At 36.8% G+C, this 260,131-nt stretch overlaps 3 protein-coding genes and 2 long non-coding RNA genes across 9 annotated transcripts; 4 read left to right on the top strand and 1 right to left on the bottom strand.

Moving 5' to 3' along the window:
* The first annotated feature begins 28,238 nt into the window (after nucleotides 1-28,238).
* LOC120541325 (CDC42 small effector protein 2-like) lies at nucleotides 28,239-49,884 on the top strand. Its single transcript, XM_039772836.1, has 4 exons — nucleotides 28,239-28,364; nucleotides 45,509-45,794; nucleotides 48,666-48,767; nucleotides 48,879-49,884. Exons 2-4 carry the CDS (start codon nucleotides 45,741-45,743, stop codon nucleotides 48,948-48,950), a joined length of 228 nt encoding a protein of 75 aa, XP_039628770.1. The 5' UTR covers nucleotides 28,239-28,364; nucleotides 45,509-45,740; the 3' UTR covers nucleotides 48,951-49,884.
* Nucleotides 49,885-51,619: 1,735 nt separating this feature from the next.
* On the bottom strand, nucleotides 51,620-64,954 carry LOC120540990. The gene is made up of 3 exons (XR_005635919.1): nucleotides 64,881-64,954; nucleotides 64,622-64,740; nucleotides 51,620-52,745 (listed from the first exon to the last, which is right to left on the bottom strand). It is a non-coding gene; the product is annotated as an uncharacterized LOC120540990 (long non-coding RNA).
* A 6,097-nt stretch (nucleotides 64,955-71,051) lies between these two features.
* On the top strand, nucleotides 71,052-109,738 carry zgc:123258 (uncharacterized protein LOC641502 homolog). Of its 3 annotated transcripts, XM_039772832.1 has the most exons (17): nucleotides 71,052-71,501; nucleotides 77,669-77,785; nucleotides 79,363-79,530; nucleotides 81,221-81,310; nucleotides 81,954-82,087; nucleotides 85,626-85,777; nucleotides 87,172-87,268; nucleotides 88,517-88,618; nucleotides 89,558-89,639; nucleotides 91,441-91,515; nucleotides 94,342-94,398; nucleotides 94,546-94,599; nucleotides 95,078-95,177; nucleotides 95,786-95,866; nucleotides 98,629-98,789; nucleotides 104,630-104,663; nucleotides 108,499-109,738. In XM_039772832.1, exons 1-17 carry the CDS (start codon nucleotides 71,448-71,450, stop codon nucleotides 108,513-108,515), a joined length of 1,575 nt encoding a protein of 524 aa, XP_039628766.1. In that variant the 5' UTR covers nucleotides 71,052-71,447; the 3' UTR covers nucleotides 108,516-109,738. The 3 variants fall into 3 exon arrangements, with proteins under 3 accessions (XP_039628766.1, XP_039628769.1, XP_039628768.1); XM_039772835.1 differs by lacking the exon at nucleotides 94,546-94,599; XM_039772834.1 differs by lacking the exon at nucleotides 104,630-104,663.
* Nucleotides 109,739-119,238: 9,500 nt separating this feature from the next.
* On the top strand, nucleotides 119,239-240,006 carry trpm7 (transient receptor potential cation channel, subfamily M, member 7). 3 transcript variants are annotated; one of them, XM_039772829.1, is made up of 40 exons: nucleotides 119,257-119,280; nucleotides 169,112-169,191; nucleotides 172,307-172,345; nucleotides 177,201-177,399; nucleotides 179,065-179,278; nucleotides 179,844-179,968; nucleotides 180,090-180,261; nucleotides 183,137-183,311; nucleotides 187,583-187,706; nucleotides 188,402-188,474; nucleotides 189,285-189,385; nucleotides 191,275-191,409; nucleotides 196,217-196,270; nucleotides 196,353-196,493; nucleotides 198,638-198,775; nucleotides 199,286-199,566; nucleotides 200,574-200,802; nucleotides 203,251-203,406; nucleotides 208,586-208,726; nucleotides 209,031-209,159; nucleotides 212,405-212,656; nucleotides 214,510-214,684; nucleotides 216,121-216,247; nucleotides 216,626-216,807; nucleotides 217,268-217,400; nucleotides 219,737-220,461; nucleotides 222,476-222,570; nucleotides 222,658-222,754; nucleotides 223,341-223,429; nucleotides 225,640-225,680; nucleotides 227,688-227,713; nucleotides 230,840-230,896; nucleotides 231,160-231,210; nucleotides 231,315-231,380; nucleotides 231,582-231,865; nucleotides 233,484-233,566; nucleotides 233,769-233,974; nucleotides 234,174-234,225; nucleotides 238,656-238,762; nucleotides 239,057-240,006. In XM_039772829.1, the coding sequence occupies exons 1-40, from the start codon at nucleotides 119,272-119,274 to the stop codon at nucleotides 239,179-239,181; spliced, it is 5,688 nt and encodes a 1,895-aa protein (XP_039628763.1). In that variant the 5' UTR covers nucleotides 119,257-119,271; the 3' UTR covers nucleotides 239,182-240,006. The 3 variants fall into 3 exon arrangements, with proteins under 3 accessions (XP_039628765.1, XP_039628763.1, XP_039628764.1); XM_039772830.1 differs by lacking the exon at nucleotides 119,257-119,280 and adding an exon at nucleotides 122,793-122,937; XM_039772831.1 differs by lacking the exons at nucleotides 223,341-223,429; nucleotides 225,640-225,680; nucleotides 227,688-227,713; ... (7 more) ...; nucleotides 238,656-238,762; nucleotides 239,057-240,006 and having other exon boundaries at nucleotides 119,239-119,280; nucleotides 219,737-219,896; nucleotides 222,658-222,753.
* Nucleotides 240,007-242,863: 2,857 nt separating this feature from the next.
* Nucleotides 242,864-251,429, top strand: LOC120541322. The gene is made up of 4 exons (XR_005635987.1): nucleotides 242,864-242,983; nucleotides 247,741-247,838; nucleotides 249,974-250,050; nucleotides 251,103-251,429. It is a non-coding gene; the product is annotated as an uncharacterized LOC120541322 (long non-coding RNA).
* The last annotated feature ends 8,702 nt before the right edge of the window (nucleotides 251,430-260,131 follow it).

The raw sequence follows: 260,131 nt of genomic DNA, 5'->3' as shown, positions 1-260,131 counted from the left end.
CAGCCAAATTACTGGCAGTGCTCTGTTTAGTCAATGTCTTGCTCCTCCTCGCCTTTTGTTATTACTTGTACATGACATATTAGTGCAGTTTTATTTGTGAGGTTGGAGCTTTATGTTCTGTTCTTGTTCATTTACGGAGCTGAACAAGCGTTTAAATTGACAAAGGCACACTGTCACTCCTGGCTTTTGTTGCACACAGGGCTTGAAACGGGCCAGTGCTCTGTACTGGCACCTTACTGTGTCCGTTTTATGAACCGGAGCGTAGCGGCACATAATGGTCTGACCTCCAAGGGGACACCCAAATCTTCTGCAATATTGCATGCACTTCAACTCCAAAGGCGCCCCTGTCACCCACCCTGTTCTTTGAAGTATAATTGCACTTGACAGTCCAAACAGGACAACCTCTCCCCACCATGTTACATTTGCATGTATACTGCATCACGATCAGTAAGAAAAGCTGACAGAATAAGGAGTACTGTGTGTGTCAAAGGATGCAACTTGCTAAGCACTGAGCTATGAACTTTGCAGGACTTTTGTCCTTTCCTTACACTGCTGGTACTGGCCTTCATTTGCGTACAGTGGCAGCCCATTTCTCTGCACAATTCCTTCCCTTCCTTCTCTACGTTCAGCAGAAAAAAAGGACACAGACCTTAAGAAAAGCCCACTCACTACAGCATTATTACCAACAAATATTGTCAAATATAAAAACACAGGTTGATTATTTTTTTTTTCTATAATGTCACTAAATTTCAATCAAATCAGTCAAAGTGTTTTTGGGATTTTGGGGATACTCGCTTTGTTCGTCAAAACCAGAAATGCTAACCCAAAAATCAGAGCCTAAGTTCCAAGCCAAAGTCATTTCTCAAAATAAAGCGCATAGTTCTCAAAGAATGAATCTATTCTCATATAAATGTAAGACTGCTTGACTCAATTTTTAAGCAGCCGCGCCGATTACTTAATAATTGAAATATTCCCATGACAACAGGTGCAAATGATCCATGTCTAACAAGTCAACTAGTTTTAAGAAGTAGTACAAAAGTTTATAGAACTTTATCAAGAGTTAAATACTTATTTACATTCATAAGTTCATAATATTAATTCACATCTGTAAATTAAAAGTGTTCATGATGTGTTTTACTACTACTTCAAAAATACTAAAGGAACAACACAGTACACTACTACAAATAATAGTGCCAAAGTGGTTCTTCAGAGCGATGCCATAGGGGAACTATTTCTGGTTCAGAAAAGATCCATCCACTTGAAGGTTTCAGAAAGACCTTTATTTATTAAGATCTGTAACGGTCTCCATAAATAGCCATGAACAGATGATACGCCAAGCTGATTCAAGTACACTTGACGTCCTAAGTGACCATTCACAGCATTTTGACACTGGGTATAGAGGTGGGAGTGTTGTGAGCCCTTTCAACATTTTGTCATTTAAATGTGTGGGGATTTATATTATCTTCATTCAGCTCCCCCCATATAACAGGTCATTTATTACTTCATGCTTTTCTGGTGTCAACATTTAATTTTCAAAATGAGCCTGGTTTTCTAGGTGGTCCATGCCATAAACTGGCATTCCACCTATGGGTGCATTTTAATCAACAGTACCAGGTAGTAGTGAAGGAGAGAACTAAAACAAAACTGAGTGCCATTATAAACAATGCTGCACTTCTTCTCTCTGACACACTAACACAGAGGAAATGTGTTAAGAAACACAACAAGGGTCCTTTATACCAACAGCAATACATCTGCAACGTGCCTCAAACTGTGACAGCCAATTCCAAACTTTTCTTTCTTTTGAATTTTTCTTGCTGTATAGTAACTCCAGTGTGTGTTCAGACCAAAGTGTGTGTGTATGTGTATATTATTCACTTATCTATTATTTATTTAAAGTGCTTCTATCTATCTATCATTATATAGTGCCTTTCACATCTATCTATCTATCATTATACAGTGCCTTTCACATCTATCTATCTATCTATCTATCTATCTATCTATCTATCTATCATTATATAGTGCCTTTCACATCTATCTATCTATCTATCTATCTATCATTATATAGTGCCTTTCACATCTATCTATCTATCATTATATAGTGCCTTTCACATCTATCTAGCTATCTATCTTTCTATCTATCTATCTATCTATCTATCTATTATATAGTGCCTTTCACATCTATCTATCTATCTATCTATCTATCTATCTATCTATCTATCTATCTATCTATCTATCTATCTATCTATCTATCTATCTACCTACCAGAGGACAGTTCTTCTTTCTTGTGTGCAATCTCTGTTTTAGGAAACACAGGCCACAAGATGGTGTCCCATTGATGGATCAACACTCTAGGTAGCTACAAAAGCTCCTAAACCAGTTCCACATTTAAGTGACTCTGCCCTAGGCACTGCCCATATTGCCTATGCAGTAGTTCCAGGTAATGACATTTTATTCCGGCTATTTCTTAAGGTGCCCATGTCACCGCAGTAATCATCCAAAGTGCACAAGACAGGCATGTCAAACCCATTAATATAGCATATGTTCATTTCATTTCTACAACCCCATCAAATCCATTCTTTTGTTTATACAATAAACCTTTAAGGCTTACCCTGCTACAAGTATTTCAGAAGGGACTCAAGTTAGGAAGGCACTCATCAGTTGATGTAAATCTCGCTGCTTCACCTAACTGACAAAATAGATGGGAATAGGGAGACCTCCAAAAGCAGACATTTTATCTTATAAACTGTTGTTCATCTTGACTGTCTCCTTTTTCTAATGCATCATTAAAAACTAATTTTCTTCTTATTTTGCAGTCTTTTTATTCACCCTGTCCAGAAGTGAGCTTCTGTCTTCAGGGCCGAATTAAGACGAAATTGGGCCTGATGCTGTCACGCAAAGAAGGTATTTTTTTTCTCTGCATTGGTGCTTTCGACACTCACCGTACATGCGCACTCAGACCGACCAAGGAGCCTTAATTGCTTGCGACGCAACCAGCCAGCCTTTATTGAACATGAATAATAATAACGACGTAGTATCGTAACAACTCGAGATTAACATCAAACTATGTAACATCAACATCCAATAGCAATTGTCTGAAAAGTGCACTTAATGCAGAAAACCTAACAATGAAATACACAAAATTTCACAATTCTCTTACGAAACAGAGTAAGAAAAAATTAATTTGCAGAGACATTGGGTCAAAGTGACTCAGTTCAGGCTCTTGATTGTAAAAATTTGTCCACGATTTAAATTTCATAATAGACCAGAATCCTGTCGAGGATTTTAAATATTCTAAACATCCATGCCTGGCCTGCAGGCCGGCTTTTAGCTTTACCTTTACAGATAACCATTGAAATAGCCATCGATTTTTACTGTACAACTAACTTTCAAGGTGAAAAATTTACTACGTGGCGCTTACCGAACAATAATAAAGTGGCAAAAATCCCCAAGATATTGCAAAAAACGCAGCTAAATAGATAGATAGATAGATACTTTATTAATCCCAAGGGGAAATTCACATCACTAAGTAAACTGTTTAACGTAAAATTGATAGCATTAAGTTGAAATCTTCAGTTAACAATAAACACAATGACGTTATAGTTATGTCACAGCGCAAAGAACAATAGTAACTGTATAATAAGTAACGCTATGTCTAGGTGTCCGAAAGTCAGACTCCAAATTTCAATTCTAAGAATTTTTTTGAGGTTAATATAGCAAAGGAAAACTGTTCAGCTTCCGGAAAATTCTTGTCTGTTTTCATCTGGGCCTATTTCAGGAATGGGCCTAATGCTGCAGCATCAATAGCACCCACCTTAATCCGGCCCTGTCTGTCTTGCACCTAGGCTCTGATTCCCATGACTCTGAATGATATTAAGCAGTTAGATGAATAGTTGGAATCTTCACATTATTACATGGTTCAGAACCCAAACCTCTTTCTTAAAAACACTTAAGTATACAGCACATGACAACAGAGAGAAGAAAAACTACTATAATGAGAAATGCAGACAATAACAATAACCTCACTGAACCAAGCGCAGCTTACATAAACATAATTTCCGGTAGATCTAAGCCAACTGGCTCCCCAAACATGACTGTCCAGGCAAGCGTCCAGTACTGCAGTAGCAACATCTTTTAAAGCTGAGCTTCAGTGCTAGGATCAGACTGTAAAGCCGATGCTTTTCCTATCAGCTGTCATATTCACCACCTAGAAAATGTCACTTGGCCAAAGGCTGAAGTGGCACCCAAAGTACAAATAAAGCCGCCAGATGTCATAAATGTAGCAATAATGATAAGACGTCCATCCACTCATTTTGCCAGCCCACTTAACCTAATATCCTGGTAGCACCAAACTCAAGGCAGGACGTGCTCATACACACACCCAGTATCCCTCATAACAGGCTATTGTCGCTAATTGTACAACACACAATTCTGTGGAATGTGGAAGAGAGAAAAAAAACGCTACGTTTAATTAAGGGGAAAAAAAGAAACAAAGCTTTACACAATCTAAAAGATTACAAATGGGACTTTGTATGTAAAATCTAAATTTTGCCTTATAACTGTGTAAGGGTTTTAATAAACACCAAACAGCAGACAAGTTAATTTGAGAAGCCACTCCCTAAATGCCTGTAAAGATAAACAGTTCTGAATAGAATATATAATTTTATTTTGTAGCACTGCACTCGCACTATAAAGAGTACAGAATAGGTCTTGGTGAGGTTTCCAGATCCTCACATACCATACACTGCGGTGTCCCTGTCACTATGCTAATTGGCTCATAGGCAAATACCAAGCGATTCTGCAGTGTGTTATTAGATGGGGTCATAGAATGATAGGTTAGGTGCAGGCTCTGCTAATGTGTGATGGAGGCAACCAAGTTCAGATGGTGCCAGACCAAAATATATAGTGATGATAATTCACCATTATTCATTCATTTTCCAAACCTGCTCATTCTGATAGATGATCTCAAAGATGGGTGGTGCAGACTATCCTAACACCATTGAGAGCAACACAGGAACCATTTCTGGAAAGGATGCAAGTCCAAAGTAAGGTACAAGCCCTTTCATTCATGTTGGCTCATTTTGAAGAATCCAGTCGAGCTAGCATGCTTGTCTTTAGGGAGTGGGAGGAAATGCACAAAGCTCAACGCTCCCCACACATTCTGAGACTGGACTCAAATTTGCATCCAACACTTTGGATCTATGAGACAGCAGCACAATCATTTGTTGTCCACACATATGCGGTCTTTGAAAACGTTCATCATGTATGCAGTAATAAAAATTAAAATACAGTGGTGGGTAAAAAGTAGGTTTACAGTTGTATTATTAACTATATTATTTATTTTCTTCTTCTTAAAGCTGTTGAGTTAATAAAGCTATTGTAATAATTATAAACCGCATGTGTTTATAATTACAACTGTAAACCTACTTTTGCCCACCCCTGTATACAGTATATATTGTGGAATGAGCCCCGGACACAGACAGGCGGACATCATTTTGTCACCCAACACACGTTTATTTACAATAAAGAGTGCACAACCCAGTGCCGCAGCACCAATCACCCCAAAGTCCAGGCCTCTTTCCTTAGTGCCTCTCTTTGCCACCTCCACTCCTCTGCTCCAAGACTCTTGTCCACTTCCACCCGACTCCAGCCTTGAATGAAGCGAGGCGGCCCCTTTTATAGTCACCCCGATGTGCTCCAGGTGCTTCCCGGCAATCTTCCACTGGCACTCCCCAGTGTGGTGGAAGTGCCGGCTGCGTACCCGAAAGCACTCCAGGTGCCCCCGATCCTCTTCCCCCCAGCACTTCTGGGTGTGGCAGAAGTGCTGAGGTCCAGGGCTCTGTAAGCATTGGGGTGTCCCCTGGTGGTGACCATGGGATCCTGCAGGGCTGAGCTTCAATGCTCTCTACCCGTGGTCCCCAAAGCAACCAGGGCGGTCGCCCCCTCATGGTTCAGTCCTCCTGGGCATCCCGGCTGGGTACCACCCCCAGCCGCGTGCCACAATATATATAGTTCTCTGTTAAGGCCTGTGGTGGGCCGGCGCCCTGCCCAGGGTTTGTTTCCTGCCTTGTGCCCTGTGTTGGCTGGGTTTGGCTCTAGCAGACCCCCATAACCCTGTAGTTAGGATATAGCGGGTTGGATAATGGATGGATGGATGTTAAGGCCATGTCACATTAGATAACTTTTCGAGCAATTTTCAGTCTTAGCAAGTCAGAAGCAGACAGAAGCATGAAGGGCAGTCACTTAGTCTGATATACCATCGACTCTCTCCAACTAGTCTGTGACTTGCCCCTAAAGAATTTGACTTTGCCTTTAGTCGTAGAGGAGGGCTCTGTGTGCATGAGAGTTGACAACCAGTGAATGCTGATCTGAAACTACAATGCATATAATGAAGCAAGGAGAAATAACAAACACTGGTGTTTTGGAACACTCACACAGAAGAGAGACTCATTTGTCTAATACAGGGGTGTCCAAACTATGACCTGCGGGCCAACTGCAGCCCGTGGTCCATTTATAATTGGCCCGGAGAAAATTCTAAAAAAATAATGAAATATGGCCCACACACGAAACTTGTTCTCAACTGTATTGTACTTCTTAGGTTTAACACAAGGTGGAGCTACTGTCTTGATCAAGGCAGCGTCTTCACAAATAAGCGCAACCAATGAACGATTTTGCTACGGGTGACCAAAAATGGCTGAACCAAAGAAACCCACAATAGCAAGTGAGCGCAGAAAATTTCAGACACGGTGGGAAAATTAATATTTCTTCCTAGAAGTGAAGGGCAAGTCGACACTACGAAACCAAACATCCGACCTACACGCCCTACACTGGTGCTGAGCGAGAACAGAAAGTTAAGCAAATGGCAGCTAGTCAGCCAGCTCAACAACAGTATTTTTTCTGTGCTATCAAAACACAAGAAAATGGCACATTACCAGTCAAGAGGTATCACAACTCACTGACGGTCACGGGAAACCTCTCTCAGATGGTGAGTTCATAAAACAGTGCCTCACTAAAGTCGCAGGAATTATGTGCCGGGAGGAAAGGCAGGAAGTCAACAACATTCGCTTGTCCAGAAACGCATTGAAGATTTGTCAGCTAAATTACAGCATCATTGACTGCCAATACCGATGCTCTGTGCAAGAGAGGACAGAACCCACTATACTTCCTTAGAAGGCTGGTGTCTTTCAACATCTGCAATAAGATGCTGCAGATGTTCTACCAGACAGTTGTGGCGAGCGCCCTCTTCTACGCGGTGGTGTGCTGGGGAGGCAGCATAAAGAAGAGGGACGCCTCACGCCTGGACAGACTGGTGAGGAAGACAGGCTCTATTGTAGGCACAGGGTTGGACAGTTTGACATCTGTGGCAGAGCGACGGGCGCTGAGCAGACTCCTTTCAATCATGGAGAATCCACTGCATCCACTGAACAGGATCATCTCCAGACAGAGGAGCAGCTTCAGAGACAGACTTTTGTCACCGTCCTGCTGCACTGACAGACTGAGGAGACCCCACACTATGCGACTCTTCAATACCACCCATGGGGGGTAAACGTTAACATGATACAAAGTTATTGTCTGTTATACCTGCATTGCTATCACTCTGTAATTTAATATTGTTCTTTATCAGTATGCTGCTGCTGGAGTATGTGAATTTCCCATTGGGATTAATAAAGTATCTATCTATCTATCAAGTGTCAGATAAAGCTTGTACTTTTGATTTTTACTTGATTGCATGTGATGAGAGCACTTTGTAATACAATAAATGAAAACCCAATAATGGCGAGCTGTGATGCTGTTTTTTCTTTAAGCATATTCAATTATGAAGCATAATTGACCTATATTTGATTGATTTTGCTAGCTTAATACATAGGAGGTGATGTAACATACCTCACCTCTAGTGGATGACCCAGCCGTTCGTATATTTCTCTGTATGTGGCCCCCAGTGAAAAACGTTTGGACACCCCTGGTCCAATAGCATGTGTTTTGTGTACCACAACAGAATGTAAAAAAACAAAAGGGCCAAGATTGTGGCTGAACTTAAAGTACCTGTTAACCCTTTGTACAGCACCAGCTCTGCCAGGCAGCACACTCACTGGCTGTCAGAAAAAGGGGCGAGTATGACTGCACTGGGAAGTCATCACACAGTTGCTAAATTTGACGTTTGGTATTCAGTTGTGTAAACTGACATGGTCAAGTGACAAAATCAGCAACAACAGTCACCAAGTTTGACATACCCCACAGCTAGAATCATGTAATGTGACATCAATACTATTCAACAATTTTATTATTTTAGAAAATGAAGAGAGTGATTGAACGAAGAAAGGATGGAATAACAGGCCAGGGAATACAATACAATTTATTTTTGTACAGTAGCCCAAAATTACACAATAAGCGCCGCAATGGGCTTTAACAGGCCCTGCCTCTTGACAGCCCCCCAGCCTTGACTCTCTAAGAAGACAAGAAAAACTCCCAAAAAAACCCTTGAAGGGGAAAAAAATGGAAGAAACCTTGGGAAAGGCAGTTCAAAAAGAGACCCCTTTCCAGATAGTATGGGTGTGCACAGGGTGTCAAAAAGAAAAAGGGAGTCAATACAATACAATAAATACAATACACAGAACAGAACAAATCGTCAATACAGTAAAAAATAAAAATTTTAGAAGTACGGAGTAGAATTTAACAGTAGATGATATCACATGATATGATTTGGATTTGTTTAGAGTCCTGGACACCTCGGCCATCAAGCTGCCTCCCCATTTTGGCCATTCCACAGCTGAAACAGCTCTAATCTGATGAAAAGACCCCTCTTTACCACGATTCCTGCAATCCTCCATCAGGGATGACTTTACCTTAGGCAGGCAAAACAACTTGGCAGGTGGGCCATGGCACCAAGTGCCACATTTAAGCACAGAGAAGAGAAACAGAATAGGTGAGGGTTAGTGACAAATTCTAACTATCATGTTACTTATGTTTTAGTGCTAATGACTAACAACAGAGATGCAGTCTGTACCGTTAATCAGCAGCTCTAGTCAGGGTGTGCTAAACTGAAGTAGTGAGTCTTCAGCCTGAGACCAAAGGGGCATCTCTTATAGTAATGAATAGGAATGAAAGTACTAAAGGAGTGTGCCCAATCATAATTATTAAATAGGAACAGACAACTGAATTACCAAAACCAGCCAAAAGTTCAAAGCAAAAGTTCTGAACAGTTTTGTTATTAAAGAAAAGAATGGGAAGTTTAGACAATGAGTAATCTGTGCCACTCTCTTTTAAAAGTGAAGCATGATAACTTGAATCACTTCGAGTTCCTCATTTTTGTGATTAGATTCTTTATATATATTTTTTTTGCGTGTTACTCTTCATTTTGCAGGTCTCTCATTTTTGTTTTAAATCCCTCATTCTGAAACTAATAGTAGCTTCTTGATTGGAACTTTACTTTAGGCTTTATTAATTTATTTCAGTCATTTTCGCTGCCATTTTGGTTATATTTATCCCAGGCCACATTTGTTTCCTACGTTATTCAGGGTGTGTCCTTAGAGGTCATGACTTTTGGTCAATGATGCGACAGATTTAAAGCTTAAAAACATTTTATGGATAACAAAACCCTGTTTGTTGATTGTTATTGTGCTTTTTAAAAAACATTTTTCTAAAGCTGGATTTCGACTTGTGCTTGATTTTTTCACCTTGATTTTTGATTCTCAGTTTGGCTCTGGTAACAATGCAGAGGACTTCCCAGTTTTCTCATTTTTTTCAGCTCAGTTAGCACTTGCTAGTTATTACTAACATAATGCTCACTACTGTATATGACCAGCAATTGGCATACCAGTGGCAAACAATATGACTGCAGCCATGAAATAATTGGGGAAAGGTCTATGTGTTGATCACTTGAGTACTGCAGTTCAGGAGCTCAGCAGAACAGCCAGTTGAATTGCATGTTTATGTCACTTGATTTACACAGTGGAAGCTCCGAGAAGGGTCTGCCTGCAGTTGGCAACACTACATGACACTCCTGCTACAAGACATGCCTGCTTGATAGTTGTCATTATCACTGACTCCCACAGCCCTAATATTAACTACTAGCCGACGCCTGCCGTAGCATACGGCGATGTAAGAATAGGAACGGAAAACAGTCAGAAAGGAATTCAGAAATCAAGAAGAAATACTTCTTGAAAGACATAGTTGTGAATATGTGTTTTGCTGGAGACGACAGATAATGAGTCGAAAGATCTAACTCTAGAAAAAACCACGTACAACTGCTCGTGGCTGAAGACTAGTTGTTGTAGATTAACATAAATCTTTGCAAACGTAATGCAAGGTGGGACGCTGGGGTTGTTTTTGAAGTAAATGACAATGATAGCATGGAGAATCTCGGAAAGAGCTTGAATTTAAGCTTCACCACCATAAACTGTAGATGTTGCCATGTATTGATAGTACTCGCGACTTGTTGTGATAACTCGACTTGTGTTGGAAAGAACCACAGGAAGAAGGTCTCCAAATCTACTGCCCTATGTCATAGTGAAGAGTGCATTGCCTTCGTCAACCGTTTGTGTCAAGAAATAACCCACTGATAGGAACAGGCAGTTGCCGGATCCCGGAATACAGATGACGTTGTACAAATATCCGTCGACAGTGAAGATACTGTCGTTCATTTTATAACAAAGGCTTAGGAAACAACCGTTGCAGTATAACGAAAGTAGCAAGGAGCGAAATAAATGGCAATGGTCGAGAGAGTACCTTCCTATAGCAGGCTACGGAAAAGACTCCCAGGCGTGCACATGGCCAAAGTGAAAGGCTAGATATCAGGTGGTGACGTGACACCAATGGGGTCATGAGAGAGGAGCGGGCAATGCAGTAGTCCAAAGGAGGAATAGGACTCAAAAAAAGTGATGTAGGGGTGTATGGGAGGCCGCAAGCAGCGTGGGGAAGGGTTTGGAAGAGGATGAATAGGAATCGAGAAATGCTGTGCGGACTGCGTGTGGAGCCGGTTTTGAAGAGGAAGCAGGATGAACCAATAGAAATCGAGAAATGCCGTGTAGGCTGTGTGTGTGGGGGGGCAGGTTTTGAAGAGGAAGCAGGATGAACCAATAGGAATCGAGAAATGCCGTGTAGGCTGTGTGTGGGGGGGGGACAGGTTTTGAAGAGAAAGCAGGATGAACCAATAGGAATCGAGAAATGCCGTGTAGGCTGTGTGTGTGTGGGGGGACCGGTTTTTGAAGAGGAAGCAGGACGAACCAATAGGAATCGAGAAATGCCATGTAGGCTGTGTGTGGGGGTGACCGGTTTTAAAGAGTGGCAGGACGAACCAGAAGAGAAATATATATAAGAGATGATATAAGGATGTTGTTACGAGAAAGAAGCAAGGAGTACACCTTGAAATGGGCATGCTGAGAAAGACGTTGACGACTGGGTGTATCAGATAACATCACTATTGTATAATGCAAAGGCTGGTAAATGTTATTGAATGTGTACAATTAGATATTTATTTGTTGTTTTAGGTTTGATATACTTTATTAATCCCTGAGGGAAAATTGTCTTTTTGCATGACCTTTGGGGGTCACAGCACAGGGTCAGCCCTTATATGGCACCCCGGAGCAATTTTCAGGTTAATGGCCTTGCTCAAGGGCCCAATGGAGTAGGATCCCTTCTAACAGTAACAGGATATAAATCAGTAACCTTCTAGATAGCAGCACAGATCCTTAGCCACAAAGCCATTGGCTCCTTAAAAGAGTGAAGCTCTGGCAGTCCGCAGCTAAACTTTATTAAAAGAATTAATACAAAATGACAATGTTGATATTGAAACAAGATAGCAAAGTGGCACTGTGATTTTTGTCACCACAATAACAATCTCATAGGAAACGAGGTTTGGGGCTGTGATTTGGGGCTTTCTGGTGCCGCCTTGTGGTTACAAGCCCAATTATAACCAAAAATCAAAGTCTCAGAAGCAAAATAAGAAAGTCAGAATGCTGAAGAATCTTTATTGAAAATGCATGTGAAAGGGTCTGTTTAGAAACCACTATCTTGGATGAGTACTAATGTGTGATGCTGGCCTAAATAGCATCATGTCGATGACATCACTTGTCACAACCTCCAGAAACGAGACCTTGACAACAAAGCACCTTACACAGCAGTGTATATACAGTATCAGTGAATCATTCATCTTTCTTCTCTTCTGCCCAGCTCCTCTTACTCTGTGTAAGTGTTGTCCTCTACCTCTCAACTCTGACTCCCCGAGGTAAGGCATTCCCTGTAAGTACTTCCAGTCTTTGAGCAAAGTCAGGAGGACATACTTCCAGGTCAGGTGGAGGTGTGATAAAGTAGGGATGGTCGATCCCTGCAGCAACCAAACTCCAAACCGGCAGCTTCCACAATGAATCCCGGCCTGCCCCATCATCTGGAAAATGGATGCTGCCCTCTAGTGTGTTGGGGAAGTATGTACCCTGAACAGACTAACTGCCCCAATCCTCCCATCATTCATGCAAGGGATTAATTCCCGACCATAGTATCACTGTCCTTCCATTCTGGCCTTCCCACCTGGCAAAAGGCCACCTGTCTTCCTGGACAGGATTCCAGATAATCTCATATGGCACTTACAGCTTTAAATTTCTTTGAAAGAACATCATTGGTGACCTTAAGTGGGCACAGCATATCTTGGCTATTGTCAAAAAGGCTCACCAACACCTTCACTTCCTTACATCTCGGAGGGAAGCCCAGATGTCTCTGTCTGAGCTGACCAACTAGAACAGGTGCACAAATGGGGGTCATCCTGACTCGCTGCATTTATTTCTGGTACTACACCTGCTCAGCCCAGAGCCATAAAGCACTAAGATGGGTGATGACGATGACAGCCCCATTTTATTTATGATGTTAAGGGCAAATTGTTCACAAACCTTCTCAAATTTTAGAATGTTTTCTTCACACAAAGAGTCACATACATATGGAACAAGTTACCAAGTACTCTGGTAGACAGTAGAACTGTAGGGACCTTCCAAACTCAGCTCAGTGTTATTTTGGAGAAATTAGGTGAATCGAACTGGCAAGCTTTGTTGGGCTGAATGACAAAATCATTCTAATATATACAGTATAAGACAAGCTACCTCAGAAAGACAAATGGCATTATTAAAGATCTTAACCATTCTGCACAGTGTCTATTCTTTCTCTTCTCCATTCTGACAGATGGTACAGTACCATTAACTTTGACACCATTAGATTTAGGGACACAGTTTATCCAAATGCCATAAGGTTACTTAACAGTTATTCATACATGATGCATGAGATGTGTTTCCTATACTTACCTTCTGATATTGCATCCAATGTATTGTTCTGAATTCATTTTTTGTTCTTTGTATTTTACTACTGTCACAGGACTGTGGTAGACATGCAAGCAAGAATCTCATTGTGCTCTTTACATAAACTTGGACTTTTGCACCAAAGTCCCTTTTAAAAGACAAGAGAATTAACTTGGTGACTACATAAATTAAGGAAGTGGGAAAATGAGCTGTAATAAACTCATTAGCAGCTGATTACAAAGATTATTACAAGTACTCAAAAGTAATACTGAATGAATAGCCTCACCAGCAGCTCCGACGTGATTATGCTCTGTTAACTTCATGTATTTGTAGCCTTTTTAAAATTATGATCAATGGCTCTTCTCTTATATTACCATATGTAATTGTTCAGTTTTAGGAAGCCTCTCAGTGTCACAAAATATTGTTTTCTCTATCAAATCAGAAAACTACTGTAAATGACTTTAGTATTCTTGTATTTCATATCAGATAATGTAGATTCAGATGGTTATTGAATGAAAGTCCAATTTAAAAAAGAAACTATACTGTATTGTATTTTACAATGCATAAAATATTAAGGGACAGTATGCTGGGGCAATTACTAGCAGGCTGCCTAACCGCTTCAGAGTCCATGGCCCCAATCTGCCCTGATATCTGTGTGGGTGGGGTTCATACATTCTGTCCATGTCTGTGTGAGATTTCTCCAGGCACGTCCATTTCCTCCCACATCCCAAAAGTCTGCAAGTTAGGTTAATTAGTGACTCTAAACTGGCAATATGTGAGTTAAGTATAGGTATACTTACGAATGTGCTTTGTGATGGACTGGTGCCCTGTCTGCAGTTGGTTCCTAACTTACTTCAGATGCTGCAGGGATAGACTCAAGAACCATTTATCACTAAACGGAAATAGGCAGGGTCACAAAATGAATTAATAAATGCATATTGCACAGTACGGGTGGCACGGTGGCGCAGTAGGTAGTGCTGCCGCCTTTACAGTTAGGACACCGGGGTTCACTTCCCTGCGTGGAGTTTGCATGTTTTCCCCATGTCTGCGTGGGTTTCCTCCCACAGTACAAAGAAATGCAGATTAGGTGCATTGGCGATCCTAAATTGTCCCTAGTGTGTGTGTGGGTGTGTTTCTGCACACCCTGTGGTGGGCTGGTGCCCTGCCCAGGGTTTGTTTCCTGCCTTGTGCCCTGTGTTGGCTGGGACTGGCACCAGCGGACCCCCGTGACCCTGTAGTTAGGATATAGCGGGTTCGATAATGGATGGATATTACACAGTACAGTGCAAACTTCATTTTTTAATGGAACCTTTTTAACATTTATTTTAGGGGACATGGAGCTCAGGAATAGCAACAGTGTTAATAAACATTGAATTACAGGGCAGTGTTCTGTATGTATGGAAACCCCTTTACCTCTATGTTGTTTTAATTGAGGGAACATTTGCCACCCTGCAGGCACCTTATTGCCTCTGTAATGATTTTCATCTTATGGCAGCCATACACCACTTGCTCAAACTCTTTGATTCCATAGCAGAGAAATATGGAGTGGGGCATTGAGTCTGTTGCTGCTGCTTTTCGTAACAGGTCTGCTATTAGAAAGAGAAAACAAAATTAATCATTTTCTCATAAGTCATTTACTACATCTTTTTAAAAAAATGCATGCTGGATATGCATGTGTATCCATGTGCTTATTTATGAGCTGTGAAGAAGAGTTGTGAATGCAAGTTTTATCTTTTTTCCACCCTTACTGTTCCTTGCTATTTTGCAACAGTAAGCTTGCAACACACCTACTTACTGTATCTTGTACTGAATAATTATGCACAGTACTTACATTGTTGTCCTGGTTATTAGTTGCACGCATTGTGATTGATAAGTCTTCAGGTATAATAATCTATTCAATAAATAAAAGTAAATTAAATATACTTACCTTCACCTGCAACGGGCTGAAACGGCACCTCCAGCTTTGAATTGTATGAACTAGTGCTGCCACCTATTGAAAGAATTACTGAATACATTTAACCAAAGGACTGCATGAGCTGGAAGGAAGTACAGTAAACTACATCTAACTGCGAGAAACAATTGTTTAGTAAACTACATCTAACAGCGATAAACAATTGTTTAGTAAACTACATCTAACTGTGAGAAACAATTGTTTAGTAAACTACATCTAACAGTGAGAAACAATTGTTTAGTAAACTACATCTAACTGTGACAAACAATTGTTTAGTAAACTACATCTAACAGTGAGAAACAATTGTTTAGTAAACTACATCTAACTGTGACAAACAATTGTTTAGTAAACTACATCTAACAGCGAGAAACAATTGTTTAGTAAACTACATCTAACAGCGAGAAACAATTGTTTAGTAAACTACATCTAACAGCGATAAACAATTGTTTAGTAAACTACATCTAACTGTGAGAAACAATTGTTTAGTAAACTACATCTAACAGCGAGAAACAATTGTTTAGTAAACTACATCTAACTGTGAGAAACAATTGTTTAGTAAACTACATCTAACTGTGAGAAACAATTGTTTAGTAAACTACATCTAACAGCGATAAACAATTGTTTAGTAAACTACATCTAACAGCGATAAACAATTGTTTAGTAAACTACATCTAACTGTGAGAAACAATTGTTTAGTAAACTACATCTAACAGCGATAAACAATTGTTTAGTAAACTACATCTAACAGTAAGAAACAATTGTTTAGTAAACTACATCTAACAGTGAGAAACAATTGTTTAGTAAACTACATCTAACAGTGAGAAACAATTGTTTAGTAAACTACATCTAACAGCGAGAAACAATTGTTTAGTAAACTACATCTAACAGTGAGAAACAATTGTTTAGTAAACTACATCTAACAGCGAGAAACAATTGTTTAGTAAACTACATCTAACAGCAATAAACAATTGTTTGACATTTTAGTAGAACTGAGCATAGTCTGATATTATCACTGTGGCCAGTGCCAAACAGCCATATTAAGTGTTAAGTGTTGTAGGTATACAACTAACTATAACTTAATATTCTCAAACCTGCTTAATCTAGCATACAAGAGTTTATGCCAGAAGTATCTGGTGCAATGCAGAAACCAGTCCCAGACTGGGTACCAGGCCATCGCAGGTCTCAATTATGCACACACCCATATCAGACCAGTTTAGAATTGTTAAAAATTGCTCTTCAGGGTATGAGAGGATTAAAAAAAAATGATCAGACACTGGAACAAACTCTACACAGGCAATGACAAGGTGCAATATTTGAACTTGGGGTGATGGCTTCATGAGGAGGTTCTTTCCACAGAATATTATCTGCATGTTAAAATCTTTAAAGTGGCAAATGAACAAAAATGTTTTTGCTCTTAAAACAGTTTTAAGATCTGTATTAAAAATGTCAGAATTTCAAAACAATATTTATTAGATTTGATTATTTTTGCTGAGCTGCATGGCGGTGTAGTAGATTGTGCTGCCGTGTGTTTAAATACCAGCCTGTACTGTGAAGTCCCTGTGGATTTTGCATGTTCACGCCATGTTTGAATACTCTGTAGACTTTAAATTTAACTCTGGTTATTTCAGTTCACAGAAGCTCTCAGACGACTCCTGTATTGTTGGTATCAACAAAACAGATGAGAACAAGTATAGAAAAGTTGTGAGGAATTCTTAGTCACATCGGACATGAAGAACCAGTCCAAATGAAACATTACCAAGACAAAGAAGTGTGTGCTGGGCTTCCGGTGAGCCAAGGAGCTCCTCAGATCAGTCATCATAAGGGAGGAGGAGGTGGTAGGATTGAAAACATATAAATACGTGGAGGTTTATCTGAATACTAGATTTGATTTGTTGATAACCATGGCAATGTGTACAAAAAGCAAATAAGGTGTCTGCATTTATTTAACAATTCACATTGGTCTGTTTACTGCTCTACATTGTGATCTTTTGAGGAAATAACATCAGATCCCTGAATAAAGTCATCACGATGGCCAGGTGTATCACAGGACGGACAATGGACTCACTCGTGGCATGAAGGAAAAAGAGGATGATGGCAAAATCAGAGACTGTCATGACTAATGCTGCCCATCCTCTCAATGGCACAATGTCCTGGTAAATGATTATTTAGTCGCTAACTCGTTCCACTACAAAGTGCAAAATGGGGGCCCCTGGAGCAGTTTTTTTGCCTGCAGCCATAAGACTATATACTCCCACCTTGCAACCTGCCCAGTTAATTTTTTTTTTAACATTTTATTTTTGAAAAACAGAAAAATTATATAGCATTCTATGAGTAAAAACAAATAATAGCATACAAGGGTAAAAAGGAATTTTTTTTGGAGAGATGATAAAATGATTAATAACATTAGAAAGTCAATCACAGGCTCAACATGCTTATTCTAAATTATTATTAATGAATTCTTGCCATGCTTTAAAAAATGTTTGCGCATATCCTCTAAGAAAGAATTAGATTTTTTCTAATTTGACATAACAGAGTATGTTGCTTATCCACTGAACTATAGAAGGTGAGTTGGGATTCTTCCAGTTAAGCAGGATAAGCATATCTCTCTATTAAAAAAAAAAAAAATCCTGGCGAGAAACAGTAGGTCGTCGAGACGTGATCTTCACGTTAAGATCACGGAAGACACTTAAAAGACCCGAGAGGAGAAAGAGAATGGCCACGGAGCGTCTCGCGGGGGGACCTTTAATTGGCCGTCTTCTGGGGACCTTAAACATGAGACTTTGTGCCAAGAGATTGACCCAAGACCGTCTTGCGATGACGTAGAACATGAGATTCTTGCAAGACATGCCCTACTTACAACCAATATCAAATAAGACAATGGGCAGCAAAGCATTCAATCGTGAAAAGGATTTGAGCACACACAGATCCAGCGTCTATATAAAGCGTATAAGGACAATACATTATAAATGAAACGTTGATGACTAAGACAAAGTAGAACTTAATAAAGACGTTCACAAACGTTGCCACTATACACATGCAGAGCAGGTTAGAGATTATGAAAGCAGTGGAATTCGAAAGGCTCAAAAAAAAAATGTTGGTGCGCTACACATGTGGAGAAAGTTAAAGAATATGAAAGTAGGAAAATTAGAAAGTATAAAAAAAAAAAGTAAAGATCACAGTAGCTCAAACAATCAGAAATTATTACTCGAAAAAGGGAAAAATATCACCATGTGCCAGGTGTCACTGAAATAAAAGCAGGACAAAGCGAGGTCAGAAATAAAAGACAAGAGTAGAAAACAAAGTCAAACGTCATAAAGAGGTTAAAAAACAAGGGGGCCAAACACATGCAGAGCAGGTTAGAGAAAATGAAAACTGGAATTCAAAAGACTCACACATGCAGAGCAAGACGCAGAATAAGCAGAAAAAAACGACAGGGTCAAAAAAAGAAAATAAACATCGCATTAACGCAAAGAAAGAGAAATTATTACTCGGAGAAATAATGAAAAGGCGAATAGAGATCGAATATATGGACACAGGTGATATGTCAGAAGTATGTACAGTCGTGTGAAAAACTATTTGCCCCCTTCCTGATTTCTTATTCTTTTGCATGTTTGTCGCAAAAAATGTTTCTGATCATCAAACACGTTTAACCATTAGTCAAATATAACACAAGTAAACACAAAATGCAGTTTTTAAATGATGGTTTTTATTATTTAGGGAGAAAAAAAAAATCCAAACCTACATGGCCCTGTGTGAAAAAGTAATTGCCCCCTGAACCTAATAACTGGTTGGGCCACCCTTAGCAGCAATAACTGCAATCAAGCATTTGCGATAACTTGCAATGAGTCTTTTACAGCGCTCTGGAGGAATTTTGGCCCACTCATCTTTGCAGAATTGTTGTAATTCAGCTTTATTTGAGGGTTTTCTAGCATGAACCGCCTTTTTAAGGTCATGCCATAGCATCTCAATTGGATTCAGGTCAGGACTTTGACTAGGCCACTCCAAAGTCTTCATTTTGTTTTTCTTCAGCCATTCAGAGGTGGATTTGCTGGTGTGTTTTGGGTCATTGTCCTGTTGCAGCACCCAAGATCGCTTCAGCTTGAGTTGACGAACAGATGGCCGGACATTCTCCTTCAGGATTTTTGGTAGACAGTAGAATTCATGGTTCCATCTATCACAGCAAGCCTTCCAGGTCCTGAAGCAGCAAAACAACCCCAGACCATCACACTACCACCACCATGTTTTACTGTTGGTATGATGTTCTTTTTCTGAAATGCTGTGTTCCTTTTACGCCAGATGTAACGGGACATTTGCCTTCCAAAAAGTTCAACTTTTGTCTCATCAGTCCACAAGATATTTTCCCAAAAGTCTTGGCAATCATTGATGTTTCTTAGCAAAATTGAGACAAGCCCTAATGTTCTTTTTGCTTAACAGTGGTTTGCATCTTGGAACTCTGCCATGCAGGCTGTTTTTGCCCAGTCTCTTTCTTATGGTGGAGTCATGAACACTGACCTTAATTGAGGCAAGTGAGGCCTGCAGTTCTTTAGACGTTGTCCTGGGGTGTCTTGTGACCTCTCGGATGAGTCGTCTCTGCGCTCTTGGGGTAATTTTGGTCAGCCGGCCACTCCTGGGAAGGTTCACCACTGTTCCATGTTTTTGCCATTTGTGGATAATGGCTCTCACTGTGGTTCGCTGGAGTCCCAAAGCTTTAGAAATGGCTTTATAACCTTTACCAGACTGATAGATCTCAATTACTTCTGTTCTCATTTGTTCCTGAATTTCTTTGGATCTTGACATGATGTCTAGCTTTTGAGGTGCTTTTGGTCTACTTCTCTGTGTCAGGCAGCTCCTATTTAAGTGATTTCTTGATTGAAACAGGCGTGGCAGTAATCAGGCCTGGGGGTGGCTACGGAAATTGAACTCAGGTTATTTTTTAACAAGGGGGCAATTACTTTTGCACACAGGGCCATGTAGGTTTGGATTTTTTTTTCTTCCTAAATAATAAAAACCATCATTTAAAAACTGCATTTTGTGTTTACTTGTGTTATATTTGACTAATGGTTAAATGTGTTTGATGATCAGAAACATTTTGTGTGACAAACATGCAAAAGAATAAGAAATCAGGAAGGGGGCAAATAGTTTTTCACACCACTGTAAATATTGTAAGGCTTTGAAGTTTAAGTCAAGAGAATTTCAAAAACGGGGTTTACCTCACATTTATTGGTTACTTTGCAAAAAAAATGAACAACTGCTGATGATGAAGATCGTTTTGTCTGTGCTGAAATTCCAAACAGAGAAACCTATCCTGAATTATGGTACAAAGTCATTAAACACGTCTCACTGACCTCATTTCAAAGATTCAGCATATTGGGACTCCAAAGATTCCAAATATTGTTTTTACAGAAGTTCTGAAATAAAAGTGAAAATAAAGAAATAGCAACAATTCAAAGAAAAAAAAAATCTTAAAAAAAGTGTGTATGTGGAAAACCAAACACGGAGGTTGGTGAGCGAAGCGAGCAGGGGGTGAAGCCCCCTAGTAACATATTAAAATTGATTTTTTCAAATGCACATTGATTCCATCCAGGATTACACCAAATACTGCTGTTAATGGATTAGACGTTATTATGATACCAAGGCTGTCTGAGAAGTACTGTATGACGTAGTGAAGCTGGAGCTTAGGTGTCAACACTTACAGGATGGATCTAGCCTGGGTACATTTTGTACAATATTAAATAAGATAAATGTGATCGATAAAAGACCTTAAGTTGAATTATGGAATGCTTGACACATGTATAATTAGAATATATGTATGGCTAAGTTCCACTCTTTTTCTAAAAAAAACAAAAAAAACATTGAAATGTTTCCCATTGTTGCTTAGGATCTCTGAAGGGTAGATTCTTTAAAATATTTTTACTGTATATATTATTGAAATTCCATCCAAGTCTTCATCGCGACCAAGCAGTATGGCCTCTGGGGTTGATGTAGATATACATTTTGGAAAGTTGGGTAGGTTTCTATTAACACAATTTGCATGTAGCTGCATTTACCCGAAATTACCAAAGTTCAGCAGCTCTAGTTTGGAAATGAGATTCAGCAAAAGCTTGACACATTGAAATGATTTGTTTTTAAAAGCTTTAGTAAAATTTCTAAGCAAAACAGTTCACACAAGAAAGAGAAAATTGATATAGTGAAAAAAGAAATGTTCTTGTTTAATTGAAGTTCTGTTTAATGCTTATAAATCTTGTTTCATGTCTTTAAGATTGCTTACAGTTGAACCATTCCTAAACTGTATGCCTACCCCATTTCCATGCTGTAATGGGTCTTTCAGTCCCTGTTAGTACTGGGACCTATTCTAAACAACATCCGACTCACTTTAAATGAACACACTATCTTATAACGTTTTTGCCATAACTATCTCATGTTAACCTACAAGGGGTAACTGGCTATACCATTTTCTATGATTATGAAAGAAAATTATATTCTATTCAAATTAAGCAAATACTAATATGAGTTTAGGGTGGCACGGTGGTGCAGTGGGTGGCGCTGCTGCCTCGCAGTAAGGAGACTTGGGTTTGCTTCCCGGGTCCTCCCTGCGTGGAGTTTACATGTTCTCCCCGTGTCTGCGTGGGTTTCCTCCGGGCGCTCCGGTTTCCTCCCACAGTCCAAAGACATGCAGGTTAGGTGAATTGGCGATTCTAAATTGTCCTTAGTGTGTGCGCCTTGCAGTGGGCTGGCGCCCTGCCCGGGATTTGTTTCCTGCCTTGCACCCTGTGTTGGCTGGGATTGACTCCAGCAGACCCCCGTGACCCTGTAGTAAGCATATAGCAGCTTGGATAATGGATGGATAATATGAGTTTAACTATGCTAGACGGTCCCCACACAATCAGTAAATGCAACATGGGCAGTGATTTCCAGTTGTGTAAACCAACATGGTGCAGCGATGAGGTCAGCAATTGCAGAATGACAGAAAGTTACATAAAATGACATTGGGTTTAACCCTCAGAGGCAAAACAAATGCAAGGAGTCTGTAATCCAAAAATCTTGACCCTAAAACAAGATAAAGTTCATAAATAAAAATCAATGCCAAAACACAGCTTTGTAGCAGCTGCACACTTATACAGGGCCTGAGAGTAGTACTCCAGCTGAAATGCCACAACAAATAAACTAAAGCATAATACAGAAATATTAAATAATCAATAAAATACACTACTGTACTCAGTAATTCATAATTAATAAAACAGAATAAAAGCATAAAATACAAAATTTAACTTAACAGAAGACAAAATGGACACATTAAAAGAAAAAACAAATAAGCCAAGGATGATACCCTGTGTTTGCATATTTCCTAACACAGCCCCTGTCTTTGAAAGATGGATTCCAGACGCTCCAAAACAGTACAAAAATTCCAAGAAAGGTAATTTTCCTTGTAGGAACAACAAAGTAAAAATACTGTTTTCCAGCTGGGAGGACTTGGCAAGTTGACCACTTCGTGGCTGGAAGGACAAGACATGGAGACCATTTCCTGAATAGATAGATAGATAGATAGATAGATAGATAGATAGATAGATAGATACTGTAGATAGATAGATAGATAGATAGATAGATAGATAGATAGATAGATAGATAGATAGATGGATACTTTATTAATCCCAAGGGGAAATTCACATACTCCAGCAGCAACATACTGATAAAAAAACAATATTAAATTAAAGAGTGATAACAATGCAGGTATAACAGACAATAACTTTGTATAATGTTAATGTTTACCCCCCCGTGGTGGAATTGAAGAGTCACATAGTGTGGGGTCTCCTCAGTCTGTCAGTGGAGCAGGACGGTGACAGCAGTCTGTCTCTGAAGCTGTTCCTCTGTCTGGAGATGATCCTGTTCAGCGGATGCAATGGATTCTCCATGAAGTAGATGTCATAAGGAAAGCATTTCCCATCAGGGATGACTGAGCTGCAACAAACAAGCTAAGAGAGGAGTGTCTTAGATAGTTATTCACCTTTTAACCATCCTGGTGAAGTGAGGACCTCTGTGAACTACTGTATGGAGGCGAGCTCCTGGCACTCTGGCATGGACAGCAGTGTGGCACTGCCTGGTATCATGGACAAAAGCACAATAATGGCTCCTGATGGCATCACAAGGCAAAGGCATTACAATTGTCCTTCGGGAATCACATAAATGGCTTATAAGCAGCCCCTGCAGAATTCCTATGTAACATCTGAAAAGAGACCTCTGCTTGTGCAGCAAAGGCAAATATTATTCACTCAGTCGACATAACAAAAGCAGAAATTGGTGGCAACAGTGCAAAAGAAGCAGCAATACAGGTGGGAGTGAGTGGCTCAATAGAAATAACAGGTCAAAATAGAGTGGGCAGCTTTGTCAGATTGGCCAGAGCAGGTACTGGTGATGGAAACTCAAAATTGGTAGCAACCCACATAGGAATTTTTGGCTCCTTAATTGTGACTGCATATATTGAAAAATGGGGGCTAAAGAACAAGTGTAGCATACCTTGGAGATTTTGGTTAAAAAGGGGCAGCAATAAAAACAGTATAAGGTTGCTCAATTGGTACAATCAATCAATCAATCAATCAACATTTATTTATATAGCACATATTCATACAAAAAAAATGTAGCTCAAAGTGCTTTACAAAATGAATAGAGTAATAGAAGACACAATAAAAGATAAACATAAGTCAACATTAATTAACATAGAATAAGAGTAAGGTCCGATGGCCAGGTACAGCAGCAGATGTTTCCACCAAGGCCTCAGCGGAGACAACAACAGACACTAGAGTAGGTGGCTTAACAAATAAAAAGTAGGTCATTGAGGCAAGACTGATGCAAAACCTGAAGACTTATATGCAGCGCCAGGAGACTTGGGTAAACAAACTTTACTTCTGGTGTATACTGGCTCAGAAGATGCACAATATTTACCTGATTCAAGTGTACAAGTTTATTGATGTCACAGAAATTATCCATCTCCTCTCGATCTACAATTATGGCCAATAAAGGGGATGCTGCTGAATGTTTTTCATTATTTGTTTAGTTGAATGTAAGTACTGCGGTGGGCTGGCGCCCTGCCCGGGGTTTGTTTCCTGCCTTGCGCCCTGTGTTGGCTGGGATTGGCCCCAGCAGACCCCCGTGACCCTGTAGTTAAGATATAGCGGGTTGGATAATGGATGGATGGATTGATGTAAGTAGAAACAATTTCTTCTGATGGTGTTAGACAATTAAGCTTTATATAAAAGTGACTGATTTTCTCATGTGCTTGCGATATTTCCAAAAAAAATGTAGCTCAGCCTGAACTGAACTACTCCTACATTTTTCCATTTTTCCTCTTCTTTTTTCATTGGCAAATTTTTTTTTTTTATTAATTTTGTTACAATCCATACAAAGCAATCAGATTTTTACAAAAAGAAGAATTGAGTTAAGAACAGATCGATCCCCACCCTTGAGAGAGAGAGCAAGCCAAACGGCGTGAAATTTAAAGCTTGTAAACATACCTAAATTAATAAATTCTCTGTGCTTTATAAACTTATTTTAAAATATTACTGATTAGATCCTGCCATGTTTTGAAAAAAGTCTGTACGGATCCTCTAACTGAGTATTTGATTTTTTCCAATTTCAAATAATATAACACATCGGTTTCCCACTGACTTGAAAGAGGAGAGTTTGGGTTCTTCCAGTTTATCAGAATGAGTCTTTCATTGGCAAATTTTACACTCTTTGGGACATTACTGCCATTTTCTGAGCTGGAGGTGGTAATATACTTATATCTTTTTCTACAGTACTGTCAATTTTTAAACTTTTTAGTGCTCTATCATATACTGTATTTCTACTCTTTATTAGTCGTTCCTAATAAATACTTTTAAATTTAGGTGATGTACTGTATATTTATACTTATACTTTTGTTTGGCTTCAACATTACGATCATTTTCAAGCTCGTGTTAACAAGGCTTAACCTCCACAGATAGGCGTCAAAGCTCCACAAAGTCCTGCAGTCAAAGAGAGGCTTACCTGAAACTTTAGAAGCCCAAAGCAAGCGAAGCGAGTCTCTGTAATGAAAAAATCCTTATCATACAACAAGCCAAAATTGATAAACAAAAATCACTGAGAAAAAGAACTTAAAATGAACAAAATCAAAATTCAAAGAAAAGTATTAATCACAATACTGCAGTCTTGCAGTGGATTCAGAAAGTATTCGGACCCCTTCACTGTCTGCACACTTTACTGTGCTGTAGATTTCATTCTGAATGAATACATTTGCCATTTTTCCCATCAATCTACACTCAATAACCCATAATGACAAAGTGAAAACCATGTTTTCAGAAAGGTTCGCAAATTTAGTAAAAATCAAAAACTGAAATCTCATTCATGTAAGTAGTCATGAAATCCGTTTTGTATGGGGTGATTTTCTAAAATTTCCTATAATTTAGTTTTATTATACTTTGCATTTCATAATAGATTGACTTAGAACACTGTTCTAATTTGTATAATGCAAAACAACACAACTTGTCAGCTTTATCCGTTATCAAACATCCATCTATCCATCCATCCATTATCCAACCCGCTATATCCTAACTACAGGGTCATGGAGCCAATCCCAGCCAACACAGGGCACAAGGCAGGAAACAAACCCCAGGCAGGGTGCCAGCCCACCGCAGGTTATCAAACATTTGACTGATAATTTACTTTACATTAGAAAGGGACATAGTTTTATTAATGACCTCAGCCATCCTGCACAGTCACATTTCTTCTTTGTTCTAGAATACGGCATGAGAAATGGTATAAGACAAGCAACAATTAATAAACACACCACTAAATACAGTGAAAGGTTGATATATGTGAAAAAAAGGTCAGAATAGTTTCTGAAAGTACTGTATGTATATATGAGTTTGACGTGTTCCATTTTTCAAATTCTGAAAAGAAAGAAAGAAAGAAAGAAAGAGACTACCCAGCAAAAGGGGAGAGACACTTATTATCAAGTAATACAATTACCATAAATAACAGGCAGGATAACATTAAAAAATAAGGTTATTATTTTATTAATAGTGAAAGCTATATGGAGTAAATGTTCCTGTTCCTAAGAAGCCCCTCCCATAGCTGTAATGACTATCGGCCTGTAACACTGACTTCCACCATCATGAAATGCTTTGAGCAGCTGGTTATGCAGAGCATTAAGTCCATTCTTAAACCACAACCCCCAAAATGACCAGTTTCAGTTTGCATACAGGTCAAACAGGTCTATAAAGGATGCCATTTCTGCTGCTCTCCATCCAGCCCTCACCAAACTTGGACTCAAAGAACTCCTATGTGCAAATGTTACCTCTTAGATTTTAGTTCAGCATTCAACACAATTATTCCCCAGCAGCTAATACACAAACTAAGCCTTTTGGGACTCAAGTCTTCTCTCTGCAACTGGATGTTGGACTTTCTTATAGGGAGGCCACAAAATGGCGGGTCGGCAATAACACCTCTAAGACCACCACGTTAAGCACAGGGGCCCCACAAGGGTGTGTGCTCAACCCGTTGCTCTTTACCCTGCTGACCCATGACTGTGTACCAATCTACAGTTCCAATCACATTGTCAAGTTTGTGGACGATACAACTGTGGTCAGCCTCATCACCAGCAATGACGAAGCCAACTACAGGAACGAGGTGAGCCAACTGGTCCAGTGGTGTAAAGACAACAATCTCTTCCTGAACGTGGGAAAGACCAAAGAGATTGTGGTCGATTTCAGGAGAGGTCATTCACATCACTGACCATTGACAGTTCAGCTGTGGAAAGGGTGAGTAGCACCAAGTTCCTGGGGACGTACATCTCCGAGGACCTCTCCTGGTTAGATGACACCACATCACTGGCCAAGAAAGCTCATTCCCGTCTCTACTTTCTATGCAAACTGAGGAGAGCACAAGTTCCACCCCCCATCATGTGCTTTTTCTACCAGGGCACAATGGAGAGCATCCTCACCAGCTGCATCTCTTTGTGGTATGGAAGCTGCACTGCCTCCTGTAGGAAGTTTCTGCAACGCATAGTGGATGCGGCCAGTAAGATCATTGGTGCCCCACTGCCCTCCCTCAAGGACATTTTCCACACCCGTCTCACTCGTAGAGCCATCAGCATTGCTGGCAACTCCTCCTCCCCTCAGGGAAAAGGTACCAGAGTTTCCAGGCCCACTTCGCAAGATTCTCTAACAGCTTCATCCACCAAGCTGTCAGGATGCTGAACTCTGTCCACTACCTTCCCTCCCTGCCCCTTGCCCCCTGGACCGTAACAAGAGTCACTATCTACCAAGTACCCTACCTCAGCTGGTATTATATAAAGACTCAATACTACATCTGCTGCTGTTTGTCTTTTTGTACATCTCATAAGCTACTCTATAATGTACCTTCTCATTTTTTAAATTTTTTTTAGTGTAATTGGCTTTTGCACTATTGACTATTGCACATTGTGCACAGGTCTACTTAAAAGTTCTAATGTTATTTATCTTATATGTTATACTTTTATACTTTTTATATTTTATTGTACTACGAAGATGAGAGAGAAACAGTATTTCGATTGTCCTATATGTTCTGCACATATAGTGAACTGACAATAAAAGGCTATTTGAATTGATTTTGATTGATAAAAGTTCATACAAAATGCATTGTGAAACAACTTCGTAGTCACTTAATTCATTTAATGATTTTTTTAATCTTTACCCTTGCTGGATTTCAATCTCTAGAAAATTACTGTATAGTTTAAAAACACAATTTGAAGTAAGTGAAACAAATGTTGCCAGGTGACATAAATTACTTTCAGTTGTTCAGTTTCAAAAATGAACACAATATAGCAGTTTTACAGGAAATGCTACTCCGCATAAAATCGCGAAGATCTGAAGCGTCGGTTTTCCCCTTCCACAAGTGTTCTGCGCCACCCGTTGAAGTGAATTGGTTGCCTGCTGGCCTAAGAACTTCCTTCGTCGTGTTTCGCAGTCGGCTTTTTAATACAAAGCCTTCAAATCCCATGAGGCATTGCGCACCGCCCGCGGAGAGTCCGGCTACCACTGCAGCGCTCGCGCTAGCTCGCACCTTTTCGACGACGGTGCACTTGATATTGAGAAGGAACGAATACCAGGACTGGTTGGAGGTTTCAGGTAAGTGTGATGTGTGTGATTATTTAGGGGGGGAGTTAAGCGAAACTAAACATATAAATAACGTTTGCCGGTATTTCATGTTTTAATACTGTAATAAAACACTGCAGTGGACGCGGAAACAGGTGCTTTCAGATTGTGCCTCTCACTCCTCCGCGCAACTCTGCACTGAGCGATCGCTTGATTCTACTGGGTGCCATTATTCGAACGTTCGGCTGATAAATAGAAGGGACCTTAACGTTCGCAGTTACCATTGATTTAAAAGATAAAATGACCACTCTGGTAGCAGGTGGATATGGAAAATAAATAATACGGCTACGAGCCCCTGTGCTCCATCCTTACTGAACGCTAACTGTGCTGCGGAGCCTTGGGGTTAGTGGCCTGCTGTTAGCGAGAAAATTGTTCATTTTTTATTTTATGGATGTCTCCTTCGCCACACATTTCATTCTGATTATACAAACAATTAATACGTTGAACGTTATTATTTTTCATTAACTACAAATTAAAAGTCTCTTGTTTTTTCTAGAAATATTTCTTCGCCTCCAATCCGTGAGCGATCATGGCAAAAGATTTTCAAAGATGGTTTATTACTTCAGCAGCCCGTCATTCTCATCGAGAAATAGCACGTTCGTTTACATCATTAAATGGCGTATGTGTGGGAAGAAGGCTGTCTTCGTTTTTTTCATTGCAACAGATCGCTTAATCAGATTTATTCTTTGCTTGTATTTTTTCCCATTTTATTCTAATAAAAAAACTCTCACTATGACAACTATTGCAGATGCCATAACTTAGAAGCTCACAATACAGTAATTTACAGTCGCAATGTGTACTTTTTACATATACAGTATAGGTTATTGCATTTGAAGCACATCCACCTAAAGTGACTTCTTGGTGAGCAGAAACTAAACAGATAGCCTTGTGGTAAAAGACAAATACCTCAGGCACCTGATGCTCCATTGTGATTTTTAAAATACAAACCAGTGTATGTGTGTGTGTGTGTGTATGTATATATATATATATATTGCGGTGGGCTGGCGCCCTGCCCAAAGTTTGTTTCCTGCCTGTGTTGGCTGGAATTGGCACCAGCGGACCCCAGTGACCCTGTAGTTGGGATATAGCAGGTTGGATAATGGATGGATGAATGGAACCAGTATATGTATGTATGTGTATATATATATATATATTGGTGGGCTAGCGCCAAGCCCGGAGTTTATTTCCTGCTTTGCGCCCAGTGTTGGCTGGGATATATATATATGTATATGAAACACGCACACACAATTTAAATATTAGGTGATTGTCAGGCGTTGTCTTAATGTGGGTGGGTAGTTTCCTTTCACAACATAAGTCTTTTCACACCATTGCAGAAAGTAGGCAAAAGAAAAGTTCCACTTAGTTATTCACTGTCCTAAAAGTGGATTTATTAATGTCAAGCCGTAAAATCTGTGTGCAACCTCCTTTGCTCAATACTTTCAAATTGTCTGCTAATAGTTTTTCATCAATAGCAAGTATGTACTTAACTGGGCTCACAGTTTCTAATAAATAAATAATTAAAAAAATACTGCAGTGACTGGCAACTCTGAAAGCAATGTTTTTCTGATAGACCATTCTAATGTGTGGCTGCGGTAATTTAAATTTTATTTTATCAGTAAGAAATGTAATAAAGGTGTTGCTCAAGCACAAAAACCAGACTATTTTAAGTAATTTATTTGTTTTTCTGTAAACTCGAACCACTTTACATTGGGGATCCATTTTCAACCACCAATGTGTGGGATCCCTTTGGATGATGCAACGGCAGCCATTTTTGTGCCAGTACACTCTCCACAAGTTAGCAACTAGGTGGGAACTATGCAATTGGTATATAGTGCGCTGGACATATACATAGAAGTTCACTTTATACATTGAACTGAATATGGAAACATGCATTTTGTGTTTTATTTATTTTCATTCAAGAATTTAATTATAAATATTTGTAAAATATGATGCACCAGTTTATTTTGAAAAAATTGTTTGATGGTAGTGATTTAGACACAAACTGTTAGAATTTTAAGACAAAGTATTTAATCATTACATTTTTTCTTAGTTATTAGAACTATTAAATTTAAGTCAGCTTTGTCTGATGTTTAATTCTTTTATCATGTGTATACAAAGTTGAATAAAAACCTTTTATTCACATTAATTTTCTTATGGATTATATTAACACATCAGTTTAATTTTTTGTGGGGTTAAGTGTTAAAATTTTATGCATCTAGTTTTATACATCATAGGACAAAAGAAAATCTCTGTGTTTTTTGTCCAGGTTTTGGTTGGGAGTTTTGGTGGTGATTGGATTCTTTGCAGTTAAAAAATCAAGGCGAGAGAGAATTTGCAGGCATGTGCTATTACAGCGCAGTGCTACACCCACCACATGACCAACCACCTCCGGATCCCAGAAAATACTAAAATTGTTTAATTGTAGTTTTCAGTTGAATGTTACATGTCACCAAAGCTGACTGAAACCATTTTGTATAATTTAGTTTTTTACATTGTGCATTTCATGATAGATTGACTTAAAGTACTGTTCTAATTTGCATATTGCAAAATAATACAGGTTTGCAGATTTGTCGGTTATTTAAACATTTGATAGATGTTAATAACTTTTAGTTATCATACCATAAATATATAGGATATAACCTCTATTATATGCTTCATTAGAAAACTAAACGGTATCATTAAAGGCCTCAGCTATCCTGCAGAGTCACATTTCTTCTTCTGGTTTTCTGGCAAATGGTACAAAACAATTAGCAGTCACACCACTGAATACAACAATGGGTTGTACCCTCTGGTCATAAGACTACTTAACAGCTGCTTTTAGTGACAATTAAGTGAGTATACCTGATGTGTATGTAATATATCTGTCATCTAATATTGCATGTAATGTGGTGTTGTATTTATTGTCTAGTGTGTATGACTGATAATAGTTTTGGACTTCTTTCTGTTTTGTGCAGTTCACAATAGCTTCACACGGAGCCATTATTAAAATGCATATTAGCAGAAGTTACTGATGTTAAATTATGACTATTTAGTATTTCAAAGACATACATACACATATAAAAAAAATGTGTTTAAATGCCAGTATAAAGCAAATTTTGAAATAAGTAATTTTGTGGATGCAGAATTTTCATTGGAAGTAAGTTCTGACAATCTGTGTCACTAGGAAAACAACATAATAGAGTACTTTTCATTCAAGCAAAACTAAAATAGCAAGAAATAATAGTAGTTTAATTATAGTGTAGGCAGTTGAGTTAAAAAAGAAATTAGTGCAAATTACATGATTATGAGTTGCAGCAGAATTAAGTTTTGGGTACTAATGTTTGTGTATTTTTGTTTAGGTTGCTGTTAAATGAAAAAAGTAAATTTCTATACGTGTTACATTGAAAAACCAGTGCGTTCAAAAATATTACAATTTCCCTTCCTGGTATAAAGCCACATTCTTCCTGTAGAGAGAGGAAGCAAATTTGTTATTTTAATATGTAATGAACAAACAACTACTGATGAATTTATTCTTTAAATGTATGTTTTGTACACCCTATTGTGCATCCTTGTCAAAACGATGGGTAAATGATTTGTATTTATAGTACCCAGTAGTCACTGTAAAGTATAAATACAATACTATATATCTATAAGGAAGTGGTGCTTACATTCACTGTGGGAGTTTACTCGGGGGTTAGTTATGAAGATGCATATATTAATAGTATATTATTGAATAATATACTATTATAATAGTATATAATTGTATGAATTCAAAAACAAATGTTTTATAGTATTATGTCCTGTAAAATGTAAAAATTAGTTAATAATAGTTACACTACTCTTTTGTGCTATACTGGACTTAAATCTAAAGATCTGTACTACAGTGTAAATATCACTCCACCATCTTACCTATCCTATCATTTCTTTACTGTAGAGTGCTCAGTGTGCTACCTAGGCAAACACGAATACTGATTGTTAATTTCACTGAATTTGTTCTGATTTGGTATTCAACTTAATTGCCTTTATTGTTTTCCTTCAGTAATTTTTTAATGCACAAGTATTGAGCTGTTCACTGAGGCAAAGTGATATACAATATTGCCCTTGTGATGGTAAAATTCTTTTTCCTTGCTTGAAAAATGCAGATCTGAGCTGTTAGTATTTTATGTTAAATTGTTTTTCTAAAAATGTAAAATGTGGTGATACAGTATAGCTGAGATTTTTTTGTACAGCTCGATTTAAAAAAAAAAAAATAAATCTGTAAATAAAAATGTAAGATTATTTTAATTATTTACTGTTTATTTTTAGTAGTCTAGTTCTACTTTGAAATAAGTGTTGCTGGTAAGCAGTGAACTTAATTCTGAAAAATGACAGCATTATTTCGCAGGTTCAGGAAGCATCTAGTTTGTATAAACGGCTAAGAAGAGCACCTTTTTTTTTTTTTTTTTTTATAAAGTTCCTCCTGCAAAGACTATTTTGAACATCGTAACCTATAAACTGTTTACATACAGTTTCTTGCTTTGCTTTATTAAACATTAGGGGTAGAGGTTAAAGGTGTGAAAGAGACCGGAAACAGGGAGGATTCAATGATGATATCATGCCATGTTGAAATATGTTATAAAACAAGATCACAGATGAGTTGTTGGTGTGTTTTTTTTAGCTTATTGCTGAAACCTTCTGACAAGTCATAGTATGACAGAAGTGTGCTATTATTTTTCTGCAAAATTTATCAAAATGTCAAAATCGTATTGCATTTTACTTATGTTACTCTGAAAACTGTTTAATTGAAGCATATCTTAATAACACTGCTTTTAAGATCAAATGGATAACTTCATTTGTGCTCAGTTCTTAATGTGGAATTATTGTACATTTACTTGCCTATTTTTTTACAAACTTTAGATGCCCCCTTTTTTTTCTTCTTCCTGCATTGCTCAAGTTGCTCTTTTTTGCTCTTGGTATCATGTCTTTAATATTCATATGATTTTTCTTTGACCCAACGCCCTTTTGTTTAATCATTTGGATTCTCTTCAATTTCTCCTTTTTTGTCTCTCAACTTGGTTTCTTTCACTACATGTTTTAGATAGATAGATAGATAGATAGATACTTTATTAATCCCAAGGGGAAATTCACATAATCCAGCAGCAGTATACTGATACAAAGAAACAATATTAAATTAAATAGTAATAAAAATGAAAAGAATTAAAATAAAATTAATGTTCGCATTTACTCCCCCGGGTGGAATTGAAGAGTCAGTTCAACTCTTTATTTTTAATGTTAAAATTGTATTTAATATTTAGTGTGGATGTACAGTAATCCCGTAATTGTTTATCACCTGTTGAACACAAACTCCTTTTTTAGTGGAAGGTAATGAAATCATTACTAAATCTGCCAGTTTTTCTAGACTGTACTTTCCTAATATGTTAGCAAAAAATAGAATGCCTACTCTCTTTTTAACTTGCAAAAGAAAAAAAATGAATCATCTGGGAATAGTGTTAACATTATTACAGTATTTATCAGACCTTTAAAAAAGCAGTCAACAGTTATAAAAAATATGTACGAATATGAAAGGGAAAAGCTAGAAGATTTTAATATTCCTTTAGAAAAATGCATGACCATATACTTGGTTATTTGGGACTGTCTTCATCGGCTTCTGTACTGCTTTACATTTAAAACTACTGCAATGCATGATTGTGATACAGGTGCTATGTTGATTTCTCTTGAACACTTATTATAAACATGCAAAGTATTAATGAAGAAAGACATAAGCTTCTTGTAGTGCCTCAGAATATATTGTATATTTTAATGAGTTTTTTCCAGTTATTGTAGCTAGTTGGTCGGACCAAAACGAGATCATTAGTTTTGAGAATGCTCAAAAACCTGAAACCTCTATCTTTGATAGCATGAATGTGGCTCCATCCTTGTGTCCAGAAGTTGACAAATAGTTCTTTACTTTTCCTGTTGTTCAATTTGGTTATTGACATGGTATCATTAAGCCATGCAACCTGCTTTATGCCTGTAAGCAGACTTAGCATTCTTTATGAAAAGGTTGACATTGGCAGTGTTGTCTGTTCACAATGTGTATTGTTTGAAACATAAATAAACTAGGGGACTTCGCCCCCTGCCTGCACTACACGCCAGCCACTTCACGTCTCTGCCACTCGCGTATGTGGATTTCACTTTTCACCAAACAACAAATCTTTTAATTCTCATGGATACGCCTCTTCATTGGGAAGAGACACTACTTTTCCCTGATGGCAACACGAATTAGATGATCTACAAGTCTCAGACTTAAAGTTTAAATCCACACAATATATTCAATCTCTTTTCGCTGTTCCGTTATTTCACTGAGTAATTTCTGTTTGTGCTAATGTGATTTTTACTATAATTTTTTTTGAGACTTTCAAATTTTACTACTTTCATTATCTCCAACATGCTCTGCATGTGTATTGTGGCAAAGTTTTTGAATTCTTTACAACGCTCTACTTTGTCATCTACTCTTCTGTCTTTTATTTTCGGCCCCGGGCAAAGTCTTGTCTTGCGGGACTTGAAAGTATCTCTCTGAAAAAGTCACGTCTTGTCCCGGGATTTTTTTTATTATAATAGAGAGAGATATTATTCAGATCTCTATAAATATCATGCATTTATTTATCCCACCATTTTATGAATGTGATTAGTCAATTATGTTGAATTTGGAGCCTGCTCTAGAAACACCATGGACAAGGCAGTGCTGGATCAGAACCCGCTCTTTGCAGGACACATTCTTGCAAACATTAACATTCTGTTACTCAAAGCTAATTTGTAGCTTATCAAACCTAACCTTTTTGTATTTCAGAAATGAGTGGAAGCCAAAGTACATAGGACACCCTGTATGTGGACAGGGACGATGCAGAAACAGTGGCTATTGACTGGACTCAAACTTGAATGTTAAGCAGTAGTGCTGTTATTGGCTAAGGCAGCTCAGGCCCCTTCATTATAAATTTTAAGTTTGTAAAAGATTTCTTGAGTTGGAATATACTGTATGCAGTAGAGATTTACCGGAGTCCAGATGAGCTATTGATCATCCACTTACTTAAAGTTGGTTCTAATGATTTACAAATGTAAGAATGCTTAATTTTTTTTAAATTAGTTTGAAGCTCTTAATGTCAGATTTGACAGGCTTGCAGTATGGGATCCAAAGGGACACATTCTTGTGCTTTTCATTTTCATTGAAGTTAATGGTTAATACTTTTGGGTTTTTACATTTTATTGACAGTGGTAGCGCTGCTGCCTCGCAGTTAGGAGACCCAGGTTCACGTCCCGTGTCCTCCCTGCGTGGAGCTTGCATGTTCTCCCTGTGTCTGTGTGGGTTTCCTCCGGGTACTCCGGTTTCCTCCCACAGTCCAAAGACATGCAGGTTAGGTTAGGTGGATTGGCGATTCTAAATTGTCCCTAGTGTGTTCTTGGTGTGTGGGTGTGGCTGTGTGTGTTCTGCGGTGGGTTGGCGCCCTGCCCGGTATTGGTTCCTGCCTTGCGCCCTGTGTTGGCTGGGATTGGCTCCAGCAGACCCCCGTGACCCTGTGTTCGGATTCAACAGGTTGGAAGATGGATGGATGGATGGATGACAGCATTGATGTGGACCAAATTAATATTCTCTTATTTTTAAAAATAATTTAACTTAGCTTTCCTGAAAATATGATCATTTAAGACATGTAACTTTTTCAGCAGCAGTGATGTTTAATTGAACATAACCTGCTTTCTGTGAGTGCTTACCTTTAACGAAACCTTTTTGAAATTGTCTGACTTGAGCAAAAGTAACCTATTTCTTTAAAGTGTTTTACATATAAAATAAAAACAAATTCCAATGAGTCCATATTGTAATTATCAATAAAATTATACCCTTGGTGTTTTGCTGAATCTACTATAAAGCACAACATTTGTGGAAACTTGCTGTGGCTATATGTTTGTCATCATCTTTATTAAGCGGTATGACTGAGAGCATCTTACCACTTCCTGTTCTGTTACTTTTAAGTTGTTATGAATAGTGTACTTTTTTCCTTTAAAGGACATTAGACACTAGGTAAATAAGGAAACATCATAAAAGAGAATTTAAAGTACACATTTCACCTTAAATAATAATTACTTGGCTAAATTGGACTGTTAGTCACATGTTGTATAAGCGCAAATATCTGATTGTAATATAGGCCAAGTTACATGTGTTTTATTTTAAAAATGTATTGGTATTTCATTATTTTTTTCATTCAAAGGCATATACAGCATTATTTTTTAAATTCTCACTGAAATTGCACAAGTTGGATGTCTCAGTGCAGATGGTCATACTTACCAGAGAAGTGTCTGTCTTCTCCAGTTAACAAATAACATCACCGAAAGCAGTATAAAGTGTCATCTGCTATACAGTGTAGAGTGATTTGGCTCTGGCCTACCTGAATTGGAATAAGCATGCTTAATAATGTTATTTTACTTCAGTTTCATTAGAATGAAAGGCTAATTGATATTAGACATCCATCTGTCCATTATCCAACCTTTTTTGAAAGAGTGCCCCCACAATCACAGTGCCATCATGCCACATTCATATTCATGTTTATTTAGTAATAATTCAGTTATCTGTTGATTCTCAGTCCTTCTGTCTATTTTGGAGATTTCAAATACCTTATTTAAATTAAAATTTTGTCATATAGTGCTTTTCACAGAGCACACCATTACAAGGCATTTTATGTGATTCATAAGAACAGTAAAACGTACATAGACAATCTAGGCAGGAGTTTTGTCTGAAACCAAGTATCATTTTATAATAAAACCAAGAAAATAGATGGCAATCTCTTAGATAAAAAGACAGTAGACCAGGGATGATGAGCAGGTTAACAGAGAGTACATATTTACAAAGAAAAATGAAAACCAGTAGAAAAACAAAATACATACAGAAGCAATAGGTCTAAAAAAACGGATACATTCGGTCATGGAAGTGTCACAAAATAATAAAATATCATACCATCACAAAGGCTATATATTTTTTTTTAATGACATGTTGTATATTCATTTTCTGCTGGTTGAGCAGTGGATAGCAACAGATGCAACATGCCTGTCACACAGTCCATATCTCATTTTTGATAATAAACATCTTCTTCACACATAGCGGTACAAATGTGTTGTTTTTTTTTTCTTTTTTAATTACAATGGCAAAACGGTCATACTGCTTTCTCTTGTAATTAGCTTAAAATAATTGTTTTGAAGTGAAGACAACACTGTCTGTTAGCTAGAAGTGGTTCTGCAAATTACTTAATTTAAAGATTAAACAGTGTGTCTGTGTAATGCAGTATGTGCAAAAACATATACAGTAAATAAAACATATATATTAATACACGTTTTACTTTTCTGTCAGTTGTCATATATTAAATAAAACAAAGATTGAACATTTCTCTGGCAGAAGTTTTACAACTGGAGAATTAATTTTGTTTTACTCATATAGAAAGAGGAATGTGGTGTTATTTGAAAGTTCATACACCCTTCTCATTTAGTAGATAGTAGTCTGTGTGTCAAATTGTACACAGTTGAATCAGGATGTTCAAGGAAGGCGTGGGGGTTGGGGGCAGGTGTTGCCATGATCGAGCAACTCGGCCATTTTTGAGGAATGAAAGAAAAACATTGCAATGTAGTATCTGAAACGGAAAAACACTGACCTTTGGTAATAGCAATGAGGAAAAGAGAGATTTTTATGCTTTTTTTTTTTTAATTTAGCATTATTGAACAATCATTTTTAAAGTTTAAAGAATTAACATTCATCAATTTATAACTTTATTAAGATTTAAACACAGTTGTAAAAATTAAAGAAGACTAAGATAAAACATCAAAAAATAGACTGGCACCTTCAGTGTAATGTCTCATGATGAGTTGATGCATTTTTAGTAAAAACCCAAAGATTTTAAAAAAAAAAAAAAAAAAAACCTATCCATTTTAAACCCATTAGTCCAGTACAAGGTGGGGGAAGCCAAAGCCTATTCTGTCCGCATCAAGCACACATGTCTTTGAAATGTGGCACGTAAACTGGAGTACCCAGTAAACATCTACATTGACACCTATTTTTCACAAATGAATGAAATAAGGAATGGAATTGAATTTTATTTTAATATACTTCATTCTTTTTGGACATTGCTAAATACAGAACAATCATCAAAGCCAACTTTTTTTTGCAGTCTTATCACTTTGAAGCTTCTGTATTAGGTACTTCATAAACATAAATATGAAATTAAATGGTTTAATAGTGATCTTAAATATGCATTATTATTTAACTAGAACTTACCATATTTTAAAGCTGTAAATATGTACTTAATTTTTTTTAATTAATAAGTGCTTGTTAAAGTCTGTTCCAGTATGCTTTCTGTATTATTACACCAAAATGTTTCAAACAGTTATATAAATTATAATAGACAGGTGTCTATGTGGCAGTCAGGATTGCTACCTCACAGCTCTGTGGACATGGGTTCAATGAACTGCTTAATCAAAGTCTGTTTGGAATTATCCGATTCTTTTAATGTCGGCAATGGTTCACGTTTTGTTTTCTGATTTCTTACCTAAAGCCATTAGTCTTTAATTTATTGTCAACTATGCTGACCTGGACTGGATGTACACTGAAGTGTGCCCTGCAATAAACTAGTCTCCTAATAAGGAATGGTTCTTCCCTTGCCCCTGATGCTGCCAAAATAGACTACAGCTCCCAAATACCCTGTATTGGACAAAGCTTATTCAAAAAATGGAAGGAAGAATCTATCCTTAATCGTTTGTTTGTTCTTCTAAGTTAACTTCCTGCAGGAACATGAATACCACATTTGTTTGAGTCCTGAATAAAACTGGCAGTTGCAGCTATTCAAAACTGATAACATATAGATCTAGGCTTTAACTTTGCATGAAGTACATTATCTTAAATATATCCATCTGTTAAAAAATGTGCACTGTAGCAGTAGGGGGCACTATTGCTCCCTCGAACCCTCAGGTACCACACCAAACACCAGGTAAAAGTGCCACAATAATTATTTTTATATTTATAATAAAGTGTACCAAGCACCCTCCACTCTACAGTACTCATAACTAACACAATACAATAACAATAACCAATCCTCCGACTCCCAGACGCATTGACCTCCTACCACCCAGCTCAGCTCGCAGTCTGGGAGCTGCCATAGTCCTTTTATAGTTCCTGACCCAGAAGTGTTTCTCATCCTTCAGTCCATAATTCCTTATTACTTCTGGATTGGATAAAAGTCCTTTTTTTCACCCCGGAAGTACATCATCCCTTCTGCTCATGTAACTTGGAAGTACTCCCGGGGCATTAGGCAAATAGCAGTCCCTGGTTCTCTCTGGAGCGACCCCTGGCGGCCCCGACGTTATCCAGCATGCCCTGCTATGATGCCCTGCTGGAATTTGGGGCATCTCCACATTGCAGGGAGTGCTCCATCTAGTGGCTTGGGGGTCTTGACTGGGATAAACAGCCAGGCATAGTCCACAGCACACATGCCTACATCTCATAAGATATTTTGATGCTGCTTTTATGAGCTGCGTTAAGAAACAGTAATAAAATGTTCACTTAGCTGGAATGTTCAGAAACATCCATCAAGACATTATTGACAGTTGCATGTACAGCACCTTCCTGGAATGAGAAACATCAATTATAGACTACATTGTATACACATTGCTCTTCAGTTTGCTAAAACACAGAAAAGCAGTGTTTTACTAGGTAAATTACTCAGCAATTTTCATGTGATGTTCATTACTTACTAAATATGGAAATGTACCATGGATGTTGCAGCTGGCATTTTAGTTAAGTATACGATTATGCAATGTGCTTGTCAAATCAGTTTCATTTCAGCACTGAAAATCTGCCTTTTCTCTCCTCCTCTTGTGTGCAGAGTGCAGGCAGGCCTTTTTTGCAATCTAAATTTTGTGATTTTACCAGTGGTTGTCACTTAAAAAAATCCTTCATTATAAGAAAGAAGCCAGCTACTGTTACCAGGATTATAATGAGCTGATTGTTTTAATTGTCCATACTTGCCTTGCACCCAAGGCCACCAAGAGCAGAACTGGACGGTAAATTGGTCTGTTGCAGGGAAGTCTAATTTTTAAACACACAGAGTCATTAATCTAATCCACATTACTACTTGTAAGGGAGAGGGGAAAACTGGAGATTTGGCTCTAGGTTTCAGGATGTGCAAAGTACCAGAAGCTAGCATGGTTTTAGTATATTTACTGTGTCATTTGGGTTTTAATGAACATGTAAAACTGGTTCCTGCCCTGATTGGATTTCATGCAACATTATTTTAAATCTATCTCATTACAGTATTTGAGCAGCTAGCCTGTTCTCTCATGCTTGCGGCTTTACCAACTACTTGTTCTTGCTTTCCCTTTGATATAGAAATTGTTTAATCTGCTGTTAGCTCCAAGTTTATATGTCCCTTGTTAGCCATTTATAGCTGAATGTAGGAATTCATCAATCATCAATGTTGAATGGCAGCCACATGGAACTTTGAGCCCAAAATGCTTTTATTAAGCTAGAAAAGGTTTTGCTACCAGAAGCACTTACTAGTGGCCTGATGCATTAGGATATACAGTGGTGCTTGAAAATTTGTGAACCCTTTAGAATTTTCTATATTTCTGAATAAATATGACCTAAAACATCATCAGATTTTCACTCAAGTCCTAAAAGTAGATAAAGAGAAACCAGTTAAACAAATGAGACAAAAATATTATACTTGGTCATTTATTAATTGAGGAAAATGATCGAATATTCCATATTTGTGAGTGGCAAAAGTATGTGCACCTCTAGGATTAGCAGTTAGTTTGAAGGTGAAATTCGAGTCCGGTGTTTTCAATCCATGGAATGACAATCAGGTGTGAGTGGACACCCTGTGTTAATTAAAGAACAGGATCTATCAACGTCTGCTCTTCACAACACGTTTGTGGAAGTGTATCATGGGACGAGCAAAGGAGATTTCTGAGGACCTCACAAAAAAGAGTTGTTGCTGCTCATCAGGCTGGAAAAGGTTACAAAACCATGTCTAAAGAGTATGGACTCTACCAATCCACAGTCAGACAGATTGTGTACAAATGGAGGAAATTCAAGACCATTGTTACCCTCCCCAGTGGTGGTCGACCAACAAAAATCACTCCAAGAGCAAGGCGTGTAATAGTCGGCGAGGTCACAAAGGACCACAGGGTAACTTCTAAGCAACTGAAGGCCTCTCTCACGTTGGCTAATGTTCATGTTCATGAGTCCACCATCATAAGAACACTGAACAACAATGGTGTGCATGGCGGGGTTGCAAGGAGAAAGCCACTGCTCTCCAAAAAAAAATTGCTGCTCGTCTGCAGTTTGCTAAAGATCACGTGGACAAACCAGAAGACTATTGGAAGAATGTTTTGTGGACGGATGAGACCAAAATAGAACTTTTTGGTTTAAATGAAAAGCGTTATGTTTGGAGAAAAGAAAACACTACATTCCAGTGTAAGAACTTCATCCCATCTGTGAAACATGGTGGTGGTAGTATCATGGTTTAGGCCTGTTTTGCTGCATCTGGGCCAGGACGGCTTGCCTTCATTGATGGAACAATGAATTCTGAATTATATCAGAGAATTCTAAAGGAAAATGTCAGGACATCTGTCCATGAACTGATTCTCAAGAGAAGGTGGGTCATGCAGCAAGACAACGACCCTAAGCACACAAGTCGTTCTACCAAAGAATGGTTAAAGAAGAATAAAGTGAATGTTTTGGAATGGCCAAGTCAAAGTCCTGACCTTAATCCAATCGAAATGTTGTGGAAGGACCTGAAGCGAGCAGTTCATGTGAGGAAACCCACCAACATCCCAGAGTTGAAGCTGTTCTGTACGGAGGAATGGGCTCAAATTCCTCCAAGACTGTGTGCTGGAATGATCAGAAGTTACCGGAAACGTTTGGTAAGGGAGGTCACACCAGATACTGAAAGCAAAGGTTCACATACTTTTGCCACTCACAAATATGTAATATTCGATCATTTTCCTTAATAAATAAATGACCAAGTATAATATTTTTGTCTCAATTGTTTAACTGGTTTCTCTTTATCTACTTTTAGGACTTGAGTAAAAATCTGATGATGTTTTAGGTCATATTTATGCAGAAATATAGAAAATTCTAAAGGGTTCACAAACTTTCAAGCACAACTGTAACTAATAATAATAATGTTTATGTAGTGCCTTTCATACACTCAAGGACACTTTACAATTCAATAAACATATTAACAAGACAATACAAATCAAATACAAGAAAATGAATAATATTCATTGAAGAGATGTTTTTAACAGGAGTTTGAAATGAATAATAGATTTTTCCTAGTGAAGGCTAAGAGGAAGAGCATTCCAAATTTTAGGGGCTATCGCAATGAAAGCTCTGCCATCCATAGTTACTAACCTGTATTTAGGTACAATGAGTATGTTAGTGTCTGATGATCTTAATGCTTGAGGAGAAGTGTAGCAGCTCAGATAGATAATGAGGAGCTAAACCGTGAAGGGCTTTAAAGGTGAGAAGAATAATTTTATATTTGATTCTTGAAAAGACTGGTAACCAATGTAAATCAGAGAGGACAGGAGTGATGTGAGCAGATTTTTTTAGTGTGTGTAACTAGACGAGCAGCAGAATTCTGAACATATTGTAATTTATTGATATATTTAGTCGGGAGGCCATAACACAATGCATTGCAATAGTCCAAATGGGTAGTGATGAAAGCGTGAATGAGTGTTTCAGTATCCTTCACACTAAGGAAAGAATGCACATGAGCAAATGTTAAGAAGATGGAAAAAAAGCTGTCCGTACTATTGAGCTAATGTGTGGTTGAAAAGTAAGAAGCTGATCAAAGATGATACCCAAATTATGGACTGATGCTGAGGGTTCAACCAGGATCCCATTGATGTCAATTTTTAGCCCACGAAGGGTAGAGAGAACAGATTTGGTACCAACTAATAAGATTTCTGTTTTATCAGGATTATCAGGACTACAAAATGTGAATCCTTTGCAGAAGTATATGTATTTTTAGTATAAATAGAAGGATTTTCCCCACGTGAAGCTGTTAGTTTTAACAAATTTGGAACCAAGTAAAAATATATACTGTATATTGTTTTTGTGATGTCCTGGATGAGAGTTCAAGCTACCATCATAAGTATTTTCAAAGGTATGCATTCTCATTTTAAAACGCTGATTACCATACTTGGCTGTAGGATGCATGGATTAGCAAAACTGCCAGTTCCAATAACCAGAGTTCAAGTGTCAATCATGCCACTTTCTGCAAAATGTGCATGTTGTCTCTAGATTGTCATTGGTTTCCTTGAAGTAATTGTGTTTTCCTTACACATTGCTATTAGATTCATTGATATCTCTTGATTGGACTACTGCTTATATTCGTGTATATGTGTTCTGACCAGTGGAGTGGAACCCAGGGTAGGGTCCTGGTTTTTACCAGATATAGCCTTTACAGACTCAGGCACCCCATGTTCTTTAATAATTAAGCATGTATACAAAATGGTTTAACTAATTCTAAATTAAACAGTATGAGGTTTTTAACTGTCTGGAGAGCCAATCATGCCACCAACCCCCAAGTTTTCCCTGAAAGTTGGAGGACCTGCTATATATCTATATTCATACTTATATACACGCTTATATATTAGGTTAGATGATGATTATATAGTTCAGTATATGACATGACAAGCTTTTTATTCTTCAGCCTTTTTATTGGAATTTTCAGGTAGTTTCCTTGCCAAAATGAGATGTAAAGCAGGCAGAGTGGTTGAAGTATTTACTACGTGGTTTTTTTTTTTTGTTTTTTTTTTTGTATTGTAATTAATTGTTTTTGTCCATGTGCTCAAGCACCTGTCACACATTTACGACACCTATGCATGGTTTGCGCAATGGGCTTGTCTCAGTGTTGGTATAATTTATCTTGCTTCATACAAAGAGCAAATGCTGGTTTGTATTTTGTACCTAATTGGGATAACTGAAAATAACACAATGCATACAGTTTGTGTGAGAAGATAAACTGCATATGATAGATAACTCTTGTGTCAGTTACATGTTAAATGCTGAAAATGTATTAGGGGTTTCAGCATATATTGAATATTTGGAAAGCTTTGCTCAAATTTTTTTCCATTAATATAAAAATGTAATTTACAGACTGCAATACTAGAAAGAAAACATTTATTTAAATATCCATGTCTCCCCATTTAATTACACTTTACAGTATATCAAACAGTAAAATATGGTCATACAGTATTTAAGATTCTGGGAATTCATTGCCTGTGACATACGGTACAGTAGTTCTTTCTACTGCTTGTTCCACTAGTCAAGTAATCCTTTAAAATAGTGATTTTTTTACAGAAAAATTGAAGAGTAGTGAATGACACCACCACCATGAAAAATGCTTAATATATGCTTGGCTTGTTGGTCCCAAGTGATTGTACTCTTTATTCCATTTACAGTATGTAAAAATGTAACATTATTTCAGTGTATATGTTTAGAACTGAAACAGTGTTAAATTGGGTTTCTCTTATATACAATCCTGAGTTTCATTGTCTAGATATCACATATGGTAACAATATTTTGTGATTTTATTTTATTGTACTTTAGCAAAAAATGAAAGCCTCTAAATTGATCATAATCTTTTGCTTCTTAAGACTGATGCTGCTAAAACAGTGACAATTTTAAACATTCTTCATATGAATATTTTCCTTTTTTTATGGGTTGAACTTATTGTTATGAGATGGGTGGATGAAAGTTTTTACTACTTAAATATAATACCTGTACTTGTTTTTTTTTAAGATGATTTAAGTTAAGCAAAAAGAGTTTGGCTAGTCCTGCACAAAATAAATATAATTTACAGAACTTAAACATTCTACTTAAGATAAAAAGGCAGACCAAGTGTACTTTTGAGTATAATTCAATATATTAAGCAGTAGATATTTGTACTTAAATTATGAGCCTGTATCAGGAAATTTACTAAAATATATACTGTAGCAAATTACCAGTAATTGAAATACTTGAAATGCAGAGGAATGATTTGTAATAAAGATTTTTATCAAACTTTTTCAATGTTGTCTTTTGTCTCTAAATAGATATTTTTTGTCATTTGTTTCAGACGTCCATCCAGCAGTCATTAGTATTTTTTTTCACCAGTCATTTGGAAACCTGGGCAAAAACCTTTGTTAAAGGAAGAACAAAGATCTGTTTTTAATTTTTTTTTTTTTTTTGTTTTTATCTTCATCGAGACTTCCGTTCATGGTAGAATCTTTATGTGTGACAGACGTGAATATTTTTCTACTATCAGGAAGTAGTGCTTTTTTTTTAATCAAGCACTGCAGACATACAGCATGACCGAATTTTGGGTTTGTTTCAGTTGCTGCATTGCAGAACAACCACAGCCAGTAAGTAGAGAACAACATAAATGCATATAGATTAAGATGTTTGTTAGTTTAACAATTTTGGGCTTGTTTTTAATACATATTGTAAAGTAAAGGTTGTTTTTCCAGATTAATTTGCATAACAAGTAATATTTGTTTAAAACTAAAGAGATTAACATGTGCTCAATTAATTTCCCTTGCTTGGATTAATACTTTTAGTGGTTTTAGGCTTGATGATATATAAAATAACTTTCCTTATGGAAAAACAAGTTTTAGAAGCGTTGGGTATTGCCTAGATAAAAATTCAGATTTTAGATTCTATTATGTTTTTTAAAAGTAAAATTAAAATTTTTAGGTAAACTGACATTTTTACATTCTCAAGATGTTTTAAAAGTAAATTAATGTCAAATGTTCAGAAATTGAGAGAAAAGGAAGACAATTGTTTTCAAGACTAATCTTTCCTGTCTGCCACCAAGATCATTGCAGTTGGTAGTGAATGACAGTGACTACTCAACTGAAATATATTTTATATGTATTATAATATAATATACCTGTATATATATTATTTTTTAAACAGTAAGATGATGTAGTAATTGGAATGAAAAACATACAATCTAATGTAAATACTTGTTAAAATAAGATATGCAATCACGAAATATACAGACTTGTATACTATTATAAAGCTTTAAAGCATTAAGTAAGATCTGTCTTCTAATCCATTTGTTACTGTCTGACAAGGAGCAAAGCTACCACTGATCCTAATCTAATATGGTTATCTAGTAAAGACTGGTAGATTTATAAATTAAGAATTGAAACCTGCAGTTTACATTTCCTGGCATTTTATGCTTTTATGATTTGAGGTTATGCAGCTCTAGAACAAATACATTTTGCATACACAAAAATCTTTATCAGAATAGAATTGTAAAAAAATGTGTTGAGTTCAAGTTTGCTGTTGTGTAGATAGTACAATGAAATTCTTGGTTGTATGTCAACTTCAGACTAGTGACAGTAATACCAACAACAGCCAAAAGATAGATAATACATCATACATAGAATGTAATGAGTATAATGAAACATAGTAGCATAAAACCTAAGCAACATATAAAGCATATATAAATTTTAATATCCATCTATTCATCCAGTCTCCAAACCTGCTATATCCTGAGTAGGGTGGCGAGGTACCTGGATCCTGGCCCAGCCAACATAGGGTACAAGGCAGGAACAATCCCAGAACATGGCAACAGGCCATCACAGAATGAACACACAGACACTACTTAATCTACTTAATCCAGTTTAGGGTTGTTTTAGGAGCCTATCCCGATAGCACCAGGCACAATGTAAGAATCAGTCCATCACAAACACCCGCACACTTGCACTGTAGCAGAAACAAAACAGGAACCGGGGTACTCTTGTTTTACTTAGTTCCTCCTTGTAAAAAGAATAAGTGGCGTGCATGTGCAATGGCCACTAGTTTCTTTTTATTCTGTCATTTCTCATTAAATTTGTTTTATAGTACAGAGCAGTATAACACAGAAAAGCCATCAGTTAAGAGCATGCATAACATGTGGGCAAAGCACATTTTTATTGCTTCATTTTTATGTTGCATTTAACGTAAGATGTTATATTCATTGTCTCCAGTTTGTATTGTAATATTAAAAATGGTCTGTGAGAGGCATGTGAAGCAAAATGTTATTGCACTATGTACATAGCACAGTAAAGTTGAATTTAAATATTATCTTATGTTTACATGTCAGATAAAACTTTGTAGAAGGACACATTTATATTAAACAGTGTTATAAACCTGGAAATCATTTGAACAGGTAAAATTAAAACACTACTACACTATCTAAGATCACAAGCCCTACAGATTGTGGTAGTTCATTGTTTTTTAATGCTCTGTGTGGATAGAAAAAGTATGTTGATAATGTTGCATTATTATTGACCTGGGTCTTATACCAACACACTTAAATCACTACAGAAAATGTTAAGTGCATTTATCAATAATTAAAATTACATTTTACATATTTTTTTGTTTCTGTATGGTGTAACCCATATGTCTGTCTATCTGACCTCATAACCTGTTTAAGTGAAAGGATGTTGATAGAGCCTGGAGCGTATCCTGATAGCATGAGAAGGCAAAACAAACCTCTACTGAATACCAGTCCATCACAACAGGGCACATTTTCAAACACACCCACAGTCAATCTGAGGCAATTTAAAGTTGCCAATTACTCGCAAAAGATTTTCTTTGAATTAATATATTACTTGTTTTTCATAAAAGTAAGGTGTACCTTACTGCCAGTGCCACTGAATACAATATTGGTTCCAGCCTAGCAGCCTACCAGCACAGGCTAAACCTGGCTGGATTTATGTGATGTAATAAAAAGATTAAGAAAATGATTTGATGGGATTTTTGGCCTATAATAACGCATAGTCTGACTTGATAGCAAACTTTTTGGATTTCATTCTGTTTCTTTTAATATAGTAGTTTTTACTGTTACAGATATTCACAGGCTGTAAGCCTGTTAAAAGTTTTTTGCAACTTTATTTAGATTTTGTTTTCCTACAGTGTATAAATTGATATATACTTCAGGTTTAAGTACATCTGTTGTACACAATTTTAAACCTGCGCCACTCGGAGATTTATTTCAGTGTCTAGTCACATTTTAAGATGTATTTCAAATATCTTGCCTTCAACATTACTCATTAGGTTTTAAAGAAGGATTTTCATTATTTGGTGTTAATTAAAATATTGATGCTTGATGTCTTGTGTTTTTATCTTTTCTTGTAAGGAGTAGTAATTTCAGTCTTCATAAACCTGTTTCAGTTTCAGTCTTAAATGTTTTTATAATTTCATATAAAATATTTCAATCTAAACCATTTTTTGTATTGCAGAAGAGAAGACGAAGAATAGACCGTTCTATGATTGGTGAACCCATGAACTTTGTCCACACAACACACGTGGGATCAGGGGATATGAGCAATGGACTTGGGACGGTGAGTAAATGTCCTTTTTAAAATCAGTAGTTTAGAGCTTTCATTTAATTAATGTGTGCTTTACTTGCATCTAGGAAAAAGCAATTTCTAATTTTATTTTATTTTTTTAAGGTTGCAACACTTCAGGAACAAATGAAATCTAAAGGAGGATATGGAAGTGAAGCAACAAATATTCATGAATAGGGCATATACAGTTAGTGATAATGTAAAATATAAATTGTATTTTTTTTTTGTATGCAGGCAGCATAGTGGGTAATGCTGTTTTACATTCAATTTTTTATATTTAACAACCTATTATAATGGTTTACATTTCATTTAGGTTTTCTTCTTTTTTCATAATTTCTAGCCAGAATTCTGGGGCAAAAGTTTGTACATTATTATAGAAGAGTTTCTTTCCATCACCTTTTTATTTTTTTTTTTATCTTTACTTTTTTCATTTTTTTAATGAATGTTCAGTTTAGTGGTATATAACAGTTACATAAATCTTGTTTTTTTCATGGTGTAGAGAAACATAATTTTCTAATTCATATTGACTTAAAAAATTTGTATTACCCTTGTATTTTAAACTGTCATTCTGTATTAGACATAACCATAAGAGTACATTTGTAAACTTGAGTTGATTTTCAGTGGCTTGGCTAGATGTGTAATGATCATCTATAATTTAGCACTTTCTCGTGTATTCTCGTGACAAGCCTTCATTTTTGCAGTGCTTGGGACCATTTATTTTCTTGCCTAGTATTAAATTTTGTGTTTTACCAAGTTGTGGCTGGACCACTTGATCTGCACATGCCAAACTGAATGGCTGTTGTATTTTGATGTTTTTGACTTTAAGATGTCCGGTTAATTCAAAGTGAATATGTGTAGTTATACAAAATTAATTTCACAGATTGTAATTAGGGAATTGTGGTCACTAAAGTGTTGAATCTGATTTTAAAAATTTATCACAGACTTGAAGATTCAGTAATGTCTTTTGCTTTATAGACACTGTAAAATTGTATATTGCACTTCCACTTTTGCCTTTCATTGCATTGTTGAATTCTGTTTATTTTAAAACAGAACTGGGTTGTAATGTTTCAAATTTGTGTACGTTAATAAATTGTCATTTTATTATTTTTAACTGCTTAATTTTTTCTTTGTCATCACAAATCCACAAGGATCATTTTGGGAGGCAAAGTACTAGAGGAAATTAATTAAAAATGTGAAGTAATTTTTTTTTTTTTTTTCCCCCAACTGTAAACTTCCTAACTCTGTTAGATTTTTCTCACTGTGTTGGAATCTGCTGCGACCTGGGCAAGGGGGGTGATCCTTGTCAAAATAAAGACGTGCAGTGCAGCGGAGACATGCACATTTGGCATGATGAAGATGTAAAGGTTGCATTAATTTACCGGGGTTGCGATGGAAACCATCTCCCACAATGCATCTTATGCAAAGGGTAGTGGATAACGAGTGGTGTAACTTGTGGCCTGCTACTACTTTACATATTTTGTAATATTTTCATATGACTTGTTATGCAAGCATGTGCATTTTATTATTATTTTATTATTCTTTATTATGTAAAGCACTTTGAGCTACTGTGTGTATGAAAATGTGCTATATAAATAAATGTTGTTGTTGTTGTTGCATGCAAAGCCACAGAAATGGCGTGATTACTTCTAAGGAACAGAATTTGGAATACAAAGACATGGTTATGCCTCTACATTCAGTATAAACAAAAATAGATATTTTATAACCTCTTCTAAAAGACTTCTTGGGCATATATAGCATGCAGTCTCCAGATGGTTGTTTCTGGAGGTGATTAACTGAATTCAATTCAGCTCAGTTTCACGCCTTGTAAAGATAATGCAGTATTTTTGAAAATACATTTTAGAATTCTTTCGTAACAGTCCTTTCCCGGCACTAACTGTATGTCAAAAACTGTTGCTATTCCATTACAAAGTTTTAACTAGTTTAAATATATAGATGTATAAATATTATTTTTGAAAAAGTTGGCTTAAATATGTGTCACATCTTTCTTCATGTAATATAGTGGAAGAGATTTCATACTAGCAAACTCATACAATGTTGTAAAACTGAAACCATCCCATTAATTCAAGACAAAGACAAATAATTTGCATTCAGATGAGCTGAACTTTAAACATATTGTAACATCCACCAAACCTGAGAGGTATGCCTTTATATTTCAAAACTTTATTTTCTGTATGGATGAAGAATAGAATTTGGGAGATAATGCACCAATAAAAAGTGTTATCCTTGTTACCTGGCTTCTCTCAGGAAATTTCAGAAGACACTGGACCTAAGTTATAGTGCCATCAGTTAATCACTGGTATCAGAAGTAATACTTTAATATAACTATTTTTTGTATACAATATTTGTATGCCTCATATGAATGACTAAAAATGAATGGTAGGCAGTATGGCATAATGTTTAAGGTTTTGGACCTAAGACTACAAATCCTCCTGCTGGCACTGTTTGACCATGGGTAAGTCACTTCACATGTCTGTGCTCCAATTGGAAAAACAAATGAAATGTAACAGATTGCATCTCAAATGTTGTAAGTCACCTTGGAAAAATTCATAAGTAGTAATAATTAGGTCATTGGATCTGCTTTCTCTTGAACATGCTATATACAATTGCACATGAGTTAAATATTCCTGTATTAGATCGATCTCTTCTTTTCCTAGTGACTTGGCTTGTGTTGATGGTCACTGCAAAATACACTTTTACAAGAAAGTGTATTCTTTTGAATTGAAATGGGCAATCAGTAAGAATAATGTGAATTTTGAGATACAGTATTATAATTATTTGATGTTTTTTTTTTTCTAGTTCTTGAAGTGGAAGAAAACAACTGCCGGTACTATGTTTTGGAGATTTCTTAGATGATCAGGGGTCCCTGTTTAAAGTCCATAGATGTGAATGTATATGTAACACGTTCTGGGGTGCATCACTGTTCAAAGTAAGCAGATATGCTTGTAAATGTAAATAGTTTTGGAGGACAGGGTGGGGGTCCATAGGTGCAAATGTGTATTACAATGGAGTATCTTGAGGGGGACCTGTCAAGTTTAAACACATACCATCTGCCCCCCATTTTTCTTGGATTCAAGGACACTACTTCTGTCTCTGCTTCTCAATTTCTGCTGTTTTGCTTCTGGTGAAGCAACATCTACAATCATAGCCACAATGCCTAGCATCAGCACTCACATTTTATAGTGCTTGCTAACTTTAGAGCTTTGCTGAACTTTCTCTTTTCTATTTCATACCTCACTGTACAGGGCAAATGTGATTAAGACTGTTTTTCCTGCCTCTACTTCAGTGTTTCTTACATCCACCTTATTGGCTAGTGCTGCTGTCAGTTGGTTCTGCTGCATCCTTCATTTGCATCAAGCCTCCTATTAGTGCTGCACAGAACATATAAGTTAACTTAATACATATCAACAAATAAAAAAGTCAGCTAATTTTCTTCTCTTGTAATGTTACTGAATTTCAATCAGAGTATATTTGAGCTTTTGTGGTATTTATTTCTATTATAGGCTTTTTTCCCCCTAAATATTGATATGTATCAATGTTCTTAGCTTTTGAACTAAATGAGAAATAGTGTTTTGTTGATGAGTAAGTGCAGTCAGTCAACTTTGCATATTACACAGTATATAACCTATCCCAACTAACATAGGAAGCCAGTCAGGAGCAAACCCTAGGTAGGACTCCAGTCAATCGCTATGTGTGTGTGTGTGTGTGTGTATCAGAATTGCTCTATACTCAAGACTGAGTGGTTTGAAGTTTAGTGCTGTTCAAATGTTTGATCATACTGTCCTCTGCATGTGATTTTTCTATTCAGTACCCTGGCTTCCTCCCACATCCTGGTGACATGCAGGTTTATGTTTACTTAAAATTTTAAATTGACCAGGTGTTTGTGTTGGATTAGCATGCCATCCAGGGTTCGCTTATATCTTCTGTTTCCATAGGTTCTGGCTCTTCATAACCCTTTAAGTAAAAGAGAGAAAATAAAAAAAAAAATATATGAGCAGGTGCACATAAAGTACTTCTTCTTTAAAGCACAGAGGGTGTGGGCAACTTTCAGCATATGGACCAAATTGAAGGAGCTAAAGTTACAGAAGTAACTTTAAATTAAACACAATGGCATCTGCCCTCCTAATGTACAATATGAATCATACAAACTAAGAGCAAGCACAATTATGTTGATATGATCAAATGTGCAAAGTCTGCAAATCAGTAGATTTCTTTAGGGAACATCTCCACCCAAACAGAGCAAACAGTGTAAAGTCACACTGATATGAATGAAGATACAGTAACTGCATGAAAGGTGTGTACACCAGAACCATTTGCATTCCCTTTTTTCAGAAGACACACAAGGCGGGACATTAAAGTGAACTGCTAAGTAAGTGTCACTCAAGAGCGTTTAAATGAACACACAAAACCAGGATAAGGGGAGTAACCTAGTTAAAGCAGATACCTGGTTTCTTAAGAACCTCCATTTACATGTGCAGGTACGCTTCTGGAGTCTTCCTTTGGCAAAACGCTATGATGTCCTTAAAGTGTGCAAGAAAAGAGTTAAACCTGAAAACAAGTATGAAGCCTGTGGTCATTTTCTTGTGTTTTATAAATTTAGTCCTTCGTTTGCTATGAAATAAATACCATTCATCCTCTTTATACATCCTTGATCTGAGCCACTGAAAGCTTGCTGTATGAAAACTGACCACTGTGTCGCCCTGTCACACTTTTTCATCCTATTAATAGCAAATAGCTGGATTGAAAATAAACTGACACTTTATAGGTTTCTGTTACTGGTTTGCATGCAGTATGCTCTTTTCTTCTTGGATGTACGATTGAGCCCTGCAAAGGATTGGTGTACCAGTATGTGTGCTTCTTGCCTTACAGACAGTGATGCTGGTGTGGTAATAACACAGGTTCGTATTTTTACTTCAATAAAATAAGTACTGCATTCGGTTACTTGTTACTTTAAAAAGTAAGCAGACTACATAATGTACTTTTAATGCATTAACCCCAACACTACTCCTGAGATTGTGCTTTGCAATGTGCTTTTTGTTTAATAGTGTATGTTCCGCTCGTCAACATAAATTTGGAGATTTTTCAAATATTGGGATAGATTATTTCAACCAGGGGAAGAAATAATGTGATCACCTGAGCACTTACCTCAGAACATTTATCTTATGGATGCTTCTACCTAGGGCTGCTGAAAGTGTGTGTGATACTAATACTTGCGCAGTCAACACACATTTGCAGAATACAAAATCCTTCATTGTAACCCCGTTAAGGGTTTACATGGCCTCATAACCGGGTTTCTTGCAGAGAAATCTATGTGGTGTTAACCCAATTTGTTGAGGACCAATAACCTTGTTTCCTCTATGAATAACCAGGTTATTAAATTGAATGTAAACACACTGACTGTAACAGCGCCGGTCCCAAGCCCGGATAAATGGGGAGGATTACGTCAGGAAGGGCATCCGGTGTAAAGTTTTGCCAAATCAATATGCGGGCAACAATATCAATTTCCATAGCGGATCAGTCAAGCCCTGGGTTAACGACGACTCCCACTAGTACTTTTAGCCAACAGGGTGCTGGTGGAAATTGGGCTACTGTTGGCCGGAGAAGAAGAGGTGGGAGACGTGTCCTGAGGTAGGAGGAGAGGAGGAAAGTAAAGAGAGTGGAACAGAGGGTAGGAACTTTGAATGTTGGCAGTATGACTGGTAAGGGGAGAGAGTTAGCAGATATGATGGAAAGAAGGAAGGTTGATATATTGTGCGTGCAAGAGACTAAATGGAAGGGGAGTAAGGCCAGGTGGATTGGAGATGGATTCAAATTGTTCTATCATGGGAGGAGAAATGGAGTAGGAGTTACTCTGAAGGAACAGCATGTCAAGAGTATTCTGGAGGTGAAAAGAGTGTCAGACAGAGTAATGATTATGAAGCTGGAAATTGGAGGTGTGATGATGAATGTTGTTAGTGCATATGCACCGCAAGTTGGGTGTGCAATGGATGAGAAAGAAGATTTTTGGAGTGAGTTGGATGAAGTGATGAACAGTGTACCCAAAGGACAGAAAATGGTGATTGGAGCGGATTTTAATGGGCATGTCGGTGAAAGGAACAATGGAGACGAGGAGGTGATGGGTAGGTAATGGTGTCAAGGAGAGGAATGAAGAAGGTCAGAGAATAGAGGATTTTGCCAAAAGGATGGACATGGCTGTGGTGAATACGTATTTTAAGAAGAGGGAGGAACACAGGGTGACGTACAAGAGTGGAGGAAGACGCACACGGGTGGATTACATCCTATGCAGAAGACCTGATCTGAAGGAGACTGAAGACTGCAAAGTGGTGGCAGGGGAAAGTGTAGTTAAGCAGCATAGGATGGTGGTCTGTAGGATGACATTGGAGATCAAGAAGAGGAAGAGAGTGAGGGCAGAGCCAAGGATCAATTGGTGGAAGTTGAAAAAGGAAGACTGCAAGGTTGAGTTTAGGGAGGAGGTGAGACAGGCACTGGGTGGCAGTGAAGAGTTAGCAGACAGCTGGGCAACTACAGCAGATGTAGTAAGGGTGACAGCAAGAAGGGTGATTGGCGTGACATCTGGACAGAGGAAGGAGGAAAAAGAAACCTGGTGTTGCAATGGAGAAGTACAGGAGAGTATACAGAGGAAGAGGATGGCAAAGAAGAAGTGGGATAGTCAGAGAGATACAGAAAGTAGACAAGAGTACAAGGAGATAAGACGCAAGGTGAAGAAAGAGGTGGCGAAGGCTAAAGAAAAGGCATATGATGAGTTGTATGAGAGGTTGGACAGTAAGGAGGGAGAAAAGGACCAGTGGGCTAGGCAGAGGGACCGAGCTGGGAAAGACGTGCAGCAGGTTAGGGTGATAAAGGATAAAGATGGAAACGTACTCACAAGTGAGGAGAGTGTGTTGAGCAGATGGAAAGAGGACTTTGAGAGGCTGATGAATGAATAGAACGAGAGAGAAGAGGTTGGATAATGTGGAGATACTGAATCAGAAAGTGCAACAGATTACCAAGGAGGAAGTAAGGACAGCTATGAAGAGGATGAAAAATGGAAAGGCCATTGGTCCAGATGACATACCTATGGAAGCATGGAGTTGTTTAAGAGAGATGGCAGTGGTGATTTTAACCAGATTGTTTAATCGAATCTTGGAAAGTGAGAGGAGAAGAAGCGTACTGGTGCCAATATTTAACAATAAGGGGGATGTGCAGGACTTCAGTAACTTCAGGGGAATAAAATTGATGAGCCACAGCATGAAGTTATGGGAAAGAGTAGTGGAAGCTCGGTTAAGAAGTGAGGTGATGATTAGTGAGCAGCAGTGTGGTTTCATGCCAAGAAAGAGCACCACAGATGCAATGTTTGCTCTGAGGGTGTTGATGGAGAAGTATAGAGAAGGCCAGAAGGAGTTGCATTGCATCTTTGTGGACCTGGAGAAAGCATATGACAGGGTAAGGAGAGAGGAGCTGTGGTAATGTATGAGGAAGTCGGGAGTGGCAGAGTGGTACAGGATATGTACGAGGGAAGTGTGACAGTGGTGAGGTCTGTGGTAGGAGTGACAAAGGTGAGATTACATCAGGGATCGGCTCTGAGCCCTTTCTTATTTGCAGTGGTGATGAACAGGTTGACAGACAAGATTAGACAGGCGTCCCCATGGACTGTGATGTTTGCTGATGACATTGTGATCTGTAGCGATAGTTGGGAGTAGGTGGAGGAGACCCTGGAGAGGTGGAGATATGAGAGGAGAGGAATGAAGGTCAGTAGGACCACCAAGACAGAATACGTGTAAATGAGAGGGAGGTCAGTGGAGTGGTGAGGATGAGGGAGTAGAGCTGGTGAAGGTGGATGAGTTTAAATACTTGGGATCAACAGTACAGAGTAATGGGGATTGTGGAAGAAAAGTGAAGAAGAGAGTGCAGGCAGGGTGGAGTGGGTGAAGAGTGTCAGGAGTGATTTATGACAGACAAGTATCAGGAAGAGTGAAAGGGAAGGTCAACAGGACGGTAGTGAGACCAGCTATGATATATGGGCTGGAGACGGTGGCATTGACCAGAAAGCAGGAGACAGAGGTGAAGGTGGCAGAGTTAAAGATGCTAAGATTTGCATTGGGTGTGACGAGGATGGATAGGATTAGAAATGAGGACATTAGAGGGTCAGCTCAGGTTGAACGGTTGAGAGACAAAGTCAGAGAGGCGAGATTGTGTTGGTTTGGACATGCGCAGAGGAGAGATGAGGGGTATATTGGGAGAAGGATGTTAAGGATAGAGCTGTCAGGAAAGAGGAGAAGAGGAAGGCCAAAGAGAAGGTTAATGGATGTGATGAGAGAGAACATGCAGGTGATGGGTGTAACAGAACAAGATGCAGAGAACAGAAAGATATCGAAGAAGATGATCTGCTGTGGCAACACCTAATGGGAACAGCCGAAAGAAGAAGTAGAAGAAGATGTAACTTAACATCAGTAAAACCGCAATACTCAATATTGATGTTTACCACACTGAACTGTCTCTATGCATGGTCACCATTCAGGCATTGGGAGTGGAAGTGATGCACTGCTACAATTATTTGGGAGTCCACATCAATGACAAGCTGGACTGCTCTTGTAAGACATAGGAACTACAGAGGAAAGGGCAGATCAAACTCTTCTCTCCTAGGAGACTGCTTTCATTTAGTGGGGTAGGGACGTCCTTTACATGTTCTAGAACTCAGTGCTGGGCCGGTCAGGCCACTTCAAGAGAAGCCCGCCGAATCAATAAGCTGATTAAGGATGCTGACACAGTTATGGCACCCTGCCTTGCGCCCTGTGTTGTCTGGGATTGGCTCCTGCAGACCCCCGTGACCTTGTAGTTAGGATATAGCGGGTTGGATAAAGGATGGATGGATGGACACAGTTATGGGACACACTCTCGACCCCTTCACTCAGGGTCACGCTTTTGAATTGAAGATGGGACCAATGAATGTGGTAGAGAGGCAGGTTTTCCCTTCAAAAGCATGACCATGTGAGAAGGGGCATCCTGTTTGTGCACTACTTTCATTTTAACAAATACTTGCTTTTTGCTCATTGTGAGCATACACCTGGTTGACTTGACGCGTGGATTATAAAACAGGAGTAGCGCAAGATTTTCTCCATGGACGTTTTGCTGTTGTCCAGCACTGGTAACTGTTAGGCCCTGTTCTGTCAGAATCTTTTTATGTCCTTTCTCCATGAAAACATTAGTCGGCAAAAAAAATTTTTGGCCACCACTAATAAACCACTTGGGGTAAATAACATATAATAAAAAATATCTATCATTTTTTGAGTGGAGCATTCCTTTAAATAAAAATGTGTGCTTTTACACTGTCAAACACTGCAATACTTTTCAGCATGCAATAACTTAAGAGTTGTAGAGCTGGAACAATAACCTTCTACATACTGTATTCCTTCTGGCTGGAAACCACAAATACAGTAAAAGTCACAAGAGCACATCACATTTCTGAGAGGTTTGTGGAAATGAGTAAATTAATATGAACTGTAAGTGTTAGGCATCACTTTGTAGTACGGTAACGCTTGGTCTTTCTGTCCACTGGGAGAGCATCAGTAAGAATAACCCAAAGAAGTAAGAGCTGTGCACCTAAATAGGCTGCCAAAGTGAAGCTTGCAATGTAACACAATAACCACACCCATTACCACAAGGCAAGAAACAGTATCTTACAGCAAATACCACAGCATCAAACATCACATTATCAAGATCACAAACAACATCTGCTTGTGAACTGGATTTGATTTATGAATTTTCTTAAACTGTTATTATTTATCATATGTATTGAATGTTCTGTGTACGAGTCCCAGAGTAAAGGTTACTCTTCTTGATGTTCTTTGGCTTCCAGGATCCAAATTAAAGGTGCAATCCTGCCACCTACTGTACTGTACTGGATGGAGTGTGCAGCAAGAATGACAGGAGTCTAATTTTAACTTCCGGTCAAGTATTAATTTGAAAATCTTCCATCGCTGCATACCATTCTTGTCTATTTCTTGGCTTCCAAGCTGTCATTAAATTTAACGTGTTTATAGGAATAAGTCATGAGTGCTTGGAAATTACTTCAGTTTTTGTTCCGCCACATACGAGAAGACCAATGTTAAACATGTCCTGATGTCTAGTTATGCAAGATGTTGAGCTTTGTGGGGTTTGCCCCTATTTTTGATACTGTATACCAGAAAAAAAAAAAAATGAGGCAATATTTGGACCATATTTTCTACAGAAAATTACACCCTTATAAAAAAGAAGAAATAGGTGTCTTCAGTAAAAATGATCAGGACTCAGAAGTTCACCCTCTAATAATGCTGGCGACCTTCAACATCTGCAATAAGATGCTGCAGATGTTCTACCAGACGGTTGTGGCGAGCGCCCTCTTCTACGTGGTGGTGTGCTGGGGAGGCAGCATAAAGAAGAGGGACGCCTCATGTCTGGGCAGACTGGTGAGGAAGGCAGGCTCTATTGTAGGCCCAGAGCTGGACAGTTTGACATCCGTGACAGAGCGACGGGCGCTGAGCAGACTCCTGTCAATCATGGAGAATCCACTGCATCCACTGAACAGGATCATCTCCAGACAGAGGAGCAGCTTCAGCGACAGACGGCTGTCACCGTCCTGCTCCACTGACAGACTGAGGAGATCCCACACTATGCGACTCTTCAGTTCCACCAGGGGGTAAACGTTAACATTATTCAAAGTTATTGTCTGTTATACCTGCATTGTTATCACTTTTTAATTTAATATTGTTCTTTATCAGTATGCTGCTGCTGGAGTATGTGAATTCCCCTTGGGATTAATAAAGTATCTATCTATCAATCTATCTATCTATCTATCTATCTATCTATCTATACTAATAAAAGGCAAAGCCCTCACTCACTCACTCACTCACTCATCACTAATTCTCCAACTTCCCGTGTGGGTGGAAGGCTGAAATTTGGCAGGTTCATTCCTTACAGCTTCCTTACAAAAGTTGGGCAGGTTTTATATCGAAATTCTACGCGTAATGGTCATAACTGGAAGCAGTTTTTCCCCATTTACTGTAATGGAGATGAGCTTCAATGCCGTGGGGCGGAGTTTCGTGTGACATCATCACGCCTCTCACATAATCACGCAGTACATAGAAAACCAGGAAGACCTCAAAAAGCGCTGAAGAAAACATGCATTATATAATTGAGAAGGCAGCGAAACAATAAGAAGCGAAGCGAGTGACATATACAACCATATTCATGAGTTCTGCTACTGAAACAAAGCACGATGTAAACCTACACTTTAAATTAAGTTCATAGACAGGCTGCGCTGGCGTTTGTAATTTAGTGCCTGCCCATATAAGGCCGTCCGTCAGCGGCAATCCAATAGCAAACTGCCACTAAATATTCACGGGTGAAGGACTGTGCTTATGGAGAGGAAGATGAGATGGTCAGGGTGGTGTTTGACACAAACTCAGCGAAACTGCGAGAGAAAGTTTTAAGTGCCAGGACTAAGGTAACATTAAATACAGCCATGGACATAGCACGAGATGGCACCAGCACAGCTGGGAACCTTCGATGCATGTACACCGAGTGGCTCACGGAACTGACGAGTGCACAGATAAAAGCAACAGTTCCAAAGAGCTGAACAAAACCGAATTACACAATTGAAAAGGCAGCAAAAATATGAAGCGTCTCATACATACAAGCATATTCATAAATCCAACTACTGCGGAAACAAAGCACACGTTGGAAAAGTCAATGTCCCGCTAAAGGAAGACAGTGTAAAAACCCGTGCATGCAGTGTGTCAGGTCTCAGATAAAGAAGAAGACGAGCTGTTTATTGATGCAGTAAGAAACGAATCGATGAATGAAACCTGTCATCTTTACAACGATTGACAAACACGGAATGTAACTTGAACACAACACATCCTACAAATACGAACCTGATTGAAAGAAATAATGATAATCAAATCCTTGATGACAGCAACACTCAGTAACACTCACAAAACAAATACTGTATATTGACAGTCATGTTACGTTATTTTTAAAATGTTCCCTTTTCTTTTCTAGCTTTTTAACACACTACTTCTCGCTGCGATACGCGGTATATATATATATATGTATATATATATAACCCGATCTACATACTCGAATAATGGATACTTTATTCGCCATCAATGATTGTTTTGGTAAAGCCATACTCAGTGTATTCATTAGATGAACGGTAAAAAAGTAAGGGCGAGGGGAGGATGACTTATTGAGGCATGCAGGCTGTAGTGCGCGTCAACTCTATCTGAATTGCGCGATCACATTTGAAAAATATATCTTTTCAAGTTCTATTTAGTCCATATGTGTCAAACTCAAGGGTCGGGCCACATCCGCCCGGCGTGTAATTATATCCGCCCGAGATCATTTTATATACTGTATTATTGTTATTAAAGCCCGGTATATGAAGCGCTGGTAACACAATAAACTACAGATCCCATAATGCAGCGCTTCAGCTGCCTTGCCGAACAGTTACCGCGTTAATCAAGTCTACCTTAAGATGCTGCAAGTTATTGCGAAGCTAGCTCACACGATGCTGAAGAGAAAAGTTGATTCTGAAAATAGAGCCTTTAAAACCGATGGGAGGCTGAGTATATGTTTACTGAACCCGTGTGTCTCATTTGTGGAGCTAATGTGGCTGTAATTACAGAATTTAATCTAAGACGGCACTATAAAACAAAACATCAGGGTAACCTGAAAGACCTGAATGCAATGCAGAAGATACAGAAAGCAGAAGAATTAAATAAGAATCTGACACTTCAGCGGACGTTTTACCCGTGCACAATCACAAAGTGATTTCAATTGAGCTGCTTTTATGGGAGACACAACCACTTGCCCCACTTTCCCTGTTACCAAGTAATGTTAAACCAAGTCGTCACTACGGTGTTCCCAAATACGCACTTTGCTGATAAACTGAGCGCACTGAGTTTGCACGGCGCTTTGGTGACTTTGAAGAACAAAAAAAGTCCGTCTACATGCGGCTCGAACCTTGTGCATGTTTGGTAGCACATATCTGTGTGAGAAGCTCTTCTCAGTGATAAAGACTAACAAAACAGCACACAGGAGTCGCCTCACTGATGAGCACCTGCAATCCATCCTGAGAATCTCCACAACACAGAACCTCACACCAAACAGAAACGAACCTGTGCCAAAAAAGATGCCAGGCGTCCAGCTCTAAAATGACATATGAGCAAAGACAACTGAATGATTTGATTTGTTATTGCTGAAAGGAACACATTTTATTTATATTTCCAGGTTTTGTTATGCAGCATGTTCATATTTGAATTTGTATAATTTTGACAGGATATATTTTTATGGAGAGCAAAATCTTTTGGGATATTTAAAATCTAAGTTTATTTTTATAAAATATAAAATTACATAAGAGTAAAGAAATTTGAATGTTTGTTCTTTTAATGTTTACTTTATTTCTAACTTGTATAATTTAGACAGGATATATTTTATGGAGAGCAAAATATTATAAGTTGTTTAAGGTTTGAGTTGATTTATTCAGGAATAATATTCCTGTCTGTTTTTACCATTCCTACCAAAGATATTTCTGTCGACTAAATAAAAATTCCTTCTATTTAAAATTTAAATAGAACTTGAACAAATACGATAGTTCATAATATCCACGCAGACTTGCACGTAAGAGCGGGTGTCATCCGTTTTAACAAACAGCGTATTGCACTGATACGAAATAGCTGTGTGTGTATATATGTAGATATGTATGTATATGTATATATATGTTTATATATGTGTGTGTGTATGTATATATATATATGTATTTGTGTGTATATATATGTGTGTGTATGTATGTATGTGTGTATGTATTTATGTGTGTGTGTATATGTATGTGTATATATGTAGATGTTTATATATATGTATATATGTGTATATGTATAGATATGTATATATATATGTTTGTGTGTGTGTGTAAATAAATATATATATATGACAACAACACTCATCACTCACAACAGTGACAAAACAATAACATTGACAATCATGTTACGTTATTTTCAAAATGTTTAACACACTACTTCTCCGCTGCGAAGCGCGGGTATTTTGCTAGTCTATTATATAATGCCTTTCATATCTATCTATCTATCTATCTATCTATCTATCTATCTATCTATCTATCTATCTATCTATCTAATGTGATACGAGGGGTCAAAGTTACTCCTTTTCACAAACCTTCTAACAATTAGGATTGCTAATGTAAGCATATGGAGTGTCATTTTTATGCTGTTTTGAGGTTGCTGATCAATAATATAATATTTTTGATATTTGAGTCTTTACTGGTGGGTCCTCCCTGCGTGGAGTTTGCATGTTCTCCTCATGTCTGCGTGGGTTTCCTCCCACAGTCCAAAGACATGCAGGTTAGGTGCACTGGCGATTCTGAATTGTCCCTAGTGTGTGTGCTTGGTGTGTGCCCTGTGGTGGGTTGGCGCCCTGCCCGGGCTTTGTTTCCTGCCTTGCGCCCTGTGCTGGCTGGGTTTGGCTTCAGTAGACCCCCATGACCCTGTAGTTAGGATATAGCGGGTTGGATAATGGATGGATGGAGTCTTTACTGGTGGTCCTAGCCCTCTATGATCAACTCTCAGAAGGTTACAAAATGACAAATCATCTCTCTATTATAAAAAAAAAAATCTTGGAAGGAGGTGAGGTGTGATTGTCTCGGAGACACTTTCACGTCACGCGAGACGAGTCTTTGTGCCAAGCAATGTATCCCCTGCGAGACAAGAGCTTACGCGAAGAGATTTGGAGAAGTCCTGCGTGTTTATTGTCAGACACATTTCTTGTAGAGAGATAGAAATGATATTCACTCACGGGCAGTTATAACGTTGTGCTGCCACGATGTAAGTCCAAACACGGAATCAAAATTCAACGCGATATTGATGGAAAGGTAAAATCGAAAAAGAAACTGAATATATGGACATAGGTGATATGACAGAAGTGCGCCGTGCAAAATGCAGATCACGAGGCACAGCAGCAGCAATCCAGCAGCTGATCGAGCAAAGAGGAGGTAAAAAAAAAAAACCAAAACTGTATCCATCCATTTTCCAACCCGCTGAATCCGAACACAGGGTCACGGGGGGGTCTGCTGGAGCCAAAACCAACCAACACAGGGCACAAGGCAGGAACCGATCCCGGGCAGGGTGCCAACCCACCGCAGAACAAAACTGTATGTGTTTCCCAATGTATCACCATTTAAGAGGGGCTGTCGGAGGAGCGACCGCCTCTCCCTGGAGTGCATTCAGCCCCCTCTTCATTAAGCGAGCAGCGGAGACGCGACGTGGCCAGAGCGTAGCGCAGTTTGGGTGGGCGGGCGAGTTTCATATATAAAAATGGTGGGTATCGCTTTTAGACTATTTCCCAGGTGGGTGATATTATTTCTGATCCATCACTAGGCTCTAGCCTTCTGTCTACTAATTTCTATCAGAGGGTAGAGAATATTTACACTTCCAACATTAAAACTGAAGCACCCATTTGAATATTTCAAATATGTAATGCGACTATTCATGTTTGTTACGTACTCCTTCCTACCTTATGAATTAAATCATTATATTTCTTACAAGCTTGCTTAATTAGGGCAGCTTACACTAATTCATCTTTTTTCCCATTGGAAAAATCAGCATCCGTCCCATTACATGCAGTGTTACATCTGTAATTCAGGTGTAAACCTCTTATTGTCGACAGCAAAGGACTTGGCGTTTCATTTTCATGTTCTTGGCAGACTCATATTGCATACGGCAGTAAAATTATATTATTATCTGGCGAGTATAAAATCAGTACAAATAGGACGTCAAACGTACTTGTTCCAAATACTGTAGTTGTTAAGGCTGTGGACTTCAAGCCCCGAGGTTGTCGGTGCAGATCCTGCTGCTGACGCTGTGTCACTAAGAGCAAGTCATTCCACTTGTCTGAGCTGAAACTGCAAAGACAAAAGAAATGGAACCACTTGTACGTCCAACACAAGCAGAGCCTGCAAACTCCATAAGGACGATAGCTAAGTGAAGACTAGAAACTAAAGTTGAATCAAATATTAAAGAAGAAACTTAGCTTTTACTTAACTTCACTTCTTAACACTCAGTCATATTTTCCGGGTGATGGATGCAATGGCTGCATGCCAGATTAGACCAGGCCAGTAATAGACTCTCCTCTCTCAGCTGGGTGCTTTAATCCTTTAAAGTGCATCCAGGCGCCTGGTGGTCTTGTGAGTGACCGCGTTGTTCGGTGGCACTCAGCCTGAAAAGGCTATGAGGATCTGCCAAGTGGGCTTGCCAGTCGCCAAGGCAAGGGTGATATTCCGGTGCACCACCAATCCCGTGAGAGGCAAGCGCTTTTTACAGAAGGGACCGCGGTATTTTTAAGTTCCATGATCCTTTGCAGCAACATGCAGATTATCAGCTACAGTGGTGTGAAAAACTATTTGCCCCCTTCCTGATTTCTTATTCTTTTGCATGTTTGTCACACAAAATGTTTCTGATCATCAAACACATTTAACCATTAGTCAAATATAACACAAGTAAACACAAAATGCAGTTTTAAATGATGGTTTTATTATTTAGGGAGAAAAAAAATCCAAACCTACATGGCCCTCTGTGAAAAAGTAATTGCCCCCTGAACCTAATAACTGGTTGGGCCACCCTTAGCAGCAATAACTGCAATCAAGCGTTTGCGATAACTTGCAATGAGTCTTTTACACGCTCTGGAGGAATTTTGGCCCACTCATCTTTGCAGAATTGTTGTAATTCAGCTTTATTTGAGGGTTTTCTATCATGAACCGCCTTTTTAAGGTCATGCCATAGCATCTCAATTGGATTCAGGTCAGGACTTTGACTAGGCCACTCCAAAGTCTTCATTTTGTTTTTCTTCAGCCATTCAGAGGTGGATTTGCTGGTGTGTTTTGGGTCGTTGTCCTGTTGCAGCACGCAAGATCGCTTCAGCTTGAGTTGACGAACAGATGGCCGGACATTCTCCTTCAGGATTTTTTGGTAGACAGTAGAATTCATGGTTCCATCTATCACAGCAAGCCTTCCAGGTCCTGAAACAGCAAAACAACCCCAGACCATCACACTACCACCACCATATTTTACTGTTGGTATGATGTTCTTTTTCTGAAATGCTGTGTTCCTTTTACGCCAGATGTAACGGGACATTTGCCTTCCTAATAGTTCAACTTTTGTCTCATCAGTCCACAAGGTATTTTCCCAAAAGTCTTGGCAATCATTGAGATGTTTCTTAGCAAAATTGAGACGAGCCCTAATGTTCTTTTGCTTAGCAGTGGTTTGCGTCTTGAAATCTGCCATGCAGGCCGTTTTTGCCCAGTCTCTTTCTTATGGTGGAGTCGTGAACTCTGACCTTAATTGAGGCAAGTGAGGCCTGCAGTTCTTTAGACGTTGTCCTGGGGTGTCTTGTGACCTCTCGGATGAGTCGTCTCTGCGCTCTTGGGGTAATTTTGGTCGGCCGGCCACTCCTGGGAAGGTTCACCACTGTTCCATGTTTTTGCCATTTGTGGATAATGGCTCTCACTGTGGTTCGCTGGAGTCCCAAAGCTTTAGAAATGGCTTTATAACCTTTACCAGACTGATAGATCTCAATTACTTCTGTTCTCATTTGTTCCTGAATTTCTTTGGATCTTGGCATGATGTCTAGCTTTTGAGGTGCTTTTGGTCTACTTCTCTGTGTCAGGCAGCTCCTATTGAAGTGATTTCTTGATTGAAACACGTGTGGCAGTAATCAGGAAATTGAATTCAGGTGTGATAAATCACAGTTAGGTGATTTTTTAACAAGGGGGCAATTACTTTTTCACACAGGGCCATGTAGGTTTGGATTTTTTTTCTCCCTAAATAATAAAATCCATCATTTAAAAACTGCATTTTGTGTTTACTTGTGTTATATTTGACTAATGGTTAAATGTGTTTGATGATCAGAAACATTTTGTGTGACAAACATGCAAAAGAATAAGAAATCAGGAAGGGGGCAAATAGTTTTTCACACCACTGTAAGTGAAAAATGGAGAACACACAAGCGGCTCATGGCATTACTATACAACAAGGAAAAGGGTGTCAGATTTTTACACAACGCAAACAACACTTATTTCTATAGCACATTTTCATACAAAAAGTAGCTCAAAGTGCTTTACATAATGAAGAAAAGAAAAATAAAAGACAAAATAAGAAATTAAAATAAGACAACATTAGTTAACATAGAAAAGGAGTGAGGTCCGATGGCCAGGGTGGACAGAAAAAAACTCCAGACGACTGGAGAAATAAAATAAAATCTGCAGGGGTTCCAGGCAACGGGACCACCCAGTCCCCTCTGGGCATTCTACCTAACATAAATGAAACAGTCCTCTTTGTAGTTAGGGGTCTCACGGAGTCACTTGATGTTGATGGTCAAACAGACTTCTTGGCTTTTAATCCATCCATCATTGTTGGAACATCACGGTGCTTTGAGTAGATGGTGGTGGCTGTGACGACGCGGGTTCTGCTCCACGCTCCCATCGCTGTTCAGGAGCCCTTGAACCCAACACCGTCGATGGATATGACTACAGTGACCAGATTTTTCTGGGGGCAACCTGGAAAACCAGAGCCCCCCAGAAGCCAGATAGACTTCAATAATGGAAATGCGACTGTTTTCGTGTTTCCTGCATCTTATTCTGTACGAGTTTCTTCCATTTGAAACAATCATGCTATTAAACCACAAACATATACCTATTTTCAAAGTAGGGTTCTAAACCAGGGGTCCTCAATCCCAGTCCTGGAGAGCCGCAGTGGCTGCAGGTTTTTGTTCTGACCTGGTTGCCTAATTAGAAAGCAATTCTTGCCAATAAAGCACTAACAAGCTATGAAATTAAATGAACTCTGCTATGTCAGGTCATTCTCATATCCTAGATTTTCTTTCCCTTTCTATCATGCAAATGATTTGAAGTGCCTTTCCGGCCTTCTGCGGCCAGTCGCCTTTCCCTGGTCACTCCCGCTACTTGCTCGCTCAGCGGGAGCAACTTCCAACTCCAACGCCTGGGTGCCGGCCTAACACCCAGCTTCCTCGCAGCTGCCCACGGGCGCTCATTCGCTTGCCCACACGTTCCTTGTTTTTCTCTCACTGACTTGCTTCCTCGCTCCCTGTAACCTCCGGCCTTTTCGTTTCGTTTTTCATTTTCATCGATCTTTTTTGATCTCTCGTTCTTTCTTTTTCTTACAACCGACTTGCGCTTCTTTTATATTGTGAGGGGCCATAGCAGCTGCAGCACATTAGCCACGGGAACAATCACGGATGTGGGCAGTCCCTCACCTGTGCACTCGGTGAGAAACGCCCGCACCGCAGATCGCCCCGTGGCTTGCTATGGCCCAACGCCCCCTCGCTAAGCCGCGAGCGCAGTGATTATTTATTTAAAAAATGGCCTTTGCTCAGCGAGCTGTGGACCCATAACACAACAGTGGCGCAAGCCACCACCAAAAGGACACCGGAAAAGGAAACAGAAGAGAGAGTAGGGGTCAGTACAGATTTTAGAGCCACCATGAATAGTTGTTATGATGAATTGAATACACAGAGTATCAGGATTAAATGAAGGTGAAGTTATGAGAAGGCCATGTTACAGTAATGTGTTTTCAGCAGTGTTTTAAAGTGCTCTACTGTATCAGCCTGGTGAATTCCTATTGGCAGGCTATTCCAGATTTTAGGTGCATAACAGCAGAAGGCCGCCCGCCCGCCTCACCACTTCTTTTAAATTTAGCTTTTGGAATTCTAAGCAGACCCTCATTTGAAGATCTAAGGTTACGATTTGGAATATAAGGTGTCAGACACTCCGATATATAAGACGGAGTGAGATTATTTAAGGCTTTATAAACCATAAGCAGTATTTTAAAGTCAATCCTGAATGACACAGGTAACCAGTGTAGTGACATCAAAACTGGAGAGATGTGCTCGGATTTTCGTTTCCGAGTTAAGATTGTAGCAGCTCCATTCTGCACTCGTTGCAAATGATTTATGTATTTTTTTGGGTGGTCCTGAGAGGAGTGCATTACAGTAATCTAGTCGACTGAAAACAAACGCTTGAACTCATTTCTCAGCATCATTCAATGATATAAGAGGTCCAACTTTTGCTATGTTTCTTAAGTGAAAAAATGCTGTCCTAGTGATGCGATTTAAAATTTAGATTGTGGTTGCTACACTTTCAATAGGTTTCTGTAATTTTTAGTCTTTAGGACAGCTGTGAAAAATAAAAATAAAGTCTGAATTAGTGTAAGGCGCCCTAATTTGTGGTTTTCACGAGAAATATAGTAATTTAGGGTGGCACGGTGGCGCAGTGGTAGCGCTGCTGCCTCGCAGTAAGGAGACCTGGATTCGCTTCCCGGGTCCACCCTGCGTGGAGTTTGCATGTTCTTCCCGTGTCTGCGTGGGTTTCCACCCACAGCCCAGACATGCAGGTTAAGTGCATTGGCGATCCTAAATTGTCCCTTGGTGTGTGTGTGCCCTGTGGTGTGCTGGCCCCCTGCCTTGGGGTTTGTTTCCTGCCTTGCACCCTGGGATTGGCTCCAGCAGACCCCCGTGACCCTTAGGATATAGCAGGTTGGATAATGGATGGATGGATGTAGTGATTTACTTCATGAGGTAGAAGTACATAATAAACAAGAATAATTGCATCAGATGTTTATGTGTGCTTCAATTTAAATGTTTAAAGTCTAAATTCTCTCCACTGTAACATAAATGTGTCATTTTTCACCCTCTGATAGATGTCTATAGTAAATGATCAAAAGTCAAAAATAACATCATATTTGTAATCACCGACCTTGAAGTAGTCTCCAATATTGGTCTAAAACAGACTAAAATATAAGCAGGCAGTGGCACAGTGGTTAAGGCTTTGGACCGCAAATCCTGACATGGTGTGACCCTGAGTTATTCACTTCAACTGCCTGTACTCCAGTTGGAAAAAGAAAAAGAAATGTAATCAATTGTATCTCAAAAGTTGTAAGTCGCTTTGGATAAATAAATGTAAAACAACACCCTACATACATATGTTTGACTTTTGTCATTTTGAACCTTCCGGTTCCTCTTAGAGGAATAGGACCACCGGTAAGGAATCAATAGCAAAAATATATTCATGGTTAGGGACCTCTAAATAGCATAAAGACACACTGCATGCTTATATTATGACAACGATTTTTTAGAAGTTTGAGGAAAAGTTTTACCCTTCTTAACCCATTAGATAGATAGATAGATAGATAGATAGATAGATAGATAGATAGATAGATAGATAGATATTTTATTAATCTAAAGGGGATCTTCACATACTCCAGCAGCAGCATACTGATAAAGAACAATATTAAATTAAAGAGTGATAACAATGCAGGTATAACAGACAATAATAACTTGTATCATGTTAACGTTTACCCCCCTGGGTGGAATTGAAGAGTCGCATAGTGTGGAGGAGGAACGATCTCCTCAGTCTGTCACTGAAGCTGCTCCTCTGTCTGGAGGTGATCCTGTTCCGTGGATTCTCCATGACTGACATGTGTCTGCTCAGCGCCCTCTTCTGCCACAGATGTCAAACTGTCCAGCTCCGTGCCTACAATAGAGCCTGCCTTCCTCACCAGTTTGTCCAGGCGTGAGACGTCCTTTTTCTTAATGCTGCCTCCCCAGCACACCACCGCGTAGAAGAGGCCGCTCGCCGCAACCATCTGATAAAACATCTGCAGCATCATATTGCAGATGTTAAAGGACGCCAGCCTTCTAAGGAAGTATAGTCGGCTCTGTCCTCTCTTACACAAAGCATCAGTACTGGCAGTCCAGTCCTATTTATCATCCAGCTGCACTCCCAGGTATTTATGGGATCAGATGATGGGGCACACACAACTGCAATTCCTTCTGGAAACACTTATTGGTTGTCTTGTTATCCTAAGGATGTAATTCTGTCGAACAAAATATGGTTCAAAAATTGCCTAAAATGAGGGTTTTTCGGGTCTTGGGGCGAATAACTGAGCAGGTGACGGGGCCATTACTAGACGTTAAGACCATATGTGGGTTTTTTCTCCCCGGTAAGATAAAAAAAACTGAAGTGATGTCAGAGTGCTAATAAGTAATTCTTACGGACACAATAAAGGTACGGTGTTTAAAACGGGTTAATGGAAAACCCCTCTTCATATCTCTCGTTACTGACCGTGCAGAGGCTTTTAATTTGTAGATCTGCGCGTTTAGCGGAAGTGGGCGTGGCCTTGTGACGTTGCTTATGGTTTGAGTGATAGCACACGCTTCAGGCCGTTCACTTGGAGAGCGCGCAGGGGGCGGTGTCTGTGCTTTAGGTTGTGTGCGGCGTTTTCAGACTGCATCACTCATTAGCCTTTTCATTTTATCACCGAAATGCTTTCTCGTCTGATGGCGTTCTTTTTTCTCACCTAAGCGACACGTTGCCTTTTTTTTTTTGGGCAAGGAGACGCACGACGCTTTGGGCGGGGATTTACCAGAGACAACGGGAAGTGAAAGAAAGTTTTTTTTGTGTGTGTGTTGGTTTTGTTTTCTAGTGAAGTGTGTCCAACTGAGAAAAAAAATACAACTAATAAAAAGTTCGACGACGTCGCAGACACCATTTTATACATAAGTACAACGAGAAACACCCGGAGGAACCCAGCTGTAAAGATGGAATGGCTCTCAGCTTTTAATGTTTATATGTTTGTACTTTTCAGCTTACAGGTAACTTTCGTTTCCACTTTGGAGTTCTCATTTTGGATGTCATGCTTTGGGATAAATACGACTGTAAACTTTGCTGTAAACCCACTCGACCCTGTCATGTGTCTGTTCGATTGTCGTAAACCTTGTGCTTGGTCTCTCGAAGTGTGATTTTACTACGTGGTTTTCGGTGTATTCTGTACGTTGCGCTGGTTTTCTCCACGTGATCCCATGCTCAGTTAACACTGCGCATGCGTTCGAATGTTGTCACTTCTACAGTATAATTTAACACTTTGTAACGTAGATTACGCAGCACAGTAAGATAAAGTCTTGCTAAAGTTAAGCAACAATTGTCCACCCATTCATTTCTTAGTTTATGTAATGCATAAAAGAGGAAACAGCTGAGGGAATCGCTTCTAGTCAGTTCGATTTACAGAAACAAATACTCAAAATTCAACGCTTGATTCACTTTGATAGACGTTAGCGTGACACAAAGCAGGGTTCTATACTATGCCCGATACGACTTGAATTGAGCTCCGCTCAAGTGCTACCTGGTAGTCCGGTTGGAGAGTGAAGGAACGTTCAAGTAATTAGCAACGGAGTGCGCAGCAGGCAGGCTACACACCATTTGTATCTGCGGAACTGTAATGGAGAGTGTCCGCAGCCTTTACTTTTCTTGGAGTTTCATGTTAGAAGAGGGCACTTTATATTTAGGCTATAGGTAAAGAGGCTCATCAAAGCCCCTTTCGCTCCTTAAACGTCTGATAAAAGCTCAAATGTCTCCATCCACTCTGCCTCAAAGCGTGGTCTGTGGGCTGACGTAATCATTCTTAGAACTTTCTTGCTGATAAAGCCACAGGAAATGACTGTAAGACAAGAGTCCACAAAGCACCTTGTCTGACTTTATTGCAGTCAATAATATTTTTTTACTTCTTCACCACTCCTTCCCACTCTGACTCGGTATCGTTCTCTCCCATCCCAAAGAACTTCAAAATATCCATCTTGATGTCCACCTGAAGAGGCATCCTCCTGGCAACAGCATCCCCATAATTCCATGTAGATAAGGATGCACGTGGCTTCTGATGTGTAGGATCTTCAAAGTCTGTGGCTGTAACACCTTCTTGGCCGTCTGTAGTCATTTAAAGATCCCTGGGCATCCTTCAGGGTATTTCCTGATGCCCTGGCTAAATTCCCCACTATGGCTTGCTCATTCTCTGGCCCTAATTGGCAAAAACTGCCTCTCCCACAACTTCACTCCCTAATAGCTAATGTGTGTTGAGTGTACTGGGGCATAATGGCTGTTGTTGCATCATCCAGGCGAGTGCTATGCATTAGTGGTGTTTGAGGTGACTCCCCACTATCTTATATGAAGTACTTTGAGAAGTGAGAAGGATTTCTTGTGGATCACTGATTATAATCAGGGACTTAGCTGGTTTCACAGTCATGTAATGCAGGCTGTCTTTCCAGATGGGCAGGGTTGAGTCCTTGGTAGGCAGAAGTTTGAGGCATGGTCAGTATAAGGTATTCAGACCTCAGATAAGACCCCAGGTGAGCGGCCACGTCAAAGCCAAGATCTGAATCCCATCGAGATACTGTTATGGGTATTTGAAATTGGTTGTGCATGCAAGACACCCGTCGGACATCACACAGCTCAAAGAATACTGCACACAGGAGTGGGGAAACACTAGACAGTTGTAGAAAATGTCTGCTTTGCAGTATTTTATGAATGGCTGTGGTAAAAGTATCTGCACCCTTGATGCAAATAATTGCCCCATTTTGGCGGAAACAACCTCCAGTAGATGTTTTCTATAACCATCTAGTGTTTCCCACTCCTGTGCGCAGTATTCTTTGAGCTGTGTGATGTTTGAAGGGTGTCTTGCGTGCACAATCCATTTCAAGTACCCCCACAGTATCTCAATGGGATTCAGATCTTGGCCTTTCCAGAACCTTCCTTTTTTGGTAGATTTACTGGTGTGTTCAGGATCATTGTCATGTTAAAAAGTCCACTTTCATCTGAACATCAGTGTTCTGACAATGACAGATGACCTCATGTTATCCTCGGGCACCCTCCGGTACAATGAAGAATTCATAGTGGATTCTAAAATTTTGAGCAGCCCTAAACTGTTCTTTTTCCACTACCATGCTTCACAGCTGGTATCGGGTTTTTCTGGTGAAATGTCTTCTGGAGGTGTCACCCATTGCACTGGCTGCTCTCAGATCTCAATCCGTGTGGTTCCGCCAATGTGATGGGTGCGGCAATGCATTGCGATCGGCGTATGCCCCCAACTTCTCTCTTCTAGAATTGCAGCCAAATAACCTTTTCCTTGCCCTGTCCATCTAGAACACATTGTTCCTGAAGCCCTGGTCTCTGCCAGGGTGTTCATGGGCATCTTGCCCATCTCTGGGATCAGTTTGTATAAAAAATGAGGGATTTTATTGCATGTTTTGTGTACATGAAAGTGTACATGATCACACTCTTTGTGTATTCAGAGTTATTGAAGCCTAAATGTGAAAGTGATCTGGGATATTTGTGTATATCGGGGGTGTCGAACTCCGGTCCTGGAGGGCCTCAGTGGCTGCAGGTTTTCATTCTAACCATCTGCTTCATTAGTGACCAGTTTTTGGTGCTAATTAATTTTTTTTGCTTTAGTTTAAATTAATTTGACTCGGACCCCTTAGTTATTTCTCTTTCCTTAATTGGCAGCCAAACCATGAGACACAAAACAAGCCGCCACATGACCAGCTCACCTCTGCCCATCACTCAATATCTGATAATAAAGAAAGGTGAAGGTCTTAGTAAGGTTGATCTTTTAAGTTACCAAAACATTTTGGCAGTGTTCTTAGAATAAACAGAAAAATCGACAGTTTTGGAAATGTCTGCTGCGGCAGAATGAGAGCAGCAACAAGCCTTGGAATTAAATAACGGGTTTAGTTAACAGCAAGAATGGGCTTCTCATTAAGAGACTAGTTGGAGTGAAATTGGCTGAGTTTGAAACCCCAGTTTAGCTGGTCATCTGTTGCCTCGTTTCACATTTCATTTCTGTTTGGCTGTCATTTAATGAAAACGAGAATAAATTCAGAGGACTGAATCCTTAAAAACAGGGCTATTAAAATGAAGGGAAAATAATTTAATTAGCAGTGAAAACTGGCCACTGATTAGGAAAAGGGTTAGAATGAAAAACTGCGGCCCTCCAGGCCTGGAGTTCGACACCCGTGGTGTTATATGCTTTACTCAAAATGAATTTTATTTGCTGAAGTTCCCTTGCTCCGAATATGAAGGCCAAACCAAGCTATAGAATTTCATATCAGTGTTACGGAAGTTTGTCTGTGAAATGGATACATCTGGCACCTCAGGTTTTTTTTTTCCTTTTTTTAAACTTGATGTCAAATTGAACGCAGTTGGTATCAAGTGGCAAATTTAAGATTATGGACTATGGAAGTTGAGCAGTGCTGGGTAATGGTTATTATTGTTAAAAATGACCTGGTTGTGTTTATTGATGCTATGCTATCGTCTCACAAAAAGTTAAGGGATCACCGGGAATTTCCTGACAAATGAGGGACCAGCATGTGTTTTTCTCTGGGTCAGTTGTAGTTGGCCACTCCAGGGAACTTTCTCCCAAGTGTTTTCCATTTGGAGGTTGTGGATCCCATAGTCCACAGACATGCAGGTTAGGTGCATTGGCGATTCCAAATTGTCCCTAGTGTGTGCTTGGTGTATGTGTGTGCACCCTGCGGTGGGCTGGCGCCCAGCCCGGGGTTTTTTTCCTGCCTTTCGCCCTGTGTTGACTGGGATTGGCTCCAGCGGACCCCCATGACCTTGTTGTAAGGATATAGCGGGTTGGATAATGGATGGATGGATCTCAGTTTGCTCCATTGGAGTCCCAGGGCCTTAGACGTGGCTTCGCAGCCCTTTCCAGACTAACAGGTGTCAACTTTTCATCCGATTTTCATGACTTTCCTTTGGTCCTTTGGCCTTGCGTACTTGTTGAATCCTTGTGCTGGCAACTTGACTTTGGTAGTAAAGGTCAAAATAAGTGAGGGTTGTAATCAATCTGGACTGTTTTTAGTTTCTCTCTTATTTTCCTTTAAATTTTTGTTCATTCATTGGTTTGGGGGCATTTGCCTTTTTTTACATGTGCCATTTGGTGCTGGATGATTTTTATCATTAGATAAATTAATGTAATAAAAATAGTGTTACATGTTCTCTCAGGGACGGTTTATGTGGCTTAGGGACTGAAAAGTTTTCTTGTGGAAAAATTTGTAATGGAAATTTTTTTTTTATGTGTTTTCAAAACAATATACACAAACACACTATTATATTGAAGGTGCATCACTATCAAATATATACGCGTATACGGTGGTGCTTGAAAGTTAGTGAACCATTCAGACGTTCACATATTCCAGGATAAATAACCATCCATCCATTTTCCAACCCGTTGAATCCGAACACAGGGTCATGGGGGGTCTGCTGGAGCCAATTCCAGCCAACACAGGGCACAAGGCAGGAACCAATCCCGGGCAGGGTGCCAACCCACCACAGGACACACACACCCACACACCAAGCACACACTAGGGACAATTCAGAATCACTAGTCCACCTAACCTGCATGTCTTTGGACTGTGGGAGGAAACCCACACAGACACGGGGAGAACATGCAAACTCCACGCAGGGAGGACCCGGGATGTGAACCTTGGTCACCTAACTGCGAGGCAGCAGCACTACCACTGCGCCACCAGAATAAATATGACTTAACAAAATCATCAGATTTTTGCACGAGCCCTAAAGGTAAATATGGAGAACCTAGGTAAGCAAGTGAGGCAAAAACATCATGCTTTTCATTTATTTATTGAGGAAAATCAACCCAGTATTACATATCTGTTGGTCGCAAAAGTATGTGAACCTAGCAGGTAATTTGAAGGTGAGATTAGAGTCGGGTGTTGTCAGTCAGTGTAATGAAAGTCCGATGTCAGTGGACTGTTTATTTTAAAAGGTTCTGTCAAGGGCTTCATCTTCAAGCACATTTGTGTAGTATCAGTGTGTCATGTCATGGACAAAGGGTGTTTCAGAGAACTTCAGAAAATGAATTATGGTTGCTCATGCTGAGAGAGGCTGTTTCAGACCCAGCTGTGAAAGAGTTTGGACTGCACCAATCCACAGTCAGACTGTACAAAAGGTAGGAAGTTTAAGGCTATTGTTAATTCTCATTAGAAGTGGTCGGCCAACAAGCATCACTCTAAGGGCAAGGCATGTGATTGTCCCTGAGGTCACCGAAGTGCCTCTCCGACTGGTTAATGTTAATGTTCACACCAGGAGAACACAGAACAACAGTGGTGTGCATGGCAGGATTGCAAGGAGAAAGCCACTGCTTTCCAAAACAAACATTGTTAGATAGATAGATAGATAGATACTTTATTAATCCCAAGGGGAAATTGAATCTACACTTTTCTGAAAAGCATGTGCACCAGCCTAAAAGCTATTGGAGTAATGTTTTATGGACAGATGACAGTGTGTGTTCCAGCATGAAAACCTCATCCATCTGTGAGACATGGTGGCAGTGGTATCACATGCTTTGGGCCTGTTTTGCTGGGTTTGGGCCAGTCTAAAAGAAGCTGTCAAGACATCTGTCCGAGGACTACACCAAGAGAAACTGGATCATACAGCAAGATGATCACAAGCACACAAGTTGTTCTACCAAAGAGTGGTTAAAGAAGAATAAATAAAGCAAAGGTTTTGGAATGGACAAATGAAAGTCCTGACCTTAACCCAATAAAAATGTGGAAGGACATGAAACGTGCCATTCATTTGAGAAAAGCCAGCGACATCCCTGAGATGAGGCAATTCTGTATGGAGAAATGGGCCAAAATTCCTCCAAACCGATGTACAAGACCTACCAGAAATGTTTAGTTGCAGTTATTGCTGCAAATATTCACATACTTTTGCCATTCAAGAATGGCAAAATACAAGGCAAAAAGAAACTTGAAATGGAAGAAGATCCTACAGATTAGTTTACTTTCAAATACTGTCTTAGGCACTGACCTTCATCTATAGCCTGTTATCTGGTTATTTGATGTCTACTTTTAATTGAATGCCATGTTTAGTTTGCAGCTTGGTTCTGCCCTCTGTTTATATAGTAGGTTTGGTTCAGATTTTTTTTCTGGCACAGCTTGTAATATTCTCTTTGCTCTCATAGGTGAATGCTCAGAATGGTGTCATGCAGGTTTCTGAAATGGGATCTCTTGATGAACAAAACTACTGTTTTAGCTACAACTCTAACTGGACACCACTTCCTCCTAACTTTAACAGCTCTGTAAGTAGCCTTGTCTTGTTAAGAAGATCGCACTGCTTTTCTTTGTATGAATTTGCACAATTAGAGTCAGGAGATACTGTCATTGTGATACATTGACCTTTGCTTTGTGGTTGGGCCTTGTCGTAAGTTCCTTACTGCCAAATTAGGCCTTAAATCCTTCCAGTCCCATACTAGGTTGGAACGTGAATGGGAATTGTTTTTTTAATTCTCTCTCCCATTTCACTTTCCATCAGGAAGAACATTTCTGCTTTGAGATTTTGCCTGTAAAAAGAACTGCTGAAAAATGTGTTTTGTTCATTTTTTCCAGTCTAACATTACAGTATATAAATGCAGAGGAATTTTCCCCCATCATTAGAATAAATGTATGAAGCCTCCACCTGATTTTCATTTTAGGTAGAGTATTTTGCAGACTTGGGTGGGCTTTGGTATAGTTTTTATAAAGAATGATGTGATCATCATTGACCACCTTATTGCTCTTACAATGTACACAATACTACAATTATTCACTGAAATTTTTTGTTTTGTATCTGACAAATAAATTATGTTTAAAATTACTATTAAAAAGATAAAAATAAAAAACATTCTATTGGTGCAACATGAGTTAGTAAATACTAAGATTATTAATAGTGTTTTTATTTACACAGACTGATTAAAGCTGCTTTTGTGACAGCATGCTTTTTAAGTTAGGTTTGTCGGACAGTGTTTGCATCAGATATGTGACATTTATGTCCGCATTGGTATATGGCCTAAACATCAGCTGGTTAATAACAACTGAAGAAGTACTATTTAATGGGCAAGTCAATTTTCTAATGTCATAAAGTTCTGACGTTTTTCCAAATCTCTCCCATACTTTAATATTTGTCACAATATTGAGGAAACTTTTTTGTAAAATCAAACTTTTCAATTGAAGATTATTCTTTTATTTCACAGTTCCAGTAAAACATTTGCGTCTAGTAAATGATAAATGATCATATATAAATAAATAAACCATAAATAATCAGCCTGTGTTATTGCTTATACCTTTGTAGTAAATCATAATTTCCTGTTGAGTTGGACTGACCATATCTGTAGTAATTACTTATAACTGGGGATTTTAAATTAATTGGCTCTATAGGAGTATTCATAGATGACTACAAATGTGACTCCCATTTATGTATTGGGATACAAGTGGCAATAGTGGAATAGTGCCATTTTTCTGCTTTATTACTGAATGTATTCAGTTATGTTCCATGCCTGTTTTATCTGCTGTAGTTATTTATGTGAGTATTGCTTTTATTTCAAAGTCTCTTACACATAACATAGGTGGGTTGTTACTGTTAAGATCTTTCTGGTGCAGTCTTTGTCAATAATTGAATTTCCCCTTGGGATTAATAAAGTATCTATCTATCTATCTATCTATATATCTATCTACTATCTATCTATCTATCTATCTATCTATCTATCTATCTATCATATAGTGCCTTTCATATCTATCTCTCTATCTATCTTAAAATTAATACCTACCTAATTGCAGTGTGAGTGAAGTCCATATGTTTGTTCAAAGAAAAAACGGACTAGTCTCTCCTTTTATTTTAAAGTTGCGCATCTTCACTTCAACTCTGCTGTGTAAGGAAGATGATATCCCTGTTGTAGTGAAGGGCCTTGCCATTGTAGTGATGAGGGGTGATTGTTCATTCTCTGAAAAGGCCATCATTGCCCAGAAAAAAGAAGCTACTGCCTTACTGGTTGCATCAAACAACACACTGGTAAGTGGGATGTGAGCTCTTGCAAGTTTTTATTGGAGTATTTTTACATCCCTTCTCTAATAACACTTTTGCTTGTATTTACTAGATTGCTTTTCCCAATTTTGTCTTTAGGAGCAAACAATACAAGTATAATGATCTATCTGTTAACTTAATTATTTTCTACCTAAATATATAGACATATACATTTTGGATGGTTTTGTATTCTTTTGTTCTACATTTTTTATTCCTGTGCTTTGAGTCTATCTTTAGAAAATAGTGTTTTATTAATACACCGATACTGAAATTTCTTCATTGAGATGAAATGAAAACTTAAATGTATGCCACCTAACTCAACAAAAAATATCTTTTAAGATGTTAACTATTTCTGTTTAACAGAGTATATACAGTAGTAGTTTGCAAAGTTCTTATCTGTTTTTCTTATGTTTTAATTGTCCACTTGTCTGTAAGCCGTCCTCATCCTCTCTGTCCTTCTTTTGGTTAGTATGGCTTTGGCCATATCGGTACAATCTGGCCTTAACAGCTTGGGCCATTTCCAGCAACAGCCACTACCGTTTCCTTGAGAATATGTATGTTCTCTAACATCAGGGAAATCAATTCTTCCATTTTGTTCTTGTTCTGGATCTTCTACACAATCACTGGTGACCCTTAGAAGTTGAGGCTCTTGTTTCACTATTGCCTTATGGCATAGGTCATCATTCTCTTGATCAACCTTCTAGCTCCCTTTTCTTGTATTATTAATTCTGTACATCTTTATCTAACATCTGCAATAGCCCAGGGCATCCGCTACGTTTATCTACTACTACAGCCTAGTTTGTAGTTTCTTTTAGTCAGTTTTACTTTCATTAAATGGGAGTTACTGTGCTACCATTAGTAACTGACACTTATTGTCTTTAATCTGTATATTTCAAATTTCTTGCCAGGATTTTATCTTCATGCACAAGTATATATCTCTAACAAGATTGTTTTTCAGGCTGAGGTTTTTATACGATTTGAATTTCTCGTTTCTCTTCCAGTTTGCATTCAGTAACACAAATGTGGAAGTAGAGAATCCATGAAGAAATGCGATATGTTTCATTTGAGTCTGCACAATTACTGGCATTAAATAGTTTTCTGTCTATATCCATTCCAAAATGGAATTTTACCAGATATTCCTTGATAACAAGTGATTGCAGAAACAATCTGCTCCCTGATTTATTTGTCTCATCTGCACATTTCTGTGCTGCCAAACTGTTGCATCTTTTTAACAGAAGATGCGTGAAAAAAATCTTTTTTTCTAAACTAATAATGGATACATAATTGCTACTTAATGTATGTACATTCTGTTTTGCCAAAAGTGTTTTTTTATTTTTTTTCTGCACCTCATGCTTTATCACATTTTGTCATTTCAATTGCAAAATGCCAAGATAAAGGAAAGAAGCTGTATAAGCAGGATGAGCTTGCTTAAAGCAATTAGAAAAATACAAATACAGGAGTTTAACTGTTAATATGAATCTCCTCTTTGCTGGTACCACCCACAGCTACTCTCTTAGGATTTCTGCAGCAGTGCATTTTTCAGGCAAGAATAAGAGATGGGCAATTTTTGCACTTAACTGAACAGCTACTACTGCTATTTATCTAACGTGTGTGTAGCTTTTTTTTTGGTGGGGGTCGGGTTAACCATTTAACAGTCTGTTTTCTGTGTTCTGTTCAGGCTGTTCCGTCAGGAAATTCAAGTAGCTTGGACAAAGTTAATATTCCAGTTGTTGTTGTTAGATACACAGATGTGCAGGCTTTGGAGCAGGTAATGAAACCTAATGTACCTTTTCAGTATATGTATTATACAAATTGATCTATAAACAGTAAAATGTTGGTGACATTAACTGGAGTGAAAATATATTTAATAAAGAGAACTAATTCAGTTGTAAAGCCTTTTAACTTTTTACTATAGTCTAGATTCTTGATTTCATGAGGGATTTTTGTAATTGTACATAAAAATAGTGCTTGATTTATGGTGGATATTAATAACTTACATGGAGCCCCATATGCAAGGCAGGAAGCAGTTTTGGACAGGGAGCCATTTAGTCCGTCAAAGGGCCCCCTCATGCACACACCTACAGTCACACATGGCCGATTTGGGAGGAGAATCGGTGTCCCCAGAGAAAAAGAAACAGAAATTGAGACACAGGGAGAACATGTAAGCACAAATGACTGACTGTGATATTCTTGAAGATCTGTACTGTCAAGTATTTAAATTCTGGTTCTTTGTTATAATTCATTAAAGCATGAAAAAGAGTAATGCTTTCTAAACGAAATCAAAGACAACTTTGATGCATCTTACTGCCAGTTACTTTCTTAATGTTTAGTAACTTGAAAAACATTCACTAAACAAACAAAATAAATTGTGAGATTAAATAATTTGGCCTTTCCCCCAATCTCTTTATCAGCATTTCAAAGGAAACATGACAGTGAAGCTTTCTGTCTCTGTTGCGCCTTTGTTTGACAGCAGCATATTGGTGCTCTTTTTAATTGGTGTTCTTACTGTGGCTCTTGGAGGCTACTGGAGTGGTGCAGCAGAACGGTAAGAAGATTATATGATGTTTCATTTTAGTAACTCCCAATTTATTGAATGAGTCTCAGACAAGTAATTCAGCTGAGTCACATTGCGGACATCCCACAGTTGTAAATACTAGGTCTTTAGTATTATGGTAATCTATTTTTTTTTCTTTATGAGTGATGCTAAACTCTCACATGTTAATTTAAATGGCAGTAGCCTTTCATTCATCTTATTGTAGCTTCAAATTAAAAGCTGAAGACATGAAGTCTGCTGCAGATTTTTGTTGCCCAAGCTAAAATGAATTAAAATGATAAAGGAAAACAAAGTCACAGTTTGTACACCTCAAGTGTGGTATTTTAGAATTTGTAAAACTTAATACTTACTGGTATACGCAGTTTGTTCCTCTTTTCTGTCCATTTTTATTGCAGTGTGGGCAACAGATGTTTCTTTAAACGCACATTTCTCTACTTGCTTAAATGAGGTTTGGAGTAAACAGTTAGTGCAGCTCACTGCTTCAGTACCATCACCGTTAATAGACATTCTTAAAATGCTTTGATCAGACCCCATGTACTATCACAATAAAATTAGACGGTTCTCAAACCTGCTTAGCCCAGCTTTAGGGTCTTAGGAGCTGGCACCTGCCCCGGCAGTGTCCGGAGAAAGAAAGAAACCCAGCACTGAAAAGAGTGTCAGCAGATCTCATTTTCACTCCTTCATGGTGAAGCAAGTTAGTCGCCAATTAACTTAGTATGCACATCTTTGATATTTAGGAGTACTAGGGGACTCTGCCCCCTGCTCGCTTTGCTCCCCAACCCCCGTGTGGGCCATATGCACTAGTTATTTCCCGGATCTGCTGCGTGAATATCAACTATGTGTTTGATACCTCCATCTTTCAAAAGTTCGTCGCATGTTGGTTTTATTATATATGCGAGCGTAATCTTTCAGATTCATAATAGAAATCCAAGAAAACTTCTTTGCCCGTGTTTTTCAGATAAATTTCGTGTAAAGTGCGATACTTTTGGATGTATGGATTTGTATCCATTATTGGCTGCAGAATTTCTAATACATCCAATCGTTTAACTCTTTCGATTCTATGTTGCAACGCTTCTCCATGATCATAAATATAAACCTGCCCGAATTGTGGTTTCTTTGAAATTAAGCTTTAATTGTTGCCGGACCACAGGTTCTCATATGGTCCTGAATCGTGTAAATCTACATTTTAAGCATTGAATGATGCAAACGGATTATTGTAGACTAGCCAACCCGCGGCGTACCATACACCGGATAATCAGGACAGTTTTTTAATGATTTTTAAGCACAGGGAGAAAATGAACATTTGAAAAATTGGTAATGTAATAAATCAGCAAAAAAAGCAACATTGTAACAATGCACGGAACGAACCAACACACAATCGTCCGTGACTGAAAACTGCCATTGCGCATGTGCCCACCTCCAACTCGTCACTTGAGTTGTTGTCGTCTTTGCACAGTCCAGATGCACCTGTGACTCACGTAGACTTTCCGTGTTGCTGCAGGAGCATCTGAGAAGACGCATGTTTGTCAAGGATGCAAATTGCTGTATGTAGCGTGTAAAACAGTTTGCTATGGTGCACGCGGTCGTGCGTCATAACCGAAAACTCAGTTTTTAAAGACTGCTTACTTCATTGTGTTTTAACCTCCGTTGTAAAGGATTGTTTTAAGGATCCCATGGGATACCCCTCGCAAACCATTTTACACGCTGCATATGGCGATTTACCTCCGGCGTGGCTCCTTCCTGCGTGCGCCATAGGTGTCTTACTTGTTGGTGGCTTAGTGAATCCACGCCCCTTCCTGCGTGCTTTCCATGGGTGTCTTGCCTTAGTGAATTCTATATATAGATTCGAATATTTTGTCTGTAGTGTTTGTAGATTTCACTTTCACCAAATAATTAAATCTCGCGGATATGCCTCTTCATTGGGAAGAAACACTACTTTTCCTTGATGGCAACACGAATTAGACGATCTACAAGTCTCCGATTTAAACTTTAAAGCCAAACAATATCAATATACTTTATCACCTATGTCCATATATTCAATCTCTTTTTGCTGTTCCATTATTTCACCAAGTCTATCTAATAATTTCCATTTATTTGAGCTAATGAAATATTTACTATCTTTTTTTTTTTTTTTGAGGCTTTCGAATTTTAGCGCTTTCATAATCTCTAACCTGCTCTGCATGTGTATCGCGCCAACGTTTTTTAACCTCTTTACGATGTTCCACTTTGTCTTCCACTCTTTGTCTTTTATTTACGGCCCCGGGCGTGGTTAAATCTCTTGGCACAAAGTCTCGTCTCTCAGGACTTGAAATGATCTCTCTGAAAAAGTCTCATCTTGTCCCAGGATTTTTTTTATATAATAGAGAGATTTGGAGAGAAAATACACAGAAATGGGGAGAACGCACCAGCTTCATACACAATATTTACATTTTGGTAGACCATAATAACTTTTTTTAAAAAGAGGAAATAAATATAAATCTCAAAAGTCTTTGAATAGTATTTACCTCATTTAGGCAGCAAATATTCCATAGCTATCCCTTTTGTAGCAATTGTAGCCTGAAGACTTTTGTAATACGTTGTAGACATTTTTCACTCAATTTTGCCACTGATACAGATTATAAATCAACATTAAAAGAAATCAAGGTTTTATTTTTGAGAGGGGGAAAAAAAAAAAAACTATGAACAATTTAAAGAATGGGATCCAAAGGTCCTGCTGTGGCTTTAAGAGAGAGACGTCTAGAAATTTAGCATAAAGCACTCTAAATATGCAAATGGAATAACAGATGTCATCACAGCCAATTTTATTATTTAAAATAAAGGATGACATCACAATCAGTATCAATACTTGATTGGAGAAGAGATAGAAACTATGAAATATAATTTTTGAAAATGTGGGTACTGTGTATTACACTATTACACTGCAGTTTGTGCTCTTATTAAGCCTCTCATACTGTACATGCCAGGATTGGAGGGGCTGCACATCATAAAGGATTCATTGTCTATCTCCCTTCTGTATTACTATTAAAAATGAACAAACTTCAGTCACTGAAGTAATATAAATTTAGACTTCAGTCAAAGTTAAGGTTATACAATTGCTGAAATAAAGCTGCTATTGTGCTTGAATTCTTTGAAAAAGGCCTGGATGCATGTTTTTCAGATGTTTAACACCAAGGTGTTACTTATTTTGGTTAGGACTCTCTTAAACACCTCTCCTTTTGACTTCACACTGGCTGCCTAAATTAAATCCTGTCTTCACCTTTCTCTCACAGTTGTATTCTCCTCGTGCGTCGTCGTGCCATCTGAAAAACTTGAAGTCACATATTAACTTGGATTAAATGTGAATTTCCATCATTTGTACATAACTTCAACTTCATTCTTTTCAAAGTGCTAGAGAGCAGAGTGTTTTTTAGCTGTTTCAAATTATTTTTATTGGTTAAATTGAATACATTTTTTGCAGCCAATAGGACAATTTTCAGTTGTGTAATAAAATAAGTTCAGTCTGTACAGCCTTTATCTTCAATGTCTACAGTAATGAAATGGATTCTCAGACTGCTTTAGAAGGAGATGGAAGGAGAACAGAAAAGAGCGATGTCCTTATATTTTCACCTCTTAAAATAGTGGTGTTTGTGGGAATCATGTGTGGAATGCTGCTTTTACTATACTTCTTCTACAAGTGGCTAGGTGAGGAAATGTTGTTTCTTTCATTTCAGATTATGTTTAATTTGTACTGCATATTATTTGTCATGAATCCTGAATTAAGGTTTAGTTTCGAGGTACCCAGGTCCTGTCCTCAAAGTCGCAGTCAGTCATTTTCTAACCTGCTTACTCCTGAACAGGGTCATGGGGGTCTGCTGGAGTCTATCCTAGCTAGCATTGGTTATTTTGATTTAATTACAGGCCTGCTTTTCTGCCTAATTTTATTTTAAAAGTATCTGTACTTTTGAAAGTTTAGAAAGTAACATTTGTGTTTTAAATATTGGTAATATAAGGTTAGGATTGTGTCATTCTGCATGTTTCCTAATGTTTAACTGAAGACACTAATGTTCTTAAGCTAGAAAGTCTTCTAAGCATACATTTCCGCACTCATTCATATTGAGTGTGTAATATGTTTCGAAGGTAGGGGGTTCACAGGGGCAGGATAACATGAAAATACACAGAAGATGCCTAGGGTCTAAGCTTTGAGACAGCAATACTCCCTGCAGCTGATTTAAAAAAAAAAAAAGGGGGAGTTGGGGGACTCATTTGATTTGATATTTGATTCTTTTACCTGACAACTGGGATGCACAATAAGACAAAGCAGAAACCCTGTTCCTCCAGTTTTAAAAAGGGCATTAATCTCCATTTATCTCTGATTAAGAGCCACTTGTCCATCTCCCTAATACCTTATAATATATCTCCCTCTCCTTTTAATGTCTTATTCCCCCATCCTCTCTCTCTCTACTTTGCCCCAGCTCTCTTCCTATCCCTAGATGTACTATTCACTCATGGGTATGCCCTATATTTATAATAGGGCCTATAAACTTCATCCCATTATCTCTTGAGCAATTTTTAAATGAATTCTCGGATTAATGGTGGCTGGCCTTTTGCTACAGAGCACTGTCTAGCTGGTGCTGATGGTGTCCTGCAGGGAGTCCTTAGCAGCCCTGAAAAATGCCGGGTTTCCAAGGCTCTCTATTTGGAAGGAGATAACCAGTTGCCCTAGTCTGGTACTGTGTACTCCCCCTAGCTGCTAAGCAGGAGAATAATGGGAAAGGGAAGACATGATCCCTGTTTCACTAGAAATAGAATAGGTTTTACTGAAAGAATTTGGGTATTCCTATATAATTTGAACGTATTAAGGACAAAAAATACCCCAAAGACAAAACTGATGCTGTCTAAGAACTGTGGTATATTTTTTTGCTTTGTGGTGATCTGAATATTTCTAAAAACTCAGCTCACTGCAATTTTTCATAAAGAGCAAACTACTTTAGCCACTGCCTTTTTTCCCTTTATTAATCATGTTTTTTTTTTTTTTTTTTAATTCTTTGTACTACAGATTGGAATCATTTTAAGTGTCTGTTTTATATTTTTTACAGTTTACTTGATTATTTGTATTTTCTGCATTGCTTCCGCTATGGCCTTATTCCACTGTTTATCTGTGTTGCTTGAGAAGGTACCATATGGGAGATGCAGGTGAGCTGAAATTTAATTTCAATGTATAGTACAGTATTCTAAACGTTTTTTTTTTTTATTAAAATTGCATTTGAAAAGGGCTGAAACAGTATTTTTTTTTTATAATTCGATCTTTGTATGGGATATAATAACTAATCCGACATACTTAATTTGTTGATGTATTTTTCACTGGTAGTAGGTTACCATTTAAAAGTAATTCTTGAATTTATGCTAGTATTTTTCAATAGAACTAGTTATGAATCTGTCAGTTTTGTTAAGAGGATTATAGACAAAAATGTTTTGCTTGGAAATCCGGCCAAATCATTAATAGATCGTACATTTTAGGTATAAACTATAAAAATAATTGCACCTAGAATGTGGAAACCAATTAGCCTGTTGGTACATTTTTTTACTTTCTCATATACAAAGTATAGGAACAGTATTGTAATCATCCAAAAATTCCATATCAAGAGTTTGATGAACCTCGACGTTTTGGACCTCCCCGAGTCTGAAAATACAATTTTTGGAATTGTGTGTGTGTGTATGTATGTTAAACACAATAACTTGAATACACTTTTACTTGGGCCAGCCAAATTTTGCATACAAGTATTAGGAACAAAACATCGATTTCTATCAACTTTTGGGCTATTTCCACTAACCAGAAGTGGAACTTTACCTTTTTTCAAGCAGCTGCCAAGTCCAATTTATTCAACTTTTACTTTTAGAATAATTGTTCAATATATTTTTAATTTGATTTGATTTGTTGTTGATGGCTCTTTAATCTACATAACATAAAAATATAATCATTATTTTGCAGTTTATTCAAATATCCATCCCCATATCTGGGTATACAAAAAAGTCTAGGGGAGACCACTCCTGATTTTTCTGTGGTTCTTTCAGCAGCTAACGCTGCCGCCGGTTGCTTACTAAAGCTAACAAAAATTGAATACCACCTATTTCATCAAATTATTTTTCATTTTGATGTTCTGTAAATCAATCGACAATTCTTACGAATTGCTATGTAAATTTTATCTCATATATAAGCAGAAATTAAAATTTTCTGGACCTGACTATATTTGTAGCAGTTAAATGAGGCTATGCTAATTATAAGTGGAAAATATACTTTTTATAAGATAAAATTGATATTTTATATCTTTGAATGTTCCATGTACATTAGTTGTCTTAATCTTTTACAAAAAAGTATGGTGTGTATTTTAGAAATCATTTTATTATGTTGTTTTACATAATTTATTTGATTTTCTTTCCCAGTTTCTCTTGCAGAAGCAAAACAGTTGAGATAAGAATGATTTTACTTGGTGCAGCTTGTATCACGTTATCTGTAATATGGGCTGTGTATCGCAATGAAGATAGGTAATGTAATTACTATTATTTCAAGTTTAATTTGTAATTGAATTCATAAGTACCCACTTACTAAAAAAAATGGCCAGATTTTAGTTCTTAATATGTTAAAGAAGTATAACATTTTTGTCTTTGAATGCTTTTTTAATAAACAAGGTAATAAAATACCATGTTGGAACTAATAACTGGCACAGTCCCAGCCCAGAGTTTGCAACATGCTCTTCTTTCAGTATCCAACAACCACCAAGGTGATTTGAAAAAACTAAAAAGCTGCACCTTATAAAAATGAAAGCATTGGTGTAAGAGAACTTAAAGGTGACAGACTGGTTCTTCACAGTGATGCCATATGGGAACCATTTTTGATTCTTAAAAGAATGATTCATCCACATTAATGTTCAGGAAGAAACTTTCTATTTAGGTCTGTAAGAGGTTTTAAAAATAACCGTGAAATGATTGTAACAGACTTGTAAAACATCTAAGGGTTTTAAAAGCTCTTTGATGCATACGATCAAAAAGGCAAAATTCAGGTTTTTTTGATCTCTTTCAGCAGATTTCACTCCGTCTGCCCATAGAAGTCTCGCTAAGGCGCATTGTTGAACAATGGTGCACACATCCCTGCTCCTTTGACCTTGGCTTCAACTAGACTAATGGCAGAGCGCTGTGCATATTCGAACTACCCATAAGCCATTGCATCAACTTCTATCCGTTGTGGTTACCATATAATTTTAAAATTGCCTGTACTTTTTGATTTACCCTCAGATTCTTTAAAGGTGGTTGAGTATTCCTTTAATATTTTATATTAAGAAAAGGTTTGGCACACTGTTGCTTATTATTTTTACAAACACTAATACCATCCAAACATGCTTTCATCAGCATTGACTCACTTTTTTGCATTTATTTAGCTGCTTGATTGATTCTGTTGCTTACATGTAATGTATTTCTTTCTTTTAGCTGGGTTTGGATTTTGCAGGATTTTTTGGGAGTTGCCTTTTGCCTTAATTTTCTAAGAGTCATAAAAATCTCAAGTTTCAAGGTATGTGTATTTCATCTGGCTGCAATATTGTGATATAAATATAATGTTCTATTAATAAATATGTCTTTGTGCTGGCCTATTTTCAGTTTGAGAACAATAGGAGTGATGTTCTCCAGGGCAAAAAAAAAAGGAAAATGCAGAAATGTCTATAAAGCATCACACAGCAAAAAATGGATTCTGATTATAAAGTTTGTAGCAGTGAAAACCTGAAACCTTTTTCGCCCTCCAGGAATTCAATTTGAAGCCCATAATTTAAATGTTTTTGACCTGGAGACACACTGTACTTATTGGTAATTGGCAGCTGATTAAGAAAATATGAGCCATTTAGGTTGTTTATAAAATCAGGGCAACAAAAGTTTGTTCCATTACTAATAGTAATTGGTGACTAAGTAAAGAAGTGCCTGGATTAAAAATCTGCATCACGTCAAGAATTGAGGCTCCTTATCTAGAGCTATTTTCATTCATAAAAGACTACATCATCAAGCTGTGGAGAATGGCAACATTGTACAAAGGATATTCGTAGTTATATCAATTAACTTTTGATAATTGTACTGTGATCTAGACCGTGTTTCAGGTCTGTATTCTAAAAAATAGTCTTGAGTTATTTAGTCCGCAGTGTCAAAATGTTCTGATGAGTCCTTTGTTTTATTCAGTTATTTCTCGAAGTTGTTACATTGTCTTTTCCTTTCAAAGTTTTAATTGTTAAAACCTTTAGAACCTTAGCTGTTACAAGAACCAATGCCAAAAATACTATAAAGACCTACAGTATTGATATTTCTAGCACTGCCTGACTAGTTACAGTCTAAATATAGAATAAGGTTTGTTATTTAAAAGTGCCTCTAAATGCTTTAAGATATTGCCTGTAACATTCATAATTTGGCAAGGGGTGACTTGGTCCTTTTAAATGTTAGAACTGAAAAACATATACAGTATAAAGTAACAGGTTTAGCAGCCTCTCAGCAACGATAATCTAAAATTGGGTATTATTGAAGAGATAGACAGTATCTTAAATATTTAATAGGGGGTTAAATGACTCCTTGGTTTATTAATTATTGGTGAGCATCCTTATTCTGTAAATTTTCATGTTTTTTTTCCCCATAGTATTTTTTGAGGTATGGTGGAAGGAGAAGACCACACACAATATAATAAATGTATAAAATGAATCTGATCAAGCTGTCTTGCACCTCAGAAGCTCAAAGTGTGGCTGTGTCATTTATAATTTAAATTTTCTTATGTGCATTTTGCTTGTTTCATTCATAAATGGCACAGATACTACTTGGACTGCCTCGGACAGTAAGAAGAAAAATGAAAGCAAGAACAACTTATGAAAATATTTTATACATCAGATCAGCAAACATGTTTCAACATGTATACTTTCCTTTTAATGTATCTTTAATTTATTCACAAAAACAGTACAAAGCAAAGTAAAATTTCTCATACAGTTATTCCACTGTTTAAACTAAAAATGTAAATTTTACTTTACTTTGTACTGTATATGGTATTGTTTGCCTTAATTTTGTATTGACTATTCCGTTTGCAGCAGAACTTTCTTGATTGTTTAAAATGTAATGGTGGGATGGGGAGGGGAAAGACCAGAAATTGCCCGGTTAGCGTCTGTTTTTCGTTGTGAACACAGTATGAAAGAGGAAAGGCTGTTTTAGTTAATTTTTAAAAAAGTTTTCTGGTAATGCATTTTTGTTTTTTACACATTTATAAATAATAACAAAATTGTTTTGAGTGTGATAAGTGTGTTATATATATATATATATCTCCTGATACCTTTTTTTAATTCTTCTTCCAGCTGCATGTTATATTACTCAGCCTCCTGCTTGTTTATGATGTATTCTTTGTTTTCATTACTCCACTTCTAACAAAAGTAAGTATGAATATTATTCACTAATAAATGTGCACCTCTAATGCTGAAAATAATTTCCACTTTTCATTATTTACTGTGACAATCCAGCATTCCTATGGGTAAAGTGGAATTGAGGCCTTGCATGATGTCCTGCTCTGTATGCATTATGGTTGTCATATTTAAGCAAACCTTCACAGTACATGTATTTAGAACCTTTTATACACCACACTGCTTTCACACCATTAATTGCTGTGCACAGGTCAGAAAAACAAATTACCTCCAGTCTGGATTTTGGAAAGTGACACGTGGTACATTTTATAGCCTTTAAAGTGATGTTGAATCTTTGAGGAGCAATCGTGTCGAGTACCTGGCCAAGCTCAGGATTATATATATTTATTTATGTTAATCCCTTTTTGGAAAACATTTGACAAATGTTTTCTGGAATATACTTTTAAATTTCCATTTGTATGCATATATTTTTTGCCTCAGACATATTTACACCAAAGATCACCGGATAGAATTCATAATTAATATGCAGAGCAGTAAATGTGTTTGTTAATGAGAGGTTTTTTTAGTCAAGCAATACTACCTGAAGCTTCTTATATTGCAACTATTGATTTTACTCTGAGAAATGTAGGTGTTTGTGGTTTTATTTTTTTTTTATTTAAATTTTTACACAGGCACACTTTTTGGTCTAAATAATTTGTTGTTTTTTTAACATGGAGTGCATCTACAGATGTATTTTTGTTTTCAAGAAAGCACCACCCATCTATTGTACTAGGACTTTATGGTAGAACTTTTATTTTGTTCCAATTTCTTTTAGTTGTCGTAAGCATGACTGAGAGATGTTGAAAACATACTTTGTGAAACATAAGCTAGGCTGCTTCAAAGTGGACATAATGAATACTTTTTAAAGCAATTTCATCTAGTTTTCAGCCTGTTATTATAAGCTGCATTTGTAGAGACATTGCCCCCTGCATGTTAAAAAGTGAAGAAATACTGAACTTAACTTACTGAATCAAGTGTATATGTATCTTCTAAATATGTAAGACTCAGTTTATAGGAGTGTTTACACCGAGATACAGTGGTGTGAAAAACTATTTGCCCCCTTCCTGATTTCTTATTCTTTTGCATGTTTGTCACACAAAATGTTTCTGATCATCAAACACATTTAACCATTAGTCAAATATAACACAAGTAAACACAAAATGCAGTTTTTAAATGATGGTTTTTATTATTTAGGGAGAAAAAATCCAAACCTACATGGCCCTGTGTGAAAAGTAATTGCCCCTTGTTAAAAATAACCTAACTGTGGTGTATCACACCTGAGTTCAATTTGCGTAGCCACCCCCAGGCCTGATTACTGCCACACCTGTTTCAATCAAGAAATCACTTAAATAGGAGCTGCCTGACACAGAGAAGTAGACCAAAAGCACCTCAAAAGCTAGACATCATGCCAAGATCCAAAGAAATTCAGGAACAAATGAGAACAGAAGTAATTGAGATCTATCAGTCTGGTAAAGGTTATAAAGCCATTTCTAAAGCTTTGGGACTCCAGTGAACCACAGTGAGAGCCATTATCCACAAATGGCAAAAACATGGAACAGTGGTGAACCTTCCCAGGAGTGGTCGGCCGACCAAAATTACCCCAAGAGCGCAGAGACGACTCATCCGAGAGGTCACAAAAGACCCCAGGACAACGTCTAAAGAACTGCAGGCCTCACTTGCCTCAATTAAGGTCAGTGTTCACGACTCCACCATAAGAAAGAGAGCATGGCAGATTTCCAAGACGCAAACCACTGTTAAGCAAAAAGAACATTAGGGTTCGTCTCAATTTTGCTAAGAAACATCTCAATGATTGCCAAGACTTTTGGGAAAATACCTTGTGGACTGATGAGACAAAAGTTGAACTATTAGGAAGGCAAATGTCCCGTTACATCTGGCGTAAAAGGAACACAGCATTTCAGAAAAAGAACATCATACCAACAGTAAAATATGGTGGTGGTAGTGTGATGGTCTGGGGTTGTTTTGCTGCTTCAGGACCTGGAAGGTCTTGCTGTGATAGATGGAACCATGAATTCTACTGTCTACCAAAAAATCCTGAAGGAAAATGTCCGGCCATCTGTTCGTCAACTCAAGCTGAAGCGATCTTGGGTGCTGCAACAGGACAACGACCCAAAACACACCAGCAAATCCACCTCTGAATGGCTGAAGAAAAACAATATGAAGACTTTGGAGTGGCCTAGTCAAAGTCCTGACCTGAATCCAATTGAGATGCTATGGCATGACCTTAAAAAGGCGGTTCATGCTAGAAAACCCTCAAATAAAGCTGAATTACAACAATTCTGCAAAGATGAGTGGGCCAAAATTCCTCCAGAGTGCTGTAAAAGACTCATTGCAAGTTATCACAAATGCTTGATTGCAGTTATTGCTGCTAAGGGTGGCCCAACCAGTTATTAGGTTCAGGGGGCAATTACTTTTTCACACAGGGCCATGTAGGTTTGGATTTTTTTCTCCTAAATAATAAAAACCATCATTTAAAAACTGCATTTTGTGTTTACTTGTGTTATATTTGACTAATGGTTAAATGTGTTTGATGATCAGAAACATTTTGTGTGACAAACATGCAAAAGAATAAGAAATCAGGAAGGGGGCAGATAGTTTTTCACACCACTGTAGATACATTCGACTATTTAATTCCTGAACTTCGTAAAGTGGTCTTGAAATATAAATTAGCTAATTAGCTAGCTTAGCTGATCAGATCATAAATTAATCATTTTAATCGGAAATGTGTACGTTGTTTTTTGTGCATATACTGATTTTCATGTTCTTTCGGATTTTTCTCAGAATGGAGAGAGCATTATGATAGACGTTGCTTCAGGCGGTGGATCCAGTGACGAAAAGGTACCCGTGTGCGATTGACCTTCAACACTTGTCTTTACATGGGATAATGATTTTTGTCTGAACTAACTAGGCTGACCAGTATGATGAGCTTTTGCTAAACCAGTTAGGAAATTATGTAGACATATTTTGTTTTGGGTTTAATTCTAGAATGGTGGAAGCGTTCTTCAAGGCCTCCCAGACTCTACATCTCACAGAGAGAAAGTAAGATCTAAATTTTAGATTATTTCACATTTGTGCACACTATAAGTAGTTCTTTGATTTCTTCTGTAATGTTTTTTTTAGTAATTATTAATGGCCATATTTATAAATTATTTTGTTACTTATTAGGATTAGTAGAACCTCATCTGGTCAACCTCAAACATATTTTTGTCTGTCTAAATCTGATTTCATTGTCAAATTTTATCTAACTGATACTGATTATTGGCATTAATTCTATTTAATTTTAACCCGTTTTTGCTTAATGCTTAATTATTCAATGTTGAAAGTATACAAATTAACTATACCTTTTTATTAATTTGCTTACAATTTAAACCAAGTTGTCATTTGTTGCCTACATACACTAATCTTTTTGCAGCTTTGTGAATATTCAGAGTATTTAGTACAGCTGTATTTATTGTTATTGTAGAGCTGCCTAAAAATATTTTAAACTGTAAATTCACTGTGGTGGTTTATTTTATAGCTGCCAGTTTTAATGAGGGTCCCTCGGCTCAATGATCCTGCTCAGAATGTTTGTGGGATTCAGTTTTCTATTCTTGGATATGGAGACATTATTGTACCAGGTGCCCTAATTATTAAATCTATGACATTACTTTTGAAAAGACAATAGAAAGCATCATATATTAATATTAGAAATGTGAAATATTGCTTATATATAATATTTTAAAGTTAGTCCACAAATACAATTTGTATAGGTAATATTTTTCTTGTTCACAATATAATTGTGCAATGTTAGGACAAAAGCCAAAAATAAAGGTAGGTTGATTATTTATTAATGGTATGTATAATAGAGGTAGGTGAAATGCATTAAAACATTAATTGCAGTGGTTTGTAATACTTCTGCCACATTTTTCTGTAAACTGCTGCATTTTATTTTTCTGTTTGAGATGTAGCGAAGTATCTGCTTAGAAACTATAACCACTTTCTTTTTTGAATGAGAACTTAGGAATGTAAGTCAGTAAAGTGTTTAATACTGCAGAATACAGAATAAGGTACTGGAGATGCACAGGATGATGGCGGGGGACCAGAATGAGGCTTCTAGTTAATCTTCAGTTAAATAATACTTAGCAAGACAAAACCCTGCTAGTACGATTTCTAAAAAGTATAAATGTTAAATGAGTTTTAAGTAAGTAAATTAAATGCATTTATATTCACTTTGTCATTTAAACAGGTCTTCTGGTGGCATATTGTCACCGGTTTGATATATGGGCCAACAACTCTTCTAGAATCTACTTTATATCCTGCACAATAGGTATGTGCCTTCAAAAATAGATTGACATTTTGGGAAATGGTGATGCAGTTGGTGTAATGTTTGAATTTATTGGAGGAATTATCTTTGAACTAACTTTCAAAATGCATTTTATTTCTGTGGTATAGATGACCAACTTCACACTTAGTAAAGTTTGAGTGGAACGAATAAAATCAATTACAAAATAAGTGCAGAAATCTTGATTGATTAGTGTCCATCCATTTTGCTATGACGTAGTAATTAACTCCATCAGTGATGTTGAATTTGTGTTCAGTAAGTGTTTTCTTTATTTAAAATTTAAAGTCCCAATAGTTTATGATTCTACAATTGGGAAGTATATTTTTTTCTGAAAATACAGACTTTTAGAGCACACAACTTTAACGATTTTCTGTTTATTGCCATTTAATTTGTCTGCTGCACTGTCATTTTGTACTGTGTACTGTATTGTCACTGCATTTTTGATCTGTGTCAGTGGGGCAAGCAACAAGTTTTATTCATGGTACCATAAAGTTTAATGATATAGAATCAAATTAAAAAATACTTGATATATTTGTGTAAAGTGACATATCATAATAAAATGTTTAAAACAAAAAATGATTACCCTTAACGCATAGTCAGGCGAGTTTTGAAGTGCTTCAAGGGATGTTAACACTGTTTAGAATCTGTTTTGAGTGGTCTGTCCTCCAAAATAACCTACTGGCAAACAAACTAAATTGGTCAGATAAACCACTAACAATACTTGATGACCTATAGAGTTGGGAATGCATTTCATTAGCGAGGGTCAGAAAACTTGGCAGGAGAGAGGACAAAATGGATGAAGCTAAATAAAGGTCAGTTTTCTACAGATAGTCATGTTGAAGAATTAATTATTGGTAGGACAAAGACTCTGCCTTTGGCTTCTTTTCATTATCTATTTTCATAATCTATATGGATTCATGAATTGCAACTAGAAAAAGTATATCAAATTTGTGAACCTAAATGAACAATACAGTTTTGAATCAGAGTTAAAAAATAATTATCCAGTTTGAACCATGCTTGCATGTTCTCCCCGTGTCTGCATGGGTTTCCTCCAGTCGCTCCGGTTTCCTCGCACAGTCCAAAGACATGCAGGTTAGGTGCATTGGCAATCCTAAATTGTCCCACATGTGTGCTTGGTGTGTGTCCGTGTGCCCTGCGGTGGGTTGGCGCCCTGCCCGGGGTTTGTTTCCTGCCTTGCACCCTGTGTTGGCTGGGATTGGCTCCAGGAGACCCCGTGACTCTGTAGTTAGGATATAGCGGGTTGGATGATGGATGGATGGATGGAAACCTGTTGCTAATAATAATAGAATGCAATGCAGATGTGAAAAAAAACTCATTTATCCTTTAGAACATAAAAGCCATTTGTAACAAGCATTAAATCTTGGAATGAATACAGCTTAGAGGATTTTATTGCAGCAGCTCAATCCCAAGGACAGTGAGGCTTTGGTGCTGCAGGGTGTCATGCTTGAGTCACAGAAACACAGGAGATTGTAGAGGCAGGAACTTTATTCAAACACTTCAAACAAACATGTCTCTTTCAGAAGTAAAACGAGCTCAGTATGCAGTTAGTTCTCGATTAAAGAATTGACAAACATCATAGGAGAGCACAACGGGAGTGAGACCCTTAACAGGAGCAGAGGATGTCTGGGGGAGGAGAGAAAAACAAAGAAATCAGCCAAAAAGGACAGGTGCTGTTCAGGCTTTTAAGTATATGTAGCTTCGTGTGAGAAGCATATCACATGACAGAGCAGCCGCAAGTAAGCCCAGCCAAGTAAGGGAGCAATGTGAAAGTAGTCTGTCAGCGTTTTTTGAGCAGCGTCCGTGTCTTCTAGGGGTGCGTTCAGCCCCCCTGCTCACAAGGAGCTGGCAGTGGTCAAGGGCTGGCTACTCAACAAATGTACGGCACTGACTGATCAGCACCTGCGTGCTTGCAAATGGCACTGGGAAGCGACTATAGCCGGTTGTGGCGGTTTAAGGGTTAAGAGGAACAGAACGGAAAACATAAGAACACTCAGCTGGAGATGCATCACAGCCAATCAGCAGCAAGAAGAAATGAATAACGCTGTAGCGGTCCAGTGCCGCTAAGATTCACACCGTCGAGAAGGCGCTGATTTATTTGTTTTTATGGTGGAGATTCCAGGGAAGCACCCAGCCCTGACCCGACCAGCACGCACTCACAAGCAGAGACAAAAACAAAGCAAACCGGTAATCAAACAGTAAATAAAGAATGTAATGAAAACGATAGCACCCCTGTTCCCCTTACGGCGATTTACACATTAAATACAACAAAGCACAAACAAAACACATACAGTAAATCATGAAAAATGTTAATAAAAACAACTACGGATGAAATGTAATGATGGGAATCGATAGTCCAGAGATCCGCACGTTGAATAGGAATGTAAAGATGGTCCTACCGCTAGTTCCTGAAATGGTGAAGACGGGTTCAGGAGCACTTCTTTCTTCGCAGGATGGCCATGAATCCACTTACAGTTGTCACGTACACAGGCAGACGACAGGCAATCCAGACGCCAACCACGAAACGGTCCAGGATTAAACGAATAAGTGCAGGTAATCCAACAGAAGGCAGACAGACAGGAACTTGAAACACAAATTACTAAAACTTTTTTTTTGCTTGTGGTCACCGGCCCCCTTTTTTAAAGCCACACTGACATCTTTTGACCTCAACAGCCCCAGCACTCTCAGCAAAGTGTACTGACGATGAATTGAATTTATTTATTTCATAGCCTATGCCTTTGGAATGGGGCTGACACTGCTGGTTCTACTCCTGACGAAGATGGGACAGCCAGCACTTCTGTATCTGGTGCCATGTACTCTGATCACCAGTTCTATCGTTGCCTGGAGACGTAAGCAAATGAGGCAGTTTTGGGTAGGAAGCAATTATGAGGTAAGATAAAATATTTATTATACATATGAATATTTTTAATTATACTAGTAGAATATTCTAGGGAGAGCACATTCTCCCACTTACTTTCCATATTGTGAGTAAATTTAGGCAAATAATAGATATGGTTTATGATGAGTTTTTGAGCCTCTGTCTTACTAAAAGTGTTTTAGCTTTCTATGATAAATCACTCTGTTGTGCAGCAAAAAGAAAAATAATCATTCTATATAGGTGTTGTACAAGTTTTTACTTTGTTTTCTTTAAAACTATGCTTACAGTTATGTTTAAAAGTGTGATTCAAAGCTGTTGTGTGTTGTTTTTCACTTGTCCTAAAAATTAAATTGCTGAAACGTTTTTGTAAGTGTACTTTAGCTACCCATGACTCTGTTAATATTTGAGATCAGTATAAGCAACTGGTAAAAACACATTTAAACTGTTGAATGTGCAGCACAGCATTTACTGCTGAACATACATATTTAGATGGGTAGCAGAATTCTATTAAGGCAAATTCTGTAGAATTGGTATAGCTTTACAGTAGACCACAGGAGTTCTCCACATGCAATCTGATTTTTGAATAAGCGTTTAGTTTAATCTGATAAATGGCTTCTTGTTAATGCATATTTTTAAGCAATCCTGTTTGTATGTTCTCCAGTGTTACAAACATTTTTTTGCTTCTTGACAGCTACACCCCCTTTATTATTTGATTTTTCTTAATAATACAGGTTGAGTATCCCTAATCCAAAATTCCAAAATCTGAAACATTTGGGGCACCAACATAATACCACAAGTAGAACATTCCACATCACGGATGTCTTTTATGAAACTGTGGTTAGATTTGAGGGTGAAGATATGTTTATGCCAACAAGTGGATATGAGTAACATATGAAGATTCAAATGTATTCTTTCAGAAAAGGATGGCAGTGCAGGGTCCTCTGTGAACCTTAAGAGTGCCACAAAATAAACACGCACAATCGATGATCTGGGGGTGCATAGGAGTGTCTCCTTCAAAACATCAAGTACTGCAAGGAAACGATGAGCAATCAGCAATCGAGTTGACAATGTGAAGCATTGAGTACCACTAATGAAACTCAGTTGACAAGCTCTCTCCCATATAGAGGAGACACTATAACACCTTTTTGGCAGTTCAAAAGTGCTGTGTACCGCAGTTAAAATTACAGGTCAGCAGTCTGTTAAAGGAATGTTACTGTGGTTTGTGTTTATATAAAAAAAAACCTGCTTCATTCTCATTAGGTGCCCTTTTTGGCATATGAGCTCAGTATATTTCTCCAATAACGTCAGGAAAGCGATGTTAAGTTTTATGTATTTATGCACACATCATACGAAAACATACGAATGTAGCAGCTTGTCTGCTGGTCAATGATTTCCAGCACAGTGGGAATGATGGAGTGAAGGTTGGCTGAGATGTCTCTGCCCTGTCAGCCTGTTCCCGGCCAAGTTACAACAGGTGGCCAATATAATATATCGGTTTAAGAGTTTGCTCTGCGTGGGTTTCCTCCCACAGTCCAAAGACATGCAGGTTAGGTGCACTGGCAATCCTAAATTGTCCCTTGTGTGTGTGCTTGGGGGTGTGTGTGTGTCCGTCCTGTAGTGGGCTGGGGCCCTGCCCAGGATTTGTTCCTGCCTTGAGCCCTGTGTTAGCTGGGATTGGCTCCAGCAGACCCCCTGTGGCCCTGTTTTAGGATATAGCGGGTTGGATAATTGATGGATGGATGTTTGTCACATCAACACATATTATAATAGCGACTTGGTTATATGAATTATACATTTTTCTGGTTTGGGTACATTTACCTTTTTGATCAAAGGTGTCCCAGGAAAAAAAAAAAAATAATATATATATATATAATTATATTTTTTTTCCAGGTATTCCAGAATATGAAAATATCCAACATACTTCTAGACCCAGGCAGTTTGGATTAGGGAGATACTCAGCCTGAATATAATAAACTGCAGATAACAACATCATCCTCCTTTTTTTTTTTCTCTTCTCTTCAAATGACACAATTAGCCATTTATTATTTTAATTATGTATAATGGCACTCTGTCTAAGGTTGGATGCTACCTTACATCTGGTTCTGCCCCTCTTCCCCTATCTAATTGAATAGACTGAGTAGGATAACATGATGGATGGATACTAAATAATAATAATAAACAGCAGCACTGGAAGTTAACATTATTAGGTAACTGCAGTTTTTGAGGGTTCTTTTCTCTCATCTAGTATCCACTAAAACTGACAATAATATTGAATTAATACACAGCTTAAAGCACAAAGCTGCATGCTGGCTGTTTGGCTGAAGATTGTGTCTTCTTTTGAAAAGATAACATTCAGCTTTACTAATAATCTAACTTGCAACATAACTAAGGCACTTTTAACACTCCTTTTGGCAATTTATCTACTTTTATTATTTCAAAATATTTGTTTAAGGAAATTAGTATTTTAGGTGAGAAAGGAACTGAATTTTATGTTTATATGGTTATAAAACAGAATAAAAATGTTCAGAAGTCCAGCTATTTTTTTTAATTATCATTTCCTAATTGGTAAGGAAGTATCATATTCACAACTGAGGAAGATATGATGGTGAAGTTGACTAATATATCATTGTAGTAGTGTGGTTCTGGACTGTGTTGTTTTTAATGGCAGTCAGCTTCGCAGGCAAAGCATTCAAGGTCTGCCTGCATCTCCATTCTTTCCTATGGTCATACTTGTGTAATATCTAAAAAATGAGATTATGTGTCATCAGAATAAACTTGTTGCATGTAGTTGCTGGCTTACTCTTTATATAAGATGAGGAGCTTGGCAATATCTGCATGATAGAGAGAGCTAGTTAAGATAATTGGGGCATGTATTTGGAATGCCACTGTGGCATGCCAGGCAGTACACACTGGGAGAACACCCAGGGATATACTTAGGACATGCTGAATGGAGTAGATCTTTTATGCTGACCTGTAAACATTTGGGAATTCTTAGGCAGGATCCAGAGAATTTTGTTAAGGATAAGGTGGCCTGTCCTAATCGGCCTGGTTTATTGCCTTGATGAGACTCGAGAAGTGAAGTGAATGGAAATTGAAGTACAGTGAGCCTAAATTACACTGCTTTCAAAGTTAAATTCAGATTCTGACAAGGTTACTGCATGTGTGGCTTATTCTTTTCGAGTCTGTAGATGAGTAATCAAACGACTGATTGTTTATTTAGCATGTTTTTGTATTTTGATTCTCTTGCCTCTGCAGCAAGAAATGTTGACATCGACAGAGTTAACCGTTTTTCCTTTGCCTGTAACCACCTCCCCCGCCCCGCCAATTAAACACTTCTTTCTTTTTACACATGGACTTGCTTTTACTTGTCACTGTGTCAACACATGAACATGTTGTGTTGAAGTCTTTTGTCTTATCACAAAACTTAAAAAGACTAATTTTACTTCACGTTAAAAACTGCAAATACCTACTTTCATTTCCATTTTGATGGACCTTAATGATAATAGAAGAAAAATAAATGCATAATATTTGGCAATAATTTAATAGGTATAACTAACTGCATAGTTCTGAAGTGACACTTTAACTGTCTTATTTCACCAGTTGATAAGGATTTTTATTGTTTCCCACCTTTGCAGACTGACTATTTAAATGCTCTTTATTTGTAAGATGGAATGCTTTGTTGTATGACCGGGTGCTATCAAACCTGTGTAGGCATGATGAACAATAAACAAGTACCAGAGCAACACCCATAGCTAATCTACCAGCCATTGATAAATGTAACATGGATTGGCTCAAAATAGAAATGTGTGTGAATAAAATACCTCAAGTATGCTGAAAACCCTCCGAAGCTTTCCCTCACAGTAGTGCTAGTGCTGCTGGTAATTTTGTGAATGTCCGTGAAAAGAAAACGTAAATAACATGTGGCTCCCACTAATCATCCAAACATCATATCTGTATATGATGAGTGATGGTTATTTTTTCTGACGATGGAATATAAATGAGTTAATCTAGGTAGCTAACATGTTAGCTGATGTTAGGTAAAACCTTTATACAGTACTTGTATTAGCAAACCAGGGTTGAAACTCCTATCAATTGTTCTAGAAGTGTGTTCCGCATTTTTTAGTCAAGTTAAGTGCACGAGGATAGACATTTTATCAGCAAAGTGGTTTTTAAATCTGTCAGGTACGCCAGGCTGTTATGTGCTGCCTACTTCAAGAAGTGGTCTAAAACTAGTACCATGAAGCATACAATTCAGCTTTATTGCAGTGAGTAACTTAGCATCACATCAGTATGTGGAGAAGATACACAGTAAGCCAACAAGAGTACTGAACAAGTGAGAATGGCATTAGTCAACAACGAGAAACAAAAAAAATTGCGCACTTAAAAAAATTATTTTTCTACCCTGTGGTATGAGGGAAGTTTTGAAACTGTATATTGTATACAGTTTAATTATGGGAAGGTGCTGCTGAGTATGACCATGCAGATTAAATCCTAAATAAAAAGAAAAATATCTTCTCTTTACATAAAACCAGTATTACAAGAAATATTTTACTAACATAGAGTGAACAGATTATTATCTGCCTTAATAAAAAGATAAGTGTCAGTAAGTCTCTCCAGTTGCTATATCTCTTATTATTCTAACAGATGGCACAACACGTTTTTTTAGTAAAAAAAATAAATAAATAAAATGCATTAGTCATTCCAAAAGATGGCACATCACAAACGCACTGCTTTTACGAAACCCATGCCAAATGGCACATAACAGATCAATGCGTTGCTTAGCACACTGGAAATTTTAACACTGAGGTCTGTGTTGGTTACTTAGATTTGAACTGATCTGAGACGAATGTATTAGCCTGTGATTTATGATTTATTAGTGCATTTGTGTGTATACAGTATCTGTTCAATGTCTGTTGGATGATTTCTACAGTATAATATATATCTATTGTGATTGTGTGTAAAGCTTGCAACTGAAATTAAACAGACAGAGGTGCAAATCATTGTATCCTCCAGAGAGGCAAAATTATTAGTTGCGTCTCCTCGCTCATCCCTGGTTTGCCTCTTGCATTTCTGTTTGAAATCTATCAGGTATTCATTATGTGAAAACTGTTACACTTGAGTACAAAACTTAAAACAGTTCATTCTCAGAAAAGTACATCATTCTCTTAGGATGCATTTCTGGGTTGGAACAAGATCTGGACAACAATTGGAATATATAAAGAGATTAAAAGGAAATAATTGGGCCTCCAATTAAAACAATCAGCACCTACCCAGCACCGCCGGAGTTAGAGATGCTGTCTCCTGGATGAATGTTTGAGAACCATAGTTATAATAAACATGGTCAAACTTTGAAGATCTTTGATATACATGTACTATATATATATATAATCTCCTACTATTCTAGACTATAGGCTCTCACTCGCATGTTTGACTTTTGTAACAGTTTGTATAGAGAGCCGAAACTGTTTTGTTTAGTCAGTGTAGAGACAAATAGTATTTGTTTATTTCTTTGTAAAAAATGTTCAAATTAAAGAATAATAGTTAAGGAATAATGTAAAATTAGAGAATTATAGTTAAATAAAAAATCGGTTTAGCCTCAAGAAAGCAAATGGTTGATATACCTTAAAAGTTTTTCCTTTTCTTTTTTTTTTACTTAATCTAATGAATAATGCTTACAATAAGTGTTTCTGATTGTATCAAGAACATTTTGTTTACTTTGGTTTTGGCTTTAGATTGTAATTTCCTGATAGACCTGTTTGTTATAAGAACTTAACAAAAAATGACTCAATATACAAGTTATTTTTTCCAAAGTAACTAATTTCTCTTAATTTACTAAAATTTATTTTACTCAGGTTTTGGACTCCACAAGGGAACCTTTATTACAAGGTTTGATTTAATTTTATGTTTCTAAGTTTTAAAATCAAACCATACATTTGTAGGTATTTTTGATGAAGGCTTTGCATTTGGGGTTTTCTGTTTATCACTGTTTCCAGTTCAGTGTTTTATTTTTTTAGCATTGTGTGGTGGTGTGTCTGCTATCCTCTCCACTTTAACAGGTGCTATCATGAGGCATTTCATAGTCAGTAATCGAAACATTGATTAGATGGTGTTTGTCATACTAACAGTTTTACAAAGCATCTCATGATGTGTACACATTTTAAAACTTAAAAGTTTGCTGTAGGGCTAGTAGTGTTCCATGTCTGTAGAGTAATGAACTTTGACCCAAATAAAATTAATCATTTGTGCATGGGTACTCCATCTGCAGACAAGGTAATTGTCCCTTGATCTGTGGAAAATCTGAAGATTTATTAAAATGTGTGTACATCTTCGAGATATTTGACCATAGCTGGCTACTTACCTTGTCCTTCTCGACATATATCATTGCATAATGGGGAATATACGAACATTCTACTACCAAAAATTTTCAGCATAAAATTTTAGTGCGGCGCTGTAAAAGTAATGTTACAGATTAAATGATGTTCATGAAAAAAGATTGTTAGTAGACGATTGGTCTGTTCAGAGTTGGTAAAAGATAAATTAGCATGGCAGTATTTTTCACAAGAGTAGAAGAAATCATATTGAAGTATTTTTACAAAAGATTATAAATAACATATATTTAGAGAAGGATTCTGGTTGATTTACTTTAGTGTGCAACGCATTTGAAAGTGTATTTCATGATTTATTTATTCTTTTAATTGTGATTGCTTTTTACATTCATTGTCTTCTGTTTTAAGTGCCACATATTTAGTTGCTTGCTTGCTTCCTTCTTTCGTTTGCTTTCATTCAGTGCTCACCCACTAGATGGAGTCATTTCTTTAGAAATGCAATCCAGTAGTCTGATAAATGCTGTATATTCATTCAATCTGTTATGTATCTGGATTCTCTACTGTCCAGTCGAATGTTATTTCTGATGTAGAGGAAATGGTAAGCTATTTAATCAACAGCCCTAGACCAGCATGATGCAAGGTGAAGGTTAACTTTACTGTGCACTAAAATTTAAATTCCTTTTCCATATATAGAAATTATTAGACAAAAAGACAAATGTAAATAAAGTGTACTCTTTAAGTATGTAAAATGTATGGAAATTGTATTCATTGTTTTTGATCTAGTTGTTCCCTTAACAGCATTTGTTTAAGCTGCTCTTACTTATTAAACAGGCTTATTGATGAAGTCACAAATTATCTATTTTAGACTGTTTTTATTGTGCTTTCCTGAATTCTGTTGCTTGTAAATTACTAAACTGTTTTGTTCAGAGTAACAGCAGGATCATAAGGATGTAGGCACTTTTAAGTAGTTCAGGTCCTGCATATATAGGTGTTTGTGATGCCCAGTGGTCACCATCCATTTTCCAGAGCATCTGGTAGTTCATGAACAGAGGCTGGACTAGGGCAAGTGAGGAGACAAAAACAAGCTTACATGAAAAGTGTGAAAGTGCATGTGTATTTAACAATGAAAACCAACAGAAGCAGTGACAATTAAAATGTCTTCCTTAATCCATAAAACAGTGTCATGTAGAAGAAGAAAATCATCACGACAAAGGAAATCTGATAAATGATCCCCTCCTTCCTTCCAAAGGCTCATTCAGCAGGCACAAGACATCATTTAACTCTTTCCCCTTTTGGCTTTCTCTCCCAACCACTTCCGTAGGTAACTGCTGGGTACCCCCGAGCCCAGCTCTCTCTCCCTGCCAGCACAGTCTGATCTGTATTTCACTGGAACAACACTCCTCACTTGCTCCACTGCAGGGAATCTTTTGACTGATTCTCTCTGATTCTTTCATTCATTGGAATAACTTTCTGATTCTTTTCTTTCTTTTCCCTCAAGTTTCTTTTGCACTTTTTTCCATCTTCCTTACTGGATTACTCTGACCTTTTCTGTCTTGGCGAGTGTAGATACTTCCCTAAATAATCCACAGAGCCGCCAATGAGGGATGTCTGTGTCAATCTTTCTTGCACAGGTGAATGATTTAATCTGCCCATTTCCCCCATTAAGCACTCTGTGGGTACCCAGCATTTCTGCACACGCATACACATGAATCTGAGCAGCACTATTTTATAAAGAAGAAATTTGCACCTCGCTGTTCTGCCACGGACCTATGACACACTGTGCCACAGTGTTCCACTGATATTTGATCAATCCTGCAGTTCTTGCTGATTTTATTTTTAGTTAACTATATTTTCATCGAAAACATTTCCTAAAACACAAGTCAGACCAAAGGCCAGATCCAAAAAAATAAAACATCTTTCGGTTTTGATAATTAGAAGCTTTTTTAAAACTCTTTTTGGAAAAGAAATTAGGATTAATAGGTAGAGATTACAGTCAAGCTTTATCTGGACAAGGGTTAAAAAAATGATTACTCAAAGAGAATAGCAGCTGATATTAAACATATTGAAAACTTCGGCTTCAAGTATAGTTACCATTGGGCAGTGTTTGCTTGTTCTAACGTTTGACCATTCAAGGATGGATTACTTTGCTAAGGCTCGTGTCTGCTCAGTCCATTTATTTTCAACTTTTGGCTTCTTCTGTAGGACCTATAACAATCAAGAAAAGGTCATACAAGTGATTGAAACAACATATAAGCTCGGCTCAACAGTGGAAAAAAGCCTTGGGCTACTTGAATCTGATAAATGAAGTACTGCAGATAGAACAGGATTGTGACCTAAAGTAATGTTGCACAAAGACCAAGCTTAGTGCATTGCCAAATCAGATGTTTCTGAGATTTGAGTCCCTCGATTAAATATAGTTTCTGAATAATACAATTGAACACAATTCCACTTTGTGGTACAATAGCTTTAACTTGAAAAGTGTGCAAAATAACTAATTTAGAGGTCTAATTACTGAACAGACTGGACCATCTGAACACCTTTTAATATCTGCTTCATCCAGTTGCGGACACACTCCCAAATCTCTTTTGCAAGGAGGAGTGGAGTATAGTAACTGCAAAATAGTAATAAGCCAATAGTAAATACACCTTTAATTTCACAATATTACCACATCACTATTCCATTACAAGCAAGCAAGCATTAGTGTTTAAAAGTCTGATTGCAGCATAGGCCATTGTTCTCTTTCTTTGACCCAAATCTATTTACAAGATGTTTCAGCAGGGAGGGTGGTGGATGGAAACACCTAGAATGCCAGTGATTAAGTATCTTGGTCCTAAACCTGTAAGTGAATATCAACACCTTGTGTTGCTTCTCCTAAACCTTGTCTATTCCTGTTGTGTGCTCCTTTTGCTCCCCTTTGCACAGCCCCACTCAAGCGTACCCTTTACACTTTAGCTCACTTGAAATATACTGTGCCTGTCTGTATGTATACTGGACTAGAATATAAAAAAAATAGGTTAGATGATGCTACAAACAGGTGATTAATATAAATATATATATAATATATACATACACGCACAGTAATGAGTCTGAGCTACACATGGAGCACAAATACTCTATAAAGTCTATTAATTACACTTCACTTTTAAGGACTACCTACTTGTACACACACACACACCAAAGTTTTGTTTCAATTCATGATAAACTAAATCTAGAGTCACATTTTTTGTCTCCTTGTATTTCTTTCCTCAAGAAAATATGTATGCCTTCATTTTTAAAGAGTACAAAGTGTGTGTTGGTGGTCCACCACCTATACGTTACAACATACAGAACTGTAGTCAGCTCTCCTTTTCTCACACTGCATTCAGGCAAACTTTTCTGTTTTCTTTTTTTTCAAGGTGGCAAAGATCCCTGAAGAGACCCCAGCTGAGAACTGACTGAAGTTCCCTTGCCAAGTTCCTCAACAGTTACAGGGAGCATCAATCTTAAATTACTTTAGGCTACTTCATTTTAATTTCTCTGTAAATTTAACTAACGTGTTTATATGTTTTTGTTGATTAGAAAAATATTTATTTGAAGATTTATAAATCTCTAACACATGGTTTCCGCTTTCACAGCCATATTCCACTAAAGATTGCTTAAAATCACCCTGTCCTTTCACACTAATATTTTTTTTTTAATTAGTTTCTTTACAGTTGCTTTTTCACACAAATACAAATTTAGCGCTGGAACTTCTTTACATGCACTTTTTTTTTTTTTTCAACAATACAGTTGTTTTCATGGTTACTTAAATATTATTTTCCTATACTGTATGATACGACTGCATGAACCTAAAAGCAAACATTGCCAAATGTTAATATCTGCAGCCATACTGGGTGCCATGACTATACAATTATACATAGTAATTGATTTGGAATTTATGAAAGGGTGAAATAATGCCTTTTATAACTGTTAACTATGCAAATGATTTGGTTTTGTTTTTAAATGTATTAAGTTTGAAAGATTGCTTTTAGAACAGCATTTAAAGTGATATATTTTTATGCAACATTGAAAATAGCGATCAAACTGGCTAGAATTTTTAGTGCAATAACAAGGTTCATATGTATTCAGGAACTTGAGTTTGATTCTTCTTAGGATTATATCCTTTTGTTTTTGTCATAAAGGCTTTTATAAAGCCTAAATCAAACCTGTGATGGTGCACGTTTTATTAACGCCTTACTGGACTGATAGAATCAAGTCTTTTTTACCCATGCCCAATCCATTGCATCTTACAGTGTTCAAGGTACAGTAAACCTGAAGACCTTTTTTTACAGTAAAACCCAAGATTTTTTTTAGGATTTGTACTGGCTATCCTTGACCTTTTCATTATCATAAAATAATACATTAAATATGCTGTAACTTTCATACAGTGTATGATCGTCTTAGTCACAATTCTGTAATTTTATGGTATGATACATTTTTAATGAATCTTACCATTTTCCAAGAAATTTGCTAAACTGTTTTACTTCCAGGAAACCGGGGCTAGGGTAAATAATGTATGTAACAAAATTAAAATCAAATGTATAAATGTTAATATTGTGTGTTACACGTGTGACTTTACACAGTCGATGCCTTTGATTAAAAGATGATACAATGTGACTTGTGTGAACTGTTGTTGCATTTGTCACAAAGACAGCATTCTAGTACTGATGAGTGTGCTGTATTTAAAATTATTGACTTTGTATTTTTATTACACAGAGACAATGCAAGTTTAAAAAAAAAAAAAAAGTAAAGTATTTATGAAAATGTTAAGAGTTATTTATCACAAGTCTGAGTTGAAAATAATATTGTTAGTGGTTAAAATGTACTGGTCTGAGTTGATGACATAAGTATAGTGTCCTCATTCTCTTTAGCTAATGAACTTCAAGAGGTAAAGGGATAGTCTGTGCCACAAGAGTCAATGTTTTCGGTAATTAAGTTGAACAAGAGGATCATCACTACTGGACACAGTGAGAAGAAACCACATATGCTCTTCCACATGTTTTTTTAAAATGGAATTATTGGAATATTTGCATATTGTTTACCATAGCTGGCTAATTTACATATATATTGTTGTATACCCCACCTCACAGAGTTCACAGTAGTTGAATGAAAGCAGTGATCATTTTTAATAGCATTTATGTATGCAAATGTCTAAAGGTTTAGAATATTTTTTTTTTCATAGGCTCATACCTACAACCTGTTTTTCCAGACAGATGCAGAGCAGTCAAATAAGCCGCCCTAACTGGTGAAAGGAGTTGAAAGGAACAATTCTTGAATTTTGTTAGATGGCTCAGTAAGTGAAAGAAGACGTACTTCTTATATGAAAACCTGCCATGACCCATGCCATGTGCTTGTGTTTGGTCTTTGTTTCTTCCATTAGAAAGTTTAGTTATGTGTTTCAGTATCATGTGTACCGAAGAAGTCTGTTGATAATTTTTGTATTTTTCAGAATTTGCCTTGTGTCTACCATAAATGCTCCACTTCATAAGCTCAAACCCACATGCATTGCAATAAAAGTAGAGGCTTACATTCCCATGGTAGTTTTGTGGGTCCTGACTTAATTATTTGCAGCACAGTATGTCATTTTATCCTGCAAACGGGAGCAGGGGACAAGCAGTAAAAATGTGGGACTAAATATTTGAGTTTAAAGTGTTTTTTAAGTTGTTGTATAAAGGTACACTTCACTTTAAAGATATAATGGCACTGTTTTAGGCAGAGCAGCCCATTAGGACTCAGACGCAGACAGCAGTAAGTGCTCCTCTCACCCTGGAAGCTGTACTTAAGTTACTCTGAAAATGAACATCAGCAGTGCTGAAAAGGCTCTTTAAAATGGTGATTTTCTAGGCGATCAAGTAATCACAACTAGACATGTGGCAGGCATTTTTCATTGCTGGTGATAAAAATGTAGGTTGCCAGCCGTTTGCTTGCTTCAGTATATCACAATAGCCATAATTCAGACACATCAGGTTTAAGGTATCAATTTGTGCAACTGTTGTCAAAGGCCCAGACTAAGTCATATATCTCAAATATGGCAGGGACCACCCTGGAAAGTGGGATAGCAAATCTTGGAAATACCAGTTTGTTTTATACACCTTGAGGTGGTGGGCGGAAAGGCCGCACAAGAATCAGATGGGCACAGAAATCGAACCTCAAGGCTGGAACTAGGAGGCAAAAGCACTAATAATCATTTTGATATTTTTTCCTGGAAATCCTTTTCTTTTTGAATTTGTTAATACAGAGAGAAAGAAAATCAAAAATGGTACTGGACTTTCTTGAAGTGAATTTGTGTTGAATTAATAAGACACAAAAGTGTACACTGAGTGATTTAAAAGGGAAAATGTTTTCAAGAAATAACTGCAGCATTGGTAGAGTACGCATAAACGAAAAGTCTAAAATCCAAGCACTGTTGTTACAGTTCAGGGTTTTGGGATGCTGTGGCCCATCTGGGCAGCATCAGGCTCAAGGTAAGAACTGCTAGAAGAAAAAGGAAGACAGGAATAGTTCAATTAGATTGTTACTCAATCACAGATGAGTACCTGGATTCTACGTTGTAAGGCAGAAAAGCAAAGTTCCATTTTTTGATTGGCTTTTTATAATTTCTTCTTCCTCCCCCTTACCCTTACGTAATCAAAAAGAATAATATTTACGTAAGCATTTTATTACGCTAATGTGGCATCTGTTCTTTTTTTTTTTTTTGTTTTTTATAACTTGTCAGATAGATCCTAAAGAAGGAAAGGTCATCTTTCCTGTGTCAAATAGTGCGTTTCTAAAGAAACTGGAAATTGTCCTTTGTCAGCTATTAAGCCTAAGTAGCTTGCAAGCAGTCAATTTTTTCTTTCATAGAACCAGCAATGGACAGGGAGGCAGTCACTGTGGCATAGCAGTTAAGGCTTTGGACTTCAAAACATGCTGCTGACGCTCTGTGACCCTGAGCGTGTCACTTCATCAGCCTGTGCTACAATTGGAAAAATTAAAAAATGTAGCCAATTAACAGCTCAAATGTAAGTCACCTTTGATAAAGACGTTGGCCAAATAAGTGAATGGGCACACTAGCCGCCAAACACCCGTGGTCTCGGGATGACAGAAAACCATGTAGCCATAGGGAGAATGTGCAGATTCCACATACAAAACGCGGTGTCCTGGAGCAGAAAGGTGAAATTTACTATCATTTTTTAGTCAATTTATTGTCATAGTTAATATAGTAGATTGCAGATTTTACCTGCAACAATACCAAGAAAACATAAAAAAAAACACAAAATCATGTATATGTTTATCCTGTGTGTGTGTGTGTGTGTATTATAGTCATAGCCAAAACTATTGGCACCCCTGCACTTCTTTCAGAAACTGCACCACCTTTTCCAGACAGTAGTTGTAATTATAAATGCTTTGGTGTTCTCATGTTTTTATTTTGTTTGCATTGGAACAAGACAAAAAAAAGTAATCTCCACAGGAATGGCTGAAAACAGCAATGTGAATGTGCTGGAGCGGCCAAGACCAAGTCCAGGGCTCAGTCCAACTGAGAACCGGTGCCTGGACGGCTGCACGTCACGAAGGACATAACCCTTGGTAGAGCCCAGGGAGGAGGAATTTTTTTTTTTTTTTCCCCTTTAGGCTAAATGTTGGTTAATTTCTAAAGTGTGGGAGAAAGGTCCACAACCTTCTGAAAGAGTGGAGATGTACAGTTTTGGGACCCCCTGCCCCCAGTATTACAGCCCTGAATGAAATATTTCAACAATGAGAGCATTGTTGTGTACACACAAAACTGGGAGAAGGTGAGTAACCCAGTTAAAGCCAAGAAACTGCTTTCTGAATAACTGCTATTTAAATGTGCAAGTCCACATACGGAGCTCTCCCTTGGGAAACCACTCCAGTGTCCTTCAAATACAAAAGATTTAAAAAAAAATTATATATATAATTTTTATTTTTTTATTGCATCTGAAAACAAGCTTGTGGCCTGTGACTTCTGAGCAGTGTGAGGGGTGGTGTAACAACTTTAGTTGACTTACACATTACTTGTGATGTTATAAAATTTAATGTGTTAAGAGTGTATTACGTTTGTGTTTATAGTTACTCATTATAAAATTTAATGTGTTAGAATGCATTACTTTTATGTTAATTTTTCATCTTTCATATGAAAAAACTGCACATTTCATTGGCCAGTATTTGTTCTTAAAATCCTAAGCCCATCTATAAACCTTCCTGAAGCTGACCTTCCTGGCCCTCACGGGCTCCTTTTATTTTTTTTTTAAGGTAACAGAGTGGGGTTGGGTTGTACAGTATTATGGGATGGTAAGGTGATGGATGTTGCACCGGTTTTACCTTATTGTAATTGCGGTCAGAATGGCTTATGTTTCATTTGTGTTTGTATTTAAACAAAAGAATTTCATGTAGTCTTCCATGTACTTTGAAGTAAATGACTTCCATCCCCCCCTTTCACTTCCGCGACTCGATTCACAGATGATTTGTGATATGAACCTTGCCCACTGCATCACCTGATCACAAACTTTCAACATACCAATAGCAAACAGCTGAATTAAAACTAAAGTGACACTTTATTAATAGTATATTTCTGTTACCGGATTGCACGCCCCACACACAGAGCCCTGCAGAGAGGCGCCACAGCGGTAGCTGTGCTGCTTGCTGTACACACAGTGCTGCTTGGATGATAATGCAGGTATGTCTCCTTCAGTAAAATCAGTATTGTGTTCGGCTACTCATTACCCTAAACCAGGGGTGTTGAACTCCAGTCCTTGAGGGCCACAGCGGCTGCAGGTTTTCATTCTAACCATCTTCTTAGTTCATTTGCTGCTAATTACCTTCTTTTGCCTTAATTTTAATTAACTTGATTCAGGCCCCTTGTTTCTTTTTCCTTAATTGGCAGCCAAACAATAATGCGACACAAACCAAGCAACTCTCCAGTGCCCATCACACAATATCTGAAAATAAAGAAAGGTGAAGGTCTCAGTAAGGCTGATCTCTCAAGTCACCAAAACAATTTGACGTTCTTGGAAAAAACAGAAAAATCCACGGTTTTAGGAATGTCTGCAATAGCAGAATGAGAGCAGCAACGCGCCCTGGAATTAAATTATGGGTTTAATTAACAGCATTAATCATTAAGAAATTGGTTGGAGTTTGAAGCTCCAACTTTGCCGGTCATCTGCTGGCTTGTTTCACGTCTCATTTCTGTTTGGCTGTCATTTAATGAAGAAATCAGAGGACTGAATCCTTCAAAACTGGGCTATTAATATGAAGGGAAAAGAAGTGAATTAACAGTGAAAACCGGGCAGTGATTAGAAAAAGGTTTAGAATGAAAATCTGCTGCTACTGTGGCTCTCCAGGTCCAGAGTCCCTAAAAAGTAATCGGACTACACAACTCATTCTTTCTAACATGTTGCCCCCAGCCCTGCTCCAGAGATTATGTACTGCATGTTCGGCTCATCAACGTAAATTTTGTGATTTCTGAAATACTGATTATTTTAACCAGGAGGAGGATTACCTAAGCATTTCTCACATACAATGGAAAAACTTAGCAGTTTTTGCTCAAATGTTGGCCCTTTTACAAAGAGGCGTGTGCTCTTCTAATCCTGTCCAATCCACTGAATTGACCACAAGGTCTCGCATGGAAAGGAAAAAACCTAGTAGCTGCTATTTTTTGTCAAAATTGAGTTTGGAGTTACTGGGCCTTTCCTGATGTTCTAAGGTAGCGGTGGTGCCCAAGTATGTCTTCATTCGGGTCCCCGTACGATGGAAGAAGCTCAGTAGTTTACGTACTGCAAGAGAAAAACCGAGCAACTCCACTAACCAATAAGGCAAGACCGCCCCCCAATGAAAATGTCGGATTTAAATGCTGGCATCCGCGTGATTTAAATGGTGGGAGGTGTTGATGGTGTGAGAAAAAAAAAGATATTGTTTATGTGAAGCTCAGGAAAAATGAAATCTAGAGATCGTTAATTATAGGGGTGACGACATGTTCTCAATTTGCCGAAAACTCGAAAGATGTGACCTGCCAGGTTTTTCCATAATTGGTGAGATTTGCAACAAGACATTTATCTTTGTGGACTTTTCCACAGTTTCCACCTGTGACTGCTGGATGCGTATGCGAAGCAAAGACATGCAAATCCTAAAGTGTAAGAGTTGAGAGTTTACATGGCCATGTAATGGGGTTACTCACAGAGAAGTCCATGTGTATTAACCCAGCTTTTGTAACTGGAGTACGGGTAGACATAGCATTTTAGAAAGCCGGTTTCTGTGAATTACTGTGCTATTAAAGCACATGTAAACGTACTCTGTTAAGTGTGCAGACTGAAGATGAGGCCACACTGAGTCAGATGTAAGGTATGTTAAGGTCCAAAATTACAAGTAACACTTTGAGCGGTAACAGAGTACATCAACCCCAACTGTTTGTCTTTTTAGTTTTAATTATGGGCTTCCAAGATTGGGACACACCAACACTATTTAATTTGATTAGAGCATTAGCTTGGCCACTGCCTCCATCTTCATTTTGGTAGTGACTGCACACGAAGCAAAAAACAAAGAAGGTGAGTAAATACTGTATGGTGAAACTGAAGAGTTAAGCTGAATAGAAATAATTAGGATAAATAATAGGTTTTCATGTACGCCCAGAGAAGAAGAGCCGAAGTGCTTGTGTACTGTTTTAGCATTTGTGCAACAACAATAACATTGCAAAACCTTTTGGTGGGGATTTAAGAGCTTGAAGGAAACAAATCTCACAATGGCATTGTCTCTCTTGTGAATGTAGAAGATTTTCAAACACACGAGGCGCAATCAAACACTGTCTCAATAAAGGAAAAATTGGTGATCGGAAATTGAACCTACTTTATATATACAGGGCTAGGAGGACAGAGGTTCATATCAAGGCAAGTCAAAATTATTGCCATGTGTACTCCGTATCTTACGTGTATCTCTCTTTATGAACAATGACAATAGTCCATTTTCATAAAAGGACGAGTGTCTTTGATCATTCAGTTGCTCTGTCTCTTGTCATTCCAACAGATGGCACATCGCAAACACTTGTTACAAATCCCCTACCTAATGGCACGCGACAAGTGACATACATATGACGTGGTCCACTGCACATGTTAACACTGAGGTCTACGTTGATTATTTAGATTTCAACCCAACTTCGGATCAGAATTCCAGACTTCTGTTTAAGAATCATCTGTGCTCTTAGGAACGCTTCAGAGTTGTCGGAAAAGGTTTACTGTATAACCTCCTTCAGATCTGTCCTTCAGCTCTGACCACATTGGTTTTTGCTCAAATGTTGGATCTTCTATAAACAGCTGTGTGCTCTTCTAATCCTATCCAATCCACTGAATTGACCACAAGGTCTCGCGTGCAATGGAAAAACCTAGTAACTGACATTTTTGTTAAAATTGAGTTTGGAGCTACCATGTCTTTCCTGATGTTATAAGGTAGCGGTGTCTTCATTCCGGTCATAGCACGATGGAAGAAGCTTGTAGGTACTCAGTACAGTAGTTTGCATACTGCAAGACAAAAACCGGGCAACTCCACTGACCAATGAGGCAAGACCGTCCACCATTGAAGACGTCACGTGATTTAAATGGCGGGTGTTGTTGATTCCTGAAGAAAAAAAAAAACGATTTTGTGTATGTAACGCTCAGGAAAAACTAACTCTAGAGATCGTTAATTATAGGGGTGACATCGTTTGCTAAATTTGTCGAAAACTTGAAAGATGTGACATGCTAGGTTGGTCAGAGGTGGACTTTAAACATCTCAACAATGATCAAGAGAATTGGGACACACCAGAACCAAATGTCAAGTGTCATAGCAAAGGATCTGAACACGTTTGTCAAAGTCATATTTCAGTTTCATTTTCAATGAATTTGCAAATTTCCAAAGTCTTGTTTCTGTAACTTCATTCTGGGGTATGAAATGTTGATTGATGAGAGAAAAAATAATTTTAATAATGTTTTAATTATATAGCACCTTAACGTAGACTCACTGGCACTTTACAAAGATGATCAAGATTATACAATACAAGCATAACAATGTTAAAAACTGACACACAATAGTATAAAACATTTGTAGATGTAATAAAGAAATGGTAATGTTGAGATGTTGAGCAAATAATGAATAAATGAAGATAAATTTGTACAGTTGCAGACAAGCTGTGGAGGATTGTCCCGGAGTGGGCTACACTGACCGATCTGACAAATCCCACAGAAGACAGACAGACAGACGTGCAAGAGGAAGAGACAGGAGAGCAGCGCCCGAGGATCTGAGCAGACGCGCAGGTTTGTAAGGACAGACACGTTGACAAGTCTAAGAAGGAGCGAGGCCATTTACAGCAGAGCTTTAAATGTAAGGACTTTATATTTTATACGAGCTGCTAACAGCAAGCCACTGGAACTGAACTGGAGCCGGTGATCTGTGCAGATTCCTAGTGTGAGTGGGTGATCTGGCAGCAGAATGCTATACATGGCGCAGTTTATTAAGAGATTCGGCAGACAGAATTGAAAACGGTGAATTACAGCAATCTACACAATAGCATGAACAAGCATCACTAAAACGAAGTGAAGGAGCAGTGACAGAAAGCTACTTTAGTCAAGGAAGAAATGTGTGATTGGAACGAAAGCGTGGGGTCAAAAGTAACACCAAGAGCAGCAGAGGGGGAGGCCCTGTGATTCAATCTAAATTAAGGCCCAGTTATAGACCCTTGAAACAGCAGCTTTGGATCCAACAAATATAATCTCAGTGTTTTTTTTTTTTTTTCCACTGCTCATTATTAGGAAGGTTTTAATGCCATCCAAAGCTTCATATCAGATAATAAGCAATTTATCAAGGAGGAAGGTGGAAGCTGACCAGTAGCAGGCATTATAGTACTAATATACAGTAAGTGTGTGTCATCAGCATAAAAAAGAAATTGTAAATCTTTTTAATAATAATAATAATTCTTTGCATTTATATATTTTCTCACTACTCAAAGCACTCAGCAATTGCAGGTTAAGGGCTTTGCTGAAGGGCCCAACATAGCTGAGTCCCTTTATTGGCATTTACGGGATTCAAACCAGCAGTGCAGATCCCTAGCCTCAGAGCCAGCACTCCGCCATCGAATAATAGAGCCCAGGAGGTAAGTGGTAAACAGGATGGGGCCTAAAACAGGGCCCTGTGGGACACCTTGAGAAAGCGGAGCAGTGTGATCTTTGTGTTTTTCAATAGAAATAAATTGCTACCTATCACTATATTCGATCTCCAGTGCCACAAACTACATTGGAAACGAGAGTATTATGATTGACTGTAAAAAAAAACAAAAAAAAAAACTTAAATGTGACAAAGGAGAGGAGACCATTCAGTCCATCAACCCCGTTTGTTTAGCTTGCTGTCCCAGTATCTCATCCAAATTATTTTAGTATAAGGCTACAACAAAACAAAATGTGTAAAAGGTGAAGAGGCCTGACTGCTACCTGAGAGCGCAGTATACAAGCTGAGGACTCGTAACCTAAAAAGTAACTGCACACTCTTGCCGTCTGCGCCTCAGGTGCTTCATCGAGAGCTCAGATTTGTAAGTGGCAGGCAGATTTTTAAGGCTTTGAAGTTGAGCGTTTTATTGACTTTTGCCCATAATTATACATTTGCAAAGCCAGTTTCAATGTCAAAAGCTATCATTCAAGCGAAATAAAAATAGGGCAGCTACAGATTATTTCTCTTTGCGTTTAAATGTTGTTTTACCTAAGAAGCAAGAATAGGATGACATAACAGATTTACACAGAACTGGAGAAGGCTGGTGATCTGCCCCCACCCATACCGAATTATATCGCAACTCGCTCACTTTATTGTCAAAAGAATATCAATATGGCCACCAAAGATAAGAGTTAGCATTAAATAATGGCAAAGGCTTCATGCTTTATCACTGTTTTGAGTTTTTTTTTGTTTCATTTTTTGCTGAGACGTGGATTGAAGATTTTGTAAATTATAGTTTTATGCAACCGTAATGCCAGTAATCAGCATGCAAATTATAGCTGTTATGCCATTCATTCAAATTGCTCAAGCGATGACATGCAGTCTCTTTTATAAAAGCTGATAACCATCTTTGAATGATGACTCTCTCCCATCCAAGGCGCTAAGCTAAGTAATGAACTAGAGCTCATATTACGAAAGAAAACTGGCAAATGCAAAAGGTAAACTTTATCAATTAACATTTTAATCCAGACAGTTATTATTTATGTATTTAGTTCATTAATCGGATGGCTCCTCGGCTAGTTCATCAGGGAAAATAAAAAGAAGGGAGTTTTAACGCTGTACTTTTCACAGATTTGAAATATAACCAAAATGACTAACGGGATTGATGTCCGATGCTGCCAATGTAGAGACTTCAGCTTACCAGGATGCTCTTTTGGAATAAACGTGAATGACAAAGAGACGACTGGTACCTCTTTTGTTTCTCTCTCCGTCTTCACCTGTTTAATGGGGCGCGCGACAGACAACTCACAAGAGCCTGGGTTCGACTGTCGATGTGGAATTCGCAGGTTCTTCTTATGTTTTCAGCTCCTCCGCTTTCAACTAAAAAGCTATATATGAGGATGTTTTAAAAAGGCGCAAAGGCCAAGGGCTGCTCAATTCTTTGTGTCCAGTATTGAAGCGGAAACTTTGACAAGTTTTAAGAAACATCTGGATGATGGGACAGGGACAGTTTAGTTAATCAAACTAGTGACAAATGAATGGAATGATCTCCTCTCGTTTGTCAAACGTCTTATTTTTTATGTCAGTTCTCTGATACACAACGGAAAACAATATTCAGAAAGTTAATGAGAAATGCTATCTCAAGAATTAAACAAAAACTTAAAGAGCAATAAGTTGCAGCACGTACCGATTCTTTTTAACCCATTTAAACCAAATTTAGGGTCGTGGTGTTGGAAGCCCATCTCAAGCAGTTATGCACTGAACTGCAGGTCACAGTGGAGCGGACACACTCACTCAGTCATGCGAGGACAATTTTAAGTCACCCATTAACCTGCCACGCGCGACTATAAGATGTGAAAGGAAAACTGGAAAAACCATAAGGAAAAAAAGATCGCTAACGTGTTAGATTTCTCAAGTGCGAGTGTGAAGTGTCTGCTAAGTGACTTGGTTCAATATTAAAGCTTTAAAGGAATAAACAAGATTCCACCATAATTTAGTTTGTTTTCAGTCCGCACTGACAATTTAATCCTTTAGGTGGCAGTCTATAACACGATTTCATTCAGTATATACCGGGAATAAAGTTTAAATACTAAATCATTAGGATTATGAATGTCTATTGAAAAATTCTCGGCTTGGTTCTAAAGTTTAAATGATCATAAATAGAATAAAACAGTTATAACAAATGGCTTTTTTTTTTTTTAGCAATTTCTTATTATACGTTTATTTGTATGTGTTTGTTTATTTTTGAGAGCAAAAATTGTCGGAAAAATGAGTCATTTTGTTTAGTCCAATCTGTCTGTGTCCACCCGTCCCGGTTTAGACCAAGCTGTTGGCACTTCGTGTGACTCATCCGCTGCGCAGCCAGTCCGCCCGTTCTTTAATCATCATAGCCGATTTTTAGGACCCCTCAGTTCCAAAACATGCTTAATACTAAATGTTATCTCTGGATTGCAAATGGGTGAGGAAGGGCAAATATTTTTTAAACAAATAAATAACCGGGCACGAACACATATTTTGAACATTCACACAACTGAACCCGAGAAACATTCATGGTTCCTTTGATTGGTTTTATTTGGCGGCTTAGAGTTTAGTCTAACTGTGGAGGCGCAATTTACCTGTAAAAATAACGGCCATACTATTTGCTTTTCTCGACATCTAGATTTTCTTTGTTAGTATTGGCATGTTCCAATTTGTACTCTTTTTCCTGGTACTTTGTCATTAGATTCGCTATTATGATAGACAGACACTATTATAAAGTTGCTTTTTCTTTCTTGTTATCAGTGTTTCCTTCTGCTCGTCCCAATGGAAGACACTATAAGGATCTATCTATCTATCTATCTATCTATCTATCTATCTATCAGAATTTTTAATCTTGCCTACTACACTATCTATCTATCTATCTATCTATCTATCTATCTATCTATCTATCTATCTATCTATCTATCTATCTATCTATCTATCTATCTATCTATCGTTGATGTTTACGGCTATTTACAAATCAAAAAAAGAAAAAAAATACATAAAGGGATTTTTGGTTATAATGTTTACTGCCTTAGTGAAATCGACTATTTCTTGATTATAAATGTTATAAAATGACTTTTAGCTTGCAAACTTTTTTATTAACCAGAATATGATGTATAAATGAGACAGTTTGTACAATGAGGAATGAGAAACTCGTTTTATGTTTTTAAGTTTAATACTAAGTTTTGGTAATTACTACAATGATCTTTTTATGATTTTCGATTATTATCTTTTTTAATAACTGTTACTGATTAATCAAATTTATATTGAACTCAAATCTTGTTTATTCTGTTCAGTGTCTCTTGTGCACTGAAAGACTTTCTTTCTTTCTTTCGGGAAAAACTAAAGTACTTTCAATTGCAGGGCATTTACCACAACAGTATGTACATTTATTATATACGTTTCAGAAGACTATTAATTAATGGCATGGATTTCTACTACAGCATATTACATTTATTATGTTCATTACATGTTAAGTCTTATTTTGTTTAGTCTGTTAAGTTTATCACATAATTGATTTTGAATATTAAAGTAATTGTTTTTTCATCTATAATTCTAGAATAATCTAGTTTTTAATATCCATAGTTAATTTATGAACCGCAAGTGTGATAAGTAATGAATCTGGACATGTTAATACATTTCTCTGCCTATCTGTTATATAATACTTTGCGTGTCTGCCTATCTATCTAATACAGCGCCTTTCATAGATTTATTTATCTGTCTCGTTTCAGAAGCGTTGTTGTTCTCTTTTATTAATCTATGATTTAAAAAATTGAGATTTCTTCGGCCGTTACTAGAAAGTTATACAGACAATTTAATCGTTGTTTGATGTGTAGTAAATGATATATTTCTGATTTTATTTTCTAACAATATTATTATAAATAGACTGCTGCGTTGTTTCTAGCAAACTTTAAATAGTTGTAGTTATTTTGTTTGTCATGTGTTACCAATACATCAGAATTCTTACTGGATTTATGTGGCATTTCTTTTCAAGATATAGATCAGAGTTCATATTTTACTTTTAAAGAGAAGTGGGTGATACGTTCTTCACAGTTCATTCATTCTAGGACAAGTTCGAACTGGTCGCCCTGTCTTGTTTTAAAACTAAAGGATGATAACAGGTGATAAGAGAGAATCGTTCGCCATAACCAAGTACTGGTTTAAACCATGTATCAGAATTTGCAACAGTTTTAAATGGTTTAACTATTATAAGTACAGTATAATTTTAACTAACACATTTATATACATGTTTAAAAGTCAGGCGCTTTACCTGTTCTATTTACTTATCTTGTCCTTTAAATTCATCTCCGGGCATCTCTCGAGTACAGCGGCTACGTCCCGCCCATTGGAGCCGCGTCCCGCCTCCAGAGGCCTTCTGTGCTTCTTGTCCGTGGCTCCGCCCTCCGCATCCAAGCACGTGACCTTTCCAGCGGGGCTGACTCAGCGGGCTCGTCACGCGGCGTAAGTTCGGAGTCGCACAATTATGAAAAGGCAACCTTCCGCTGGCTCTGGAAAGGAGGCAGATTTTTCCGACCGAAATTGGGCTTTCCTTCCACTGCAAACCGAGACCACCGTCGATAGATGGCTAAAAGCAACGGAAGGGCTCTTCCTGAGATTCAACGGTGAAGAGAATGGTAATAATCTTTCGTGGGGAACGTAAAGGAGGATGACAAACGGCGGCTACTTGGCGGGCGGGTTGGGATGGGTGCATACGTTTCTTGGTCTTTTTTTTTCCCCCACTCCACTTCTGTGTCAATTGAGGTGAGCGCGAGGTGCGCCAGCGCCGCTTGGCACAGTGTCCACTGGTCTGACTTTCACCCCTGGGCTGTAAGGAAAGAGGAAGACAGACAGAAAGTGAGTGAGTGTGGGGTGGAAAGTGTGACGAGTGCCTTTCCCTGTCGCATCTGGGCGCAAGTTCAGGTACTACTGTCGCTGTGGTGGTGAATGTATTGGGCAGACTTCCAAACTACAGTGATATTTATCACGAGACAGCTGGAATTGCATTTTGTACCGTTACAGTTTACAAATGCAGTAATGGAATACTGCACACCTCTTTGGCATTGGCTTGGGGGTGCGGCGGTATCGGATTGAATGGCAGGGTTAGTGGCGTCAGTGGATTTTTCACAATGCTGGGTTGGATTTTGCGGTTGTATAAGCAGGCGTTTATGTCCCGACGTTTTCTAACGAGGCAGGCCTCTCTTCCTGGTTATGCTTTGTGCGACGCGGCCTCGAAGCGATTGAACTCCCGAGTGTCATTGAAGTGGAGTTGGCTGTCGTAACGGTGAAGCCGGCCCACCTGTCAGTTTACTTATGAAAAATTAGTGCTCCTTTCCTTAGTGCATATGTATGTTTATGTGTACCTAGTTTTGTCAATTGCCGGTTTCTTTCGAGAAGACTCTGAAATGTTAATGACCATACGAATGGCACCTTCACACGTGTACTGCTTGACTTTGACACATCATGGCAGTGGTCATCCGCATTGTCTTTCGCGTGCATTCTCTTTTGATTTTTTTATTTTAAAGGCAGACATGGTAAAGAATTAACTTTTGTTAACAGAACATATGTGTTTTCAGCAACGTGGTTTGCCTCATTGCTGAGGGAGGAGATCAAAAAGAAACGTCCTGTGTCTTGTTACTCATCCCGCAGCACCTCCGGCGCTGCCTGGGCACGTCACATCCAGGCTCTTAGGTGAAAGAATGATCGCTTCAGCACGAGTAAATACCATTGGAAATTCTTAAAGGTTCGGCAGTATTACTAGGCAACCACTAATTTATATAATTCGTGTGATACACCGAATTGCGATATACATTTATTTGTACAGCATGTGCTTTTATCCAAAAGCAAGTTGCACAAAAGGTCAGCATACTTGAGTAAGCATCAGATTGAGAGACTGTTTGGGGATAAGTGGAACAGGATAAGGTTACAAAAGTGAACCCCACAAGTGAGGAGATCAGAACAAAATACAAGCTAATTTCAAAAACCTAACAACTAATATCAGACAGAAATTTCAACAAGACAGTCTTGAAATGCTTCTGAAATGCAATGCTGGAGTCAGAATTTCAAATGCAGCTCATTCCACCAGCTAGGAAATACTATATATACAGTATGAATATATATATGTGTGTGTATATACACACAGTGAGTCAAAATTATGATAAAGCCAATGGATTGTTTTTATCTTGACCACACCTTTCCAGGTCGATGGATAGGTCATGGTGAACCATTGCCTTTGCCTCCACATTCCCCTGTTTTGACACCCTGTGATTTCTGGTTATGGAGTATGGTGAAGGAGTGCGTGTATAGCAGGAAAGTTTGTGATATCATTGACCTGAAGGACAGAATATGGACTGTGGTATCATGTATTACCTGGAAAATGTGGGCCCGGGCTTTAATTGGTACTGTTGCTCGTTGGTTTTTGTGTTTTGAACGTGATGGCAAGCAGGCTGAGACATTCCTGTAAATCATCTTGCACATATGAAGTATGCTTTATGAATAATTTGTTTCCACCATTTAAATATTAACATAATTTTGACTCGCACTGTATAAATTATATTTATTTAGAAATATATTGACTGCTCAGCATTCAAGCACAAACAATTTGAACTTAATGTTACAGTGAGGCAATGTACTAATCTGAAAAAAGAATTGATATTTACCTGCCTCACTTGGTTAAGCACCAAACATGCCATATGTGGAATCTTCTGCAGCAGCTTGGTGACACATGCCAGTACTCCTGGCACCAGAGAGTTGCAGTCGTTCATATGTGATGTGCCAAGGTCAAAGCCTGAACCAGGGTTTGTGTTGCATGCTGTGTCAGATATGGTGTGATCTTCTAGATGTTGTATAAGGCGAGTCTACAAGACAGAGAGATGATTGCAACACAGTTAGTGAAGAACAGGTGGTCGTTGATCACCGTTCCCAGGTTGCGTACAGATGTGGCGGGTTTTAGCCGTAATGAGCTGACTTGAATAGAGATATGGTTCTGAATAGATGGTCAAGTTGGGATAACAAGGAGGCCTGTCTTTGCCAAATTAAGTTGGAGATGGTGCTCCTACATCCTTGTTGTGATATCAGTTTGATATGCAGAGATTGTGCCTGGTACCATGGGGTCACATCTTTTGTATATACCTATTCTGTAATGGGTGCTATACCAGTTCTATAATGGAAATAACTCAAAGATGCTTAACAGGTTATGTTGCAGTGTTCCTGCGCTTATTCAGTTGTACCATATTCAGGTTAATGAGTCGCTCTGGGGCACACAGTGTGTCAGAGATGCACCTTGATCAGTCTACAGTCCAATGCCTTAGCCTTGGGTTACAGTGCCTGCTGAATGCAGTTCATTTTTTATAGTGTCTCTTCCATTAAGTTAAAAGTACAAATGCAACTTACGGAAACAGTGCAATGCTTTTAGAGAGACTTTACAATGCATGAGTTGTTTATGAATAGTAATGATTGGCGAAATTCACCAAATTATTCTCATTGAATTTGCCTGGGTTTAGCGTTGACCTTATTCACTGAATATTTTGCCTGAAAACGGTGCTGCTGGTCTAATCAAACTTGTTTTTTCTTCCCCAGCACCGCATGATGCTTTGTGAGGCCAGTGTGACAGTCGCAGAGCTGTAGCAGCCAGTGTTAGATGGGATGGCCCCACTGAGGATATAATACTGATCCCTTGTGTCTCTGTCTTAGTCAGCCAGTGGAAGCCAGTTCAGCAGAGCAGATTTTAATACCCAGAGAGCGGTTGGTGTGTAGCTCTTCCTCTTCCACACCCTCCCCTAGCCCTCCTGTTATCATATAGCTCCAGTCCTCCCATCACGCGGATACTAGAGAGTAATTCATTTTCAAGGGAGTTCATGACCATTTGTGTCATGTGTATGAGGCATGCCTTTCAGTTGTCTTAAGCCAATTGCATCATGCAGTCAGTCACTTATAAAGGTTTATATTTCTGTGAGATATGAGACTTGTGTATGACTACAGTTGATCCAGCATTGCTCTGACTTCCGCCTGTTTGAAAATGTGTTTTGTCTACACCTGATCTGGCTGTCGAAAGAGACAACCCAACCAGTTATGTGACATCATTTTATCCCAGGGATGCTCAGTGGCACAGAGGTTGGCACTGCTGCGTCACAACTCAGATCACATTTTTTGGCCACAAAAGCTGGTTCAGCATAGTTGGCATATGCTTCCCTAGCCCCCAGGGACACTTAAAAGACCATTGTGCCAACTATGCAAGGACGTTGCCTGAGAGACCAACTAATTTTCCAGACTGTGTAATGTTGTCAAAGGCTGCACTTAAATCTGATATTTACTGTGGAGATTTCTTCATTAGGAGATTGTTGTGATGTTTAAGGTTGAGACTGAAGCTACATGGTGAATACTTTTTCAAATATCTTATAACAGAAACATAAATTTGAAGGTCTGTAATAATTAAACATATGTGGGTCTAGCTGTATCTGGAAACCCCTTCCAAACCCCCCAATAACATTCTGATGACTGAAAATTTTACTGCATTAGAAGCTGTGCCAGTCAGCAATAAATTGTTGATAATGCTAGCAGTGGGTGCTGCTAGAACAGATATTGAGGCTTTTCAGCAGTTTTATTGGGACTGGGTCTAAGGAGCAGGTAGTAGGTTTCATTTTAGAAGTTAAAGTTGTTGCTTTTCTGTTATCACCAAAATATTAATAAATTGGGTGTGCACAAGGAGAGACACAGTATAACCATGTAATCTTGTATTGTCAATTTAGCATTAAAGAAGTTCATAAAATTTACACTACTAATTATTTTTTGTAAATAATTTGCATTGCAGTTTGATATCCTCATTTGTTGGGTTTGCAACTGCTGTGAACAGTTCATGAGGATTTTTCTGTTATCTAATAATTTAGATAGCAGTCAAAGTGTGGAGGGTGCAGCACACGCTATCAGCACCTCTCTCTGTCTCTCTCTCTCTCACTCTCAAAGTGTCCCATAGATAGCTTTTTTTTTATCACAGTCTGTCCATGCAGTTCAGAAATTCAACATCACGTTTTTAACATTCTAATTTAAGAGTATAAGTACTCTGATTAAACAAGGGCAAATGTCTTTGTGCTTTTGTTTTAAGGGGCCATTATACAAGGCCTCTTTCAAAGTAACATTATAATTAAATGTCAGCTGATTTAGATTTTTTCCATAATTGTGTTCTCAAAATGTCTATAAATTTTGATGCAGAGTTATAGTCTTGTCCTTATTTTAAATTGTGATTGTACTGGTAAGGGAAAAAAACAAATCAAATAAAATTAAAATAACGATTCGAGATAATTTAGTGGAGTAATATTTAAATTTTGAATCTCAACTCTGTAAGTAACCATTAAATTCATTATGCAATAAAGATGGCGAGTTTGGCCATTGACAGTCCTTTAAAACCCCACTGCATTTAACAGACAGGTAAAATGTTTGCTTAACTCTTTCAGGGCTAATTATTTTTTCATTTTTCTCCCAGGTCTGAATATTGTTCCCCAAAACTAACTAACACTAAACATTAGCTTTCTAAGATCATCTGTAACATGGCTTACATACTTATTACATACCTGTTTGTCTAACCATTTATATTCTGAAAGGCACTTCCCAGAAAGGAAACAGCTACCTGCCTTTTGTTTTTGATTTCCAGATCACTTGCATCAAAATCAGAGTTTGATAAGTCCGTCTGACATAGCAATGATATGCATAAAGCAAAAAAAAAACTAATAATGCCCAAAGTGTATTTTGCTTTGCACAATCGCTTTGCTTTTTTGTTCGACATCAATGCCATTCTAGATGTTGTTCACTCTACGCTCCTCATACACACACACAGGGATTCGATGTCAAGTCAATGAGTCTAACAGTCCTCCTAGCAAAGGTGGTCTACCGTAACGTGATGGCGAGTTTTGTCGACGTCTACAGCTGATTATTACCCTCTACCCATGGATGTTACAAAAGTTGACATTAGCCCTAAAAGAGTTAAAGTATAATCAGTGTGGATACTGAAAGCCCCCATCAACACTATATGGTCATTATTTATAGCTAAATCTGATAAATGGCTGCAAATTTAGTCCGGAACAATTTATTTTGCCATGAAGGTCTATAAAATAGTCCTACAATTGTGCTGCTAGGTGATTTAATATCTGAGTGCTTTAAAGAGTATAAATTTGCCTAAAGTTTTTAGTAGTTTAGATTTTTTTTTAATTTGATAGAAACTTCTTCCAAAGTGACCAGGAAATGACAAGTGTAGTAAACAATTTTGAATTTCTACAATTTGAATAGTAGCAGGTGTAGTGACTTGCATGTAGCTAATGAATCGATGTTCAGAAATGGACCTGGAGCTTTGTCCCTTTTGGTGCACTGATGTTGCTACTTGGATGCCACACTGCCTGGTGGGTGTTTTTAATAAATATAAGGCACAATTTCTTTGTAATATTAGTAATATTGTTAATTAAATTCTTATTTGCAAGGTAAAGAACATGCTACAATTCAACACTCTGCGGTGCCATGATAAAAAAATTTATTAAAATGCAAGAATTAATTTTGTTTCATATAAAACAAACATCATCTTAAATGATGTACTCCTTATCCTGTTTCCATACATGTAGATGATAAACTTGAATGTGCTGAGCAAGATGTTATGAAACCATCTATCCTTTGGTTTATATTGATATAATTGTAAAAGTTGTTATTCTTTGTTTTGAAAACTGCAGGTTTGTACTACTATATACATTAACAGCAGTCAGATATTGGACTGTATAATAGAAACTGTAAAAAATAAAATAACTAACAAATAAAACTAAAACATTTAAATGGTTAACTTTTTATATTAGTTGGATTTAAGTAGATTAGTCCTAAAGTCAAATACTGCATGGCTAAGTGTTTAATTTGATGGATTTTAACACATAAATGCTTAGACTCCAAAGGATGAACGATAGTTTTCTAATAGATAAACCATAGTATCATAGGATTTTTAAATTAGTAAATTCTTTTTTTCAATTTTGTGCCCCATCCATCTTTTCTATTAGAAATAGCAAGTTGCATAAAAATAAATCACTTCATCATCCATTTAATAGACCATTTTTTTTAATACCGGAAAGTCAAATCTATCTTTTAATGCTAACCTTTGATGTAAAGCACTAAGAAGACAAAGATTAGTACAGCATTTTATAGGAGTAAAGTTTCATGTATTTATTAGAATTAGAGTAATGGTACCTAATCCACGAGCATGGGAAAGGTGCTGTGTAAGTAAAATGTATTATTATTAGGTGACAGAATGTCTGATTTACTGAAATGGGCACAATTGACCTATGGGTATATTTTTAATTACTTTGTCTTTCCATCTATGCCAAGTGAGAGAGCAATGAGAAACTAAAATAGCATTGATGCATACTTGTATCTCTACAGAGGAAAAGTAGGCAAAGTTGTCCTTCATCAAGGTTAGGAACACACACTGATACAGTGCATTGCCACACCAACCACACAACAAACCAACTCAGGGTCCAGATTAGGACCTGAGTGCAGCCATGCAACGGGTGATACCTCAGCATCACACTAGTTCAGATGGAGTGGAACAGTGGGAGGTTTTTTTTATGGTGGCTGGAGTGCCAATTCTGCCACCAACCCCAAGTTTTTCCAGTAAAAAAAAAAATGTAATTAGTGGTTCTTAAGGTGCACTGAGTCCTCATCTGTATATTTGGGTGGCATGGAAATAGTAGGATGCTCCTGCACTGATGGATCTGGTTAGATGTGCAGTCATGCCATGGTGATTTTGTGGAAGATAAAGCCATTATTTTGTCATTATTTAATTCACATCATTTTCCCTGCATAATGTTTGGTTTGTTATGACTATAATCAGAAAAACTTTGCAGATGTAATTTTGGCTTTGATAAGAAATTGATTCACCATACAAAAGAGAAAAGGATCATATGATCATGTCAGCATATTCTTTTATCTAGTCATTTAATAGCTTTAGGTCATATTGTATAATTTAACTGAAGAGAATTAACACTGGCCAACATGCTAAGCTGATAAAATCACAGGAGCTGCTAACTAGCTTAATTTTCAGGGCTCCAGGTTAGATGATAAAAGACACTGGCAGTGAAATTCATAGCAGCTGCAACCAAAATAAATGTGTAACACGTTGACAAATTGTGCGCAGTGTCTTGTCTTTTTGTATCTTTTTTTCTGTCTTAATTTGCATAACAGTTCTTATGGATCCATTGCACAAAATGCTCTGCCTATTCATAAAGTAAGTCACACATGAAAAGAAATAAGGTTCTTTAGTATTAAATCCCTCTGTTTTATGGACAGCAATGGAAACTATCCACACTTATTAGGGTACTCCTGGAAGTGATAGTTTACAGCCAATCCTCATGACAATGCACTGTTTTTAAGAAATATTTTTTAATAAAGTCCATTCTCAAATACTCCAATTGTAATTTAAATTGGAATCTTTTTTAGTATTTTTTTTTTTTTTTAGAGGTTTACATCGACACAGTTCTCCTCCTGAAAGCACATTGCAGAAGTAATAAAAAGGGTGAATAAACTGCAAGGTTTAATCATAGGACAGGTTATTCATGGGAAGTTGTGCTAAAATTGTATAAGGTATTAGTGAGACCTCATCTAAGTTCTGTTGAACATTCTAGAAACAAGATATTAGGAGTGCGAGTTGAATAGCCAACTTTATCTCAAGACTTTATATTTTTGTAAATAACAATACATCTTGCTAAACCTAAATAAAAAAAGGTCTCAACTTAATCCCAAGACAATAGGACATGTTGTAGTACTGACGTAGTCAAGGGGAATAATCATTAGTATTGAACAGAAATCCTGCATAGATACCACACATTCACCCAATCAGTGAATGTAATACAGTTTGCTAACGAAGTCTAACCCAGAAGCAGCTGGTGAAAGGCAGGAACCAGGCATTTAATTTAAACCGTGAATCACATGCATTTGTACTTGAGGACATTTTTTGAAAAGGGCATTCATGCTTTAAAGTAGGAGGGAGCATTTCATTACAGAAACATTTGTGGAAATGTGAAAGTACAGAGTTAGTACAGTAATTTAAACAGAAACTGTAATGGAATAATAAAAAAAATCTGGATGAGGGTGACGACTAATTGCAGATTATGTAACTGAGCAAACAAGCTTCATGAACTAAATGGTCTTCTCTTGTTTGTGTTTTTATGTACTGGCTTACTCTGGGCTAAGTTAGAGTTGCCAGTAAAATTACTAAACCACTAAAAGTTCTTGGGCAAAAATGTACAAAATCAACACAGACTGGACTGGGAATCAGACTTGGTTCCCAGGAACTGTAAAACAACAGCATGGATCGTGGTCTCATCAGTTGATTAAAGGCAAACAGACACATTTTTCTATCTTTTTAATATAAAAAAATACACTCTTCTGTGTGGGAGCTTTGAAAAAACATTCATCGCATGAAACAATACAGCCATATTCATATAAATCTCCTAAAAAGAGCAGATGGGTGTCATCACTGGTCTAGTATCTGCTCTAGTGATTATGTGAATTTCTTGATCTGCAATGAAAACGGTTTCATTTTTCTTTCTTTCTTTCTTTCTTTCAGACTGCTACTTTTCAGCTAGCCATGGAACTAACTATAGTTTACACTTCTTGTGCCTCACTTTGAAATTGAGTTCTATATTATTTGTTAACTTAGTAGTCTCTCTTGATAAACACTCAAATTCATTTTACAGTTTTGATTAGGGTGGTTTGAATAAAGATGCCAGTAAAATAGTGAACATTAGGAGCAGATACTTGAGACCATTACAGTGCAGTACGTTGCACATTCAGTTGTTTCATATGCAACCAAAGTGAAAACTCAGAATTCCTTAATTTATATAAAGAGAGGGTGAGTAGGAATCATTACATTTTCTTGCCTTTAGGAGCAAAAAAAAAAAAAAACAAGCAGGGGAAAAGAAAAATTGCTTAATGACTGGGTTCAACATGTTTGAACAACCAAAAGAGCCTTTTTGCCTTGGTTTTTTATTTGCATTAAAGGTAGGAAGAAGCCTTTGAAAGCTAGTTTTCATTTGTATCTTTAAAGGTACACCGTGAGTCATATGCATTGGTAATGCTTTACAGATGCACAACAAGTAAAAATATTAAAATATAAACAGCAGTACCTACGGTACAAAGATGCACCCAGATTTGTTCATCTACATCTGAATACATTTTAATATATACTTCAGATTTAAATTTTCATTTTTTAATAATACCTTTTGTCTAGTTTGACTGCTGTAGAGGATATCTTATTTGGTTTAGTCCGCACTTACTACAAATAATGTGGATTTGACAAGAGAATGAAGGCAACAAGAAAAAAAATATCTCTGTTTTGGACTAATTAGTACAGTGAGGTAGGGTCTGTTTCAGGGGTGCAAAGAGAAGAAGTTCACTTCATTTAGTCCTGTATCGTGACAATCCTCTGTCCTTTAGTTTTTAAATTAGATTAGTTAGTTGTTTGGAGGGATTGCAGTATTCTGTAAATCCAAGCAACATTTTTGTGACAATACCTTTATTTTTTTCTGTTTTATTTGTATTGGTTAATCGGTATCATGAGGTTGAATAATACCTAAACAAAGCTTTCACTAGTTTTGAAATGCTTTATGTGGAGTCTCAGTAGTTCATGCCTAACAGAAATTAAACTATGCCTAAGGTACTTCATATAAAATCACACTATATTTTGTACGTGATTGCTTTCAAGTTAAATAAAAAATAAGACCCCCCCCCTTTTTTTTTTGTGTGTGTGTGTGAAAGATATAGTCCAACAGACATCTGCTACATCAATGATCTGGGAAAATGGTCTTTTTTTTGTTTTTTTGTGGAGCTCATAAACTTGATCCAGTTACAGTTCACCCAAATTTAACAGAGTGTATTTTCCCATATTGTATATTTTACAGTGTTGCATTTTATAATTCTGCTTTCATTTTTAAAATATACAATTATATTTTCCAAAATAGATTTTTCAGCAAATGCTGCAGGTTATTATACATAACAGAAGGCGGCTTCACTGAACAAGACACAAATTGTTTTATTCCCCAGAAATGTTTTTTTGCTGCCAAAACAAGACACACACACACACACACACATGGAAGCAATACTTTTGCTGTAAGTTGTACTTTTAGCAAACACCCACCGTGTCATTTCCTGTTTATCTCCAGCAAAGGTTTGGTTTTCATTGTAGGAATGCATTTTTGAGGTGTTTTTAGTAAATGAGCGCTGAATGCAGTTCTTTGTATTTCACATGGAGAGTTTTACTTCATTTTTAACATGCATAATTGACTAGAAATGTGTATTAAACTAAGTTGTCTTCTTTTCATGTTGAATTAATACAGGACTCATACAATGTTTTAATATTAGTTCATGACTGCAGTTGGAAATATAGGCTTTAAACTTATTTTTTCTAAATAGATCCATGTTGTGTGTGTGTGTGTGTGTACGGTTTTTGGCAAAAAAGTTGAAGTGTAAAATTTGTCAGTTAAGTCCCATTTTCTGACTTACTATGTTAGCCTGAGCGATTATCCTTTTAATTAATAAAGTACCCATGTTGTTCTCAACCTTTCTGACTAACATTGTACTGTTAATATACTAGAAAAAATTCAGGCAAGTTTAAATGAGGGCTAGAGACAGGGTCAAATGTAAGTATCTTTTAAAATCTGCAATGTGCATATATAATTGGTATATGTAAATAGAGAAAAACAAATTCACAAAGCAGAATGTGTGTAAGTACTGTAAAAATCGGAAAACATTTATTCATACTGTTATAAAGAAGATCCTTAATTACATTCACAAACCAAGGCCACTGGTGACAGGTGCATAGTAGGAACCATCTCTGTGGTAGGGCAAACACCTGCATGCACTTCCATACCTGATGCTGGGACTTTGTAGCAGCCACACTAACTAACCCCTGTTACTCTGTCCACCCCCCTCCTTCCCCCTCCAGTTGCATCTCCTGTATTTTTGTTTTTTCATTCTGTCTGGGAAATTTTAACAAAATGTTTCTATTTCATATGTAACAGTGAACAGGATCCTATACAATGTGTAGTATCAGTTAAAATACACTGGTTTTAAAGAACTTTAATTTGTCAGATGCAGAAATGATGAAAAGCATATTTCCATGGCACAGCATGGTTTTGAACTGTTTTCTTGTGTACTTGAGAGAATTCTTATTTTGCGAAATGCTGTATGAAATGTGAAAGTGCACATGGAGAGGAAAACAGCAAGATGTGCATCTACCTGCATATGTTAATACAGTATTGCTGCTCAATTGTGCACTTTGGTCACACTTCTTGGAGCTCTTCATTTTCCACTACGTCGGGTATAAGCTTCTGCTAGTAAATTAGACAATGTGGTTACTTAAGATGAATTAAGATCCATTATACTTGTATGTGATTTGTGTGAGCATGGTTTACTTCATAATTATGGCAGTCAATGCCCAGTTTCTGCAAAAGATGCTTACAGTAGTTATTACTGATAGATTGATGTCATCACTCTCTCCTTTAAACATTCCTCGGCTTATCTGACAAAGTGAGAACTATCCTTAAAATCAAAGTATTGTGATAACAAACATTTCATGTGCTTATTAGTCCACAGGAATGTCTTTCCCCCAGTCCTCTGGTGGTGGTGTGACTGAATTGAATTGAAGTTCTTTCTGTGTGTGAATGGTCGAAAGTGGGTGTGAGTTCTTTACAAAAAATAAATAAATAAATAAAAAATAATAATAATAAAAAGAGGCGGGAGCAGAATTTAAAAGATCAGTCCTTCATTGATAATGCTTGGGAATAATTGTTAATAGAAATTATTTTTTTTGTTTTATTGTTGATATTATTGGTAATGTTGTTGAATGATGGTTTCAAGCAGAATTTCTACCAATAATGAATCCATCATTGTAATTTAGTATTTTGCCATGGTCAGTGGAAATATGGCTTGTTTTTGTGTGCATACCCAAGATACTTTAACAAGCGAAAGGCCCACAGACTGCCAATGAATAACCTGGAGGTACAGTAATATGATTTGGTAGACATTTGAAAAGATAATTCGCAACAGTTTCTTTCTAGCAATTTTTTTTGCTCTTTTTTTGCTTGGTCCTCATGGTTTTTCAGTACCTGTTGGCCAGTATACTGTACTTACTGTCCACATATTTTGTTTTCTACCGATTATGTAGTACATTTTTAGTTGACTTTGCAGGGACAAGTGCAGTGTACTATGTTTTATATTGTTGCTTCAAAATTTCATGTGGCCAATTGCAACTGCACACTCTCTTTTAGCAGGACATTTTGACATTTAAAGGGGTCAGTTGTGCTGCTTAGATAAAATGCTGTCAATATAAAAAACCCTGTTTTAGTAGTGCAACTGTTCACAAATTCTGCAGTTGACTTCCTGTCTCTGTTTTGAACTAGCAGTTTATTGTGTGTTAGATTAGGAACAAAATATAACATCTTATTGAGGGGAAGCATTCAATTTAAAACATTAAAAAGAAATGGGTGGAGTTGCAGAGCTTTTACACACTTCTGAAGATGGATAAATGGAATCTGTTTCAACAATGAGATTATTTTATACTCCTGTAAGAAAGGCAATTATGTTTTCTCCTGTTAAAAATAACCTAGGAAATGTTAGTTTAAGCCTAAGTGGTAATGAAGATGGAAGTAGTATATGTGTGTGTGTGTGGCCCGTTTAATAAGCCCTTGTCAAAACACAGGTGTTAATGCTACCCGCCCTCTCAGTCATCTTTGCATGACCACAAAACTAAAAGTCCTCATTAACATGCAATATTTCATCTAAATAAACACATAAAAGGTGCTTAAGAATGAGGCATAATGGTGATTTTTTTTTTTTTTAAGGGTAAGCTGACTTTTGTCTTCAATCAGTCAGTAATAGTAGTAACAATAACCATTTATAGAATTGTGGACATGTTGGACGCGGACACCGACAGTCTGACACAAGAAGTCTTAAAACACACACATTTATTGACAACCCGTAACCCAAGACAACACACAATGTACAAATCACCCAAAACTCAGTCTCTCTTAACTCCTCACTGGCTAGCTCCATCCTTCTCCCACCCGACTCCAGTTTCCAGATTGGAATGAGGCGGCCCCTTTTATTCAGTCCCTGGATTTGTCGCAGGTGCCCCCTGATTAGCATCTGGCAGCACTTGCGGGTGTGTCTGAAGCGCTGCAAGGGAATTCCGCTACACTTAGGAGTGCTGCCGGAAGGAGAACTGAAGTGCTGCATACTCTAGTCCAGGGGCTATCCAGGCGCCCCCTGGCGGTGGCCACGGTGGAGCATAGGGTTCCATCTCAGTGGCCCCCGTACAACCCAGGGGTGCTGTCCCCTTGTGGCTCAGGGAAAACGCTGCCCTTCTTCCGGTACTTCTGTAGTTCTGGCATCCCGGTGGGGCAAGGTCCCTGGACATCTGTCAAAAGAGGTTATAATGACCCCAAAGACATTAATGTTATATATTTTTTCTTGTACTTTGGACCTCTTTGCCCTAAGTTTGGATTGGATGGTTGGGGGTTATGGGGTTTGAGAAATATTATTTTCCCTGTGGCCCAAAATATAGGATTTAAAGAGAAATGCTTCACTTAATATTTTAAAAATTAGGGAGTGGAATAGTAGACAAGGAATCATTAGTACTATTATGCAACCTCTCTGAAGATGAATGGAGACAGCAATAATGTTTATGGGTTGTCATATTTTTAAATGAATAGAACATCGCAAATCACATCAAAATTAATTACTTGATGTTGTTTTATTTTATTTCCCTCATAGCATACTGCAGAGTTGAAAATGCCAGCATGTTCACTTTTATTTTCTAGTGTTTTAAGAAGAACTCAAAAAAAAAAAAAAAAAAATTAGTATGATTCTGTGAAGTGTGTACCAAAATATACAGAGTCACTCCATGAAAGGTCTTGGTTATGACTTGAATTATGTTTTTCCTTTCAGCTCATTGAAAAAGCTGTAATTTATTTCAAGATCTCTTCACCAAAAATCTTTTTGGTCTTTACCTCCTTTTACCTGTTGGCGTGTAAGTTGGCAACCTGGCTCATGAAATCATACCCCACCACCTTCAGATCAAGCCTTCTCACTTGTGCTTTCAGTCTTTTCAACCTGACTAGATATCATTTAAAGTTTTGCCCATTTCCTTACTGAAAAAAAACCCAACAAATTTGGTCAGTTTGCTCATGATATGTAATCTCTGGTTACCAGGTATATTTATGGTTGAGGGTAAAGTAATGTGTTAAATTTGTTGGTTTGTCTGCAGCTGTGGCTTGTTTAAAGGCAAGCTCAAAAAATGGTCATGCGTTCTCTAATTCTCAGTATAGTCCAGTTTGATTGGAAAAGCAAGAAATTGGCATCCTTTGCTTTGGTGTCTTCCAGAGTTTCCTTTGTCTTATCAAAAAGTGTAAAAATTGTCGGATTAAGTGAGATGAGAATTTTTACGTGTGGTCATAGTGAGAATAGTGACTTGTAATTCCTTTTTTAATTTACCCCCCCACCCTCCATTTGCAACATGTCCCCAGTATGAATGCATTCATTCTATGAGATGAAGTGTTTTTATTGTTATTAAGGTATTTATTTATTTTTTTATTTTTAAAACTATGGTTTAAGTAAAGCTTCAACTATATTGTTTGATACAAATCTTGTTACACCTGTTGTTCATGGCACAATTTTATTAAAATAACCTTTTGCTTGGCTTTAGATCACAATTCATCAGATTGTGACAAACCTGTGTGTACAGATCAGAGCACTCAGAAATTAACTATTTTTTTTCCTTCTCTGCTAGAGTATTCTAGACTGACCATCTTAATCTTCCGATTTTTGCAACTATTAATTGATGTTCTCTGGCTAATGTGTAAACTGTCAGTACAATAAAACATTTCTACTAATGTTTACAGTTCCTTTTGAAAATGTTAAAATAGAGTATGCATGCAGTATATTCAGACCCATTCACTTTTTTCACATTTGGCTATGTTGTAGCTTCATGCTGATATTATTTAAATAAATATTTTAGCTCATCAAGCAACACTCAGTACTCTGAGAATGACAAAGTGAAAAGAGGGTATTAGATATTTTTGAAAATTTATTAAAAATAAAACTCTGAACTCATTTGAATTTGCCTCATTGGCATTCCTTCTGTTGATCATCATCAAGATGTCTGAAGTCCACTTGTGTTCAGTTCAGTCGACGGGATATAATTAAGAAAGGCACACACCTGTTCTACAAGAGGTCCCACTTGGAGACAGTATTGTGTTGAGTCACAGATCTATAGAAAACTGCACAAATTTGAAGCAGTGAAGGTTCCCGAGAGCACAACGGTCTCCATTATTCTTAATCTTTGTACATATACATTTTAATATGCCTTGGGTAGCTACTACCGATGATGTCATGCTTATAGCTGTCACTAAGTCATACGATTACAAGGTGGATGCAGTTTCCCAGGTATGCCCCATTCATGTAATCTGCAACAGTTTACTACCAAAAATATTCAAGAACAGTTTAAAATTATTTTTTTCTGATAATTTATTTGGCAAAAATGTATAGGTTTGCTATTGATCCTGAATGCGGTAAAGTGTCAGTATCTTTACATGTACATTTTAACTGCTATTTTTGTAAACAGCATGGGGGGGGGTTCTCTCCACGATTTCTTTGTATCTATGTATGATGTATGTTTGTAGCTAAGTACAGCTCTAACACCATCCTCAAGTTTACTGATGATACCACTGTAATAGGTCTGATCAGCAAGGATGATGAGACGGCCTACAGTGAGGAGGTCAGACTCCTGGCAGAATGGCGTCAGGACAACAACCTCACCTTCAATGTTAGCAAAACTAAGGATATGATTGTGGATTTCTGCAAACAGGCAACAGAGCACAGCCCCATCTACATCGGAGGTGAGGCTGTGGAGCAGGTCAACAGCTTTAGGTTCTTCGGAGCCACCCTTACTGATGACCTTAAATGGTCAAGTTGCACTGCGGCAGTAGTCAAGAAAGCCCAACAACGCCTCTACTTCCCCAGGAGACTGAGTAAAGCCCGGATGTCCCACACAACCCTGTGCAGATTCTACAGGTGTACTGTGGAATCCATCCTGACGGGATGCATCACATCCTGGTACAGCAACTGCTCAGTTCAGGACTGCAGAGCTCTGCAGCAGATCACGGGCATACAGCTCCCTGCGATCCGTGACATCCACACTACATGCTGTCTTAGGAAAGTGAACCGTATCAGGCGGGACCCCAGCCACCCTGCACTGTCCCACTTTTCATCCTCCTCCCATCTGGGAAGTGTCTAAAGTCCATTAGGACACACACCTCCAGGTTCAGGAACAGTTTCTATCCAACTGCAATCAGACTCGTGAACAATCGGTAACCTTGTGTCACCTCCACTGCTACCTGCATATATCCTTCTGCCACTGTCTTTATTTATTCCTAGTATTCTGATTTTATTTATTTACTTATTTTTATTCATTTATTTATTGTGTGTGGGTTTTTTTTTGTCTATGTTCACCGTCTGCAGAGGCACATGCATGCAAGCAAGCATTTCATTGTACATGGTACTTGTACACATGACAATAAAGAATTGATTTGAATTCTTTACAGCTGCATATTTCCCTTCATGCTTATTAGCTGGGTATTTACAATTTTAGTGAGTTCACAGATATGAAGAGAAATGCCATGATGCTTATCAGCACAGCAAGCCCTTGAAAGAGCCTGGTCTTTGATAGCAGATTATCAGAGTTGGAGAAAAACTCGGTGGCATGCATCAGACAAACGATGAGACAGTGCAGAGTGATACTTCTGATATCATCAGAACATGAATATTCTGGGCAGACAATCGTAGAGGGGCAGAGGTCAGACAAGAATGAAGGGGTTGATTGGGAACTGGTTATCCACTTGTAGCTGCTGCTTATTGAACTAAAACTGACATAAAAAAACTCAGAAGATACCACATATGTTCAGTGTCAATGTAATCTGTAACTGTTGTGCTGAGTAGCAGACTGTGGCTATGTAACGATATCTAGATATTAAAACTTTAAGGTAAGTATTGAAAATTAGTTTAAAGAGAAGAAAAGTGTTTGAGGGAGAGGTTTGGGACAAGGTTTTACAGTTCTGCTTATTTGTGGCTTTATAAAAAATATACCAGGTCTCTAAACAACTTACATATGTAATAGTATCTGTTGAAAGTCACAAGTACACAAGGGAAATTAAAAAGAAACAAGTTTAGAAAAATGATAACTCTTCTTAGAGCAAACTGAGCAGCATGGGGAGAAGGGCTGTGGTAAAAGAGGTGACCAAGAACCAATTGGTTGTTCTGGATAATCATCACTGCAACACTCCACCAGTCTGAGAGGAATGTTAGAGTGTCAAAACAAAAGCCTCTGCTAAGTAAAAGACAAAAGAAAGCCCACTTGAAGTTTGCAAAAAGGCAACTAAAAGGAGACTCGGACTCTGAGAAACACTCTCTCTGCTGTCATTATACCAAGATCGAACTGTTTGTCCTCATTCATAAATTTCACATCTGGAGGAAACAAGGTACAAGTGGTTACCTGTGCAATACTGCTCTAACAATGAAACATGGTGGCAACAACATGCTGTGGAGGAGAGATGTAGGGAGGCTAGCCTGTGTCAACAGAGATATCCTTAATGATCACCTGCTCCAGAGCACTCAAAGGCTCATCTTCTAAGAGGACAGTTACCCTAGACCCAAAGCAAAGACATCATAGGAATGGCTTAGGGATAACTCTGCATGTCCTTGTGTAAGACTCCAGGCTGGAACCGCTGCCAACGGCGCTTCAACTAAGTACTGAGGAAAGGGTCTGAATAGTTATGTTCAGGTGATATTTCAGTTATTTTTTAAAATTAATTTAAAAAAATAGTCGAACATCCTGTTTGTCATTGTCATTTGTCACTTTGTATGAGTGTTGCCTGATGAGCAAAAAAAAAAATTTCAATAATGTTAGCATAAGCCTGAAAATGTGAACAAAGCGAAGAGGTGAGAATACTGTTTGAATGCACTGTACAGTATCTTGTAATCTTATACATAACTATTTGGACACACACAAAAATGATTAAAAGTTATACTTTGAAATACTGTTTTAATTTTTTTACTGAATGTAAACTTTTAAATTTGTGTTATCTTTTTATTGTCTGTCAATCAGTATTAAAATTTTAACTGCAAACAGGCAAAGATGCAAAATTCTTGAGCTCTCCCCTGAGGCATGTTACTTTTATCAGCAGAATTAGTTTCCCAGACTAAAGTGGAATGTTAGTGCTTGTTGCTCCATAACCGAATTTTAAAGCTTTGAATTGTTTTGCTTTGTGAGTGTATAAAACTGCTTGATTCACATAAGCCGCCTTTAGTTTTGGTGAGGCTTTTTTTTTTTTAATCGTTAAAATTTGTGATTTTTGTTCTGAAAGGACTGGACTCTAGCTGGTATCTTTCTTACTTTGGAGTTATTATTGCATCTTTTTTCATTTACTTCTAGTCTTGGGCACTTGTATACTCAATCCTGACAGGAAAAAAAGAAATCCATAATACAGTTTTGCTTGAAAGATTGTGAACCCTTTAGAATTTTCTATATTTCTGCATAAATATGACCTAAAACATCATCAGGTTTTCACTCAAGTCCTAAAAGTAGATAAAGAGAAACCAGTTAAACAAATGAGACACAAATATTATACTTGGTCAATTATTTATTGAGGAAAATAATCTACTATTAAATATTATTGAGTGGCAAAAGTATGTGCACCTCTAGGATTAGCAGTTAATTTGAAGGTGAAATTCGAGTCAGGTGTTTTCAACCAATGGGGTGCCAATCAGGTGTGAGTGGGCACCCTATGTTATTTAAAGGACAGGGATCTATCAAAGTCTGCTCTTCACAACACATGTTTGTGGAAGTGTATCATGGCAGGAACAAAGGAGATTTCTGAGGACCTCAGAAAAAGAGTTGTTGATGCTCATCGGGCTGGAAAAGGTTACAAAACCATCTCTAAAGAGTTTGGACTCCACCAATCCACAGTCGGACAGATTGTGTACAAATGGATGAAATTCAAGACCATTGTTACTCTCCCCAGGAGTGGTCGACCAACAAAGATCACTCCAAGAGTGAGGCGTGTAATAGTTGGCGAGGTCACAAAGGACCCCAACTGAAGGCCTCTCTCTCACATTGGCTAATGTTCATGAGTCCATCATCGGGAGAACACTGAACAACAAACGGTGTGCATGGCAGGGTTGGAAGGAGAAAGCCACCGCTCTCCAAAACAAATTGCTGCTTGTCTGATCACGTGGACAAACCAGAAGGCTATTGGAAGAATGTTTTGTGGACAGATGAGACCAAATAGAACTTTTTGGCTTAAATGAAAAGCGTTATGTTTGGAGAAAGGAAAAAGCTGCAATCCAGCATAAGAACCTCATCCCATCTGTGAAACATGGTGGTGGTAGTATCATGGTTTAGGCCTATTTTGCTGCATCTTTGCCAGGATGGCTTGCCTTCATTGATGAAACAATGAATTCTGAATTATATCAGAGAATTCTAAAGGAAAATGTCAGGACCTCTGTCCATGACCTGAATCTCCAGAGAAGATGGGTTATGCAGCAAGACAATGACCCTAAGCACACAAGTCGTTCAACCAAAGAATGGTTAAAGAAGAATAAAGTTAATGTTTTGGAATGGCAAGGCAAAGTCCTGACCTTAATCCAATTGAAATGTTGTGGAAGGACCTGAAGCAAGCAGTTAATGTGAGGAAACCCACCAACATCCCAGAGCTGAAGCTGTTCAGTACGGAGGAATGGGCTGAAATTCCTCCAAGCCGGTGTGCAGGAATGATCAAAAGTTACCGGAAACATTTAGTTGCAGTTATTACTGCAAAGGGGGGTTACACCAGATACTGAAGCAAAGGTTCACATACTTTTGCCACTCACAAATATGTAATATTTGATTGTTTTTTTTTTAAATAAAGTATTATAATTTTGTCTCATTTGTTTAACTGGATTCTCTTTATCTACTTTTAGGACTTGAGTGAAAATCTGATGATGTTTTAGGTCATATTTATGTAGAAATAGAGAAAATTCTAAAGGGTTCACAAACTTTCAAGCACCACTGTATATTAAACCACTTTTATCACATTTTCTGGTGTTGCCATGTACAGCGCATCAAACAGTTAATTTTTTTTCTTTACTATATTTGGTGTCGTGTTTTGGTACTTAATAAATGCAGGTTACTTTTTTTTTTAACTTCAAAGAATAAGAAAGCAAGAACTTTTAAGCTCTGGTTATTTAAAAACCGATAACTCCGCCATGGGTTTACTCACGTCTTGTGTCATTTCCCAAAGACTTGAAAGGTTAGGTTGACAATTTATTGTGAATGTTTGCTTGGACATGCATTGTTGTGCATGCAAGGGTTGGTTCCTACCTTGCACCCAATGCTTTTAAGCTGTGACAAATACAAATTTATTTAATTAAATGATTATTTAGAATTTGTCTGAGAAATTCAAGCATGCATGTACAAATTTTGTAAACCTATAAAAAAGTTAAAAAGGATAACTCCTGTACTTATTCAATTCTTTGTTGACTTTGTATATTGAAGCTCTCCATTTAATAACTGCTTAGCAGCAAAATAGACCCCAACTCACTTATTCATTTAAATGCATGTGAGTGCCTTTAGTTTTAATTGCACAACTACTTCAGAAGTGTTATTATTTAAATGTTTGTTACTCACTATATTTGATCTTATAAAAAGTAAATAAAGATTGCATTTCAATATGTATTTATGTGAAAAATGTATATTTTTTTAGAAATTATTTTTAATGTCTACTACTTAATTAAATATAACCATATTCTGAATTTTCCATTGTCTAATTTGCATTTAATAACTGAATAACGTATGATCAGCAGTTTTGCTTTCTGTTTACTTTCATTACTCTTTGAGACATGAGATTTCTGAGTCTTTGAGATATCTTTCATCTTTTCAATGATGAGGATTGATTTTTTTTTTTGATTTTTTTTTTGTTTGTTGATATGACAGTTACACTTTGTAGGCTTCTTAATGCAAAAGAACGGTGACTTGCAGTTTATCAAATAAACACCAAAACAGATGACAGAAGTGTTCCTCTGTGATGGTCTTTCTTTAGTCCTGTATATTGTGTAAGGGTGACTTTTTCAGGTAGGATAAGCCGCAACATGCTATTTAACGTGTTTTCCCATACTTGCCCAACAGTCTGTTTTTAAATTGTTAATGTTGTTTGGTTTCAGAGTTAACGCACAGACAAAAATGGAAATGGTACCTTTTTGAATACAGTGACACCAAATTATATACCTGAAAAGTATGAACAATGTAAAAATGACTGAATCATGCATTGAATTGCTTCTTTCTATGGTATCATTTAACAGATGACTAAGATATATTTTTGGACTTAATTATAAACCTCCTAGGTATTTGTAGTTTTACTAATATGATGTTCTTTGCTTTCTTTTTTGTCATTAAATAACGATGACCAATATAAGGCATTTTTAAGTTTATGTATTTTAACAAATTTTATCTTATGCTTTTATGATTTGTATTCTCTTGAGGGTTCCTGGCAAGTTTTACGTTCATAGGTGTCTACATTTTGGAATATTTTTAAAAAAAAATTGCTTAGGAAGTAATCTATTGAAAATCTCTTCCTGTCTGTTGACACAACACTACACTTCACCGTCTGTGTAGAGGAAGTTAACATTTACTTTTTATACTTCCAAATAAGCAGAAGTAGGTCAATATACAATTTTGTGGGATTTAGATGTCTGACTTGTTGCCTGAAATGCAGATGATTGCAGGTAGTTTAGAGAGTTTTGAAGCTAATTAAAATGCAATTTTTCAGTAGATCAAAGCCATCTAAGCAAATGTTAATTGTACTTTGAACTGAATTAAACATAATTAAATATATTCCTGCCCAATAAAAAAAAAAATAATAATAAAATTATATATGAAATTATATATGAAATTGTATGTAAAAATCAAGACAAGTCAGGATTTCCCTAAATCAAATTGAAACTCGCTGACAAGCATTGGAGATCACCAATAATGACTGAAAGAAATATGGGCTAATACTGCAAAATCTACCAATCAATCAATCAACATTTATTTATATAGCACATATTCAAATGAATAGAAAAATAGAAGACACAATAAAAAATAAACACAAGTCAACATTAATTAACATAGAATAAGTAAGGTCCGGTGGACAGAAAAAACAAAAAAAAAAACTCCAAAAGCTGAAAAAAAAAATATAAATAAAATAAAATCTGTAGGGGTACCTACCTACCTAGGGTACAACAGACACAGAACATGCAAATTGTTTAGACACTTCTGGCATGTTTTGTTGGAAGTTTGAAGTTCAACATAGTAAGTACAACTGCAGACTTTTGGAAGTGCCATATTTGCATTTTTTTAGTTCACCAAATAAATCTTAACAGTACATTAACAACATTCTTTTAGTTTCCTGTCAAATTTGTATTTTTTTTTTTTTTTACCACTTACGATGTCAACAAAATATGTAATTTGGGCAGGGGTGTCAAACTTTTGGAAAACCATCCAAATAGAGTAATGAATCTAATTCAAGCAGAAGGTAATTTCATCAAGTGCAAATTCAAGAGTGTAGACTGCTTCAGAAGCCATGTATTTTTAAATTGGATATTTGGTTTTCTCTTGGAATTTAAATTTTACAATAGTTCAGTTTCTAGTTGAAAAAAATAATTGGGTAGGGCATGTTCCCTCCACATGCTCAATTCATAGTTGGTCTTCAAATGCATTCCTACATAACATTGCTTGCCTGATTTGTTAATTTTTGTATGTGACCCAGAGGATGATAATTTGTTTAGCTCCACTAGTTAGTCAATTTCTGCACAATAAAAGTGTGTATTGATTTAAAGTTCTTATTTGGAAATGTAGGTACTGTATCTTGATCAAGTTAAATAGCATTGCAATTCTCCATTTTGGAAAATAATTTTGTGAGAATGGTGCATTTCATCAGATTTCATTCTTGCTCCATTTGCCTTTGTTGAAGATTTGGTGTTAAAATAATTGCTGTCCACCTTATTTCTTCTTTAGTTCATACCTTGAAATCCTTCAATTTTAATCAATTTTTATTTCTATTTGTTTAAGATATTTGTTATATATATATAATTTTTTTTTTTTTAAATAAGTGTGCTTTATTTCAGCAGTATGTTGTAATTTATTTTGCCTTTATTGTTTGACTAAAGTTAAATTTGAAATCCTACCATTATAGGCAAAAATATGAATCTGTTACTTGGAGGAAAAAAAAAGATTTTATTTACTCCATATATTGTAGGATTTTTTTTTTAAAATGTAGAAATGGATTTCAAGTTTATCTGCTGTCTACACAGTAAGCATAAGAATGCAGTAGATCTCTGCGAAGATGCGATTCAGGGTTTGCGGATTTTTCTTTAGAACCTAACTATTAATTGTTAGCGGAAAGCGCAAATATTCTCCGCAATTTTGTATGGCTTTTTTCGTAGCAATACTGTACTGCAGAAAGAACAGGAAGCAACCGCTGAGGGATACGCGGTTTGGGATGGTGAAAGTAGCCAATCCGAGAGCATTATTTATTTCTCCTTGCTGCTGATTGACTGCTGCCTTATGATGTGTCACCAGCTGAGTGTCCTCGTGTTTTCCATTTTGTTATTGTATTCATTTTGTTATTCTTAAACACACAAGATGTCGCCGAAATGCCCTGCACCTTCTAAGTCTTCTGGCACTGAGCCTAAGTGCCAGAAGAAGTTTAAAAGACTCCAGAAGAAGGTTGAACTACTGGATTTGCTCCGGGAATTAAAAAGTTATGCTGCAGTAGCACTCCACTATGGCATTAATGAAAGCACCATATGCTACATAAAGAAGAACAAAGCAACGATCCAGAGTACCGTATCTGTAAGTTTCTGTGATAGTGCTTAAAAGGTAACGACTGTAAGGAATAAAAATATCATCAGGATGGAATGTGTCTTGGCATTGTAGACCACCGACTGCAGGAAGAACATCCCCTTGGATGGTAACATCATCCATGAGAAAGCATGGAAATTGTACCAGCAGTTTGCTACAGGAGACAATGTAGAAGGTACTGAAGAACTGCAACCAGGACCATCAACAGCACTGGAGCCTGAAGATTTTCAAGCTAGTAATGGATGGTTTGATCGTTTTCTTCATCATCATCAATATCATTCATTCATTGGCCAGTACCCATACATTTTACTGTATTTTAATTAAATTAAATTATTATGTATTTACATATAACAAAGAAAACGGCAGCGCATACCAACGAAAACGCGCTTGCATGAATTACAGTACGTATAGCGGTAACCGATATTTTACATTCTAGCACCGCAGAGGAGACAGCAGTACAGTACTGTACAGTATACAGGTTTACCTTTACATTCTGTTTTTAGGTAATGTATTAAGCAGAGTTTGCAATGAAATTAAAGTGCTTTGGGGACATACTGTATTTAGGGTTTAAACTATAAAAATAGGCTTTTAAAAGGCATTTTTTAACCACATCCAAAAGTTGTGGTTTTTCACAATTCGCAAGTGCTCTAGGAATGTAACCCCCGTGGATTTTGGGAGTGTACTGTACTCTGTTATGGTGTTTAACAGACCATAATAGTCCATCCTTCAGATGTAGCTTTTGGTGAAGTCCACATGCGATGAGCCTATATATTTGTAGTTGTCTCATCAAACTGAAGTTTAGAATTTTTTTTATTTATAACGTTGCTTGAGCATCTTGTATACCAATGTCCATTTTAAATTTTTGAGGCAACAAATAAATGTTCATTGTCATGAGGTGATATATTTAGACCATTACTTTTTCTCCATGAGTGACTCTCTCATATAGAACCAAAATCATGCTGAACACTATTCAGTAATCATATACTGATAATGATGCCATGCTATTTATGCGTAGGATACAAAAAACAAATCTGTTGCTTCACGTCTGTTTCTTTTTAGTTTTTCTCATGGTGCTCTGCTACAGCTTACACAGATAGGAAGAGCTTTGGCCACAAAAAAATTCACGTAGTAATGAATCTGTCTAGAGGAGCTTGCAAGCAATGCAGCAAATTTGATGAGTTGTTTTAGATGGTGTCTCTTGCCTTTCTAGATTCTCTTTCAATACATCAGTTTGTGAATTCTTAAATTATTGTAAGCCAGTCTTCAAGCACTCTTTCCAGCTGGCATTAACTGTTCTGCAGCATTCTAAAGTAGCTGTCTTTAATGATTACAAACTGCATTAAGCTATTTCTTTGTATAAATAAAAACAAACCCAAATGCTTAACCTAAACTTTACCGGAGCATTTTCTGTAGGAACATCTGGAGCAGTTGTATCATTTTCATTGCACCACCTTGTAAAATGCATTTTGTTTAAAATATAACAGTAAACATTATGCAAAATGAGAGGGAGCTAATGCCTATTCTCAGTGTATCAATAAATAATTACAAATGAAAATATTGTGATACTCTAGTGTATATTACCCCCCCCCCTAAACGGTACAAGAGTAAGATTTATTCTATGCAAATATGCATTTAAAAACAATGGGGAGACACCAGTGCTGGAGTTGAAGATCAAGACTCAAATATGTAGATTTACAAGTGCCAGATATTGCAAGTAATGATTGTCATACATATTTTATATATACTGTATGGAGTATTGCTTACTGGGTAGATTATTTTTTTCCCCCCATCAGTATGATTTGAGTCATACGGCAATGTAGCCGATGCTGCTTATTGCACAGCACCTATCTATTTTGTGTTGGTAACTGTGTATAGACTGGAGACAAAAAACTCATGGAGTAATCCGGTAGGACTCGTAATAAGAAAACTTATCTGGAGAGACTTGTCAGTAACATCTGCAGTTGTGGTCATACATTTTGAGAATGACACAAGTATTGGTTTTCACAAAGTTTGCTGCTTCAGTGTTTTAAAATCTTTTTTGTCAGATGTTTCTGTGGTATACTGAAGTAGAATTACAAGCATTTCATAAGTTTCAAAGGCTTTTATTGACAATTACATTAAGTTTATGCAAAGAGTCAATATGTGCAGTGTTGGCCTTTCTTTTTCAAGACTGTGTTCTTAAGCAAAATTCTGAGTGAGCCCACTCCTTTGGCTGAGAAGCAACCCCACGTGACACGAATGGTCTCAGGATGCTTTATTGTTGGCATGACACAGGACTGATGGTAGCTCTCACCTTTTCTTCTCTGGACAATCTGTTTTCCGTATTCCCCAAACGACCGGAAGGGTGATTCATCAGAGAAAATTACTTTACCCCAGCAGTCATCGGCAGTCTTAAACCCTGTACCTTTTTCAGAATTTGAGTCTGTTCTTGATATTTTTCTTGGAGAGAAGTGACTTTTTTGCTACCCTTCTTGTCACCAGGCCATCCTCCCAAAGTCTTCACCACATTGTGCGTGCAGACGCACTCACACCTTCCTGCTGCCATTCCTGATCAAGCTCTGCAGTGGAAATTTTTTTTTTTTTTTTTGGGATTAAGTTAATTATCATGGCAAAGAGAGACTTTGAAATTAATTGCAATTCATCTGATGACCCTTCATAACATTCCAGAGTATATGCAAATTGGCATCATAAAAACTGAGGTAACAAACTTTGTGAAAATTAATATTTGTGTCATTCTCAAAACTTTTGGCCATGACTGTACTGGAGCTACAACAACAGAAACTAATCTGAGGAATCAGTTGATGCAGAACACAGTAAGTCAAATATCCACAGGTACAAGATAACATTAGATACCCTAAGGACAACCTGTCTTATTAAATTCAAATTATGCTGAGTCACCTTGTTTTAAGAGGAGATGAGAATAGTTCCTTGTTAGCAGCAATATCAGCCACTGTGGAATATTTATTTCTGAGCAGAGACGAATTCAACAAGTACACACCTGCTGCTGGTGAAAGCTGTACTGTGTGGTCTTTTGTTAGCAATTAAACCCATCTTTTCACTGATTTGTCTAAAAGATCATTACTTGATGTATAATTTAAGAAGGTTGCTAGGGTGGAGAAATCTTTCCTTGCTGCCTTTGCAAGAAATTTATATACAGTGGGTACTGGCTTTCATAGGAGAAGATAGGGGTTTATTTATTTATTGCAAGGGGACAGACACTTGGCTTTTTAGAGGACCTCAAGGAATATGTAACAAACAACCCCCTCAAACATGGACAAAGATTAGGGCTAATGGTAAAGGAAAAACAGAATTTAATGAAGTGTCTTCAGTTGTTTGTTCCCCACTTCCATACTCCATACTGGTACTGTAACTTGAGTTTGTTGGGGATAAGCATTGCACTCTAAAAGCAGCTGAGAAATGTATTGATCTAAAATGCTTAGAAACCTCTCCATTAGTTATATGATAGAACTATTTGTTTGTTTTTCTGTTGTATTAAATTGAAAATATTAATGCTGTTTCAAGTTCTATATTTAATAGGAAATGAAAAAAAAAATATATATAGTAATTTTGATTGCAAACAATACAGTACTTAATTCAGAACCACAGATGGGTAATAACAAATCTTAAATGCATCCTTACTGATAAAACACTTGAGGATTCTTAGTTTTATGAGTACTCTTCAATACATTTCTGGTTTCTTTGGGTTGGTTTTACTTTTTTGAAGAAACGTTTGTTTAGCCTCCCATGCCAGCCGCTTTCCTTCCCCTGTAATTCATGTGCAGAAACTTTCACTTCACATCAGCTTTGAGGTAAGCGATGTATTCTTGTGTACATTCTGTCTACAAGATAAACACATGACACATTCCTAATCTCACACTTGAAGCCAAAAATAAGTACGTGTTCACAATCAGTGGAATCTCAAATGCTGTACTTGTCGTAAATTGCTATTGTGCAGGCAGGTTTTAATTCAACATTGCCAACTAATAAGATAATGTATTTCCTTTTTTTCCTCTTCCATACCATCTGATGTTTGTTGTAAATTGAATTATCTTTATAAAGTTAATTTATGCTGAAAAGGGAAACCTAATTAACTGAAAGACTTTTTTTTTGTATTTCCATCTGTTTTTTCATTAACTTTTTTAATCCAGTTTTTTGTCTGACTTGCACCTTGTCCGTGTTTAGTTCGGTTTGATGTCTTCAGACAACTTAACTCTGAATGATATCATGACCAAAATTGGAAACAGTATTGTATTTTGCAGAATACCAGGTTGTGAATAAAAATGAGCTATTAATCTAAGATTGTGATGAGCAGTAGTTAGCACTGTGACCTCAAAACTCCAGGAAGCTTGGTTTGGGTCCTGAAATGGTTGCTGTTGGAATGAAGTTTTCACTTTCTCCCAATGTTTTCCAGGATTTTTATTCCACATCCCAAAAACCAGATTGCTACCTTGTTTAGCGACTTTAAGTTGGGTGTTCATGCATGAACTGCCCACATTTGTTTCCCTCCTTGTACTCCAGGGTGGCCTCATTTTAGTTATCCTATACTAAAGGTACATAACTTATCCCAGCTTAAAATTTAATGAGTTTCACTACAGTATTGTTGTTTTTCAGTTTGCATTAATTTATTCCAACATTATCACAGTAAAAGTTAATTTTAGTGGCATCAATTCTAGGCTTAACTCACATTTTGCTCCCGTCTCAGACAGTCTGCATTAATCTCTTTTAATCTACCTTGAAATCAGCCTGGAGAGTTCTCCTGGGAAAACAGCCACTTAATTCAAAGCAGTTGGTGCTGCATGCCACTACTGTTGCAATAGTGTTGTCTACCTGCCATTTTAGCACCTTCAAGACTCGGGTGGGTCTAATAGATCATTGGTGGAATTTGATATTTGGCATACAAATGTAGCAATGTTGGACAAATATGTTGTAAAATAAAAGTGATACTGTATCTTGATTCTTAGTAAGTAGTGACTGTTGGCCATAGGTGGTCCAAAACTCTTTTAGAAACACTATCATAGAGCATTAAAGTTTTAAGACTATTTTTGGGTTGCTGTTTGCAGTTTGTCTCACTAGCAATACATAGCTAAAAATGTCCTGTTGTAATTGGTCGCATAATTGTAGCTGTCTTGATCCACGATCTGCATGTCAATACTTTAATGGAAAGCCTAAACAGATTGAATTAACAGTGCTAAATTGTACATGTTATCTTTGTAAGACTTGCTTATTAATTGGGTATTCATAGTTCTGAACATTTTTTTTTTAATATTAATGAACTTTTGGTAAGATAACTTGCATTGAAATGCCTGGAAATTGTGTTAGCCATGTATCCAGAGATGTTGCTTAACCTACTAATTGTGAAGACCAACCCTTGAAGCTACTCTAATGCTCATGGTGGACTGAAACACACCTCCTGTAGACATAATGTAACAGGTTACCACTAAACTTGTTATAGATTGCAGACTTCCTGGAACTTAAACCAATATTCATATTCTGCCCATCTTTGTTGTGGTACAGTTGGTTAATAATTGGACTCAAATCTGAATAATAAATATCTTGATTGGCACCTGTTGCAGCAGCTATGGCAGTTACTGCCTTCTGGATACAAATAGGTTAGGAATGCAAATATAATAAAATATTATGATACAAAAACTGTAACTTTTGAATAAAAAGTTGTCACATTTTGAAATAAAAGTGAGTGTAATACTGGAGTAATGATCAGGAGATAGAAAGCAGTGTAAAAGTTGATGGTGCTAAATTTGCATCAGTTCAGCAAAATGCAACTATCACAAAAAATATTAAAGGAACACATAGAGATGAATTTTAATTTGTTCCAGTTGGAGAATGAACGCTGGATGAAGGGCTCCATTATAAACTAATAATGATAAGCAAACCCTGTAGAGTTCAGTTCACATTGAGTTTGATAAAATTATGGAAATGTTATTAAACTTTGCAGAGCTCTGCAAACTGCATTGAAATTAATGGGGATGGTGGAACTGAACTAGTTTTGAGTTTTTATAATGGTGCAATGGTGTTTTTAACTGTCCCTGAGGGCTAGGGAGCATCTGCCAACTATGCTGGACTGATTATTGTGGGAATAAAATGTGGCCAGAGCTATGAGGCAGCAGTACACTGCACCACCCTGGCACAAACCTCAGTAGACACAAATGGAATTATAACCACAAACAAAATGCATCAGATGGCCACAAACTGGCAATATGTAAAAATAAAATTAAAAAAAGTATTTATTTATTTCAGCGCATTCACAGAATTCTAATCTTGAGAAGCACATCAGTTGTGCAACAAGTGGGAGGCTAGTTCCATTTTGGCACCAGGTGTTGTTAGAATAGAAGGAGGTAGAAACACCTAGTAAAGAGTAATAAATCTTTTATTGTTATAATTCCACATGGTCGCATGATGTTTTTTTTTTGGTGGGGAAAGGGCATAGGAAGCCATCTTTAAGACTTTAAAATAAACCATACAGTGCTGCACAGGGATCAGTATTATGTGGCAGTACTCATACTATTCTCATTCTGGTCAGCTAATGTACCCCACAAATCAAAAGGGTTTTTTTTTTTTTGAGTACCAATTGGGCTGTGAACTCTCACATGCCTGTAGCAGCTCCACATCAGTCTTCTAGTATGCATGCATGAAAGGTCTGCAAAAGGGCTGTTTCAGGTCTGTTATGTTATGGCCTTGCAAATCATCATGGGGTACTGGGGGAAAAAATGTTTGCCTAAGTTAGACAAAGGGTGAAACGTTTATAAAACTTTTGGCTAAAAAGGTCACCAGTGAATACAGTATATTTGGAGCAATAAATGCTTTGGAAAATTTTGCCCATCAGCAGTACAAACTAACATTAAAATTACAGCTGAAATAAGTGTAGCTTGTGGAGGATCTATATTACATATTTTATAAAAAAAAATAAAAAAAAATTAATTGCTACATAGTTTGTGGCCAACTAATGATGTTTTGAAAAGAAGAGAGTGTGCAGTGAACGAATCAAGACAAAAGTGACTTAAGACGATCGTAATTGACCTCAGATATACAGATGACAATGCTCTTTTTGCCTTCTCTGTGGAAGAGCTTCAGACTACATGGAACCTGGCAGATACCTACAATAGGTTAACACTCTCCCTCAACAGCAATGTTTATTTAAATAGCATATTTTTATAAAAATTATGTAGCGCAAAGTGCTTTACAAGATGAAGAAAGAAAAATGTAAAAATAAAATTAGGCAATACTAAGTAACAAAGAATAAAGTAAGGTCTGATGGCCAGGAGTACAGAGCAAAAAATCACTCCAGAGTGCTGGAGAAAAAAAAAAACACAAAATCTGCAGGAGGTTCCCAGGCCACTAGACCACCCAGCCCTCACTGGGCATCACTCAACACTAAGAAAAGCAGTCTTCTCTGTCAAGCCAGTTAATTGAGTCCATAGTAGGGACCATTACTGGGGAATTATTGAAAATATTTTGGCACTTTCTAAACTTACAGGAACCTTTTTAGTTGGCAACATTTTCAGAAGTCAAACTGTAACCTCAAAAAGAGAAAAATATAATGGGATATAAGGCTATTGGCATCACTATTCTCCTATACAATAGACAAGAAAACTGAAAACTCTCATGGACATTAGTTTCTGCTGTCTCTAGATACTCTCTATGTACTGTACTATCACAATTGTTGTTTCAGTACCAGTGTTGTCCCTGAAGCCGTAATCCTGTAGAACCACTTCTGGTTAGGTAGGCCACTGCATCAGAGTACCAACAGACAAAGTCCTCTACTTTCAGCTGAGCTAATGCCAGAGAGGTCTGCCTAATAAAAGGTTAGGTCAGTATCTGCAACCAAGACCTCTTAGCTATGGAATGTTCCCTTTGGCACTCTGTGGTTCATCTAGTTATAGTTCACTATGAGGCCGACAAGCTCAGCAGTGACAGTAATGTGAACACGGACTAGAGGGTGCTGCTCCCAGGTTGAACTTACTGCACCTTCTATTTCAAGATCTGTGGCTTATGAATATTAACTCCTTACCCATCTAAAGTCACCCAGATAACCTTGAGAAGAGCTGTTCTCATTTCAAGTGATCAATAAAGATAATTCTCATCATAGTTGACCAGTATTTAGCAGAAATTTAGATCTGGCATTACCAGGTTCAGCACCAAAAGAGGCAACAGTCTTGTTAGTGAAGTAGCTTAAACATTCATCCTTTATCTAAATCTGCTAAACCTGGTTGTAGGGGTCAATGTCTTATGCTGGCATTATTGGATACAAAGTGGGAATTAGCCTTGCAAAGAGGTGCATAAGGCTATAATGTTAATATTAAAATATTTAAAATTTGCATAAGGAGTTCAGTAAAGGGTGCTATTGAAATACAGAGTGAATTAAGGTTTAAGCTACACCTTCATGAAGATGGGGGTTTACTGCTTGTTTCGAAGGAGGTGTGTTGCTTTTTGTATTCTAAAATTTGAAAAGGTACCTTTTTAGTTCAGTAAAATCTTTTAGATGTTTTTTTCCTTTTGTAAACACTAAGTGTATGGTATGTATGAAGGTCTGTGCCTCATTATTTATGTATATTATGTATGTAATATTCTATTTATGTATATAATTAATCATCTTGGGAGAAACACAATTTTGTTAGTGAATGCATAAATAAAAAAATCTGAGAGTGTTAATCTACCATTAATCCTAAACAAGGGTGTGTTTTTGTTTTAAGTGCTAAACAAAATGTGTAAAATATGTGTGGTAATGCCAAATATCAAGAGGGTGGAGAGATTATTAATTTATATTTTATATATTTTGATTCTGCTAGCTATTTATTTGACAATGAAATTCACGGTTTATAAATTGGGAAAGGAAGATAAAGCACTGGAATTACTGCCTCTGGGGAAGTGTTGCTGCAGTGGAACAGGATGCTGAAGTGTTTGTGTTGATCATGTTTGTCTTGTGATGTGATAAATCATATGTTATAAGGTTAAAAGACCAAACTGATTTACTGTGTGGTAACGTAAAAAGATTGAAAACACGTTTTTCATAATTTGGGAGGAAAAATAAACATCTCAAGTTTAATCTAAACCCTATCTAATGGATAAAAAAAACTGTTATGATGAGAAAATAACCAGACAAGATCCAAACACAACTACTAAATTAAGTGATACCCTTTATTAAAAAGTAGGGGAAAATGGGTAAATGTTAAATCTGTATATATATTGATGTTACCTTTTTTCTTTGTCTTCCTCTAAATGTTTAGTTAGTTATGTGATAATGTAAATTTGAGTAAACAAAATGCACACTTTTATTTTTAGTTTTGTTTGTTTCTGTCTTTTGTAGAAAAGTATATTTTCAGACAAAAACTAGACTGTTGTATATCCATCCATTAATAATTAATATCTGGTTTACAACAACAATATAGTTTTAAATATGTTGGAATGTAGGGGAACATGTTCTATGGCTTATTCATGAAAACAAGGAAATGGAGTCGTAAAGATGGTTATTCTTAGTCAATCACATTTGAATTTTAAGTAGAACTCAAATTCCCTGGTACATTAGTTTTAATGGTACATCGTGTTAATTTTTATTAGCTTACAACTCATTCAGATTTTCAGTATTAATGTTCCACATAAATTTGGTGGTATCTGGCTTGCTACATTTTCTCTTTTTCCTGTTATTTACATAAATATAACCGTTTACGTACTGTATGTATGTGTTATATGTATAAATGAGTAGCAATTTTAAGATATCTTTCAAACAGAAACTTCCTCATACCCTTATTTGAGCAGTTATGAGATTATTGTAATGTCTGGTGATCCGTGGAGGGGTACGTAAGATGTAGTAGTGCTTCTCATCAGATAAAAGGTGCTAATTTCAATGAAGCATGGCTGATGCATTGAATGTTTCCAGTTTAGCAGTACTTACAAAAAGAATTTCATTAATTAGAATGCTTGCGTAGAAGATCTTATCAGCATTGGAATAATATTAGGCAGTGTGGTTAATTATTGCTGCAGGCAGTTAGGTTTAGATGACCTTTAGTATGAAAGTTGTGGGAACAACATGGAAGGATACTGCATTTTTCAGATAACATCAGGATTTTTAAAGTGTGATTTGGTATTAATGTTACACGAAAAGACTGTAGACACTTGCATGTATAACATGCTTAGCCTCATTAGAAATAAGTAGTGACCTCTATTCTTGTGACACTCTATTCCAGTTCAGGGCATTAGAGGAATGTAAGAAATTATTTGTGATTTGGTATTTGGATTTAGAGAACTTTTTTGTTTCAGTGTGAAATATGTTAATATCCGTCTAACAATAATAATAGTGATACTTGTTAAACTGTTAATGAAAATGAATGAATGGATTATTTCTGTCTAATATCAGAAATTAATTTTTAGAGATTGTTAAAACTTTTTTGATATATAATTGTGTATTTCAAAAACAAACACAAATGGTAGGTAGAAGCAAATGAATTATGAGGAGTGAAATTTAGAAAGACATTTCATTGCTGGTTAAGTGCTAAAAACCCTTTAGCATGGGCATCTTTGAGAATGATACCTTTCTTGTTTACTGTGAATGGCACTTTTCCATGAAGTAAACGCTGTTAATATTTTAGCAAAAAATGCAAACATTTTGCCTGTTATGATCATAGGATATCCAACATGGGGACTATGCAACACAAGTCATCAGATTTTTTTTTTTCCTTTTTTACATGGACATTTTTCTTGAACATTTATTTGTATTTTAATTTCTTTAAATGATCTTGGTGTATACTGGAGACAGGTTATTAATTAAATCAGTAGAGGAAGGTGATAGGAAAAATTATTAGGATTAAAATTTACTTGGACATCTTTCTGTGCAGTGGAGGATGAATTTCTCTCCAGAATACACTGCCTCATACATTGAGTTTATTTTCTAGTATAAAATGGCAGTGTAGTTAGTGAGCTGTCATTTTGAATGTCAAAGTAAGCATCTGGCAAAAGAAGCTAAATGTCAGATGTAATGTAACACACAAAGAGTAAGACTTAATCAACCTGCATCTGTGAAAGGAAGAAAATAGTGAAAATGGATCCTAGGAAATACAAAATGAAATACAAAATTTTTGTTTTCATTTTTAATTTTTTTTTTGGGGTCAAAAATCACAAAGCAGTCTAACAGTATGCTTCCTAGTGTTAGAATGTCAGTGGTATCCGGATAGCTTGATTTTGTGGGATATTCCCTTAATGTAAAATTATTTTTCTGATCTGGTGGGGGTAACCAGATGCCACGACTTAAGGACACGTCCTACTCTGACAGACTTGGAGAATAAATCCTGTTTAGTCTCAGGTAGAGGAAGCTGTGTGGGGTCTTAATTCAGATCTTTAAAATACTTAAAGGCAATGATCAAGTAGATCAAGTAGAATTCTTTCAGCTAAGAAGAAAACACGTACTCGAGAACATAAATGGAAATAAAGGGAAAGTGCACTTAAGACCAAAGCCAGGATGCACTTCATTCAAAAAACGGTGGGAATCTGGAACAAACTACAGAATCATGGAGATGAAGCAGAAATCTTGACAACCTCTAAGAAGTGCCTGCATATGAGATTAGGACAGCTTAGCTAAACAACTAAATTGACAAATTCCTTATTTTCTTGTGTTCATGAGTCCATCTTGTAATGCAAATTTAAAAAACATGCTTTCTGCTTCAAAGCTCACAGTTTGGGTGTTCACATGAAAGTCTGATCCCTGTTTTCATGGAATCTTTGTGCTTTTATTCTTTTTCAAATTATTTGATTTCCACCCACATCTAAAGACATACCTGACAAGTTGGTATTTGAGTGTAACTTGGCCTGGCAAAGGCTAATGTGTGTCCCAGTAATAGTTAACACCATCTTAGTTGTTAATTGTTAATGGTTGATTCCTGCTTTACACCTGATACTTCAGAAATTGACTCCAACCTTCCTCTACATCTGTACTGGATGAAATAGATTTAAAAATGAAGTGATCAAAAGTTACAAGGATTGTTTGTTGTCTCCAGGATTTCACTTGCTGTTTCTTACCCTGACTTTAACATGTTGTGTTTAGTAACCAATATTTTTGTGTGTTTGAATTTTTGCAGTTTTTATTGGATTTGCATTTGGTAGTCTATTCAACTCCCAGAGTGCTGTGATAATGTGTACATTTGAAGAGCACCACATAACACGGTATTGTTGGTGTCCCGTCTGTATTGTTTGGTTAATTCCAGTATCTTGATTAATTTCATTCAGTCTGCTGCTGGTAGAGAGCTCCATGTACTGATAGTGTGTGTGTGTGCGCTTTGTGAGAGTGAGTATGTTGTATCATGGGCAGTAATGCTTTCCGCTACGGATTCCTGTCTTGTGGCTAATTATGCTGTAGAGTCTTTCTGGATCATTTATTTCAGTGAAGTTTCAAAACAAGAAAAGCTGTTTAGCTCTAACACAATATAGAGCTGGTAGTGGAGTTCTTTATCTGAGCTTGGAGTCAATTAAGGAAACCCATTATTGAGCCAGACACCTCAGACAAGTGCTTGTTTGTAAAATTTAAGGTGGAAGGTGATAATTAGTTTAATTTATTTACTTTTCCTTGTGATATTTCTGTTGTTGTTTCTATATTACCTCGGTAACACGGCCCATTGGATCTTACTTTCTGTGCATCACACTAATTGCATTTAATTATTTAGTTTTGAACAGTAAGGAGAATTTCCTTGTAAAGTCCTTGAATTGTATTTATGTCATACTGTCATAGCAGGCAGAGACAGCTTTCTACCATTTTGGTGGTTACAGCCTTGTTGTCTAAACCTGCTTTGTGAACCTGAAGATATAGGAATTAATTTGCTAACAGCTGCACTTAAACAAAAATGGTAAACAGTTTCCTGTAGTGTAACCTCACAAAATGCCTCACAATGCAAAATAAATCTGTTTCAAAGAAACTAAAATAAAAATTCAGAAGATAATATAGTATATTTATAAGCATGCAAGAGCTGACAGAGAATATAATGAAGTGAGGATAAAGAGGAACAAACTAAGAAATGAGAACCTTACACTTCAAATGAGGATCAGCATAGTTGGTGCTGAAGATTCACGTTGGAGAATATAGTTGTTACTACTGTTGTACACATCCTGAGGTGCACTTGGATACATAATCAGTGATGTGACCTGGGATTATTAGATCTTTCGACCTTCATTTCTCGAAGTTAGCACACATTGATTTTCTTGGTTTTTTTTTTGGTTACCAGTTTGTATGTTATGAAGCAAAAGTATTGCTGTGCTTAGCATCATTTAATATTATGTGCAAAGGTTTAACATGAAAGGATACCATGATAGATTGGTATTTATTGGTTATTGATATAAGGTTTGAAACTCCTTCTGCTCTTTCCACTAATATTTAACTATAATACACAGATAACAGTTTGAATGTACAAAACTTATTGTAGAAACCTCTACACTAAATGTGTGCTTGATCATCATCTGTGATTTCCAGTATTACCTATAGCTAGACTGTGTATTTTTCTGCCATTTTCAAACATTACATTTAATTACGTTAGGAGAATATTTATGCTAAATTGTACTATTCTATCTTGAGTGCATTCTGAGTAGTTTTTGTATGCCATCTGCTATCTGTACTAGAATCTGTAATCAAATCAATAAAAAAAGCTTTTTTATTACGATTTGTTCATATTCAAACTTCATCTCCATTTCACATTTCTTATATATTATTTTCACTTTTTTTACTTACTGTATATATTCTCTTCATAATGTCAAGACTGATGGTTTCACAAAATGTTTATTTTACAAATTTCAAAAGTATATTTATGGCTTCAAAGTGAAGGTGGAAAGCACTGCTTTTATTACAGATTTTTCAGAAGGAAGGCTAATTGTTCTGTTCTCTGTTTACAACTAGTGTGTGTCGAGTTTTCATACAGTTGTGCATGTGATGGTGCAATAGAACCACGTGTGTGGCCAATGTGTTAGGAAATCATGAATGTACTAAAAACATTTTAAGTATTTTGCACAAAATGCCCTTACAGTACAAATGGCAAATAAAAATATATGCCCAGAATGTTAAAGCAAAATGGAAAAATTGTTCATCATGGTAAAAATGTGAATGTTTGTCTAGCAGTTACATATAAAACATTATTCTATAGAGTATTTCAGAAAATATTTGTGGAAGTACTATAGTGCAGTTTCTTGCCCATTGGGTCACTTTTTAGTAAGAAGCCAGCCAGTTAATTACTCTGAATTTAAATATTTAAACAAGATTAATGATCAGACCTACTCTAATGAATGTTGTCCATTTGGACCTTCTGGCCACCACTGCTTCTTCTAGTTAATATTTTAAAAGGACAAGGGAGGGTCCTCCAGGACTGAATGCCCGTTAAAGCCTAAAGACCTGTCTTCCTCACTAACCTGAATATTGGGGGCTAGAGACTGGTGCAGGACAAACCAGGTATGTATTTAGCACAGGCCATAGTTGGTTAGTATTTTGCTTCCAGTGAGCATCACTTACATTTTTTGAAAATGTACTCCGTTAGTACATAACAAGCCCCTCCGCAAATCAAAGTGTACATTTTTTCTAGTCTGTCCCACCATTTACACAACTCTCTTTATTATCTTATGCTCAATCTGCAGCAACTTCCCCTTATTAGGCCACTTTATTTCATTCTGGCAGTGATTGTCTATGATACTTAATATTTCATAACCAGCACTTTCACATTTTTACATTTGGTTTGTGTAAATGCTTACATGAATAAAGAAGTACAGCTAACAACTCCTGCCAAAGTAGTTTTAACACCTTACCGGTAGCCATTCAGCTGGTGTTAAAGGGGAATTTCACACATACAGGACTAAAACTAATTGTAGACTCTTGGAAAAAATCTAAGTACATTGCTGTGGAAACATTTTGAATGATTTAATGTATGTCCAATCTCAACTTTTTTTTTTTTAATATACAATAGAATTACTCACTTCTGAATGGACACATCGAGTGTTACATTTATTTTACATTTCATTTATTGCCTTCTTAAGAGAATTATGCAAACATTTTCCAATGCAATAAGATAATTTTACTTAATAAAGTAATCACCTGGGGAGCAATCTTTTCAGATCACGCGTAGAGTTTATCATGAAGTATGTACTTGGAAGAATTGTGAAAAATGGACACTCTTCGCTCCATCTTGTATACCACATGGAGAGTGCTGCTCAATTACACCTCAAAGAGAAGACTCCACAATTGTTGGCTAGAGTATCAGACACAGCTTGGGGGCTCCAGAGACACTGTCTTCAGATGATGAATTGCACTGTATTGGAAAACAAACTGTTAAAGGCACAACATTTAGTCGTGGATTTAATTTTTTTTTTATTTAATTATGCTTACAAATTTTGAATGCATATTCGCACAACTAGCAAGTCTGTCCTTTAATAGGGTCAAAAAATAAAAATGAATCTACCCATGAGGTGACCAACAAACAAAAGATTTGATTTGTCTAGTGAATAATAGAACACCACTGTGCAGCCTTGTATATAAAAAGCTTGCACACTCAATGATTTAGTACTTGAAGAGCCCTCTTTAGCTGACTTGACTGTTTTCTGTTTCAGTTACAGCCTCTTGCTATGGTTTGGAGGAAGTCTGGCCAACTGTTGAACACAACACTGCATTTCTGACTTTTTCTGTGTGAATTTAGATATATAGCCTCCCAGTTCTGTCTCAGTAACATTGAAAGATGTCTTTGTTTTTTCACATGCCCGTTTAAGAAGTTTTACTCGGAATTCTTCAAGGAATTCTTTTGTTCTCTTAATAGATTTTCCTTCTGAAGACTAGTGGCTATTGTTAAGTCATGCATAAAGTTAAAAAAAAAATCATACTTTAATGCAATTATGTGTTTTGTGCAGTAAATTTTCATTATTTCACTTCCCCCTCATCACCATACTAACTAACCTGCCTCATTTAACTAAACCAAGAGTTTACCTTTCAGTGTAATCAAGCAGTTTCAGCTGATGCTGGCTCTTTTAACCGTTGAGCAAGACTGTGCATAGCTCAAAAGGAATGTTACAGAGTAGAGTGGAACAGCTTTAACTCTTTAGAAAATGATCCAAATGTGTCAGACATGTTTCATTGTTCTTGGTTGTTTGAAGCTGGATTTGTTCACTTTCAGGTAAATTGTTTTGCTCTACTCCTTTTTTGTTTTGTTTTTTTGTTTCTGTGAACCTAATTTCTGTGAAACATGTGCACTGAGGAAGGTATTTAACCTTGTGACTTCTGCAACTACAACATTTGTATTTAGCAAATTTTCATACTAAAGTGTAGCTTTACAGTGTTTTATAAATAAACAAAACATACAACAATAAGAAGTACAGAAGTAACAAAAGTTAGAAGTGGAAGAATCCCCAACAAAGATGAATGTAAATTAAATGCAAGTAATTTGTAAGTCTCGTTATGATTGCCAGTAGTGAGTTGATCTGTTCTGAAATTTTGTTTTGGGGTACATGGTGATGAATAGCAAGAAATTAAAGAATAAATGTGTTGACTGTTTCATTTCTAAGATTTTGTTTGTTGTTTTTTTTTTATGTGCATAAACCTTCAGATGTCTGTAATTTTTCCCTTTTATTTATCAACCAAATTGTATCTAATCTAAATAGCAATACCTAACCTTTGCAAATATATTTTTTTTAATTTTCAAAAAGCATTTTCCATGAGAGAAACCTAGGCAAGAAGTAAGATTCTAGGACTTGCAAAATGATTCTGTTGCTGCTGAAAATGGTAGCTTAAGCAACTGGCTCAAGGTCACACAGTGAGGGAATGGTGCCGGGTCGGTGCTTATAATGGACCAATGCTTTAGCCCCTTACTGGGAAATCCTGCCACCCAGGATTAAAATAGTTTGAATCAGGATTTTTTAATAATTAAAATTAGATGGATGGGCCAGCACCTTGTGCTGATGTACTGTATATATAAATAGACATTATTTGATTATGCTTGTCTCTGGTAAAGTGGGTTCCAAGACCACACATCGATCACAGAACATATCATTTGTTCCTTTCAGTATACTTTTGATTTAAATTTTAAGAGTGCAGTAAATATTCCAATTTATAATTGAGCCTTGATTTTAAAAACATTCTGACTGCTACTTAGAATAATAACATATCAATTTGTAGGTCATTTTATTTTTACACCGAAGTACAGCAGATGACAAGTCTGAAACATTTGTGACTAAATCTAACCTTGTCATTTTATAATTTTAGAAAACAGTTTTTCATACTCGTAGTTCCCAGTGACTTCCCAGAGACTTGGTTCAGCTGCTGACCAGGTCACTCTCTGAAAGTTGGATCAGAATGTAGTGTTCAGGAAGATGTTACTGACATTCTGTCTTTTAAGACTGTAAAACAGAAGATGTGTAGAAAATGGAATTTATTGTAGCTCACTGCAGGTGAAGTTAGAATCTGAGTTGAGGAGTGTGTAACTTTGGTACTGTAGTGGCCAGCAGGTGTACGTAGTTACAGGGTGCTGTTGTATGTGATAGCAACGGGTGAAATCATTTAATCAGAAAACTGTTGAAAGTACTCAAGAATTAGTAAATCAAGATCGAAAGCAGTCATTGTTTTGAAAGAGATGACTGATGGCTGCAAGGTAATAATACCGTTTATTTATATAGCACTTTCCCATGCTCAAAGCATTTTGAAGTGTCATTCCCTTGTTGTGCTAGCACAGGCCTCTCTCACATTAGCTCTAAAGGAGGAGTACCCTTTGTAGAGCCAATAGATGGCCTAGCATTTTTTGTAATATATGCATGTGTGTGTGTTCAGCTAGTATTTCCTGATGTATTTACATCAAAGTCCCATTCACCATCATTCCTGTGACTGCATTGTTAAAAATGCCTTCTCAGACTCTGAAACTCTTTGCTTAATATTCTGTTAAACAATAAAAAAAAAAAAAAAAAGTAAAGCCTTTCCACTACCTACCTTAGGACTACCAAACCATTTTCTGTGATTTACTTCAAGCTCATAGTGAAAGTAGATGGATTTGATTTCTGAAAGCACCAGTCTCACATGGACAGGAAACTTCTCATTTTGATGTAATCTTTAGAACTCTACATGGTTTTCGGTCCTTGCGTGGCATAGTAGCCGAGTCATCAGTTGGAATTCTGCTAACTTTTGTATGTTAAGGGCAGAGAGTGGCTGGGTTTTTATTTATGATCTGTTTTCAAATCAAATTATTAATTTGCTATACAGAATTTAAACATGGACTCTCTTCTTGGTACCTTTTAAATCGGAAAAATTATGTACATGATTATTAAAAACCTTTTCCCAAGGATTGCAAGGGTTTCCATTCACTGTACAGTGATTGTTTAATTCAGATGTGCATGCAGACTTGGTGATTTAAGTACATTTTCATATGGCACTGTAAGCCCCTGCTCCCCCCCATCCCCAGTGGTCCTGATCACTGACACCACCAGAGAGAACAGCTGAAGTAGCTTGTAGCTTTGTGTATTTATTACTTTATTGTAGAGTAATGCACATAGACCAATTACATTACAACTTGTTTAAAAAAATAACTTCAATTACAAGCACTGATGTGTCAGCTTACGTCAATATTGAACTACATGAGCACATTTTCAGGGGAAAAAAATGTTAAGGATGGGTTGTTCCTTTAATCAAACAGACAACCAGAAACCTTCATTTATAGGCTAATGATGTGGAAATGCACTTTTTGGAACTTTTTGTTTCTGCCGAGTTTGCACGTAGTTTGTGGGAGGAACTTATGGATTTGGGTGCGACTGCTGATCTTAATGTGATGTGGGAGACTTTCCGTAACAAGACCTTGAAGGTTGCTGAGGGTTGTGTTGGTGTTAACGGTGTTCCCAGAAGGAGGTGTTTCTTCTCGCAGGGCACTCTGGATATCCTCAAGATCAGTCGCAGTGCACAGGATTGATGGCAACTCTGGCCTGTACTGGGAACTAAGAAGGATGGCTGTGAGGGCAGATAAGGAGGTGTTTGGTAGAGGAATCTGTGAGCAAGTGACACACCATCTATGGTCTAGTGACCCACGTCCTGTTTACAGAGAAATTTAAGCACTACGCATATCCAGATCTATTTCTCTGAGAGTCACAGTCAGGGTGGCTGATGGAATGGTCCTTATGGATGACACTGCAGTTGTGACCCGCTCGGCTGGCTACTTTGAACAGTTGTTCAAAGCTGATCCCCCGGCCAGGACATTGGATATCTCTGGGTCCATGGTCCTTTAAGGCCGATCCCCCAATTAGCTGTGAACCACCCAGTCTCACGGAGATTGCACATGTGATCAACCAGCCGAGGGTAGGAAAGGCTGCAGGGATCTGTGGTATCTGGGGTGAACTTCTCCAGGGTGGTGGTAAGGCAGTCCTCCTGGCATTGCAAGCAGTCTTTGCTTCCATTTGGGAGACTGGCATCATCCCAACTGACTGGAAAAATGGGACTTGTCATCTCTATCTGGAAAGGGAAGGGCAGGGTGATCCCCCTGGATTGTGGCAACCAAGGGGGGATAATGCTGCTCTCAGTGCCGGGTAAGGTCCTTGCTAGGATCATCCTCAATAGGATTCGTGATCACTTTGCTCACCTACCAGCAACTGCAGCAGTCTGGTTGTATGCGTAAGAAGTCTACCATCGACCGTATCCTGGCAATGAGGGTTCACATGGAGCGCAAACGCGACTATCGCCAGAGTTTCTTTGCAACCTTTGTCTTGTGAATTTTTCATAAAGCTTTCGACTCCGTTGATTGAGCAGCCCTGTGGGACATCCTGAAACTTCGCAGAATCGCCTCAAGGTTGCTGGATATCATGGCAAGCCGGTACATTGGTACTGTTTGCGTTGTGCAGAGTGGAAGCAGAACCTCTGTGTTTTTCACAGTTGATTCTGGAGTTCATCAGCGGTGTATTCTGCACCTACTCTGTTCAATGCTTGCATGGACTGGGTGTTGGGCAATGTTATGGGGTCCAGTGGCTGTGGAGTATCTGTTGGTGAAGAAAGATTCACTGATCTTGACATTGCAGACGATGCTGGGATCTTCACAGAGTCAATGATAGCTCTGATCGGGGCTCTCGAGAGACTGAGCAAGGGTTCTGAGTGTTTGGGCTTGAGAGCGTCCTGATAAAAACCAACATCCAGGCCTTTAATGACCTGGCACGGTCATCAGCAGTGTGTCTGTCTGCGGCGAGAGTATCGACCTTGTCAAGAGGTTTACTTACCTTGGCAGTGACATTCATGTCTTTGGTGACTCTTCCTATGAAGTCCGTAGAGTGATTAGGAGAGCATGAGGTGTCATAAGGACGCTGGAAAGAGGTCCAAGTCTTTAGAGTCCTGTTGCTTCCTGTCTTGCTGTATGATTGCAAGACATGGATGCTATCCAGTGACCTAAGACTGGACTCCTTAGGTACTGTGTCTCTTCAGAGAATCATTGGGTACCACTGGTTTGACTTTGTGTTAAATGCGCAGGTGCTCATGGAGTCACAAATGAGGCATATTACCTGCTTTGTGAGGGAGCATCAGTTATGGCACTACGGCAATGTGACGTGATTCCCTGAGGGTGATCCAGCTTGCAGGATCCTCATTGTTGGGGACCTGAGTGGCTGGAGCAGGCCAAGGGGACGTCCAAGTAACACCTGGCTGTGGCAGATAGAGGGTCATTTCCAGAGAGTGGGACTGGACCACGTGTCTGCCTGGGGGGTTGCCAACCAGGATCCTGAGCTGTTTTGTTGTGTGGTGAGTGCGGCAACTCACTGTATCAGCGCATGCTCTCCAACGTGACCTGATCCAATAGTTTGGCTTAGTAATCATAGTACATATACACTGAGTATTTTAAAATTTAAAAGACCCTGTGGTTTCAAATTGAACACATTTTTAAGTGACAAAACATTTAAAACATTACTGTAAATAGAATAATGATAAATAAGAATGGAAAAAATCAATTATAGGAATAAATTGCAAAGCACACATGACAGTAAGACTATATAAACTCTATTATAGGCATTCATTCTTCAAAGTTTAAAATTGGCAATAACTAAAGTAACCCTTTAACAATTTTCTACTTGAATGAATGAAAGATTAAAATATTGCTTTGTTACTTTTCCCCTCATTTTAAATAAATGACTCCTTTTAAAAACTGCAAAATGTCCATCAAGACCCCTAGATCTCAAAGTTACTTTTGAAGTCATTTTTCATGCCGTTCTTTAGGTCTAATTTGTTTTCCACTTAAAGGGTCTTACTGAGTCTTTGTGATTTTGTTCAGAGCAGCTGAAGAACTAAATGCTTTAGCTGCTTAAACTTAATTAAAAATTCTTTTAGTGAAGGCGGTAATGCGGGTTAAATAACCTCATGACATTAATCCACTGCAATTTCACCTAGTCTTTGGTCCTGTACAAGTGCAAAGAATTCTTGTTGAACATGTACTACCCCCTCACTTTGTACAATATTTAGATGAACATGGGACTAACGTGTTAGTTCAACTTGCTAATGTACAGTCTAAACAGCAATGACAGTATGGTAACAATTTCATATTGTCTTGTGGTGTTGGTTATTTTGATACATAACTAGCATGTAATTTTATTTAGTGTGCATAAAAACAACACCTAGTTCTTTTATAAATATGAAAAGATACTGTAGAATATTAACTGTGTTCATGAAAACGTTAAATGTGCTTTCCAATTAGCATGAACTGTGTGGTAGTCAAAAATAATTACTGTTTTGTTTTTTTTTTTTTAAATTGGATCATTTGATCTTTTTTGCTAATTAACAATTTAAAATTTTCAAAGTGACTTAGATTAAGTAGCTAGATAGAGAGCAATCAGATCATGTATACCTTGCATTATATGGGGAAAAAGTAATGTTGTGTTTTTGATTCTTTTTGCAGTCCCAGAAATCCTGGATAGAAAACACTTTCACCAAGAGGGAATGTGTGTATATTCTACCAGTTTCAAAAGACCCTCACAGGTAAACTGATTACCATTCTTATATTAATGAAGTATTGTGAATTGGTGATGATAATTTATGGAAAAAGAAAATTGTATTGATGGTGAAGCTATAAAAATGTATACATTAATAGGGGCAGACAAATTTTAAATGAATATTATAGTAAAGTTGTATCTGTCTATCTAGTCTGCTTGGCTACCAACTTTGTAAACTTGGTAGTTCAGGAACACTTTCTGGAAGAAGCCCAGCTTTATATACAGGTTGGAGAGTTACCTGCAACTTTTTATAACAATGGTTATTTGTAAAGTTTTTGTAGTACAAATGTGCATAGCACTCTTCTATCACAGTACAAACACAATTGCTATCTTGGAAAACCCAGCATATTTCATTCACCGTGTCTAACATCATTTTTGATGTGCTGCCCTTCCAACAGTGCAGACACATCAAGCATTAAACAGGCTTTAGATGGCAGTCTGGCGCTCTCTAATAGGCTGTTTTTAAAAGCAACGCCAAATTTTAGATCGTAATGTAAATGATGAATTGGGTCATTTTGTTTTTATCAAATTGTTTTTTATCAGAAAAATATTACATGGACCAAAAGATCCAAAACATCTGGTAATCTACTATACTTCTGAGTCTGTAGTTTGGTTATCCAGAATTAAAAACTGGTAGTCCCATGAATCTGGACTACCAATTTGTTCACCCCTGATTCACATGCTTTAGACTTGTGTTTTATTTCGTTTAGCTTAGCTTTCTGATGCTTCCTTATTCATCTATTTAGCAGATTTTGTAAATTCTGAATATTGAATTAATACTTGTTAATCAGTATAGTTGTGTACAAGTTTACTAATAACTGGAGAATATCAAAATTAACTCTTGTGGTACAAATGTATAACAGTTTAAATCTGTGTAACGAAAGAGACAAAGATCATAAATCTCTGGGGCACCCAAAGGTTAGCCCTGTACAGTTTAACAAAAACAAATGTTGGTTCAAATGCGTTAAAAAAGGTAAAAGAAAATGTCATATTGATTTGAGTCTCAAAGTAGACTGCTAAAGATGGCAGAGCTTCCAGTCTTATGAGGTCCTGGCAGGAAGAGGTTGGTCCAGGCAGGTAGACACCGGAAATGACGTCAGAGATGTTATTGCTGTTAGTTTTCTGGTCTGCAGAGAGAGGAATAGAAAATGCATCAATCAAACAGCACCCCTTGGTGTCCCTGCGTAAAATTTCAGTTGTCTGAGCCCTTAAACTGTCCCCCCTGCACATGTGTGTGTGACACTGCTACATTCATTCATATTAAAATGGTTTCTTCTTAATAACTGCTTAAGTTATTATTTTGGATATATGATATTGTATTCTCTTGGGGAGGATTCTTTTGACGTTCTTGAAGAATTTTTGAAAATTTGCTTCAGAGGAATGGCTTTAAAACAACAATCTTAATTTTCTTAATGTTCTGAGGTGGTCAGTTGGAGTCCAGATCTCGGTCCAATTCAGAATATGTGGCAGAACCTGAAAAAGGCTGTTCACTCAGGGTCAACATGCAACCTGATGAGTCTGAGCAGTTTTGCAAAGAGTAATGGCAATGTGTAGATGTGCAAAGCTGACTGAGACCCCCGTATGCACAGACATGAGGTGGTCATGGCTGCCAAAGGTGGTAGCTACTAAATACAGACTTGGAGGGGTTAAATACTTAAGTTATCATTCTGTTTTTCACTTTGCCATTAAATGGTTTTTCTGTTGATTAATGTGAAAAGGACACATTAAATGCAATGAGATTTGTTGTGGTATAACAATAAAATGTGAAATATTCCAAGTAGTAAGTACTTTGTATAGGCGCTGTAGGTATTCCAACTTTTTCTATATGGAATAAATTTCACTTTTTGTTTATTTTATAATTAACTGTAATATGAGTCTCAAGTTTCAAATCAGTTAAGCTGAATGCCTTATCACTATAGAAACTGATGTAAGAGTTCCTAAACTTTTTTTATTTAGTACTACATTTCACTTCGTTGAAGAGAACTGTTTTGTTTTTGATGAGGTCACTGTAGTAACTTGCCTACCTAGACAGAGCAACTCGCCATATCTTTAGCAACATTTTACAACCCCTTCTAAGGAATTCCCAGACACGTCCAGGTCAGTGGAAAGATGTAATCACTCTGTCACGTCTTAGTGGACCAATATACCCAAACCAGTCCATGTGGCTCCTCTCAATCCACAAAAGCAGCTGTTCTGATATTCTGAGCTGCTTTTGGTGAACTCTTCCCTCTAAGCCCACTAATCCTGTGAAGGAACCACATTTTGGCTGTTTCTACTTAAAATCAGTTTCTTTCAGTTACTACCCAAAGCCAGTGACCCTAGGTTAGTTGTGGAATGTAGACTGGCTGGTAAATCGGAAGCTTCAAGTGAATCCTTAGCTCCTGTTTCACTACCACTGTCTAGCACAATGCTATATCTGCTGATACAGTACTGACTCATCTGTCAAGACCCTGAGGTGCCTGAACTGCTCCATTTAGTGCAGCTTTTATGCATACAGGCAACAGAACACTTTTTTTCCCCAGGAAAAGACCCTATGACCTCTTATTTGAAGGAGATCAAATCTTGGAAGAGGTTCAAGTCAATCACATGGCTCACATATGTGTACACACAGCCAAAGCAATGATATAAACTTTAGCTATTATAAATTTTTTGAAAATGCACATATTCAAAATCAAGGCCTGGATGTAGATAGTGAGGCACATTAGATGGAACTGTTTCCAAATACAACCAGCCATAGTGATTATACAGTAACCTTTTCAGCCTCACTTGCTCCTGCTTTTAATGTGTACACGTGATGCTGTTCTTAGTAGCCAGTCATTAGTGCGAGATTAAAAGTAATTTACCTGTTCCGAGTTTTACAGTGGCTACAGCTTTTCTTTTGAAAACATTTTTTCAATATGTTCTAAAAGCTCTATTTTTATTAGTAATGTGCTATGATACAATATTATATGCTTATGCAATAGGAAGCATATTTGTATGTTACTTGTTATCTCATCCCAAGATTATCCTAAAGTTCTTTGCACTTGCTTCTAATACCTTTTTTATAATTCACTTCATATTGTGTAAATGATGGAATCCGTATACATTTTTTGTCTTGACAGATGCCTTCCAGGATGTCAGATTTGCCAACAACTTGTTCGGTAAGTCTGCATTTATTATAATAATAAATAATTGCTATTATAAATCCAGGCCCATTGGTGTCATATATATATATATATATATGAGGTGAGACACAAAAATAACCGGATTGGTTAAAAAAAAATATATATATATATATTTATTGATGAATTACAGTATTCTAAACATTGTCACCTTCTATATCCTACCCTTCCCGATCTCTACACCGCTCAATATGTATCTTCCATTGATTGAAACAATGCTGGACGCTTGAGGCTTTTCAACAAGCTTGCCGTTTTTGTCTTCACTTTGTCCATTGTAGAAAAATGTGTTCCCTTCAGGTCACTTTTTGGAAACGAGTAAAAATCACAGGGAGATAAATTGGGCAAATAGGGAGGATGATCAAGGACAGGAATGTTTTTGTCAGTCAAACAGTGCTTTATGGAAAAAGAAAATTTGTGAGAAATTTTGATGTTGATTTACTGTTTGATTTTTTTTTTTTGCCCCACTTGACATTATTGCGGCAATTCGTGTAGCGATGGTTGTGCCAATACTGACTGGGTTATTCACCGGATATACCTAACAGGTCGGTGGTTTGAGAGGGCATGTAGGATGGGATATAATTGTATGATTCACGTCCGGCCGACCTCCAGATCTTTTTCCAGGAAATCCTTAATCCCAGTCCGGTTATTTTTGTGTCTCACCTTGTATTATGCTGAAAATATTATCCCCTTATTGAATTAAATTAAAGTAACAGAAGAATAAATGTAAGTGGCTTAGTTTTCCAAGTAAATGGTGAAAAGAGGAACATTTGAGTGAATACGGTGTTTATTTTTATATAACATTAAAAATTTTTTAAAGGACTGAATGACTGTGCTAAAATGGGTAATTATGATTATTTTGATGGATAATCTACCTTAATAAAAGGAAAAGTGTCTGGGTTCCCATCTGGTTGCTATTTGCTATGTCTTTATCATTCTGAAAGATGGAGCATCACGAACATTTTTATAAAAGAGTAGTATTTGTCATTCCAATAGATGGCACATCACAACACTGCTTTTCTTAACCCCATATAAAATGGCACATAACAGACGTGCCCTGCATGGTGCACTGCAAACGTTAACACAGCAGTTTCAACCCTTCTTAGACAGGTAGCACAGCTATTTATGATTACAAATTGGAGATTATACACTTTATTACATGTTGCTTAGTTCAGATGGCATTTATTACAAGTAAGTCTTTCATTATACTTGTAAACAGTGTAAATCATTCAAATGCATTTTTAGATGTTTAAAATACTGTTATCGGCAATAAATAGTACTGAAACAGGAACACAAATCTAACCAAAAATATACAGTACATTATGTTTCAGCTGATTAAATCAAGATAAAATTGTTGCTCTTCTCTAACTCTATTTTCACTTCATTATATTAAGCATAGAAAAGAATGCTAAAGCCTCTTTAAGAGCACATTTTACTGTGTATCCGTAGTTATTTTTCTCTGTGTGGCCTAAAAAGTAGTAGACGGTGGGAATAAAAGTACTGTTCCTTGAAAAGATGCAGCTAGGCTAGACTAGAAGATGAAGTGACTGGTAGTGAACTCCACTGTAGTGTCCTCACGGCACCTTCGATTGGTCAGCAAGCTTGTAGTATACTCAAGGGAAAGTTCTTGTATTGATTTCTAATCATTTACCGAGTAGGTCATTGTATCACAATGGCCCTGAAGTGCAAAGGCTTTCAGTTACACATTTTTTGAAGACTACAGAGTGTGCTCCAAGGACAAGGTGCATTCAGATGCAAAAGTAGAGGCTTTGCTAAGTGAGAGTGTCTATAGTTGGCTTCAATGAGATGATGATCCAGCAGAAACATATTATGCCAATTTAAAAGCAAATGGTGTTCATGATATAGTATATACACTAAGTCATGCATTCAGTGAGGATAATGCATGCTAGCTCAGAATATTCTAATTTAATGTTACTGTGTCAGAGTGCAACATTCTTATGTTTTAGATGTAGCCACTATGAGTAGAATATACAATTAGCTATTTAAATGCTCTGACTATAATTGTATATGCTGCACTACTTTTTTTCTTTTCGGAATTTGCAGTTTGGTTTAGAAGGAAATTTTTAGATATTGTTCATTACACTTCAAGGTCATGTCAGTTAATAACAAAGAATGCAGGATTTTCATACAGTAGTTTGATTTTAATAAATAGAATGCAATGATTCTGGTCTTTTAAGTTTATAAAATTGCATTGTGTATCCCTAATATCTTTGCATAGAGGACCTGGAACCAAGATACATTTTCCTTAAAATGCTGAAATTATATGTTTCAGGGATGTGTATCCTAAAAACACCTTTAAAAAATATTTAAACAAGTTAATCAAAAAAAAAAAAAAAAACCTTTGTCCTTGATACTCTGTGCAAGTATCATAAGAACAAGTACTCACTTGTAACCTTTACCACAGTTTAATGATGGTGTTGCTTCTTAGTCTCAATAAAATGTTTACCATATCTTTTATTCCAGACATTTTATTTTAAATAACATGTTAACCTGATTTGGGTATTTTTTGGGTGGTGACCTTTACCCGTTTCCTTTTCATGATTGCAAAATAAATTGGTACAGCAGAATATTTGACGTTGATTGCTATAACACACAGCATTTTACCAGCCCACTTGCAGTTTGCATAAAATTACGCACCTTTTTAGGCTAAAGCTACCAACCTGAGCTCCCATTTGCATTTAAAACTTGTGCATTATGTTATGGCAACAACCCATTTTCATACTTAAACATTCGAGAGAGCTGGCCTTTTTCCTTCCCAGACTCAAGTATTATGTTTTTAGAATACAGTTCAGTTTTTTAGAGGAAATTGGGCTATATGGCTCCATTAATTCCATTTTTAAGATTTATGAACATTAGTGTTGTATGGCTTAGTTAAATAAGCTTTTGCAGTATGAACAGAATATACTTTTATTACTTATTGTGCAAATTTAAATGGTTTGTCTGCAACACTGGTTTGGACATGTGCAAAGGAGAGATGTTGGGTATATTGGGAAAAGGATGCTAAGGATACAGCTACCGGAGAAGAGGAAGGCCTAAGAGAAGGTTTATGGATGTGGTGAGAGAGAACATGCAGGTGATGAGTGTGAGAGAACAAGATGACGAGGACAGGAAGATATGGAACAAGATGATCTACTGTGGCGACCCTAACGGGAGCAGCCGAAAGAAGAAGAAGATTGCTCTTGCTAGTATAAACGGCTCTGAGGCTAGAGACCAGCAGCAAACCCTGAATTTTAAAACGAGCGTACTCCACTCATAAATGATATGTTATATGTTACTTAGTCCATGTAGTTTGTAGTAATGGATGAAATAAATTTTAATCACATGTATCAGGTGAAAGCAGATGTTTCTGATAGAATTGGAGCCAATAACGACCAGCTCTGGACAGCAGCAAGCAATATCAAAAACATCTATGTAAAAAAATGTTTTATACTCACACCATGCAAAATACATGCATTTTTTTTGGTTAAAATATTGAGAAAAACCTCTGGGGAATGAAAACCGTCCATAAACAGGAAGCCTTTTCAAATGGGATCACAGTTTTGAATTGAATATAGGACTCTTGACCAATGAATGAAGGGGATCTTCAACTAAAAAGCATAACCCTGTATGACATACAGACACAGGAAGAGTCTCCTGACTCCACAGAACCAGGGATTGTGCACAGGATTCATATTTGGTACCTCAGGTCCTTGAGGCACCAGTGCTAGCGGCTCTGCCTTCTCAATAAAAACAGGTTAGATGGCTTTAATCTCCTTAGCTTTTCTATTTTTCTTGTTTTCATATTTAAACTTATGTCTGAAAACTGCTTAAGCATCATATGGATTCACCAGTATTTTGTTAAACATTCCTGTGATGTATTATTACTGTAAGATGACAAAGTTTTCATTAGTTAATAAAGCACTCATTATTTTCTAACCTAACCTGGTGCATTATTTGCTTTTTTTTTAGCCACGAGAACTAGTTAGTACAATTTTATGTGTGTGTTTATTTGTTTCTTCTTCTTGTTGGTTCAGTATCTTTGAGAATAATGATGTATTGAACACAGACATACATATTATACTTTTTGTCACATTTCTTAAATTAATCCTTCAGTTTTTAGCAATTGTTGAAAACAATATTTAAAAAATCTGCCAGCATGTCTAGTATACTCTGTTCATGCATGAATCAACGAGTTCTTGCCTGCTAGGAATTTACTTTTGTAGGCTCACTTGCCTGAGCCTAATGTGGAATTGAACAAATGGGACTCTGGTCAGCTAATGCTGTAAATGGACAGAATTCATATATGCCTCTCATTCTCTGCTGTTAGGCAATTCTTTTTATTTTATCAGTGTTTACTATAATGTTGTAGTGTTTTCTTGATCATAAAACACTCTTGGGGAAATCCTTAATTTTTTTTGAGTGGCCTGAAACTTTTGTGCAGTATAGTACTTTTATATGTTGTAATATTTAGTTAGAAAAGTATTAAATGTTTTTAGTTATTTTTTATACTTTGCATGTTTTGGTTTATATAATCCTAAAACACCCTCCCTTCACATGTGTGTTTGTAATGAAATAAATTCTACATAGTCATTTCTAATACCCAAACGTACTCTTGCTCTATGTATTGAACCATACCTTACTTATTACTAGTTACTAAATGTCATTTTTGTAACTTAATTTTTCCATTCTGGTTTAAACAGAAGTGTTTAAAAAGGCTTGTTGCCTTATTCAATATCGAAGTTTTCTTCACAAATATTTTTTCTCCATGTTCTATGGAAAGTTTAAACTGGTATAAAATGATTTCAAGAATAGTAAAAGCATATTTTATTCTTAATAGATGTTGCTGTGGGCGCCTGGTGAGGCAGCATGCTGGCTTCACAGCCAGCTTGGCAATGAAGTATTCGGATGTGAAATTGGGTGAAAATGAAATGCCAGAGCTGGAGGAGTGGTCAGTGGAAAAACATACAGAGGAGAACCCAACTGATGCATATGGCATCATCAACTTTCAGGGAGGGTCTCATTCCTACAGAGCCAAGGTATGTTTTAAGTTGCACATAACAAGCAAAAGTTATTTGAGATCTTTCTACCTTTCCGTATGGAAATAATCTCTTTTACATATAAAAAATATCCAGGCCTACTTAAAAGAAGTGTATATTGTGAAAAGAAATGATTTAAAATCTGAATTTGTTGAGCACATTTTTGGTTCGTCTCAGGTACCACTTTATTTAAAATGTGGTAATGCAATCAATGCAAATGGATCGCACTATGATAGTGTCCACATCATCTGTGCTAAATTACGTTTATTTTGGAATATCACAGACCAATCAGTCCATCTAGTGTAGTGCTGCCCAGACTTAACTGAGGTTTTATCAAATAATTCTTCCTATCTCTTTTTATTGTTTCTCATCAACAGCTTTCGTGTGGTGCTGTATAATGACTGTACTGTCATGTTTTTCCTCCTAGTAGGAAAAAAGCAAAATAAAGGTAGTAAATAGCACAATAATTTTGAAGCCATTTTAATTCCCTGTGTAAGAAATGGCATTATAGTAAAACCGACACATTGTTAAAGGATGTTTGTATGTGTCTTACTGTATTTTCTGTGATGGAAAAATGTAGAAGATACATCATTTTCAGTAATACTGAAGATAATAAAAAAAGCAACAACCCAACCAGTGGTCTCCTAATGTAATTGCATTCTTTTTTTTTGAAAAATGCCATTTGAAAATTATGGATAAAGCCTGTATACGTTTGTTATCTTTTGTTAAATAAGCTGCAGCACACCATCCAAAATCTGAATGGCATGGTGGCACAGTGTGTAGTGCTAACACCTCACATGTCTAGCAGCCTGAGTATGAATCCCATGTCTGGATGTTGCTTGTATGGAGTTCATACATTCTTCCTTAGTGTGCGTGGCATTTCCTTGGGGGGGGGATCCTTTTTTTCCTTCCACATTCCCTATTGACCTCTTGTGGTGGCATAGTTTAGTGCATGTGCAGGCTCTGTGATGAACTGGTGCTCCGTCCAGGGCTGCTTCTTGCCTTGTGTCCAGTGCTGCCGGGATCGTATAAGAAAGGTCCTCATAAAATCCAAACCCTACATTAGATTAAATGGATTTGAGGAGGTTGTATTATTGTACAGTAGATACTATGTAGGCCTGAGTTGTTGTTTTGTGCTTACAGCCTTTGTGTGTTGCTGTTTTGCATAAATGGCATTTAAAAGTTGTACAGTTCGCACCCTTGTAAATTACATTACGGAAAAAACAGATTTTTTTTTTTTTTTTAAAGTACATTAAGTCCTCAGAAGTACTTAAAATAAACTAGTAATGACTGGACTACTGTTTATAATGTTCTGTGACACAATGTGATTCATATTTTTGTAGAACTGTTTGTACTTTTAGGTTTTCCATAAGTGTCCTATGTATGGAACTGTTAGTGGGATATAAAATTATACTCATACATATATATATATATATATACAGTAGTTGGTTTTATGCTGTTCTGGTACATCAGAGGCCCTTTTCTATTGTGAAGATGGGCACATTCCTTGATAAATAAAATAGCAGTTGGTCTGACTTGAGGCACTCTGGTAGACCATAGGAGTTTGTAAAAATACATAATCTTATCCAAGACTTAATATGTAAGCATTTTATTATAAATTTTGATTTTCATTTTATATGTATAACTCTTTTTTTTTTTTGGTAGTATGTGCGACTATCATATGACTCTAAACCTGAAGCAGTTTTACGCCTTATGCTGAAGGAATGGCAAATGGAGCTTCCAAAGATCGTCATCTCTGTGCATGGAGGAATGCAAAACTTTGATCTGCATCCTCGTATCAAACAAGTGATTGGCAAGGGCCTCATTAAAGCAGCGGTTACAACAGGAGCTTGGATTTTAACTGGAGGAGTGAACACAGGCAAGAGACAAAAATACAGTCCTTAAGAACAGGGGAGGAAAGTATATAAGGGGTTTGCTTTGGAGTAGTCATTAGCAAATAACAGAAAATTGTACCCTGTAATGCTGTGACACATGGGTGAGAATATAATTATAGCATGGTCTTACTGCTGTGTATGGCTCAATTAACAAAATTGCCAGGTATTTATAATTATGGCATTGTGACTCCTATTAATAGTCCAGGGAGAATGATTCAGAACTGCTTTTTGTAACCACAGTGATCAGATTTTATAAATTATTAAGCTTAAGTGTTTTAAAGCTGTTTATTTTTGGAATACTTTTCATTTGCTTAATCTAGTTTTGCTATTATGTTTGTTCTTGTTTTGTTAGGTTACGCTGCATATTGTATATAACTTTTAACACTGCTGTTTTGTGCTAAATGATGCTGTATATACTGTGGTGACATTTTGATAATTAACATCACTTTACTTGATAACTCTTAGATTAAACAGTTGTCTTGATTTTGTTATTCTGATATATACAAAGAAAGTATTGTTCACAAGTATTTTGTGTTTTTATGAATACAGGTGTTGCCAAACATGTTGGTGATGCTTTAAAGGAACATTCATCCCGATCATCTCGGAAAATTTGCACAGTTGGAATAGCACCTTGGGGTGTAATTGAGAACAGAAATGACTTGATTGGAAGAGATGTAAGGGATTATTTACTATTTTATTCTCTGTGTTCTGTCTTGGGTAGTGTCTTTTGGCTATATCAAATTAAGTCTTTTGTTTTTAGTATTTTTTTTTTTAATCCTTTCACTTGTTGCATAGGTTGTTGCACCTTATCAAACACTACTTAACCCCCTAAGTAAACTAAATGTCTTGAACAATCTTCATTCGCACTTCATTCTGGTGGATGATGGAACAGTTGGAAAATACGGTGCAGAAGTAAAGCTACGCAGAGAATTAGAGAAACACATTAATCTGCAAAGAATTCATGCAAGTAAGTGTCGTCAGCAAGTCAATTGCACAAACCTCATTAGTAGTGGGTTGTTTAAAATGTTTGTCCTTTTAAATGTTCACTTATAAACCTTTTAATGCATTACCTATAGCAATGGTTCTCCATATTCAGTCCTGGTGGCCCCCTGTGATGGCAGGTTTTTCCCCCAACACACTTGTTCTCTAATTGGAGTCCAACATTAGTCAAATATGTTGGCGTTTTCCCAGGTTCTGTTCTGGTTTTTGTTTATATATAAAACATGCTGTATTTTTACTGAATTAAGCAAGAATTATATGTATTAGATGGGCATGAATTAATCTTTTTCCTTTTAAATACTGTGTTAAATCAAAATAAAAAGGAATAAAGAGTCAGATAATTAAACAATGAGATCTATTATAACAATAATTGAGAAAATGGTTGGAGCAAAAACCTGCGGCCACTGACCTATAGTACACAAAAAAAGGCAACTCGCTGAAAATTGCTTATGTTAAACTTGACAATTGCATTATTTTTGCAGGCTTCCTGATAATGCTTATTAAAGTTTTGCACATTTTTTTCTGTGTATTTTTACTAAATTGTATTTCTGTATAAGTTCAGTATGCCAGTGTCTCTGCACAAGTCCTCCAGCTTTTAGTTTCTCAGTGCCTGAAGCTGTTAACTGAGCGGATTTTAGGCAGATTGCGCTAAATTCACCTGTTCATAAATGAACATGACCAGCAGTGTGTAGTACATTTCATTCATTGTATTGTATATAATTTGAAATGAAATGTCAATAACATTTGAGTTGTCTTGTTAGGCAAATCCTCTGTTACAGTATAATTTTTCCTTTACAATCTGAATAGTGTTCTGCATGATGTTATGGTAAAATGAATGGCATTTGTTTTATTGCTACCAGTAATTTAGAAAATGAAAGTGCCTAAAAACACTATTTTTTTTCTTGGTTTTGGACAGATAGTTTGCCAATACTGTTTATTTAATGCACTGATCCAGTCCTGGAATCTGCCGTCATATTTCTACAAGAATAAACAAAGTGGTTAGTTGAGTGATGACCAAAAATGATTTGGAAAGGTCATGCAAGATATTTTACAGAAAGTTAGACTGGAATGAGAGAAAAGAAGATAATTTGCAGTCTGTTTGACTTAACTGTTAAGGTATTTCAGGAGAATAATGTAAGTGATTATAATGAGGTACCAAAGTAGAAAGCAGAGAGAAAATATCCAAATTTAGGTAGCATATTCATGATGAGAAAGATTTTAGTTTGACCTCAGAAAAGCACTGAAAATAAAGAGGTTTCAGAACATAACTAATAGGTATAGCTACAGAAGAATTGAGAGATACAAGGAATTGATCACTCGGAATTCTTGGAACAACATGGAATATATAATGCGCGTGTGTCATGAACTTCTGAAAGCCAGTGCAGAGTCAGATGCTTTAAACTGTTGAGGCCAGTCTGTGAGGATATGGGAGCCTCCCAGGAAGACTGTTTGTGGAAAGTAAGAAGTGAAATAAAACAGTTGTAGCTGTAAATAGATGATAATCTATGCTGCCTAGTGACACTTGATACCTATTTATATTTTGGCTACTGTCACAAAGGTTGCTTTGCAAATTATAAGTCATAGTTACTTCTACATTTCCAATCAGTCTGTTATTATCTGGTCTATAAATACAGTACATTGCTGTCTGTGGTTAAGACAGGTAATAAATGACAAGAATGTGTTGACCTAAGCTAAATAAGATAAGGCGACCTACTAAAATAATACTTTTGTAAGGCACAAGGATTGCCTTAACTGAGAGACTGTTAATTACTTTTGTTTGAGAATTCTATAAATGTGGTGGACCCATTAATTTAATATGACATGTACATACAAATTATATGCTAATTACTGTAACTTAGGTAAGCTAGTGATATGGAATTATATCGTACTTAGGTTTGAATAAGATAAGAGGGCAGTGTGGCTTGGCAAGCGTTTTTCATTATATTTGGAGGGGGAGGGAAAAAAAAACTTTTTAATGGAAAAGTTTTTTTGTTTTGTTTTCTTCAAGCAGTTAATTGATTAAAGTAATTAATATCAAGGTTCTGAAAAGTGCAATTTTGTTTTGTTTTACAAAAGTGTTATAGAATAGTGGGACTTCTATCTAGATGTGTATGTATCAGAAATAATACAAGAAGTTAAAATGAAAACTTTCCTCTTTAAATCTGCATTATTACAATTTTTAATATTTATCTAAAATGTTTTAACATATTTGTATATCAAGAAGAATGTTATCATTTATATGGGTATAGTATTGTTACAAGGGAGGTTACTGTTTTGTGATGCAGTAATGGATATCCAGTTATATACAAAGTTCTTGGTGAACGGTATTTGACTAAATAGTATTACACCTTCTGTAAAGTAATGCTTAAGGTGGTGTTTATGAATTGGTTGTAAAAAACACAAATCACAGAAAAGGCTGCATGATGGTTCAATAAAACAGAACACTACAAATGATTTTAAATATCACACATGTATCAGTTTATATTAAAACTTTTAAATAAATTCACAAACTGACATGAAGGGATAATCTATAGCACAGCTGACAGGCAGATAAAAGTGCTTTAATATTGATGGGCATCAGCACACAGCTCCATTCAAGACATTGGTAATTCTTGATATGTACACTGTAGAAAAATGTGCATTTGGAAATTATACCAAAATTCACACTTAAACCTATGTGGTTTTTTTTTAGGTATTTATATTTTTTAATATTGGCTGTCATTTTCAGGAAATGTCTTTCCTGAAATGTCAGGAAAATGTCTTTTTGAACCTCTTAATTTTTTATAGTAGTCTTACAATGAAGCCTATTCTACCTTTTGAAACATGTAAACATTTTTTTTCAGGAATTGGACAAGGTGTACCTGTGGTAGCCCTGATATTTGAAGGGGGGCCCAATGTGATTCTCACTGTGTTGGAGTACCTGCAGGAGAGCCCCCCAGTTCCAGTGGTGGTTTGTGAAGGAACAGGTCGAGCAGCAGATATTATTGCATATATTCACAAACAAACTGAGGAAGGAGGGTATGTTTTCAAACATTTGTCTTGTCAAATTTGTTACATTCGTAGCTGTTTTTCCTCCATTTATACCTATAGCAGATGCACTGAATAGAGGTTCCAGATGATTGTGACTAGGCTAAATTTTAAAGTACATTAGTGTATTTGTGACTAATATCTTGAAGAATATTTGAATACTAATACAGTCAAATTTCAATTGAACAAGAGATGGGAAGGAAGTCACACACAGCACACAACCACAATTAAAAGAATACTGGTTAAAATACATTTCTTTTGCCAAGGTCTGGGATGTCTGAATTCATTCCATCGGTGTCTGACACCTAAAACCCTTCCTTTCTCTTTGTAGATGCTGGGCTCGCATAGCTGCATGGGGTCAGCCTGCACCAGGGTTGTTTTGAATAGATTTGAAAAGAGCCACTGAGGGAGTTTTGATTTCTGTTTATCTGTCTTCTCCTCTTAAGCTTATGTCACATTATGCAATTTTTTTTTTTTTTGTGGGTTGAGTCAGATTTGCTGACCGCAGTTGCTGATCTCAATGCTGCACCATGTCAGATTACACGACTGAAAATTGCCTCCCGTGTCACATTTAGTGACTGAGCACTGACCTTCCAGAACAGTTGTGCTGGTCCTTTTTTGTGACCGCCAATAGCGGGCTGCCTAATGGAGCCAGTGCTGTGCGAAGGGTTAACAGCTGTGACTAGTATAGCAGAGGTCTCTGTCCTTCTTTTTTTTCCCCCTTTCAGTTATGGTGTGTAAAACACAAGACATTAGGCAGTCTAGCTTCTCTTCTGTTTGAGGTCCACAGCTTCTGTGCTGGGTGAAGAAGTGTCACTGTATGAAGGGTTAACATCTGCGTTCACCCACAGTCTCAAACCTTTTTTTCCATTTTGTTTTGGTACATAAAACGAGAGACATCACACAGACAACTTTCTCTTCTGTTTGTCAGATTGAAAACACCTGTGTTCCTAAATCCTGGTCGCTGCGTTCTATACATTGTATTTCTGGATCAGCATTCCTTGGTTGTCAGCTCTGATATACACTGAGCCCATTTGGAGTGAGTCGCTGGCTAGTTTGTCTTATGTCGATGGATATGTCGCATTAGGTGATCAGCTAAACGGGAGTGCGCTGCTAAGAGTATGTAATTGAAGGGCCATGACGGAAAATGAAGGGGCCTTAGCTGCCTCAAGAGCTTGCATTTGTAATTCATTTAGTTAGCCAATAAAAGGTGTCATTTCACCCCACTTTCACCTGAAAATCACTGGAAAAGCGTGACTTGTCTAAATGTATAACATATTTTGCTATCCGACTTCATCACTTATTCTGCAAGTACACTCCCACGTTGATTGCGTCCAGGCCTCCTCATTTTAGTTCTGGAGCAGAGGTTTCTATCTCATTGGGTTTTGCACTTCAGTGCCAGCATGAACAGTGCTGCTTTCCAGAGGTTTTCAGACAAATCACCAGTAGTGACTTCCTGACCAGTCATGTCTTAAGTGAGTTGTATGACGCAGAATGCATTCCTTTTTTCAAGAGCTATGCAGTTCCAGTACATTTCAGTACCGCCGATTTTACAATACTGTCCTTTAGTGAACATTCCCTGCTCCTAGTAATTATTCTCCTCCTCAGTCTTAACAAATAACCAAATTGGGGCACAAAATATAAATTAAAAAAGGCGTAGGACTAAACTGTTACATTGAAGAAAGGCTCTCACATATTATAGAATAAATTAATTAACCCCTTATAAGGACATTTTCAGTTAATTTAGCATGTTCTTAAACCACTGCAAATGTGCCCAAGTCCATTATTTTACACTGTACATGGCAAGGCCATTCTTCTGGCATAAATCCAGAAAGTAGTTTAAGTGGGTCAGGATTTAGTTTCCTTTGCTGTAAGAGTGTAATAAATAGAGACCTCAGGGGGAGGGGGGTGGGCTGGTTGAGTCTGAGGTAAAAGCAAAAAAAAAAATGCGTCGAGGGGATGATGGCACTTGGTCCCTTGTAGGATGTGTGCTCCTGGAGGTGTTACAATAAAAAACAAATAAATGAATTTCTGTATCAATCCATGCCTAGAACTATCAGAAAAAAGAGTGAGTTCTTTGGAGACTGGCTTACCTCTCTTTGTTTGAGAATATAATTTTACAATCTTGCCTTGTAAACAGTTATATAATTATGAGATTATTCCTTTGCCCATGGGTTTACGTTGTGGGAATGTTCCTCTAGAGGTAGACTTGGAAAGAAATATCCAATCTTATAAAAATGTGTTATTTCTCAGAGTTGTCTGAATGGCATAAAAATACTTCTGTTGTAGAAGTCCCCAAGATAGAGATTGAGTGGAGGATATATCAAGGACAAGGGAAATGCATAATTTGTGTTTATGGGAAAATTACTTTATTGGCTTTCTGTTACATCAGTTAGATCAGTCATGAACAAAGTCAGAACTTCACCCCCTACGCTCACATTTCATATTAACCTCAACACCCTTCACCTACCCGATATGGAGAGCTGTGTGATCAAAGAACCCATTATGAATATGTCCACCACAGGTATTGTACCTCAGAAAGTTAACAGACTCTTGTTTATTTTATGGTAAAATTAATAATTTTACTAAGTTACGGAAAAACTTAGAATCTTTCCTCATACATTTTTAAAGGAAATTAATTTCCAGTTGAGTAAAATTAGATGAAGGAGCAAGCAATGTAATGTAGGACATCATAACAGAGTTTTCAGACAGAAGATCCAAGGTGTTGCTCCAAATAATGTTGTTAGAGGATTTTGAGTGATTGCATAATTCTCAGCCAATTTTGGATAAATAAAAATCCTTGTATAACAGTATGATTTGGATGAACTGCTGTAGAGCGTTTCCAAAACATAGGAATAATAGCATCCACTTTAGCTGAAGTGAATATATTTTTCAATAAGTAAAATGGTTTGTAAATAAGTTTGCAGAAAAAGCATACCGAAAGGATAAAGTAAATGTTCTCTTTCAATTGTAACATTTACAGATATGCCATTACAGACTGAGTAGTAATGTCTTCCTCCAGAATTGTATGACCCAAGGTTAGGAAGATGATATGGAAGCTAAAATTTGATAATACCATAACAACTCTGTATTGGATTCCTGGAACAGAGATATTTCTTATGCCAAAATAACTAAAATGTTTAGTATTTGACAAGTATAAATTTTAACTGCATTAGTTCTTCATGTAAATTAGAGGTACATTAGTGATAATATCCTGCCCAATTCACTTGAAATTTGTTGTCTGAATAAATCCTTAGGTGTTTGTGTAAAAATTCATACATTTTATATGAGATGATGAAAGAAAATTGTCCAAATCCAATCAAAAAACAGAAATGCTTAACTAGAGAAATATCCAGAAATCTTATAACAACTTTTCTCTAGTGTGTGATGAGATGTTAACTTACATATTAGCAACATTTTGTATGTACTAGACTGTCACTTGGTATTACCCAAGGTTCCGCAGTATTGCTGAAATGGACAAATGGTTTAGTACAAGTGGTGAAAAGAAGGCTAGCCATGGCTTGCCCAAATGACCTAGGACAAAAATGTCTGAGTTAATAGTGCATTCAGAGTTAGAATTCCACATTTTAGTCTAAGCTGTAATTTCTGGTTAAAGATCTGTAATTAAACGTTTAAAGGTAAGTAGTGCTTTTGGGTGCTCTGGCAGTGGCAGCATCTACAATACATACTCTCAAATGGGTAAGACAGAATATTGTAAGTGGCTTTCCTAGTTTAGAGAATATGGCCAGCTTGCTTTTTTAACAACTGAAATGTACATAATAATACTACTTATTTGTCTTCTGTTTCCACAGTTTAATTTAAATTAGGAAAGGGAGCTTTTAAAAAAATTAGGTGTTAAAACATAAGAAAGAACAGGTTCCATGGCTTTGATTTCAAATTTTGCTGTTGGGAAAGAAGAGTATGCACCCCACAGAAACAACTCGTATTTATTAAATGATCTGAAGCTTAACTACAAGGTGTTATGTGAGAGAGAATTTTATGGCTTCATTTTAAGCTCTCATTCCATTTTACTGATTATTGATTGGGTTTTTGACACTGTTCGTATAAACATTACCACTTTGCTCAAGCTAATGTAAGAATAGGAAGATAAACATGGAATACTATTGATTGCCCTTTTGAAAAAATTTAGAAAACAATATCTCTGCTTATTTTTGTTTGCAGTATGAACTACAGAATATATATATTGGAATGTAATGGACTCTTCAGATATCCTTCACTAATTCCACCCCCTTGCTTTCCAGTGGTTTGCCTGTTGGTGTTGAAAGTGAAATTATTTCAACAATTAAAAAAACATTTAACTTCAATCAAAATGACGCAGTCCATCTTTTTCAAACCCTTATGGAATGCATGAAAAATAAAGAACTGGTAAGAATATTCACAAATTGTATAAGAGATCGGGTTGATGCCATGAACCAAGTACTGTATTTGTAAACTTTGTGGCCTGTCCAATGTTCTTACTAGGCTCCGACTTTCATGTCTAATTTGCTAACATGAGATTGACGAACGTTTTCTCACTGTTCCATGCTGCTGGAATTGTGTTCAGACAGGTTTCCAGTTAATTTGACTTCTTCCTTTATTTTACCTACCACAATTGGTTCTCTTTTCTACAATATATCTAATATAAGTCAAGTTCATCAAAGGTGTTATTTATCTTTTATATGTTTTACATTGACCAGAAGGATAACCTTTAAATCTTCAGTATGATTGTAGCTTCTTCTGTTGCTAGAGTTTATAGTACAAATAATGGAGGGAGAAAAAAACAAACAAAAAACAGATAATAGCATCGAGTAGCCAAACATAGGACTAGACATTGGGAATGGCATTGTCAAAAAACCTGCAGCAATGTCACTTTTTATTTTAGACATTATAATTACAAAACAATTTATGTCAAAACCAATTTTCCCTCTGACAGGAAGTTTAGCAAATCAAAGCATTTCAACATAGGTGCTTTAGTTTCTTATAAGTATTACAACCACAGAATGTTTGACAAATAATTTACAAACTATTTGATTGTTTTAGATTGTTGCTTTACATTGAGAATAATACATATTTATTTTCAGATTACAGTATTTCACATTGGTTCAGAAGACCACCAAGATATCGATGTTGCAATTTTAAGAGCCTTGTTAAAAGGTACTCTCTTTCTTTTATAGGAACTAAATAAAATATTTTTATTAAACCTGGGGAATGAAAGTTTAAAATATATTAAAATCTAATGCATGACAGATGTATGGTATTTGTAGAATTTCTTCTAATTGAGGAATGAAGTTGTGGTCATCTGATTTTAAGTTGTTTGTTTGAACATTTCCTACTAATTGTAATATCAGCATTTAGGGGTTTTTTTGTTTTGAATTTCAATCTGTATTTTAAAAGTGTAAAGAGATTTCTGAAATTAATATTTCAGAAATATATATATATATATATATATATAGATATATAACCATGAGCAAAATGACTGCACTGCACGCAGTGCTGAACTACTACATTAAAGTAATTGCAGAAAAGCCATGCAAACAGAAACAACAGCGTAGCATCGGTGTGCCTGTTTGTAGTTGTAGTAGGCTAAATGTGTAGTTTTTAGCATTTCAAAATTACACAAATAAAACAAAATGTGCAAGTGTGGTGTCAGACATGTTAAGATGCAGGTGTCCATTTTGCTCAAAGCTAGGTATTTCTTACCTCAGTTAGTAAAGATTATTTTTTTTCACTTGTGTTCACCTTAAATTAGTCTAAAGTTTTTTCATTTTTTTGTTCATATTTCCAATGCACTTACGGTTTCTGGCAGTTAAAATGATTTTACTAGAAGTATATTTATACTGTACTTGGTGTTTCTGCTAGATAAGTTTAGTTAGAGTTGGTGTGATAAACTCTGTGTTTTTGTTTTGCTCTGGAGCAACCTTGAGACAATTGATTCCTAATTGTATTTCTATTTTTTGTTTGCAGGTACTAATGCTTCTGCATTTGATCAGCTTGTCCTGACACTGGCCTGGGACAGAGTGGACATTGCAAAGAATCATGTTTTTGTTTATGGTCAACAATGGCTGGCAAGTATTAAAAAATACTAACATTAAGAATCTTTGCTTATTGACACTATACGTCAACCAATGCCCAAAATAAAAGTAACATTTTACAAGGGCTGTCTAGTACAAGGCAGTGTGCTTGGCTGTATCAGTAATTTAAAATTACTGATTTCTCAGAGTTGGCAGACAAGGAGGAACACAAGTATTTCTCAGACTTCGATTCATTGTTGTTTGTTTAAAAAAGAAGGACTTGGATAACCGTTATAATGCGACGCAAGTAAATGGCGATTTTTTTTTTTTAATTGATGTTTTCATATTGTTTACTGTTTGTTCAGTATTGGTCCCTATTAAAGAGAATTGTCAGGAACTGTGTTGCCTCTGTTATCCATAACACTGTAAGGTTAAAAACATTTTCTTGGCCATTACTACAAATGACATGAGGTAAGTGACAGATTAAACGAAAAATTGAAAGTCCTGATTTGAACCCACTTGAGAAGCTGTTTCTGAATTAAAGCAGTTTGGTAGAGAGTGGGCTAAAATTCTTCAACAATGATATGAAAGACTGATATCAAATAATAGGAAGCATTTAGTTGCAGTTATTGCTGCCAAAGTTGCTGCAACCAAGTTTTGAAAGTAGAGACAATTACTTTTTCACATGGGTGTACAACTTTGTTTTTTCCTTAAATAAAGAAAGTAGGGTAATCCTTTAGAAACTATATTGTGTGTTCATTCAGGTTCCTTTTCTCCAAGTCTTTCATTTTCACTATTAGTTTGAGGCCATTCATTGTGTAAAATATGCAAAAACAGAGGACATTTGGAGTGGGCTAAATACTTCTTCACAGGACTGTGGTTGAACTAGGGTCTACGTATTTTGGCATACACGAGAGATGGCTATCAATACACTGAACTGAGAGGTACACCGAGAAGAATTCAATAAAGTGTGTGCGTCTCCTTTTGATGTTCTTCTGCCCATTCAGTTTATCACAGTTATATTAATTTCTCTGGGGTCTCATGAAGTTAGATTTCTCAATTACTTTCGGAAATCTGTTAGGTTTTTTTTTTTGATATAAAGCAGTTGGTCTGACCTACAAATTGATCATAAATGATCAATCAGCAAAACCTTTGGCTAACCTTCTGCAATAACTGTTAAGCAACATTTAAGACTTTCGATTAAATGTTTTTGAGGAGACCAGACTTTTTTTCTTCTTACCCTTTAGTGACCACAATTTTCCATTCACGGGTAGATGGACAGATGGATAGGTAGATGTAGGGATAGTCATGACAGTAACATAAATCTGGTTTTTAATACAGCTAAAGCGCTAATAGTAGATTTCTCATCACTGAATGTAAACTAAATATCTACATTTTATATAGAAATAGTAAAGTATATGTACTTTTTGGCCTGTAGCAACACAGACTTTGTCTCAGAGTAGTAATATCACATGGTGTCTAACCAAACAACCTAACAAATGGTCATGTCAGTTCCACTTTGTTTTTGTCCATCTCTCGACTCTAAATTTTTAATAAGTATTAAAGTTATGGAGAGAGGCCGGGGAATCTCCTCTGATATCAGAAATGGAGCAGTCAGATTCACTTTGCCTTTGTGTACACTTCCTGCATCTTTAGGCAGCTTTGTAGTGTGTCGATTGTAACACTTCTTAAAGTGAAGTACATGCAAAATGAACATATTTGTAGTATATTTCAACGTACTTTTTATGTTGCTATCAAAAGATTTGAGTCATTTTCTTTAGAGTTTCTGCCTTAAAGCACATTTTCTCTGTATATGATTAATTTGATAGTTCTTTGAGAATTGATAGACTAAGGTCCTGTATTACAATTTAATTAATATTTAGTAATTTTTATTTATCATTATGTACTTGCTCTATTATTTATGTGTTTACTTTTATTTGCAGGTTGGTTCTCTGGAGCAAGCTATGCTAGATGCCCTGGTCATGGATCGTGTTGAGTTTGTAAAACTTCTGATTGAAAATGGAGTTAGCATGCACAAGTTTCTCACAATCCCTCGGCTAGAGGAACTGTACAACACGGTATACATTTAAAAATGATGTATTTAAATTTTGTGCAAACATTAACTAATTTTCAACAGGTTTAAAGGCAACACTTATCAAGGCATCTACATCAGCATCAATAATTTTGGCTGCCTGTTTGCATTTTATTTTTTAAATATTGATTTTGTCAGGCCACTAAACCTGGCAAAGGAGCTGGAAGTGGTGATAGAATGGATCACACTGCATTAAAAAGACAGCATGTCTTCTTTTAACAGTCTGTCTTATATGTAGGAAAATTAGCATCGATTTACATTCAATATTTTTGGATTATTCTGATTAAGAATGTATTGAAGTGAGTTCCTATATATTTCCATTCACTGGTCTTTATGTGACTGTTACACTGTATAAATAGTAAAGGAGACTAAATACAACTTTGTGGAGCCCCTGTGTTTGACAGAATGTATTTGAAAAAATGCTAACATACCTCAGCTGTCTGCAAATGATTGTAGAGAAAATACTGAATCCATAATATATGGATTCATAATTACTGAATTTATTAAATAACATATGAAGCTTAATAGCAATGAAAACTGAAGAAATCCATAAATAGGGTTGGTTCCTATGTCAAAGCATTGTTATGAAAAGAGTAGATGTTATGTATGATAGCTAATAGTGTCTTCTACCTTCTGTCTACACAGTAAGCACATTATTGGTTATCTTGTAAGGGCTCAGTCTGAGTCACCAGGATATTTCTTCATGAAATGTTCAATGGACATGAGGACTACTGGCCTCTAGTCATTCTGACTGCTTGGCCTAGAAACCTTGGGACCTGGGGTAATGATTGACTGTTGCCATAGCTCTGGCTCCAGTTAAAAAGCAAATGAAAAAACTAGAAAGAGCTGCTTGAAACAGGATTTTCAGGAGCCTCCATGATACGCTATCTGGCCCCACCGCTCAGCTAGTTTTGACCTGGCGAAGAGATTCTTCACCTTACTTATAGTTTGCTCCATCACAGAAGTATTTCTGGCTTTTTTACAGAGTGTCTTGCCTTGTTAATTTTCAGTACGCAAATCATTGGTGTCAACTCAGGAATAAAAGACATTTAGTTTCAATACCAAAAAGATTTTGATCGTTTGGTCCCTGTGACAGTTTCCAGATCTTTCCAGACCTAGTTTGGGTTGTTATTATCAAAGCACCTTTAGTTTTCTGTTCTCGTTGGTTTGTTTTCCTTTCTACGAGTCATTTTACTTGCCTGTCTGTAAATCCTGCTTTTCTTCTGTTTCATTTTGAGAGAGAGCATGTTGTTCTTTTCAGCATCTATGGCTCACTATATGGGCACCCTTTGCTATTAGTGTTTTCAGTGGTCACAGAGTCACAAACTTGATATGTACAACGTTGAACTTTGTATAAGCAGCCAATCCAATATCTGCACTCAGGAAATCCCAGTCAGTTTAGAGAAGACACTCCTGTAGCTCTGCTATGCCCGCTGTACTCCAGGCCTGTGTTTTACCTTTTACAATTTCAGCTCGCAATTTCATAGTAAATTAATGACTACATATTTAGATGCACTCAGAGCTGCACCACAAAGGTATTTATAAGCTCCAGCACAATTTCCATAATGCTTGTCCAATATGTTGGCCTCTCTCTATTGTTAATATTAATTTAGTGATGGTACTGTGGCAATAGTGATTCCATTTCTCAGAAACAGAACTCCCATTACAAGTCTCAACAAGCTTGGTGATTTGGTCTTCGCTTTGTGTAGTTTAATAAATTGTTTCAGCGCTAGTAACCATATCTGCACATAGTGAGATTTAAAACACTGTAATGAAGATTTGGTAAACTCCTGCAAGACAGAGTGTGGGCAGAGTCCTACAGCAAGTAGTTCAGTATTCAAAGAGCAAATACTCTTTAAATATTGTTTGTCATCTTCAATACATTTTAATTGTTCTGATATTTTCGAGAAAAATTATTTAAAAAAATTTGGACAAGATAAACTTAGTTGATTCAGTATTGGCTCATTCATAAAGAACTGAGCCACCATTCTCAAGTGGATTTGTAAATAGGTGTGATGTAGATCTATTTACAAATCAACTGCTGATTAACACTGTACAGAATTAATATCCAAGCAAATTTATTATTTTCTGCAGACAAATGAATCCCTAGAGGTCTCTGCAGGAATACTCTGGGAAACTCTTTAAGCATTTTTAAGAGAACAGACTATTTCATATGTTTCTTACAAAAATCGAAGCCAAGAAGGCATCTGAGTTAATCAGTGAAATTACCAAAATAGATCTAGAATCCACCATGTTTCCAAGTTAGGCACTTTATAGGAAAAAACAGGTTTTCTAATCAGAATTTAACCTCTTGAGTACTAAAGAAACAGAACAGCTCATCTTTAAATCACAACATCATTATTATGAACATGGAGAGAAGGCCAAATAAGATTTCAGCTCAACAAATGTGCATTGTAGTAACAGCAATTACCAATACAGATGGAGATTAAAAAAAAAAATCGTAGACCATAAAAATATATAACCCAAACATTTAGAGAAGTACTAGAAGTCCTTATATTCTACTCAGCCTAAAGAAGATAAGACACCATCTAATGAGTTCTTTGACTAATTACAGATATTACAGCTAGATACGCTTAGTGCTGTGGAACTGGATAAACCTCTGACACTCTCAGAATTACTAGATGCTATAAACTGACTTCAAAGTGTCCCAATGGCTGCCCAGTGTAATTTTATTTAAAAAAAAAAAAAAAAATTCAAATAAGTTGGCTCCACTGTTACTAGCAACGTTTACAGAAGCTAAAGACGACAAAATTCTACCTCAAGCTTTTCACAAAGCATTATTTTCCATCTTTCCCAAGAATAATTAGGACTTGCTACATTTGTACAATGTGCGTCATACAGACCAATCTGACTTCTGAATAATGATACTCTCCAAAGCTCTTGTTAAAAGGTTTGAGAAAGTGCTTTCTTCTGTAATATCACAAGACCAAACCAAATCAGACACTTGGCTTTTAATCTCCGTTTGTGTAATATAATATCTTCACCCATTAAATCTAACACCCCAGAAATCTATCTTTCAAAGCAGAAAAACCATTTGACATGGTTGAATGGGACTAGTCCAGGAGCCTCCATTCATATTAACATTATTGTTAAAAACCAATCAAACTAGTATGCGGTGCTCAACAAGGATGTCCCCTATCACCATTGCTTTTTGCAATCGCCATTTACCCATTTGCCTTTTAATTTTGAAATGCATGAGAGATAAAGGGGATTTCCAGAGAAGGACTTGAACAGAAAGTATCATTATATGTAGATGAAATGGTACTGTATATATCTGCCCCACAAAATCTCATGCCAGTAGTTCTAAAAAGCATTAGCAGATTTCTAAAAGATATCTGGACTCAAAATTAATTTCAATAAAAGTGTGCTTTTCCAGTGAGCTCTCTAGCAAACACAGTACTACACGGACACCTTCCCGTTTATCTTAGTAGACCAGCTTATATAAAGCTCTTTTTCAACAGAATTTTGATGTCTGCATGGAAAAAATTAAACAAGATTTGACGATGGTCCGCCCTCCATCTCACATTAGCAGTTAGCATCAACACTGTTAAGATGAACATCCTTCTCAACCTTCTTTTCTATTTAAAACCATCCCATATACATTAACAAATCACTTTTTAAGAAATTAGATTAAAAAATATAATCATTTATTTGGAATTCTAAACATTCACACATCCAAAGGGCAACTCTGGCACTACCTAACTTTTAATTTTATTACTTAGCGTCAAATTTATGGGCCGTGAAGACCTGGACATTGACTGAAGGATATTCTTCCTTCCTTGCTGCTTCAAAGATTTGTTTTGTTGGCTAGTTTTCCTCTCCTCTTTTTTGGGTGGGGGTTGAATATTGGTTTTGTATGATTTGATTTTAATTAAAATTAGTAAAATAAAAAAGTAAGTAGGTTTGATATAATGAAGAAATAAAAGAATAATCTCTCAAATACACGTAAAATGTGTTGGTATTGATGTTTAGTCTCTTGCAACTGTAACCACAATGTGTATCCGAAACTGGTTTTAATGTACAATTAAAATCTCCCACCATTATGAGCTTAGGAGTGTTGCAAGCCATGTTTTTAAGGAAGGTCACTTTTGTAACTATGGGTGTGTAACTAACCTCATCACTGTGGTTGTCATATACTGGTTCTTACCAGACTAGGAAATGCAATGGTTTAAATAAATACTGAAAATGAATGAAATACTGAAACTAGAATTCTTGTCTTTGCAGCACATATCAGAGAAATCTATGGCGAAAAGATATTGAGCAGCACGGTATCAAGAAGCAGTCTATATATAGATTATTTAGCTAAACATCTGTAAGCAGAATCACACTGCTCTGTGAGAAATTGCCATTGCCTTTGGTGAAGCACAAGGAAACAAATAATTAATTTTAACTTGGTAACAGCCTCCTAACAAGTCTAAACTACAGTGCATCTGTTTTGTTTTTTTTTTCAGTTGATTGTTGTTTTCAAAGTGATATTTAATAGATAATCACATAATCAAAAACTTGCTTATAGATGTCTTCTGAATGGGAAGCTTTTTAGTTATTTGGTTTTAGTTATGCTTTGAGTATGTAGTTCAGTTTGCTAAAGGTTTTTTTTTGGTACAATTATATTTGTACATACTTAATACATTATATTTAGAATGACTTCAGGAATTTGATCAGTTACATTTTTATGATAGTTTATTCTTGATGCATATTTATTTTTTCACTCCTTAGCGTAGCCTTCTGACAAAAATTACCTTCATTTTATCATTTTTTTTTTCTTCATTTAGAAACAAGGCCCCACCAATCCAACCCTTTTACATCTTGTTCGGGATGTCAAACAGGTATTTTCATGCTCCAGCCTTTATTTCCACAATTAGTGATTTTGTGCTGCTTTTCATTTTTTGTATTTGTACTTGCTTTCAGGGAAACCTTCCTCCAGATTACAAAGTCACGTTAATTGATGTAGGCCTTGTGATAGAATACTTAATGGGTGGAACATACAGGTGTAACTACACAAGGAAGCGTTTTAGAATTGTTTACAACAATCTCCATGGAAACAGCCGGGTATGTCTACTAGTATTTTTAATATTCTTAAATTGAAATAAGGGTTGGGTGGTATGGGCAAAAATTTTCACCATGATATAATTTAAAATGATCACAGTTGTATGTATCATGAGATATATATATATATATATATATATATATATATATATATATCTATCTATACATATATCTATGTATATGTGGATATACTTTCCAGAATAATTCCAGTGTAGGGTGCTTCTGTTGGCTCAGTTTAATAGGTTGATAGTGGATAGTTCTGCTGTGATGCTTATTTTATTTTTCTAAAGAGAGGTTTTCATTATCTGAAATAATTCCAAAATATTTGAATTGTGCAAGAAAATAAGAACTGAACAAGAAATAAACCTAATCTACATATATATAGTTTCCTAAACAACTGAAATAAATGTTTAATATTTTAAGTAGGCATCACTTTCCATGACCCAGATGTTCACAGTACTTACTTTGTCACAGCCCGACACAATGATTCTTTTGCCAGGAAAATCAAAATTTGTATTTTACATGCTGTTTTTTTTTTTTTAACAGATTTGTCAACATGTGAACAGATTTTAAATGTTAAAACCTACATGTTCTGTTAGGGTAGTTTATTGAATTAATCTAAGATCTTAATCTATCTTGGTGAATAAGCACAGGTGTTTTTACATGCTACATATATTGTAGAACATATTTACTATAAGACTGAGTAAGTCTCATTTCCTTATGTAATGTTGTGATGAAAGATGTTGCAGTGTTCAAAATGGGCCTGCTTAGGCATCTGCTGCTGCTGTACATACTAAAACCTCTATAATGATATTAACTTGAACCAAATGAAAAATGCAATTTTAAAAATTCATTTAATAAACAGTCATACAGTTTTAAGTCTCTTTCACTATATCACTATAAACATTTATTCAGTGCTAAATGTTTCAAAACCTGAATAAAAATGGCATTATATGAGAGCATATAGACCAAGTGTGTAAGCTGGTGTAGAAAAAGGAAACAAAGTGGTATATAGGTAAATAAAAATGGTGTAGATACTGTACATCAGTGACAGGTGCATACTTTTGTTTATTTAGAATTAAAGTTTAAAGAAAAATACAATTTTCAAGATGAGGCTTTTCTATATAAAAAGGAAGGTTTTTATATAGAAATAAAAAAATGCATGCTTCTGGACACTTTTCCCTTTGGCAATACCAACTCTTAACTCTTTCACAAACAAAGGAATGCAAAATTCTCAAACTTTGAAATAATAATCGCCTATTAATATCTAGGAGACATCACTTTGGAGGCTGCTAGTTATTTCTGTTCCTACAAACTGAGTCTGTGAGTGTTAAGAGCAGGTGGCTATGGTCCTATTGTGGTTCGGTATCTAACCCTTGAAATGAAAAGTTCACTACAAGTATGTGGAATGTTCTGTTAGAGTATTGCCCAAACTTAGTATTTCTGTATGTTTTTTTCATAATGTGTTCCCTTTATGTAGTACAACAAACTCATGGATGATAATCTTACAAGTTTGTGTTAGCAAGGGGCACAAATTGTTGTTGAAATGATGTGAGCAAAGGTAAAGATGACAATGAAGAAATTAGTAGATGCTGCAGAACAACCAGGTTTCTGACTGTACCTAAGGGGGATGGATAAAAGCTGGGAAACAGCAAGTTTGTAAGAGCAGCAGTAACCTTCCATAAGCAGGCCTAGAAAGTCTCTTGTGGGGGAACACAGAGTAAGGATTATATCTGGGAAACAATGTATGCTGAGGCCAGTTGCAGGGCATGGTAGGAAGATGTTTCTGTCGCTGACCAACCACTAGAAGAAGGTTCAGGATTAAAGGGGCAAAATATCATTGAGATGTGGCATCCTCTTGACAATCCTAGTGCTTGTATGAAGGGACTAACCAAGGTGCAGTAGGCAACAATGGCCAGTGGGTAATGTACCTCCCCATACATTGACCTAATGTCATTGACTGGCTTCGTCTTTAAAGTCCTATATGGTATCTGGTTTCCCTAATATTTCTACTACTTCAGCTATTCATTCCTTGTTTTGAACTGTCCTTTTTCTGTTTCTTGTCATACAATTTTAGATTACTTTGTTCTTTAAGTTTTGATAAATGCAATTTTGTCAAAACCTGACCTTGATACCTTTTTCTGCAGCGTTCTGGACGTCACTCCTCCTCAAGTAGTGTACCTCAACTGCGCAAGAATCATGAATCTTTCAATATCAGAGCAGATAAAAAAGAGAAGACCAGACATAATCACTTCATAAAGACTGCCCAACCCTATAAACCAAAGGTACTTTTTATGCAGAGATAAAAATAACTTTGAAAACATTCAGCTTTTAAATTATCCAAAGGATGAATGGTGTGCATTTACTGGACTTGTTTTCCTTAACAAAATTCTTAAGGATTGCATTTGTTCCTTAAACAGACAAGCAGTATTTCCAGTGCTCAGGACTGTGTAGGTGCTAGGCATGGGTGCTGGGGTCAAATTGTTGTGTTTTTTTTTTTTTTTTTTGGCTTTACAGATATATAATGACAAACAGATCTTTGAGAAAATGCTTGACCTGAAGCAAGTAGACAGCATCAAACCAGCATTCCCCAAATCTGTTGTGTCTTGGTTTATTATTACAGCTAGTCTCCAAATCGGTATAGACAATGTTGTGTTATTTTAAATTTGTATTAACATTTTTGTATGATTAAAGGTACATTTTATGTTGGCCTGACATGACCAAATAAAAATGGCCCAGTCTATTAACCTCCATAAATTATTTTTTTTTTCTTTCTTAATTTGCACCAACTCTAGCTTGAAACTTCAGTTGATCAGTCAAAGAAGAAGAAAAGCAAAGAAGAAATAGTTGATATTGATGATCCTGAAACCAGGCGTTTCCCATATCCTTTCAATGAACTTCTCGTTTGGGCTGTACTAATGAAGAGGCAAAAAATGGCACTTTTTTTCTGGCAGCATGGTGAAGAGTCCATGGCAAAAGCCTTAGTAGCAAGCAAGCTTTATCGATCTATGGCATATGAAGCAAAACAAAGTGATGTTGTTGATGATACATCTGAAGAACTCAAAGAGTATTCAAAGTAAGTAATGTTCAGAGAAACGGTGCTCTTTGCTTGTAACTAATGTAATGTTTTTTTGCATTCTAAGTATTTTAATGTGGAAGGCAAAAAGTATTTAAAGACAGGGGGTTAAAAAAATTAAGTGGGGTTTCACAGCATTGCCCAGCTTTATTATCGTGTTGCAGATATTCAGATTTTGATATACTGAAGGGAAATGCATAGTATTGGGAAAGCACCTGCTTTGCTGGGTGTTCATGTCAAATTTCCAACTGGGAAAAGTTTTTTTTCAAACTTGTCCCAACTTTATATTGTGGCCCATCTGTCACTCATCTATGATCTTTGGGCACAAGGTGTAAAGCAGCATGTCAGACCTTTAAAGATCCCACTAATATGCACAACTATACTCCCTCATAACAGAAAACTTAATAGGTTTATGAGGTCATTGTCATAAATACAAAATCTATGAATAGGTAGTTCCTCCCAATTAACTTATTAACTAGTGAAGTACTGATAATCATTAAGCAAATGAGGAAGTAGTGTTAAGCCATTATGCAGTTCTCTATTGACTGCAGTGCCATGGTTTGAGATTTTTATGGCTGCAAAGCATGCTACATTGCCACCTGAGACCTATATCACCTGTAAGCTACCTTTTCTCCATTGCATGTTTAGAAAACTGGCCAAGGCAACAGTTCACCAAAGGATATCTGCACAAAAATTCAACAGTATTTTTGCTGTCGTTGTTTGTATAATTATTATATCCAGATTTAAAAACAGATTATGACTGTGAATTTGAAGTCCATAGCTTAGAGAATGACCACACTGTGGCCCCTAGCAATTCAAAAGCAAAACTGCAACATCTGATTTAAACATTTTGCAAAAAAATCTCCTGTTATACACGGTCAAGGTTTGAGAAATCCAAGATTTAAAATTGAAGGTGTTACTAGAGTTTTTATCCTTAAGTAATATATTTATCATCTGCTTGGACTGAACTACTTTATAACTTTTTTTTTTTTTTTATATAAATATAGCGAGTTTGGAACCCTTGCAGTAGATTTGCTAGAGCAGTCTTTCAGACAGGATGAAACCATGGCCATGAAACTTCTGACCTATGAACTGAAAAACTGGAGTAATTCAACATGCCTTAAACTTGCAGTTTCATCAAGATTACGGCCGTTTGTGGCACATACTTGCACACAGATGCTGTTATCAGACATGTGGATGGGGCGTTTAAACATGCGGAAGAATTCTTGGTATAAGGTATTAGCAATTCTGTGTACACACTTTTTTTTATGGCTTTTTAAATGACACAGAGGAGCATTTCCCAATGTAATGCAAGACTTTGTTGGACTGCAGATACTAAAATAACATTAAAAGCATTAGGCTTGCCATTAGACAACATTATGGCTGTTATTCTGTCAAACATTGTCTGCCTATATTAAATATATGTTTAGGTACTCACAGGAGAAAAATAATGCTTTGTTTTTCTACAAGCAAACCTGTTCATATTTTTTACAGTTTATGCAAATAGTATAAGATTAACTACAGGTACAGACTAGATTCTACATATGGTTGTGGAAAAAAGTAAACTGAAGTAAGTATGGATTTGTATTTTGTACCTATAAAAAACAGAGTTCTATCAAACCACAGTTGCTGTAAGTGTTCATAGTATCCAATCTTTTTGCCTTTAAGTAAATTTCATTTTTAGTTGGGTGAGAACTGTAGATTTGAAATGAATGCTCTCTAGAAGCTTTGCTAACGCTGCTGGAAGTACAGTGGTGTGAAAAACTATTTGCCCCCTTCCTGATTTCTTATTCTTTTGCATGTTTGTCACACAAAATGTTTCTGATCATCAAACACATTTAACTATTAGTCAAATATAACACAAGTAAACACAAAATGCAGTTTTTAAATGATGGTTTTTATTATTTACGGAGAAAAAAAATCCAAACCTACATGGCCCTGTGTGAAAAAGTAATTGCCCCCTGAACCTAATAACTCATTGGGCCACCCTTAGCAGCAATAACTGCAATCAAGCATTTGCAATAACTTGCAATGAGTCTGTTACAGTGCTCTGGAGGAATTTTGGCCCACTCATCTTCGCAGAATTGTTGTAATTCAGCTTTATTTGAGGGTTTTCTAGCATGAACCGCCTTTTTAAGGTCATGCCATAGCATCTCAATTGGATTCAGGTCAGGACTTTGACTAGGCCACTCCAAAGTCTTCATTTTGTTTTTCTTCAGCCATTCAGAGGTGGATTTGCTGGTGTGTTTTGGGTCATTGTCCTGTTGCAGCACCCAAGATCGCTTCAGCTTGAGTTGACAAACAGATGGCCGGACATTCTCCTTCAGGATTTTTTTGTAGACAGTAGAATTCATGGTTCCATCTATCACAGCAAGCCTTCCAGGTCCTGAAGCAGCAAAACAACCCCAGACCATCACACTACCACCACCATATTTTACTGTTGGTATGATGTTCTTTTTCTGAAATGCTGTGTTCCTTTTACGCCAGATGTAACAAGACATTTGCCTTCCAAAAAGTTCAACTTTTTTCTCATCAGTCCACAAGGTATTTTCCCAAAAGTCTTGGCAATCATTGAGATGTTTCTTAGCAAAACTGAGACGAGCCCTAATGTTCTTTTTGCTTAACAGTGGTTTGCGTCTTGGAAATCTGCCATGCAGGCCGTTTTTGCCCAGTCTCTTTCTTATGGTGGAGTCGTGAACACTGACCTTAATTGAGGCAACAGTTCTTTAGACATTGTCCTGGGGTCTTTTGTGACCTCTCGGATGAGTCGTCTCTGCGCTCTTGGGGTAATTTTGGTCGGCCGGCCACTCCTGGGAAGGTTCACCACTGTTACATGTTTTTGCCATTTGTGGATAATGGCTCTCACTGTGGTTCGCTGGAGTCCCAAAGCTTTAGAAATGGCTTTATAACCTTTACCAGACTGATAGATCTCAATTACTTCTGTTCTCATTTGTTCCTGAATTTCTTTGGATCTTGGCATGATGTCTAGCTTTTGAGGTGCTTTTGGTCTACTTCTCTGTGTCAGGCAGCTCCTATTTAAGTGATTTCTTGATTGAAACAGGTGTGGCAGTAATCAGGCCTGGGGGTGGCTACGGGAATTGAACTCAGGTGTGATACACCACAGTTAGGTTATTTTTAACAAGGGGGCAATTACTTTTCACACAGGGCCATGTAGGTTTGGATTTTTTTTCTCCCTAAATTATTAAAACTATCATTTAAAAACTGCATTTTGTGTTTACTTGTGTTATATTTGACTAATGGTTAAATGTGTTTGATGATCAGAAACATTTTGTGTGACAAACATGCAAAAGAATAAGAAATCAGGAAGGGGGCAAATAGTTTTTCACACCACTGTATATGCTTGTATTTATAGCGTTGGCTAACATATACTCAGTGAACTTCTCCCTCAGAAACCCAGAGCTGATATGTTTTCAACTTAATAATATTGATTTGCTAAAATGAAGTGAATTCCTGTCACTGTGGAACTTGATTAGACTTACTTGGCGTTCAAACATCTTTGCTTTCTTTTTTGACATGTCTTATTTCAAAGTACGCTATTTTTGTAGATACTACTTTATTATGCAAGAACTCTCAATTACACATGTGCAGCAATTGGGCCAGTGCATTGTTAAGCTGTATTTTTAGGACAGTAAATAAAGATATTTTTGTTTTGTTTAATTGTAGGTGATTCTGAGTATTTTAGTCCCACCTGCCATTCTGATGCTGGAATACAAAACAAAGGCAGAAATGTCACACATTCCTCAGTCACAAGATGCTCACCAAATGACCATGGAAGACAGTGAACACAATCTTCAGAGTCCCCCTGATGAAATTCAAATGGTATGATTTTTAAAGTCATTTAATTAGTAGGACTCAGACTTGTGTTTCCTGGACCTGTTTTAATTTTTCAAAGAAGTGCATTGATCTTTTTTTAATCTGTATATTTGAAGTGCATTATTTCAAGTGTTTCATTGCTTTTTTTTTGTCACTATAAATGCTAAAATGGCAGCAGATTGCAGTAGCTGGGAAATAACTAATATTTTGCCAATTCATTAAGTCTTGGTCATTACCTTTGACTTTATATTAAAATGTTTGTTTAGTACATGTATTTACAACATAATTCTGAATAAAATTTCACCAGAAAAAAAATGGTTCCTGTGAAATTAGCAAATACATTTAATAATGCACATAATATTAAAGAACTAGTAATTAATCTTAATTCTGTGGTGACTTTGTTTTTTTTTTTTTTTTTTAAAGCTATATGTTATGTCCACGGTGATTCACTTAGTAAAGGAACTGCTGTATGGTTTACAGGGTGAATTACTGTATATGCTCAAGAACTCACAGATGTGCGCATCCTAATCATGTTGGGTTGGCGATCTTGGCTTCACACTTGCAGGGGGCAGTACATTGGCCTTGGCATTCCAGAAGTTTAGGGAGTGAAAAATCCATTAACCAGTTGGCTACGAGCGGCCTACACTGGCAGGTGCTCAGTAAGGCCAGAAGGAACCTAAGTCGACTGTGGTTCAGTGGCCTGACAACATCTGCTTCTTAGGTCTGAAATGAAAAGAATCGACTGCCTGACAGCTGAGCTCACAGGAAGAGTACGAGCCCTTGGTCCTCACGAATGGTGGTGGGTAGCAGAAATGTGGGGACTGAATATTACTGACATTTATCCTTTGTGAGAATAAGTGTTAGAACATATCAATAACCTCATTTAAAATATGCCTTCAACTAACTCTAACTGGGGCTGTGACAGTATGGCTTTTCTGATATACCTGTGCTGAAAATTGTGGAATGTTAAAATGTGGGGCCACTACAAGTGTGGGGCTAAAACAACATGCTTTATTTATTTTGTTTAGACACTGAATTTATTGTGAATGTCATTTTTTATATATAAATCACTCTATTAAACAGCAATATAAGATAGAATGACAAGCATAACAAACAGGTTTTCCACAGAGGACACATTCAGTTCTGCATACCTTATATGCTGCTTTTTTGTCCCTGTGTACTACTTTGTGTATTCAGTATGTGGTCAATGTGAAGAAACACAGCACATCTTTGATTAAAGAATAAAATGGACAAATTAGAGTAAATCTAGAAGTGTTACTTGCATTAAAATACATGCATATTTAACAAAAAAATATTTATTCCTTAGACATCTAGCCATTTATTCAGAAAATTCTTGAAATATTGAGATTCTAAAAATCTTGCAACTTTCCTTCTTTTAATAAGTGTAAAATAGCTTAAGGCAGTGCTAGAGATTGTGTTAGACACTTTTTCGAATTTCAGTATTCGGCAAATTAGATTTGGTAGATGGACCATTGTCTGTGTCTTGATTAATTAAACTAAACTCCAGTAGTACTGTTCATCTCCCTCATGGATCCAGCTAAATAGAGATGTGTGGACTCCAGATATAACTGGCCGAAACACCACCAACTGTTTTTTTTTTTATTTTAGTATAACATAAGCACATAGGCTATCACTCAGTAAAAAATTTACCATAAAAATATTTCCTTTGCATTACTCCACTGGTCCTTAAGTTTGGTCTGGTAGCGACTACTGTAGGTGTAGGTTTTTGTTCCATTAGATTCCTTGTTTTAAGTGCTCTTCTGTATTAATTAAGGATTATATTTTCAGTTTTTACTGGTAGACACTTTTTCCCTCCTATCTTGATTGACCAAATGTTTATCTCTGTATGAACTGCGGTATAACTGTGTGAACAAATATACTGTATTTAAAAGGAAAATGCATCACAAGATATGTGCCCCCGGCCCCTCCATTGGTTAATGCATTTTGCATTTCATGAAATGTTTAAAAAGCTGTGGACATAACCAACTAGCAGCCTCATAGCAATATGTTTATGTACTTTTGTTATGTTCAGTGTTTTTAAATTTATAATATCAATGACAGGCTTACAAAACCTACTACAAAAGAAAAGGGCTTACGTCACGAGGGTTACTTCTGGGCTAAATTTAGACAATGTACCTGCGTGTGTCGTGAGCCAAGTGATTAGTCTCATGCTGACCGTGGAGTCTGGTTACATATTTGAAGTCTTTTTGTGGAGTTAAAGATTTAGGTGAAACGAATTGTGACAATTTATTTTAGCATTGTAACTGACATGTCTTTGTTAATACGGGTGGGATTTCAAATTTAACTTCAAAACAGGAGTAATACAATGTAGTATATTACATCATTTCATCTCAATTTATAACATTATAAAACAAAAAATTGCAATATAATTTTTGTGAGCAACTTTTATACTTAAAAATCCTGCCACATACACATCTAGTTAATCTTCTTGATTGCTTTTGTAGCTCCCATCTCTGCCACCATAGTGTAATTACACCCAAATTGTTTAGTTTAGTTTTATGTTTAATTTATTAAAATACTCTACACCTAACACATCTGCTTTTTTCCAAGTCCATATTAGGGTGTCTACCATTCCTCCTGGTGTAGTCTCATCTACAAAGTTAAACTGGTTGTTAGTAAAAGTTTTATCTACATCATTTATAGAAGTTTAAAATATATTGAATATCTGCACGTTGAATTTATATGTACTTGGTCTTAATCATTAGCCTTTCTTATGTCACAGGTGAAATAGAAAATAAGACTCTGTTCCATGTAAATGTATGATAAAAAATACAATTCCCATCAAACAGCATCTTTTTAACTACAATAAGGGAGTAGGTTAACATTTAATCAAGTAATCCCTAATTTTGTTTCCCCAGATTGTAAAGAATTGACAAAAGTACAAATCAGTGCTGTAAAGGAGCAGCTGCTGTAATTCAGTGGCCTTTGCTCGTCTGACCATGGAGAAGTAATCTTAAATAACGAAAATGTTCCAAAGTAAACAAAAACACTATGTTAAGCTAGAATTGGTAAACCTATTCACTCCAGTAAATTTCTACAAAAACAAAAGCTAGCCGGGTGGACCATGTCTAGGATCACACAATAAATGTGGAAAATGGCAGAAAAATGCAAGGTTTACTTAGAATGGTTGGAAAGGAAACCCCCAGGAGCAAACTACCCCTACTCCCCACCCCAACTCCTTTGTGGCAATGTTAGCCTTTTTTAATGCAAAGATGCATTTTTGGTATCATGTATTTCTTGTATGTAACAAAAAGCTATACTGAAAAGCGTATACCAGCACAGCCCCAGCTCTTTAACATATTTACATGTAGATTTTTTTTTTTTTTTGCTTTGTAACAGCTAATGGTAGTAAAAACAAAACAAAAATGTATATTTAATGCCATAAGCATACTTTACCTTTAGGTTTAGATGGTTCCATATTATGTAAAACATTTAGATCAAACATGTATGCCATGCTAATAGCAGCTAGTGTTATAGAGTAGCTTTAACAAGCTCAGCCATATAAATCTTTTGGTTTCCTTCCATAACAGTTCGATATTTCTTTGCGAGGTTTAACTGTGCTATTCAAGAGTCATCTTCTGCATTTGTGAAATATTTTTGCTAATCTGTCTCCTTTTTAGTGATTTCTATAAATTACACCTGATAGTCTGTTCATCTACCATTGTTTCTTTTTATTGCCTCTTCAGAGGTCCAGAGGCAGTCAAGACACGGGTTCTCATTGAATGGGATACCAATCCACTGCAGAGCACATTCACACTTTGCTACACACACTGTCACTGGTGCAGACAGACTAGTTGATATTCCAAGTCACTAAAGGAAACTGGGGCAAACAAGGAAAAGTTTTCTTAAACGGAGACTAGATTTTGATTTTAACAATAGAAAATATTAATATCATTGAACCTTTGATGGGAATTTAAACAAAAAGCCTGCTAACAAAATTAGTTTGAATATCATGTACATTTTTGCTTGCATTTTTCCTTTTTTTTGGCATTCTGGTAGTGTGGGAAGTGAAGTAAAATTATACAACAACTTGTAATAAAAACATGACTGGTCAGCTGATAATTATATGTTGGAGAAAAAGTTACCATTATTAAGAAAACTGTTCTTGCAGCTTTATAAATTATAACACATTTAACTAAAACATTTTTGTCCTATACTTAAATATATATTTAATCACTTGGTTACCAGTGTTCTTTAGCAGCCCTTTAATATTTGCCCTGTTTAGTATACATCATAGCATTCTTCACAGTTCACTTCAGTTAAAGTAATACACCATCCAAAAAGTATAATTTTTCTGTAACTCGCCCCCCTTTATTGGTTGCAGGAGAACTATTTGTTTCATGTTTCCATGGAGAATGGAGATTGCAAAATTCCTGATCCACTTGGTACAATGGTGACACTAACTGAACAGTAACAAACCATATCAAAATATCCATGGAAATAAATCACTCATTTTTCATAATCCAACTGTCAGGTTTCTAGTCACATGCTCACTTGAGGACATGTATTTTGGTTCAAATATTGTTTAATAAAAATTTGGGGAAAATCTCTCCTACAAAAGTGAGAAACACACTTGAATGGCAGCCTCTCCCTTCATTTATGACCAGGATTCCTTCCCATAGTGATTGCTGCTGTTATGCTGCATTGATGTTCTTCGTAGGCATACGTTTGTCATCTCTGTTCCCCATGAAAACATGAGATTAAGAGTTTTTCTGGGCCATCACTACAAATGTGGGGTAGGTAAAATTAACAAATACTTTCAGGAGAAGCACTCTGTTAAAGATGAATGATTTGCAGAAAATATACCGGGTTGCTGAAAGTCTTTGAATATCTTTGAATATTCATGTTTGTGATATATAATTACTCCCAGTGCAATCCAAATTTTGAGTTTTTGTTTAAATATCGAATAAAAGATATATTCTTTATAAATTACAGCATTACCTAAATTATGTCACAGATATATAAACATTTGTCACCAAGTAGATATATTTTGTTTGTCATAATGTGTGCTTCAAATATATAATTTGCTATATAATCAATGCAGAAGTCGACATTAAGGAACACATTGAACTGAAAATGTTTTGGAAATGACTTGCAGTTTTCTCCCTCAAAGTAGTAAAGTTCTGTTTACTCGTACATTTAGGATGTGTTCAAGGAAGTCAGACCCAGTGACAACATTGAAATGAAAAATGAAGCAGAATTTCATAGACCAAGAAGAATACCAGTTACCAGAAAGTTCTATGCATTTTACCATGCCCCAATTGTGAAGTTCTGGTTTAACACGGTATGTTTTTTTTTTTTTACTTTTTAAATTTGCTTTGGTAATATACCAGTACACTTGAAATAAAATGCACTTTAATTTCAAGATTTTAAATAGTACTAATAATGTTACTATAAGACTGTCAAAGCACATGTAGTGTTCATCACGAACAAATTATACTATGCATGCTGTTAGTATTCTGTTAATCCATCATTTATATAATACTTAAATTTGGCATGGTTGTTATTGAATCTTTTTCTTTCAGAGCTATTTTTGTTTTTTATTATAAATATTTGGTATTTAAATAAAACTAATTCCATCTTTTCAGCTAGCTTACTTGGGATTTTTGATGCTGTACACTTACACTGTTCTGGTAAAAATGCCAGAAATGCCTTCACCTCAAGAATGGATTGTCATCTGTTATATTTTTACATCTGCTGTTGAGAAAATAAGAGAGGTAAGCTAATGTGTTGAATGTAGAATAACTGTTCAGAATGCGAGTCCACTATCCATAGAATGATGCAGATTTTGGTACCTTGTCCAGGAGCTTTTGCTGCCTTATGTCCGGTGCTGCTGAAATAGGATTTGGTGTGATGCAGACTTAAATTGGTCTAAGTGGGTTTGTGAATGTTACTTCCTTTAGGATGGCAGATTTATAAAACAAACACTGAAATAATGCTTAGATGTTTTGCATGCTGTCCTTCATTTTATTTCTGTATCTTGATCACCTTTTCACGTAATCACAAAGTAATCAATGTTACATATACCCTGCTGTTTTCTCTAAGACTCTGTGAAGCGCCTTGAGCATAGGAAAGGTGTTATCTAAATAAAATGTATTATTATTATTACATTTATTTTTGTACAATTTCAAAACTTTGTTTTCTTCGTGTTTTCAACATTTGTAGAAGATCCTAATTTAATAAGAAGTTTGCTTTCTAAAACTAAAGCTAACACCTGATGCTTATTAAGAAGAGGCTTGTTTTTCAATTCTGATATAAAGTCAATCCAATCATGTAATATGTTAACTGCCCTATTAATTATTACTTTTATTGCTTAAGTTCCCTTCAGATTTGTCAATTGGACATGCAATTTGTTTTATAATTTTATTTACGACAAAATACCTTTATAATATTTGTAGTACAAATTGTTTACATTAATGGTTGTTGCTCTACATCTTAGAAATTTTAATATTTTGCCATATGGTGAAATATGAATAAATATTTGCTTTCAACTCCGTTTTTGCTAGCTTGGGTTGAACCTTATAATCAGTGTAAATGTTGCTTCTCCTAAAGGTGTTTGTGTGCGCGATTGGTCGTGAGCAGAGCCACAAAGGACTGCAAATCAGTGGCTTATAGTCCTGAATGTACTTCTGGTAGTATCAGCTCATCTGGCACTAGAAAACCCACTCAAAGTTAAAAAGAAAGATTCGTGGTTCTGCTTACCTGGCGCAGGGAAATTTATGATAAAATAAAAACATGCTGTTTTTTTGAGTGAGAAACAGCAAAGGTTTTGCAAGTATACCATTTATGCAATGGGTATCAAGGCTGCCAGTTTATCCTGGCCTCTTCTTGCACCAGTGACTTGCCACCTAATTATTTTTTACTGCTTGCCCTGGTCCCTAAAACTTTTGATGGGTTTATAAGCTATCAATATTGTGTTCAGGTAGATGAGACCAACAAGTATAACTTCTGAACATGCAAGATCATTTTTGTAACTGTCCAATAAAACAATCTCAAATAAGAGGTTAATAACTTAATAGCATATGAAAGTTAAAGGAGACAAAAAGGACCACGATCATTAGCACTGAACCACATAATTCCCCCATGGAGATATTAAAGGGTATTTTAACTGATTAATTCAAAGGCTGCCTTTCCAAAATACACAACTGCTTGCAGATATTTGGGAGATGTTGACACTACTTAAGTGTACAGGGGAATGAAGGCATTATAAGACCTGGTGGGAAGTATTTTCCTATAACCAACATGTCTATGGGTTTTCAAAAAACATTTTATGCATTAGAATAAACTAGCGCATAAGGAGCACTGTCAGCATGAGTAAATATGCAAGGCTTTCTCACCACTAACAGCTGCTTTTGGCACATTAAATATATAGTTGCATATAATGAAGTATCATGCTTCCTTCTGGGTTAGGGTTACTGAACAGAAGTCTAATTATACTATAGAGAACATGAATCTGCCTAACAATTAAAATCATTTTAAAAGAACATCAAACCTTGCATGGTTGCACAAATGCAGCAGTACTCTTCAGTGTCAGTCTGGTGGTTCTGTTTTTCTGTCTGAATCTACCATACCCCGTAGCCTCAAAGAGATGCTTATGTTTCCTAATTAGGCAAGGATTAACTAGCACATTTACAAAAGAACTATAATAATGGTAAGCTCTGTTGCATGCTTACATTTTTCAGCCGAGTTGCAAGTTGAAAGCTCCAGTTTACGCAAACAAGCACAGCAATGTCTCATGCACTCGGGTGTGTAGTATTCTCTGGTGATGGGGAGGCAGAATATATTTTTAGAAACAATAGTCAAGTGGGTTTTTATTATTATTATTATTATAATCAAATTATTCATCAGACCCTCTTAGCTCCTGTTATAGCACAGCAGGATTGTCCTATAATGCTTGCTCTTACACATACAGTGGCTAGGCTAAGATTTGAACCTACTCTCTTGGAGATATGAGGTGGCAGCAGCAGCAGCAGCATCACAGTGTTTTCTATTACAATAAGAAACTGGCAACTCATTATTCTCAGCTGATGATTGAGCATCATTTCAGAACACCACACGCAAGGCATGCAGACCAATCAGGAGGATTTGGGACAGGTGATGGGATGACACTATGCAAAATGATGCCTGATATGGCACAATGGATTCACAGTTAATACTGTGGATATGACAGAAATCTTTATATTTTTACATCTCCCCAAAACACTTGTATTGCTCTTTTGTTACACTTGACGCTTCTTGTTTGATGACAAAAACACCAGATATAAGCTAGCACTTGCATATACTGTACATTGATCTTAGTGGTATAGACAGCAGGACAGATATTTGACTGTGAGATGCCAAGCAAGTCTGGTGCCCCAGTATCTAATACCATTTCCTTAATTCAAAGCAACACAAAAAGTGCTATTGACTGGAACAACTGATAATGGAAGAAACAATAACTGCACAATTGCTCATAAAATGGGTATAGTCTGAGCACTCTTTATCAAAGTTCCAGTTGGAGATTCTGTGTCATGATCCTAGATTTATGCTTGTGAGCCACTAGAACATGGGAAATGTGTGTCTGTATTTATAACTGATAAACCCCACCAGAATGTGCAGGTGATGCATGGTTCATAACAAGCAAAGTTCACTGACTTGTAAAGATGTTTCCTCCAACTTGGATGAATATCACATCACACATTCCACCATTCTCCCTCATTTATATTAATTTCATCCACAACCAACAGAGGTTTACAAACAGTGCAAGCTAGTACTGAAGAACACCATACCACAAAAAAATTAAGTTGACACTTTTGATCCAAATTTCTTGTGATTTGTCTGAGGTTCATCCGTGCTGCAAGGAATTTCTTTTTTGGTTATTTCAGTTAATTTTCTTTGCCCTGTCAAGATACCATTTGTATAACAAGTTAGAGTATACTTTTAGTACTTGGCACTAATGAGGAGTTTCTCTTTTTCTTTTTAGATCTTTATGTCTGAAGCTGGAAAGATAAATCAAAAGATTAAAGTGTGGTTCGGTGATTATTTTAACATTACTGACACCATTGCAATTGTCACATTTTTCATTGGCTTTGCACTAAGACTTGGAAGTGACAGTGTCCTCATTGCTGGAAGAATAATGTATTGTCTGAATATTATATTTTGGTATGTGAGACTTCTGGATTTCCTAGCAGTGAATCAACAGGCCGGACCTTACGTAATGATGATTGGAAAAATGGCAAGTACCAGTCACTGTTTAAGTGAATATTAAAAATAATTTAATCTTTATTATTTAAAGGTGATGTACAGTACACTTTTAACTTAAAATATTGTTTTAAATTGTTCTTTAGGCAGGTAAGTAGATATACACTCATACTAACGATGATTCAGCTGAGCAGCAGATTTTGTGGAGATACTTTATTATTTAACATACTGGAAGACAGTTCTGAATTAAATTTATAGCACACTGCTATCAAAGTGCCCGACTGGAATGGCTCAGTTCATGGCATTGTCTAGTGTAAAGAAATTGTACAATTTTTTTTTTCTTCCTTTCTTGCTCATCCATTGTAAAAGATCAATATCATTTTACTGAGATGTTGGTAAGAAAAAACCATTAGATGGGGCTTCACTGATGCATGATGATTTATACTACATGCCAGGCCTGATGTCTTACTGGAGTCTGGCAAAATACTTGAAGCACTGCTTGTCATTTGCTCAGTTGATTTTGTCCATCTTAGTCACCTTTTATTGTGAATTATATTTCAAAACAATTAGACTTTTGTGATGTGCCAGAACTGATATGTTTTATTCGAATTGCCAATCAGAAGTGAAGTATTTTTGATTCTGTTTGTTTCGGCCAAAACAAGAAATTTCAAACAGCATATGTTTAGAAAAAGAAACTATTGAATAAATGACAGGTAGCACCTAAAGATCTAAGGAGTATATGTTTAAAGCCATAGCAAGTTATTGTCATTTGGATTAAAATTTCTACTATGGCATAAATGGAAATAAATCGGTGCAATGGAGGAAACTACTGATCAATAATTAAGAACCTGTAACTGTATTTCAGAGGGCATGACTGTAGTTTCACAAACGGCAGACATTCACATCCTCACCCAAACCCACAGCTTAAAAGTCAAACACACTAGGATGTACATATGCACTTTATTATCATACATTTAAAATATATTTAGAGATACAAAAAAGGGTCAGTGAGTGGGACATTAAATAAAACTGGTATAGAATGAGATTTACTTAAACTAATCTGCTGTAGCCACAATTAAATAATTCTCTCACCATTTAAAAGCGGATTATAAATAATCTAGCCGATTGTTATACATACTGTAATACTGCATTACCTGTAAACAAAGTAGATACTGAATTGGCTTGGTGTGATTGTGTACCATCAGTGTGCCTTTTACTCCACCCTGTAATTCATAGCCTGTTATCGTCACTATTGCCTATGCTCAGTTTATAAATGATTGTCTTTTTTTTTTTTTAAGCGATCTCTCTTGAGTCTTAAATCTTCCTGTATATGAGTGAGGCAAGCACTCCTGTATACTTTGACACACAAGATATGCTGTCATGTTTCTATGTGAAGGAACAAATCCAAGGCTGAAGTGATGCAAGACAGCAACATTTGGCTATTCTAAAAGCACACTACCTGACCAATTAAAATGAGCAGTATCCTCCGCTTTGTTTTCAAAAGAAAGCACTTAGTAATCATAGATGGTATCTTTTTGTTTTCCAATCCTGTCCAGTATTTTTTTTATGAAAGTTGCTACATAAAACTATGTTTTAGAATACAAAAGAATGAAGGCCAGTATTTTGCATCCAGCTGAGCAATGGTCTTATACTGCTACAATCTAAAGGCACTATGCCACTGGTGTTATTTTTTTTGTATAACACTCATACATACAATATTAAGTGTTCCACATAACCAAAAACATAATTCCTGAACCTCATTCAAACTAAACAGCTTAATGCCCTTTTGATGTGTGTGTAGTTTCTTTAGTGATTATGACATGGCTTATGACATACTTTTCTTGAACTGCCTTTCAGTTAAATATTCTGTATATTTTTCTAATTTAGGTAGCCAATATGTTTTACATTGTGGTGATCATGGCCGTTGTCTTGCTGAGCTTTGGAGTTCCAAGGAAGGCTATTCTCTATCCAGATGAAGAGCCATCATGGACCCTGGCAAAAGACATTGTGTTTCAGCCTTACTGGATGATATATGGTGAAGTGTATGCTTATGAAATTGATGGTGAGGACTTTCATCTGATTAGTGATTTGATCATTATGTGCAAACAAATTTTTTTTACTTTAAATCTTTGGTTTTAAGATTATACTAGTAGTAGTAACATCACTTGAACAGAGTATTGTGAAAGCCTTACTTTCATGCAGCACACTGACATTCTCCATCACTATGGGCAAGTTAGAGAATATTTTTATTGATGGAGAAACAGTGGAATACGTTTTCACTTGGGGTACATTTGTGAAACTAAATATGACTGATTTCAATTGCCCAGCCCTTATTAATCTATTAAATTCATTGATGAGTGTTAATCACAACCATTATATAAATTTCTGTGGTAAAACATATGAAGTACGTAAACAGAGCACAACAATTAGTAAATGTTTTTTCCATTTCCTTAACTATTTTTAAATGTTATAATTTTTATTCTGGATGCAGAGACTTCTTTTGCCTTTTCATTGTTGCTACTGATCCCATACCACTGCATTATCAAGAAGGTAGCACGGTTTGCAGTCTGTTTGTCTAAATAAAAAAGGAGATGCTATTTGTGGTTTGGCACTGCTGTTCTTATGTAACCCAGACACAGTATGAGCATCTAATGATGTCAATTGTATAATTGGAACATGTTGCTATTCATTTAGCTGGAGCTCCTGTCTTTTTTTTTTCAGATGCAGCATCAGCTTAGGATTTTGTACCCACCGTGTTCACTTGCAGGATACTCCAGCTAAGCGCAATGTAAAACTAAGGCACATGCTGCATAATTAAAAAGAAAAATATTGAATTAAAAATTAAGCTGCATTAGCTACTTTGCAGTAAATGGCTTATCAGTACAACGTTGGTATGCTTTGTTGATATTAGAAAACCATTTATCATTAGAGCCAAATCATATGCTACTGTAAAAGGCTGTTCTGGGCCAGTATTCCACTTCCTCCAGCAGCATTACTTCCACCTGTATGAGGAAGCACTTCGATTACAGTAGACTTATTTATGGTCATATTCAAACTGTGGTGTGTAGATGGCATCTAACAGTTCTAAAAGCAATTGGCAGTTGAGTTTATGGTTGTGCCTTTATCAAGATGCAGCTATCTACAAAATGAGACCCTACAGCTTTGCAAAGTTTAGTAGGTCAGTAGAGCACAGGTTGGAAAGGAGTCTTCTTCACTATGACATTTTACAGCTTATTCAGGAACAATACAGAATGGTTTACATAAGGGACTGAGACCTTTTTTGATGTCTGAACAATAAATGGACATTAGAGAAGGAAAGGAAAATGAAAACAACCAGAAGACTAAACCATTTTTGTGATTTTCACATATACCCCAAATCAACAAACATTACATTTCTTATACAACTGCTGTATATTATCATTCAAGTAGATACATTACACATATAGCTTGATACTGGATTTTGAGCTGATGTGTACGGTTTTTTCTATTTTTTTGCAGTGTGCGCAAATAATACAGAAATCAAGGGACTTTGTAGTGTTGGAGTATGGCTGACCCCCTTTTTACAAGCAGTCTACCTCTTTGTTCAATATATTCTTATGGTGAACCTTCTAATTGCCTTTTTCAAGTAAGTAGACTGAACATTTGCTAAATTTTGGTTTCTGTAAAACAAAATTGCATGAATTCATATTTATGAGCATCAAGATGTTTTCACTTAATGGAAGAAAAAAAAATGCAATTTTTAATGTCAATGAACAGCACATCGAAATGATGGCTAAAGGAAAAACATTCAGCTAAGTCTGAATTCAGATATATACATTATCTGGTACCGTGTTTTAATTGTTCACTGTCTACCATTAAAATGCATTTCTTAGAGACACTGTGTACTGTACTTCTCCTATGTGCTAAATATCTGTGTAATGCCCTGTGGTGTAGTATTACTCATAGCATCAGATACAGTCCTCTGTAATTTTTTCAACTTTACAGTAAAATCTTTATTTTACAGCAATGTATATTTGCAAGTCAAGTCCATGTCCAACATTGTGTGGAAATATCAACGGTACCATTTTATCATGGCCTACCATGAAAAGCCAGTTCTTCCTCCACCGCTCATTATTTTAAGCCATCTGGTGTCTTTGTGCTCATGCATTTGCAGAAAAAGGAAAAAAGACCGGACCTACGGCCCAAGTATGTATAAATTACACTACAGTATCTAAATTACTTATGAAGCTATTAGGCTTGATCAGTCAAAAATATAACAAATATATGTTTATGTCTTGATGGGTTTTCAGAGCACTGTGTTTTCTATGCTTTCTCATTGAAAACAGAAATGAAAATAAAACATTAATGGTATGCTTGCAGAAGCTGAAATCTGCAATTTTAGTATTTAATCAATTTAAGTGGTTTAATTGTTTTAAAAATTATACTTTTGAAAAGAGATGGCATTATCAGATTTGACTTCAGGAAAGAAAAATAGTCATAAATGTAAACTGTTAGCTCCCGCATGGCAGAAATCAATGTTTTTTTCAATATTTTGAGCCTATACCTAATAACTTAAGTTCATTATAAAATTGATATTTTATCAAATTAACTTATTAAAGCTACAGTACTTTCAAGTGTTTAATTATAAATGTGACTACACTTTCAGAGTTGTTCCTGACAGAAGAAGACCAGAAAAAACTGCATGACTTTGAAGAACAGTGTGTAGAGAAGTACTTTCATGAAAAGGACGACCAGTTTCACTCTGGGAGTGAGGAAAGGATTAGAGTTACTTTTGACAGGTATTGTATTAGTTGTTGTATTAATTGAATATGGATAACAGGCCATTAACCACTTATACACAATTTTAAAATAAGCATTTGTTCTAGGCATGTGAACAGAAGCACAATCTAAGGTGATTAGCAAATTGTGCTTATGAAAATTTTGCAAGAATAAAAGTGTTACTGTAACGTGTGATGTTATTCTCTCCCTCATCATCATTACATTTAGAAAGGAGATTTTAATAAGTATAGTCACATGATTAGTATGGGTTGTTATTATAGTCACTTACAACAGCATGAATATTTACTATACAAAGTGTAACATGAACAGGTTAACAGAGCATATTGGATAAGAAGGGAAATGCAGGGCACATGCAAGTCAGTATGGTTTCCAACCTTTCCAGAAAGGTTGTGTGTAATTCGTTTTTCGTTCACTCTCTAGGTGCAAGACTTACTGCCACTGATCTTCGGATAATGTCACTCTGTGGTTTGTCATACGTTGTATTTGTTGTTCTAAGGCATCTTGCCTGTGCTGGTTTGTCTGGGGTGATGTCAGTGTTTCTGCTTCTGTGCATTGGTACAAGTATGTAAGTCGACAAGACCGTTTCTGTTGGTCGCAGCTACGCTGCATGTACCTTTACATTTTATCGGGAGGCTTATGTTGAAGTGTAGGAAAAAGGGGGTGAAAAATGGTAGTGTCGTAATGCAGTGTAAGTCAGTAACAAAGTATGCACCGAATAAACAGTCAAATGCCACAATCGATAATTGGTCACATTGAAGAACTGAAGACTTGAAGATAAGCCTAAGACCAAAACTCTGCCAGGAATGCTGATTCCTTGCTATTGTTGTGCAGGGATATAGTAGTTGTGGCAACCATTGTTTATATCGAGTATGGGTGGACACAAGTGAAATAGGGACTTTGGTCATGATGTCACTCTCAGAAACAAATCTCAATAGGTTTATATAGAAATACTTTTTTGCTCTTTTAAAAGATTTCCATGACATCAAAATGATAGTAAAAAGAAAGCAATTTCAGATGTCCAGTATGGCACTAGGGTTGTGATTTTTGCATAGCCTAGTAAGGATGAGTGAAGGAAATGAAAAAGAAAAAAAAAATATTTATTAAATCATATAATTAAATGTTGAAACTGAAATCCAAACTAAAAAATTTGAAGTTTGTTCTTCTTTTAGTGTTGCTAGACCCCTCTAAATATTTGTGGGTACGAGTTATCAGTGTGATTTCTCTTACCAGTCATACAGACTCCTCTTACTCGGATACTTTCTTTAAATTGAACCTACTCAATGCCACTTTTTGTAAGGTTCATCCATACTGCTACAGAACCCACAAAAATTCCTTCTGGCTATAAGGATTTAGCATTTGGGATTGGAAACCTGCATATACAATATGGAGAGACTGTACTGTATATTCTATGTGAATATAGTACACATGGTTACAGAAAAGCATACAAACATACTCACATTTTCGAATAGAATAAAATAGAAAGCCTTTATTGTCATTGTAAAAAAAAAAATTACAATCACCACTCTAGATGGGTACAGAAAAAGCAAATGATACTACTACTGTATATAAAAACTACAACACATAATACACACAAGAAGAAATTTACAACACGGAAGTGATTTTCACACCTGCCGCCACCGGCGTCTTCCTTCGGCTGCTCCCGTTAGGGGTTGCCACAGCGGATCATTTTCACACCTGCCTAAACTAACCAAATCAAAGATGAACAAGAACAACTTTAATTAGGAATAGCAAGGAAGTTTCTGGAAAACGGTGACGACCCCCACCCGAATTTATTACCTGCATGCAGAAGCTATACAATTACAATATGGCGTACACTGAACAAGAAATGTAAAGATTATTATGGTTTAAGACACAATATCTACAGTATATAAAGAAATATGAAACAAAACCGGAGTACCCACAAATAGGACTCATTTTATATGGAAACTGACATTTTTATTAACATGTTTGTTTTACTGTGTAATTTCTGACCCAGTGCATTTTTTTTGTTTTGGGGATGGGTGCAGATTTTTTTTTTTTTTTTTAATTTATCCTCTCTAAATTTACTGACATTATAGGCATTTGACCAAGCTTGACTCAGTAAATCCAAACTTTGACTGACAGCTTAATTCCAGTGGTGAGAGACTAGATATGCAGTTACCATTTAAAAGAAAGAAAGAGTGGAGGAACAATGCAAATAAAAATGTTGGCAGTGTACAGAATTTATTTTCTTATTGCACCCATCTTGCTGAGCTGCTGCCATTTTGGTTGTTGTAAAATTTTAAGAAACTAATGTATGAATTACATTTTTGTTGTGGTGTTTGTCTCCAAACAGGGTGGAAAATATGTGCATACAGCTGAAAGAAGTAAGTGACAGAGTGAACTACATAAAGCGATCTTTGCATTCACTGGATTCCCAGATTGGCCACCTTCAAGACCTGTCGGCTCTTACAGTGGACACTTTAAAAGCCCTAAGTGCACAAAGAGCATCGGAGGTCAGCAAAGTTCATAATGAAATAACCAGGGAACTTAGTATTTCCAAGAACCTTGGCTCAAATCTTGTTGACATTAGTTCTCAGAAATCATCTGTGCTGATGAAACACAGCATTGGTGCATATTTTGGGTCCTCGTATGCTCAATGTGGAGGTACAATTTCAGACTCACTCTTTGGCAGCAGCTCTCAACCTGATCCCAGAGACAGAGATAAGGTCAACAGGCAGTTTGGTTCAGACCTTACCCCAAGTCCAGAAAGGAAACCCTTTCACATTCCAGAGGATAATACCTCAGAAAGTGCCTTAATTCGATATTCTGTATCTCCTCCTGAACTTCGGCATCGAGGGCACACAGTGATGGAGAGACAGATGCCCTCTCAAGAACATTTGAAAACTTCAGACACACCCAACAGTTTGCCAAACATCTCATCTCCAACTGCAAAATTCTATGTTAGCACACCATCTCAGCCTAGTGAGTTTAGCCAGTTGGATTTTGCAACTGATGGAAGCCAAGTTGTTATTCCTTGCACAAATGAAAGCAGTAATATTGAATTTGGGGCATTTGTGGGTAAGTGTGACATTTATATCCTTAAATAACATCAGTCTGCTCCCTCTACAGCCTTTAGTAAATTAATGGATTTGGCATTTGTATATCTTATGTGACAAGATATTATGGTAGCACTTTAGGTACTGCAAAAATGCATGTAGTACTCATTTACTCTTGTGTAAAAAGACCTTAAAGGCTTCATTTGGTGTAAATGATACTTTCTAAATAAGAAATAGGTGCATTTTGCACTACATAAAGTGTTACCAAGATTATGCAACCAGAGTCCAGAGCAGTGGCTCCCCACAGCCCAGTAATTGTAGCAGATTTAAATAATACATGAATGGTCATTAATAGGTCATAAAAAATAACTTTTTGGAATAAATGGCAGTAAAAGTAGAATGCAGGTGTAATGCGGTAGGACAGCAAATCTTAAAAGATAAAAAAAAAAAACAAAAAACCCAAAAGAAAAACCCATTGAATTCCTGTAAAAGTGTTTGTTTTAGAACAAAGTGAGTGGTTTGTAACCAGTGTGTGATCTCTTTGAGGAAGACAGTGACTGTAAAATGAAGGAAAAATACGCAAAGGGTAAATTGATGCTGAAAAGATAAAGTTGGAAACGTGTTGCTTGGGATGTTGACCCTTTGTCAGTAAATTCCCGTGGATAACATTAGTATTCAGTTTTTAGGGGTGGAGATTATATTTCAGTTTGGCAAATAAATTTCTCGTTAGAGAATGTATGACCTTCTTTACTTAAAATACTTGACAGCCTTAACCCTGACATAAAAACACATGCATTTTGAAAAGTAGACAAATGTGCAAGCATTTAAAAATGTTTTTACAATAATTTCTCCCTGCTTAACTTTCTTACATCCCATCTTATTCTACTGTTCTATATTCCATAAACATTACAAGGTCTTTTGTTTAGTTCTCGTTTTATCTTCCATTTTTTTATCTGACAGGGGCACATGCTCCCTGGGAATGTGTTCTTTTAAAACTGCATTTCTTACTTTGAACCAGCTCCCCTCCCAGTAACTACAGCAGAGATATTAAGACAAGAGAAATATGGTACAAAAGAAAGAATATATTTAACTTGCTCTAGAATGTAGCTTTCACTCCTTAGATGCATTGCAGTATATAATATATACAAACATACATATAGCCAAAGTAACAGCATGGAGCAATGCACTAGCGCACCCGCTCCAGTCAGTAACCTTTATTTACAGTATGTATGCTAAACATAATTATTTTAAACAAAAACTACTCTCACAAATCACAGTATCATTTATTTTTTCAGCTCTGGTTACAGATGTCTTCACTGTTTACTTAATTAATGAAGATCTGATAAAACCTGATTGTATTTCCTTTAAAATTATTACATTTAATAACTGGTAGTTGTCATGCAGAGCGAAACATGCTTATCCTTACAAATATTTTTATTCTGTACTCGGCTGCCTATTTTTTCTGCTTGACATTTTAATACTAGCATTGGAGTGAAATATTTATCAGTATCTTGGAGCATTTATGTTAATTAGAACACTCATTTTTGCCTTGCATGCATAGAACTACATACAGAAAAGAAACTTGTCCGACTAAACAGTCAAAGGGCATTGGAAATGTAGAAGATAAATATGAGGACAACAACAGTCTATTAGAAATGTCAACAGTAATACTTTAAGTGACCTTTCAGCAGCTTTGTCTTGGATTGCAACTTCTCAGCCTTCCACTTGTTTCATCTGCTGAAAGAACTCAACTTTGTTCAACATCTGAATTTCCTTTTGTGCTAGTAACAAACCCTAAAATACACAGTATATTGTGAATGGCATGTATTGTTTTAATAGCTTCCAATTCTTGTACAAAATTTTCAGAAAAATTTCAGATAAGCCAAATTGCTTAAAGGACTTAACAATCTTTGAAAAATGTTTAATGTTACTATTTAGTAATGTGTAAACTTTAGCAGCTCTTATTCTATTTGTAAGTTTAACTTATTTTGTAAAGTATTAATTTTAATAGGATATACTTGGCTCTGCAATTATAGGTCATAAGGCGATCAGAGATGAACAGGACTCGGGTGCTAAAAGTGCTGCTACCACACTGAAAGAGCCAAGCTTTAGAAGAGATGCCAAAGAAATGGTGAGATTTGTGTGCATATTGATGTATATTTGGGTAAAATGTTCCATGAAAACAGTGAAAATGATGGAATTGTTATTCTTTTCTCAGGGTAGCAATTATCCTGATGGTCAAATGAGGACAGTCAATTCATATGCTGGATTTACAGAATTTGATAGGAATCCAGCAGTTCAGCAGACAGATGCCTGTAAGTTTCCATTTCACTTTTTTTCCTTGCATTGTTCACATCATTTGTAATCTCTTAAGCATACAACTTATTTCAGCATAAACTTGTTTAATATATGGAAAGCTTTGTTTTTTTATATAAAATACAAAATATTAGAATGATTTCTAACAATTTAGTACATTAGAGTTTTCTTTTGTGAAATATTTTGGTTTCTGGATCGTATACTGTAATTTCTTTTCATGTTTTTCAGTTGTAGTTAAGCTTAATTTTATCCAGGGTAAAACCTTTAGTTTGATATTTATGCAGTTTATTATATTACTTTTGAATAATTGTGGATTGTAAAAAAACTTCCAGCATTTTGGGTATTTATTACCTGGGAAAGCTTTGAGAGAAAAACTGGCTAGAATACAATAGATTATTATTGAGTGAAACATAGATTTTTGTAGAGAATACATTGTGACACACGCAAGGTGAATGTTTTTATCTTGTGCATCACTGGGTACTTTTTGGAAGAAATGTAACTTAGTTTCTTTAATATTCATATGGTAATGTTAGGTATAAAACTTGTATGCATCACAGTGGCAATCACAATCTTGTTTCTTTTTAGCATTGCTTAGAAAAAGCAATAGAGAGCAAAGCACAGTTTCTGCTGAAAATATACAGTATCAAGAAGACATCAAAACATCCTTGTTTCCGGTATTGTGATTATTCAGTTTGTTTAAATGCACAAATTTCTAATCTGTATTGTGTGTGTGTGTATATATATATATATATATATATATATATATATATATATATATATATATATATATATATATATATATATATATATATATATATATATATATATAATATGTGTGTGTGTTAATGTTTTTGTTTTTTTTTTTTTTTAATTTCAACACCACAATTGCGATGCAGTTTGCTTTGTCACCTAACTGTGCGTGAGGCCTCATTAAATGAGTTTTGTTAAATTTACATTTCCTGATGTTTGCAGTGGGTTGGTTTCAGAGGTGCAAGTGATTCTGCTAACGTCCCTTAGACGTTGTACACAGCGGTCATTTATTTTTATTCTGGAATAAACTGACCGCTGTTCCTACTGGGGTCTACTTTGCATATTTTAGGGGTTGACTTTAGCTTCTCTAGAATATTATCAGCTAAACAAAGTGTGCACAGTGGGACAAATCACTGGCATTTTGTATTTTAGTATGTTTTAAGCAGTATGCTCTGAAGGAGGTGCTCTTGAGCATAGCTAAGACAAATCCTACTAGATCTTGCTGTACCTGCCTCAGCCATCATGTACCCAATGTCTTAGTTAAAACGATAGGCCTACCTTCAGTTTACTCGAGGGCACATATTAGGGTGGCTACAGGAGGACCTTGTTATCGTTGCCGACCACTGCTTTAAAATTACATCAGTGCCTCAGGAATTACTATGGTAGTCAGCAGCCATATCATCTGCACTTCAGAACTGCTAAACCACCCGAAGCTAAGCCTGCTTGAATCCAGCCAGTATTTGGATGGGAGACCATCTTGGAAAAGTTGGGTTGCTGCTTGCTGTAAGAGGTGTTGGATGGATGGGCAATATCAGTCCTAGAAGGTTGCAGTGCCTGCAGGTTTTCATTCCAGCTTAATTAGAAACCAATCCTTGCCAGCCTCAGACCTTAATTTTATATCTTTTTAGTCTGCAATGTCTGGTTCTTATATCATAGGTTTTTGCCTTTCCAAGGATATCATTCAAATGATTTGAAGCCTAAAACACATCATTTTCAGACAAGTGTTTTTATTAAACCAAATAATGCATGATGAATCCACATAGGTGTAAATGGAAACAAGTGAGAATTGCTGGCTCCTTTGTCATTTGTATCTTATTGCTAATAAGGAGCCATTAAAACAGTGAATGCATATGTTTAAGACTGAAATAAACAATTAAGAAGCAAGACGACTAAAATAAAGCTTCCAAATGTCATTTGAGCAATAAGTGCTTCATCAGCAATACTGTAATTGACTTCTAATTAAGAAATGGAACAAAAACCTGCAGCCCTCAAGGACCAACACAACCCAAATGTGACTTAACCTGTGGTCTGTCTATGGATCCCATTGCAGTGACAGGGACAGTGTGCTGTACAAATTGGTGCCATCCTTCAGATGAGATGTAAAACCAGGAAACTAACTTTCTGTGGTCATAAAGACCCCTTAGCCAGGGCATCAGGAAACACCCTATTCTGGTGCCAAGTTTCCCTCTACAACCTAATCATCCACTGCCTCTTTCACCACTTCGCCACCAAATAGCTAATGTGCGGCGAGTGTGTTGGTGGTAGAATGGCTGCTGTTGCATTATTTAGGTGGATGCTGCACATCAGTGATTGTTGAAATAGTCCCCCCCATTGTCTATGTAAAGCCCCATATAAATGTAATTATTATTATTTATTACTATCTGGTGATCCATACACACTGCCTCCTACCAATGAGCAGCCTGTTGTGACTGGCATTTGTAACATTTTCAGTGTAATTACCACCTGGCACCTTATAGCCCATCTTCTGATCTGCACTACTGATTCTCCCAGACAAATATTGTGCCTGCTGCCCCTCCATTACAGCTGTCTGTATTAAATGGATTTTTTTTTAAACAAAGCAGTATTTTGAAAATATCGGGTTTGTTAATGCTTAGTGAAGTGTGTTATGCATAACACAGATGATGAAAATACCAACCCAGCCTCAGATTTCTCAAAGTAAGCAAACATGCCCAGGTATTTTTCCTAGATGTGACACCACTTTAGAAATGTTTCTAACTGAATTTAACAGTTTACAATTTTACTTTCATCTGCTGTAGTTACATGAAATGTGTATTTTTAATAATCCTAATGTCTTCACAATTTTAAACGGGACCCTTTTTTTTTTTTAAATTAGGACTGGGTACAAGAAAAGTCGGCAGGTGCTGCTGGGCCAGTGTAAGTATCTATGGTACTCAAATTACCCTTTTAAATTATTAATATTCTTCTATTTTTAATCTGCAGGGTATTTTTTACAGAATTCTACAGAAGCGCATTAGGGCCACAGTGAAGAAAAAAAATGTCGAGATTAAAGTCAGCATGTTGACTTTATTCTTAACATTTATGTCAAGTTGACATTTTCACTTTATTCTCGTAGTTTATTTTGTCATTAAAGTAGAATGTCGTAAATTAAACTTCATCTTAAAATAAATATTTAATTTAGTAGATTTTCTCAAACCCCGTCATAAGTTAATGTAGCACATTAAATGCTTTGTGTTAAGTGTTCCCCGACCCAGTTGTTAATCACTACGCTTCTTAAACTGACGCAGGCAGTGATCGCCGCACAGAATCCATTCACTTCATGATATTCCTGCTCTCTGAACATTTAGAATGCTAAGATAAATACTTGATATCATTTTCATGATGAAATGCATTAAAGCAGGTATTAAACACGCACGGTGGTGTGACGCACGGTGGTGTGGCGCTAGTGCTGCTCTCTCATGGTAAGGGGTTTCCATGTGTACGTTCAGTGTAGAGAACTTTATGGCAGGTGTGACGAGGCTTCAGAAAACTGGATGTATGAATGGGTATCGCACAGGTTTAACTAAAATATTGTGTAAATGTTGGGTTCGTGATCTGGTGGTCGGAGACACGAACACAGAATTCAATGGATGTTCTTTTGAGTGGGCTTTCTTTATTGCATGCGTGCTGTCTCTATCTGACGTACTAAAACCTCTGTTCCTATCCTTCCTTTTTCTTTCTCTACATAACCAATCACCACACGATAAGCGTCTTTGTGAAATTAAAACTAGTTATAAACTTAGACCATGGAGTGTTCAGAACTTTAAAAAATCTTGGTTATACATTTTTAGATGCGCTATCCATTCAGGGTTGCGGCCAGGCAGGAACAAATCCTGAACACGACGCCAGCTCATTGCATGGTCAATACGAGCACACACATACCCAAGGGTCAATATAGCATAACAAAACTCCACTGCCTACATCACTTTGAAAGGAAACTGAAGCACGCCGAGTAAACCCACCAGGCAAACATGCAAATTCAAGGCAGGGTACACCCAGGACCCCCTTGCTGCCAGGCAGCAGTGCAACCTCTACGCCACCGTGCCCCCACATGATTAGTACATGCTTTAACATTGCTTTGAACATTGCTGGAAAAAGAGCAACTGTTCACTGTTTAAATGCTTTCTGGTCAGTGTAGCTTAGTTTAAAATCCTATTTAAAGAGCTGCCCAGCGAGCATCATTCTGTTCTCCAACTCCAGGTGACTGGGACTGTGGCACTTCTATTCTGACATTTTACTCCCCGTGGACATGTGAACAAACTGACATAACGAAGGACAAGGTGGAGAAGCCAGTACTTCACATTGTGTACAGTTTGTTAAAACTTGTGCTTATCCCCCATCTCCACACCTCCATCCACTTATGCCTCCTGTAGTAGGTGCTCATTAAGAACGGACTGTACCACTTGGGGCTTGTTAAGAATAACAACAACACAGTATTAAAAACATGCTATTTATATACCACTGATTCCCAGTAAACAGAATAAACTACAATTATAAAAGGTATTTGCAGTTTTATTACAAGATTTATATTATCTCTTATTTACTTACCTTTTGAGTCTTGTTTTGTCCTGCTCAAATGACAAACTATTGGATAATTGTATGTACTAAATTACTACACAAGAGCAAAAAAAAAAACCTCTCCAATTACAAATTCATGAACCAGGGCACAGGCAGGTTAATACCATCTTAGATTAGCAGGTGAGACTGGGATTCAATACGATCAGGCAGCATTGTGCTCTTCAGATGTACAATGCTTTATACTGTATGGTCTTGGCCAACACATTTTAGCCTTCATTGTAAACTTATCTGTAATATGAATGTAGCTGTGTGTAGAGTATTTAAAATGTGTGATGGACTAAAAAAGAACAAAACTTTATTTTACAGGCAAACAGAAGACATGCCTTTAAATGGTAAGCCAAGCTGTTAAACATCTTTTAGTATGTTCTTTTCTGTTTTAAATATAAGAATGCTAAATTCTCCAATGGTTACTTAATGGAATATTCTTTGTCGTGTAGTCAAACATGCTGTCAGGATCATAGCTGAAAATCTACACAGATAAAAATTCACATTCAAAAAACCTCTACTACTACAGCAATATTTATATTCATGATGTCTAAGATATTTTTTATACAATTCATCCAGTGTTAGACCAGTTTAGCTAAGCCTGGTCACAGGGTGTCAATGCATGTTTCTGCAGTGCTTGATTCAAGGCAGGAAACAATTCTTGACAGGAACCTTTTAATTTTTGTTATTTGTTTGCTAGAATTCCTTGGACTTGTTTTTTAATGCATGTAGATTCTGCTTTTAAAAATTGATGTCATTTGAATTTGATTTTAATTGGAGTGGTCTCAGATTGTGGACAGGGGATTCATTTTTATTTAGTGGACCTTGTAAAAGGTCTGTCGATTTTCCTCCTCCATGTGTTTTGTCTGTCAGAGGGGTCTCAAGTTCAAAATCTGTTTGTTTCTGATGATTTTGACCTCAGCTTTTCAGTGTTCTATGCCAATTTAATGCAGCATGCATTTAGCCTAATTGCTCCGTAAAACCACCTACCACCCATATTTTTTTCCCCATAATGCTTTATTCGCAGCCCAAATATTTTTTTTGGTCTGGTCATTGTTTTTGCCAAATCAAATTAGGAGAGGCTCTCTTTTCAACAAGACTTAAATACTTTCTTACATTAAAATTGTTGTCACAAATACTTCACAATGCACTTTACACAAATTTTGTTATCTTGTTGTGTTCGAAATAATCACTCCATGTTTGACTTATAACCAAATAACTGTTGTCAACTGTTTATGGTAATTTTGGTTCATAACTAGCAAGGTTATTATAGTTTTGCCTTTTTATATTTTTAGTTCTATATTATTTCTGATATTACTTGGAAATTCAGTTTAGTTTTAGTTTTTCTTCATCATGAATTTTAGTTTTAATTTTTATTTTACAAAGACATTTCTGTTTTTTATATATATATATATATATATATATATATATATATATATATATATATATATATATATATATATATATATATATATATATATATATATCAAAACTGCTCAAAAAAATTAAAGGAACACTTTGAAAACACATCAGATCTCAATGGGAAAAAGAAATCCTCCTGGATATCTATACTGATATAGACTGGGTAATGTGTTAGGAGCGAAAGGATGCCACATCATTTGATGGAAATGAAAATGATCAACCTACAGAGCCCTGAATTCAAAGACGCCCCAAAAATCAGAGTGAAAAAATTATGTGGCAGGCTAGTCCATTTTGCCAAAATTGAATTGCAGCAACTCCAAATTGTACGCAGCACTTTGTATGGCCCCTGTGTTCTTGTATACATGCCTGACAACATCGGTGCATGCTTCTAATGAGATGACAGATGGTGTTGTGGGGATCTCCTCCCAGATCTGGACCAGGCCATCACTGAGCTCCTGGACAGTCCGAGGTGCAACCTGGTGGCATTGGATGGACCAAAACATAATGTCCCAGAGGTGTTCTATTGGATTTAGGTCAGGAAAGTGTGGTGGCCAGTCAATGGTATCAATTCCTTCATCCTCCAGGAACTGCCTGCATACTCTCACCACATGAGGCCAGGAATTGTCGTGTACCAGCATAGGGTCTGACAATGAGTCCAAGGATTTCATCCTGATACCTAATGGCAGCCAAGGTGCCTTTGTCAAGCATGTAGCGGTCTGTGTGACCCTCCATGGATATGCCTCCCCAGACACTCATTAACCCACCACCAAACTGCTCATGCTGAATGATGTTACAGGCAGCATAATGTTCTCCATGGCTTCTCCAGACCCTTTCACTTCTGTCACGTGCTCAGGGTGAACCTGCTCTCATCTGTAAAAAGCACAGGGCACCAGTGGTGCATCTGCCAATTCTGGTATTCTATGGCGAATGCCAATCGAGCTGCATGCTGCTGGGCAGTGAGCTCAGGGCCCATTAGAGGAGATGGGGCCTTTGGGTCACCCTCATGAAGTCTTTCTGGTTGTTTGGTCAGAGACATTCACACCAGTGGCCTGCTGGAGGTCATTTTGTAGGGCTCTGGCAGTGCTCATCCTGTTCCTCCTTGCCCAAAGGAGCAGATACTGGTCCTGCTGATGGGTTATGGACCTTCTATGGCCCTCTCCAGCTCTCCTAGAGTAACTGCTTGTCTCCTAGAATCTTCTCCATGCCCTTGAGACTGTGCAGGGAGACACAGCAAACCTTCTGGCAATGACACGTATTGATGTGCCATCCTGGAGAAGTTGGACTACCTGTGCAACCTCTGTAGGGTCCAGGTATCGCCTCATGCTACCAGTAGTGACACTGACTGTAGCCAAATGCAAAACTAGTGAAGAAACAGTCAGAAAAGATGAGGAGGGAAAAATGTCAGTGGCCTCCACCTGTTAAACCATTCCTGTTTTGGGGGTCATCTCATTGTTGCCCCTCTAGTGCATCTGTTGTTAATTTCATTAACACCACAGCAGCTGAAACTGATTAACAACCCCCTCTGCTACTTAACTGACCAGATTAATATCCCAGAAGTTTCATTGACGTTATGCTATACTCTGATTAAAAAGTGTTCCTTTAATTCTTTTGAGCAGTGTATATAATTGTGATGAAATTTAGGTGAATTTTAAGGTTTGAGGTTTTTGTTTTACTCTAAATGTCTGCAGCACACAACATATCCAGTGCTTACAATTAATGCCTTAAATATTGTATTAAAAAATCTCCCATACTGGGCCACCTGCAGGCCCAAACAGATATCAGATCAGAAAATAGTTTCTACTTTATTCTGACAGGTGGGGCTCAGAAAGAACCGGACTCTTAGAAAAAAAGATTTAAAAAGTCCTGAGTGGAAATAACTGCATTGTAGAGATGATTTAATGACAAATGTATTACGGATTATCTGTACCAGTCAGACCTGAAATTTTTCTATTTGGTTAGAAGAGCCCTGAAATTCTTACTATTTGCAGAACTCCAAACTGAGTCATTTCTCTGCCCATATTTAGTTTTTTTTTTTTTTTTTCCCCACATAGCCCCCACAAGTCTCTACTCCTCACGACAATTACTACTTGGCAACAGAATATTGGACTGTAAGTGTTGCAGTTTTTTTATATAGATTTATTGGTGGGAGGATTATTTTCATACATGTTGCAGATTAATTGAACATGATGATTAATATTAAAGCTAAACACCCTTTGACAATATTTGATTCCTTAATAATCTTCATAAATAATTAAATAAATACAATTTGTTATTTAAAGTATAAAGACATCTTAAACAAGTTCATTGTGGTATTTGGTTTCTTTTTGTGTATTTTCTCACCAACTAATATTCTGTGCTGTCTGATTTGTAGCTATTGGTTCTCCTTTCAAGCCAACACTAGATGTTAATTTTCAGTACTCAGGTGAGACATTTATGATTAAAATGTTCAACTTTCATTTTCTTATAATTGGCCAGTATATAAACTTTTTAATATTTGTGTTCATTGCTTTTTCCTTTACAATAAAGCTGTCGAGAGAAACAATTTGATGAGGTTAGCTCAGAGCATTGCTTTCACTCCTGTACCTCCAAGAGGTAAGTTGTTTTGTTAATTTCTAATGACTGTTTGATCTTAAAGATGTTTAACACGGTCTTACTATCAAATTAAAAAAAAATCCTTAAATATAAATGTGGAAGACTGCACAATTTTTAATAAACCATTGAATATCCAGGCTTTTCCCAGTTTACATTCAACATTAAATAATTTCAAAACTTTTTTTTTTTTTGGATAAAAAGGGGAACCTGTGACAGTTTACAGACTGGAGGAGAGCTCTCCCAATACAATAAACAACAGTATGTCGTCTTGGTCACAGAGGGGACTTTGTGCAAAAATAGAGTTCTTGAGCAAAGAGGAAATGGGAGGAGGCCTGCGAAGAGCTTTAAAGGTTATGTGTACTTGGTCAGAGTATGACATCCTTAAATCTGGACATTTTTATATTGTCAAGTCCTTCCTTCCAGAGGTGATAAACACTTGGCAGAGTATTTACAAAGAAGAAACTGTATTGAACCTTTGTCTTAGGGTAAGTTTTGTGTGAAATTTTCCATGGTAAAATACAGAGTTTTAGTAATGCTTTTATAATTTTTGGCCTTAAATTTTACAATCGTCAAGGGGGAAGGCAACCTCTTGTTAGACAGTAAATTCTTTTGCATACATAGGTGTGATGGGGTTGAAAAACTACAACAGAAACTTTCATATCACACACTTCATTTGCTGTATTTGTTAGTGCTGTGCTAAGAATTAAAAGAAAATGATTAAAAACTTTAAAATATCAAGTTCATCTTAGGGATCCAACACTACTGATACATGACTTTTCTGTCCTGTGTGGTTACTCTACTCTGCTCTTCAAACACACATCGCACCGCATCACTTTTAAGCAGTATGCATAAAATTGGATGTTCCTCCTGCAAAATCTTCACGAAGGACTGAAAGCCTTTGCTTCAGATTTACTTTTTTTTTTCTTCTGCTCTCCTGTGTTTTAAAGTTTACCTTAATTACTTTAGGAAGTGGAAAGTTGTTTGGGTGCCATGTAGTAACCATAGAATGGCTTTTTATTTAGCAATAAAAAGTATGCATTTTTTAACTGATTTGCAATGCAAGATAGTGTCACTTTATAGAACTGCTTCATGAAGTTACTATCGTAGTTTTTATGTGGAACTGTGTCTGTCATTTTCTAGTAGGTAACCCCTTTTGTTTGTAGCTGTTGTGTTGCAGCCCAAATAAACACAGTGCTTAAAGTAAAAATATAATAATTACAACTTTATCAAAGTGTGTTCTAATGTTTAAAATAGTAATAAATAACTATTGTAGAAAGATTATGTAGACTGTCTCCACTTTTACAATAGGCAAGGAACTTTCACCCTGCAATTGTACTGTTTTGCTGGGTTAGTGCTGAAAGTTACAATACACTTAAATTGCTCTTTCTATATGGGAACAAAGCATGCTTTATTTTTTGAATAGCCTTAATGACTGACTATTATAATAAAATTAATTTTAAACAAAAAAAAAAAAAATCTTTGTATTTACTGCATTGGTACTCAAGTTTAATCCTGGAGGCCCCAGTGGCTACGAGATTACTTACTCTTACTCTTCAACCAGTTTCATTTTAAACCATTTTATGTGGTACCTGATCTAATTGTTTTTATTTCTTTTCTTATTTTGCATTCAGAAAAGTACATTGGTGTTAGATTTACATTTGTAAGATACTAAGAAATATCTTCATATCTAACACATGAAGTCTGTTTCTTTTACGTTCATATTTAATTATATCCATTTCAAACAACGCTGGATACTAAAGGGTAGCTATTTTAGTAAACAGTGGCATAGATAACCAGAAAACTAAAAAGAACATATTTAAAAGGAAAAAATACATTCTTATGCTTCTAACACACAATGTTCTGCTTCATTTAGTAAAAATTAGGCATACCAGTTTGTAATTTGTGTATTGATAAATAAAATAAAACAAAACAGAATGTTACACAAGTTGTTGCTTCCCTAAGTGTCTTAAAATTGGTTGGATGAAAACCTTCAGCAACAAGGAGGCCCTCCAGGAGTGAACGTGATGGCCACCGATTTACTGAATGTTGTTTAAAAATAAACTGCTACAGGCATACTCTTTGATACAACTAATTATATTTCAGGAAATCCAACAGCAAAGGGCTGCTCAGAAACTGACATTTGCCTTCAATCAAATGAAGCCAAAGACCATTCCATATTCTCCAAGGTTGCTATTTTAAACATGCTTTTGTTGTTTCGTTCTCTACAATATTTTTTTATTGATAAAAGCAGAGCCACTTGAAATTTTACGTGCTTGTGCTGTAACCAATCTATTAAAATAACAAAAACAATATGTTAATTTCAGTAAATTCAACAGAAAGTTTAAAAAGTCATCAATGAAGGGTTTTTCTTTTCTATTTTTTTTTTAGATTCTTGGAGGTTTTCTTGCTGTACTGCCATTCTGCTGGCCAGTGGTTTGCAATTGAAGAGTGCATTACGGGAGAATTCAGAAAATTCAACAACAACAATGGAGATGAGATTATTCCCACAAATCTGCTAGAAGAAACTATGCTTGCATTCAGCCACTGGACGTACGAATACACCAGGGGAGAACTTTTAGTACTAGACATGCAAGGTATATGTTTAAACTTGAAATGAAGTAATAAATAGCCTTTGGCTAGGAGAGAATATACTATTTTAGGTTAGTCAAGTATTTAAACACTTTTCATATAATTTCTATCATGCATTGTTTAGGTACAGAAATTGATGTCCAATAGTGGGGGCTTTATTGAAATGTCTATTATTAACTGTTACTTTGGTTTATTTTTCACTAGGTGTTGGTGAAAGCTTAACAGATCCGTCTGTGATTAAAAGTGGAGAAAAGGGGTAAAGAGTTTTTATTTTTTTATGAGTAAATCAATTAGAATTTTTCTCCTTGATAAGTAAGGTTTTTTTTTTTGGACACACATTTAAGATATACTTTTTCTTTTTTTAAAACTTGAGGTTCATCAGTTAATTGCCTTTATAGGAAAATGTAATGAAACATAATGTGCAATGATATTTGATTGTCAGGCAATTTTAACATGACTAGTAAATAAGTAAAGAATACATTATCATAATTTTTTTTTATGCTTAAAGAGTTTTCATTAATATTTTTTGAAATTGCATTCTTTGTTACAATAGTAAAATAATTTAAACCTGAGTTGTAAAAAAATAAATAAGAATGAATGAAATAGGAAAATAACTGCCATAATTATTTTTGATCTTCAAGTATACATCTAATGTCAACTGAATTTCAGTTAATTGTCATGTAGTAACTTGGTTTACTTTACAGTGTCACTAATGCTGAGGCTCAGTATTGTGCGGCATGTTCTTTGTCACAGTTTTGAATCAGTTGGTGTTTTTGTTTGCTTGTGTCACTGAATGTAACTGGTAGTGCGTGCAGGCTAACAGTTAGCTCAGTCACAGGTTAGGAACTGAATCACCAACCAATTTTTCCTTACTGTCATTTTAATTTTAAAAAGAGTTTCTGTAAAATGAGTAAAAGTGTTACTTATTTTGTTGTTTTTCTGTTTTTGGGTTACAAATGTCCACAGGAATGGATTACGCTTCTAACCTAAGTCACACCCTGATAGCATTATTACTTAATGAAATCCGCCGACTTAAATGTTTTCCTGCTTTATTATTTTTTTATAGCAGATTTGTCAGATTTTGTTTGGGTTAAAGTATATAGAAAAGTGGAAGAAAGACCTCAATATTCACAAATCAAACCAATGAAATAAGCAATCTTCGGCTATGTAAAAGTGATTTGAACCTCCATGAACAAGTCAATTCAACTCCTAACTAGGGCCTCCTGTTTGAAAGTTTTGATTAGCAGTGAGTTCTGATTTCTGCCAATCCCACCCCTGGCCAATATAAATTGCTAAGTTTGGCCTGTAATGTACATTCAGAGTGAAGTGGTCAGCCCATTGAATTAAGTAGGTACAAATTACTGAAAACCTAATTTAATTTAAAATAAGTTATTAGTTTTAAAAAAAAATCCCACTGTAGGATGTCCCAAAAGGTATCAGAGAGTCCTTTCTATAGACTGTGGCTTCCACTTAATCACCATAGTAGGAAAATGTACAAATGGAGAATGGGTGAGACAGCAGACAGTAGGTTACATGGTATAACGGTACTGAGCAAGTATCAGAAAATGACATTTTTAAAATTGTACGATACCAACATTTGTGCACTTTTGAAACTGAAGTAAATGGTAGTTTTCAACCACTTCAAGCTCAGTGGTTTATTAGCACGATAAGAACTTCGATGAAACCTGCTCTTCGATTTTTAAATTGAATATATATATTTTATAATTTTGTGCAAATCACCAATGGGGACTGCGCTCACCACTCTGACTACATTAATATAAATGTGCCCCACCTCCCCATCCTTGTTAAATCATTTGTAGTTTGCGGCAGAGCAGGGAAGTGCGTGTGTTTGTGAGTTGGGTGATTGAAGCAGCAGTGAGGAGTTGGGATGGTGGGTTTTGGAGGATGATGGAGTTATTAGTTATTTGCTTGAGAAATGTTTTGGTATGGAGTTCTGGGAGCTGGTATCAATACCAAAGTCAACATTTTAATACCAATCCAACACTAGTAGTCCTCTCTAAAGTGGCTATCCTGCTAAAATGTCTCATGCAGTTAAGTGCAATATGTACCCAAGGTACATGTCCCCCAAAATAACGTTTGAAGCCTGTTGAGCCTCAAGCACACTGGGCAGAAGCATGATGTGTGGGAGAGCCGCTAATAAGAATGTCAGAGCCCCAACCGTACCGCTTGTCAGATTCTGAATCTTTGAACCATTTTCTTATAGACCAAAGTGGAACTATTTGGTTCAGGTGGATTCTAGTATACCTACAGAAAAGCAACCATGGCATTCAACAGCAGTAACCTCATAGTGATGACCAAATTGTAGACCGTCATTCAAGGAACAATGAACTGAGCATTGCAAAACATACTTTGATAAAGTTTTTTATTTTTCAAGTTACTGTTATACTTCTGCTTATGTGTCTCAAGCACATGTAAAAATGAGTTCTAGGTGGCTGAAGTATAAATCCCGTTTACTTCATTTATATTTCGTCTTTCTCCATTTAAAAAAAAAAAAAATGCGTTGGTTGAACCCGTTTTGGTTTTGTTGCTGTATTAAAACTAATGGAGTCTGCCTAATTTGATTTGATGTGCACATGTAACTTTTATTGTGCAAATAGCAAATACTGGATGTAAAGTAGGGCTGGGCTATATAAACAATTTGTATGCTTATCGTCAAATAAAATGTAACCGTTAAGAAAAACTATGATAAACTTACCAGTAAGGAGCATTCCTTGATCACACACATCAGCCTATCATTCCACTGAAACCACTGCAGTTTCAATCAGTTTTATGCTACTCTTAAGAACACACACACACACACACAAAGTAGAACTGTCATTTAACAGAACCTTTAAGTGTCAGCAAAGAAAATATTGTGGATAAACAAAGTAAAAAGACATTGGCTGTTTAAAGTCTGACACACAACAGGCCGGTGCTGTGTATTGTGAAATTTGCCAAACACGTGTGTCAAGTCAAACTGGAAATCCTACAAACTTCTAGTACTTTACCACCTGAAGCATTGCCATCCAATAGCACAATAAAGAACGCAAGTGTTCACAGCCACAACAGCAGCAATGCCGACCTCATCCCCAGGAACTGGCAGCGAGCGAGTGACTGGAAAAGCTCAACGTTGAGCCCTGCTGTCTGCTTTTAGCGTAGGAGGTAATATTGACAGAGCAGCTTTGAAACCTGACAAAATAAACATGCTTGTCTTTCTTGCCCATAATTTGTAGAAAATGCCTGTTTAAACGTCTATACTGATATTAGGCAAGAACAAGTTTTAGGGTGTTGTTTTTTGTTTAGAAATATAAACGGAGTGGCCATTTTTTTGGCAGTTTAAAGTTTTGATTGTTCTCAGTCTGGGATGACCAAAACAATTTTTTTTAACTTGAATTTGGACATCTGAAATAAGTTTTGGTCATGTTCTAAGTTTAGTTTGTATTTTACTTATTTAGTAAACAGCAGACTAAGACACAGTGTATGCAAAAGTTTTGTTTCTGTTTGTTAATCTTGAACTGCCACAAAAAGAAAAACCGCTTCAGAGGCCATTTTCATCGAGTCAGCTGTGCACAAAGGCTGTGTGTCTGTGCAGATTCAAATGTTGGTATTCTGTAATGCTTGAACGCTGTTAATATTTCTCCTGACAAGATTTAAAGATTTTACAGCATTTTTTTGTGCAATTTATTATTTAAAATTTGCACATATTAAAAGGGACTGCAAATTTGATTCACATTCGCAGTCTCTTTTAAGACGTGGTCATTTTTTTTATTCCGATTCCAATAGGCAGTCTTAATGGAAAAGCCTTGGAGTGAATAATGACTTGAGGTTATATTGCGATAATTATTGATTGATAAACAGATCTGATAAAATGTGGCCATATCACGCAGTCCTAACGTGAAAGTAGTAAACAATCAAATAGAAATGCACCGTGTGGAAATGCGATTGTCATTTGCGGCTTTTTACCAGCATTTCATTCTCTACAACAGAATTATACCCACAGAAGACACAAACAAAATCCAAAGCTTCCGAACCCAAACTCTCCTCTTTCAAGTCAGTGGGAAACCGATGTGTTATACTATTTGAAATTGGAAAAAATCAAATACTCAAGTTAGAGGATCCGTACAGACTTTTTTCAAAACATGGCAGGATCTAATTATTAATATTTTAAAATAAGTTCATGAAGCACAGAGAATTTATTAATTTAGGTAGGTTTACAAGCCTTAAATTTCACGCCGTTTGGCTTGCTGTCTCTCTCTGGGGTGGGGATTGATCTGTTCTTAACTCAATTCTTCTTTTTGTAAAAACTTGATTGCTTTGTATGGATTGTAACAAAATTAATAAAATAAAAAAATCCAAAGCCTCCTTGTAACAGATACACAGATGTTGGTAACATTTTGCAGTCGGACGTTACTTCTCACTCACCAGCACTGCTGTGCTCCAATACATCACCCAGCTACTTTCCATGCGGAGTTTGCACATCTCGCTGTCATACAAGCTCGCGGTCGGTCATGTGAAGACAGATATGGTTCCTGCATTTTTCTCTCAGCTTCCATTAAGCAGGTTTGAAAATTGCGTGCTAACTAGTAATAGTTTAACTTGGTCTATAAACCTTATCAATGCTTTTCACATTATCATTGCCTTGTGCTTTTAAAATTCTAATTTGTCTGTCACTTTCTTTGTCAAAAGATCCCATGACATGATATTTGGACCAGCTAACTTGGGAGATGATGCTATTAAGAACTTTCGGGCTAAACATCACTGCAATTCATGTTGTAGAAAACTCAAACTTCCAGGTAAGAACTGTGTGCCCCATCTTTATTATTTGATGCGTTAGCTTGCACCTGATCACATTTTCAAAAGATGACTTAGAAAAGATAAAAACAGAAAATGACCGCAGCCTGCTCTCTTTAGTGGAAGGGTGTTGTTACGCGTTTGCCATTATGGATGCAATGAGAAGTCAAGCAAAGCGATGCCTTTTATTGGCTAACTAAAAAGAAGTCCATAAAAGCGGTCATTTTGCTTGACTTCTCTTGAATATTCAAGGATGCACAAAGAAACTATTTAGTATCTCACTTTTTGTGTAACAGATCTCAAGAGGAATGATTATACTCCAGATAAAGTAACTCTAATGCATGATGACCCAGCAGAAGTGACCATTCAGCCTGGAACCAGTACCAAAGAGACAAAGCATTCTATACGTCTAATGTTGTGAATGTCAGCTCTGTTGTTAGTGCGTGTTGAATGAGTCGTGGACAGATGTGAGAAGTGTCTTCCATTTCCTTGTGCCCCCCTTTTCTTGATGGAGTTTGAAGCACTTGTAGAGAAGGCCTGTGAACGTGAAGGTGTATTAATCTGCACACCTCCTGTTGCAATCTTCAAACATTGGATTTCGAGAGTAGACTTTGACTTAAGTGCCAGTTTAGTGAGTGTACTGCATGGACTGGAGTCTCTGTGATTGCTGCAAATAAATCTAGACATAGCAGGTCTAATTTCTAAAGACTCTATGGTTTTAAAATGATGTACATTGGACAGTACTTTCAGATTTTTTTGTATAGGCTTAGTAAAAACTATATCAAAACTGGCTCTTAACTGGTACAATCTCATTGGGGTTTTAGTATTTATTCTGAATTAAAATGCTGCCTTGTATAAAGAAAAAAGCAAAGTTGTTTTGTCTTCAAGTGCTTTGTTAAAACATTTGTCAACAGGTTTAAACTTCTGCAAGATTTCTGATGCAGAATATAATCCTGATTTTTTTTTTACTCAATTGTAAAATATATAGAAATATGTATTATGCTATTTGTGGTACATACTTTATACATAAATGTAAACTGAAAATCTTGTATGATAATGGGCAGATTGCAATGCAGCTTTATCAGAGTATGTGTAATTTAATAGTCCTATGTTTTGTTGAACTTGGCAAGCAAAACACCAAATTGTTCTAATGGTGAGAATTTATATGTTACAATGATACTCTTGTCATTTTTAAAAGTGTTCATAAACTTTTTAATCTAATGTATCTTATAGATACAATTATTTGGCACGAACAAAAAGGTGAAAATATTTTATGCAGATGGGGAATGGTAAAATGTATACATCTGAAATACATTGTAAAAAAATTTTGTATATCATTTAATCTAATAAAATTATAATTTTTTGACTTGGGTGCTTTCTTTGTCAAGTGATTAGAGTTTCTCTGTTAGGTTTTTGCCTATCATGCAGTTTGCATTTTTATTACTCTAATGTATATTTTTATAAAATGTTTTGTTTCCTTCATTTCTGGCCCAGCGATTCCAATTCAGGGGCCCTCAGCACTCGTATGTCTTCATGGCCACTCAAGGGGTACCTTAGAGTCCTTAATGAATTAATTTGAACAGGGCATCTTTAAGGATGGGGTGTTGACGCAGATCAGGAGTCTGAGTCTCAAGGCAGACCGCAGAATCAAACTTCATTGTACGGCGCACATACAGACAACAATTCAGATGATCTGAGCCCGAGCATTCTGTGAGCTTCAGATTTATTACAATTCTCACAGAATATCCCTTCTTCACACAATTTCCCATCATCAGCTTTGCAGTGTTTCTAATAATAATGACTTAGTTCTGCACCTTTTCTCATAACAATCACCTGTCATCATAAACTTTCTCATAATTTACCCTTCACTAACTGTTTCTTCATTTAAATCCCTTTGGTTTGAAGGACGCATTTGCCACCTGGAAGTGAGCGTCACCGAGTCACTCCTCCCTAATCCTGAGCCGTTAAAGATTACGGGCCTTTGGTTAATTTAGTTGTCACCACTACGTTGGACTCGGTAGAACTCATCTTGGAAAACTGGACTGCTTAATTAATGTTTACTTGTTGCACTAGCAGCTCTTAAGGCTAACAAATAGACAGTCGCATCACTTCACTGACAAGCGCCACGCTACAGACAACTTGGCGTGGTTCTTCTTAAATACTTGAAATAAAAGTACAGGTCCTTCACAATTAATTCTTAAATAGTTGAAAACTGGTTTAATATAGTCTTCTATAAAAGTCATTCATAAAGAGGCACAGACCTATATGTATACACAGCAATATAAAAGCTTGCCTGTATTGTTCCCATAAATGAGCCTTGAATGCTTAGAGAAACTTACATTATTTCAGACAGAAGACCCAGCACCTGTGCTCCTAAAACAAAATCTAGCTGCTCGTCAGTTCACCTCCTTCAAAGAACACAACAGCCTTCATTCACAGAAATTTAAAACAAAGCAAGTAAAAAGGGCAGGCAGGCCGTTTTATGCTAAAACCAATTGTGGCTTTTCTTAACTAACTCCTTCATGGTCCAAGACTGGCTGTAACCCTTACTATTTTCATGTGCACCACGATATAATGCTTATCTTCATATATGCTCATGATTCTCTTGGAATACTGTATATGCAAATCATCAACTTTAAGAATATACTTTTCTACAGGGGCCAGGACCCTCTTCTAAATCAACTGAGAGTTTGTGGCAGGATCTGAAACGAGCTGCTCAGAAACCTTTTAAGTGTTAACTAGAATATGAAGAGTATTACGATGCCAGGAGAAAGCAGTACAACAACTGTGCCATCCTTCAACCGTTCCTTTACATTAAACATTTCGTCATGGCCCATGTGGTTAGATAACATTATCAAACCTGCTTAATCGAAAAGTACCGTTTGACTGACTGAAAGACTTGTTGTAGTGTGATGGAGTGCTGTAGTCAGTGACCCTTCCCGCCATACTAAAAGTGAACAAAAAATGGTTGCTTGTAGTAAAATAAGACAGAAACAAAATACAAAGTGCCAATTTAGACATGGCAGCACAAGACCTGGATCGTTCTCTGTCCACTGGGGTAGCCTTCCCTCCCACCATCTACAACTCCACTCCAGACTCAAAATCCCTAAAACCATAAGGTGGCCTCTGCCCTGTCAGGCGCACTTCCAGTACTGCCCCAAGCTGTCAAAGTCAGGGGCTTCCTTATGTTCACTACAGGTACACCAGGTCACGACTATTTAGACAGGCCCCTGGAATGATACAATGAAAGAGGCCATAGTGGGAGAGAAGAAGCTTTACAAGCTCTGGGTAAAGACTATGTGAACTGCAGGCAGCGATGAAATATGGGAAGATCTTGTCAAAATTCTGCCAAGAATCACTACAAGTGAGATGACAAAGAGTCTATAAGCCAAGCCTTACTAAAGCCTGCCCGCTCATCGGTGACAGAGGAAATTGTCTCGTTTCATTTCATGGCGCATTTTATCCATAGTATTTGTTGTCACATTTTGTTTTGCATTTTCATTTATTGTACTTCTGTCCAGTAACTACCAATAGACACTCAATGACACTGCAAGAATGGTTAAACAATATGAAGTAAATGAGGAAAAAGGTAGATTTTGCCATAGATCTTCAACAGAAGTGTGACAAGCTAATTACCCGTTTTTAATAAGTTGATGTTATTCAGAACTGAGAGAGAGTTTGGGCTGTACGGGTTACTTTTACTGTATCGTGGCAGTAGACCTTTATTCAAGTCCATAAAATGGGGAATTCTGATTTTAGGCTTCGATGCCAATCCATAGCTGTGATTTGCAGCAATTTAAAAGTAACTGATTGATTTCAATTCTATTTATTACATTAGTAAATACGGAGACATGCGCCTCCCCTAATAATGAGGAGTCATGCGGCGGTCTGTTTCGTCTCCTAACGTTTCCGAGGTTTTCCACGGCCAGGTGTGTCTAATTGTCCTACAGTTGTTTAAACCTCCACCGGCTGACGTGGAGCCGACACACCTTCTGTCACAGATGCTGAGTCACGGCCGTCTCTTCTCACGCTTCTGCTCAGGTAAGTGGGCGATGGGCGTGACCTCGTCAAAGCAGAGAGGAATGGGCGTGGCTTTGCACGTGAGTTTAAAAGGATCAGCACTTGGGTGTAACTGCGAGTGAAGACCGCGAGTGAAGAGAGCTACAAGGAGAGTGAGGAGGGGAAAAAGAAATCATGACCGTAAAACTGCATATCGAGTACTGGTAAGTGTAATTTCAGAGCGGGTCAGGGTGGTCTGGTATCTGGCAGGAGAAAAGGGAGAAATCCAAGGTATTCGGTTCAAGTTAAAACGATGCTAGAACAGTGGTCAGTTCACCTTAAACGTGTTTTATTATCGTTTTACTTTTTTTTATGAAATTCATTGTGAAAGCTACCTACTGTACAGGGCTCATGATAAAACTGGAAAAGGTCTTCGTCCATTTCGTTTCAAACTCCTTTTACCCTGTGCCGGGTCGCGGAGGGCCTGTGTCCATTCCAGCATCCGTCGCCGTCCACACGGACACACATTCAATCCACATTGATATCATTTACAGTGCGCATCTTTGGGACGTGGGAGGAAATGCCACTCAGGCACGGACAGAAAGTGCCAACTCGATGTCGTCACAGTTAGCTGTGAAGGAGCTGGGCCGCCCCGGGATGCATTAAACCTTCCGATATTGATGGGCGCAAAATAAACACAAATATTAAACAATAAACCATCCATCCATCCATTATCCAACCCGCTATATCCTAACTACTGGGTCAAGGCGGTCTGCTGGAGCCAATCCCATTTCCAAGTAAAGGCACGACTTTGAAGTGCCCTTATTTCCTAAGAGAGAGTAAATCCAAAGAATTTTCCGATAGTTTATTGACCCACTTTCCGTTGTTCTATTTTGTTTTTTAATTTCCATTGAAATTCTGACAGGTTAGTTTTCCAGCTCCCATCGTTTGTCCTTCTTATTGGAATGGAACTTTTAGGTTGAATGCAGTTTGAAGAGAGGAACAGACAAACATACCATTTTCTTAAAGAGCACACCATCCCAGTGGGTCCCACATGCAGACTGGAGCACAGTTTTTAGGTTTTTTCTGAATTTGCAGCACAGGCAAGAGCAGTCGGTGTTACACGGTGAGTGGTGCCAAGGGCCGAATTAACAAATGTCTGGTTAAAAGACAAGTTTTGTTTCATATTTCATCAACCCTGTGGTAGAATTAAGAATTGGAGACAGCAGTATATTCTTTTGATTATAGCTGTAAGTACGGGAGTTCAGTTTTCTGTGTCTGTCCAACGTATTCATTTATTACTTCAGGTCATAGTGCCATGTGGCCGTCGCAGCACCACTGGGCACTAAAGTCGGAGCTAATCCATGGACATGGCATGCATACACTGCTGGGTGTGCACACTAACTCATGCACCTTGATTTATATAGAAAGGCACTATATAAATATTAAACTATCAACCAATTTAAGTCACTAGTTGACCTATCCTGCACATTTGTATGATATGTGAGAGAAGAAAACGTCAAGTCCATAAAGGCGGTGCCACTGCTGGGGTTCATATGTCTCATTCCGGAGATCCATTTCTGGCACTCTTAATTCTACAAATAATGGCTATGTATTTAAAAAATGCACCTTGTATATCATAAATACAAAGTCAGGATGTCACTGGGCACTGACGAAGATAGCCATAAGCCCATTATACCAATTCATTTTTAAAAACTATTAATTCTGCAGACTGCCAGTGCCTGTTCCAAGCAGCACATTCCTCAAGCAGGTCCTTCCAGTCTGCCCGCTTATGTTTTGCCTTGTTTCATTTATTTATTTTATACTTTGTTTTTAAAAACACAACTTCTATAGATCCTAATTATAAAAACACCATCCAGCCATTATCCAACCTGCGATATCTGAACTGCAGGGTCAAGGGGGTCTGCTGGAGCTGATCCCAGCCAACACAGAGCACAAGGCAGGAAACAAACCCCGGGCAGGGCGCCAGCCCACCGCAGGGCACACACACACACCCACACAAAAAAGAGACAATTTAGGATCGCCAATGCACCTGACCTGCATGTCTTTGGACAGTCGGAGGAAACCCACGCAGACACGGGGAGAACATGCAGACTCCATGTAGGGAGGACCCGGGAAGCGAACCCAAGTCTGCTTACTGCGAGGCGGCAGCGCTACCCACTGCCCCATTATTAAAGCATAATATATGCAAACATTTTATATAGCTGGCATAAAGAAATAAATGCTGTATGCCAGATCAATTAAGAACTCAAAATTCATACTTATGTGACCTCCAATATATAACCTATGTTGCACACCAGGCCAATTTCAGTTAACTTTTGGGCTTCACAGAAAATCGCTTAAAACCACTAGGAAAATTCTCAGCTTCCATCTTAAATATTTTCGAGTCAGTTCTAAAAAATTTCAAACATTTTCCCCTTTAGAAAAGCGTTTTTCAGAGATTCTCCAAAAGAAAAGCATTGTAAAATATTTCACAGGCTGTATTTAGTAAACACAGTAATGTTGAGCATTCTGATCTGGTCACTGCACTTCGTTCAATTCCAGAAAATTTTAAGTATATACCCTTAAACTTCAGAGATGTAGTATATAACAGATGACATACCATTCACGGTCATGAATATTTAGCTACAAAAATGCAATATTTTTAACTATGTAATTATTTCCTTGCATTGTTACAAAAAGGCAATACATTTGCTACAATATAATTCTAGGAGATAACAGTGGCAAACAGTTCTCAGGTATGTTAGTATCGTAATTGAATAAACCTGCAGCAGCAGCAGCCTACCATTTCAAAATGTAGCATATGTAGTTAGAAACATATTTATAAAGTGTGTGCGGGAGAAGTGCTGAGAGGGACTCAATCCAGAGCATGAGCGTTAGAAGTGCCTGCATAAAAGATGGAGTAAGAGTGTGAAGGTGGGCAGGGAGAACTTTGTTGGTTTAAAATATGTGAGGGGTGCAGACTGCTGGCAGAGTAAGTGTACATTTTGATAGATGTCAAAATGTGTTCTAGAGTAAGCAGAGAAATTCAGCTGCTTGCGTGAAATGCGGAGTCTGGATGGAAGGGTGAGAAGTACATACCTGTACAAGAAATTCTTGGAGCTGTCCTACCATTCGGACTTAAAACGGAATTTCTCTGGCATTGAATGGAAAGGATTATGAAACTGAGGCAGGTTGTATGGTGTAGAAGTGAGACATGACAATAATGAAAGCGTAATAGGAAGGAAGGAAGGAAGCAAAGCAAGAAAGAACAGAGAGGAGAATGAAAAATGAACGTATGGAGTGTCATATAGTGAGGGGAAGACAAATGTTGAACTGCAACAAAAATGGTGGGGCATGGCAGGGGGTGGTGTTAGATAAGAAGAAGATAATGGGCCTCACCTAAAAAGATGCCCTGCACCACAGACAGAAGGGGTGATAACCAGCTAACACGCTGGTGAAACTGGAAAATGGCAATTGAACTGGTGAGGGAATGTCACTTTCAGACAGGCCTGCCAGTTCAGGCACCAGCATGTAAACTAGAAATGTTTCAGTTCAGTTTTGAGCACTCACTCATACTCTTTGTTCATGGCTGAATCATTTACTTTATGACATGACTGAAATTTGGAAACAGAAGTACAGCATTGCACATATCGGAGGGATTGATTTGCGTCACCCACTCACTATTTGAATCAAAACTGTTTTTTAATGTTTCAGCACTTCAATAATGCAAATAACAAGTCAATTACAAAAGTGTCTTGCTATAGTGCTTACAATGGAAATGCACAAAATACAAGCACAAGAAATGATCCCTCCCAATAATTCACTGTGTCAGACCACATAACCTGTAGAAGCCTTCGAGATATTCAACATGGCGTTTACGGTGGAAATGCACCGTCTAAAACTGCAGGCATATCCACCCACGGACGTGCTGCAAAATTCCAAACAAGTTAGTTCACATTCCAGCACTTTAGGTGTTGAACAGTGGAAGCAATTGCATAACATTGTGTTGGTAAAGTACTTCTCAAATGAAAATCATTGTAAAATATGGCTATGTAAAACCAGAAGGATAGACCCCAACACTAATGCCAGAATGTGATCAACTCCCTTACCCTTACAGCTTTCCAGGTTTAAACATATTAAACAACCAAAGGGGGAAAAAAAAAAAAATCACTAAGCTCCGTCTTCACTGCTGACCATTTCTTGGGAAAATAAATAAATAAATGGGGCTCATATTACCGGTATGTTGAGTGCATGTATCCATTTAGTGCATCAGGATGGCGTTAATGCAAAGAATTTATATAAAATAAAATGGGTAGCTTGTGTTCATCAAATAGTTGATAATACTATTTTTCTTAAAATTGTTTTACTTAACTTATAGATTTCCTTGTACTGTTGTAATATAAATAAAGCCAAATCTTACATGTATACTATGCCAGAGTTTGAAGTCTGGACTGGGAATAAACCTGAAAACAGGTCAAATCCTTATTACATAACACGTTCACATAACGAGCATTTTTAAAGCGAGGTCTTCAATGGATAGAAAAATGAAATGTTGTTCTTGTGCCAAATGATCATGTACAGATTCTGTTCAAGAAGGCTTCGAAAAGGAGAAGCGAGGCTCCGTATCTCCCAGTTACCTCTTTACAGAGAGGCGCTGATAAACAATGTGAACAGCTGAGCCAACAGCACACGCAAAATAATAAATATTCACCATCCCTGGATTTATCGGTTATATTTTTGCATTTTCTTTATTATTCTGAGGCACCATGTATGACGTGCTAATAGATAATACCATGGATTCATTTACTAAGAAAGCAGTCAGCTCTGAATATAAAAGTAAGTACTTTTTACCTTTGATTATTTGAACCCTGATGATGTTAGATGGAAACACGCATTTACATCTTTAACAGATAATGTTCTAAAATGTTTAAAAGCATAACTAATTTACATATATTTTGTATTTCAAATTGTTGGACAGTGGCGGATGAGGGTACGAGCCCCGTTACCATGCTCTGGCCAAGAAGATCAAAGAGCATGTGCCAGATGCAGAAATCTCTGGTGACAAAGGAAGGAAAAGTAAGATAATGGCTATGTTTAAACCCTTGCTTTCACTGTGCAAGTTCCAGACCCTTGTGCTTCTCCATCTACTTTTTCTATTCAGGGTAACAAGATACTGCATTAAGGCATATCAGAACTATTCCAGCTGCAACAGGTTGCCAGCCAATTGTTGTGCACAACTCGAATTCATTTATTCGTTATTATTAAAACGTTAGCAGATGGCTATCATGAGAACAATCCAGTTCATCACAGGACACCCAGACTCACTCATACCAAGTCATAAATAAAACAATTGTGGAAAATACCCATTTCACGTGGGTGTTGAGAAGTTTAAAATTCAGGCCTGAAGCAAAAAAAAAAAGTACATTTTATAATATGAAATTAATTTTGATCCTTGTGTTTACTATTAAGAGTTTAATTTTTCTTAAATATTTGCATTTTTCTATCCATTGATAAATAGAGATATACATCTCTTGGTGTATTGTGATTCATTTGTATTATTTGTGTAAATGTCTGCATTTCTCTGAGCCTGTCAGAGAGAGAGAGATGTTTGGGAGCAGACTTTCAAAATGAATAATTGGACTTGATGAGGGTGGGAGGAGAATGTGTGGCTTTAAATTATATAATAGTAAAGCACAGCACTGCTGCCAAACTGTTTTTAGAGACCTGGCCTCAATTCTGTATGGAGTTTGCATGTTCTCCTCATATCCACACCATGGACTGATTTCCTGTTCTCTCTAGCTGCCTAGGCTACTAAATTTTCTAAAACTTGAACGTTAGCAGTTTGTAGATATACTGCTGATTGCTAATATAAGTATAATAAAGGGAGCAGACTAAGTATAAAGATCGTAAACAGACAACACTCATGTGAGCGAGTGATATAAACTCACTGACAATACATGCAGATAGGAACTCTTCATTTGTTTGATAGCAACACCGCGTGGGACACCAGTTAACTTCAGGACAATTACTCATTCACACTTATCGTTAACATTTATTCATTTCAATCTCAATAAGCAACACTATTATTATTTTAATCCATTTTTAATGTTTTCTTTTCTTTGATTCTTATTCCTCTGTCAAGCAGTAACTAGACACATAGATAGATACTTTATTAATCCCCAAGGGGAAATTCACATACTCCAGCAGCAGCATACTGATAAAAATAAACAATATTAATTAAGTAAAAATGCAGTGCAAGTTAAAAAATGCAAGATGGAGAGTGCGAGGCAGGTATAACACTCTATAATCTTGTATAATGTTAATGTTTACACCCCCTGGGTGGAACTGAAGAGTCGCATAGTGTGGGGTCTCCTCAGTCCGTCAGTGGAGCAGGATGGTGACAGCAGTCTGTCTCTGAAGCTGCTCCTCTGTCTGGAGATGTTCCTGTTCAGTGGATGCAGTGGATTCTCCATGATTGACAGGAGTTTGCTCAGCGCCCGTCGCTCTGTCACAGATGTCAGACTGTCCAGCTCTGTGCCTACAATAGAGCCTGCCTTCCTCACCAGTTTGTTCAGACGTGAGGTGTCCCTCTTCTTTATGCTGCCTCCCCAGCACACCACCGTGTAGAAGAGGGCGCTCGCCACAACCGTCTGGTAGAACATCTGCAGCATCTTATTGCAGATGTTGAAGGATGCCAGTCTTCTAATGAAGTAGTCGGTTCTGTCCTTTCTTACACTGAGCATCGGTATTGGCAGTCCAGTCCAATTTATCATCCAGCTGCACTCCCAGGTATTTATAGGTCTGTACCCTCTGCACAGTCACCTCTGATGATCACGGGGTCCATTGAGGGGCCTGGGCCTCCTAAAATCTACCACCAGCTCCTTGGTTTTGCTGGTGTTCAGTTGTAGGTGGTTTGAGTCACACCATTTAACAAAGTCCTTGATTAGGTTCCTATACTCCTCCTCCTTCCCACTCCTGATGCAGCCCATAATAGCAGTGTCGTCAGAGAACTTTTGCACGTGACAGGACTCCTGTAAAAATCTGTGATTTTGTGTTGAAAAAAAACTTGTTTCACCAAAAAATGGTTAAAATGTAAAATGCTTATGTAATCCTCATCTATCGACTTTACTTAGTGATAGCAAATCCATAAAGTAATAATTTTAATTTTTACACTGTAGTAACTATGCCTCCTGTTTCTTCTCTCTTATCAGCTTCCTTCGAGATTACACTGAACAACCAGCTCATATTCTCTAAACTGAAAATGGGTGGATTTCCGTTTGACGAAGATGTAAGACACATTTACAGTTTTAAAGTAACAGTCCTGAATAAAATAAAGCTGATTTGCACTGTTTTAAACTTCATTACCTAAGAATTAGTTAACATTGCACAGAATAAATGTAGTTCACTTCTAACAGGGATGGATTAAACCTGCACTGCAACTGATGTGCAGCTGTCTCTTAAAAAGTCAAATTGTACAGCTTCTGTAAAAGTACAGAGTATCCGCCGAACAAATGCCTCACTGAAATTGTTAAAGCATTTTTTTGTTTTCTTGATTCACTCTGGGACAGAAATGAAATAATCAATGGTATATTTCATAATGACATCATTAAACCGCAGTGAATTTGTTTTGTTTATTATAATTCCATCGTGCAGGACTTATCACTTGGAATTAAGTTTATTATCTGTTGCTTCCAAGTCTCCCAGTAATCCAAAGCACAGATTATAAATTGTTCTGACTGACATTCAGAAGTCCAAGTGGTCGTGTCATTTGATATACATTGTGTCATTATTAAAGCCAGAATGAACTTAGTGTTAACATTCAGCCTTTAACATTGGTAAAATGTATTTTTAACTAAAGGCATTGAGCATGGTGCTAAATGAAAGTGCAGAGTCATTGTCAGCAGTCACGCAGGTTATTTAAATACGCAGCCTGAACCCTTCTGAGAATTCTTTAGATCTTATTGTAATGTGTCTAATTTACAAAACAGTACTTGCATGTGTAAGTATTTGTACCCCATGCTTAATTACTTTTAAAAAGATAGAGTGGCCTTTGGTAAATTTTATCATTTATTGATTTTTTTTATTACTATTCATGTGTTTATAGCCTGAGAATGCAAAACATGTTTTGCCGAGTGACATTTTTTCATCTCCAACAAATGGGATGGTGTGTGTCTGTACATAACAGGCCGCTGGTTCATTCCCACTACTGCCTGACGACGTAAACACGAGTATCTTATACAACACTGCAAAAATAAGATATAATCTGTTACAAATTACAGTAGCATGATGCACACCCTGGAAAGTTACTACATTAAATGTTTGCTTCTTGATGTTTATCAGGTCATACAGGAAGTCAAGAAAGCAAGTCATGGAGAACCTGTTTCTTTGATCCTGAAGAAGAAGAGTGGCTGTATCATCATATAACCCAATAATCCAAGATTCAGAAAGGATTTCTTAATTTTAAACTGGGAGGCAGTTCTTAGAATGACTGCCTTTACCTAAACCTGCGGTGAAAGCATGAAAAACTAAAGAACTTTTTCTCAAATTTGAAATTGAGGAGTCCATTTCTGAAAACTGCTTGTAACCTTGAAACAAAAGAATGATTAAAGATTGAAAGAAAACCCAAAACAATGTGCTAAAAATACAAATAAACAAAACTTAGTGATATTTCAATGCGTTTTTCTTAATGTTCTGCTTACTAATGACCACACTAGTAGGCCTGACACACAAGTGACTGCAGACTTTTCATTATTCACGGCTGTTTGCCCAGATGTCTACGCTTATTGCTGTGAATTATTAGGATTGCATGGAGAGAAAACTCCAAAGAAAAAGGTTGAATTGAAAGGAAAATTAAAAAATGATTTAAGCATTTAAATCTATGACATAAACAAAATATTTCTACTTGAATTAATAATGTAAATATTAATAGTGAAATATAAGAACAACAGAGCAGCGTATCCAACCACTGTGGACCCCCAAAACTGAATACTGTAGAGCGGTGGTTCCCAAACTCGATCCTGGGGACCCACTGTGGCTGCAGGTTTTTGTTCCAACCAGATTCACAATTGATGATAATAATCGATAACAGCCGATCTCATTTAATTAGCTGGTCTTTTTTAATCTTCTCGTTATTCTGCATTCAGAAAAACATAACAGTATGGTTTTTACATATATAAGACATTTATAAATATTTCTATTTTTTTTTAAAGCTAGTGAGAAGTCAAGCAAAGTTACACCTTTTACTGGCTTACTAAAAAGATCACAATATGCAAGCTTTCGAGGCAACTCCAGCCACTTCTTCAGGCAAGATCTAAAGCTATAAATGCTTAACAATCTTTTGTTGTTTTCCTATTATTTTCCCCTTTTCCTGTGTAGTTTGCTCAGTTCATTTAACCATAATAGTGACAATTAAAAACCAACATAGCAGACACCCTGGATGATGAAAGTTGCAACGACTTCAGTGTCAGACTCGCTAATTAGTGAATAATCAATTAAATAATCAGAACACCTGGAAAAGCAGAATGAAAATTAGGTTTAAAAAAAAAAACAAAAAAAACTACATATTCCTCATACAACTACAACTTCTCCATATAACTGATTATTAAATTTTAATAAAAATCTACCAAATTTAGTTTGTAATTTCTACATTGGCTCCAAATCACAGAAACTGCGAAATAATGACTCACTTAATTAGGCTAAGAGTCCAATGAAAAACGGAAGTTGGTTGGAACAAAAACCTGCAGCCACAGTGGATCCCCAGGATCCAGTTTGGGAACCACTGCTGTAGAGCCATCTTCTGAATGGCACTCTTCCTAAACACATGAAAGTCAGCAATCCTTTTATCGTCCCGTGAGTGCTACGCAGGCGCAGAGTTTCACACACGCCCCGTCCATTTTGCAATGCACGATGGGATTTGTAGTTTCGTTTTTCCAGGTAAAAGATGATTTTCTACTCCAGACTGTGCGATATCATCTTCTTCTTTCTTACTATATAAAAGGGGTCGGGATTGTCCTTCCGTCCCGTGAGTGGAAAGACTTGCTACTTGCAGCTTGCGGTACGAAGCGACATGAAGTGAGCAGAGTTCTGGTGCTCCCATCGTTCTCTTGCTTTTGTGCGTGATGCGCTGGAAAAAGACACAAAATTATGTCTCTGGAAATAATTAATGTTGATGGAGTACAAATGCCACACCGCGTAGTAAATATCAGGGGGGTTCAAAAGGGCGACCTCAATATAGAAAAAAAGTTTAAAATTTCATCACAAAAACAACAGAAACTACAAGTATTAAAGTAATACCGCTCAAATGCAATATAACCAAATTAATGAGTTTGTATAAAATATCAAATTGATCTACATATTGAGTTGCCTTAAGAAGTGGTCAACTTAAAAGTCGGTCCCCTTAAAAGGCGGGTCAGCCTAGTTAGCAACTAAAAGTCCAACACTATTTGCTCTGTTAGAGTTTTCCATATTAAATAGAAAAAGAAAGGAGATCTCTTGCTAAGAATAAAGTTACCATACAACAGTCAGAAAGTGGCTACAAGATAATGTTTGAGCAGCACCCCGGTGATAATCACACAACATGTAAAAGGTGCTAAATTTGATTTAAAAGAACTGATGAGCCTTGTCGTGTTGAATGGCCTTTGTCCTGACTTTTTGCGGTCTTATCACATTTTAAAGTGATAAAACAAGGGAAACAAAATTGTGAAAGACAGCGGACAGATCACACGTGTCTATCGGGTTACGCTGCCTTCACAAGCATAACCTTGAAAAAGCATTGGGCCAAAAAAATATGAAGAGTAAACAACTGGAAACCGGTCTGGCATTGATACTGGTAAAAACACATTTAGAAAATTACATTTGTGAACTAGGATTTAAAAACATTTTCTCGTTAAATATAGCAAGACTGGACATGCGCTAGATTTGCTTATCACGCTTTTTTTTTTTTTTGTTAACATACATTTACTTGTACTTGCTTAGCAGACACTTTTATCCAAAGCAACTTACAAAAGAGGTCAACCTAATCTAGAAAATATCAATTTGGGGGACTGTTTGGAAACAGATGTTACAGGACAAGATGCCAAAAACTGACCATCACAAAATTCCTAAGTTACAAAACCTGACATGCTAATATCAGTTCTGACAGAAATTCCCAAAACAAGGTAATCTTGAAATCCTTTATCTTCTTAAACACATCAAAGGGAGTCCGATTTACAACTCAGTTGGACAGCAGCCAGGAGCTAAATATGGAAAAGTCGGACGGAGATTTGATGCCACGCTGAGATGTTATCACCTGCAGACGCTGTTCATCGGTGGACATGAGCAGGCAAGATGGAGCTTCGTATTACACAAGAGGTGCGGACCCATTGGCTACTCTGTAGGCAAGCTTCAGGGATTTGAGCAGAACTATTCCCAACCTAGGGTTTATAATGTATTTCAAATTATTCACTTTTTTCTTTTAAATATAAAGTATTTGTAACTGTGTCTTTGATCTTATCCACTTTACATTATGTGAACATAAGGACCCATCCAATTTAAGCGGCTTGATTTCCCACACCACACTTAATGTATACCAAAGTGTCCAGAGTGAATGGTTATTTGTTAAATTCAGCGGCAATTTGTTTTATTTGAAACTAAACAGACTTTTAAATGTTACAGTAAAAACCAAATACACTGTAAAAATTGCCAGGATTTCACAGGTGTTAACTGTAAGTTTTCACAATAAAATACTGTATTCAGAATTTTTGTTGTAATCACAGTAAGATACGCTGTCGTCTGTCAAAAGACAGCAAATTACTGTAAAATTGTATTTGGAGAAGACCCCGTTGCACTGTGGGATATTACATGCTCAGAGAGTGGAAGAAAGTAATAAAATGGCGTTGTAGTGTGCTTGTTACTTATACAAACGGTAATTAACTTAACATTCATTGCCTTTCTCCATTATCATTATAATAATTTCTGTTTTGTATTGTTAGAGAGGAAGTTATGCAGTCATTTTAAGACTTTACCACGGAGTGTATTAGAAAACTTACATACTGCGCGCTTTCAGTTTGTACTTTCTCACATTGTTTGAGTACGTGCAGTTTCGTTTAATTTCAGTTTGTGCATTTCTCAATCTACTTTAAATCATGCCTTTCAATATATATTAATGTTTACAGCTGTAATTAGTGATTTCTTTCATAAAATTTAAGTTCTAGCATTTTCAAACCGTTTCATTTTGTGCATTTTTTTAACTCGTGTCTTATCTTATAGCTTCAGGAAAGCGTTTTCATATTGTTTCAATGTCAGCTTTTTCATGTAGTTTTAGTTCATGTATTTTTAAACAGTTTTAATTTGTGCATTTTGATTAAGTTTATGTGCTTTTGTTTTCAACTGTGATTAAAGATGTTAGCTCAGGAATAGCATAAATATATATATATAAATATAAATAAATTAATTTATGGTAAACTCCACAGGCAAAAGTAATACATGGAAGCAAATGTATTGATTTAAGCACGGTTGATAGAAATTTGACTTCAAATGGTATTTTAATGGATTCTTACTGGTTTAACTTTTTTTTGTAGATACATAGTGTAGTTTTTTTTGTGTGTGTGTTAACATTTCCCTTTGGGATCCAAACCATATTGCATTTTCCACATTTTTTAGTTATTGTTAGCTGGTCTGTGTTAGAAAAGGCAGTCTTAGCAAGGTATTTTTGACTCTATTAGCCATTAAATAAAATTGCCTATCAATTCACAATGTTCCATTGTAAATTTAGTAAGTGCCAGTATATCTGTAGTAATGTTACTCAGTTTATTCAACACACAAAGCTGCACAGTAACACTCCCAATTATCATTATCAGTGTGGTGTGCCTACGTGTTCTCGGATGTACCGCAAAGCCAGTGTAAATAAAGGCAATAAAGGCAGTACAATTATAAAGTTCTGCCAGGAACTAAGCCATCATTCAGGAATTCAGGATGTGCTGTCTAAGTTTGAACCAGAGGTTTCAGTTAAGGCTGCATGTGTCATTCTCCTCCTGATGGCATACTTTAAGGAGCCCAAGGATGCAATCCTACTTCAAGCAGATGTAAGTAATTGTTTTACAGATAGAAAACTGAGTTTTGCTTACAATAGACCAGGAACCCAACTGGCATTGAAAATGCTTTAGAGTTGAATTTATTTTTTATATTTTTCTAAAATTAATGCCTTGAAATTTTAGAAAATTAATATGGTATCTTGAGGAGTGCTGGATGTGCTTGATTTTTTATATAGCAGTAAATGTTCAGTATTCTATATGAAGAACTAGTTTGATAGAAACAATAAGATGAATATGATGGCTCAACTCAACCTGACTAAGAGTAAAAAAGGTAGGTGCCAATGCTGGAACTCGGGTAGACAATACAGTATATTAACCTTCATACTTGTATTCATACACTCTTAATCTCCCATGTAGACACACAGTTCTCTGACTACTGAATTTTAGTAAAATACACACCTTGCTAAATCTACTGTAGAATTGTGAATCACTGGGGTCAAGGGATTTTCTTCTGCCATCATTTTTACTCTTCAGTAAGGGATATACAGTACACACTGTACTGTACATATATCCAGCATATTTTAAAGTTATGTATTACTGTATTTTACAGACATGTGCCACAGGTGCTGATGTTCAGAGGACAATGATGCTACCAAGCACACCCCGCTTGATTATACAAGGTAATGTTAACAACACATGTAGCTTATAGTGTCAGCAACTTTAGTAGTATGTAAACCTGTATTACCTTCTCATATATGTTTTGAAGGTCTGTGCAGCTGCTCTTTACTTTGCAAAGACCAGAAGAACAGCGTGCAGACCTTTAATAGTTGTAATCTAAGACCCTGTGTTAGCGACCCATTCCTTTCACACTGTTGTTCATTAAGAATTCCACTTCTTTGCATAAGTACGTGATGAATATCTTTTTTATTTCAGATGACATGATGAAGCCTAAAGCCTGGATGTTGTCAATTGAAGGACAAGTGGTCATGGGACCACATCATGATTTTGTCAATGGTATTGCTACAATCTTTGCAAGTTATTACAACTTTAACTTGCAGTATCCTGAAGATGCCTCATCCACATTGGAGTTTATCCAAAGGTAAACTAACACACTGACATTGTAGATAACACTAGCAAGGGTAATAGTGAGACTAGTAAATCACCACAACATTGTTAAAATGGCAGAGAAATTGTGTTTGGCTTTCCTACTTAGGAGGAGTGTTAGGCATCAGTATTCTGTAGAAAGGAACAGCACTTAATGTCTTTTGAAAACAGTGTGAAATAGCTCAAATAAAACTAATAGCTTCTATATTTTGTTTACAGGTTTTTTTTGGGTATTAACCCAGAGTCGGGCTCAAAATCAAAAAAGAAACACGGACACATCAACCAACAAGTCTGCACACTTTTGAGGAAACTAATTGATTTTGAATGGATGTCAATGTAGACATTTTCAGAAAGGACTCCTAATAATTCAAATTGATTTAAAGTGTTTTAATCCCCTGTTTTGCCTCAGTTTAATTTCTATCTTGCTGTCTTTAAAAATGTTACACTGCTTTATAATTACATTTTGTTTTTAACATTATCGTTTAAATGTTAAACACTGGAGTTTATATCTTTAATTTAATTTCTTAAAATATACCTTTTAAAAGGGAAATGCTTTCAGAATTATTGATTGCTTTTCACTTGACCCTTTCAGATGTCTGCATATCTGGAAAAAGTAGCACATATTTACAAATAATACACTGTTGACTACTAGACAGCCCATAATAACTGCGGGCACTGAGGTACAGTATGTGCAAGTTGTTTACTACAGAGGATTTTAGATATACAGTACAGTAAAAAATGTGTTTTTGTTTCTTGTACATATACTTACTGTATGTGAGGTTTAGATAATTTTGTTTGTGCAATTTAAAAAAAAAAGTTGAACTGCCTGTTAAGACTTTTATTGAATTTAAAAGTGTATACTTGAGGTATTCTGTGCATTTAACGTTTGAAGAAACACTGCTGAATAAATATGCAAAACACATACAGTAATGTGTTTTTGTTTTTATTTTTGTTTAACTTTATTAATTTTCAATAATTTAAAGATTATATGTGTTGTAAAGTGACTGATAAAAGTCTAATCCTGACTACAGGGACACTGATGGAAACATTTTGTACAAACATCATACAGAAAACCACAAATGCAAGGAACAAGTGAACAAGTAGTGAGATGGACAAGGGGACTTTAGAGACCTTCAGAACTTAACTTGATGTAAATTTGGGAAAATTTGGTAAATAGGATGGGTGATCAAGGTTGTTTTAATGTCCTTTACAGTATTTAATGTTGTTATTGCACCTGTAAATTTACAGTAAATTACTGGCTACTGAGTTGCATTACTTTTACAGTTAGCATGTAAAAATACAGTAGATTAATGTAAATTGAAAATGGTTAATTATTGTAATTCAACAGTAACATACTGCTACATCACAGTAATTTTCTTGCCCAGTTTACTGTGAAGTCACAGTGTGGTATGGTAATTTTATTGTAATGTACTGTAATATGATACAGTAAAATACTGTAAAAGTAATGCAACTAGTAGCCAGTAATTTACTGTAAATTTACAGTGAAATTTTTACAGTGTACGGTATGGTTTAAATGTAATAATCAAAGCCTCACTGACAAAATGCGAACTAAAATAAAAAATACACTACTTTCAAGCAACAAACAGGAAGTTATAGACATAAAACACGTTAATTACAAACGGGAGCTGCCAAAAGAAGAAGATCATCAAATACCGGGATTGTGTAATTATCTTCAGAATCAGATGCACTAAGAGAACAGCAATTGGCAATCGCACAAGTCACAACTAGAAAATGCTGCAAATGGAATTAAACCCCATGACATATTTCGGTTGCACATGTTCTTAAAACGGGGTAAGGTTTGTCCATTTCTCATCTACAAATGCACCAGCAATCAGAATGGAGACAATGGAGGAGTATAAAATTTTGCAAAATCTGTTTGTCACATTTTTGTACCAGTAGGCGTTAAACATATACAGTACTCAATCCACAAACGGAAAACAAAACTACTGGGAATATTGTGAAACAAGCGTCAATCTGCGAGCGAAAAAAAAAAAGTTTTAAAAAGGGAGAGTACACATATTTTAAACACTGGAAACTGTGAATGGACTAAATTAGGGTGGGCAAAGTCGATCCTGGAGGGCCGCAGTGCCTGCAGGTTTTTGTTCCAACCCAATGGCCTAATAAGAAGCACTTATTGCTCAAGTAACACTTCTGCTTCATTTTAATTGACTCACTCATTAAGATTTTGAATCCTTATTTTAGTCTTAAACAGCCGTACTCTCGGTTTTAATTTGCCCCTTATTAGCAATAAAATTAGCAATAATAGACTGAAGAAAGCAGCAGTTCTCCATTTAGCTCGTTTCCATTTACACCTGTGTGTATTTATCATGCACTATTTGGTTTAATGAAATACTTGGAAGAAAAGTGAACGACTGAGAATTACTCCTCTGTTTCAGACTTCAAATCATTTGGATGATATTCTTAGAAAGGGAAAAAAAATTACCTGACATGGCAGAGTTAAAGCACTAACGAGCCATAAAATGTAATTATTGGTAAGAATTATTTTCTAATTAAGCAACTGGGTTGGATCAAAAACCTGCAGCCACTGCAGCCCTTCAGGATTGACTTTGCCCTCCCCTGGACTAAATGATGAAAGAGTAAAACAGGAAAAAAAAAAAAAAAAACCACGTCCTGTTCGAGCAACACCTCGCAGGTACATCACAGAAGTTAAAAATTAAAAATGCACAAAACTGAAATTTATAAAATGTAATGGAAAGGCTCTACAAAATTCACCATCAGAAAATACTGCTGAAAACAAAGGTAGAAAGTAAAACAAAACCCTCATGTGCGTCAGAAAATAGTGCAAGGACCATTATCTGTTGGGTAACAAAATGTGACAGAACACACAAGTCGTAATAAATACGCATACGTGGGGCAAGAAAGTCAGAAAATCCGAAATAAGGTTGTTGTATTCGCAGACCCAGGCTCCGAAGAGAGGCGACATGCAAGTAAGGATTTCACTATTAATGACCTGCAAAACGTGACAAACAGGACCGTAAGAACTTACGATGTAGCCGGGGGTCTCTTTACAGAAGGCAGCACAGGAACATCTGTTAAATAAATGCAGTGTCCTACTGCGAATGAAGGACTGTGGGGAAACGCTAAACTAAACACTTAGGCCTGAAATAATCAACTAACAATTGCACATATCTAGACATTAACAACCTTTTCTGCACTCTCGCACGAATACCTATACGTACGCGCAGGCAAATTATGCAGACAATTGAATTAGTA

The sequence above is a fragment of the Polypterus senegalus genome, chromosome 12 (genome assembly GCF_016835505.1).
Source record: "Polypterus senegalus isolate Bchr_013 chromosome 12, ASM1683550v1, whole genome shotgun sequence".
Lineage (NCBI taxonomy): Eukaryota > Metazoa > Chordata > Cladistia > Polypteriformes > Polypteridae > Polypterus > Polypterus senegalus.
The sequence above is the reverse complement of the archived record's forward strand: the minus strand, read 5'-3'. Positions and strand labels throughout refer to the sequence as shown.

Bases quoted from the DNA above. Each gene is read 5' to 3' on its own strand.
- zgc:123258 (XM_039772832.1), top strand. From the start codon at position 71,448: ATGGAATGGCTCTCAGCTTTTAATGTTTATATGTTTGTACTTTTCAGC. The intron at 88,619-89,557 runs GTAATGTAATTA...TCTTTCTTTTAG, and splicing joins GTGTATCGCAATGAAGATAG to CTGGGTTTGGATTTTGCAGG. The intron at 91,516-94,341 runs GTAAGTATGAAT...GATTTTTCTCAG, and splicing joins TTACTCCACTTCTAACAAAA to AATGGAGAGAGCATTATGAT.
- LOC120541325 (XM_039772836.1), top strand. From the start codon at position 45,741: ATGACCGAATTTTGGGTTTGTTTCAGTTGCTGCATTGCAGAACAACCA. The intron at 45,795-48,665 runs GTAAGTAGAGAA...TTTGTATTGCAG, and splicing joins TTGCAGAACAACCACAGCCA to AAGAGAAGACGAAGAATAGA. The intron at 48,768-48,878 runs GTGAGTAAATGT...TATTTTTTTAAG, and splicing joins TGAGCAATGGACTTGGGACG to GTTGCAACACTTCAGGAACA.
- trpm7 (XM_039772829.1), top strand. The intron at 172,346-177,200 runs GTAAGTCTGCAT...TATTCTTAATAG, and splicing joins ATTTGCCAACAACTTGTTCG to ATGTTGCTGTGGGCGCCTGG. The intron at 177,400-179,064 runs GTATGTTTTAAG...TTTTTTTGGTAG, and splicing joins CTCATTCCTACAGAGCCAAG to TATGTGCGACTATCATATGA.